At 35.3% G+C, this 220,531-nt stretch overlaps 4 protein-coding genes and 1 long non-coding RNA gene across 11 annotated transcripts; 2 read left to right on the top strand and 3 right to left on the bottom strand.

Annotated features, from left to right (window-relative positions):
- The first annotated feature begins 21,900 nt into the window (after positions 1-21,900).
- On the top strand, positions 21,901-156,461 carry Egfr (epidermal growth factor receptor). Of its 4 annotated transcripts, none has more exons than XM_089727856.1 (5): positions 21,901-22,089; positions 149,363-150,763; positions 151,122-151,254; positions 151,601-153,440; positions 153,524-156,461. In XM_089727856.1, the coding sequence occupies exons 1-5, from the start codon at positions 22,023-22,025 to the stop codon at positions 154,370-154,372; spliced, it is 4,290 nt and encodes a 1,429-aa protein (XP_089583982.1). In that variant the 5' UTR covers positions 21,901-22,022; the 3' UTR covers positions 154,373-156,461. The 4 variants fall into 4 exon arrangements, with proteins under 4 accessions (XP_089583982.1, XP_089583985.1, XP_028033747.2 ...); XM_089727859.1 differs by having other exon boundaries at positions 21,902-22,089; positions 151,601-153,437; XM_028177946.2 differs by lacking the exon at positions 21,901-22,089 and adding an exon at positions 138,952-139,529 and having other exon boundaries at positions 151,601-153,437.
- On the bottom strand, positions 121,584-123,050 carry LOC114245427 (uncharacterized). Its single transcript, XM_028177591.2, has one exon. The coding sequence runs from the start codon at positions 123,002-123,004 to the stop codon at positions 121,772-121,774; it is 1,233 nt and encodes a 410-aa protein (XP_028033392.2). The 5' UTR covers positions 123,005-123,050; the 3' UTR covers positions 121,584-121,771.
- Positions 124,480-127,717, bottom strand: LOC149503469 (uncharacterized). The gene is made up of 2 exons (XR_016323165.1): positions 126,457-127,717; positions 124,480-126,247 (listed from the first exon to the last, which is right to left on the bottom strand). It is a non-coding gene; the product is annotated as an uncharacterized LOC149503469 (long non-coding RNA).
- A 2,947-nt stretch (positions 156,462-159,408) lies between the features above and the next one.
- On the bottom strand, positions 159,409-166,739 carry wus (TM2 and DnaJ domain-containing protein wurst). Its single transcript, XM_028178204.2, has 6 exons — positions 166,224-166,739; positions 164,034-164,181; positions 163,710-163,911; positions 163,191-163,334; positions 162,958-163,081; positions 159,409-162,663 (listed from the first exon to the last, which is right to left on the bottom strand). Exons 1-6 carry the CDS (start codon positions 166,467-166,469, stop codon positions 162,454-162,456), a joined length of 1,074 nt encoding a protein of 357 aa, XP_028034005.2. The 5' UTR covers positions 166,470-166,739; the 3' UTR covers positions 159,409-162,453.
- A 2,429-nt stretch (positions 166,740-169,168) lies between these two features.
- syd (JNK-interacting protein syd) lies at positions 169,169-209,121 on the top strand. 4 transcript variants are annotated; one of them, XM_028177867.2, is made up of 24 exons: positions 169,169-170,003; positions 171,073-171,228; positions 171,906-172,053; positions 176,989-177,176; positions 180,478-180,634; positions 182,133-182,168; positions 185,233-185,250; positions 185,923-186,140; positions 187,100-187,225; positions 189,349-189,473; positions 192,404-192,566; positions 194,066-194,214; positions 195,122-195,273; positions 197,558-197,712; positions 198,464-198,619; positions 198,900-199,013; positions 200,855-201,020; positions 201,546-201,738; positions 202,667-202,827; positions 203,656-203,816; positions 204,259-204,487; positions 204,808-205,044; positions 206,409-206,524; positions 207,237-209,121. In XM_028177867.2, the coding sequence occupies exons 1-23, from the start codon at positions 169,674-169,676 to the stop codon at positions 206,504-206,506; spliced, it is 3,636 nt and encodes a 1,211-aa protein (XP_028033668.2). In that variant the 5' UTR covers positions 169,169-169,673; the 3' UTR covers positions 206,507-206,524; positions 207,237-209,121. The 4 variants fall into 4 exon arrangements, with proteins under 4 accessions (XP_028033668.2, XP_028033658.2, XP_089583956.1 ...); XM_028177857.2 differs by lacking the exon at positions 206,409-206,524; XM_089727830.1 differs by lacking the exon at positions 185,233-185,250 and having other exon boundaries at positions 169,172-170,003.
- Positions 209,122-220,531: the final 11,410 nt, after the last annotated feature.

The following is a 220,531-nucleotide window of genomic DNA, read 5'->3' as shown; positions in this document are numbered from 1 at the left end:
GTCTTTTCAGAGTAAATTCGTCTAAACAATCCTGGTTGTCGCTCAGGTTATTTTACTCGAAGACTATATTCTTGCTTCCTTCAGTCGTCCTCATAATGTCTGAGGGTCGGAACCATTTCAATCGAAGACTACTCGTACTCACTATATTTGGCAATTTATGAATGCATTATGGAAGGAATTCTTTGATTACCTCAATTAATTAGGCCCTTCGATGCGTGTTTTAAAAATAACGAGCACCAGGAGATTGGTAAACGCATAACCGTTCTGCGGAAAAATAGGTGGATTACTGGTGGTAGGACCTCTTGTGAGACCGCACGGGTAGGTACCGCCGCCCTGCCTATTTCTGCCGTGAAGCAGTAATGCGTTTCGGTTTGAAGGGTGGGGCAGCCGTTGTAACTGTACTTGAGACCTTAGAACTTATATCTCAAGGTGGGTGGCGCATTTGCGTTATAGATATCTATGGGCTCCAGTAACCACTCAACATCAGGTGGGCTGTGAGCTCGTCCACCCATCTAAGCAATAAAAATAAAATAAAAAAAACTTGGCAATCACCCGCTTAGTACGCACATACCACTAGTTACGTATTTAACAAATACTTTTTTGTTTTTTGTCATCAGGTACATAACTGAAAAGATTCTTTGGCGTAGTCATGGCTGTCGATGGACAGGATTGCGTTTCGTCGTCGTTGCTCGCTTCCATGGCAGTCAGACGCAGAGCGATACTCCTCCATTGATGGGCGCTGTTAGCAATGCGAGCACGTAAAAAAGATACACTGCTGGATATATCCAGGCCATACGCCGTCTATTTTTTATATCATTGGATATTATTCATAAGTCATGTTTTTTTTACTTACTTATCTGCCCCTAGCCTCGTGGGCATTCTGTCGCTTCGGCGTGACTGCTGGGCGTGCTCATGGAGCTCAGACGGAGAGAAATTGCTGACATCTGCCGTAGAAAGAGTAGTGAATGTCTGAATCTACCACCGGGTCGGAATCGCGACCCACTAAGACAATCAAACGAGAAACTCAGTGGGCTGTGTGTTATGGGTAATCGTGAAAGACGTTTTCGGTGCATACTTATTTGGAAATATTGATACCGGCCCTACGGCACGGATCTCCACAGAATCGCATCAATTACCTCAGATGCTAAATATGCTAGCAGTGCAACTTTCACACATTTCGTTTCGTTGTCAAGGACTATCTTGATGAACTTATATACGTCATGAGAGACTAATCTTCAATCATCAAGTTACTGGAGAAGAACGGGTCGTCGTGCATCCGTATTGGGCACGGAACAAGCCTCGGGGAAAACCTATAGCACGGGAAGATGCTCCCTACCTATACGGGGCAGGGGCAATTGGTTGCTGTCTAATAGGGTGAACTAGTGGCTATAGCAATTAATTAAAACGTAAAAATACTTGAAACATTGTGTTTACTTGTACATGAGAAAATATATTTTAGAATGACACCGCACATCAAAAGTAAAAGGAACATAATTCAAATTAAAATGCAGTGCATTATAGACAATTATACGTGGACAGCATCACGACCTTCCAAGACTGACGTGTTATCGGTAAGTCTGAAATCTATTTTATTTACTAAAGCTGTATGTCATACTGTTACTGAATTGCTCAGTACAAAGCAACACACAGTAAGTGAGTGGAAAAATTCTAGGGTAGAAGGAAAAGCCCACATCCACGAGGGCATGAAGGGTACTCGTTATGTGAGGGCGTAATGGAGGCCACCGTAATCCGCTCGTAAATTGCGCGAGCGAGCCTCCGGATGAATATCTTAAGCGTCTCCACTGTCAGATCCGGACCGATTACGTCATTTCTGACTTGACGTCCAGCTCCGATTATTCGTACGGAGATAAAAAGTTTTGCTGGGTCTGCAGCCACACCCGTACCACGTGCGAGATGAAATGGTACCAGGCATCGGCCGAAGTTACAGTATGTTTCGTAATAATTTAAACCTTTTTGAAACCTATATTCTAAACGCTATGAGATACTTTTGATATAAATAAGTAAAATACCAACGATATTTAGTAATAATTTCTTTTTAAAATATATAACTGAAATGTATTGAATTACCAGACCCAATTAACTTCGTATCATGCTCTTTATCTATAATACCTTATATTAATGCGTGAAGCAAAAACATTGTACCCCTTTTTACGAAAATTGCGCGGACCGAGGAGTATGAAATTTCCCACGCTTATAGAGAAAATAGATAAGGAGTGCAGAATGCTAATATTTTTTTTTTAAATTATGCATAATACTTTAAACCAATAAAAAAAACATTACATACACTACCATGTCTTTAACACACACACACACACAAATATACTTTGTTTATTTTCAAACTTTTGTTATTGCTTAAAGTCTGTGGTCAAATTGAGAATAGGTTAATGTTGTTTATCTTTTGTATTATTTGTCTACAGTGTAGTCTTGGCGAAATCTGTGATTAGAGAAGTATACGAGTAATAGTCTGATAATAGAATCTTAATTATGTTCAAGCTTATAATTTCAATTAATTAAAGTCGAATTCCGACTACTGCGGGACCAGTAATAATAAATTATTATAAGAATAAATTTAGATCATTTTAAATGAAGCACTAAGACTGCGGTTTTAATACAATGTTGCATGCTGAAATTCACAGCGATAGGTTCAGTAACGTGGGAAAGTGGAACAAGCTAATAAAACTAGCTTTTATATTGCTTCTGACGTAACCAGGATCTTCAGTGGCAATCACCGTAATGGAATTGAACAAGTCCAAGGTTCAAGATTATGTGTCCTTGAGCCATCAAGCGTATTTGTATTCGTATCTCAATGAGTTCGATAAGAGAAAATGTGTTATTACGGCTAAGGGTAAGATAAAATGAACGAATGAATGATAAAATGAATGAATGAATGATAAAATGAACGAATCTTTTTAAATCACATTCGTTATGCGTATGTAAGTCTATTATGGAGGGTAGAGGTAAGGAGAACCGTCTTATATGGGAGAAGCTTGAAAAACTGTCTCACATTCAGCACTAAACAACAGTTCAAAATTTCTCCAGAATGGCGCTAGCTTAGGTACAGGGTATGATATGAATTGAGCAATTGTTATCTGATTGAAGTATGCTGAGTTATGAAATTTAATATACATATTTAATGACTAGAGTAGGTAGTGACAGTGTAATATATAGGACCTCACATGTTTACGTAGTCTAAACTAATTTCGTCAATATAACCTAAAACTATTGCTGTGGTAAAACGTAGAGACATCGATTGCATTTTCTTATCAGCTTTAAATAAAATACTTTTTGTGATTTTGTAGTGCTTACAGTTCTTTCGTCCTTTTTTATTTTTCTATTTTATTCTAATAACTTTCAGCGCTTTTTTTTAAATTTACCCGGTTGCTAGTGTAGCGCCACCCTTATTTAGCTGATTTTAACGTACACTTTTTCACACACAGAGACGGTTCTTCTTACCTCTACCCTCTATAATGAATATGTAAGTATATTTCTATATAAGTCATATACTGACTTCATATTATATGTAAGCTGTATATATCTATTTATTGTGTGTATGTAATTTCTGTAATAATATATTGTTGAAATAATTCACCGTAACATACCTACTGTATTTTTATCTTCTCTGAATTTCTGTGAATAAAACTATGGTCTGGAAGAGATCCCTTTTAGCAATAAGACTGCTTATTGTACAATCTGGTTGTTGAATGCATTTTTTTAAAATGTTAATTGTGTTTTGGTGTGTAATAAAGTGTATTCTTCTATCTCTCTCTATCTCACTCGTTTTACAAAAAAAAACAATATTAATTATTTAAAAATAAGTCTAAAAAACTAATTAGTTTTACCCGCTAGGGCTTTACTTGCCGCAATTACTTGCTGCAATCGGCACTTTAAATCCAACTCTGTGTCCTTGAAACTAGGTGGAGCTGGATTTTAATTATTTATTCGTTCAAGTAAATTACAATTCGTTTATCGCCGAGCACACGTGTAAATGGATTATTTCAAATTGAATTAATGGGATTTTTTGTTTCCAAAAAAATATACAGCACCTCGTTTTTATTTAAATAATCTAATTCTCTAAATAAAGAGTAGAATGGAATTAATAATTAGATGGTTATCAATGAAAATTAATTAAATGCATACAAGCAATGTCCAGTTGCCTATTACATAATTATCTAACTCAATCGTAAATGAATCTTTCTCTAGGAGCTAGAGATGGAATCCGATAAAGTTTATTTTGATCCGTATGTTGTGCCGCCGTTAAGACACCGAGCTCGTTGCCAACCTGTGGGTTATTTGAAGAACTCAAAAAAAAAACCTGACTATAAACTTTCGTACAGTTTGATTGTTTTATGTATTTTGTAAAGTGTTTCAAATATATCTAATACCCCGCCACGATCGAATATTTGAAAATATGTCAAAGATTTCCACACAATTATGTAATTTCGTTTTTTTAAATCTTAGATTTCACAAAAAACTAAAACGTTCGAGGCAGGAAATATTCGTCAGGTTGTGTTCTTAACAATTACACACTCAAAAATAAGATGAATTTATTATTTTGTAATGTAAACTTTTTCTCTACGCGGTTGCTTATTCGTATAATAATATGCATAGTATCAATTCTACTGTAAAATGTCATAATATAATATATTAATATGCACTTCTAATTATAACAAATTCAGAACATATAAGTCCTAATTTTTTTTTATAAAATCGATTTTCTATTAAGCGTACTAAAATAAGAATTAATCTCTTATATATGCTTTTTAAACTTTATTATTATTAACAATTGCTTATAAAAAGTCAGTAAAAACATATTAATACTTAAAATTTTAATTAAATAACCTATATTACCTTTAAAAAGCACCTGATAACGTTGCAATTATTATGGTAAATTAAGATTTGTTAAATACATTTAGGCAAAATGTAATTAATACCGTAGATCAGAAGATTCCTGCTATCAGATTCAAACAACGTAGATGCCGCCGCCTACATTGAGATATAAGTTCTAAGCTCTCAGTTTTTACAGTACCACGGCTGCCCCACCCTTCAAACCGAAATAAAACCGCAGAAATACTCAAGGTGGTGGTACCTACCGTTGCGGACTTACAAGACTATCCACTAACAGTCATTACGCAAATTATAATTTCAGAATTTAAGGGTCAGTTTATCACTGATCGTGTTAGAATACATGTGCGTCCTCCTGCATGCATGATATGCCCTCAATACGTTAATCATGCATGTTTCGTATGTATTAATGAATCAGTTAATACGTTACATCTTAATGCTAATTATTACTTGTAACAATAATTAATATCGGTGCGGTAATAAATTTTACTCCTTAGAAATAGGTTAGCTGTTTATTACAGAACATTTGTTTCATTAATCTAGCTTACGGATTGACGCATTTACGACTGGCTTTTTTTAGGATAACGTATATGCAAATATTTGCAGTTTAACTAAAATATAATACATAAAGGATTTAATAGATGGTAATGTGCGAAAAATCAAAGTGAATTCAGCATCGCTCCTTGGCGTGTCGTGATATCTATATATATGTCGTGGATAACGACTTTTAGTTGTCGTGGATAACGACTTTTAGTAATATTAAGACGGTGGTTTTGATTATTATTTTAAATGATGAAATGTTGTTTTGATAAATATCACAAAATGAAGGGTAGACTCCGTAACGCCACAGTATAAAATGGCGGTACGTGGACAGAGTCGTGGCATTCCGTGTCAGACAGTCATTCCGTCCGTCTCAGTCAGTGAGTCTCTGGCAGTCAGTCAGTCAGTCAGTCTGGCAGTATGTGCAACGAAACTGTCGGTTTATCCTGTCATTGTGAAAGTTGTGTGTGTTGAGTTTCAATAATTATTATTCAAAAGGTTTTATTGACTTTTTATAAACTGAGTTCAACCAAATACGAGCGATGACGGAGCCTACCGCTCAGCCATCCCTGACGTGCGCCAACATATATCTTAATACGTGAAGCAAAAACTTTGTACCCCTTTTTACGAAAATTGTGCGGACGGAGGATAATGAAATTTCCCACACTTATAGAGAATATAGTGCAGAATGCTAATATTCTTTTTATTACATTAATATTACATTAAACCACAAAAAAAAACATTACAAACACTACCATTTATTTGACACACACATAGACACATAATATATACTCTTTGTTTATTGTCAAACTTTTGCTAGTGCTTAAAGTCTGTGGTCAAATTGAGAATGGGTTAATATTGTTTATCTTTAATATTATTAGTCTACAGTGTAGTCTTGGCGAAATCTGTGATTATAGAAGTATAATAATAGTATTTGACAATAAAACCTTCATAATGTTCAAACTTATAATTTCAATTAATTACAGCCGAATTTCGAGTACAGCGGGACCAGTAGTTTTAATTAAGAATTTTTGATTCATAGTTTGGGAGTGCCTATTAGCTAAAAATTCCAACACTGTCAGTGACGCACTATCATGTTTAAGCAGTTGAGGGTTGATTTCTTTCACTTATATATAATAAAATAAATGCTAATATCCAATCAAAATCACATAGATAACTCGCGAATTACATAGCTTTAATTTGTTATTGAAACCCATACACACGACAAAGTAAAGAAGCATATATTATTGTATCTCATTTATAAAAAAAACTATCAGAGATGTTCGTAGTTAAGCATTATTTAGTTCTTAGATTAGTTTCTTAATGCAAATTAATTAATAAATGTAAAAACTTTTTGGAACAAAGTTCCTTACGGCAGGCTTGGAGGGGATAGGGATTTTGCTGCTCGACCGAACTGAAAAAAATGTGATAGTAAAACCGTAAGAAAAAATCCGTGGAAAAAAGTGCGTGGAAAAAATCCGTGGAAAAAAGTGAGTGGAATAAAACCGTTAAATGAGACGTGCGTAGGCGCGACAGTCGTATACACAAGCGAGTAGTGTAATACCTTTCTCTTTCTCCCTCTTTCTTTTCGTTCTCTCATCCCTTCTCCCTCTATTTTGTAATTATTTCTATTTCTATGTAATTTTATGTCGTCAAACAAAAATAAAGAGACATATTTTGTTATTTTAATTGATAATTTGAATTACGATTTTATTTTTATTTTACGTAATTTATTATTTCCTAAAATACTGAATTTCCTAAATACTTTCCTGTACTTAAATAAAAACTAATCAGCAAAATTTAAGAGAAAAATCAAGAAAACCAACATAAAATTGAGCACGATTATTTTTTTTGCAAATTGTGTCGATTCTACATTAGCCGAAGGAACTTCGTTCCTACCTGGTGTCCCACGACACCACATAATTAGTTTTTATTTTATTTAGTACATAAGTCATAACAGGATTTTCATATTACTTTTCATCATTTTCCATAGTGACAGAAACAAATAGGAGGAAAACTTAAGGAGATATGATAACAGTGCGAAGTATAGATTTTAGTATAGATTATATTGTTTTTAAAACAATCCTCTATGTTTTAAAAACTATTTTCTCTTCACCGCTTACATATTTTAAAAGCGCAATGTTTGCATAAACGAGATAAAAATATAAAAAGAAAAAATTAGATCTGAGTTGAAATTATCGCAACTGTTGTGTTGAAGAACTCAAACGTTCTAGAAGTTTCAGAAGCAACGTGTTCAAACACATACCGTAGTGGAAAACGTTCAATAATAGCCGAAAATTATTCCCGTCTTAGTTTTCAACGCGTAAACGTGAATCACTTTGAAATAAACATTCCGTGAGTCATAGTGGCTGGAGCGTTTCATCTAACGAATATCGAGGTAAATGCCTATACCATTGGCGATGGCCGATTTACATTAAATAATTACAAGATTTTACGTTTAAATATTTTCGAGATCTGTTTCAGGAAAGCACATCCAGTGAGAAAATCAATGTAACACTAAAGTTGAAAATATATTATTCAGTTTTTTATTTATTACTGTGTTTAATTTTTGTATATATTTTTTTCAGTATCAACTTAAAATTAAGCTGTAAAATAACGTAAATTTATATAAACTTCACGTTTTCCATAAGTAATACGTTTTGTTTTTACATTTTAAGCTTTTGATGAGATTTGTTTGCCACACACAATTAATAATTACTACAATAATAATAATTGTAATTTAACTGTAAATAGTTTTCTGTGTTTCATTTTCTATTCTTAGATAATGTTAAACGGTTCTATGAGGTCGATCACAAATACAACAGTAATATGCTCAAAAGTAAAATATATTCTTGGGGATAAAATATGTAATATAATATATATTTCTTCTGTGCGTGTTTGTCACTGAACTCCTAAATGGTTGGACCGATTTTAATTAACTTTGCTGTGTACCTTCAGGTGGATTCGAGAATGGTGTAGATTTACAAATCAGCCCGGCAGATGGCGCTGCAGTCGGTATCTAGGTTATTATAATTTATATGGCAAAACAACGTTTGCCGGGCCAGCTAGTATGTAATATAAATATATCATCATTATTCTCCTGCCCTTCTCCCAGTCCCCTGGGGTCGGCGCAACATGCTTTCTCCTTCCGTACTCCTCTATCATATACAACGCCTACCCTACAAGTTCGGAAAAAAAAACCCTACAAGTTTGGCGGGATAGGTGTAATATGCTCTGCATCAACCTTGTCCCGCCATCTCAGTAGTCCCGACTGGGCTCCGGCCCGGCCTGGGGTAGGGCGCCGGCTGTGAGCGGCAGGAGTTTTTAGGGAGGTTCAACTCCCACATACTCCATCTGCCACGCGGGTAGGGATCCGGCGATTTTCTCCTGTAGAAAAAAAATTACCTACAAGTTGGTTGGATGGTGGTGGCATTGGCGGTGTGAGGTCTGGGCTCTGTTAGCCTCTTAACGCCAGGTTGTCCTTGAACACGTTCTCCAGTCTACGTACTAAAAATCTGTAGGTACCTAATACACGAAATATGGTTCTCGTTAAACGTGCTAAGAATTAACAAAATTTAATAATAGCCCACAATAAACATTGGTATCTAAGAACTGGCTTTAGTCTGCGCCTACGTACTTTCAGTTCATGTTTGGCTCGTGTCATGACGTTTTTCCCATCGTCAGTGTACGTGAATAAAAATCTATTTTTAAATTAATTTATTTATTAATGAATGAATCAACGTTGCGACAACGAGCGAATCCGTTTGGCACTGCACCTGGTGCAGTCATCGTCACGATGGCGTTACAAAACTTTCTCGATGACGTTTATCTATCGATCGACTTGGATACTCGATTAAAAATAGAATTATTCGTAAGTTTTTTTCCTTCAAGTTCCTGTCGTTGTCTCATATTGGTGATGCTGTTGTTCTTGAGAGATTAAATAGACGAGCTTTTAGGTATCTTTAGTGTCAAAGAATAGAACACAAAATAGAAAAGTAATGGTTCGCTAATCGGTGAAGTACGACAACACATTAAGCTGTGTAGTCCGACTTTGACCGTTCTTAGGAATAGGACTTCAATTAGTAAATGACATAGCCGATCCTGTGGACCGAATGGTAAACAGTCGAAGTCGCCCTAAGCACGTTATTACGGATTCTCCCGATCCAATAATGGTACTTTTAGGTACCTCAAGTACCGGTCTCCGTACTCGCCGAACCTGTCGCTTGCGATGAAGGGTTCGACGAGTAATTTAACCATAGACACAGCCCACTGAGTTCTCGCCGGATCTTCTCAGTGGGTCGCGTTTCCGATCCGGTGGTAGATTCTGCGAAGCACTACTCTTGCCAGGGCCAGTGTTAGCAACACTCCCGGTTTGAGCCTCGTGAACTCACCTACACGTGAAGGAGAAGCTTAAATAGCCTCTCAAGGCTATCAGGATGAGTAGGAACAAAAAAAGTAAATGATAAAAAATTGGTAGAAACCGATTTAAGTCTCCTATAGTCTATAGCTCTTCTGTAGTTCTTAAATAAGGTGGAGTGGCTCTAGGATACGGTATTTTCAAACTTTCATTAAACTGATTGACAACTGATCTTGTAAGAGCCCTTCAGATATGACGGCCAGTCTCGGACAATGATAACATGAAAAGAACTGAAAAACGATGAAAATTTAACTCAGATTACTTTTTATCTTAATACTCTACAGTTTTTTTAATAACAGAATGATAGCTTAAAGTATTTTATTAAGAGGTTAAAGTGATAGAAAATAAATATTGAAAATCTTATTTGCATTGATATATTATTGTTCCAAGCGTTTGGGACTTTACAATTTTTGTCACGTTGTGTGGGAGTTTGCTAAGAATTCCGAAGGAAGAGTGTGGTATTCTCTCTAAGGAGTATGCCGCGTAGATCAAGGTCCAAATACAACTTTCGTAAATAACGTATACCTAGTAGTGTTATTGTATTAACAAATTACTTCTGAGATTTCTTAATTTCATTTTAATGTCAGATCCAGCGACTTCCTTAGTCAGATGGAAAATTATCCACTGGCTATTTAAAATTACCCTAAAACGTAAACATATTTGATAGTTTGTAATTATTTAATTTTCGACTGATCTATTTTTATTTTCATCGGTGTACGTTCTATGCTTGTCTTAACAAACTCTCTTTTTAAAATATTGCTTTTAAAGATAGATACTGTTGTCATGCTACCCAAAAATCAAGGCCATGATACAATTCAGTGAACATATACAAAGAGGAGCCAATTTATAAACTGCTGTACAGAAGTTTCAATATGTTTATATATCGAAATAGTTACGTGGGTTTTTTTTAATAAAAATACTAGATTTGTTCATATAAAAATATTATCTTTTACCCGTGGCTTCATCCGCGTGGGTATGGGACAGTTTCAAAGTATTTTCCACTGGGAATGAGAAGTTTTCTCGGGATATAACTTAGCATATGTCACTCACGTGAGCTAATAACTAAATTTAACTAACCAACTAATTTAAAAAAAAAACAATATTAATCCGTTGCTTCATTTCGAAGTAAAAGGAGGACAAACAAATACACATAAAGCAAAACACATCTTCACATTTATAATATTAATCAGTAAAATAAGTATATGGATAGCTTCGGTCGTGTTGTTATTGACTATATATATATAGCCAATAACAACATGACGAATTTTATTAATTTTTTTTTTTTTTTTCTATATTTTTCACATCCTTTGTCGTCGTTCTACCTGCACTGTTTTCAAACATTTCGTTAGCTGGAAAATGACGTTACATTAAAAGTTGATATATAGTGCCATATCATTTTTGATTCACGATTTCTAAATATTAGAAAAGAGATTTGTGTCCTAGATTTTTCTACAATTATTGTAATCTGTTAGGAAATTAGACAGTAGAAACTGGTAAGCCGAAAGATACCGACTTCATTTCGTCCACTTCCTGATCGTGCGTTGACGATAGTCCCATGGACTTATTTTCCTAAACAAATTTCCTGTATTTTCTACCAGATTTGTGAGTCTTCACGCCGTTGTTTCCAGTCTGGTGTATAACTTTCTAACGAAATACGTGCCAGTCTGCCTGTTTTATCGGCGAAACCATTACTTAACTTATTGTAGTCGTCGTGGCCTAAAATATAAAACGTCCGGTGCATTCGTATCTGGCGATGCACCGGTTTTCGAGTCCTGCAGGCGGATACCAATTTTTCTAATGAAATACGTACTCGACAAATGTTCACCATTGACTTCCACGGTGAAGGAATAACATCGAGTAATAAAAATCAAGCCCGCAAAGTTCTAATTTGCGTAATTATTGGTGGTAGGACATCTTGTGACTTCGCACGGGTAGGCACCACCACCCCGCCTATTTTCTGCCGTGAAGCAGTAATGCGTTTCGGTTTGAAGAGTGGGGCAGCCGTTATAACTATACTGAGACCTTAGAACTTATATCTCAAGGTGGGTGGCGGCAGTTACGTCTATGGGCTCCAGTAACCACTTCACACCAGGTGGGCTGTGACCTATCTAAGCAATAAAAAAAAGGTTTAATTATGTTTCCTACTCGCAATAACCGAGCAAAATACAAAGTCAACTAATTTAGACGGTCATTCGATTCTTGATTTTGTGAAATATCGATAGTTTAATTAATTTCTAAGAATCCTAAGAAGTTAATCAGCATTCAGAACGTATCCTGTCGTAGGTACACATCTGGCTAATCGTTGTCTATTAGTGTATGATCGATAATTAGATCGTCAAGCAATTTTCGCTAACATAATGACGTCGGCTCCATTCTAACTACATGAGATAGCGTGGCTCCCGATCCATTAACGGTGCTTTTAGGCACCACAAGCACCGGTCACCGCCCTCATCGAACCCGTCGCTTGCGACGAAGGGCTCGACGAGCGAATTAACCCATAGACACAGCCCACTGAGTTTCTCGCCTGATCTTCTCAATGGGTCGCGTTTCCGATCCGGTGGTAGATTCTGCGAAGCACGGCTCTTGCTAGGGTCAGTGTTAGCAACACTCCGGTTTGAGCCCCGTGAGCTCACCTACACAACGTTAGGGTGAAGCTGAAATAGCCTCTCATGGCTATCAGTTTATGTAGGAAAAAAAAGCGTAGCCACATGGAAAAAAAAGAGCGGCCCGGTTCCCTATCTCTGTACCTAATTCAATCATTTCCGAGAAACTCGTGTAGTTTCCGCACCTGGACGATTAATGCGTTCGCAAGGACGGCGCCCGAGCCGTTGCGAAACGTGACGCGATGTGGGCCAAACTAAATATAAAACGGACTCGACGCGACGCTACGATCTCTCACCTTTAACATCTTCATCTGCTTTATTAACTGGTTATGGCTTCGATTATCTTATTGATTTAATGTTACATTCGCTCGCTTTCATGTGTGCTTTCGAGCGAACTTACCCATAAGCACAGCCCACTCAGTTTCCCGCTGGATTATTTCAGCGGATCGCGATTCTATGTCGGTGGTAGATTCTGCGAAGCACTGCTCTTGCTAAGGCCAGTGTTAACAGATTCTCTCAGGTTGAGCCCCGTGAGTGGAACAACCGTGAGGGGAAAAAACACTACGAATAAAGAAAATTTTATTGCTTATATGGGTGGACGAGTTCACAGCCCACCTGGTGTTAAGTGGTTATTGGAGCCCATAGACATCTACAACGTAAGTCCGCCAACCACCTTGAGATAGAAGTTTTAAGGTCTCAATATAGTTACAACGGCTGCCCCACTCTTCAAACAGAAACGCATTACTGCTTCACGGCAGAAATAGGCGGGGTGGTGGTACCTACCCGTGCCCCAAAGCATTGCCCTATTTCTGCCGCAAAGCATTCACACATTACGAAAACATTAAACAAAATTATGACTCCCGTCTCATTTCTCATAGAGGTTGATTTCAGAGTGGCTTTCAACAACTTTTGTTACAGCTTAATTTGACCGTGAGCTCGTAAATATATGTTTAGTCTATTTACGATTATTACTGATCTTCTAGCAGAATTTTGCAGACTTAATCGTCAGTCCGTGTGAACACATTTCACTTTGACATTCAGATAAATTATTAAAAGAAATTTTGAACAAAAAGGAAACCGACTTCGGCGAATTTAATGATAATATCATCAAAGTAGTGAAAGACAATCAAAATGAAACATGTATTTATTTATAATAATAAGGATAAACTAGTTAGATTTTGACAAAATTAAGACTACATAAGAAGCAAGCAGAAGCTTTTATAATAAAAGAATACAGTAGAGTTGGGAACATATATATTTATTTAACTTTGTTACAAATATGGCGGCGTCTCCTCCGTGAGGAAGCTACCCCTAGAACGATAGACTTATTGCTGACCCGCGAACTCACCCGCGACTTCAACAGCTACTAGACCAAATCACATGCTTACTAATGCTAACAAATGTTCACGATTAACTTCCATGGTGAAGGAATAACATCGTGTAATAAAAATCAAACCCGCAAAATTATTATTTGCGTAATTACTGGTGGTAGGACCTTTTGTGAGTCCGCGCGGGTGGGTACCACCACCCTGCCTATTTCTGCGTTTCGGTTTGAAGGGTATGGCAGCCGTTGTAACTATACTTGAGAACTTAGAAATTATATCTCAAGGTGGGTGGCGCATTTACGTTCTAGATGTCTATGGGCTCCAGTAACCACTTAACACCAGGTGGGCTGTGAGCTCGTCCACCCATATAAGCATTAAAAAAAAAAAAAATTAAAAACGAGCTACTGAAACCCGTGCCTGTATTACTGTTTAAGCGGTATCCTAACGTCAAGTAAGCTCCTAAGTAGAAAGACCCAACCTTGTGCGCTCACAGTTCATGATTAGCTACGTTAAAACGCTATTTTAGCCTCCTAAAACAAATTGCGTTTCTGCAGTTGGGCTTAGATATAGCACAAAAGACGTATATTAATGTTAGCCGTGTGCCGGTTCTCGACGTATCGAGAGCCAAATTTCACAATAACCACGAAACTGTAACAGCAATAAGTTTTCAGTTTTCTGTACAACAACACGGCGGAGGTGATCCGCCCACGGTCGGCTATTTCGGACGGTCGCCGGAATGTACACACCTTGCGGCTCGTTCTAGCTATCGAATGTTCTATTAGCACAACGGTACTAAAACACAATTGCTTTTCGGTTTGAAAAATAATGTTAATCCGTTATTTTTTTTCCTTTTCTAATCACTCGGAATAGAACGGGATAGCTGAAAACGCAACTCGTCCTGGATATTAACTTTTTTAACTCGAAATCGAGATTCCATATCCAAATTCTTAACGATTAGTAATTTAGAATTTTCTATTCTTCATCTATCTTTTTTTTTTCCCTACCTACGCTGATAGCCTTGAGAGGCTATTTCAGCGTAACATTAACTAGTAGGTGAGCTCGCGGGGCTCAAACCTGACGACGTTGCTAACACGAACCCTAGCAAGAGCCGTGCTTCGCAAAAGCTCTTGCTAATTTTGCTTATTGTAGTGTTCTTCAATCGTGAAATATTTTTCATCCGTAAAGAGGATATTTCTCTGCCTTGCTGCCTTGTGCCATGTTGAAGTAGTAGACGTTTGTTTACAATGAAAAAAAAAATTGCAGTCAACCCTTCCAATTACGAGTCTGCTTAAATACTCTTAATTCTTCTTAATCATTAAATACTCTTTGTTATATTAATCATTATTTTTAAAATTTCTGCAGTGTTTGTACTACATTTATCTATTTATTAGCAATAGGTAAGTTATTATTTTTATTATAGTAGGTACTAGCGACCCGCCATCGCTTCGATTCGGAAACATTAAATTTTATTATTGAATAGTTGAGTCTAAAGTCTAAAAAAGTAGCCTAAGCTACTCCTTTTATCATCAGCTACCTGTCAGTGAAAGCCCCGTCGAAAGCCAGCCGTTCCAGAGATTAGTCGGAACAAACAGACAGACATACAGACAGACAAAAATTGTAAAAAATGTTATTTTGGTGTATGTATATATATTCATATTATGCATGTAGTAAAAAGCGGATATTCAATATTACAAACAGACACTCTAATTTATTTATATGTATAGATTATTATGAAGGCGTTTCATATCTATCACCATATAGTTAATTTATTGTATCGGCCCCCACAAGACAGATTTAATTAGAGAGGGAAGTCATATATCTAGTCTCTGTTTTTAGACCTTGCGGCTTAGTTTAACAAGAAAAATAATGAAATTGGAAACATAAATTAACGTTACCTCTAACTTCGTTATAGCGCCATCTAGCAGTTACTGTATAAACGAATTCTCTGCCAAGATGATTCAATGGAGTTCCTATAATTGTTTTAGTTTGTGAAATGTACCACAGATGTCACTACAGTTAGCCCTTTTGCTAGAATTCTCTTTTTTTCCTACCTAATCTGAGAGCCTTGAGAGGCTATATCAGCGTAACCTTAACTAGTAGGTGAGCTCACGGGGCTCAAACCTGATGACATTGCTAACACGAACCCTAGCAAGAGCCGTGCTTCGCAGAATCTACTACCGGATCGGAAACGTGATCCACTGAGAAGATCTGGCGAGAAACTCAGTGGGCTGTGTCTGGGGGTTAATTTACTCGTGGAGGCCTTCGTTGCAAGCGACGGGTTCAACGAGAACGATGACCGGTGCTTGAGGTAACTAAAGGCACCGTTAGTGGTTCGGGAGGGTCCGAAATGACGTGTTTGGGGCGAAGTCGACTGCTTTCCACTCCGCAGGATCGGGAATGTATGCTCCAAACATACAATACTCGCGATTAAAATAATGTATCAAGTGTGTTAACGCGTCGCGCCACCACCTATCTACAAACATAAAGTGGAAGAAAAGAAAAAAAAATTGTGGTTCTCTACAATTAGTAATATAAATCAAAATAATAACAGTCCATTTATCTTTTGTTCATCAAGCGATTTTTTTTATCAGTAGTAGTAGCCTTTGACGAGATTTAGTGTTACTGACGTGATCTATTTTTTTAAATATATCAATTTTAACACGAAGAACTGCCATTAAAAAAGCGTCTTTTTTATTTTTAATATATGAAATTAATGTAAATCTCAAATTGTTGTTGATTACGAATAATAGGAACGAATGATTACGAAATCGAATAATAGAGTTATTCGATTATTGAGCAAACACTAATTAATATTATACATGAGTGTCTATTTTAATACCCAAGAACTATCCAACGGAAGTGTTTTAAGGAGGTTTTTGAAATTATTTCGCCATCACGTTTTTACCATGACACCGTCCGCCACCGTAGGTAGTATACATTCATACTACCTAAAACAACTGCGTTAATCTACAGTGTCTTCCCAACATTATTTTGCCGCGTAACAATCTGCTTGGGAATGAAATTCTTTTGAAGGTATTTCTTGAGCTCTGTGACATGTCCCTTTTCAAATAATGTTTGAGGAGAGTTCTCAGCTGTGCCCCTGATGTTTCTGATTATGGTAAAGGTGAACATTGAAATATGCAAATTTGAATCTTCCATACATGGATATAAGGCTGATTTCGAGAGACCGAGAAACCGCAACCAATCTTGGATCATCTTATATCGATCCGTGACCACGACCATTTCGTCAGAAACATACGATAAGATAACTACAAATATTTAGGCAAAAGGAAATTTTAGTATTGGGTTTTCACAAGGTGTGCACCCAATTAAAACTACCTTTTAAATTTCAAAATGTATCGGATACTTCACAGTCTTTATATTAATATCAAACTCGATCCTACTATCCGTACTCTTGTTGCAGTAGTGTAAATAGTGGTAATTAAAAAAAAACGTATCGTGCATTTAAACGTTTTATTGTCATTGAATTAATTAATAAGAACTGAGAATAGCATTGTGATTTATCAAGCACTTCTAAAGTTTCGTAATACTGATGAAAAAGAACTATTATACCGTGATCTTGTTAAAGTAATCATGACTTTGATTTTTTCTGTATGGAATTGAAAATTTAGAAATGATTCTGTATGTCGTTATACGAAGAATAGTAAGTAGTACTTACCTTTACCTTTCCTTGACTGCATCATTGCTTCGCTATCTATAAAAGCCGCTGCTAGAAATAGCCACGACAGTAACCCGCCCTAAGCACGTCATTACGGATCCTCTCGATCCATTTACAGTACTTTTAGGTACCACAAACCCCGATCAACGTCCTCGCCGAACCCGTCGCTTGCGACGAAGAGCTCGGCGAATAAATTAATCCATAAACACAGCCCACTGAGTTTCTCGCCGGATCTTCTGAGCGAGTCGTGTTTCCGATCCGGTGGCAGATTCTGCGAAGCATTCATTGGTCCTGCAGCCCTTATCCGACCGCAACGGGGTAAGGCAAAGCCGCCGTCGCCCGAAACTTATCTTGTCGGATCCCCCGGATGCACTCTCGGCGCTCTTAGGCCTCTCAAGCCCCGGTCACCGAACTAGCCCATAGACACAGCCCACAGATTTTCTCGCCGGATCTTCTCAGTGACTCGCGATTCCAATCCGGTGGTAGATTCTGCGGAGCTCTTGCTAGGGCTAGTGTTAGCAAATTCTCTCAAGTTGAGCCCGTGAGCTGTCCTACCTTTAGCTGCCACAGGGAGGAAAAAAAATAGTTTTAAGTTTAATTTTCCTCATTTACTTTTTCTGTACATTGTGGCTATTTTGGTGTATCTAAATGCGATAAAATGCGTGTTGTAAATTACAAGTCGTGAGTACTCTTAAACATTGTACAATATCCACCAATATAATTACTTCTCTATTGTAATGCATCCACAGTCGTAGGTAATGAAAGCGGTCACTGGATCGCGTAAATTTATTTTCAATCGAACAAAAAATACAGTGTCAAATGGTAATTTAAGGCCGTTTTGTCATTATTTTTTTCGTTCGAGATGAAAAAAAAATGGCTTCTGATAATTTCCAGTTCGAAATTCGAATCTACCGTACAATTAATGTATGTTATTGCCAATGACGACAGAGACCCTTGATGAAAACCGCTGTAGCTTGGTCGCTTATTGATGCCGGAGACTTCAACAGTACATTCAAGCTGTTGTCCACTGCCAAGATTAGTTTTAATCATATTTATAAGATAAAAGATAAATCGCAAAAACCAAAGGAGTGTAGTCAATTGCAAGTCCTATTTATGGAAATATTAGAAAGGATCCGAAAAAGCCAAAAAGAGCTAGCTCATCGCATTCAACTAAATTGTATTGTAGGACTCCGCTTCCAACAGTCAGGAAATAATACACAGATTGCAGTAGTTCACTTAATTCTGTATTGCTTCATTTGTAACTCCACTTGTACGATCTTTAGGTATCTGCTCACTACTCAATACACTGTTTTCTGTCCCGTTTTTTCAGACTACCGCCTTTTTTATTATGTCACGACCCCACTACTGGCATTGCTACCACCAACAGTGTTGCTATTTGGCAATCCGAAAATTGCCTTAACTTTAACATGATACATTTTATTTTAATTATTTTACAACAAACCTTACAGTATGAACTCAACTGCTGTGGATCAATCAGCAGCAAAATTAAAATATCCTTATAAATTTAATGATCCTCTTATTACACTTATAAATTGACTACAAACTATAATATGACTTTACGTTAAAACTTATTGGAGTGTTTTGGACTCTTGAATAAATTCACTAATTATTTGTGTCCGAACTTTTTTTATTTCATTGTACTATAATCTCTTGAGAGTTCCATGTGTGGGCACAAATCTCAGCAGTCTCATTAAACAGAGTGGCGAGTAATCTACGTCTAATGTATTCCGATGGTATGAAAAAGCCCTTAGACATTAGATTGAAGGCTTGGATGGAAAAAGTGCGGACATAAAACGACATTACAAAAACCTTGAAATTGCATTTCAATCTAAGCGCTGTTTTTTTGCTAGTGGTGTTTCGTAAAAATGTATGTTCCTGAAATAAAGACGTTCTTAATATTTTTGTTATGTATTCAATTATCAACCATTGGAGATCACAACATTTTAATGAAAATATTCACAAGCATTCCATTGATCTAACAGCGAGATACGCCACTATTGTACATACCTACTCAATAAACTTGCACAGTTTGATTGCCACAAGTCATTATTAATACGCTTTTATTAGCTTCAGACGAATGTATGTTTGTAACGGAATCTTTGAACATGATTTTGACCCCCTTCAAAACGTTTTTTTACAATAAAATCACTTCTTACACTATTTTTAATTAAAATTTATTAAAATTAATTTTCTATTTTTTAGTTGAATTTTCTATAAAAGCGTATTTTGTTAGTTTTTTTAAATTTTTTTTTTTTTTTTTGTATGATAATTTTCGTTTAGTGTACTTATTGGTTGTTTTATTTTTTAGTATGTATATGTCGATTCCTATTCTCGTAACAAAGCAATTCAAATCAAAACAATTCTCGCTTGCTTGCGAGGCCATTGCTTCCGTAAAACATCACGAATGTAGAAGTTGATGTTTTTTTTTTGTATAAGCAAAACGTGATTACTTTTTGCTTAGATGAGTGGACGAGCTCACGTCCCACCTGTGGTTACTGACGCTCATCAATGCCGCCACATATCTTGACACATGAGTTCTAAGTCTCCGTTTTGAAGTACGACTGCCCCGCTCTTCAAACCGAAACACACTACTGCTTCGCGGTATATGGTGGTGGTGTCCGGCCTTACTGGGCTCACTAGATGCCTCGGTACCAGCAATAAGGCCATTTATTTTCCTTGTGTCTTTAATCTTTTATGCATGGTGCAATTCCTTCGTCGTGTAACTAATTTTTGTATTCGAAATATATTTTTTATTTTATTGCTTAGGTAGGTGGACTAGCTCACAGCCCACCTGGTGTTAAGTGGTTACTGGAGCCCATAAACATCCACAACGTAAATGCGCCACCCACCTTGAGATATAAGCTCTAAGGTCTCAAGTATAGTTACAACGGCTGCCACACCCTTCAAACCGAAACGCATTACTGCTTCACGGCAGAAATAGGCAGGGCAGTGGTACCCACCCGCGCGGACTCACAAGGGGTCCTACCACCAGTAATTACGCAAATTATAAATTTATAATTTTTGTTGAGTACGTATTTCATTAGAAAAAATGGTACCCGCCTGCGAGATTCGAACACCGGTGCATCGCTCAACACGAATACATCGGACGTCTTATTCGTTAGGCCACGACGACTTCTAAAATAAAGAAACACCGGCATATTGGCTCGAAACGAATACACCTCGCAAAAGATAAGATATCTTTTTAGCACGGAGATTTCATGTCGATGGTGATATAGCTTGCTAGGGCTAGCTAACTCGCCAGGTTGAGCCTTGTGAGATTCACCTACACGTTCAGTGAGGCTGATACAGCCCCTCGAGGCTATCAGCATAGGTAGCTATTATAAAAATACAGCTCAGCTCCAAAACTCAACAGCCGGATAACTAAAAATTGCAGCTACCCTTTAAAAAAGACCTTATTAAAAAACCGTTTACAAAAAAGTTGTATACCATCTAAAACCACAATAATTATTTTGTCCAAACCTCCTCATGCACTTATAACCAAAAAAAGTAAATTTAAATAAGCACGTATTATGAATGGGTCAAATGACTCCGATGCGCCGGTCAAAAGCAGATCGGCAGCGTTCTCTCTCAAGCTCATTCAAACAGAATTGAAACTCCTGAATGCCATTGTATGGGAGCGAACACGTGAGGCTTTCTTTCATCAGAAACGCAAGTGCATTGTGGGAACCCCCGCCTCCCCGTTATCCCGGTCCACCCCTCATAGTCCTGGAGAATTACCTGCCATACGCGCCGTTCAGCCTCGCTCCGCCACTGTCCGCCTCATCAAAGAGTAGCTAAGACGTAGAGAGGACAGTTAGAACGCACCAAAAGCTATTAGTAGTTTCAACGATTTCCTTACCTCGATTATTTTAATTGTAATGTAGAGAAGGCAAGAGTCAACTTTTATTATGTATTATGAAAATGATTGATAAACTATTTTCTAATTATTTCCAAAGAAATTCGTTCATTTATTATTGATACGTACTACAAAACGTTTATTTATTTTTTGATTAAAACACAAATAAAAAGTTTACAAATTATTTATACGGTTCTTGATTGATGACTGAGATTAAAATTGTCATTTTATTAACTAAACTTTACCTCTTCAATTGCAGTAAGCATAAGATGCATTCCATGGCCGGAGTTATAGGTGCCACTGGTGCTAGCAACATTTACAGAGTCCTTAGTGAATGCGAACCGAAACTTGAATGGTTTTTGATTAAAACGTAATTTAAATTTATCGCTTCAAGGCGCCAGCGCCAGTCACATGTAATCCGCCTTTGCCGCGTATTAGTCCTTGTGAAATAACGTCATTGAAAATTTTAAAGGATTCACTCAACTAACGCTTCACCTAGGTCGTTTAGGGTGGCACGTCTGTATGAATAATCTTTGCGCAGCGGCGAGGCTGTGCGCAAGCGACACGAAGCGACGCGACTGCGGACAGAGGAATAGTCATTGCCAGTCATACAGGCTGCGCTGGAGTGCGAGGCGGACGTGTCGACTCGTGTCGGCGGTGCCAAATGTGTTAGGGTCTGCTAGCATGTTCCTCATCGAGTGCTTGTGACTGTGACATTATGTGGAACTTGTTTGTGTTTGTGGTGGTTGCGGCGGCGCTGGTCCGTGCCGAGATACAGGAGAGAGGTGAGCCTTCAATATCTTTTTTTTATTTTGCTTTACATACTATCGTCTTAAGTGAAAACGGCAGGTTCACATGAACGTAAACGAGTTTCGCGTTTTTATAATCTTTCTTGGTGTTTTGTTACATTAGTCGTCCCGTAACACGCGGTACTTGGTCTAGTGACAAACTAATGGATAAACACATCCCGCAGAACCGTTCTATCTAGCGTCCGAGTGGAAAGGCTCAAACGAAACTATTGAAATAACGGTGGTTCACGTAAAACTTGATCATCAAGCACCGAAATAAGTTTCCAATTATGAGGCAATCTTGTTTATTGCGATAGCACCGGTATATTTTTCTTGGAAGATCACGTTATGAATTAAGCAGTGCTTTTCGTATACATCAGGATCACGTGAACAATTGACATTTGAAGAATATTGTACATTTGAGGTTAACGAATTAACGATTTTAGATCTAGTTTAATACGGTTTATTTTACAATGTTATATAGAAGTATATTTTGTTTACTAGACAGTACAAACTGCTCTGTGTAAACGCGTTGTAGTCTTTAACTACGGCCGTTAAAGCTGCCCCGTTTCGTCCAAGACGATCCTAAAATATTATATACATTATAATAATACATCATATAAAGTATGATTATAAACAGCAATCGGTAATATATAAATTTCCTTTAATTTCAAATTATCTATAACTTTGTGATGTTAAGTTAACATTTTGGATTTATATTGAATGCCTAATGATATGAGTCGGTACAACAATCCTGTCTATTTAGGCGTAGTAAAGCAATCGCGCGCTTAATGTAGGTAAAAATAAAATTATGTCTACCCTATGAACTTAGATCACAAAATTTTTATCGTCGTTACAGTTGTAAATAGCAGAGTGGAAAGTGGAAATTTGATACAGTATTCGTGTAGATCTTTCATACATTTTCTTATTTGATGAGATAGGGCCGTAAGCCGTACCCTGACGACGTCACAGACCATATCAATATGTATGTCGGTATCTGAAACGTAAAAGTTGCATCAAATACATTTTGATTGACGACTTCTATAACGAATTGATACATAAAAATTGGCAACTGGAATTGCTTAACCTAATTTCAAGGTTATGTTGCTTTCGAGTAAATAATAACCTAAGTATCTGTATATAAATAGGCAAAAACAATACCATTGAATACCATTTTTTTCTTTGTTTTTCAGCCAATGAGTTTTAGAGTTCTCATTTTTTTTTCTAAACGATTTAAACTTGATTTTTAAACAAAAGAGAAATAGGTATATATAAAATGATTCTAAATGTCGAGTTGTCTGTGATTAATATCGGAGTTCGATCATTGAACGAAGAGGTAAAATGAAACAGTATATAAAACTTATTTTAATTGTCACCTTATTTCTTACTAGAAACTGACTTATTAATCTTTAATTTCCTATCCTGTGGTCTATGATTTTGGTACACGTCACACGTCGATTACCTATCGACAAACTTAAAACTAGTTCATATTCAGGATTAGTATATACCATAGGGTTGAAAGGGTTAAAGAGCAAGCGCAAAACTGTAAAGTGGAGACAACCATTTACTGGTGGTAGGACCTCTTGTGAGTCCGCACGGGTAGGTACCACCGCCCCGCCTATTTCTTCCGTGAAGCAGTAATGCGTTTCGGTTTGAAGGGTGGGGCAGCCGTTGTGACAATACTTAGAACTATATCTCAAGGTGTGTGGCGCATTTACGTTATAGATGTCTATGGGCTCCAGTAACCACTTAACACCAGGTGGGCTGTGAGCTCGTCCACACAACTAAGCAATAAAAAAATAAAACCATAGGTGAGGGCCCTATGTACCAGCGGCGTACGCTAAGACTACTACTATAGGGTTGCGCAAAGTCACAAATAATCGATTTCTGGTAGCCAAGAAATGGCTAGAAATCGTACAGAGAAAACAGATACTTTAAAAACAATAATTTGTGTTAACAAGTACAAACATGAGCATCGGTAATGCTATTTGATCAATTAGGAGACACTCCTGTGCCAAGAAAGACGACGAAAAACCCTATACAGAAAATCCACCTTGTAAATCTATAAGTACATATCGTTCTCATCTATTCAGCCCAATCCGCTGAACTTTACAAGCTGATTGGTCATATCTATGGCTGTAATAAAGAAAGTGGAAATGTTTATCATGTTTTGTTAAAAATGATAGTTTGTTTTTATTTCGTGTAAAGGTCTACATCTCCTTATTATGTATCATGTTACTTTCTTAGTTGCTCATAAGACTGTAGTTTTGATGTTTTGAGTGACCGAGGAAAATCACGAAAGTTTTGTTATAAGTGGACATAATTAAAACTACTATTACGGCTTAATCTAGCGGCTTTTTTGTTTAGATACTGTGCTGCGCGCTATATTCAAATGTTGTATCCGAATAATTATGTAGTATCCGAAACATCAGAAATAATATGATAACAATAAAAAATGCGAGATTAACGTTTTGTAACCGTAGTTTATGTGTTATTATTATTATATTGTTTAGTAAACTTAGTTTTGTATGATTTGCAGCAAATAATGCTTTTATATATTGATTAATATTAATTGTTAAAGCGAATAAAATTGAAATGATGCGAAACGCACTATGCTGAAGGTATATGAGTTAAAAAAAACCATAAGCATAGCTTTTAGGGTATGCAAAATGCTTTAATTTTCTAAATTTTAACTGCACGCGTTTTTGGTATCTATAAATTATGCACGAAGGTATATATTATTAGGTCAAAAAAAAAACTATAAAAATCGCCTTTAGGGTATACAAAACGTTTAATTCCTTTAATATTGACTGCACGCGTTTTTGGTATCTGTCATTAAAGTCCGGCGGCTGAAAGAATGTATCCGTGATCGAACTAATGATGTAACTTGTAATTCAAGGGGCATTTTAAATAAATGCTTATTTGTCCTACTAACGAATAGGTATTTATCATTAAAATCAATAATCATTATGTCAAATGTAAATTTTTTGGCATTCTCTCGGCGACCGGACCTTTGGACTGATAGGCCAAAGAATTAATATTAATCCACCATTTTGATGTGCTGAGCTTCACAGATTTTAAATTTTTAACTCTTCTAATTTGATTTTTAATTTTAATTAGAAGAAGAGAAACGCAATAATTGAGTACTTGCCTCGTTTTTTTGAAGACGTCTATACATTTCACAACGTAGTGCCCCGCAGAATGCGTACACAATTTTCATAATAATGAAGATAGTAATTAAGTCTATTGTATGATAAATATAAAATATCTTTCCAGGGTTATGGATGTTTAAATAGATGTATGTGTATAATAAAAATCTTACATTTATTTCCATTATCTGGTACCTGTAATACAAGTTCTTTACGAACTTAGCACGGGACCAATTAACGTACGCCACGTTTGTTAGTAAATATTTATTTATTTATTTAAGTCTATCAGAGAAAAACTTCTATCTAACAGGAAAGAGAAGAATCGAATACAAAGCTATGGCGAACTCCAAGCGACTATACCTAAATATTCCGTCTCAGTATTAGCTTGAGTATCAGTCACATACCTAATCTAAATGGGCTTGCAAAAACGCCATAAGAGAAGGATTGCCTTTTTTTACTCATGAAGAGAGACGTAACTATACTGAGATGTTAGAACTTATATCTCAAGGCGGGTGGCGCATTTACGTTGTACGAGCTCCAGTAAACACTTAACATCAGGTGGGCTGTGAGGTCATCCAAACATCTAAGCAATAAAATAAAAAAACGTGACTTACCCGTCGTGCATACACTGGTTAATTTCCATTAAGTTGCCGTTTCGGAAATATTGAATCGACTTTTGCATTATACATACTGAGTCCACACGAGAGCTAGAAACTCAATCAATTTGATCTCGAGTTGATGATAAACTGTAATTGTGACTCATTATTTTCGGTATGTGATAGTCACCATTATTCCATTTGATATTAAATATACTTTCCGCTGTATATGCGAACATATAAGGTAAATTTTCCCTATGTAATAAAATTTTATTAGATTTCTCTGTGAATAGAGTTAACGTGACAGTGTAGGTAGGAAAATATTGAATGCATCAAAACATTTAATGAACGTAATGCTATTTACAAACATGCGGTTTACAATTGAGGTCATATTCTAAATAAATATAGAACAAAATGATTCGTAGCTTCGTAAGTTTCTGAGGAGGCACAGTTGCTGATATATGTAATAATTTGGTTTTTACACGAAAACTGCTACTAAAGTACAATGTTTGTTATTAAAATGTTATGGTAATTAATTATTTTTGTAACCAACTCTTTTAATATTAATACGTGAAGCAAAAACTTTGTATCCCTTTTTACGAAAATTGCGCGGACGGAGGAGTATGAAATTTTCCACACTTATAGAGAATATAGAGAAGAAGTGCACAATGCAATTTTTTTTTTTTAAATAATGCGTAAAAGGTACATTAAATCAATAAAGAAAACATTACACACACTACATACCATGTATTTGACGCACACATGCGTGCATACTATTTCTTGTCAAACTTTTGTTCTTGACGTCTGTGTCAAATTGAGAATAGATTAAATATTGTTTGTCTTTATTAATATTTTTTTATAGTGTAGCCTTGGCGAAATTTGTGATTATAGAAATATAAAATACAATCATAATAGTGTACAAACTTACAAGTCCAATTAATTATAGTCGAATTTCGACTACTGCGGGACCTCTAGTTTTAATAAATCACAATAGATACATATGTTTGGGAATATAATCTGCCATCCGCTACTCAGTTCACTTTGCTTTTATTATGACTACTCTTTTTGTATTAATTTTCGTACTATTAGGCCCGACATACGATGTCATGTATACACGTCTTAAATGCGAAATTTTCAAACTTTTTTGGATACGTTATGAGAATCTAGACTACTTTTACAACGAATTCAAAAATAAAAGTTCAAAAAAAAAAAATTGTGTATCTAAATCATTCTCGAACCCTCTCGAACACAAACAAAATTTCATGAAAATCGATCTAGCCGCTTAAGAGGAGTTCACTTATAATAATAATAATAATAATAATAATGTTTTTATTTCAAGTATCCATGACTCATATAAATTGTTAATAAAACTTAGACCTATGTTAGTAGTTATATTTACATCACAATGAATTACTGTGGTAACATCCCATGGGAGATGGCACCACAGCGACCCATGTATATACACACGGACAGAAGAATTATGTGTATTAAGTTATGTAACAAATAAAATAAAATTATATTACTAGCATTAGTTAGAAGTGGCTAGAATGCTACAGTCGTTGATAGCTATGCTATGCAGGGTAAAGGATAAAAAATCATAAAATGATAACTATGGTATGATAGGCCATGTACTCTGCCCAACAACGTAACAGAACCAGACATTAAGAACAAGGATTTTTGCCTTAACTTGTTTGTTCGTGTTCTATGCGTAAATACACCGACTGCCTGATAGAATATTTGAATGGTTGTCGTTGACACTTCGATGTATAGAAATGAATTGACTTTAACAAACAAAATATAATTCAATTTTTGAGATTAATATTATCACTACATAGTATAAAACAAAGTCGCTTTCTCTGTCCCTATATCCCTATGTATGCTTAAATCTTTAAAACTACGCAACGGATTTTGATGCGGTTTTTTTTAATACATAGAATGATTGAAGAGTAAGGTTTATATTACTTTATATGTATAATAACATCCATTAAATAGTGGAGAAATCAATAATAAATTACAGTTTCCGAAGCGAAGCAAGGCTGGTTGATAGTTATTTTTTAAATTAAGTTTTTCTTAAATCAGTATTCGCGTAACGAATACACATACATATGTATGTACATACACACGCATTATTTTTAGGAACCGTGAGAAACGAAAAAAATCTAGAAACATTACATACCTAATTTTATATTTAAAACCTTATTGATAAATTATGTTTTTTTAAGATTGTAGTTCTATTTTAAAATACGGTACGTATCTACGAGTATTTTGTTGATTGCTATTCAAACGACGCGATATAGCTTCAAATTTTAATAGTTTTAGATTTAAATGTTTTTTGTTTTTTTTTTGCCGAACCTCGTCTGAATGCATTAATTATCGGCAGAGTTTTGTGTGTGACGTTGACTGAAAGTTGTAATTGAATCATTCTTGATTTGATGCGTAGTCGAACTTAATTTTAAGCGGATATTAAAGTCCTTATAGACAACAAAGTCGATGCTACCGTTCGACAAGAGATAAGACATCAAACAGATTGGTCGTGTTAGCGTACGCCTACCTTCAAATACTATAATAGATGATATATAAACTCAACTACAATAATAGCTCATGGATGCTAAACGGAAATATTTTACCACGATTTTTTTAAGTACATAATTAATTTGTATTTATTTTATAAAAGTAATTATAACCGGTTAAGTGTGATGCTGAAATGAATATGAATTCAAATAGACCAGGAAAAAATAGCAGAATATACACAAAATACCACGTCACTAAAATTTTACAAAGTTTTGTAATAAAGCAATTTCATTAAAATCTTGCAAAAGCATCATTTATCCTTTTGCAGCAAAACATTTAACATAAGAAACTGAATAATTTACTTTTCAAATACGTTTTCTTCGCAGAAAATACGTAACATCCGTTGGCTAATAACAGTGTCAGTGCGAGTCAGAAGTAAGCAGAATCGGACGTTGTACACTAACATGAACTAACGGAAGAGAAACCTAGTAGAACCCGTTTGCGGAGACAAAAATAAAGATTATTAACATCCTTCGCAAGTGGAAATGCGACGCATAAAAAAATATTTTATATTGATTTAATTGCACGAGTGAAAGGAAATAATGAAATCGGTTTGTCAATTGAAATATTATATATTAACATTCAGATTTGCGTCGAACAAGTCGATCGAGATATATACTCCCTCGAATTTACATTTATTTTACAAAATTTAATATTCTTATACAAATCTAGATGGTTTTTAATTTAATTATCATTAATGAAAACTGGGTAGGTACCAGCGCCCTGCCTATTTCTGCCGTGAAGCAGTAATGCGTTTCGGTTTGAAGGGTAGGGCAGCCGTTGTAACTATACTGAGACCTAACTTATATCTCAAGGTGGGTGGGGCATTTACGTTGTAGATGTCTATGGGCTCCAGTAACCATTTAACACCAGGTGGGCTGTGAGCTCGTCCACCCATCTAAGCAATAAAAAAAAAAATCACTGAGTGCATAAACAGTAATGGATCCTGAAGGGTTTAAAAAGAATAAATAATAAAAAAATCCACTCGTGTTTATATCACGGGATTTTGATATCTTTTATAAGTATTTTTTCCCAGGCAATTAAACGTTTTAAGGTTAGTGTCATGAGACAAACGAGTCGATAACCTCGAAGGCAGATTTCATGGCTTTTATATGAGAATCTTACGAAAATATTTATTCGGTACATTAAGAGATATGCAAATGAAATACAGCAATTAAATTTCTCAACACGACATCGTAACCGACTTATTTTTCGATTAAAAATGTAAAATGATCGAAAAATTCAAGCATTCTAAAATATTATCAATGCTTATTGCTGTTGGGAGAAACCTTTGTCCAAAGCACAGCAGACAATGTATCTAGGCTGATGATTACGAAGACGTCTACTTTTGATGTGATATTGGATAATATGTTTAGGGATAGGACTTGGCCGCGTTTTGATTTATAAATAATAGTTATTGTATTCATTTTATATGACTTAAAAATATAAAGCGAAGCAATAATATTTGACTGCAATATGTTTAAACATGTAAGTATATATTTTTTGATAATATTTACTTTAAAAATAAGTTTTACTTTGCTCAATATTCAATTAATATCGTGAGGGCATGAGTTTATTTGGGTCATAGAAAACGATATATAAATCTCTGACAGATTAGTTTCTCATTTCCAAAGAGCATCAAATACGATATTCGCCTGATAATAATCATTATTCAGTGATAATAATGTAATAAACCAAAATGCTCCATCGATAATTTTTATTTATTTAAAATTCTTCTGTAGATGTTTTTGTAAGCCTCCTCCAAAACGCCTGGACCGAATTTACTGATTCAAGGACTGATATGCTGTCACTATCCGTATTTGAGGATAGTCACCTCACAGTGGCGCTACGGTTAGATTAAAAATTTTGTTCTCTTTTTCAAGTCTGTCTGGCAAGTTTGCCACAATTTGGAAATAGCTCGAACACAGAAAAGACTACAGCTTAATTACAGCGAACAGTTTTTTTTCAGTCAGAAGTATTGGAAGCTAAGGTTATGTGTTAAAAATATTGTTATAAAGTTTGTTAACAAGAGGCAAATAGTTCAATCAGACATTCGAAATAAATATTCCCACACGATTCTCTACTACCCTGTACCTATTTAATTAAAATGAAGATAGTTTTTTTTTTGTTTAAACCAAAATTACCAGTTTTTGACATAACTGTGATGAGGCTTAACAATCTTGAATGCACTTACTTGGCTTCCGGAAATTCAATTAAACGGAAGTTAGCTCGAGTAGTTATAAAAAACTAAAAGGCACCCCCTGAACACTGTTCGGGGCGTGTACAAGTGCCCGAGTTTTTACACGTTCGATTCCCGGGTAAGGACTAACGGATGCGACATACGGAACACGAAATTAAGTTGAATGGGATAGTTCTTGATTTTTCGTCATATCCGTTTCCCGTTTTATTCATAAAAGTATTTTTTTTATTTTATAACATACTTACATTCAATGGTAGAATCTCTTTGATTGTCTTAAGAGAAATTCGATCATAAGAGATCGTGTTCGACAGACGTCAGCAATAGGTTAAAGGCGTTTTAATTCAAAACAGTTATATAATTACGGTGCTGATCACGGAATACCACGATGACAGTGAGCCACAAATGACATCTCCTTCAAATCAGAAAACATATTCAAGATTATTATCAGTAATCTCTCCACTATAGAATATAGAGATGTCACATGGTGTACCAAAATGAATTATCCTACACATCGCTCGTTCATTGCTCCCACTCATCATATCACAATCGTCCACTGCTGGACATAGGCCTCTCCCAGTTAACTTCACTGAGCCGTCGGTTCTCCTCTTCTATTTCTTGCCGACCACAATTCGAGGATTATCGAATCACCTATCCGGGGAGTGTCCCCGTATTGCCGCCTCAGTTTCCTAGTCGTTAGCTACCACGTCAGTGTCACTAGTTTCATCCGAAATCCGTTTCTGATTTCACGAATCGAATACACATCTATTTGCGAAACTAGACTGGTGAAAATAATACAAATGTTTCAATAATATCTTGTGGGGTACGATTTCGTGCAGGCTACATTAGTGGTGAAAGTTACCGGCTATATTGTTCTGGTGTTATAATCGTGAACAGAATTTTTGTGTTTACGCATTTATGTGCGCCAGCCTGCCCAATAGTTTAACCAATATTCAGTGTAATAACTGTATTATAAATAGGAAAGTGTGTTTAATAGTTCGCCCTTGTATTATTCTTCTTTTATTCTATTATTATTATTCTTTTATTCAGACCGTCGTGAATTATTCCGCCCTAAGCATGTCATTACGGATCCTTCCGATCCATTAACGGTGCTTTTAGGTACCTCAAGCACCGGTCACCGTACTTGCCGAACCCGTCACTTGCGACGAAGGGCTCGGCGAGTAAATTAGTCCATAGACACAGCCCACCGAGTTTCGCGTCGGATCTTCTCAGTGGGTCGCGTTTCCGATCCGTTGGTAGATTCAGCGAAGCACTGCTCTTGCTAAGGCCAGTGTTAGCTACACTCCGGTTTGAGCCCCGCGAGCTCGCCTACACGTCAAGGAGAAGCTGAAATAGCCTCTCAGGATTATCAGCATAGGTAGGAAAAAAAGTGAATTATTTCGAAGATATAATTTGTGAGCCTTCTCCTATAGCGGAAATGTTTTTTTTAAATTAGAAATTTAACGTTATTGAAAACACAAACCAACGCGACGATGTTGTAAAAATGGGGCTGCTAAAGTTACGCTGCACTATTTACCTCTGTTTGTCTCTTTCTATCGTTTCGGAAACGTGCAATACAAACGACACTACATAGTTCAAACAATTCGTAGATGACACCGCATTCAAGTGTTATAATAATACAGCCGATACTATTTTATTTGTATATAAACAAACGACGAATCAGAAATTGAGCTCAGGACTCTTTTCCAGAATTTCCACAAAATTTCCCTCCGTCAATCGTTTTAAAACGCACACAAAGCCGGCCACACAATTATAATTCCTAAACAAGTACATTATAAAGGACAAAACAATAACCGTTGAAATAATTACCGACACCGCTGTATTATTGTTGGCACACTGAACACGCATTACATAAAAATATGCGACAATTAGTATCGGGATTGTTTTCGCAGTTGGTAGACCGCAAGTAACTCATATTTTAATTACAGTCTTCTTTACGAACGGTAAAGAACTGTGCTGCCACTGTTTAAGTCGCATTATTGTTTGTGGTCGGTCATTGATTTAAGGCTTTTTTGTTTCTTGTATGGATATTACTGCTATGATGACTTGACCATCAACGTTACGTCGGACCGTTATTTTTACATTGTGCGTATAAGGATGACGAAAAAGTAAGACAATGATAAAATACTTGATGAAAGCAATCCATATTGTAACAGTTTTGCGCTATTCACGTTTGACAATGCTGTTATACTCATTTAACTTACAAACGCACGATGTATAATTTTGATACTGAAACAATTCTTTGAAAGTAATTGATTTAATTATTATATTATTACTAGCTGACCCGGCAGACTTCGTAGTGCCTCAATCGATAAATAAAAGACCTAAACTATTGTATAAAATAAACTTAAAACAAACAAATAGAATCCGTCCGACAGGGGACACATCAAAGGAAAAACAAAATAATTCCGAGCATTTTCATATTTATCTACCTTTTAAACCTTCTCTGGACTTCCACAAATAATTCAAGACCAAAATTAGCCAAATCGGTCCAGCCATTCTCCAGTTTTAGGGAGACTAACGAATAGCAATTCATTTTTATATATATAGATAGATAGTATTCACTGAGCGGGGAACTAAATCACATCTTAAGATTTCGATTTATTTTATGCAATAAATTTCATCTTTTGGTTCGATTATTAACATCTTTCTTGTACAGGTGATGAAAACTAACTCTTTTTAATATAATTTACATCTGAAACGAATGCTTTTTAATATATACTAAACAAAGTAATCAGTTGAACGAAATTAAGCTATAAGGACCACTGAATTGTTGAGCCATTTTGCTGTCTTGACTTGTTGAAATATAGATTAAATTAAATCAACCAGTTTTGTGTATAGATACGTATTGGATCAGTATAGGAAAAATTGACAAAATCGAGCCAAAAATCTATATAGTCGTGTTACAAAATATCCTTAAAGATTTTAGACTGGGACAGGAAACATTAAAATAAATGGTATGCTTCTTATTAATCTCAAGTTTGCTAATAACCTGAGTGAATTGAGTATTATTAGAAAATCTTTTTGGCGCATTATTCTATGTCTTAATTTTATTAAAATTCTATAAGACAATAATAATAACACATTAATAAATGTAAATTATTAAATTACATGTTATTAAACTTAAATTTTCATATACAACATCATATATTAAACGCTCGAGTCGGATTATAATGGAGAATGAATGTTAGTCCCATTTAAATTTTCATTACAATAAAATAGAAACTTAATAATGTCCAATAAGTAAAAGGCTTTATGTGTTCAAAAAAATCGTTTCGAATAATAAAAAGTCTTTAAAAATGGACATTGTCATTTTTGCGAAGAACAAAGAACGATTAAGTATTGTTTACAAAACACAGCTCCAATTGTACACGGACGACTTAGCTAGAAACGCGAACTAGGAGAATTACTCGGATTCAATAAAAGCAATCAATGTACATTCAATTGAAAGTGGGAAAATAATGCGGTCTGCTCCCAAAATCTGCAGACCCGTACTAGGAATATTACTCAGATTCAATAAAAGCAATTAATGTACATTCGATTGAGAATTTGAGGTCAGGCTAAGTGGGAAAATAATGCGGCCCAAAATCTGTAGACCCTCAAGTTTTACATACCCCGCGTGTCCCCTGGGCTCGGAAAGTAGGAGGTCCGACACCCTATCCGGAAAAAAAGTGGGAATAAAATGAGAGAGCGTTCCATCTATTTACTTAATTCACTAGTATTCGATAAAATTTTAAACACTGTACGTAAGACAATTGTTATACACACGTACCTTATATACTGTAGACAAGTAAACAAAACTAGATAGAACTCAATACTTGAATAAATAAGAGGGTAGATTGTTGAAAAATTGCTTCACAAAATCTTCTCATAAGTATAAGCTAATTGAGATATTATATAAGCTAATTACAGTTGATTAACAGAGATACTACAAGTTTGTTTTCGGAAATGACAATTTCCAAAACTATACGAGTATGTAGACATTTATAATAAGGTTACAGTAACGTGTTTCTCTGTTTAGTAACTTAGAAAGGAGAACCAGATTATCTACGTAGTGGCAAGTTTTATAGTTTAACCTATACTGTGTATGTAAGCATAATAATCACACTATTATTATTAATTATTATGTACTAACTACGTTTTGCCCGCGTCTTCGTCCGCGTAGAATAGTTTCTTTGGGATAAGGTTAAATTTTACGCGCGACTTCATTTACTTAAAAGGTAAAAATATTTTTGAATACTAGAATGTTATGGAGCTATTTAAGGTACCAAAATGACGTTTGTTAACGGACTTCAAAAGAGGAGGTTATCAATTCGACCACCAATTTTTTTTATCTACGAGTATGTATGTTCACAGATTTCTCGAGAATGTTTGAACCGATTCTGATAACTCTTTTTTCTTTTTTTGTTCGAAAGGGTAGACTTCCCGAATGGTCCTGTAATCATCAAACTGTTCCGCCGCACTATTGTGTGCCGCCAAAACGAACATTAAAAATCACTAATTATATGTACTATTAAATTTTGCGCAGTTAGTATATATATTATATATATATATAGCAGGCCGCGATTTCCATCCGGTAGTAGATTCATTCGCGAAGCAGCTACTCTTGAGTTATTAGGTCTCCCTTGGAGGCGCTCGGTAGCTGTTAGCAAATCCCGTCCCTTCTGGCTGAGCCCTTGCTCGCCCACCTGTCCTTGTGAAACTAAAAAAGCCTCCGGGCCACCAGTAAGCCTTCAATCATAGAAAAAAAAGTTGATCGCCCTTGGGGTCTTTTTTCCTTTTAGCAAGGTCATCTGGCCATCAACAGCCAATCTATGAGATTTACTTGCATTTTAACTTAATTCGTTGTAATTTAACTTGTACTTTATAATAAAACATTTGTTCTGGAAACGTCTCGGTATCACTATCAGTATCTATAAAAGTACCACAAGAATATACATTTATTTATTTTTTATTTATTTATTGTTAACATAGAAGTAGAAACACAACCATAATTTGCATCTGTGCTTGAACTAGGTGATAAAACCTGTATCTCAAACCTGTATCTCATGTATACATTTTGAAGTCATCGTGGCCTAAAGGATAAGACGACCGGTGCATTCGTAAGTAGCGATGCACCGGTGTTCTTATCCCGCAGGCGGGTACCAATTTTTCTAATGAAATACGTACTCAACAAATGTTCACGATTGGCTTCCACGGTGAATGAATAACATCGTGTAATAAAAATCAAACCCGCAAAATTATAATTTGCGTAATCACTGGTGGTAGGACCTCTTGGGAGTCCGCACGGGTAGGTACCACCACCCCGCCTATTTCCGCCGTGAAGCAGCAATGCGTTTCGGTTCGAAGGGTGGGTCAGTACGCTACGTAGCTGGTGGTAGTCGTTGTAACTATACTTGAGACCTTAGAACTTGTATCTCGAGGTGGGTGGCGCATTTACGTTGTAGATGTCTATGGGCTCCATTAACCACTTAACACCAGGTGGGCTGTGAGCTCGTCTATCTAAGCAATAATACAAAAATAAAAAAAATCTCAAGCAGCAGTGTTCCTCGTACAAAGAATACAACAGCTTTACTTCACATACACAGAAATAGAAAATTAATAGAAAATAAATTAAACTGAAATCCATGGATTGCGTAAAAGTGACAATATGTGATATTAAAAATATAAAAATTAACAAAAAAAATTGAAACGAATATGTAATAATGTACCCTCTGTGTGTAATGAGTCTGAGCATGATTATATTACGATACATAATATATTACGTTTGTGTATTTTAACATCTTGCTTGAAATATTTAAATCGCGCTCAAAATGTAATAATAGCACCGTCAAAAAAAAAAAACTGCATAAGAATTTATATAACCTGAGATATATGAAGCTTTTTAATTAACACGTTTACAGTTGATTTTCCGTGATAAGAGCAAACGTAAAACTGATACATATCTAAAAAGACTTGGCCTTGTCGGGGCCTCGGTCTAACAATGTCTTGTATCATATTATCTAGGTTATTACAAGTTACTTTAATAAAAACGAAAAAACAAAAAAACATATTTCGCAATATACATACAAACGTTGCAATTATCTTTTCGTATTTAAACGACAAAGTTATGAGCTCGGGTGAAAAATGAACTTATTTTCTTAGGCCAAAAAATATTAAGTGCACAGTGACTTATGTGCAATTATGATCGAATCCATATTATTGTTACTTTTAACAAATTTGCATGCTGCTTATACGTTATATTTTATTACATCATGATTTAAAAAAATAACATCAGATTTAGGATTCAAATTATTGTATCATGTAAACCCACGAATGTGTGTGTGCACACTATATGTTCTAAATGATTGTTTGATTGGATTATCATGGCTTAGATGAAACCGTGTATTCCTAAGAAACAATTCACGACCTTCCTCCTTTTTGCTTCAGCGCTATCTAATCTACCTTTATTGAGGGAGATGCGAAACTAGATATAATTACTCTATGAATTGCAAGACAAGGCTGAAGCCGCGGGACGCAGCTAGTGCATTATAAATATTTATCATTGCTTGTTGAATGACTTCTTAGAATCTCTCTGATATCTGTTGATAAATCTGAATACTCATTAGTGTACAGTAGTGTATGTGAGAACTTCATTTTTCATAGTGAGTCGACCAGCGCCCTGATGACGTCATGCAATGATTCCTCCGAGGAAATAATAGGTTTATGTCACATCAACACAAGGTCGAGTATAGCAGGAATACATGAATAGTTTCAGGAAATTGATAAACTAATGAGTCGATTGAAAACTTTATTAGTCTTTACATAATTACTCTTTTCCAATCTTTGTATTTTTTTCTTCGAAGGTAGTGAAATTAAAATAGGTTTTTAAGGGCCCATAGAAAATGGGAGCACTCTGCGAGCATAATAAAATGTGAATCATACAATTTTAAGCCAAGTGGAGAAAAAAGATTAGCGGCACAGTTTACAAAAATATTTACAAGTTTGTATAAATAAATATATACTATATCATGGACGTAGGTAGCCCAGGATTTGAGTAATAGTACTAAAAAAATTTGTACATATCAATGAACGAGTCATTTCATCTTAAATGGATACTCATTTCCCAAGCTTGATAACATCATCATAAACAGTTTATTAATTAAGGCGAACAATGAGATCCGATGCGTTCGCATCATGGGCAAGGGCAGAAACTGGTGTTAGAAAACGAGGTTTCATGTTAATAGAGTTCTCCAATTTATGTAAGTGAGTAATAATTAGCTTATCAAGTGTGTTTCCGGCTTAAACCGGTATTGTAATGAAGTAAAATTTACATTGGAAATGTTTGAATCATTTGCCACCGAATTTTACCTAAAACAGTAATTCGCTTTCTGATTACCTATATGTTTATTTTTTTTTAATTATCGGTACTTTTCTATCAACGAGAAATGTTGTAAGCTATTTATGTACTATTATGTAGTCAAATGAAACCCTTCTTGTCTAAGTAACTCCTGTCTTGATCATCAGTCTGTATCGCAACATCATCGCAATTTTAATTCGTCATTTTTAATCTGATCGGCAAAAGTTTTTGTACTTAGTTCATCTATCTATTCTTGAGGATATTCTGAAAAACCTTAGTGCGAAGTTAAACATTTTCCTATATGGTGTATTTAAAAATCAATATGGCGGAGCATCATTTGGATCATTTTGGCTCGTTAATTTTATGTCGTATTCGTAATTGTTAGACGAAGCTTTGTATATAATTTTTTAGAAGTCGGACTAGTCTAGTAACTAGCCTAGAATAATAACTGGTGAACAACCCCGCGTGTTGATAGTAAGAAACATAATTTAATTGATGTTGATATAAACAAAATAAATACTATTGTTTTCAATTATTGACAAATGTACCCTTAAATCGAGAGTGAAGCAATAGCGTAACGGTTTGAAATGTATACGTAACTGCTTACTAGTACAGTGTTCCGTGGCCTCACCAATTAAACTATTAGTAAGCTATAGCGTTGCTCGCTGTGACGTAAATGCTCTGTTACAAATGCTAAGTAAGAAAGGTCCATTGTAATCGTATATGATTTAGACACGATACATAACTTTCGATTGAGGTTATAGTTTATTACTGGTCACGAACTCAGACGAATCTTATTACGGGTGATCCAGTGGCTGAAGTCGATAGATAAAATGGCTCGTGAATATTAGCAATGATGGAGACCGCTACAACGTTACTTGCCTCAAGATACTCTTTTACAATATTTGAAATGTATTCAACTGATTTATTACTTTTAATAAATGTATCTTTTTTATTTGATTGGTTTTGTTTATTTTAAGTATGTTTCAATGATACTATGTACACATATGGACTTATTGTTGTCTGAAATAAAATAAATCATTCATTCATTCATTTTGGAATCAACCTTTAAAATATAACATTGTACGTAATACGATAAACAAACAAAGTTTCTTCTTGAGTTTGATGTGAACGTCAACGGTAATATTGTAATCTTATTTGTGTTACCTACACATACCATTACCATAATTCCCATTTAAGAATAAGCAAAACGTTTCCATCCACGTTTGTTTTTAAATGATCTGCCTCTGTTTTTATTCATCACTTATCAATCATGAGCATGGCCGACCATATCGTGCAATTGAATAAAATATTTTTTTTAGTACCCAAGTCTATATGTTAATAAGATTTGTCCCGAAGACCTAATTAAAAAAGCTATCGACTATTAAAATTACGAACATAATATTTTCTAATTAATAGAATAATTATTTTATTTTTAAAGTATCCAAAGATATCAGTTGATCTTGAGTAGCCGCAGGGTTTTGTTTTCACGTTAACATTAATCCTAATTTACGATTTCCGCTATAAAGGTTTTTGTCGCCCAATAAAACGACTTTCTAATTCACTTGTATTAGCAGTCGATTTTGAAATACAACATCAGCTGTAAGTACAGTAAATGTTTCGGTACAAGCAACAGTAACTAATAATACTCTAACTAGCAATGAATGTAACGGTTTTATATCGTATAAACACCTGTTGTGACCAATTCAACGGAAGGTGTTATTGTATTAAAGGGACATGAAATTTTAATAGATCATTAAAGTTTTATATTTAATTTGGACTTTTTCTATCACGTCGTTTCTTAAGTAAGCGTTTTAGGTAAAAACAATTGTTATCTTTTATCTTCGTCTCGATTAGGCATGTTTGTTTTTTAATTAATCATTCATTGTGCGAATAGCAGATGTGAATAATTACGCGATTCTCGTCGATTATAGGGGAATTGGATCTAAATTTAAAAATAATAATCGAAATTTAAATATCGAGTTAACCACACGCGAACTGAGTCATAAAAGTCAATAAAAGAAAACGATTCATGTTAATTTACAAAAACAATATAACATAGGCATATTTTTCTCGTGTGAATGACATGGCGTATCTGTATTATGTAATTCCTTATATCAGTACTATAAAATCGTTACTTTAGTGTATTTTTTTGAATTGATCACAAAAGGCAATGTTCTTAATATACAATACCGCTTCTATCGGTCACGGTTCATTTATTAGTGGACTCACAGCTCAGATGCGAAATTCATTTGATTCATTTACGGTGTTGCCGACTGTGACATAGTTTCCAGCGATCTCGTGTGTCGGCAATCTAATTAATACAACGTCAGGCCCCTGACTTAATTACGGGAGGTCTGACATCAAACATTTTTGTATTTGAATTTAAAATCGGATAGTCTGGTTTTTTTTTTCACAAAGGTTAGCGCTTGTCTGTTTATTCTCTAGGGTTCCCTTTGTCAAATTTCAAAAAAGGTAGATATTCTCAATACGAATGATATCTTTTATCTGTGTCACCTTAGATGTGTTTTTCCAGAGGAACCGATTTCGATGATTCTTATTTTTATTTTGAAATCAAGATCAAGATCTGGTCACTCGTTTTGTGAGTTATGCTTAATAATGCATTTTTAATTGGCTTCGTGTACATTGATGTTAGTACTATTTTATTATGTAAAAGTTAAATTTCAATTTTGTTAAAACGTTGCGTTATTAATAAGAAGGTATGTATCGGTCTTTGGGTTCCATAGCGCAGGGACCGTAATTTAAGCCGGATGACCTTGCGTGACATATACCTGGTTATTATTAATTTTGATTGTTTTTTTTTACAAGCCAGACATCAAATACTTACTTATTCTCAATCTGCTGCATAATAATATATATTGAGGTATTTCATGCGATTCAGGGACACGGGCCACTCTCCATACATTTCACGACCCACTAAACGAAGGTCAAGGACAGTAATGAAATTAAGTTTAAATAACAGCCTATATATCCCTTTTATTATAAGCAAATTAAAATCAACACTCTTCATGGGGATACAGAGATATTTAAAAAATAAGATAACATTTTTAGGTTACCTATATCATATGATTTGCTGTCAATACACTTACACTTTAACATCATCATCAGCTTAAATATTATTTATATTACTATACTTTATAACACAGACCTAATTCAATGAACGCCAAGACTAAATTTTATGCACAACAAAATATAATAAGCAGGTATATCGCAACGAAACACAATAATATCCACAATCCGCATGAGTGCGAAAACGACTGATCAAATGTAAAACGTCAATAAACATTAAACAAGCGTAGTTTTTTTTTACTTAAGATCAATAATTATTGATCAATGTAATGATTTATTCAACGGATTTAAAAGTATAAAAATAGATTTTTGTTTAGATATAATGTTTTATATTAGTTTTAAAATTCATTAATTAAATATGTTAATATATTTTGCTCATTTTTTGCAATATAATGTCTTTTTTAAGAAGATTTAATGTGAATTGTTTAAAATATAAATATATTTTACCTATGGCAACTCCTTCAATATTATCAATGTAGCTTAGTCATGCTAATTTCTTTTTATTTATGATTTTAATTATCCCACCATTAAAATACCCTTAAATTTTATAATAAGTATGTAAAAATGAAATGTTTTTTTCTATAGATATTTCATTCCTGTCCTTGAGAGCACGAGTAGCTGGGCCGAAAATGGCCCATGTTCTTTATCCAGACGTTCGTAGGTACTCAATGATTCTTGCTTAAATAAAACACAATTGTTGTTATTTTTCAAATAGGTAAATCTCGTCAAGAACGTGAATCTTTATTTCATTAGTTTCTCAATTAAAAATATGCTACAAATATTTTTTGTTATTATTAAGATCGGTTAAGTGATTTCATGACATACAAAGTCATCAAAAAACAAAGTAGTGCTGTGATGCATTTGAATAATTGAAAGGGGAACGCGACGCGAACGTGCTCTATGGGTATTTTGTTTTCTTGTTTTTTACGTTCGAAATGTTTCGTGACGTATATCTTAAATGCTCTTGTTAATAACTCTTTGTTTAAAACAGTTTTATTACGTTTTAGTGGCATTTTTAAATTACCTTCGTCTAATTTGTTTAATAAGCCACAACGTGAGATTGTTTTCGATTTTATCGTACACAAGATAAAAATGGGGGAATACATAGAATAAATAGAAATATGCAATTTGAAAAAAGATAATTAATATCAATGTCGAACATCAATAGCGCGGTTGGACATACATGCCTTGACGGAACGTCTCAAGCCCATTGTTCACTGGTGTCCTTTGCGTGACAGTAAAGTGATATGTGCATTATTCGACCACATAACCGAGAACAATAACGACTAAACAAAAAGCTTCATAGAACTTGTTCAGATGTTGCACAACGTGAAGCTTACATACATACGCTTTGCCGCCATTTTTTGTTACGCAAGCGAACTCTGGGACCACGTCTAAGTGGAGCAACTATTACATGACTAATAACAACAAAATAAAGAAGCGTGATATCATTACCTACGTTCGGCGATCTTAGTAATTAGTCGAGCGTTTGAAGCGCACCTCAGGGATTGGAACCATCGAGTCTGACTGTCGAAGATTACCGAGTGTTCCCGAAGACGGTCGAAGGGAGTTCGACAGTCCGTGACGCCTCCGGTCAGCTAGGCGTGACGAACCCGCCAACTTCACAGGCCGTACCATTTAATCCCATGCAATATCCCAATAATTTCCATAATGAGAAACGGTGATTACGTTAACTGGCAGTTACGTTAACTTTCAGTCATATTTATCACACAAACAAAATATTTTTTTTTAACTACTAGATTTACTTAGCTTGGTATGGACATGTGATGCATAGAGAGAAGATACATGTAACTAGGACATGTATGGAAATAGTAGAGGGGGAAAAGGTCGAAGAAGACATGGATGGAGTGTGTGAATGACGATATGAGAGAGAGAGAGGACTGAGTATTGAGATGACAGCTGATAGAAAAGAATGGATTAGAAAAATTCGTTGCCAACCCCACCTAGTGGGATAAGGTGGAGAAAAGGAAGAAGAAGAACTACTAGATACTGTTGCACTTTATTCCGCACCTCCGAATAAAACAAGAGAAACAATTGTTTAATTTACAAGCAACATAAATATTATGACTTTAAATTGACGTCTATGGATTCTTTCTTAACTCTCTCCAGATGGAACATGGCTTCTAAATCAATAATTATTGTTTTGATACTTGAATTCCAATAACACAAAAAAGAAAAAATCGTACCTAGGTCCATACGTTTATAAAATATAAAACTAGCAATAATCGAATCTTCAGTGGCAATTTAAAAAGTATGTAAAATCGTATTGTGGCTAGAGAAGGGTATTTTACATAATAAATATTATAATGACATTTATTTATACATATTTCGATGTCAATACACGTCAAATTGATAAACAGTACACGTCAATAAAGTGGAGAGTGAAATTTAGTGATTCAAATGTCAATAGTTTATTGAACTCCATCTTACGCAATGGTAAATGCAAATTTTACAGTTACCAGCTGCTACTCCAAGGAAGTTTGGTTCATTAAGCACACAAAAACATACACTAACAAAAACGCCCATGTTTGGCTGTCTCTATTTCTGAATATAGTAAGTGTCAGTAGATCATTGAAAGTCCAAAAAAAAACATTAAAATACATTGACGCAAACGCAACATAGTACTCGTGTAAGCATAAATACTTTGTTTCTTGAAGCCGCAATGTAAAGTGAAGGTAGGTAGCGAACGCGCCTCGAAGGCTTTGACCCACAACCAAGCCGCTTGTTCATTTTTAATACGCTTTTATTAGCTTCAGACGTATGTATGTTTGTAACGGAATCTTTGAACATGATTTTGACCCCCTTCAAAACGTCGCATTAACTCGAATTGGTATACTCATTAAGGACCGTTAACAATTCAATATTAAAAAAAAAAAACAAAAAAAATTTAAAAATTGAAATTCAACTAAAAAATTAAAAATAAATAATAGTTTATTTTTTTTTACAAAATACGCTTTTATTGAAAATCCAACTAAAAAATAGAAAATTAATTTTAATAAATTTGAATTATAAATAGTGTAAGAAAAATGTTTTTATTGTAAAAAAAAGCGTGGGGTGCATGGTATCAGTAGTTATAAATATTTTATGAACAGATATGAGTAGAAGGGTTATTAAATGCTAGATTCCGTGAGTATCATGTGCTGTTTCAATGTTATTTATACGTGTCGTTCTGCGCAATGGAAACATCATTGATAAGATATAAGTTAGTAGTCATCGTATTGTTAAAAGGATAAGACGCCCGGCGTATCAAGTGATGCTAGCTAGTATGTAAGTTTCGCACCAATTTTCCTAAGAACAAAAGCTTTATTTGTGTGTCAAGGTGGGTGGCGGCATTCACTCTGTGATTTCTGTGGGCGCCGGTGATCACTAAACAACAAGTGACCTGTGAGCCGTTTACCTTTACCAACAAAAATAATTAAGATCGATGCGCGATTTATCAGAACTATGACCGAATGATACACGAATAATCCGTTCCATAAATAAATATAAATAAAACATAGATACGGTTTGCTTGAAAATATTTCATGCTCAACTTCTAATTGTGTGTCTTTTTCATATTGCCGTTATTATATATTGTGTACATAAATAAAAATAAACATCTATATATTAATACGTGAAGAAAAAACTTTGTACCCTTTTTTACGGAAATTGCGCGGACGGAGGAGTATGAAGTTTCCCACACTTATAGATAATATAGGGATGCAGTGCAGAATCCATTTTTTTTTTGTTATAATATATTAAATGAATAAAAAAAACATTACACACCCTACCATGTATTTGACACACACACACACACACACACACACACATAATTATACTCTTTGTTTATTGTCAAGCTTTTGTTATTGCTTTAGGTATGTGGTCAAATTGAGAATAGGTGAATATTTTTTAATTTTTAATATTATTTGTCTATAGTGTAGTTTTGGCGAAATCTGTGATTATAGAAGTATAATAAATAATCTTTGACAATAGGACCATAATAATGTTCAAACTTATAATTTCAATTAATTATAGTCGAATTTCGGCTACTGCGGGACCACTAGTTTAAATAAATACATCAGTATCAGAACCTAAGAGTGAGTAGGTAATGCTAACGTTTTGAAAGCTATCAACAGCATATTTATTACAAGCGTTTTAGAATATACATATATGTATATAACGTTCACTAAGTTCCACATTTATTCATTAATTAATTATGAATGAATTTCGTATCGCCTGCACACACTAGCACGACTAGCTGACTTCCGTTCCTCGCAGATATCACTAAAGTTTTGCCCATGAAATTCTTAAACAGGAGAAAAAACTAATCGCTATTCAATTTGATCAAGAATGAGCCTTTCTCACGAGATTGAAACTAGTTTTTCCGCATTTTTTAAATTTAAATAAACCGTTTAGACGAATGTTAAATTCTTCATATTTTAATGTAGGTACCTGTTATTAACTTGACCGGAAAATGTTCATCAGCTTTATCGAACATCGGTTAGACTTGGACCGTGGTCTCTTCGGCTATTCACTCCGGAGAATTCATGTTTATTAACATAAATATATGAATATAAATAGTACACGTTATCTAAATAACTTAATTAACCCATAAAATTAGCTTATATTTATTTTGTATTTTATACAAACATTGCCGTACTCTTCGTTTACCTGTTATGGTAATTAAGAATAATAAAACACGTGCAAATGCATCATTAATTCCTAAAGTGAATTAAGATTAAATTTTTAAAAGCATTAATACCTAGTGTCGTAGTCGTTTGGTCGCAAATATGTGTTGTGATTTGTTTGGCTTATATTTTTACGAAGAAGCGCGATTCTTTTTTAGCAGTACCAGGATCTAGATTTGTCAGACTAGAATTATGTGGGACAATTAAGTTAGACTCCATTAAGGTACGGTTGAAAGTTCAGAAAGTGAAGAAGTAGCTGCCAAAAGCTCGCGTTTCATAGTTGCTTTTGATTCATAGTATAAAATCCGATTTTTTTTAAAAAATGTGTTTTTATAATTAAATGTTGTATTAAGAGACTGTTAGGGCAGCTGTAACCGTCTTGCCTAGTCCTAACTTGGGATAATATTAAATACATATTGGGATAATATTATATACTCACTAGCCGTACTCGCCCCCTTCGCTGGGCATTTAAAATTAACATTATTATTTATTGTCATTATTAGGGACTCCACCACTCATATAAATACATATTAGCCTATCCATTAAGTACATATATTTTCTACATGGATACCAAGTTTCAAGTCAATCGGATGCATGGTTCAGTAGTTATAACGGAACATCCGTAAAAACCACTGTAGATTTATATATTAGTATAGATTCCTCCTCGCACTGGGCGACGGCATCGTTGTGATGATCATGGTCGCCGGAACAACTATAGACGGTGGGCCGCAATGTTCTGCCTATCTGTAGCAATAAAAAGTAAACAACAACAGTTTAATAATATCTTGTTACGAATTCATAAAAAGACATAATGATGCTATTCGATGGCAAAGATGATAATAGTAAATATTGTAACATGATATTTTTCTATGAACGATAAACGTGTGTTTGTGTGTGTCTGTAGAGTAGTTAATTTTCATACCTGACACGTCCAGAATGTTAGATTTGGTTTTGAAAACGAACCAATAATTTGTCTATAAAATATATGTTTCTGTTTCTCAAATTGAACAGCACATAAAAGGCTTAAAGAGAAGATTGATGTTTGGTTTTTATCTCTATTTTTTTAAGTGAAACTTCTTTAGAAACGTAATTTCAAACTCGATGAAACGAAATAATAAGTCCATCGAGACACAAACACATAAATGTATAGGATTCAGCCGGCGAGAGAATGAGATAGAACACATTAGACGTTTTCGGTCTCCTCTTTGTGCGACTCTTCGTAGCATCCCCACTATCGTCTACTAAACATTGTCCATATGTATGCTCCTGTGTAGTGGGATAGTCAGTATATCTATATCTTATTTATAAGTTTCACTGCTACCGTGTGTGACTTGCACACACACACACACACACACACTTTTTTTCCAATTTTCGTTGACTGCCGAAGGAGGGTTATGTTTTTCTAGCGTATATACGTGTAACTTTTGGAACGCTCTACAGCCTAATAAACCCTTTGACGTAATTCAACATACATATAAGGTGTTATTAGATTCGTCACGGTCGCGGGACTGACAGGGTATATTGCTTCAAGTTTGTGTGCGCGAAAAGAAAAAAGAAAACAAGCTAAAACTGAAACAGATAAAACTCGATTGCATTAAAAATGCCAAGTAAAAAGCGAGAAGTAATAACAAATTCACTGTAACATAAATACAATATAAGGTATTGCCGACGCGGCGACGGCGCGGAGACTTAAAAGTAATTAGTGTCCTGAACGGTACTATGCCAGTGTTTTTTTTATTACTTACATGGCTGGACGAGCTCACGGCTCATCTGATATTAAGTGGGTACCGGAGCCAATAGACATCAACGACGTAAATGCCGCCACCGACCTCGAGACATGAGTTGTAAGTCTCAGCTTTACAGTACAACGCAGAAACGCATTACTGCTTTACGGCAGAAACAGGCAGGGCGGTGAAACGTTTCCAACGCGCCCTGCAACCATTTTAAATGCATTCCGGTTTTTCTGTTTAATTTTTTACAATTAAATTTATTAGGTATATCGTAGACTATATTCATACCCGATCCTGTGAACCGATCAATGGTAAACAGTCGACGTCGCCCTAATCACTTCATTACGGATCCTCCCGATCCATTAACGGTGCTTTTAGGTAGCACAAGCACCGGTCACCGTCCTCGTCGAACCCGTCACTTGCGACGAAGAGCTCGACGAGTGAATTAACCCATAGACACAGCCCACTGAGTTTCTCGCCAGATCTTCTCAGTGGGTCGCGTTTGTGATCCGGTGGTAGATTCTGCAAAGCACTGCCCTTGCTAGGACCAGTGTTGGAAAAACTTCCTGTTTGAGCCCCGAGAGCTCACCTACAGGCTAGGGTGAAACTGAAATAGCCTCTCAAGGCTATCAGAATAGGTAGGGAAAAAAAGTACGGCGTAAAAGAAGGCGGCACGTTTTAAGGTCGTTTACCGTTTAACAAAGACCATAAGCGCATAGAAATATTATATTATAACAGTTCGAAGATATATATCATTAGATAAGTGATAATTCGTACTACGTAACCATTTGATTAGTTTCGCTCGAAAACAATTGCGAATACGTCATGGCCTGTTAGGGGCAAATGACTGTACTGACGGGCGGTCAGCCGTGCAGATGTGAGCAAATGTGCCGATTGCTTTCATACGTATTAGGTTATGAATTAAAAAAAAAAAAGATTGTTTATAACTGGCTTGGGCATTTTAGTCGTTGTGAATCTTTAAATCGATCTTACGACGTATACTGTGTTTAGTGTTAAAGTTTATTTTATAGATACAAGATGATTTGTCGCGACGAAATCCAAATCATGCGAAACTTATTTGAAAAACCGAATGGTACGGTCCCCGTGAATAAACAATATCACAGACCAGTTTTCTATAAATACGTAATTCCATGAGAACCTAATGAGATGTAATCAAAACACGAGCGTTGAGGCTACATCGAAAACACAAGTGCAGAACATAAAATTTATATAAAAAATAATAATACACAATTACAATGTGTGATGTGCCCCACGTGCAGAGCACGTTATTATAATGGCCACGCCACGGATCCACTCTGTTGTTTGTTAAAACTGGCGTTGTTTTGAGTAACATTCAACACGGCTTTTGTTTACGAATTTAAAACCTTCTAATTTTGATTAAATTTAAACTTAAAATTTTGGTTTGACTTTAAGTTTTACCTTCAAATCAAATATGTTCTAATTCACACACAAAATAAACTACTTACATAGTACTAAGAAAATAACTAGTCAGGTCATAAGTATTGTCACACAGTAAAAACTTTTCTTTTAGAATGCTGGCCACAAAAAAGTTTATTGAATTCAAATTTCGAATTGTTCATGAAAATAAAAATGTATACTTTTAGAATTTTACTCATTTTTAAATATGGAGTGGACGCTTAAAGAAGACCGTGTTGCAGTTATTGCTTTGCATCGTTGCGGTTACGCGCCAATTCAAATTTTTAACATACTGAAAAATTTGAACATAACCAAAAGATTCGTTAATCGTACCATCAAACGATACAATGAAGACTCTAGTGTAGATGACAGGTCAAGAAGTGGTCGCCCTCGGTCTGTTAGGACTCCAGCAGTGATAAAAGCTGTGAAGACGCGAATTCAAAGAAATCCCAAACGTAAGCAGAAACTGTTGGCCCTTCAGATGGGGTTAAGCAGAACCACGGTGAAAAGGGTGTTAAATGAAGACTTAGGGCTTCGGGCATATCGAAGAAAAACAGGACATCGTTTGAATGCTCGTCTAATGGACCTGAGACGGAAGAGATGCCGCGCTTTGTTGAAGCGGTACGCGGGAAAAATATATCGGGAAATTCTTTTTTCGGATGAAAAAATTTTTACCGTAGAAGAGAGCTACAACAAACAAAATGATAAGGTGTACGCACACAGTAGTGAAGAAGCGAGCAACCGTATTCCGCGTGTCCAACGAGGTCATTTTCCATCCTCGCTCATGGTATGGTTGGGAGTTTCTTATTGGGGCTTAACAGAGGTACATTTTTGTGAGAAAGGTGTAAAAACGAATGCAGTTGTGTATCAAAATACAGTCCTGACCAACCTTGTGGAACCTGTTTCTCATACCATGTTCAATAACAGGCACTGGGTATTCTAACAAGATTCGGCGCCAGCTCATAGAGCGAAGAGCACACAAGACTGGATGGCGGCGCGTGAAATCGACTTCATCCGGCACGAAGACTGGCCCTCCTCCAGTCCAGATTTGAATCCGTTGGATTACAAGATATGGCAACACTTGGAGGAAAAGGCGTGCTCAAAGCCTCATCCCAATTTGGAGTCACTCAAGACATCCTTGATTAAGGCAGCCGCCGATATTGACATGGACCTCGTTCGTGCTGCGATAGACGACTGGCCGCGCAGATTGAAGGCCTGTATTCAAAATCACGGAGGTCATTTTGAATAAACTTTAGTGTCATAAGAATCTGTTTTGTTAAGTTCATTTTAGTTTAAGAATGGTTACATAATGAATAAACTTGTTTCAATTATTTTACATCAAACATGTGACAGAATTTATGACCTGACTAGGTATACTATAAGATGCACTCACTTAGTGTATTTGGTTCTTTTTACAAAAATATAATTTAGTTTCATAGCTTAAACTCGCGATAACTCTTTTCTATCTTATTTTAAAGTGTACGTAGCTCTGATTCTATCATTATTTTGACTCCGAAAACTGACGAAAACCTATAATAAATGTGATAGTCGTGTGCCTCATTTGGATTTAAGTACATTGCGTGTATTATGATCAGGAGTGTGTTTTAAAATCATAACGCCATATGAATTTATTATTCAACATTTGATTCCTTCCAAATTTACTACGGTGTTTGGTAAATTATAGTAGAATAATCGGTTAATTCGAAGTTCGCACGCGGCCCCGCGCGTCGTCACGGTCGCATGCTTCTGAGCTGGCCTCAAACGCTCCAACTTTACTATTATTTTTACAACCGGCCCCTTACCTTTGTTTAATTTTCCTACAAATTCAAGCCTATTTCGTAACTGCAAATTTTCTTTCGTATACAATATTCTACGCTCTTTTGACGTCGTGATTGTAATCTGTAGTGACTCCAAACTTTTTTTCTTTTTTTCCTACCTATTAGCTAAATAAATAAGTAGGCTATTCCAGCCACACCCGGAGAGGTTCTTGAGCTCACGGGCTCAACCTGAGAGAATTTTCTAACACTAAACCTAGCAAAGGTAGTGCTTCACAGAATCTACCAGCGGATCGAAATTGCGACCCGCTGAGAAGATCCGGCGAGAAACTTAGTGGACTTCGATTCAAACATTTAATAGTTCAAGCACATGATACGTTTTGACGCTTGACGCCATTAATTTGGCTTATCATGATACAAAATTAAATAGGCGAATACATATAAAAACTAGAATTTCCTTGTTTTGTTTGCTTAAATCTACACATCAGTTGTATTAACGAATCCATTTTATGTTTAGTAAAAGCGATAAATAAACCAGCTAGAATAGACAACTTTCTAAACTCTGTGTTACAACATTTTTAATACAACAACAATAATATTAAAATTAACATGCATGAATGACGTAATCAAAAACAACACTGAATTAAGAAAACAACATTCGTCAACTGCTTAAAAGTATGTAGAGGGATATGTCAAACAATCCGTCGCTCAGAGAAACAAACAAGGATTGTCTGTCGGGCTGAATAAGTTGCATTGATTTTTTTAATTTCGAGTAATCTCAGCGATCGCACACATAACAGAACTAAACACTGACTCTCTGTTAGCTTTATTATTCGGTCGCTTAATTAATTTTGTACAATCAGTTGTAATAAAAAGAAAACGGTTATCCATGTGTCACGGACAGCTGTAATTTATGAATTTGAGTGTAGTTTAAATTATTTCTCACTAAACAAAGAGATGCTTGATCGAATTGAATGGCTCCGTGATACGTGAACGGCTTGCTGAACCCTAAACATAAAATCCAAATAATTTTTGGAGAATTGTTATTACTTACTGTAACAGTAATTATCATATATTTTTCTCCCTACCTAAGCTGATAGCCTTGAGAGGCTATTTCAGCGTAACTTTAACTAGTGGGTGAGCTCACGGGGCTCAAACCGGAGTGATGCTGTGTTTCGTAGAATCTACCACCGGATCGGAAACCCGACCCACTGAGAAGATCCGGCGAGAAGCTCAGTGGGTTGTGTCTATGGGTTAATAAGCTCGTCGAGCCCTTCGTCGCAAGCGACGGGTTCTACGAGGACGGGGACCGGTGCTTGTGGTACCTTAAAGCACCGTTAATGAATAGGGAGGATCCGCAATGACGTGTTTTGGGCGACGTCGACCGTTTACCATTCGGTCTACAGGACCGGGTATGTAGTTTCCAGCGGCCACGACAAGAGGGTTCTCATGTCGTGCTTTCTCAAAGTGGCGCAATGATGCCAACTGTAGATACTTACTGACCGAGTCAAGTTTCAGGTCATCATGCAGATCCAGAATTATCATAGTATCAAAGCAATCCTATAAAAAACTTGTATCGCTGTAAAAATATTAACAAGATAAACTTGTATATTATATATAAGATCCAAACAAACACCGGCTGAGTTTTTCACCGGACCTTCTCAGTGGGTTCAGGCCACACACCTTGAGACTTGAAAGCTATCGTGGAAAATAATATCGCGTTTACAATCTATAATATTATTATAGCACATAAAGAACTTTAACCGAATAACCTTCGAAATAAAGAACCAAAAAAAATTACTATCTTATGATGAAATGTCAGTCATGAATTAACATCGAGAGCATTATTTCAAGACAAAATACTGTTGTATACTATTTTTACGTGAAAATAACAAATAATTTTATATGAATTGAAGTAAGAACAAAGTTTCATTTTACTGTCGACTTTACCGCATCTACTGCTAGTAAATAAATATATAAAAATCAAACGACAAACGCACGTTTATTATTCTGTTACGTCTCGAAATACCAGCCCTCGTTTTTTGATTCCAAAAATATATAATACTATATACTTTTTTGAGGAATCCGAAGACAATAAATGAACGTCCCATGACGCATTCGTCTTCCATTTAAACACGAACACTTTCAATTGAGATGATGATGATTCAAAAGCATTGCCACACGTAGTTAGTGTGCTCGCAAGGAAACGGACTCAGTTCCAGCTTGCTGTGCGTAAATAATTACCTATTTAGATCTTAAACAAGAATATATTGACATGATTGATTGCAAATGACCAAACGAACATTGATATAATCATTTGAAGCCCTAAAACTTCAATAACAACACAATTTTTTTTTTGATCGGCTACCTTATTCAGGTAATGTCATATTTTACGTTTAGCCGTGGATATATAAAAAAGATGCTATTTAATTATTTTGATTTGTTAAGATTATTGACATAAGTAAAACGAAATAATTCTATGTAAATCATAAATTATATTGATAATGTTATTAATAAATAAAAAGTGTAAATATTATTATTAAATGGTAAATAAATGCTATTTAACATATAATTTTAATACCCACAACTAAATTGCGTGTAGAAATGGAAGGAAACTGAAAAGATGAGGGTAATAAAAATATTCGTCTCTTAAATACACAAGTAAAGACTCAACATCGTGCAACAGCTGCGCCGGGTCAATTAACACTGACCTGGCGTACAACCTGACCCATTCACGATCACTTCAACTGCCATCAAACATTTCAAGAGAACGGTCTACTCAATTTAGCTACTTACTACGCGCTGGCTCGGTTGTCTATAACAAATTTAACAAGCGACCAAATCAAAAAGTCACATTGGTACTCTTCATCATAGAGAGTTCGGTTACTTTCCATTTCGTTATTACAAGCTGAAGAACATAAATGCTTTAAGCTATGCAACAGATGCGGGTGACCACGTGTTTCTAACGGGCGGTCTTCCACGCTCTCTGTGAATCTCATTTTTTTTCTTAGAACACAAGTATTATCTGTGCTTCAAATTCCAAAACACTTAAAATCTCGGAGACGCTTAGAGTTGCATCAAAGAAAGCTTTCTCACGGTATCGTATGGGTTGAAACGGTTAATAAAAGTTCGTTTAAAAGGCAGCTTGTAAGAGGCTCGGACGTCACTTATAATTTATTCGAGTCAATGGAGACGTCATTGTTCTATTAGTTACATGAGAGGGGGACGTCTGGCAAGTTTGAATCTTTAAAATCGATACTCCTTCCGATTCGTGATTTTCTAATGTGGTAATTAATATTTTTGCAACTACCCTCCAGTATGAAGCTTGTAGTAATAGTGGTGCTGGTGGTAATAAATAACAGAAACACTTTTTTCATGCGATGTCCGTCGCGTTTATCCTTCACATTTGAGTTATTCCGCACACAAATATTTAGAATTTCCCTGTTTACTCTTTTTTGTATCTAGAGAACTAAGGAATAATTGACAGGAACAGTTTAAGAACCATAAACGAATGAGTTTTGTAGTGAATCTTTAATCATCTCAAACTAAGTCTCTTAGTAATTTATAATGTACAAAAAATACGACATGTGATCAAAATTACTGTGATTACGGGAGAAATAAGCACTGTGGTTGATAAATGACAATGTAACTACACGATATAATCGTCGCTAATAAAGAAGTTAAGATGTAATTTCGACATCCGGTCTGGCCATCAATAAATAAGATATTAAATCCATATTTCAACGAAAAGTGATTATACATACGTATGAAAGCTCACAAGAAAGCTATTTTAGTCGCTCAAGAATTGAATTAATAGAGTAATATAAATGAAATTTGTTTAACATTTAATAAATTCACGGTATAACGATAAATTCTTAACATAACAATATGATGTATACAATAAACAAAAACATCTGTTTTAGTGTCGCGACGTGTTAAAAAAACGTCCGTAACTTACATAACGAGCCGAATATGTGAAAACGTAAACAAAATAATAATTACATAATCCTAAACGGTATCAGAACTTTTTGCTTGTTTGTACAGGCGTAATAAGTCTTGGGAGTTGACACAAATTTAAATTAAAAAAAAAAAAAAACGGGCAAACAATTCCGTCAAGTTTTCCCGCCTGAGTCTCACACATGTGCCCGCGTTCCCAGTTTGCTGCGTGGGAAACGTAGCCGCCATCTTGCGTTGCCTTCTTCAGTCCAGGACGAAGTTTTTGTTCAGTTAAAGTACTAATAAATATAGAGGCACGAGAAGATAATTCATTGAACACTTTTAATGTGGAATTGCTTCTGGTTTTGTCACTAAAACGTGTTATCTCACCGTGTGAATTTTTTTTATTTGAGAAACCGTTTCTTTCGGTATATTAATGTTATCTACTAGAAAGTATTGGGCATAGGTACTTAATTTAAAAAGCAATATATCAAGTAAGAATTTAATGTATTGATAATAAAAAAATAATTATTGTAGTATGATAACATTGATGATTGATTAGCTTTTTATTTACTAAATAATTCTAGTTACCTTATTGATATCTGTCTGTATTTTTTTATGTTTTTGTTTTGTTTAGACGGCTCACCTGGTGATAATTTGTTGTCATTGCCCATAGAAATCGTGACTGCAATGAATGTCGTCCTTAACAAATTATATCGAAATATTTATCAGATTACAAATGAGGAATCCTCTTCCGATTTCAGCATATGAAGATAAACCCCTTTCTTGTCTGTATTTAGCAGAGAATGCTCAAATGCTCATTACAGCCGTCCGGATTTCCGCCTGTACACAATGGTGTACGTTTCCGAGAGACTGTCGTTACCGGAGCAACTGTGCATCCCGCCTTAAACGCTCAATAAGGCAACGCACTGTAATCTCGCCGCAGTAGGCGCGCGCACGCAATCCGCGTGTGGCGTAAGTCCTCGGCGTTCATTACACGTGCAGAGCATTACCCTACCAATTATAATAATAATTATTATTAACATTTATTCTTTTCGTGTTCGTAATTCGCGAACATACTGCCGTGAAGCAGTAATGCGTTTCGGTTTGAAGGGTGGGGCAGCCGTTGGAACTATACTGAGACCTTAGAACTTATGTCTCAAGGTGAGTGTTTACGTTGTAGATGTTTATGGGCTCCAATAACCACTTAACACCAGCTGGGCTGTGAGCTCGTCCACCCATATAATAAATAAAAAAAAACTAAATTTTAATATAAATAAATTATTTTTTAATCGATTTAGAATCGATACTCACATCCTTCTTCTAATAGAATACAAAAAGTGAACGTATAAAACTATGGAGTGTATGTTTATTTCTAAACAGCTTGGTGCGAGTCATTGCAGCCTATTTGCAATATTGCTTTCGAGTTTAGCACCTCGAACGCAATTTGAAACTATTTCGTAACTCACGCACGCCGATCTCAGGGTATTTGCATAGTAGAATACTTTCCGGGGCAGTTGGTATCCGCCGGACGAAAGGACACTGACCGACCGGCTTAGTACCGATACACACGTCAACATCCTCTTGATTATGATTCAAATTGATTAAAACAAGATTCGAACAGGGTCGCCTCGGCATAATTATCGGGCAGCTGCTTATCCAATCAAAGTCTTTTTGAACTTTAAACTGGCCACGTTGTTCGACCTTTCCTTGAATGCGTCTGGAGCCGGGTTGCGTGCGGTGTTACGTTGAATCTCGATTCAGACAATTAAACATCGACTACGGTCTTTCTCCTTGACTGTATTTAGTAAATGCCATGATAATGCTTCATTGACATTTGCCCTCTGAGTTTCTCGCCGAATCTTCTCAGTGGATCGCGATTCTGATGCGGTGGTAGATTCTGCGAAGCACTTCTCTTGCTACGGCTAGTGTTAGCAATTTCTCTCAAGTTGAACCTGTGAGCTCACGGGCACGTCCGGGCACAGCTGGAATAGCCTCTTAGGCTACCAGTGATTAGGTTGGAAATTTTTTTTGACACAAAACCTCGATTGTTTGTATCTATTGTGAGTACTGCGCCGTGTGCTATAACTTAAATGTTAGTAAAAATTCTTAGTAGCAGCGCTATCCATGTATGCGTCGAGTTACCCTCGTCAACCTTAGCAGCTACGCGTCTGCGACCTCCTTGGTATTCAAAATCCATTCGAACATTTATAATAATACGATTTAGTTTATGTTCCCAGTCTCACAAAATGCCATCGTGCTGACGATTATGCAAATATCGGTATGCAGCCAACGGAGCCCAATCGTCTGTGTTCCCAATACCAGATAACGAAGCATAAAATGTACAATCGAACACCATAGGTAGAAAAGTTCGCAGGCATGCTTTACTATTGGCCGATGTTTGTATGGCACTTAACCATATTGGCCACTTCTTCGCGCTACAAACTTTATAAAAAGCTTAATATGGAACACCGAATCTCTATTTCAAAGTGATAAGGTTGATATTGATTACTTATGTTTAATTCTAGTGCTTAGAGACGTCATTCACTGAAATTGGTATGGAATTCAACGCACGCGCTCGATTGCTTGTAGAGGCCGCTTACGGAATACGATATCGGTGTGTTAAGACCCTATACGGTGTGCATTTAGATTTGTTTAGTTATTTCAGGACCAGCACGTAAACGGCTGCTGTTTTCTAGGAGAACATATAAAATGCTTTACCAGTCTCCACCAGTTTAATTATATTTATTACATTGAATTTTTTTATGGTACGCAGAAATGTTTGTGTCAAACAATACATTCACATTGATAATTTACGTAGTCAAATACAGATGCAACTTTAAAATAAATAAATAAATAGGGACTCTATTTGTTTTATTTCATAGAGGGTGGACGACTTCACCACCACCCTCCTGGAGTTAAATGGTTATCGGAGCCCATATAGACATCTATAACGTAAATGCCGCCACCCACCTTGAGATATGAGTTCTGAGGTCTCAGTATAGTTACAACGGCTGCCCCACCCTTCAAACCGAAACGCATTACTGCTTTACGGCTGAAATGGGCAGGGTGGTGGTACCTACCTGTGCAGACTCACAAGAGTACCACCACCAGTAAAAATGTTTTGAATCATTGGTATCGAAAATTATAAACCAAATAGGTAAACACATATAACAACGAATATAGAATAGGGCATACATGAGGCCTATAAAATCAAAGACAGTTAAATGCCATAATGTCGTAAAATGGATTAACAATGGCGCTATCTTGTTTAGTTAGTTGGACACGCTTTAGTGTTTTCATGTTATAACAAATGCAGCTAAATCTCTAACAAATTCAGTTAAAAAATTTTATTTTTACTCAGTACCAAGTACTAATAAACGAAGTTTAATCATTTAAAACTCAGATTATTAGTAATATTCTCATTCTTTAAAAATCTGCTTTAAAATAAAGAATATCGTTGCTATCCGAACAGTTATCTCAGCTTCTCAAACCGGGAGTGTTGCTAGCACTGGCCCTAGCACGAGCAGTAGGTACTTCGATGGATCGGGAGGATCCATAATAACGTGTTTAGGGCTGATTTTTGTAGTTTACCTGAATATTTGACAGACTTGGATTTAGCTGCCTTTGATTTTATAGGCCTCACATCTCGTTATTCCACACCGTCTATACTGACTGATAGTCATCAATTTACTTCATACAACTGAGCATGAATACAGCATAATTTCGATGCGACGTTGTTTCTTCGAAAACGCGGAATGGTGTCCTGTTGGCGGTTTGTAAACAAATACGTTTATAACCTATTGTACAGCGCGCTCTCCGCGAAATAACCAGTCGTTATGTAAATCTAGCGAACACACCGATGGGACTATTACTATGTTGACATTTTCTCTGAGTTATGGTTCTTTTGAAATTTATTGCCGAGAACTCCTTGCTTGCCGAATTTAAAATTAAAAAAAAGAACAGTGTTTCTATATTCATTCTCTTTATCGATTCAATAAATTGTCATCGTGTTCGCGATAGGTAGAGACCGTCAAAATTATTTTTAATCTTAATGCACGCAAGAGCCAAAATGACAATTTACATAATTTCAAAGTGTTTAAAGAGCCACAAAAAAAATTCTTGTCAACAATAAATACTATTTGCATAAATCATTTTTATTTATTTATTAAAAAAGCAAATCTAATTATTCATAAGAAAAATACCTATTTATTCGTATATACCTAAGTAATTTTTTTTTACAACAAATTAGATAATATATGAGATTATATATGGGATTATTAGATAATCACTTATTATTTAAGTAAAAAATGAAAACAAACATTTACTTACGACAATGGGCTGAGAGATAAAAATGGTGCCCAATTCCCGTTAGTCGATTTAGAACAATTTTTGTGTTGTGTTGTTTATTTTATGTTTGGTTGTGTGTTGTGATGTTTTTTGTTTTTATTTATTTTATATAATAAATAATAATTGCCTATGGAATTAAAGTCCCGCAGTTTCATATCTAAAGATGTGGCTCGCGGTCACATGTTGCCGACCCCTGCACTAGACCGACGGTCTTGCTGATATAAATGAGCGCAGTCCATAGACAACTTCGAATTGGACCGCACTACTGCTTGACGGGAAGAATTGGCAGGATGGCAGTAGCTACTCGAACGCTCTACTTATAAGCGATACCAGCCAAAATTACTGCCCCATAAAACAATACGTACCGGTTTTAAGGGTGAGACAGCCGATTTATGGCTTTATACATAATGGAAGCTTGAACTCAGATCTCAGATCTCTATGTCTATGGATTCCGGTTACCACTTAACACTAAGTGGGCCATAAGCTCGTTCACCTGTCCGATTTCTTCAAAATTACAATTTAATGATGATTTTGTTGAAATATGAACGTAATACATTTATAAGGTATAACTTTATGTGAAAATTCTATGAATGATAATAATGTTTCTAGATGAAAATATTCCAATTATTACTCGCACAGTTCGAGTCCGTTAGTCGGCATACTTCACATGACGTTCGGTTTTTATACATTTTTCAAATCGATTGTTGTCGTATCCCATGCCACATAGCTTTGACTGTGGTGAACTTTAATTTAAGATTAATCGATTGCAGTAGTTCAATTGTACTCGATTTACGTAGATAATCAAAAGCGTTACCCTTCGCTAGCTTAACAATAATAGCTCAATAAGTAATACTAGAAAAAGTATATAGTTTATTTTTAGTTCACAGAACGATGCGCCCGTGATTTGATATAATGGTTTGACGTCATTGCTGGCTTTTTGCTTGGATCGCCACATGCTTCGCAAAAGGAAAAAAAAAAACCAGTATAATACTCAATAAGTTAACTTTGACAGAGTGATTTCGTCAATCTTAGCTTGTGTTGTGCTACCTCTATTATAGTTGAATTGAATTTGTAATCCATGACATTGTTGCACATTCCACTTGACAATAGCAATATCGAGAGGTTGCGTACAGTGGTGTTCTTGTGCCGTCGGTGAAAGTGTTTGGAATGCTTCGACCCGACTTTGACAGTTCGTGCTACAACGAAGTAACTAAAACTGAATAGACTATACATATTCTTTATATAATATTATATACCAAACCCCCTACCCTTCCCCAAAAACTTGAATATCCTGTGTATAAAAAAAAAAAAAAAAAATTCACGTTCGAAATCAATTTTGTCTCGCCAAATGTTCAAATCAGTTGAACTATAGATTTTGCCGCTTGGTTTTCGTAGCATTTAATTGTCAGGTCTCATCCGAACACGTATTGCTTAATTTACTAGACATTTAATAATTTGATTAAAAATGTAAGTTAATAATTGTTTCCTATTGCCTTTGAAGAGAGACGAATTTAGTACTATTAGTGAGTGATCATCGTTATTAATTGATTTTCGGAACTTCCATGAGACGTATTTATAAAGACTCCAATGTCCCGCTAACTAGGAATGGAAAACGAAAAAAATAAAAACAGTCCTTAGTATTATCCTAATCAGACAGACGACTCATTCACTGAAGATTCCTCAAGCCGACACGTTTAGTAGCTTATACAAGGCGCATCCATATGTGGCGCCTCGGAACATCTGCAGCTAGGAGAAACTTCAAGGTCTCCGAATAAGGATTTCTTACCGTAATACTAGATGTCTTTAGTTTTTACGCACGCTAACGGAACGTTAGATGATGATACGTCATCTCTGTGGAAATGCATTGCATCGAGCTTCTTAATTCTTCCCTAAGCTCTTGCTAGGGCTAGTGTTAGCTTTCTTTTTGCTACCTGTGCTGATAGCCTTGAGAGGCAATTTCAGCTTCACCCTAACATGTAGGTAAGCTCACAGAACTCAAACCGAAAGTTCTGTTAACACTGGCCCTGGCAAGGGCAGTGCTACCCACTGAGAAGATCCGGCGAAAACTCAGTGGACTGTGTCTATGGGCTAATTCACTCGTCGAGCCTTTCGTCGCAAGCGACGGGTTCGACGAGGACGGTGCTCGGTGCTAATGCATCGGGAGGATCCGTAATGACGTGCTTAGGGCGACGTCGACGTTTTAGCTAATTCCTTCAGAGTCCGTCAGCTCACCTATCTGTAGCCGCCTAAGGTTACCTACGATTCGGTAGGGATCATTTCCTTAATTCTATATTATACTTCGTGACCACTTATCTCAAATGAATAGCATTCAAACTGTCAAAAAGCTTCATCGACTCAAAGATGTTAAACCTTATTGCCTTATTGAGCCGTCACTGGGTGCTCTAGAGTGATCGACTTTAATCATAATGCAATGCCATTATCCTCAGTTCTAAAACAGATTCAAGTCTTAATTACTTTGCTACTTTAGCAGTCGTATCTTTTTAACCCGGAACTCATCATTGCCTTTTGCCGGGAACGCGGCTACATCGTAATGAATCCAGTAAACAGGTTTAAAAAATCTTTTATTTCAATATTACTGAATGAAATACAGTAGTCCGATTTTTTTTGGACAATTAAATAATGTATAGGCCAGTTCACATTTCATTTCAAACACATATTTACAAGCTAAAACTTCAAAACGTGCTGTTCAGAATTTCTTGACTTTATAAAATGACTAGCTGACCCGGCAGACTTCGTAGTGCCTCAATCGATAAACAAAAGGAATCTGTCCGAAGGGGGGGACATCAAAGGAAAAACAAAATTGTTATTTTTATTTAATTCAGAGTATTTTCATATTTATCTACCTTTTAAACCTTCTCTAGACTTCCACAAATAATTCAAGACTAAAATTAGCCAAATCGGTCCAACAGTTCTCAAGTTTTAGCGAGACTAACGAACAGCAATTCATTTTTATATATACATATATAGATTGAAGAACTTTGGGCTCTTCAGGTAAACATACCACAGGATATAGGATATTTAATGATTATTTTTTTACGTACATTCGTTTATAATATTAATTTAAAAATAAACTCGAAAATCACGTAATACAAAAGCCGTTGCTTCTCCTAGACAGAGCAACTTTTCTTTATTTATTACATCTATTTTTAATTTATTATAACATCTGACAGTTGTATTCGTAGAAGTAAATTCTTCGCGTATTAGGTATCTGAACGCGTTCTAAAGCGACCAGTACGACTTGAATGCTAATTGTTATATGATATTTTAACATTCAGACATTCACACCGTATCGTAAATGCTAGAATTGTTTGTTGAATAAATGAATAGTGACTTTGGTTTAAAAATAAATATTATAAACCGAAAACTTGGTAATTTGAAAAATATTTTAGTATTTGTAGAATATGGAGAGAATTATTGACATTGAGTAATGGGGATAGGAAAAGCAAAAGATCTCAAGTCAAATCTATCTGCTGTGTGGTAAAATCATCGTACTATTTCTGATTTTTATTTTTTGCTTAAACGGTTGGCGAACTCACGGCTCACCTAGTGTTAAGTGGTTAAAAACCCCATAGACATCGACAATGCAAATGCTGGCGGCCAATCTTGGTTTTAAAGTCCTATTTTTTATAGTACAATACTGCCCCACTCTTCACACCGAAACGCATTACTGCCTCACTGCAGAATTAGTTAGGATATTTCGGCCGTTATGTTCAGTTACCGTAAATAGGATACGTAGGAAAAATGTAGGAATACTTATAGACAGCGCGGTCAATTCCACCTAATGAATAAACATGCTCGCCTGGATTAATTCAGCAGCTTGCTTTAGAAAAAATCTCATATAGCGCCTTCTATACCGAATCCAATGTACCTGCAAGTTTAGAAGCTGATAATTTATTTTATGTTTTTATACAAGTCTATTAAAAATCTAATAAAACTGAACGCTTTTTGCGATGCATTCCACGCAAGCTTTGAATATATATATTTTTTTATGTTTCAAATCACAAAACGTGTCTTTTTGAGCAATAGGATTGTTTATTATCAAACGTCGTAGTTTTGAACGAATTTATTAAAACTATTTTACTATTTTATTATGCTCAGTAGAATCGTTGTGGATGTAACAATTACACGTATTGCAACGGTTTGACAGATGAAAGCGACCCTGCTATTCGATTGGGCGATGAACTCACTGTAAAAAAGTATCTTTGAATCGCCTCCTCGATCTAGTGGTTAATGACCTTAATAACTACAGAAGCATCAGAGGATTCGGGTTCAATTTATTCGAGTATCTAACCTATAGCTTCTGGAGGCCGAGGCTGTGAATCTCTTGAAAGCGTGTTTTCGGCAATATCAACACGCACACATTCACTTAAGCGTGCCAAAAGTTTTTAAAAACACATAAACAGACATTCGTCGTAAAACGAAACCCGAATGCCAATCGTGTATAAATAAGACATCGATAGACGAACGCGAATTATTTACAAAACACACTGTCATTGTTACGAGTTAATGTAACACTGTTGCCACATCTGATTTAGTTAGACTCTTGATCGCATAGAGAAGTTTACCAGAGATGGCTCTTGGTGGTCTGGTCTTATATGTCAATATACACAAAGGATATGGTTCGAATAATGTCGTTTAAATTTCGAATATTTTGAATATGCATATTTTTAATTCAATGTTTACAGTACGCCCATCTTTGGTGGAAGTAAAATTTTGTACGATATTATGACTGTCCCCCCACCCTACGAACTGAAACGATTGGTTCGCACACAAAGAGGTTGAATGAAACCTTCTTGTCTAAGTTCACTGGGCCCATCATCAATTTTTTCTGTACTCTTAACAATTAGAATGAAACCTCCTACTGGAATATTCATTTACATTGTTAACTGTAAGGACTACGACTGGCAGCCTCTATTGCCCATCAGTGAACTTAAAACATTTATACAGCGTTCAAAATTTGTTCAAATATAAATAAATCATTCGTTCATTTTGTACTTTAAAAAAAAAGCATAAGTGCTTATTTGAATATTTTATATTTAGAACAGACCGTTTTCTTATACGACACAGTCATGCCTTTGTATTATTTATCTCAATGCATGTTATAAATGATGTAGCATAGGTATATTGGCCTTTACGAGCCCAACTGATTTATGACTAACGTTTTCTTGTATGTGAATTTATGAACAAGTTTATATAAGACTAATTTAAATATGCACGTTACAAATAATCTATACTCAACGAAGATTGACAATATTTCTATTGCAATGATAGAATCCAATGATTTTTTTTAAGTACACCCGATGCAAAGGATTCTTTTTTTTTTTAAACAAACAGCCAATTTTGAATATTATAATAGTTTTCTATATATAAATATAGTATAATATTATAGATATTTATAATAGTTTTCTTCTGTTCGTTGTTATAAATTTGTATTAGCTTGAAGACCATCCGTTTGGTAGATTAGTTTTGAAAACAGAGATTTCATCATCACCAGACCAAATCTTCTCTAGACTTGGCACACTTCGTTCCCGTACTCTCAGGCTTTGGAAAGCTCCGACAAAAAACCGTCCGTCTCTGTTACTCCCATGTTAATTCATGTGCCGCCATCTCTTTCATCACCGTTACGAAAGATGAGAATGCATGTAAAAAATGGTACGGTCGTCTGCTCGTTTCCCTTTTGAAAATGGAATATCAGCTATCTGTTGTGTTCGCGTAATGAGTTTTTTTCTCAACGTTGGTATGTAATGTTGGTATTAAATTTTATGTTTCGAACGGTAGTTATGTTGCATAGGAATGTTTCCAATGTTTAATTCGATTCGTTATATTATTCTTAAAAGCATATACCATAATGAGTAACATCTTTGTGGGAGCATCACCGAAATTAGTTTTAAAAAGTATAAACATTCATTATTGGATAATAATTTTTTTTAAAGATGCATCTCACTCTTCCGTTCCCTCTCTATAATGGCGATCGCGTTATAAATTTCATCCACTGTTCTTATTTGACAACTACCCTTGCTACCAGTTTTGGAAGATTCCTAATATAATATTCTAAATACTAATCAGTATTTAAATATCTTCCATTTAACGAATTACGTAGACAAGACATTTTAGTCTCAGTCAGTTGTGGTATATTTTTTAATCTAATGTTAATTGGAAACATAAATATTGTTTTAAACAGTATTTATTATTAGAAATTAATAATAAAAAAAAACTGTCTGTATTACTTTAAACTTATTGCGATATAATAAAGTTATCGCCCGTTTAAATTGATTTATTCTAGAAACAACGACTTCGAGTATTGACTCATACTCTTATTCTAAATGGTTGTAATCAAAAGTTATGCGATAAAGTACGGTTACGTGATTACGAAGGGATCAAGTTGCGTATTCATTCGTACGATGACGCGGAAAACACCTTACAATCTTATTTTGCTAAAAAAAAAGGCTTTAAACACGTTAACAGAGGCCGTTCTGTCTTAATAGGACATCTTAGGTATATATTCATCTCTTTCTTACACTAAATCAAATAGAACTTACGGCCTCCGCACGACAGAGAAGTCCAGGTATTTCTTAAGCCGTCGCTTGGCAGACACGAATGAGATGTATTAGACCTCATTTCGCGCTTAAGGTGTTGATTCCAATTTGTAATCAACGGAAAATTTTGTAGTTAGGTACCCACAGTACCTGTATTCGATGCCATATATTCATCATTTTTTATAGTATATTTACAAACTGATGTCCCGCAGCAAGCAATTGGAAGGCTAGAAGTGGAAAGATGAATTAATCTATCTTCTATCTATCTATATAAATAAAAATGAATTGCTATTCGTTAGTCTCATTAAAACTCAAGAACGGCTAGACCTATTTGGCTAATTTTGGTCTTGAATGATTTCTGGAAGTCCAGAGATAAATATGAAAATGCTCGGAATTAAATAAAAAAATAACAATTTTGTTTTTCCTTTAATGTGTCCCCCGTCGGACGGATTCTTTTTGCTTGTTTCAAGTTTATTTTATACAAACGTTTAGGTATTTTATTTATCGACTGAGGCACTACGACGTCTGCCGGGTGAGCTAGTTTAAACATAAATAAAAAAACGAATTACAATATGAACGAATTGTTTGTTTCGAAAGATTACATTTCGTAAATATTTTCACACAAGACAGACACCGAGCGAATGTGTGAATTGAGCTTGTATTCGTTAATGTTTCACGGAACCATCGCGCTGCGAGCATTGATAGCTCGAATTAAACGTAAATAACGCGCTGTACGAGTCCCAACGGTAAATTGCTTCTAAGAAAGCCTCGGTGTCACATCAATTGGCCGGAGCGTATGAAAGACTAACGGTGATTGACTAAGAACATATTTCGGGAGCTTTGATTTTTTTTATTGCCTTTGTAGGCAGACGGGCATACGGCCCACCTGATGGTGAGTGGTTACCGTCGCCCGTGAACTTCAGCAATGCCAAGGGCAGAGCCAAGCCGCTGCTTACCGCTTAATACTCTCCACAAGCCTCGTTTGAAGAAGGACATGTCATAGCGCTCGGGAAACACCGTGGAGGGGAGCTCATTCCATAGCCGGATGGTACGTGGCAAAAAAGATCTCTGGAAACGCACTGTGGATGATCGCAGTGGCTTGTGAAATAGTACTTACCTATAGACGTGCCGATACAATTTGAAGGCTAACAGATTGCTATCAAACATAACGTTCTATCTACAGTGATAGATGAGACTTTTTTTTTTAAATCGGCAATTCAACATTTCGGCGAAGAAAGAAATCATGGCTCCGGAATATCCGGGAGTGGACCGGTATTGCCGCCGTCGAACAGCTGTTCCGGCTGGCTGCAGATAAAAATGAATATAGAAAGCTAACGGCCAATCTTCAGGATTGAAGAGGCACTGGAAGAAGAAGAAGAAGAATTCAACATTCCACTTTAATTTAACCAATTACCGAAACAGCACATAACAACATGAACGCCGATATCCGCGCTGAAAATATTAGACTTCTTCAATTTGCTTTGAAAATGGGCTTAATAATAGTCACCCGTGCACGCCGTAGCTCTTCTAGAAGTAATGACGTAGCCACTTAAACCGTCAACCGTCTGATGCTATCAATAAGCTTAAGTTATTATAAATATTCCTCAAGTTAAACGTACGATAAAAATGAACTATTTTTTTCCCAACCTAATCGTTGGTAACCTAAGGAGGAATTGTATCTACGCGCGGACGGGTAGGTAGGCTCATGAGGCTCAACCTGAGAAAACCTGCTAACACTTAGCAGGTTTTCAACACTTGAAAAACTCTAGGCAAATGATACATGGTGGGGCTCGATGGGGTTTAAAAACATAACTCGGTCCGTTACCCCCCTCGACCGGGTATCCGTAAATGGATTCCCCAGCGTTAAAAAAAAAAAAAAAAAAGGCAAATGATACATAAATATACAACAAACATTAAACAAGCTTTACAAGAGCTCTGACAACGTCAGGGGAAAACGGGATTTAAAAAGAAAAGAAAAGAAACCTGCTAACACTAGCCCCAATAAGAGCAGTGCTTCGCTGAATTTACCATAGACAGGATGTGTTTAAAGCTTTTCCCGCTCAGCCCCTCTATATTATTATTTTGCTACTTATAATTATTGAGGTAACTTGTAACTGACTTGGTGTTAAAGTTACTGGGTTGAGAGTCGTGGCTTCTATTTCCGCATCGGGCAAACGTTCGTGTGCTCAATATGTTTGATTGTTCTTTGTCTGGGTGTTTAATTTAAACGTCTATAAGTGCTGGAGTCATGGTCCAGACGGCTGGCTGATCCTTCGGCTGGTCGTAGGACCGTCGAGGCGATTCGCCCGGTCCTTGTGGATTGGGTGAATCGTGACAGAGGACGCCTCACTTTCCGGCTTACGCAAGTGCTCACTGGGCATGGTTGTTTCGGTGAGTTCCTGCACCGGATCACAGCCGAGCCGACGGCAGAGTGCCACCATTGTGGTTGCGACTTGGACACGGCAGAGCATACGCTCGTCGCCTGCCCCGCATGGGAGGGGTGGCGCCGTGTCCTCGTCGCAAAAATAGGAACCGACTTGTCGTTGCCGAGTGTTGTGGCATCGATGCTCGGCGACGACGAGTCGTGGAAGGCGATGCTCGACTTCTGCGAGTGCACCATCTCGCAGAAGGAGGCGGCGGGGCGCGTGAGAGACGCACAATCCCGCCGCCGTCGAGCGGGGGCCAGGGAGGCGGATTTCGCCCAAGCCCTGGCCCTCTAAGTGTTTCGGGTCCCCCTCACATGTCGGTCTGGGGACCGGCGAGGGGGGCCTAAGAAGACGACGTGCAAGCTGCTCTGCACGCGTTTTACGCAAGAGCATCCGGGTGATGGAAGGCCGGCTATCCTCGACCCACGCTGGTTCTGGCCCAGCGGGGTATTCCGTAGGGTAACCCACTCTAACCGGCGCCATCTAGGCGGGCTTCGGACAGTCTGCCGACCGAGAGGGCTGGTGGTCGTGGCGCCGACGACCGCCAGTCCGGCGTCCCGAGGGGGATGGTGATGGGAGAGATGTGCTCCGCACTAAACGCTTCACTTTCCCCCCTTTGCCTTGTCATGAGTTCTGTCTCATGCGAGGTTTGGACGTTGGTTGTTGAGCGACAGGAGGTTTTAGTCAGTTCGACTCTGACATACCCCGCCCAGTATCCCCAGAAAAGGGCGGAAGTCCGGCGATTTCCTCCTGACCAAAAAAAAAAAAAAAAAACGTCTATAAGTATGTATATTAATTAGTACTTGGTTTCTGGGTGGTATTCTGGTTATTGGGGAACCTAGTTTTGGGATAAATGACAGCGTGTGACTTGTTTAGAATATTATTATTATATTACGAGCATGACTAACATAAATTAGTACATAATTACGGTTTGATTGTAAAAAACTCTTTCTTCTTCTTGTTTTTTTTAAGTATGGCAATTTACTTCTTGCGACGCCATTGTTGCTAATGTCAAGTTTATAAAAAAAATGTTCAATCATTAAATACAAACGTTATGTGAAAAATTAGATGAAGTTGTTTAATTTGTTACTTTAATTTGAATGAAACGAAATGAGATGCGATCAAATAAGTCTCAGAAAAATATTGCTTATTTACTGAGAACTTTTCAATGGACTTTAAAATTTAACTTAACAATATCAATAAATTTAACAATAAAAAACAATTCACACAGCTTCGCTCCTCGGGTTGCCGTCAAAAAATCGGAAAAGCTCATTCTCAAAATTGCGTGTATATCTGCCGGTTTTTTTTTTTTTGTATATTCTAGAAAGATTTTTTTATCTGTGGCAATAGAAAAAAATAATCTGCACAGACTTTTTGGCGGGAACGCGAGGAGTGAAGTTGTGTGATTTGTTTTATTTTGTCTATTTAGTGTTTCTTCGGGTTTAAATGTGTAATAATGGTGGTTTATTAACTGTTTAATATCTGTGAAAGTGCACAAATGTGGGAACATGAAACAAAGCCGCTGGACGTAACTTCTCGGGATCCTCCAAAAAGTCCACTGAGATCTTAGTAAATGACCACCATTTTACTGAGATTATATTTCATCCCATATCATCCCATTTCATTTCATCCCAGTTGATTAATGTCTCAAATTAATCATCTTCATTTCATTTCACTCCATAATATCATTTTTCATAAAAATACGAATATAAATTAAAATAAGATATGACTTAAAGGTCTCAGTTACAAGGTCATAAAATCCCTTAAAAAAAAATTAATCTGCACATTTGGCCATTACGAACTCACGATAACTGACTGTTAAGAGTTCCACATAGATAACGCAATTTAAATGCCGAATGTGATTCGAAATCACAATGGTATTGTGAGACGGTGATCTCATTCAGACCGGAATGCTTAGCGATGTTCACCAGCGCGGACTTTAAGTAGTCCCTACCACCGGAATTAGGCAGATTTTTAAATCCTACTGCTGGTAATCATGTGAGTCCGCGCGGGTAGGTACCACCACCCTGCCTATTTCTGCCGTGAAGCAGTAATGCGTTTCGATTTGAAGGCGAGCCGTTGTAACTATACTTGAAACCTTATACCTCAAGGTGGGTGACGCATTTACGTCGTAGATGTCTATGGGCTCCAGTAAGTACTTAACACCAGGTGGGCTGTGAGCTCGTCCACTCATCTAAGCAATAAAATAAAATAAAACTTTAAACGTTTTTTTATTGTTCGGGATTAACTCCAGGCGTTGACAATTTGGTTGTGTTCAAATTTCAAGGTGATATCATAGACGACATATTTGTGACAACGATAAAAAAAATATTTATTGTTTTCATCAAACGCATCACGTAAGCTACGTGAGTACACAACGCACGTGTATTATAACTTAAGCGATACGATATTCCATGTACAACTATAAAGTTTTGCGTCGCACAAGCAAAGTGTGATTGTAAGAGAACGCGTTTGGAACAAATAAAAAAAGACACAGAATAAGTACGTCAGCTATAGAATGCTGCAGTCAACAAATCCTTCAAATCTCTATCTCTACACCGAGGTCAACGACACTGTTATTCATCAAAGATGGTTTGTTTGTAGTTTAGCTACATAAATATCAAGATAAGGACTGAGAGCTGTCATCCAATAACGATTTGGACAAGGTCTGTCAAGGTCATCGGCAGTTAATAAACTTAAAACCCTAGAAAGAACGAGAAGAACTTCAGTATGACCTCTATGGTAGAGGTATCTCTATGGTCTTAAGAAGAGTAATGAAGTTTCAAGATGTACAGGGACACGCTAATGCCATTGTGCTTTATTGAAACTGAATACAATATCTGTCAAGTGGGCCGTATGATTGTTTTCCAAAAAAATGGAACAGTCGGAACGGTTGTTTTCCAAAAAACGGAAAAGTTAGCGTGACTCTGGGGTAACCCCCACTGCCCGGACTTGATCTCCCACCCTAAGAGGGCACGGGTTTTCTGCAGATTGTAACATTAAATGTCTTGACTGAATGGTCGGATGAAATTGATATTGTTAAATACGTCTGAGACTGGCTAAGCTTAGGTGCTGGAGGTAACTTGACTTAGAAAAAAAAAAGCACCCAATAATGTTAATTCGAAAGAAAAAAAGAGTTCCTATAGTATATTATAATTCTAATATCCCCATGAATCGAGATCGTAGACTGCAATAATTTAAGGCGCTTTGCAGTATTCGTATCGAGCAGAACTTACTTACGTTGCTAAAAAAATTATTATGGCTCTATTTATTGTTTTTAAATAGAGCGGTTCTATTACGGAAACCAGGGCTGCCCCCGAGGTGTGTACCCTCACACCGACCGACCTTGTCGATGTGAAGGACAGCAAATCCAACTGATCATGTACCACGTCCCACCTGACGAGGGCCGCAATGCCCCTGAACGGCCGCCCGGCAGGGGTAAGCTCGTCACGTCGGTACATGAAGTACTTTGGAATCCTGAACACATCCAGAGGACGTAGCTTGGTCTCGCCCAGGAGCACAACCTCTGGGTTGTACTCCTGGGCGAGAACAAGCAGGTCGTTCTTTCGGGACTTTATCCCGTCGGGGTTCCAGTAAATGATGCGCAGCTCCCGGCTAGCCATTGAGCTGCGCAATCAGTCGGTAGAACCCCGACAGGACAGCCCCGATAGGGCGATCTCGCGGATGTCTCCGGAGATCACCTCGGCCAAGTTCTTCTAAAGCGTCAGCAGCCATGCAGCAAAGCCGGCAGGCTGGGAGGCCTGTCGACCGCTGCGGCGCTCGCGCTGAGGGCGCGGGGGGGGGGGGGATTGGTGTTGGGAGGATTTCCCTTTCCCTTTCCCCTTCCCCTTCGGAATGGGAGCTACAGAAGGAAGAGCTGTGTTCCCGGGTCGAGGCACCGTTGGCGCAGGAGGAGGGACGGTTACTCCCATCATCCTGGCCCGTTTGCGGTAGACCGCGCACCGCCTGTCGACGGCAGCGTGATCTTTCCCGCAATTGGCGCAGGAGAATGGGCCGTCCCTCGGCCTCGGGCAGTCCGCTACGACATGCTCCCCGGCACATCGAACACAGCGGACCGCTCGGTGACAATTATTAGAGGCGTGCCCGAAGGCCTGGCAGCGATGACACTGCGCAGGCCCGCGGGTTGGTCGCCATCCCTTAATCGTCACCCCCGCCAAGTACATCAGTTCGTTGACTGCGTACAGGCGGGCGAGGTCGTCCTTCGAGAGGTGGTCCAGGGCTACGTGAAACACGCAGCCCGGGCGCCCTCTCTGGGAGCTGCTGCACCTGGCATAACGAGCCGGGAACCCCAGCTCCTTCAGGGCATCGGTTACTTCTGCCGTGTCAGTATCGGCAGGGAGGCCCCGGACAGCCACCTTGGTAGGAATCTCCCCTGTCAGGGCATAGCAGTACCATTTAATGGTACTATCCCTGGCAGAGGCCTCCGACGGGTAAGCCTGGACCGCCCTATATTCCTCCACTGACGTCGGCAGGAATCTAAAACCGGCGCCGAAGGGTCGCGCCGAGGGGGCGCGGCTGAGGCGCTCCCTAATGGTCGCCATGTGGCGGGACCAATTAGGGAGGGCCTCCACCGTTATTGGCGGGTGATGATGCAGCTCCTCTTGGGCACGACCCTTCGACGAATTAATTTATAATAATACGATTACAAATAATACAAAAATACAATAACAACCGGCAACGGCGGGAGAACCCACAGTACGTTACGCAATAATTAATCAATTAGTTACAAAAAATATAATAAAATAAGAACAAAAGAGCGATAAATAGTATTACAGAACGACTAAGGTGACCACTTAAGAAAGTCGGTCGGTTCGTCAGTAAGCAATCACGTAGAATATTAAAATTTATGATTCATAAAATATTAAAGCAAAGGAGGTTATTAATTTACAACTAAATTATTACTAATAATTGAATGAATGTGCCACAGTGGCGCTAGTAGGCGATTATTCTTAACTACCCTATAAAAATGAAAACTATAAAACTACCTAGTCAGGTCATAAATTCTGTCACATGTTTAATGTAAAATAATTGAAACAAGTTTATTCATTATGTAACCATTCATATACCAAAATGAACTTAACAAAACATAGATTCTTATGACACTAAAGTTTATTCAAAATGACCTCCGTGATTTTGAATACAGGCCTTCAATCTGCGCGGCCAGTCGTCTATCGCAGCACGAACGAGGTCCATGTCAATATCGGCGGCTGCCTTAATCAAGGATGTCTTGAGTGACTCCAAATTGGGATGAGGCTTTGAGCACGCCTTTTCCTCCAAGTGTTGCCATATCTTGTAATCTAACGGATTCAAATCTGGACTGGAGGAGGGCCAGTCTTCGTGCCGGATGAAGTCGATTTCACGCGCCGCCAGCCAGTCTTGTGTGCTCTTCGCTCTATGAGCTGGCGCCGAATCTTGTTGGAATACCCAGTGCCTGTTATTGAACATGGTATGAGAAACAGGTTCCACAAGGTTCGTCAGGACTGTATTTTGATACACAACTGCATTCGTTTTTACACCTTTCTCACAAAAATGTACCTTTGTTAAGCCCCAATAAGAAACTCCCAACCATACCATGAGCGAGGATGGAAAATGACCTCGTTGGACACGCGGAATACGGTTGCTCGCTTCTTCACTACTGTGTGCGTACACCTTATCATTTTGTTTGTTGTAGCTCTCTTCTACGGTAAAAAAAAATTCATCCGAAAAAAGAATTTCCCGATATATTTTTCCCGCGTACCGCTTCAACAAAGCGCGGCATCTCTTCAGTCTCAGGTCCATTAGACGAGCATCCAAACGATGTCCTGTTTTTCTTCGATATGCCCGAAGCCCTAAGTCTTCATTTAACACCCTTTTCACCGTGGTTCTGCTTAACCCCATCTGAAGGGCCAACAGTTTCTGCTTACATTTGGGATTTCTTTGAATTCGCGCCTTCACAGCTTTTATCACTGCTGGAGTCCTAACAGACCAAGGGCGACCACTTCTTGACCTGTCATCTACACTAGAGTCTTCATTGTATCGTTTGATGGTACGATAAACGAATCTTTTGGTTATATTCAAATTTTTCAGTATGTTAAAAATTTGAATTGGCGCGTAACCGCAACGATGCAACGCAATAACTGCAACACGGTCTTCTTTAAGCGTCCACTCCATATTTAAAAATGAGTAAAATTCTAAAAGTATACTATTTTTATTTTCATGGACAATTCGAAATTCGAATTCAATAAACTTTTTTGTGGCCAGCATTCTAAAAGAAAAGTTTTTACTGTGTGACAATACTTATGACCTGACTAGTTATATATGAATTTAGTATGAATTGAATAAAATCTTAGGTTAATTAATAAAGAGATGGGAATTAAATTAAATAAGATAACAACTATAAACAACTATAACAACAAGTGTAAGGACAATACTATTAACCTAAGAGCGGAACTATATACGGGGTTCCCGACGCCGCCGTGATCCACCACCGTAAATCGGCTTACGCGGGTTTAGTAACAGCCCCTCCTAACCCCGAAGGGTAGGGGAGGACTGGGAACGGACACAGCTGGCCAGACTCGAAGGCGCTAACGTAACTCGGTTTTTATTTTTAAAATAAAATGAGTACGCAGCTTTTCCAGGCTGATCGACAACTACCCGCAATTAAACAATGTTAAAAAAGAAAGTGTCGAACAACTCACCTGGTCCCGGGTCCTGCGTTACGTTGTTCGGAACGTTTCCGCGCCGACACAACACCGCTAGGTGCGAACACACTCCCTTTGGGCACACACAATTGTACAGCACAAAACAATAGGGGCCTCGTAGCACTGGTGTCCCGGGCATCTCAGGATAAGCGAGCTATTTAGTTGTTTTCTAGTCACATCCGCTGTGGAGCTTGGCTGTGTCCCCGGCATTGTTTTTATCCGGGAGCGTTGATTATATCACTCGCCACCAGGCGGTCCGCGTGCCCGTCTACTTCCAAAAGGTATTAAAAACGTAATATACCGTATTCTATATATAATAACATTGATATGTGTTATTATTTACATAGTGTCGAAATACTTTCTTTCTGAACGTTCGTCTTAAGTGGCGAAATTAAGAATCGAATTCCCATAGTAATAGCTAGTTTAAGCATAGAAGATAATTTAAATTACGCGCATATAAAATTGAAATATATTGTATAGTACTGACCCGGCAGACTTCGTAGTGCCTCAGTAGATAAATAAAATACCTAAACTTTTGTATAAAATAAACTTAAAACAAGCAAAATGAATCCGTCCGACGGACGTCCGACACATCAAAGTAAAAACAAAATTGTTATTTTTATTTAATTCCGATCATTTTCATATTTATCTACCTTTTAAACCTTCTCTGGACTTTCACAAATAATTCAAGATCAAAATTAGCCAAATCGGTCCAGCCTTTCTTGAGTTTTAGAGAGACTAACGAACACCAATTAATTTTTATATATATAGATTTTACGTAATTGATTATATTATCAGAAACCGCAGTCTTTGATAATTACTACTACTACTAATTACTTGAGAGAGAAAACCCTAAATGATCGGCCGTTACTATATACTCGTACATTGAATAGTTCTATCGTTTGCCATTTACTTATACTGTTCCAAGATAAAGTTATTCTATTCTACAAAATGAGACAGCCCTAATACACAAACCACGAATATCACGGAGGTGTCAAATTAAAAATAACAATAGTACTGTACTAGTGTTATCATTCACTATGGGTCGCACATGGATCGTTCATTGTTTGCCATTAGTTGACTAGTAATATGAAACTTTTCTTGCGTACTAGAGGAACCCGATCACATCTGCGTTTGCTGAATTGTTTTATAGGGATATATGTAAGTCCATAGAAGTTAGTTAACGATCTGTGGTACCATTACCTAGATAATTAAAAAACGGAGTAAATTATTAGTGTACCGGCCCAATATTTAGACCTTCGATCAATAGTAGTATTATATCAATAGTATTATTTACGTTATTGACATTTTCTATTATGGTATTTATTATAACAAGATTTTCAATAAAAACCTCACAATCAATCTACGATGCATCAAACGTTCAGTCGAAGCAATCCTAGTCCCGGATTACAACAAGGCTTGTCGGTCGCGACCACGACTCTGTTTCAATTAAATTATTTAGATCATTTGCTAGAAGCTAGAAAATAGGTCACTATCACCGAATGAAAAGGAATTAGGCAAACACCTGAATTGAGCTAACATCGTTTTCACGCATTCCGTTTGCAAGATATATGCAATACAAATTTGGAAGATTGGTAATTCAAAATCAGATAGTCGATCTACCGACCAACAATACCAGCTCGGCGGAAAATTTTCATATTTCGTTCGCCCTTAAAGAAGATGTAGGATAAGCTATGATCTTCGTTTCTTGTATCTATTTGAATACATTTGTTGTCATCATGTGGGTTACATTTAACTCTTAAATAGACGATCTCGTGGCTGAACTACTACTATAAGATCGCTACCGGAAACCATATACATGTAAAAGGTGAATATTAATCATTTCTTAGGTTTAATAGATCAGTTAAAAAACGATGGCATTGAGAGTACATACGACAAGGAAAAAGAAATAAGGACGTGCAAGGTTAAAACATACAATTTAAATTTTAAACAAATACAGTATCCGACAAAGTCCCATAAATATTTCATGTAGTTGACGACATTTTTTTCTGGAATACTATTCAATACAATGCCGTTACAGAAACAATGTCAAGTTCGTATATGAAATCGGCTGTCTGATGATTGTCAATAAAATAATTCTTTTAAGTTCTATTGATGTAAACAATATTGAATCATCCAATCGTTGAACTACAAAATATTAGTTAATATTAATTTAGACATTAATAATCCTCGTCTTCTTCAGTGTATTGCTTCCGTAATATTGATGGTCGCTGTCAATTTGGGTTCTAATTATATCTTTGGCTGGATATATCTTTGGCGTTCAGATCAGCTGATCTGAACTCAGTAACGCATAGGACTGAGCCCTCTTATTCGCTTTGCTTCAATCCTTCTCCTTGCGTCGATAATCCTGCTGAGGGTCGTGGTCTCATGAGGCTTTCTTGGGTAAATACACACAGTGGTGTACCGCGTCATTCCACGGCAGTGCTTTTGAAAGAGATTTAGTTCTTCGAGACCGCTGAAGCTTTATTTGGGTCCGGCTTGGGTCTGGCAGACATTCGGCGTTAACTGTTTTACGACGCAAAGGTCGAACTCCAACTCAACCCTCCTTTTTTCTTATTCTGGCCTGGGCCCGGCATTAGCAGAGCTTTCCTTCAATAGACGCCATTAATTTCTAGAGATTTATTTCGTAGGCCAATCTTATTTCGGGTACAACTGAAAAACGTGTTTATATTTTGGTAGGCAGCGGCTTGGCTCTGCCCCTGGCATTGCTGAAGTCCATGGGCGACGGTAACCACTCACCATCAGGTGGGCCGTATGCTCGTCTGCCTACAAGGGCAATAAAAAAATATATTTGTAAAAATCAATAGATATTGCCAGTAACACAAACTAAAATAATTGACAGTTTTGTTTTTATATTTGCGATGGTGGGTGTCCACCCACTCGTTTACGGCCTACCTGGTGTTAAGTGGAGCCCATAGTAATCAACAATGGAAATGCCGCCACACACCATGGGACATGAGGTGTTAGGTAATGTTTTATAGTACAACGTCTGTAGTTCTTCAATCTGAAACACTTTACTGCTTCACGCCAGAAATAGGCAATGGGCAAGCCTACCGGTACGGGCTCACAAGAGTCCCTACTACGAGCCCCTACCCAAGTTCTAATTTTTGCTGGTTTTCGATTTCGATCGATTAATTCCAATTCTATGCGTGAGCGTGACCTCATTACATGACCAAAGTTGTTTGTACAATACAATGGCAATAAAAGAAAAAATAAAGATATCGACTTCTATAAATATTATAACACAAATAATAATTTATTGTTTTAAGATAACGATGAAGGATTAATGGACATTCGTATTATTATGCACAATTCTTCGAAGATATCACAATAAATTAATTATTAAGGATATCGTGCTAGTCAATTGTTCATTATTCATATTATAAATATTATAATATATTATTCAATTAATATTAATACTGCTCTTGATGAACTGTTATTGTACGTACGTAGCTTAAGTTGACACGAGTCGAACAACCCTGCCCATTATGAACGAAAGTTGAACGTACTATCGTCAGAAGATCCTTTGAATTTCATACTACTATACTATTCACTACTGTTATTGATTTATTTTATTTATTTATTTGGGAAACCAATAGTAGAAAATAAACATATAATATTTTAAAATATAGCTAAAACAATAACCAAACATGTTTCCACCATCAAAATCACATATTATTATAAGTAAAGAGTGAACAGAGGAAAAAAAGAGAAATTTAATTAATATTTATTGGAGGAAGCTGGTGCAGTAACTAGACTAAGGTGGCGACGACCCTCAGTAATTAGGAAGCGACAAAAAAGAAGTAAAAAGTGGTTATTTCAATATTACAAACAGACACTCCAATTTTATTTATATGTATAGATTACTGGTGGTAGGACCTCTTGTGAGTCCGCACGGGTAGGTACCACTACCCTGCCTATTTCTACCGTGAAGCATAATGCGTTTCGGCTTGAAGGGTGGGGCAGCCGTTGTAACTATACTGAGACCTTAGACCTTATCTCAAGATGGGTAGCGCATTAACGTTGTAGATGTCTATGGGCTCCAGTAACCACTTAACACCAGGTGGGCCGTGAAAAAAAAAATTATAATAGAAAATGATTTATAAGTAAATTGAACAGTTTTAACGCAAATTAAATACAATTTTTACCTGCAACGTTTGCAAATATTCAGCTGCCGGCTTGTATCTTTTGTTGGCACGGTCGGCCCACACACTCCGCCCACACACCATCACGATAGTAAAGTTTGTAAACTACTCACCAGAAATGGTTACGTTCTGATATCGTTCAATGAATGAACTCTGATATTTGTAATATCATTTCAATCGTAAAGTACGTATTATCCGATAACGTAAATAAGAAATACAATTTATAATATAGTGATTGATACATTTGGTATAGCATACTATACATACTACTATAATATCACGTCATCACAGATCCTCCCGATCCATTAACGGTGCTTTTAGGTACCACAAGCACCGGTCACGGTCATCGTCGAACCCGTCGCTTGCGACGAAGGGCTCGACGAGCGAATTAACCCTCAGACACAGCTCACTGTTTTTCTCGCCGGATCTTCTAGTGGGCCGCGCTTCCGATCCGGTGGTAGATTCTGCGAAGCACTGCTCTTGCTAGGGTCAGTGTTAGCAACACTCCGGTTTGAACCCACGTAAGGGTGAAGCTGAAATAGCTTCTCAAGACTATCAGCATAGGTAGGATAAAAAAAACTATAATATATCATATTATAAGAATAATATAATATATATGTTAAGAATGAAACTGTCTAGCTATGGAGAAGCATTTTTTATGTAATTAATAAATGTAATTTAATTAAAACTTAATATTAAAGAAGGAAAAAAATGTATATAAGAAAAAAATCGGTTTCGAATCATTCGTACGTAAGTTTCGTATGAACTTACTTAGTGTTGTCCCCGGAATTCATTCATAGAACCAGTGGTCGACGTTTACTGGCGAATACAAAACTCTAGACACACCCACACTCGAAATAAATAGCAACCTGTTGCATTGCACGCACACAGCCCCACGACAACAGGTTCAAAAAACCGCGTCGGGTCTGAGTGTGTGAACCGGAGCTCGCTGCAACTAGTCTTACAAAGTCTTGATACTTTTCATCACTAATGTCTCTTAAAGAAAGCTACACCTTTCCCTTAGCCCAGAGGTCGGCAAGGTGCGGCTCTTTGAACTCTTGAGTATGGCTCGGGCACAAATATCCTACGGGCTTGCCCGACCTCAAATATTATCCGGCTGCTTACGAAACAGCCGGTTAATAGTATGTACGGTCATTTAATATCAGCACCCCTGACTGATGTCGACTATTATATATATTAACCGAAGCAGTATACAATATAGCATTTATTTTATGACTTGCAATAATAATTTATTACAAAAAAAAGAATATTATTTCAACCTACAAACCGGACTTGAGCAAACTTTCAAAAGAGATCCAAGAACATTCTTTGCATTAAGTAGTGTTTATATGGATGCTTTACTAGATATCAAATTATTTTTTATCAATAAATAAAGTCCTAAATATGAAATCAAGTTTATTCAATGTACCCATAATTTAATGAATCTATAAAATTATGATAAATGTTTACTACTTTTACAAACAGATTTGGCTCTCATATTTTTTTTAAATCGTTTTAAATTGCATATTTGGCTCTTTGGCTAATAAGTTTGCCGACCACTGCCTTAGCCTATAGACGCAGTTAAAAGCAGATGGGGTTAGCATAAACAAGAGAATGTCTGATAAAACGACCTACGTAATTGCTATTAATAATTAATGTATTTATCAACAAAATGTACTATTATGCAATATTTATGCGAAGCGAAAGTCCTGTCGAATGAGCTTTTTGCGATCTTAAATGAAACTGAACTGATGCGAATTACCAATGGATTATGATTTAAAATTTGTTCTGATTTTCTTTTCTCTAAATCGTTAATTTATTTCATTTCAGGTAAGGACTTTCGAAAGAAGCTTTTGAAGATTTCAAGACGGATTCGTGACGAAGAATTCATTCATATCGGCATCGCTTATTAAAAATGATAATGGTAAACTTGGCAGACGCTCCATCCATCATGTACACGTTACGATGGTCCCTATTAAAATATCATTTAAATAACAATTCGTCTCAGAGCCTATCGGAATAATTAAAATGTACGACGCGACGTAGCGCGAGTTGACAGAATAAAAACACAAATAACATTTAAAGAATTTAAATGCAAACGTTGAACAACGATCAAAACTGTTCAGTCGGCTTACACACGACCGTCTCACGTGAGATCGCGCAGGTCACCCTATATCCCGCGCAGATGCTGTCTGTACTCCTTGGGATGGAACTTAAGCAAAAAATAACCTTTTTACCCAAAATTTCATAACGCCGAACACATGGCGCACACCGATCTCGCGTAAAAGGATATCCGAGTCGTCCTGCCAAGTATCTTAAGTTTCCTCCTCCATACTTACACCAGATACACGCGAAAATGTTTTGTAAAGCAAATTGATTGTTATTATATGACATTAAAAAATTAATAGAGAATTAAATTGGATATTTCGTCTTTCACTAATTCGTCTTAAGAACGATAATAATGGTATATTAAAGACGCACCTTTACCGTACTAAAGATTTACGTTTGCTCGCTTTGATTTTTTTTAAAGGTATAAATATATCATTGATCACAAAAGCGCATACAAAAAAAAAAAGAACTAAAAACTAAAACGTATTAAACCGGAGCCTTCGTTTTGGTCACGGAACGCGAAAAGGCATTCGGCTTTAGCTCTTTCTCTGCGCTTTACAAGCCGCAAATCTTAATAAACAGGTTTTTGTGCAAATAAAACAAGCCGGAGCGTGTTCGTGCTTTGTTCTCTTATTTTAATAAACAACGCTTGTTCATTCACAAGAACATAATGTATAAAAGTCCTACCGAGACCAGAACAGGGCCGTGGATAGCCTTAAGAGGTCCGTATTTGCGAACTACAAATGTTTAAAATTTTTTTAGCTTTATTTACATGCATATCGTTTTTAATAGAACACTTTGAATGCAAATTGTTTGATTTTAATTATTACTTAAATGTTGAATCCAGGTGTTGGTTTGACTTGTGACTGTAGTAAATACTTTTCTCAGATTATACTCCTATTAATTAAATACGAAAGAAGTTTTATCGTCAAACTAAATGTCATCATTAATTAGAATCTGTTGCACTTTTTTTAAATATAAACACAGTTATTAGTGGAATTATGATAGACAAAATGTATCGATTTTTATTTTAAAATTATAATGCTTATGAAAAAGCAATGTATGAACTAATATTTATATAATATTAGAGGCGCAAATCGGTAAGCATCTATCTATTCGAAGAGAGAGACGTCGTTCAATAAAATCACGCTATATTTTTAGATTTTTCTATGCCATTATACTTAATTCGTTTAGTTTAGATAACAGCATTTTTATTCACGTCAATTCATATTTGATATACAGAAAAAATAAAAACGTGCAAATATGACATAGGTACAGCTCCGTCTCCTCCGTCTAAATCACCGCCGGTCCACATGTAAATTCATTATTATTTTTAACTAAAATATTTGCCGAACGCTAGGCCTGTCTGGTCAGTTTTATAATAATCATTCAAAATTTATGCACGCCATTGAATAACGACCAAACGGTATTAATTTTCGATTTAAATAGTACGCATTATACAACATTAAAGCATGACACTTTGTTTCTATTGCTGCGTACACTATGTAAAAAAATTAACTAAAAGAATGAGGCCGTCAGCGCAAAAGTGGCTTATGCATGACATAGTTAAGATGGAGATAAATGAAGTTTGAATTTACTTTGTAGGCATAAACAATACGCTCACAAAATTAAATAATGTTTACAAAGCTATCTGTTATCTAAGGGTGAAACTAAGGATAGGCTGATTTTGTATCAAAAAATATTATGTTTTAAATAAATTGCAATATATAAATAACTAGCGACCTGCCCTCGCTTCGCTTCGGAAACATTAAAACACACATGAAACAAAAAAAAAAAATAAAAAAAAAAAAAAAAATGTAGCCTATGTTCATCAGGGACAATGTCGGCTTCTAATGGAAAAAGAATTTTTCAAATCGGTCCAGTAGTTTCGGCGCCTATTCGAAACAAACAAACAAACAAATCTTTCCTCTTTATAATATTAGTATAGATCACCACAATGAAAAATTATGGGTTAGGCCACTTTTGCGCGGAAGGCCTCAAATGTAGTGTACAAAATTGTGAATCTACCATTCTCGACACCACACGAACACACATAAAAACAAAATCGGTCCAGCCGTTTAGGAGCTCACTAACATAGACTCGGACAAAAGAATTTAAATATATTAAGATTTTCCCTAGTAGTAGTAATACAGCCTTGACAACTCCACGTATTATAATAAATTTACAGTAAAATCAGAAATAGAACCATTAATAATAGAAAATACAGCTGTGCAGGCCCGATAGTATAGAGTTTTCATTCCTAATTCTCGTAAGATGAACACCTACGAGTAAATGTACTCACGTATACTGAAGAGTTTTACGCGGGAATCTAAAAACTAACATTTTAATATTGCACGAGAGTCACTTGCATTGTATTTTACGTACCGAGTATTGTTTTCATACATTTGTTATTGAATACCAAATAAACTATTTTGTAATTCTTAGCTGCGCAACTGAAGGCCAAATCGGGGACGCTACGCTACTGTTTTTTGAGTGCGGCTTATGTTTTGTTATTGTCTTGTTTGCACTTTACGGTTCTGATGTAAATAAGAGCAGGACGGAAGCTGTGTATTAAATTTGGATTATCTTAAAACGTTTGTTTTACTTCATGCTTTATGTATTCGATACAGTTTTAAAATCTGTTTTAATATGTAAGCGCCTCCATCTTGTTCATTTCTACCGCGAAGCATTCATGCGTTCCAGTTTGAAGCGTAGGCAAGTCATTTCACGATGTTGTAGTATTTTTACTGTTGGTAGGACCTCGCGTGAGTCCCCACGGGTAGGTACCACCTCCCTGCCTATGTTTGACATGAAGCATAATGCGTTTCGGTTTGAAGGGTGGGGCAGCTGTTGTAACTATACTGAGACCTTAGAACTTATCTCAGGTGGGTGGCGCATTCACGTTGTAGATGTCTATGGGCTCAGGTAACCACTTAACACCAGGTGGGCTGTGAGTTCGTTCAACAACCTAAGCAATAAATAAAAAAAACATCGTAACTCTGGATGGGTGGCAGGGCGGTGTTCACGTGACCATGTCTATTGGCTCCGGCAACCACTTAAGCTCACCCATTTAGTTAATAAAAAACAGCAAAAACGTATTATAGTCGTTCCTAAGGTTCTAACGAATATTATTTCCTTCTTTATTGGTTATCTTATCCTGAATTATACTCTAAATGCCTTTCGTGATGAATTAAACCAAAAAGCCACTAAACTCCGCCACTAAAATGAGCAATGAAGCCAATCAGTTGATCGACGCAGGCGCCCCCTTGCGTTCGTTAACTTGACACCGAGAGTACATTATAATTAAATGAACGACACCACATACGGGTGCTGACCGATTTAAAATTACTGCCATTCGGACGTGTCATTAGACGTGTATAGAAGAAAACGATTTTGAAAAATATTGGTACATTGGATGCGTTACTTAAAGCCCTAGCAGCGACTTGGACATGGAAAAATAAGAGGATAATTTAAAAAAAAATGTTAAATGCCAGGACCGTAATTTAAAAAAAAAAGTCGTGAAATTTGACGTATCCACATTGTTGTGTCGATATTTTTTTCTGGAAAATAGCTTGAAGAAATGAAATGAACTCTGAATATAACAAATTGCCACGAACTTTTGTTTTAGGGCTGCTTATCAACCGAGTTTTAAGTTAATAATAATAATTACAGAAAAATAATGATAAATATTCAGAAAAGTTTTTTGCTATCGATGTTTGTTTAAGCTTTAAACAGATTCCAGTTCGGACAGATTTAAGTTCGCAATGAACAGATTTAGAGTTTTCGTTTCGTTGCCTTGTCTTGCGATTTCATTCCTTTTTTTTTTCCCTACCTATGCTGATAGCCTTGAGAGGCTATGTCAGCTTCGCCCTAACGTTTGTAGGTGAGCTCGCGGGGCTCAACCGGACAGTTGCTATCACTGACCCTAGCAAGAGCAGTGCTTCGCAGAATCTACCACCGGATCGGAAACGCGACCCACTGAGAAGATCCGGCGATAAACTCAGTGGGCTGTGTCTATGGGTTAGTTCGCTCGTCGAGCCCTTCGTCGCAAGCGACGGGTTCGACGAGGACGGTGACCGGTGCTTGTGGTGCCTAAAAGCACCGTTAATGGATCAGGAGGATCCGTAATGACGTGCTTTGGGCGACGTCGACGGTTTACCATTCGGTCTACTGGGTCGGGTATGTAGTTCGGGATTTCATTCCGAGCTACAGCTAACAAACTTATAAAGACATTAGCTATGATACTCCTCCTCCTCCTCCTTGCGTCGGTTTCCTCATTACTGAGGGTCGTGGTCATGGCCTTGAAACAGTTTATGATACTATTGCCACAGAATAAATTACCTACTTAACAAAAGAATTTCGGTACAATTATTAACAAAAACTTTAGTCTCATAAATTTAACACCAAACCTAATAGTACCGGCTTCGATCAACAATAGTAACTGTTGATCGAAGAGTACCGGTCAAACTGTACAAAGTACTTTAACCATAAAGCTCTACAATATTACATATTTAAATTACAGTAGACAATGAATTGACATTCTTGCACAAGACGCCAGTGCAAAAGGAGAAAAACTCGAAATTAAACCCTATAAATAAAATATGTATACAATACATATTTATATCGCTCTTTACTTCAATTTTTTTTGTACTGTTTATCAAGAAAGAAAGAAAAGAAAGACATTATCTGCCTTGAATAATAAAATCGATTCCATTTTTTTCCTTACCATCAATTTGACTGAGTGAAGCAACAGCTCTAGAAGAACTGGTCGATAGGTTAAGTGTTAAAAAAGCGTCTTTTACATTTATGTTTATTAACAGAAAACACGTACCAAGTATTATTAGATACCCTTAAAATTATCATAGATATCAGAACGGCATGTAACGAATGAGAATCACGTCAAGGGGCATTGGCCGCGAGCTGCGCCGGCGCTCAATTTCACACATGACTAGGTAGTAGGCACAAAGATATTTGATTACAGATTGCCCTACCGCGCACTTCGACGCTCAGCATCTTGCGTGTGTATACCAATGAACTTTTCGCTTCGAATTTTAAGAGACCTAAATCGCAACTAAAATAAAAAGATGTGTGGTGTCGTGGGACACCGGATCGGATAGGAACGAAGTTCCTTATTATAAAAATATTAATTTTGTACCGGCTTGTGATACATAAGGGAGTTTCTTGGGGTAATAAAACTCCAGCGCTTGATATTATTCTTATACATTTAAATGGAGATGTACAGCGTGCTTGAAGAGCGGGTAGTGAATGAACGAATGATAGTGAAATACATTAAGTTATTAAACTGTGGTGCTTAGCGCCTTAGAAGGCTAGCATCTTTGACATTGCTATTAAAAGAATTGAAGGCACTGGCCTGAACAAAATTCTATTCAAGGTATAAAGAAAATAACGCTGGAGGTTTCGCGACAACCCATGGTCATTCGGTAACGTGCGAACTTATTGTGGTACACTTCATTCACGACTGTTTGCATAAGAATTAGTGTATTGCGCCAACGAACGCTCTGAGATCGTGATCAATTAATGATAAAAAATATGTTATTTTTTGTACGTTATTACAAAGTTAAGTCGTACACTGTGTGCATTACTAATAACGTTAAGGACGTTTTTTCCCGGTTAGGGTACCCCTCCGCATCGTATAAGGAACTTCGTTCCAAAAAAGTGTGTGTGTGTGTGCAAGTCACACACGGTAGAAGTGAAACTTATAATATATTATAGATATAGATTATTATAGATATAGATATACTGACTATCCCACTACACAGGAGCATACAATATGGACAATGTTTAGTAGACGATAGTGGGGATGCTACGAAGAGTCGCACAAAGAGGAGACCGAGAACGTCTAATGTGTTCTATCTCATTCTCTCGCCGGCTGAATCCTATATGTACGTTTTTGTGTTTGTGTCTCGATAGACTTATTTTTTCGTTTCATCGAGTTTGAAATCACAACGATTCTAAAGAAGTTTCACTTCAAAACCTAGCTCTGTTAATTAATTTATTGTTTCGACTAAATTATGTGTATGACGTACATAATGTGTATCTATATATTAATACGTGAAGCAAAAACTTTGTATCCCTTTTTACGAAAATTGCGCGGACGGAGGAGTTAGAAATTTTCCACACTCATAGAGAATATAGAGAAGAAGTGCACAATGCTAATATTTTTTAAAAATAATGCATAAAAGATACATTGAATCAATAAAGAAAACATTACACACACTACATATCATTTATTTGACGCACACACGCATGCATACTATTTATTGTCAAACTTTTGTTCTTGACGTCTATGGTCAAATTGAGAATAGATTAATATTGTATGTCTTTATTAATATTTTTTTATAGTGTAGCCTTGGCGAAATTTGTGATTATAGAAGTATAAAATACAATCATAATAGTGTACAAACTTATATGCAATTCCAATTAATTATAGTCGAATTTCGACTACTGCGGGACCTCTAGTATTTAAAACAGCGCGTATGGCCCCCATTAACAATAGCGAAAGGTGTATTTAAAACTACATTTGGTGCTATTCAATGTACATTTTTTTTATAGCAATACAACTCACCAATAATTGCTAACCAAACAAAAAACGTTGACAAACTGATGAGGAAATAGGACTTAAATGTCTTCCCTTTACTCAATATTAAATTTATAAACGGTAAAAAAAAATAAGATATTAGCGCCATCTATTACAACATTGTGCGAACGAAGTCTGTGTTTTTCACCAGCGCCCTCTTGTGCATCTCTGCAGTGTTTTTTAATCCACGCCATCTTGTAAGTATTAGTAGAACTATTTGAGTTTCCGACTATACCCCAGACCGACCAATCTAGTTCCAAGTAAACTTTACAGATGGCGGTAAAACTATGATATTTCATTCTGAACTTGTGAACAAGCTACTTATTTACATACATATAAACGTATGCGATTTCAATACTATTTATATTAATTCGTTTTAAATAGGTACATATTATGTGTCAACTTAATAAAACGGTAAATTTTCGAACAATAAAATAAATGATTAAAATCTATCGGATTATACTAGAACGGTGCTTGATCTAGGCTTATTATGACATCATGCCATTATATAGAGGTACCTAATAAAGACGTTGGAGTAATATAAGCCTTTAACACTGTTGCAAAAGGTTGTATTTTCATTTCATCAACAGAACATAACTTGAAGGCAATGCTCATCTATATCCAAATATGGATTTGCATAACCCGTAGTTACCTAATAAAGCTTGCAATTGATTTTGCACACTGAAACTATATAAGGCGCGAACCGAATATTGTACCCCTTTATTATTTGCTTATGTAGCAAATACAATCGTAAAAAAAACGAACGAACATTCTTTTAAATGATGTCTCAAATTATTACAATGCCCTCTCAAAATTAACCGTAGTTTCATTCGTGCTTCCTTTTTTATATGTAATTTATATATTTATAACGAGGAGTCAATTGACCAGCCGTTGTTAAGTGACACATTAAAAACGGATTCTAAACTTCCTAAATGGCACCATTGACATTGAAATATCTCGCGGCAGATTCGTGGTGCCTGCTAACGCGGATCCATAGTAAAGCAAGTTCACAGTAATTTATCAATTTACGCCGTTTTCATATTTATCACATATCACTCCACTATTTCTCCACTTCGATAAAGCGGCACGACACGAGAACCCTCTCATCGTGGCCGCCGGTAACTACATTCCCGATCCTGCGGACAGAATGGAAAGCAGTCGACGTCGCCCCAAACAAGTCATCTCGGATTCTCCCGATCCACTAACGGTGCTTTTAGGTACTTCAAGCACCGGTCACCGTTCTCGTCGAAACCGTCGCTTGCGACGAAGGGCTCGACGAGTAAATTAACTCTCAGACACAGCCCACTGAGTTTCTCGCCGGATCTTCTCAGTGCTCAGATGCTTCTCTTGCTAGGGTTCGTGTTAGCATCGTCGTCAGGTTTGAGCCCCGTGAACTCACCTACTAGCCACGGTTACACTGAAATAGCCTCTCAAGGCTATCAGCTTAGGTAGGAAAAAAAACCACTATTTCTTTGAGGAAGAGCTTCAAGAATTTCCGTTACGATTAGTTGATCTCATCACTAAAATCTCTAATAAAAATGACATCAAATGTTTCAAGGTTGACTGACGGATTCACTCAATTTCTAATGTCCGGGACTGTTTAACATCAATCGAGCTGTGACCGCGTCTGCATTTCTAATAAATATAAATCCGATAAATGTAATAAATAAATATTGACGTGTTAAATAAAACGAATTTTAAGCTTATAAATAATTCAGATCGAAACTAGTTTTTTTGTATGTATTTCATATTGGAATGGAATGAGCAAATCAAAAAATTTTATATTGGCGCCACCATTCATAATAATTAAGTGAACCAGTTCGCATTTGACTTCGAAAACATGAAAGAAACTGTATAATTATATCCAGTTTGTCACAGCCGCATTATATGTTCGACGTATAAGATTAAACATTACGAAAACCTAAAAGAATCTAAAGCATTTCTAATTAAAACAGCTTTTATATTTTAATCTTGCCTTTGTTATTATCAGTGTATTATGTGTACAATTTATTGAAGATTATACGAATAGCAACTTAGCCGTTCTTTACGACAAGAACAGTAAACTATTAAAAAGGTTGGAAATAATATATTGGCAATAATAAACACTAGATTAAATCGTAACTTATTATCGAAACTATATAACTTATTAGGTATACGTAAAATTATCGAACACTTATATGAGACAACAAAAGTATAAGATTTCGGGGGTATTTAATCGAAATGAGTGGTATTTTTTGTGTTTAGCTTATTAGAACAAGTAGTCGATGTACGCGTAGCGATTGTATTTGATAAAACAATACACAAATTCCAATTAATGTTACGAAACGAGAATTAGCATGGTCACATTTATATCGCTTCAATTATTATTATTATAATACAAAAAGAAATTTCTCATGCTTTTTATCGAGACGTACAAAAATTTAAATCAGATATAATACATCCAAACTCAGCTGCACTACTAAGTCAATGAAGTTACTTTTTCTTAGTTTAATTATAACTTTCGTATTACAGCTTAAGTACTTCAACTTTTCTGCAACCGATGCTACACCTCAATTTAATGATTTTTTTTCCTACCTAAGCTGATGGTCTAGACTTCTAGAGGGATCATGTCAGCGTCGCCGGTCTAGTAGGTGAGCTCACGGGGCTCAAGCCTGACGATGTCGCTAACACGAACCCTTGCAAGAGCCGTGCTTCGCATAGTTTACCATGAGATCAGAAACGCGACCCACAGAAAAGATCCGGCGAGAAACTCAGTGGGCTTTCAATTTAATAATAATCCCTGATTGACGCCACACATCTGAAATCCAGATCATTGAAAAGAAGAAAATACGATACAGCGTCTAGGAACTAGTTACTATTTAATCTAGACGGACTCTAGATTCGTCTTTAGAGAGAGATAATGCGATAAGATGTCTTAGGCGCATCAGTCAACAAACCCTGTAATTAACGCCCTTAGCGGCAAACATAGGGAAGCCAACTGCATACAAATTTGAGAAGCTTTTACGCGATCGACAAGTTAAAATACTCGCACAAAGAAAACTGTACGTGATAAGGGTATTATAGTAAAACTAGCTGACCCGACAGACTTTGTAGTGCCTCAATCGATAAATAAAAGACCTAAGCTTTTGTATAAAATAAACTTAAAACAAACAAAAGGAATCTGTCCGACGGGGGACACATGAAAGGAAAAATAAAATCGTTATTTATATTTAATTCCGAGCATTTTCATATTTATCTACCTTTTAAATCTTCTCTGGACTTCCACAAATAATTCAAGACCAAAATTAGCCAAATCGGTCCAGCCGTTCTCCGTTTTTATTTAAATAGATATACTTATCTAAAAATATACTAAGAGCTAATTACGAATAGTACACAAAGCGGTACATATGTACACATTGCAATATAATAACGCTGACATTTCACGACACTATTATAACCTTCGATCACATTATAAAATGACTTTAGTGTTTTTAATGATTAAAAATAGAAATACTTAACTGCGGCTATGTAAATTATGTCGTGTTGTGTTTTCACATTTAAACTGTTTAATTTTTCTCAGTTGCCCTTTATCTTTTAAGACAGCTTAGTCGTAATAAGGACATCATCAAAACCTTGATTACATTGATTACAAAATTTAAGCGTAACTGAAATGTATGTGTGTATGTATACTTTTTTATACCACTTTTTTATTGCTTAGATGGTTGGACGAGCTCACACAGTCCACCTGGTGTTAAGTGGTTACTGGAGCCCATAGACATCTACAACGTAAATGCGCCACCCACCTTGAGATATAAGTTATAAGGTCTCAATATAGTTACAACGGCTACCCCACCCTTCGAACCGAAACGGATTACTGATTCGCGGCAGAAATAGGCAGGCTGGTGGTACCTACCCGTGCGGACTCACAAGAGGTCCTGCCACCAGTAATTCCGTTTAAGATCGCACAAAAGAATTGTTTTGAATACCTAACCCTCCTGCCCTCTTATAGCACGGTACTTCACACAACACGATATTGTGATTTTTGTTTAAAGTTTTTCAGTTCACAATTTATTTATTTATTTGTTGATTTATTAAATTGCACCAACAAAGTGATCATCAATACAAAACATTGAACAATTGACAAAAGTTCATTGCAGATGTCACCTCAATTATAGGTGCAATCGACAGTGCATTAACAACAAAAATAAAAAATAAATATAAAACTAAGATTTGATTACATTTGATTGATTGCTTAAGATTAATTTATTATTTAATTGGGAAATGATCCGCGACAGATTTTTCCTGTAAGGAAATAACCGAAATTTTACTAATAATTTTTTATGTATGCTTATTATGGTAAAAAATAGAATACCTACAAGCATAGTTGACATGTTTCACTCAGAAAAAACACTCAATTTTACCTCTTAAAGCACTGTTTCACACAATACGGGATTTTGTAGGGACGCATCTACCCTGATAAAGGAGGGTTGCCCATACTTACCTCTTCGAAGGAAAATGAATCCACGTGTTAGAATATTACTACTATACACAATGTTTAGTTGTATAAGATCTATGTATAGGTATCCGATTCCTTTTACTTGAATTATAAATTATCATTAGAGAAAGATCGTACTGATGTCAGTTTAATAATCGTAAATATGTCTTTTGATAGTTTAAGACTTTAAAGCGTGATTGTTACAGTGTTGTTTCGGTTGTCGTCTTCCAATCCGAACAGGGCGTTAACACGTTAGAACATATTCGTTGAAATGAGGTAGGCTAGGCCTCTGCACTTAGGGTTGACACGTACACGTGTAAGTGTATACGCATATAAGTATGCCAAATTTACTGTTGACATAAATGTTTTTCAAATTAAAAGCAGCACTCATAAATAAGTCTGATTTAATAGGCAATACAAGAGCGAAAGAGACAGACAGTGACTATATACATACCCCCGTTAATATTTATTATAAAAAAAAGAACATAATATTCCTAACCTAAAAGTACATGCTATTATCCGCAGCATGCTTCGTCAGATATGACTATATTGAATGAAAGACATCGATTTAATGAAACTACTCGAGCGCCACCTGTCGTATTGTGACAGAAGCCTTTCCTGGAATGCCACCAACAACTGTACAAAGTTTCGTCACAACGGGATGAATATTTTAGGAACGCATAAAAAACAGATATACAAACATTATATTTTATTAATATAGATTAAAATAGACAATTTACAATTTTAATGATCAAAGACGACTAATAAAATTATAATAAATAGTATTTTTCATAAATGTATAAAGTTGGAAATTGCTTTTATCTAGGTTAAAGTATCTATTAGTTTTTACGCAGCAGCCCTGCTCGTAACCGAACGCCTCTCGTAGTAACTTGTAAGTGCTGCACAGCCTCCCGAGTGGTGGCCACATTGGAATGCCATAATTCAGCCATACCACCTTAACGGTACGGGCCAGAGAAAGACGCGGCTATACAAACGAACGAGACGTCAAACCGACATGGTTGAACGACCTATCAAATAAGTTTTGTACCTACGCGGCTATCGTGTGCTACGTAGATTTTATTTCTTTTAAACGTGTCGAACGCAGTTCCAAGATGGCGCGTGCGATTTTCCCACACGCGGTATATGGCGCGAAATTCAAGATTACTGGTTTAGTTTCTTGGAATGTTTTTGTTTTGTTTTATAGATTTCAATCTCAGGAAATTGCTCAAACGAGGTTTTAGAAATGTAATCGATAATGGACTGCAATTAATAAAATAAAATAAATCTATCGTTTTGATTTTCGATGTTACCTCTGTAGGTACGACGTTACTTAAACAATATTTTTTGACTATGTAAATCAGATGCGTCTCATTTTCTACTCAGAATTTTTCCCTATTTTAGAATTAACTGATATATTGTACTTTCGTAAACATTGCCATTAAAAAAAAAATATACCATAATACCTATCGCTATGTTGGTGGTCTGTTTGGTCGTACATTTATTATAATAATAGCAGTTTAATTTTCCACATAGCATAATCTAGGAACGTTACTCCAAATAACGCTTTCCTGCACCAAGGCTATAATTTCGTCACGGCTCTAGGTAAGTCCACCACAAATTGGTCTCACCGAAGCTTCTATTTGCGTTGTATTCAAACGAGGCGAAGAGATAAAACGGTCTATCTTATACTGGACGAGGTTGGCCACACAGCAGTATGTCGTGACAGAGACGTTGTAACTCGTATGCTTTTTTTTTTTAATTCTTCGAACTACCGTACATAACATAATTTGTAAAGAAATTTACTCTCATTTCTATTGTTTACGATGTTAGCTTGATTTCGACAAGAGTTCTGGATTCTATGTGTACTGAATAAATTTCTATATAAGACGTAGTTTAAAAAAATAATTAATTTTTGTTAGATCAAATATTTGTATTATTCTATAATAGTCATCACTTTTTCATAATGAAAAGTATAAAACTATTTATTTACACGACAAATTCATAACTCAAAAATTTATGTTTCATACTCATGGTTCATAACTCAAAAATACATTGATCTACACGTCACCAGCTCTTAACATCAAAGGTAAAACTTCTTTTCCCTTGGCGACCTTCATGTGCCGACGAGGTCGTTACAAAACGGGTAATACATAAAAAAAAGACGCGTGATCATCCGTGTTCGGCCAATCGGCCCTCCAATTTGTAGGCTCGAGTCAGTCAAATAAAGGGCTTAACGGAGAACACCGCGCGCCCCACTTCATCATATAAAAGAACGAAAAAAAAAAACTATAATTGAAACATGTACTTTTTTTTAAGCATGAATTTTTTCAAGTGTAGGTACATATACATAATGTTATAAAAAATACTAATGAGACGGAATAAGTCGAGATCTCATACTTTTCGAATTGTATTAATTTGATTAATACTTGGTACTTACTTGGCAATATTTAATTTTGTTGCTTGCTAGATTTAAGTATGAAAAGTAAATAGTAATGAATTGCTAAAATAATAATATGTGTCAGGTCGTTTTGCCGACGTCTTGTTTTTAATTGTAAAACAGCGAAACTTTTGCAATTTTGTCTCAATGAAAGGGAACTGCCTTTTCTATGACCCACATACGAGATCTTTAAAAATTATCGAGTCCGTCCTTAACAAAAGAGAGCCTCTAGCTAATACATTATCACGTTCCTAATGTTTTCGATACTTTAACTTTAGTTGAATCAATCGTTAAGTCTTTTCTATTTTACATAAATAGTTATTCACGAAATCGTATTGACGTTTTAAGGAAATGAGCAACTCGTGATGGTGACGATAAGAGCAACAACCTGTCAGTTTTTATTGTCGCTAAACAAGCATCTAGATTCTAAATGAATTAATCACGAACTGTACGCGTGACCGTGTTCAGTCCTTTAATGTATAAAACGTAGCTCATTACAAAAAGCTACAGAATCATATGTGAGCGCGTCGCTAATGGCTCCGAAAGCGAATAAAAACAATCCATAAAACCAGATAACGCATTTGTTATTAACGCGTCTTAAAATATTACGTGCATAGTTAACTGAGACATGATCAAGCTGCTTTCAATATGTTGTGTGTATTTTGATAGGAGTAAAGAGTAATTGGTGGTAGTACGGGTAGGTACGGTCCATTTTTAGCTCCCTCTTTCTGCCGCGTAGCAAGCGTAGTTATGTATTAGTGTTGAGACTGTTACCTCATGCCTCAAGGTGGGTAACGGCTGAAGTTTTTGAAGTCCATATTATATATTCATGGACGAGACGACACGATTTTTACGTGTTGATAGGATATTAGGCCAATATATTAGATTCATGATATTATTATTGGTCTTATTTGATACGTAAATTTTGTAATTTATTTTACGGTTGAATTTAATAGAAATTACGTTAAAATATTCCATTGGATAAACGAACTCGCCTAATACAAATGTATTAATAATTTAAGTTATCTTAAAGAAATATTTTGATTTTCTCAAAAAAAAATCTTTTTGAACGCATCGATTATAATTGCGGAGTGACAAAATTGAGGTATGATTTTACAAATTCCTATTTCATAATATTAATTAATCAAAAAACAAAAACAAAATTCACATCGTATTTGTATCGGAAGCATATGTTTATTCCATTTATTGTGACAATTATCCCAAATTTGGAGAGAAAAAAAGAATCCTAAGCTCCATGCAATTTATTATATGTCTCGAAGACATTTTCGTTTTGATATATAAATAATCTAAATGCTCTATCTAAATCCTACAACCGGTATACACTAAGGAGGCCGATCTTTAACCCGTGTCCACCCAATGCTGAGTCTAGGTCTCTTCGAACGCACCCCGTTCTTTTCGATCTATTGCCTTGCGCATCCAATCCAACCTCTTTCAGATCGGCGCGTCCCCTTACGGGGGCGCAGAATGGGCCTTGGGATACTCTTCTGCCCGGGCTTGTAACTCCCTACCTATCGAGGCAGGGGTGATGAACTGCAGGTTGCAGTGATGCAGGTTTGAGCGCGTTGGGTAGGGACGATGGTGAAGATGGTGAAGATCTTCTCTCTCCAGTCCCTACCAGTACATATTGTATATTATATTGCATATTTGTGTATTACTAATGGTACAGTGTATCGTAGGTCAACACGAGTAGGTACCAGCATCCTGCCCATTTATGCCGCTAAACACTCATTGGTTACGGTAAAGAGCTGTTGCAGCCAATATAGTGCCCAATCGAAATTTAGACCGTATCTCAAGATGGATAGTGACATTCGCATTGTGAATTCTAGGGGCTCATTTATAACATAACTCAAGACGGACCGTGAATTTGTTCATCCGTCTATAAAAATAAAAAATAAAAAAATCGGAAAAAAGCTCGTTTTTCTTATCTACGCTCATAAAAAACATACTATCTCACGTTACTAGTCCTATCTTATAAATAATAAAGTACGTATCATATTATTATGTACCTATAAATGGTTGAGTACCATTGAGTACCATTGAGTACAGATATCCGACACGTGTTCATCTTTTGTGCTCTACGGTTTAAAGGTTAATTAAATGTTTGGAATTAGTATTTCGAATAGTTTTTAACATATATTGAATAACACGTTTATCAGTACGTGGAGCTTTGTAATGCAAATATGAACGGGAATAACATAATAAATTCATGAGATTCAAATCAAAAACAATTTTACGTAGGTACAGTCCAACAACGGTTTGTTCAATGAATTCACCCGTTCATTATACGACAATTAATAATATGAGTACATGACATTACGAACTTAGTTCTTTTTTTTTTGTTTTTTTTTTTTAATTTTTTTATATCTGTTTGGACACGTGTACATATTGAGCACTCTGAATCCAAACCGGCCTGTAGGTTAATGTAGTTTTGAGGTTAATTTTGATTTTTTGTTTTATTATTATTATTATTGCTTTTGTTTTATTCCGAGATTGTAGTTATTGTTGTTTTTTAATTCTGGTATACTATATGAAAAAATTATTGATTATGATATAGGTACATATGAAAATAGCCTTAGGTAATGTGAAGTGATATGAAATGTTAATTAATTTAATATGGATGCAAAATCTGAAGTAAATGAAATAAAAAAAACGGTATTATGTATTAAGAGACGCACATAAAAATTAAATGTGTGTGTTTGTTGACACAAAAAAAAAAGTTTGTTTCTGACCAAGGGTGCCTTCATCACATATTTTATATACCTCGTATGTATAACACAAACACGCTGATTATGTCCAGTTTTAAATTAATTACTAAAAGTTATATTCATACATATACATATATAATATACGAATAAGACAAGGATATCTAAATCAATAGGTCGATATTTACCTACGTTGAATCTATTTTTAGAACCAAAAAAACACCTAACTGTATGTATAGTAAATATAGAAATAAAACGCAGAGGAATGTTGTGTTTGTTAACCTCAGCTCGAAACTTCTAACTAACATCCAAGGCCAGTTTTTCATATGCACGACACGGTGAAACTGTGTCCGGCACAGAGAGAGATCCGGTTCTAGGTTGACGTTTTCGTCGGACACAGTCAGTCTTTTGGAAAACGTTGCAGGTGGCAGCGTGGCTCGTGCGCCGTCTAACTAAGCCAGCACGCCCGTCAAACGATTCAGGAATTTCACTAGTACACGAGAAACAAAGACGTGGAGTTTTAGTATGAAGTGCCTAATTGAACGGGTAATGAGCTGAACGCTAGCTACATTGTTTTTTAATATCTGCAAAGGATCTTACGAATTGTGAACCATTTCAGATATTTAATATATTTGAAATTTATATATATTCTGAACTACAGCTACATATTTGGCCTTTGTTTTCTTCTTAGCAACTAATTAATTAATTACTTAAAAATTACGTTTAAACTAAGACAGTAATTTCGTATTTATCTGTTTCTTTGTTTGTTTTCGTCGTTGTGCTTAATTTAACTTGAAAATTTGTACCGTTACTGTTTATTGGCTGTGTAGGAACTTTTTTTTTTTTTATCTATCAGCATCATTGTACGACAAGTGGCGCGCGAATTTCATACTATTATCCATAACCATAGCGGAGTGTGATTGGATTTCTCAAGTATTGTAGATAATACATAGAATATAACACTAAAATAACTCTCATCATTAGTAAGAAATAAAACTACATGAACGTAAAAATTAACTGGATTACTGGTGGTAGGACCTCTTGTGAGTCCGCGCGGTTAATTACCACCACCCTGCCTATTTCTGCTGTGAAGCAGTAATGCGTTTCGGTTTGAGGAGTGGGGCAGTCGTTGTAACTATACTTGAGACCTTAGAAATTATATCTCAAGCTGGGTAGCGCATTTACGTTATGGATGTCTGTGGGTATGGTGGGCTCTGAGCTGGTCCATCTATCTAAAAAAATGGACGTTTTTGAGTAAGTTTTCGTTCCACATTGATATAGAAACAGATTAGGTACAATTAAGCGCATCGCTAATCCGCTCGCTACAGAAGTGCTCTTTGTTCAGAGACGACGCGTCGTGAGCACGGTGCGGTCTAGATGAGCAGATACAAGATCCACGGAGAGGGCAGGCACGACCTCCCTATCACTACTATCTAAAGACTCGTTCCCTTTTTATATAATGCCTTTATTATTGTTCCGATGAATTTATATTTACTAATGACAATTGTGGAAATTCGACTATAATTCATTGAAATTAAAAGTTTCAACATTAGGGTTCTATTGTCAAAGATTATTCATGATACTTCTATAATCACAGATTTCGCCAAGATTACAATATAGACAAATAATATGAAAGACAAACAATATTTAATATATTCTCAATTTGACCACAGACTATCACTACATGCCTAGTCTATACTAATATTATAAAGAGGAAAGATTTGTTTGTTTGTTTCGAATAGGCTCCGAAACTACTGGACCGATTTGAAAAATTCTTTTTCCATTAGAAGCTGACATTGTCCCTGATGAACAAGGGCTACTTTTTTTTTTTTTTTTGTTTTCATGTGTGTTTTAATGTTTCCGAAGCGAAGCGAGGGCGGGTCGCTAGTATAAAACAAAGTCGCTTTCTCTGTCCCTATATCCCTATGTATGCTTAAATCTTTAAAACTACGCAACGGATTTTAATGCGGTTTTTAATAGATAGAGTGATTGAAGAGTAAGGTTTATATGTATAATAACATCCATTAAATAGTGGAGAAAACAATAATAAATTAAAGTTTCCGAAGCGAAGCGAGGGCGCGTCGCTAGTAAGCAATAAGAAAAGTTTGACAATAAACAAAAAGTATGCGTGCGTACGTACGTATGTCAAATACATGGTAGTGTGTGTAATGTTTTTTTATTGTTTTTTTTTTTTTGATACATTAAGTATTTTAATGCAAATTAAAAAAATAAAAATCAGCATTCTGCACTCCTTCTCTATATTTTCTATAAGTGTAGGAAATTTCATACTACTCCGTCCACACAATTTTCGTAAAAAGGGGAACAAAGTTTTTGCTTCACTTATTAATATATATATATATAATGCACCAAAGGTGTTCGCGATTACGCACGGCACTTTTTTCGTACAGAACACGATTGTCGCTTACTGCAACCTCGATTGTCTATAGTACCGGCATTAACACCGAGAGCAGACAGCGTAATTACAGTCAATGATCATGGTAAGTGTAGAATTACCTTAACAAAAAAAAAAAAAAAAAACTGTAATATAACAGATTCACCCATGTCGGAGTTCCGTAGTTAATTTCAACAACACATTAAGCAAATTTGTCGAGGCCAAATCAAACACAATTGTCAAACAATTGGTATTATACCTTGAACTGCGCAGCAAAGAATTAAAAAAAAAATATGTTACTAAATTTAAACGTCTCGCAAACTTTACAATAAAAACCAGAGCAGACTCCAAAACATTTGTAAAACTGTATCAAATTTCGAAACGCTTAAAAACAAGGTTTATTGCCAGTAAATGTATAATTAACACTAAATTCGATGAAATAAGCCGAATAAGGGTCGTTACAATACGGTCGGTTTTTTTTAAAGTAACTAATTTAATGAAAATGTTTTTTTTAAATCTCATGCGGCAATCGAGGAATTTTAAAGGTAGAGAAAGTGAAACTTGCCTTGACCGGTGGTAGGGGCCCGCGGCTGCGTCCCTGAACTTCCTGTGCTCGCAACGAACTCGTAGTAAGCTTACGCCCGTATAGTCTGCTTCATACGGGCAGGGATGCTGTTATTGTCTGATACTTTTTTACGACTATGGTTTGGCAATTGATTTTTATTGACAAATAAAATGAAAAGATGCAATGTGCATTTTTATGCAGTATTTAGTGTAAGTAAATGAAAAAAATATCACCTACGAATTCTAACTTAAAATTAAAGCTTGTCTCATGGTGATCGCGGTCTCTAATGGATATTAGCAGTGCCACCAGCAAATCCGAGCCGATGCCTGCCTCTTAAGACCATATTCAAACCACGATTGTTGGTACATATTATGTCCTATATATATATGTATTCTACATATGCTACAGGATTTGTGGCGAAAATTATGGAACTATGGATAAATGCAACAGTTTTCAGTAGAACAGATTAGCTCTACTCCAAGATTACGGTTGTGTTTGGAAAATTAACGATTGCGGGATCGCCCTGAACCATTTCTCATTCCTGTCCTCTTCCTCAAATCAAATCAAATCAAAAAATTTTTATTCAACATAAATGAAAGTACATACTTGTTGAACGTCAAAAGAACTACCGCCAATTCACAAGAACTAGCCTCCGCCCTGAAAAAAATTGGCAAGAAACTCAGCGGGCATGTTTTTTTTTTTTTTTAATAAGAAATTATTATTTATTAATTTTTTAATATTACATTTTTTTTAAATATGAATTTTTTACAATGAGTATTATAACGTAACAATTACTACAATACTGAAATGCCCGGAGCGAGCAACTCATTCCCACTTTGTGCAATCCTCATTTTTTATTGTGAGAAATCGGGACAAGTTCAATATGTTTCTGGTGCCTTTTCAAGCGTACACCTCTAATGTGGTTGCGAATCTTCAGACAAAAGGTCGAACTCAAAATCTCTTTGAAATATTTTGGTCTACCAGAACATTCCATTGACGATCAATAATTCCGTGCACATATAAATTATTTTCTTTTTTAATTAATAAATAACTACTTACTTTTAATATCACTTTAATTTTACATCAACCGTGTGTGCATTTTCGGAGATAGAAAAGTACCGCTCTTTTTTAACGAAACTCTTTTTTTGCAAAAATCATATCGATCATTTTACATACGCAGCAGCAAAAAAAATCGCAATGCCACTCACTGCTTTATCTTCTTCAAACTCCATTAAACAGCTTTATCCACTAAAGGAGTGGTCCCTTTACTGAGTAATTTATAGAAAAATCAACATTTTTGTACTTTAGATAGTGTATTTTATATTTTACCGTTTTTTATACATTTTTGCGCTTGTCTAATTTCCACGTAATCGGTGGTTCTCCGTAGAAAAATTTATGATTGAGTTAAGTTTTCCCTTGCCCAAATTTCGACGGTTTGAAATTTAACGTGCAAAAGAAAACTACACTGTTATTATTTGAAGCTCATCTTAAGTGTGGCCACCTTTTTTTTTAATTGTTTTAAGATGGGTGGACGAACTCACAGCCCACCTGGTGTTAAGTGGTTACTGGAGCCCATAGACATCTACAACGTAAATGCGCAACCCAGCTTGAGATATAAGTGCTAAAATCTCAAGTATAGTTACAACGGCTGCCCCACCCTTCAAACCGAAACGCATTACTGCTTCACGGCAGAAATAGGCAGGGTGGTGGTACCTACCCGCGCGGACTCACAAGAGGTCCCACCACCAGTAATAATTATTCATAGTTCAGAAATAACGCATCATTGTACTAAATTAACGAAGCCAACAAAGCTGTTCACCACTGCAATTTGACTCTTGGCAACAATGATTACGCTCATAAAATATTCGTTTAAAACCGTATTTATGTAAATCAAGTGTTTGTGGAATAACATTTTCTGCGTAGCCCGACATTTTATCGATAAATAAATATTCCAGTATCACACAGCCTATACAAATAATCGGGACCTCGACGTTTGCAGGCCGAGCACGTACCCAAAGATATACTATTACTTTTGTAGCGATACCTAGAAATATATCGTACTTACTTTGAAAGTAAATTGTCAAATCAATGCTCAATGTCTTCGTGCGAACCGAAGAACTTACGATGTACATATTATTAACAAACAAATTGTTTGACTTTACACATAAGGAACCCAATTAGTTTAGTGACAACAAGACTTGTTGTATATACTCGTATTTTGAAATAAACTGATGATTTATTTATTTATTTTTTCATTAAATAATGAATGATAATGTAAATTCAGGTGTATAGCGGTCTACCTAATTCTTCCTCACTTAGATCTTATATTCGCACAACGATTTCATGATTCACTATCAATGCAATAAAGTACATATCGACGCTTGAAAGGCAAACGTGACTGAGCGACAATGCGTGAACTTTACAGTAGACTAATTTAAAGTTGAAATACCTGAAAACAAATCTTATTTTAACGAATCTAGCTGTAGTAGAATCTAGCTAGTAGCTGTATGATTGAAATGATTTTAATAGACCTAGAAATATATTTTTTTGCGCATCGAATATGGTTATTGCCTATCATTTATGTACAAGGCAGTTATTGTCGCTTAGTCACGTTTGCCTTTCAAGCGTCGATATGTATAATAAATAATCACGAAATAATATTATAAATACTTTACAAAAATAATTACGAGAACTATACAAATTAAAAAAAATAAAAATCAACATAATTTCGTTCGTATCTCGTCATCGTCGTTAATATCTCTAAGTGGATTTTAAAGGTAAACTTCTGGCGCCATTATCGAGCAGCAAGAATATTTGTATTTAAAATATTATATTCACGATAAATCGAACCGTTCGGCCGTGGATCGATCACGATATATATTTGTATAGACTACGGCGATTTTTGAAGCATATTTTATCGCAAAACAAACAGTTGCCCCCGTCTTCCGACCTAACAAAAAATACTCAAGTGGACGTTTGTAAGTTAGATTCGCCACAGAATAAGCAGATTATTATGTTGTCTCATAAAAAAAAAAAATGCAAATGGAAATTTTCCATATGAAACATATTTCGTCTTTTTGCATTAAAAGTGTACAATTTCCAAAAATATTCGAAATTGAGTTAATATGCCGAATAATTTGGTATCACCAGTATCTTTAAATACTGTCAAAAGAGCGTAGTTTGGTTTTAGTTTTTAGTTTTTTCGTATACCTTTGCCTTGACTACTATAAACAAAATTAATACATAATTTTTAACCTTTAAAACACTCCTTTAAAAATAGTAAGTTTTGACATTATACAGTTTTCATGCTAGAATACGATTTCTGAATAATCGCGATGTATAATATTTACCGTAGATGTTCACAAATATCAAATGCGCTAAGTACCTACCGAAATCAAACAAATGGCTAGTTAGCTATGTTTATGAGAAAATGAAGCCTGCATCTGTTCGGTGAGGCCTCTTCAAATTGTTTCTAGGAACAGTGGGCTGGCGTGCTCAAACAGTTTAACACGTTTCTATAATTTCTTAAGAGAACAGGTCTTCAAACGAGAACCCACAGTTGCAATGCACTAAGGAACTTTAATACTACCTTTACATTAGAAAAATTTTAGCTATTTTTCTTCACATATTTGCGATTTATGTAAATAGTGGGAATACACGCAAACGAGTTTGAATGCTAATACGTTTATTGAATGTGAATGTCAGTTACAATGTATCTGTACCAGGTTAGAGTCGACTAAAAACTAAGTAAATGCCAATAATTTGCGACGAGCCCAAAGCGGGGCCACATGAATTTGAATAATGTTAAATCTGAATGCGTTTAATGATTAAGTTTAATGATAGGTTGCCTTGAGCGGTTTGGCACGGGTCTAATTTGTATGTTGCTACGGGAATCAATAATTTACTACACGCGAAGTTTTTGTAGAAAAATACCAGAACCGCGTATGCTTCAAATTGAATGGTGTTCAAGTCGAGAATTGAGAGTGATTTTTTTAATATATTAAATCTAAGCTATTAGATTTATTTATTTAATTAACATTAAAGATTGATAGATTTTCGTTGACTGGAAATAACTTTTACTGAATACAAAAAAAGAAGGACCTTTAAATACCTATAGTTGCCTATACCGATAAAGTACATTTTTGTTGTCTAAATATCAAAGTCCGTAGCTTGAACTACAATTTTAAATTTTATTTACATTACCCAAAACAAATTTGCTTAGAAGAGACAATTCTTTGAAAAGTACAATGCTAAAAGTTTTCCTAGTCAAAGTGTTCCTAAGGCGAAAATATATAAAAAGTTTAATATTCATCCCACTGTTTTAAAGCTTTGTATAGTTGAAAGCGCTGTTGTGCACGTTTCCGACATCGTGATGCTGTTCATCATTACTCAATAGATGGCGTGCTAATCGTTACAGTAAATCTCAGCATAGAAAACCCAATGCTTGCATAATTATTCAACTTATCAAATAGAACATTTTATATTCGTTTTAATTTACTACCGATATCTTTGCAATCAGTTTTTAAGATAAGGTTTTATTTATCTAGAATATTTAACTATCAGAAGATAAGAAAATAAAATAAAACTAAAAATAAAAACGATTTCTGCGGAAACGTGATCCGCGTGGCTTGTAATGGCGTTACATCGACATGTCGGGGTCTCAACTAGTAAGATAATAAATTTAAATGAATTACAAAAATCCCATCGGTGCACACACGGATGCAGGTTTCCTATGCTCGGCATTTCCTTCTGCCGATGATCTCACCGTATGGATTCCGTTTTACTCTTTGTACGACGTATCTACTTGACGTGTCTTTGCCATATACAGATTACGGTTACAATTCCAGGGTTCTCTGTTGTTTTTGTATGGTGTTTTTTCATGGAGTATCGCGAAACCCAAAGCTGTATGCATGTTTTTTATGTACGTTGCTGGTAATTAAAGTAAACGGTGATTTGAAACAAACACAGGCTATTAGGTTTTTGTTTTTGAGAATCCTAGTGGTACGGCGTTAGGTATCATCTTCCCGCCTAATTTTGCTGTGAAGTATACATAAATGCGGTCTGGTTTAGACGACTGAATGTTAGATAAGTAATAATTACAGGGAAATAGAGTTTTTAGATATGTCTCAGAGTGGGTATAGACATTTGCGCCGTGCATTTAAAACTAATAAGAATCTTGAATGCAATAAATACATTGCTAACGTACTAACGAAGCGGGTGGAACCGTGAGGAACAAAAATTCATATTTTCACTGACTTTACATTTGTAATTCATAATTAATAAGGCACCTTGTATTTTCTCGGATCAAAGAGCTGCTTGTGTGTACGTCTATAATTCAAAAAGCTACCAGTCGATTCGTAGATCGATTAGTAATTAAAAGCACAGACTAAAGAACACATTGTCGTATTTACTATAACATTTTCGATGTTGCCCAGATTATGTCAACAATAATAAAAAGTAGTCTAAGTAAATATACATATACATAGTAGAAAAGTACATGTACATAGGTTTAAGAAAACTATTAAAGAACATCTTTGCAATAAAGCTTACTATAAATTCAATGATTATCCAGAAGATTGCCCAAAGTGGTAATGAGTTGCTCGCTCCGGGCATTTCAATATTGCAATAATTGTTACATTATAATACTCATTGTAAAAATTAATATTAAAAAAAAAACTAATATTAAAAAAAAAAGACAAAATGCCCGCTCAGTTCCTTGCCAGTTTTTCTCAGGACAGAGGATAGTGTTTGTGAATTGGTGGTAGTTCTTCTTGACGTTCAACAAGTATATACTACTTTCATTTATGTTGAATATTTTTTTTTTGATTTGATTTGATTTGAAATAACTATATTTGTGCCAAATCGCTTCCGAATTCGTTCGGATATCTTTGAACGATTCAGTAACAATAATACATAGTTTTATATTCACTAGTGGTCCCGCAGTAGTCGAAATTCGACTATAATTAATTGAAATTATGAGTTTGAACATTATTAAGATTCTATTTTCATAGATTATTTATTTATAGATACTTTTATAATCATAGATTTCGCCAAGACTACAGTATAGACAAATATTAATAAAGACAAACAATATTGACTTATTCTAATTTTGACCACAGACTTTGAGCAATAAGAAAAGTTTGACAATAAACATAGAGTATATATATGTATGTGTGTGTCAAATACATGGTAGTGTCCTTTTTTAATTTTTATTTATTAATTTAATGAATTTTTATGCATAATTTTTAAAAATATTAGCATTCTGCACTCCTTCTCTATATTCTCTATAAGTCTGGGAAATTTCATACTCCTCCGTCCGGGTAATTTTCGTAAAAATGGGTACAAAGTTTTTGCTGCACGTATGTATGATATGTATTAGAAGCTATAAATGTAGGAAATAATTAGAGATCCAATATATTTGTTCTTTGATGTCTGTTAACAGATTTTATTTTTATTCTTAATAACTTCGATTGTCGCTGGTCGTAGACATAGTCAAAACTATTTTTACACTTTAATTTAGAATTTTTAGTGTCATATTATTTCTGGCGTTTCTTTCAAATAATATTATATATAGTACTCATTAGTTCCTTGGGTTACTCTGACTCCTGACACCCACGTAGTCTTATGCATTTCCTTATCAGTTTACCCACATAATTATCAGTGTCAACGACACTATAATCTTGTCAAGTTAACATTATCTTATTACAAATATAGTTTAAATTACATTTTGGGTCATTACGTACTGTGTACATAAAACATTTTAATATTATGTGCAGTCGCGCACTTATGATGGACGTTAGCGTGTCTGATAATACCTGATATACTATTGTCTGTACTAGGTATTAGGGCGAAAGGGTCATTGTCCTGCCTAATACGAAATTCGGATACTAGTATTTTCGCTTCGCAAATTAATACTTTCAATTTCGGTATTTAAATATAAATTTACACGTGCAATATGACATTTTCAAATAAAATTGCTTAGTCGAAATATTAGTTTGTTACCGTTTTTATTATTGTTTTGATGATGGGCCGATAGCACCCACATTCACTCTATTATAATATATATTGCTACGCTATGTATTTTGTTCTGTAATAGGATATGCAAATCAATACCAGGTGTTGACGATTTCTTTATTTTCGTAAATCAAATATGATGATCGTTTACTGCTAAAGTACTTCAAAAAAATCAACTTAGTAAACTTCAAAATAATAAGTACTCAATCATGTAGTTACAGCGACGTAACACATATAAACTATAAAACTGTTACTGTACTAGTTACAACAAAAGGTAACTAAATCATAACTCTTATCAGAACTATTTGTTGAAAGCTTTTATTGTAGTCGTTGGTACGGGTGACGTCAATTCATCCTACGTACCACCGCTCGCATACAACCTCGAATAGTAATACCTAAACTTACATCAAACCGCGGCCCTATATACAACATTATATACAATCCCCCGATATATAAAGTCCTAACTCACAATTACGATGTAATTACCGAGCGGTTTTCATATTTCGAACGGCAAGGCACGCGTCTGTTTCGACATCGTTGACGAAGTAACTCCGTTTCAAAACGGTACTATATCTATGATATTCAATTTCGAACTTTAATCAAGAGGTGAGAAGATTTTAAATGCATCCGAGCACACACGGAGACTAGATTCGAGGATCGCCCAAAGACGGCGGCCTACGTGCTGTTGAGCAACTGCATTGCCACGAGGCGCGGATGAAAAGCAACGTACCACGTTCGTTCTATTCGCGTTCGCGTGTACATTATTTTGGTCGAATTATACGACATTGCATCGAGTTGTTTGTAGGTGTATTTATTCAATATTAAAAGGCTTTTTGATAGTCGCGCGGGGGCGATACTTTGATAATACAAGTGTGTCAAAGGCCGGCCATAAAGATACATCCGGTCTCCATTATTGCCAAATGGGATGGATGTAGTATTATACAATCGTTGACAGTAACTAAGACCCTTGATTTTTTTTCCCTACATATTCTAATAACCTCCAGGGGTTATTCTAGATTCACAGAACTCATAAGTGAGCTCGCGGGGCTCAAACCGGGAGTGTTGCTAGCACTGGCCCTAGCTAGAGCAGTGCTTCGCAGAATCTACTACCGCATCGAAAACGCGGCTCACTGAGAAGATCCGGCGAGAAACTCAGTGGAGTCCCTTGATAATGATGCGCTCATTGGTATCTAAGCTCTGGTGTAAGCTGTTCAAGTCATGAAAACATTTTCGTATTTTCTGCGAGGATCAATTGATTTCTAACAACGAATGCAATGCGGGCGGGCGGGCATGTTGCAAAAAGTTGAAATTGATTTCGAGTACTTTCACAATCATCTGTAATGATATTAAATGTGCGACCGACCACATTCCAGCAACGCAACAATGTAAACCGACACCCAGTTTCAACTAGCGGTTAAACTTTGCTATAACATACGAATTAATAAGAACCGTACAATACAACGTGTTTCAATTAATAGCGGCCTGTGATTCTCGTTGTTTCGTGTGTATGTTTGGGTCATATATATATAGCAACAATAATATTTAGAGGTTGCAAACAAATGTAACGTACATATATGCATATGTAAATAAGATATGTTCCTGTGATATTACTAACGAACTAAAAGTTAAAATCTCATCGAGAATCATTCCTTCAAAAAATTATTGAATATCATATTTGTTTAATTTAACTATTCGCTTTTAAGTTATTAATATATATTTTTTTGTATAAAATATGTAGATTGTTGCCTTTGGAGGATTATTCAAGTGCTTGGCAATCTTTTAGTACTTCACACCTTAGAACCTTTATTAAATGCGTTTATTAAGTTAAAGTAATAATGACAAAAGAACATTACCAATACAATCTACATTTATAATATCGCTTACCAAAAAAAAGTATCCGCAAAAGCCCCAAGGCCATAAAAAGGTATGCTTTAAAAATCCTAATTATTTAGCCTGTCCCGATAGGCCGTATTAAAAAAGGTAGGTATGCTTTGAATATCCAAATTATTTAGCCTGTCCCGATGAGGTTTTAAACTCAAAAACATGTTTATGTTAAAGCCGCTCGCGTTAGTATTTCGTAAGAAGGCACGAGCCACGGCCCACGTGATTATTTTCTTTAGAAAATTTATAATCCGACCCCCCTCCTCTGACCCCTCGATCAGGGATTAAGAAGCATGGAACGTGTGGTACAAGTCACAAGACTTCTTATTAAATAAGATGTTTTGGTTCTATGTAATTATGATGATGTATAGTTAAACAGTTATTCATCTGGAATAAAGTATACAATAATAAGAAACAGTACTTTTAACATTAACGACTATCTTTTGATGTAATGAAATGATTTGGAACTCTTAATATAAAGAACAATGCCCATTTTCTATGGGCGTTTGAGCCCCGAAAAAAAGGGGTCGTGTGATGATGGTTTTAACTTAATTTGATAGACAAAGAAATATCGTTTCATATTCAGAAAACGATTTTTATATTCTCAACCAGGTTTAAGAGAAATCTGTTTTTTTATGCAGCTAAAATTAAGTTGTTAATTGTTTTCTTCGAAATCAATAATCGCTCTCATCATTATTTACAGTATTAAATACGTTGATTGTGGTTAAACGTGAAAAAATACGGCATAGTTTTTCAAGTACAAATAGTTTTGACATAAAGTTGGCCCACTTTTGGGCATTGGCCTTTACAATGGATAACGTGATCGAATCTTCTCTTCTTTGCAATGATTAGTGATTCAATTACATTCGACTTACAATTAACAGTACGTTTTACTATATTTGAAATTGTCGAAAGTTTTCCACTACATCTCCCAAACTATCCAGATGTTACTACGCGGTCATTACGCGGAGCGTAGGCGACTACGCTGCTTGAAAGTCTGACAAGAAACGCAGGGCTGTGCTTGAATTCGTTCCTTTCACTTAACAAGCACCATGACTAGCTGAGATTACCACTGCGTACTACTGAATTTTATATCCTGTCACTCGAATTTTATTATAGTACACTAGCTGACCCGGCAGACTTCGTAGTGTTTCAATGAACAAATAAAAGACCTAAAATTTTGTCTATACTAATATTATAAAGAGGAAAGATTTGTTTGTTTGTTTGTTTCGAATAGGCTCCGAAACTACTGGACCGATTTGAAAAATTATTTTTCCATTAGAAGCCGACATTGTCCCTGATGAACATAGGCTACTTTTTTTTATTTATTTTTTATTTTTATTTTTTGTTTCATGTGTGTTTTAATGTTTCCGAAGCGAAGCGAGGGCGGGTCGCTAGTATAAAATAAACTTAAAACAAACAAAAGGAACGCGTCCGACGTGGGACACATCAAAGGGAAAACAAAAATTGTTATTTTTATTTAATTCCAAGCATTTTCATATTTATCTACCTTTTAAACCTTCTCTGGACTTCCACAAATAATTCAAGACCAAAATTAGCCAAATCGGTCCAGCCGTTCTCGAGTTTTAGCGAGACTAACGAACAGTAATTCATTTTTATATAAAGTAAAGTAAAGCATTGATGGACAGTATTACAAAATGACTATACATATTTTATACTTTTCCTCGTTGTCGTTCACAATTACAATACACCGAACAGGTTTCAATATGAAACTTTGTATTCTAGTAATCAAATCATAATTCGGTAAACTAACACCCACGATTGTGAAACATAAAAGTTTCCCTAATAAAAATACCAGTTTCCACGACGCAGTCGAGATAGCCAATGAACATAAATAAGTAGCATCGGAAAGATAGTTTTTGAATTGTAACAGATACCCAGTAATTTTATTCAAAATAGAATCAATAATTCCGGAGTAGTTCTCATAAAATGTTTGCCTTCGATATCTCCAAAACGTTTTTAGTGTGTACATCCTATTGATAATACTAAGAAGATCTAACAGATATTATGTTGAAATACTCGATAACAGAAGTTTACTTTTCTGCGAAACCTTCAAGATATTATTTATTTCGACAATGATGTCCCTGTATCGGTTATCATTGTGTGCATATGCGCTTCAAGGCCTTGATATTATATCTTGACTTTGTTAGTACATATATATAATATATTGATGCGGTTGTATTGATGTATTAGTGTCGTCTGTTCGAGTTATGAATAATCAAAACGCAAAGTTAACGCTTCGTTAACTTAAAAATTATGTACGGTATATATACCAAACACATTTCTATGTATTTCCGTCGTAAATGCTAGTTACTGGTGGTAGGACATATTGTAAGTCTGCACGGGTAGGTGCCACCACCCTACCTATTTCTGCCACGTAGCAGTAATGCGTCTCGGTTTGAAGAGTGGGGCAGCCGTTGTAACTATACTTGAGATTTTAGAACTTATATCTCAAGGTGGGTTGCGCATTTACGTTGTAGATGTCTATGGGCTCCATTAAGCACTTAGCACCAGGTGGGCTGCGAGCTCGTCCACCCATCTAAGCAATAAATAATAATAATAATAATAATTTTTGTTCAGCACTTTTAATAGTCATTCGACTGTTATGTTATAAAATTTATTATTTCATAATATAGACATATTTAAAGTAAAACCGGGTACGAGTAATAACGATTTGAACGCAAAGGAGGACACACGCAATTCGAAGGTCGTTCCGACTATGGCAAATATATTGACAAATAAAACAGTAGAACTTTGTATTTTTGTTGATGTTACTAAGTCTGTATATATATGTATGTTTCCCTATAGACTCCGAAATGGTTGAATCGATTTCAATTAATTTTTTATGAATCTTCAGTTTGGCCTATCGGGTGATCCTGAAGCCTAGTAAAGATGGATCAAAGTCAACTCAAAGATTACCCAGCAAACCCGACCGGGTTAGTGAATACAAAACGTGTTTCAAATCAATACACAATACACGAATATAAATATTACGTATCAACGTAGAGACTTATTATTTTACTCGATTAATTAAATAGTATTTACTAGTAGCATAGTAGGCATTTTGCTGTAATTGTGACTTCCTTCCTTCCGACCTTCATTAATATATCAAGGTGCACGTGATCTTTGATAGGTGCGTGGCAACAGGAAGACCTGCGTGTGTTTTTATACAAAAAAAAAGTCACAAGGTAAACTGAATAGGTACATAGTTATGTTTTACTAAAATTCTCATTTCTGATGTCATTTATTTTAGGCGCACCGCACAGAATCAAGCCGAGGGTTCTTGTTGTTTCTCGAATTCTGAGTATTATTTATTAATTAGTGAGTTTGCTTTGTGTTTAATATCGATTATATAAATTTCGAATATTACGTCACGATCATATTCACGCCTAGGCTAGATCAGGTTTTTTTTAACTTTTTAATGTCTCATGTAGGCTGCGCCCACACTCACTTTTGCCTCGTGTCGAAAAGGAACGTGGGCTAGTTGTAAATAAAAGAGTACAAGTTAATTTGAATCCAAATGTGTTTTAAAAAAAACACGATTAAGGTTCAAATTCGTTTGTCGTAAAATTGAATTTGCAACATTACAACCCACGCTACCCCTAAGAAACTTTTATTTCGCAATTAATTTGAAGGATGATGGCTTTCATTTTACTAAGGACCATTGAAAATACACCTGCACGATCACTGTTTAGTAATCATTTATGAATACATATGACATTTTATTTTTAAGATCTTCCGCATAGAATATGGACTGTTGATATAGTTAAAGTCCTCCTCCTCGCGTCGTTTTCCTCATTACTGAGGGTCGAGACTTCCCCGCTGCATCAGTTTCTCCCGTACGATATCCCTCCATCTGCTGCAATCCTTTGCTTCATGAAGGGCATTGTGGAAATTGATGCTTAGAGAAGATCGTATTTGGTCCGACCATCTCGTGGGGCTGCGTCCTCTGGGACGTTTGCCATCTACCTTTCCTGTCACCATCAGCTGTTCAACATAGTTTAAGTACTTTCTGCGTATAAAAAATTATTTGTATATTTTTGATGATCGCAAAAAATACGAATATGCAACAAATTTTCAATTAAAAAAATGGATGCGCACAAGCTATATACCCTTTTCGAATAATCGAGAACTTAACGACCAGTTAAACGAGTTACCACGAGCTTTTGCTGTTAAACTGAACCGAGTGGATCAGCTTAATACAGAATTTGGACAACGGGAAGTAAGTAATCAATTAATTCACTTTGAAACGAGTTTTAAGTAATTTTATAGATAGCTCATTTGACTGATTACCTCATTGAGTTAGTGGTAACAGATACTGACTACTGTACCATCAGGTTCAGGTATAATAAGAGTGTATCTTTGTCCGGCATTTTTTCGTTTTGTTTGTAACGGTGTTCAATATTTGAGCTTGGCACTGTTGTGTGGCGGGTAGCCATCATACAACGCAAGATAATTGACAGATGCCTGAATCTCGCTTACGACATTTTCAAGATAAGCTTGCATGTATACAAGTTCCGAACAACAACATTCGGACCGTCGATCTACCGAGCAATATCACCCGCTCGGTGGAAGATCTTCCCTTTGTCGTATATCTCTACAACTGGGTGATATTTTCTAGGTGATATGGCTACCCGCCACAGTTGAATATCGAACTTAGATTTATTTATCAACAAAAAAATGTTTACAATTCATTGAATCCCATCTCATTCTCTCGCAAGCAGCATCATATGTGTTCGTCTCTTAGTTAGTCCCTCGTTTAGTATCATTTTGTCGAATGTCGTGTCCGTTTCATGGATATCAAACCGCAATGGTGCTAAAAAAATTAACAGTTCTAAATTCATTCACATTACAACGTTATCATCACTATTTCATATCTAATCGGCCTTAGCATGCAGTCCACCGTGGTCAAATTGGTCAGTCCGAACATGGACATTGGTAGCATCAGTTATATTATAAGCCTTTGCTCTCGGTCCGTTTCCAGTAATATTTAAGAGATCATATCACGCGTACACTTCAACATCAGAGATACGGATCGGAGAACTTGATATTTTACATGTAAAAGATGGCCGGGTCTCTTGATATATGACAACGATACAAAATATTATTTTTCTGGCCGTTTTATTCTTTTTTACGTTTGAATCTGGTCGTTTTCAAATAAATAAAAAATATACTAGACTATTTAAAATATCAAAATTCATAATTCGTATAAACATTACCACTTTTATTATTTTACTACTTAATATTTTTATAATGTTCCAAATCATCTTCAATCCTCAATTCTCAATCCTCAATCTTTGTTGAACAAGGCATGGAGCTAACTCGTATCTATCTAAGCTGGGGGCAGCTTACTCCTTTAAAATATGTCTTCTAAATGCCCTATCCCAGATCTTGCCTTAAGCGATCGACGTCGTCGAACCAGAAGTCGTTGGTTTCCCAATTACCTGCAATTGCCTTTTTTTTTTTTGCACAAATGTTATTGTTTTTGGGAATAATAGATCTAAAAAGTTTACTTCGTCATTCCTTCCACAGTGTAACTGACCTCGTTAGTGATAAAATCTAAGGACATCTCAAAGCACAAATTGATAGTCTGTGGGTATTAAAGATTAATAAGATTTATGAACAGCCCACATAGTTTACTCAACCATTACAGCTCTAAGTTTCATTTTTAAAATTAAACTGTCGTTTCCGACTCTCGCCGCTGCGACAAAAGCTATTATAAGCAGAGGGAATAGAGCTGGTATTAGTTTGTGGGACAAATTCGATAATCGTCTTTGTGATCGTGATTTCGCGATTGGTAATGATTTAGTCAAACTGTTTATTTTAGTTGCATTAGAGAATCGATTTATGTGTGATCACGTATCGCAACTGCAATTTTATGTCGTAAATACGAAAGAAAATTGATAACAAGAGTTTGAACTTATTAAAATGAGCAGAGCCACTTAGTATACAATTAAAATTCATACCAAATTGATGACAAACTTCTTCACATAGTCGTAATTTCACATGAAAAACTTTATAATGAACGTTTATCAACAAAGCTTACAAAAAATTGTAGTATAATAGTAACATTTAGTAGGACAGTGCCTAAAGAGGCTGTGTTAGTCGTTTATAATCTGCTGCGGTAGGCTCTTAGACCATGTGCTCAATGAACTGCGATTGCTATTTAAATTGCTTTAAAAGGGCCCGAAAAGTCAATAATAGTGGAAACAAAAATATTATTTGATCAGCTAAACATAAACAATACGTTTTGCGGAGACAACAGTCGGAACGATCTGTATCTCAGAGAATATTTCAGAAAATTTAGAACTGGGCAAACTGGATTACTTTAATAATTATAAGAGCGGGCTATACGGAAAACTTAATAGAATTTTCGACGGTTTATTGTACCGGTGTCTTGTTTGTTTGTGCAAGGAATAAGCAGAACCACCGCACTACAACCTGCTCAATTTAACAACCTGCTTAAAGCATTCTGTTTACGTTTAGCAACGCTTCTTTAACTTTACAACAACTACAACTAGTACTACTACTATAAAATTGCTAAGTTCATGCAGTCGTATATTCGCATTATGTTCACTAACGCAATGTGTCAGTAAATTTTTAAAAGAATTCGTTCCCGTGTATAATTCGAATAAAAAAAACTGTATATCGATTACGCATTGTGTATATCGATTTTTAAATGACATATCTATTTCTTTTAGTGTTTTTCCTTTTATCAACATAATTGCTAAGATAACACAACAGCATGCTTCCCATTCCAAGCTCATGTATCTTGATTTGCATAAGTTAACCTGCGTTTGTTTTGTTGTTGAGCTTTTTCGAACCGATTACAAATAAGCTCGTCGTTACCGAGCCTTCAGATAAACGTTAAAAGGTTTGAGAGACATCACTACGGTGTTCACATTACATGAACATCGAAGACTGTCTCGACAATAATATTAATATTTGCAAATGCCTCTGTTAGTTACGTAGTCATCCAAAACATAATTTACTTGGTTAATCTTTCTCAAAAATGCCTATTATATTTTGAAATAGATTTTGTAATAGCTGTTAAATATCTGAAATCTATTCCACATAAATTACACATTTATTTTAAGTGTTTGTCAAAGAATAATAATTGTTAAATTTTGATTAAGTTTCTTCCAATATCCCATTTTGCTTGAGCCCAAGTAATATACTTCTCGATCTACACTTTAAAAAAAAACAAGTCATTTGAAAGTCGTTAAATCAAATTTCTTTTATAGCTGACAAATTTAATGAAATAGCTTTTTATGATCTCAATTATTACGAAAGGTATAATTATTTCAAATATTTTTTTTTTTAAAAGACTGTCCAATACTTCATGTTATCACAGTAACCCTACACGAAGGACAGTAAAAAATGCGAGGACCATCTACTTGATTTACTGCCATCTTACGTTCTCCGATTTCACGGGCGGACCGTACAGGCTCGCCGTGTGTTCCGAGGCTCGAAATTTTTCAACACAGTGCAGCCGGCTATGCGATGTTCGCTTTTGACGATGACCACACAATTTAGAACCTTAAGTAATTTGTAATAATGTAAAGTTTTGATTACAATTTTTTTAAACAAGTCACACAGACCGCTGCTGGTCATTATGATCACAAAAGTCGCCGTTTTTAGATCATGTTCCAATGTTCCTAGTCATAGCGTTTGATCGTAAATGAAATAATTTCAAATCATACTTACCTTTCAAACAATTGAGTATAGTTTTTTTGGGGAATTTTTAATAAAGACGTAGATTATTCTAGAAGGCTTTTCTGGGTCTCGAATTGAACTTTTGTAATATGACTGCATATCGTTTGGCAGTAAAGCCGCAGATCTAAAACTAAAATAACTACTTTTACGAATAGAACTGAAAGAAGGGAATCACTTAAATGGGCATTAAAATTCTTTACACCGCTCTATAACCTCATAAATCAGATAGGCCTTAAGCTTAACCACAAAAAAATCACATCTAAATGATCTTTCAAAACTGGGAAATCTATTTTTCCATACTCACGGACCATTCGCGGCCCACTTGGTTCTAATTTATTACCGAAGGTTGAAATTGTATTGCGGCTGAGCGGCTGATACACTCTTCGAACCATAGAAACTAATGACTACTTCGCGTAAGAAATTTGCAGGATAGTGATAATATCCTACCGTGTCGACTTGCAATACGCCGCAGCACTACTTAATATCTCCACGTTAACAATATTCTAACAACTACAAATTTCACGTTCGACATAAGCAGGGAGCTTGTCCTCTAAGAGACTGGTTATATAACAGCATAAAATAAAATAATTTTAATACCGGCTGAAGATTCCTGGAAATTTTAAGCAGATTTTCTTATTTTTTTCCTGCAAGCCACGTGAGTATATCGTGGCGTAACTGTTGAATTTAGGCTCTGATTCACAAAACGAATCGATCTGCATAAATGTAGGCGTCCGCTGGTACAAGTAACGTGGGCAGGCTCACCTAAAGTTTACGTTTTAGGTAAACAAATAAATATCCTCATGCAACATAACTTTTAACATCTCAAAAAATAAACAGTTTTTTTTTTTTTTTTTTATTGCCTTTGTAGGCAGACGGCCATACGGCCCACCTGATGGTGAGTGGTTAGCGTCGCCCATGGACTTCAGCAATGGCAGGGGCAGAGCCAAGCCGCTGCCTACTTGAATTCAAATTTGAATTGAATATTTGAATTCAAAATGTTGGTTCTATTGTTTTCATAAACAAAACAAGGACATTCATCATCGGCAGTAAATAAATAAAGTGTTCTCTTGCAAATTCGATCAGTTTAACTTAAAACAATAACAGTGCGTTATTATTAAAACGTATTTATTTACATATTTTGCATCGATAAACCTCAAACACAGTCATTCTGCTTCTGCTGCGATCTATAATATATATATATATATTACCGATTGAAATATTGGAACATCCATCGTATTGTACCATTAAGACTTAAACATATTGCAAGATAGGTGGTGACATTGTGAGATCTATGAATCCTGAAAACCCGTCGGAAGCGTTCACTTATCTAAGTAAAAAAACACTTTTACATTGTCTGGTATATGAGGTATTCAATCCAAGGAAACTTCTAGAGATAAAAGACCTACTACACCCCCATTTTCAAAATCATCATCAAAACACATCGTTCACTCTCAATTGGAACATAGCGGAGATTCTATTTCTATTTTATTACTCCTACTATAATAACACTGTTTCCTGGTGCTATTTCTATTGCTAATATCTATTGAGTTGGTTTACTCATGCACGCAATAAAATATAATATAAAATATTATATAAAAAAATGTTTTAAAAATTATCTAATTTACGCGAGCAAGACTTTTTATGCGGAATCTCTTTCTTTTGTTAAAAACTATAGTGCAATCTTCCCCATACTTCGTATTTCGTTCGACAACTCTAAATCGGCAGTCGTCCACAATTACACCTGCAATCTTTCTTAGTCATACTCATTATTCCTGTGGCTATTTAACTTAAATTACAATAACATTACCGTTTCGGCGAAACCGCAAAAATCTCCGACTTGTATTTTGTGACTTAAGTTGAACATTAATGTGTTACACCATTTTCCGGTTGGAACCAACTTACAAGATCATTTACAACCTGTTTACAAAATGGACTCGACTTTTTTTTATTACTGTTTCAAACGTTATCTCTTTTTAGAAGTGCCCTCTGACAATTTTAAGAGCCCGTCCGATGACGATTTTCTTCTTTTTTTTCGTTGTACCCCTTTGCTTCGCGCCGCGCACTCCGTCTTAATGTGGCATGTAAAATTATTAAAAATTACATCTCGTAAAGGACCTATATAGACAAATTAAACAAATTTCCATTTTTATTGCGGGCAAAGATAACACGCTAATGAGCGTTCATTTTGTTTCGGTGGTGTCCTTTTGTACAATGCAATAAGGATAATATTATATTATGGTTCCTCGGATGATTGGTGAATAACTAAATTCTAAGCTAGCAATATTGTGCTGAGCTTGATCAATGTTTATCTTATGTAAATTTCTTAGAACGAGATGAATTAATAAAATAAAATAAATTAATCCGGCGCCATCCCATTCGAAAGTTTCGTAAATCAATATTATATCGCGAATCATCGAAAGAAACGGTAATATTTTTACTTCAAAGACACGATTCGGCCGTGAAGCAGTAATGCGTTTTGACTTGGCCTTCTTTTTTCCAACGAAGGCGGAATGCCAACCACTTGGATGAAAGTACCACCGCGGGATCGACACATAACGTCAGCACCATAAGAACTGTTACACTAAGTCCCTGTTAAAGGTCATCCGGCTTGAAAGGGGAGACGGCAGAAGCGTGGGGCAGCCATTTTTACTACATATTATATAAAAATCAGACTTAAAACTTATATCTCAAAGTGGGTGGCGGAATTGACATTGTTGATGTCTATGAAATCCGGTAACCACTTAACATCGTTGTGGGCCATGAGCTAGCCCTCCGATCTAAGCTACAAAAAAAGATAATGTTAAAACCTTACTAATTTATTGCTATCAAAGCTGATTTATAATTTGTTTTCCGTTAATCAAATATACACATGTGTCGCATATAAAATAAATTAGAAACATATTTATATAACGTATTTTGTTTATTAACTACCTTTTCAAGATAGTTTTCGATTAAAGTTTGATTGATAATCGTTAAAAACATTTTTTTTTAATTCTCTATTACCGAGAAACACAGCTTTATATGCTACATAAACATATGCACATAAATGTAAAACAGTTCAGTTCATTACAACACTAACACAATACGTCTGCCCTCTACCATTTGCCACTTATTGTGTCCACGAATTTACATATGACAACGTTCGAGAATAAACGAATAATTTACTTAACTTTTTTTTTTTGTTTTTTTTTGTTTTAACAAAATTATCAATAGCTACGTAGGATTTAATGGATTCGATTTTCAAATTAACTATGAAATTATTTTATTGTTGTCGTTTGAAATTCATGCAAAACACAATAAAATGTACATAATGCACTTATATTAATAATAATATACTAAATTCGATATCGATTTTACCATGGTGATTGAGTTTAAAAGATTAGTAATCAAATTATGTACAAACCAAAAATAATCGGTATTTTCATTTAATGGCGCTGAACATTCGTCACTAATTTTTTAGAAATTATTTTTTCGCAGCGTCATGCTTTTTTGGTTCTTGTGCCTTTTAGGATTTTTCGAAAGTGACTCAAATAGAACGCACTCATATTATATTTTAGTTACAAACAGTATTACGATCAATTGTAATCCGAAATTGAATCATTGGCGATCAAAATATTAGTGACTCGTTCGGTTTTTACGAATCACTTATATTAGGTATACAGTAAAAGCTCTTTATACGCGGTGTATATGTTCCGTAAATATGTCGCGAATACAGGAACCGTAAATATGGAAAAGCGCGCTTGCAAAGGATATTCGGTTGGATACCTCTAAACTTTATAATGATTTTATCAATGTGTAAGCCCCGATGTACTGATAAGATCCGGGAATAAAGAAACCTTTAGCCGCGTATATAGAAATGGGGTCGCATTATTTTAATGCGAGTGAAAACGCAAAAGAAGGAAGCACGAATAAAGAGATTTTTTTGTATAAATAATAGTCATCGATAAAACTTGAGTCGTCTGTGACCACGAAAATTGATTTCGTAACGTCGACAATTATAATATAATAAAAATAATCAAAGCGAGAGAAAACCGCAAAAGTATTAGTTTTGATCACCCAACATTTCTGTTGAAGCCTTTGTTACATACGAACATAAATACGTCACGCAATAATGGTTTTTTAATAATAGTACCTGCTTACAACAAAATTTAAAAGCGTGAATGTTTGAAACAACAACATGAATCAATTCACACGTATGTATGTATACATACACTTTCTACTCTATTCCGCGCCAATTTGTATTGTACATACAGAGACGCACGGAACGTCCGCTAAAGTATTGATCGTATTGAATTCTCACATTTCCCTATTGACAAATTTTATGTGACCTGTCAATGCTATGTTACGATACTACGTATCGGTCCTTTTCAGTTTGGCGTTGAAGGTAGTTATACATTAAAGCACTCAGGCGGCAGTTCTAAATGGTCGGTGTAAACGCCGACATCACCGCGATAATTAGTTTTCGGCTGTCTAGCGGGTCACGAGTCCGAACATTCCGATGTACTGCCGACTCATCCACGGGCTTATCTCTACACAGATACAGGTGTTTTTGTATGTATGTTTCTATACAAATCGGTTTGCGGGGCCGCCGCTTCAAATAACGTTATGACTTCAACGGCGTCGTTGTAATGAATCGGTATATGAAATATAATCGTAACGTAAAAAGGAACATCACGTGAACAAGTTCATTACGGCCGTCTGGTGTAGTGGTAAGTGACATGGTCACTACACAAGGGGGTTGCGGGTTCGAATCCCGCCAAGGGAAGATATTTGTATGATAAATATAAATGTATTTTCCAGGGTTATGGATGTATATTAAATAAATGTATGTGTATAATAAAAATATTACCTTTATTTCCGTTATCTGGTACCTGTAACACAAGTTCTTTACGAACTTATCACGGGACCAGTTAACGTGGCGTGATTGTTAGTAAATATTTATTTATTATTTTATTATTAGTTTATTATGATGAGTAGAAAAAAATAAATATATGTTGATTTTAGTTGAGGGACGTACAATTCAAATAAGCTTCGCATCTACAGCTAGTCTTAAAGCGTTCACAAATCTCATCTGATACTGCTCGTTTTTGATAGGTGAAATGTCCCATAGTTTTTCTAATGGTATTCGACTATGTTCTGGAAAATCTTCTGTCAATTGTAACGCGCTGGTGCCCTCGTTTGCTAAGAGCGGAATTGACGTCAGGCATGTAAGAAATCCGAACTTTCCGTATATTTTGAGTTCGTTTTCGAAAGCGTCTCTTGGGAATACCGATGCGACGTCCATGCCCATGTCTTTCAAAAAATAATCTAAATAATTATAATAATGGTCAAGAGCTTTCTCAAACTGTTCGACATTTGAGCAAACGTTTGTGCACATAAAAAGGAAAAGCATTAAATCCGTAACTGGCGAAGCGCATCGTATCATCTGAAAATCAATCGCAACAGTTCTGCCTTTAGAACGAAGAAAATTCGGAGTCCAAGAGTCTCCGTGATTGATCACAGCGAAATCTCCACGAGTCGTCGTCATTTCGATCAAGCACCCGTACACGTCTTGACCGAGCAGCTCGTTATATTTTTTATAGTAAACAGACGATGGATCTTCGTGTTCAATTAAAATCGCTTGATCTATCATTACAGCTTTGTGTTGAAACTTCGAATACCAATCACGATTTTTTTCAGTATAGTACGCTTCTGGAATTAAATCGGCAATCCTTTTGAATTCATCGGGCTTTTTGATTCGCAAAGTCATCGACACTGCGTGCAAATGTGCTAGTGTCTGTAGAACTGAATCCCGTTCGCACTTTGTAGGGTGTTTCGTTAAAGATTTGCAGCGACTTTCGTGAAGATCTTCTAGTACGATATAATCATTAACGCCGTCCAGATAACAACCGTAACAAATAGGCACGCTGCTCTGAATGCATTCGCTCGCACCTAACGATTGCTGCAAATCGACCAGTATAGGTAGCACATCAGAGTAAAACAATGCCTCTCTTCTGAATAGTTCGGCACAGTTTAAAGAGTTTTTGATGCGTTCATTGTCAACGAAGCCCTTCCCGATAAAGGATGTGGAATATCTCTTGCCTGTAACTTTGATCCTGTAGACTGCACTAAGAAGACCTTCGCCATTTGGTGCTGCTTTTGTTAATTCAACGTTTTCTATATCTTCATCGCTGTCTGTCTTCAATTTAAAAACGTCCGCTATAACATTTTTAGTAAGGTATCTTGAAATAACATCCAGCGATAGTGGTTTCATGATCTCAATTAAAAAACGTATCTTTGTGTGACCGAATTTAAATAGAACTACGTCAGGCATTTATAAATAAAGGATCTGTGTACATTAGTTGATTATGAAACTATCTAAATAAATTATTGCATTTCAATTGTCACTTTGTTGTCGTGTAACTATTTGATTAAAAGTTCTCAAACAAGCAAACGTAATTATATTATTGTATCCAGGTATGGATCTTTTCAACTTAGTGATACATGGCCCAACGATTAAGAACTTAAAAGACTTCACAATGAATTGCTAAAAACGATACTCATAATAAACTGACCCATAGCTTCGAAATATCGTATCTCCAAATAATGTAGACAGCGGATTGACTCTGCCTCTGGAATTGCTGAAGTCCATGGGCGACGGTAACCTCTCAACATCAGGTGGGCCGTATGCTTGTCTGCCTATAAGGGCAATCAAAAAAATCTTAATAAAGTTTAAATATTAAAAAGTATAGGAATGTAATATTCCAGTTCGTTATCTTCTTCCTATTCGTACACTCTTGACAGAGTGGTCGTGGTCATGCATCAGTCGGATCCTGCGATACCCAATTCTCTCGCGATGCGACGCCATGTGGCACGGTGTTTCGCAGAGTGTTCGTTATACATGGCTACAATCTTAGGAAACGAAACCCTACTCGTTTTTATTTGACCATTAAAAATAAACAAGGCTCTATTGTTGCAACGCCTCCGTGTATTCGCACAAATAATATTATCAATTTGTATTTTCTTTGGCAGGTAAACATTAGTTTCAAATCATAGGAGTAAATGGAAAAATAAATATAAATAGATATTAATCAGTTCAATGACGATGAAGACATGTTGACATAATTATGTTGATTCATGATATGAGATGCGATAACCAAATCAGAGTTAATGTCACTTTCATACGACCGTTGCTTACTATTACCGACACGCTCACGCTGACGCTGACGACGAGACCGCGGCTCGTACATAATCGTCACTCTTCCCAACAACAAAATTAACATGTCCTTCCTCAAAGGAAGTTTATCTAAGTAGGCAGAAAGTAACATTCATCAGCAAAGTACATTGAACAACGCAGATAGTGTATACTCGTCAACTCGTCAATGCGTCAACTCGTCAACTCGTCGTAGTGTATCAATGCCTAATGAAATTAGGTACATTTATGCATAATCTATTTTTGGCATATTTACCTACTAAACTTCTTAAATTTAATATTATTACTACTGAACTACTAACAGCTCCTCCTCTGTAAAATATGTAAATGAAAATTGGAACGATGAAATGAGAAAGAAGAAACTCTTTACTACCTTTAAAATGGATTTCTCAAATACAAGAGACCTGTAATCATACATCACAATGCAATTTCCTCCCTGCGGATGAAATATGAACAAAAGCTATGTAAATATAAATGGCCTAAGCACAACTTATAGGTACGAAATAATACTGGGCGTTGCACTAAAACAAACAAAATCCCATTGTTTCATTTATTACAATTATAGAAATATTCATACAATATAAAAGCGGAAAAGAGTTTATTTCTTAAACTTTCACGTCTTGACTCCTCATACGATCTTCCTCATCCTGATACCATCCTGATGAAATTTAGCATACATTTTGTCTATGCTAAAAAAAAGGTATGGTGTAACATTCATCCAGTAAGAAAGTACTATTGCTGAGGGAACAAGGATCTATCATCAAAAAGTAACTTCTATTAGGGCACAACAACTCAGACCGCTAATTCTATTTTAAAATTGAACAGGTCAATTTGAATACTGAACAGAACTCCCGGAATGAAATGTAAAAATATAATACTATAATGAAAGATTCAATGACATATTATTATGTAGATTGAACTCATATTAGCTGCCATATTGTGGCCGTATTTCAATATAACTGTGACATTATAATATGTCGTGTTATGAAGACATTTTGAAAGCGTAATTAACCTTTATTATGTATCTGGCTGTTTCTAGTGTGGGTGTAAAATGTAAAAAAAACGAGTAGTTGGAATATAAATTCATATTATAACGTGAAAGTTTTTTTAAATGTGTGTTGAATAATTGAATAATATGTGCGGCTTTATCGCTCCATTTTGAATCGAGTATTTCCTATAATTAAGATTTCTTGACTCTCATAACTCATTTATGACCAATGAATCGATCCAGTATTATAAACTTTACGATCGTGTTGCTATTGGCATGAATGATCGCACCACTCAATTGCTAAACTAAAATCAGTGAATTGTATATATTTAATTATATCACAGGAAATCGACAATTATGTACATAATAGTTAATGAGATTTTTTTTAGTCGGTGACTCGAATAGGATTTGCATAAAAAAATTCCATCGACATCACCACCGAGTCGGTGTGTTATTTCCTGTGTTACGAATACAAATGCAATATGGGCATTTTAAAAACTGACAAATGCGATAATTGTCCAGTTTTAATCGTTTTAGTTTTATATTTACCTGTTTATCACCGTACAACCAAACATCGAACTAAATACATAAATAACCGATATTGTTAAAAAAAACACATACATATATTTCCTGCTACTGGTGTTCTCTGTCACTTAATTAGCGTTTTCGACATCGTAACAAACTACCTAACAAGCAATAAAACATGAGGGTTATTGAAAAGAATAACAATAAAAGGTGAAACAAAATGGCCGATAGTTACCTGCGCGGCGTTCTACCCTCTCCTTGTTTTTTTTTTCATCCTAAGACAGGCCACGGCGTTCTACAGATAAAAGCCTGTTGTAGACACGAGTAAGACAAAAGCACGCCGTGTTGTAGTTTTGTTTTTGATTTTAATCGTTCTCTTTCGTCTTCGGACAGTGTGGCTTTTAGTGTGGAGATTTATATGTGCCCATCATTCGATACGCCGGCTATGACTGCCTTTGGAAACAGAATACTTTTTTCATTTTTATTTACTAATTTAATTTATGACCCTCTGAATCTACAAAGTGGCATTAGATCTCTTTGTATTTTGAATAATTTGGTTCGTGAAAAACGCCAGAGGAGATTATCACTGCGTTCTTCGACAAATTCTTCTTTCTTCTTCTTCTTTTCCTTTCCTTTCTTCTATTTCCAAATACTTTTTCTAATTTAGCTATTACACGTCCTCAAAACTAACGAGGTTTTAAATGATTGTCTAGACATTGTCCTGGTAATGACCCTTTACCGATATCCAAGAGAAGGGCAGTTTTACTATAAGGTGAGCTCATTTCGTCTACCTGCAAAGACAACAAACAGCATTGAAGCAAACATTTGTAATGAAATGTGAACACCCTTTTTTCTAAAACAATCAAATGATGAACTCTAAAATATTTTCAAGCTGAAAACGAAGCTAACATTAAAATGTATGCATAGAAAAGTAAAACTATACAACTACTTTTTAACTAACTAACCACTTTTTATGCTTTGATAAATTGACAACACTTACATATTATTAAACGGCGGATGGGGCAGAAAGATCCTTGCGTGAAGACCACTGGCGAGCGCAGTGTGGGACAGCTATCTACCAGATGGACTGACAACCTAGTGAGAATAGCTGGGTCACGTTGGATGCAGGTGGCAAAGGGTCGGCCGCACTGGACATCACTTGGAGATGCCTATGTTCAGCAGTGGACAGAGTGAGATGATGATGATGACATAAATGCTGCCTATCATCTTGGTGATAGTTAAAAAATATCGTGAGCATCAATGTGTAGGCACAGTAACGAGCATGAAAACTAACTACGGATTCGATGACTATAATAAAGACGGAAATTTTAAAAAAGGAAGACCCGCTCATATAGCACGATTCGCATTTATATTTCGTTTAAATATTTAGAGGCAAAAAACCTCTTTTGTAGCGAGCGTGCGAACACAGATGATCCTTTTGTTGTCATACGATGTACATCTATCTCGATGATCTTTATTTTGGGAGAAAAAAAAAACCGTATGCATGGCCGCAAGATATCTTCTATGTACTGAACAGTTTCATTCAGTAAGGCCGCAAAGAACTCCAAGAGTTAAGATCATTGCTCTTTAGTGACGAAAACAAGTTTTTGAACTTAATCAGCTAATAATAAATCAAGCAAGATTTTTTTTGTATCACACTGAGAAATAGCAACATTCTTCCGACTTTACTCCTGGGAAAAAACTACGTTAAATTTATGTAAGGTTTTTTATTTGTTTTTTTTTCACGTCAATGTCAATATTATTATTAAACAAGCAAGCAATACGATTTTTTTTTTATAAATTTACAATAACGCCGAAATCAGAACGAAATGCCACAAAGCGTCTTGCAAAATACCAATAGAGTATGCAGAAACGTAATATAAATATTGTTCAATCTAAAATGCTGCTTCCAAGAACACAGATCATTACCATGTGAATTACTCATATGAGATGCAACTGGATGTAATCTTCATGTCCTCGACAACTTTGCATATCATTGTTCGTTTGAACAACCCTTTGAAAGACATCTAATTTGGAATTCTGTTCTTAACAACATTTATCAGTTTCATCAAAACAATATTCAAGATTCACGAAGCATCTTTTGTTCGCGTTATTGAAAATCTTATCTCCCGTTTTCGATGCATTGAAGATTGCGTTTAAATTGTTAAAAAAAAATCAAATTAAAACTTTTATGTTATTATAAATAAACATGTTCAGAGTATTAAACCAATATCAGCTTATCAAAATTATATTTCTCATTATTTTTTAAAACGACACAATTTTGGAATGTCTGTTGTCCATTTTAAATAAAAAAATTATAATTGATTTAGAATATCGCAACAGAACTCAGAACAAGAAGGCGTTTCATAAAACCTCTGATATGCCAGATATTTCTTGACTTATCTTGATACCATTAAAACGAACTGTCGGGGGTGGCATCTGCCACGAAATTTGATTTCTTACCATTCCACTAACGATTCGAATAGTTCTTTACATCCAACGGAGTATTAAAAAAAATAAGTCAAACGATACTGCTACTTATCTCCGAAGAATTAAGTGTAAAGTTGTTTGTATAATATAAAGGTTTCGTCATGGCTTTATATCATAAACTCGGTATCGTCCAACCCCAACTCAGTGGGGTACTGAAAGCTAAGATTGTGTTTTTATTACGAACATTTTATAATGTACCGCGATTATTAAGTTTCTACTTTTATTATTAATGATCGGTAACATAATTTCTAATGTGGCTCTAACTTCGGTTCAAGAAGTTTCTTTTTCCTTTATTTTTAGTGGATCATTACTATCGTTCGATTGTAATTTAATAGCACTGGTATTAGAATGATTGGAATGTGAGATTCAGGCAGTTTTTGAGACAAATTATTTGTTTGAAATATTTATAGATGCTTAAATTACAACGAAGACAAGAAAAAGGTGTATTTGTAGTGTTATCATATATTTTCACCATATTATAGGTATGTCAAAATTTTTACAGAGATGTGTCAAAACATAAACTAATATTATTACATGACAGCTTGTTAACACCACGATAATTTATTTGCGCAATTCTACAAACTTCATCCTCCTAACGATAAGACGTGTTCGTTAAAAATCAATTACTACATCTGAAAATAGAAAATAGTGTTTTTCTAATTATTACAAGAAGATAATTGTAAGAGATGTTGAAATATTTGATTTAAAAAAAACTTTTTATTTTTAAACCACTACGATATTAACAGCTAGCACGTCATAATAACCAATCTACAGATCAGTTCTTAGAACGGTTGGAACACTCGAGATCCTTGGTCGTATTATGGTCGGAACAAGCTAACCATTGTTCATTAAGCGGTGACCACAAACAAATGCGACGATATTTTATTGTTAAGGGAAATCCCTGTCCAATATTTACAGCCGAATTATATCTACGTTTGGAAAAAAATCAAAGAATGAAACTTGTGTATTTCATGACATCGGCGCGATATTTAGCTGCGGGTATAGTATGGCAACTAACTTTTTTAATTGAGACTGTATGTATTTTAATATAGTACTTCAATTGAAAAGGTACTTATTTAATTTGATTTCATCAAAAAGTGCATGGAAAATTAATCAAATAAAACTTTAAGTCTGGGTCAGTCTTAGTGCCCGATATTAGGAACCAATTGCTTTTTTTTAAATCGTCAATTTTAAAAGACAAGACGGTCGTGAAAGTCGTCTGTCGAAAGTACTGAGGCCTCAAAAGGTGGACGACGGCCGCGTGCAAACTTTGGTGACCTTCAGTTTCAGATAAACTGTCATAATAAACTAGTCCAGTATTGAGTGGTTACCGAAGCAAACAGCTTAACCATTGCACAAATGTTTTTACCCTTGGCACATATTATATCTGCCAATCAAACTTATTAGTTTCATAGCAAAAATAAGTACAGGGATAGTTGAAATTATCCGTGCGCCCTCAAAATAGGCACTGTCGACAGTAATTACGCTTAGAGATTGCCTATTTCGTTGTTATTACCCAATATTCTTTTCCTGTCTTTTAAAAATAGTTCGTCAATGCGTACGGTACGTAGTTAGAGAGAAATGGTACTTACTTACATGCTCGATTCTAATCGTGTTGTACGGATCTCTACTCATTAGAAACTTTAAAATAATACGTTTTAATCCATCAGTGTAAGTTTAAGTTTAGGTATTAATGCCAAAAATTTATTTTCACTAGCACTTGGCGTCGTCCAGCCGGGCCTCACAGTTGCATTTTAACAATGGCACTTGACTTGCATTGTTATTCAACAATAGGCTTTGATTTCGTCTATTGTATGAGCAGGTAGCTTACGTTCCCGCTGCACTTCTTAATCCCTTGTAAGGGCATATTGTTTTCACTCGAGTACTCATATACTTTCAGTTGTAAATGAATTTTAATGTTAGTTGTAATTGACCGATACGAAAACATTTTAATATTCTTCAAATACGATTATTATTTTTAATTCATATTTTCAATCGGGCATCTTCATATTGATTGAATATCATGCGATAAAAATTAAATTATCGATTTCAGAATCTTGCAAATCAGATAAGCTTAAATAAGTGGGCATGCTCTAAAAAAATATATTTTTTTAGCTTCAAATTATAAACCATTTTAGTATTCATAGAACACGAAAATTTTATACGTTCACTGTGTTAACAATAGTAAAATAAATATTTTTGCTGTTTTCAAATGTACTGTCTGCAATTAAAAATCGTAAAAATGATTACATTTTAGATCATTTAGTTTTATTATAATACCTTTTAATTTTAGGGCTTTACCTACGAACTTGTGGTTTCGTGTACAGCAAGTTAAAGTTATGTTTTTATAAGCATTTTTTATTTATATCAATTGATATATTCACCAGTGCTATCAATACATCTTTGCCAGCGCAATGGTAATTTTTCAATGCCCTTCTTGAAGAAGGCAGGTAGGTAGGTGTACGGGAACCAATAAACACTTCAAAGGTACTTTGTACTGTCTCTCGGGTATTGAAATATTTCCGTGCCAAGAAATTGACAAATCTTATGAAAAAGTGAAGAAGACTGTCGGCGCAAGGTCTGGTTACAGTGGATGTCGAATAACTTCTAACCCTATAATATCTCGTAGCTTAGAGACCATCTATTATGCTCTATGAGGTAAAGCGTTATCGTGTAGGAGCGGTGGGGACGAGCGATTGACCAAAGCTGCTTGAGATTCGGGAGCTTCTCCATCATTGTGTCCAATGCACATCCGCAGTAATGCTGGTGCCATTTGGTGTGAGTGTGAGTGAGATAGTCATAATTCATCACGTATTGATGAATTATACCGGCACTAGAATTAAACTCTTTTAGCAGTAAATTTTCGTTTGAGGCATAGATGACCGCAACATGATAATCCCTTACCAATATCAATCCATTGCTCATTGCAACTGGCAATGAGATTCAAATTCGCTTTGTTTCTGTGTCTGTTAGGCAAACGCAAGGCGGTATGGCCATCGTTAACGCGTTTGTCGCGCTGGCGATCGCCCAGCTCGTGCTGCACCCACTTGTCAAGTTTTTTTTGCCTTGCCTATTTGACTATCGTTGTAAACTCCTAACTTTTATTTATTCATCGCATTGATGAGTGGACGAGCTCAAAGCCCATCTAATGTTAAGAGGCTATCGGAGCCTATAGACATTTACAACGTAAGTGCCGCTATCCACCTTGAGATATGAGTTCTAAGGTCTCGGTATAGTTACAACGGCTGCCCCACCTTTCAAACCGAAACGCATTACTGCTTCACGGCAGAAATAGGCAGGGTTGTAGTAGCAACCTAACCGCGCGGACTCACAAGAGGTCCTACCACCAGCAAGTTAAATATTGTCGACTTTTACTATCACTTTTAATTCGTCGTCGCTGACTTTAGTTTTCAATCGACCACGATGTTCATTTTTTTTAAATTAAAATTTCCATGTCAGAAGCTTTCAACCCAATAACGAGTCGTGCGTTCGCTTTTAGTGTTCACTTCGTACAAGTCGTTAATGTTTAAAGCCCTTTGCGCGGCATTGCTACTGAGACGAAACTCGTACGTATTCCTTGATAATTCGTAATTTTATCTTTTCCACATTGATGAAAAAAAAAATTGTAGCTAAAACAACACAACACTAATCAGTAGGGGAATTTAAAAATAGAATCACATATTTTTCAAAATAAAATTCATTAGACATTAGAATAATATATTAGCCAGCCATACATAAATATTATACTTTATAGTTTACCTATTTTTATAGTCTATCAAAGGATTACTCTAAGGCGATACTGATTTTTGTTTTACCGCCAAATAACCAGTACATTTTTCTCATTGCGTACACACATCACAAAAACCTTAACAATCATTTTTAAAAGATTTTTTTTGAAGGATTACGCGAATTTCTTTCGTAAACTAATTTCTAAATTGCGATATAATTGCTCATAACTTGAAAGACTGCAGAGATGATTGCAATAGCCGTTTATTTCAATAATATAATAGTGAAAACGTTAACTAAAACTTTCCTGCCTAACGAATGCGCTCCCATCAAAGATAATTTAGCGCAAAATTATAACCTTTATTTTAAATTGACTAATGGTTAATGGATAATTATTCATGGCAAATGGATATATTGAATTCAGGAAGAATTCTAAATTACATCGGAAATTCGATCGGAATTAATTCTTTCAGTGGACGGAGTGTAATTGAAATAAATTATTACAATAATAAAGTATTATAAAAGCTTAGATTCGTATTGTTAAACTAGACCAATGTACATTTGAACTTTGGTGTCCACACACAGGTTTTCTTCATTAGTGCAAAGAAATTTTATAGTTACAGTTTTGAAGTCGTCGTGGCCTAAAGGATAAGACGTCCGTTGCATTCGTATCTAGCGATGCAACGGTGTTCGATTCCAACAGGCGGGTAGCAATTTTTCTAATGGAAAACGTACTTAACGAATGTTCACGATTGACTTCCACGGTGAAGGAGAATAACATCGTGTAATAAAAACCAAACCCGCAAAATTATAATTTGCGTAATTACTGGTGGTAGGACCTCTTGTGAGTTCGCACGGGTAGGTACCCCGCCTATTTCTGCCGTGAAGCAGTAATGCGTTTCGGTTTGAAGGGTGGGGCAGCCGTTGTTGCTATACTGAGACCTTAGAACATGTATCTCAAGGTGTGTGGCGCATTTACGTTGTAGATGTCTATGGGCTCCAGTAACCACTTAACACCAGGTGGGTTGTGAGCTCGTCCACACATCAAAGCAATAAAAAAATAAAAATAAAAATTACTCCTGTAATATTAAAAACGAACAGATTGAATTCTCAATTGGCCGTCGATTTTCAACCAAATTATATTTTAAACATAAATACGTACTTGGTTTTCAAGAAATTAACTGAACATTGCCGATTAACATATTAAAGTTAGTTATTACTTTCAAATGAATCGTAAGTCTGCAATTTCAAGCAATTTCAATACAGCGGAGTTTATTCTTTTCATTTTATCATTAAGTGAATCGTTAAAATTAATTTATATATTTAAAAAATAAAAGAAATGCTTTTTATTCTGTTCTCTATGCATTCCTACACCATTCATCTGATTGTGATTCATTTGATTATCAATTCTGAGCAAGTTTCAGTCGTAAACTCACTAATTCAAAATAGATGGCGCGCTTGCAGCTTAAGCGAATTGCTTTATTTCGTATATTTACAGATCGTGACTGTGAATGTATGAAATAAAAATTCTAAGCATTTCAATTCTAGCTATATCTAGATCTAAGGGTTTACGACAATGATTTATACGGTTCTTAATCAGAAGATAAACATGCCTGGATCTGCCTATCAATAATCAATAAGCCTGGATAGTTAGACAAGGTCACAGCCCATCTGATATTAGTGGTTCTTTCAGTCCGGAGACATGACAACTTCGATACCACCGCTCACTTTGAGACATGCGAATATATACATATATCAAACTGAAACATGATTTGCGCAAGAAATAAGCCAGCGGCTAGTATTTACAGTATTTCTATACATTTTTCCTTCTTCCCTATCCCTAATGATTCTTGTCCACCTGATGGTTGTCTGGAAGAGATCGCTCTTAGCGATAAGACCGCCAATTGTACTTTTTTGTGTTTAATGTATCGCACTGTTTATTTATTTTTTGGTGTACAATAAAGAATACTCTCTCTCTCTCTCTCTCTATCTCTCTCTCTCTCCCTCCTAATTCTTATACAGAGTACTTGGTATTGTGAAACAATGCATGCAACCCTATATCTGTTATTTTGAAGCCTCCGAGATACACTTGGTAAATCAGATCGAGCATCGGCTTAGTTTGAAGCGGACAGAGAACTGGTCCGAAAGCTTATTAAGAGACAAAAACAAAAGTTGTTCTGTCTTAGACGTCACCGAAAAAAGCATTTCAAACGAAAAACTTTAACAAACCAGTGGCATACTAACAAAAGAATTCGGTGCAAAGATAAAATAGCTTCTTAATTTGTTTTGTAATAACGAAATGACATAATTACAATTGTACGGTACTGGCCGACACCGGTTCCCGAACCGGTCCGCTTGCGAAAAATGTCGTTTGAGTTTTATTTCATTGCCACATTTTTTTTTCCTCTTTAATGTCCTAGGAAAATACGTTCCGATAATTTTAGTACCATAAATAGAAATATGTTTGTTAAAGAATTTATATATATATATGTTATTAATAAGTTAATTAAGTTACAATATTTCCATTGAATTAATTCTAGTTGGTATATAAACTTATGTTAGAATCCGCAACATTATACATTGAGTACTTCAGTCAATTTTGAGTTTCATTCTCAAACAAATTGCTCATCTTCTATCTTCTATATACATATTATTATATAAAAATGAATTGCTGTTCGTTAGTCTCGCTAAAACTTGAGAACGGCTGGACCGATTTGTCTAATTTTGGTCTTGAATTATTTGTGGAAGGCCAGAGAAGGTTTAAAAGGTAGATAAATATGAAAATGCTTGGAATTAAATAAAAATAACTATTTTGTTTTTCTTTTGATGTCTGACAGATTCCTTTTGTTTGTCTTAAGTTTATTTTATACAAAAGTTTAGGTCTTTTATTTATCGATTGAGGCACTGCAAAGTCTGCCGAATCAGCTAATTTTTACTAAAAACAACAAAAATATTTTCACATAGGTATATGTTGGACTTCAATAATCAAATGAAACAAAAACCACAATAGACTTAAGCTAATTTGTTTAAAAATATGACAACCAATAAGCAAATTAACAGTAATAATAGCTATATAAGACGTGAACCATGCTTACTGTGATATTCTAGACTACCAGAGGAATGTTGTGCTGAAACCGCTACCACTTTACAGCCTGTGAACTCCTTGTTGATCGTATCGCAAAGACATATCTATACTGTGTACATTACCAACTCAATACATATTGAACTTTAGAATGACCGTATATAACAAGCAATGTTCATCGCGCAATTCGTTGGCAACTTTGTTCTCGTGCGACGATCGTCCAGCCGCTGTCTAAGTCTTGTACACTTTCGTAAAGAGTTCAACGCGCGCTCAACAAACGCTCGTACAAAGTACACAGGATTATCTAAGCGTTGTAAATAATTGTTGACATTTCACTGTGTGCTTGCTCGTGGTAATTGAAATCTATCGAACGCTCTAAGATCGATAAGAAACCAGACTTAACGGTTTTAATGACGCATAAAATGTAATAATCGTGTTTTTTTTTTTTTTTCGGGAATCGATATTTTATTTTATGAGTTATGAAGTGTATGATAGTTTTTGTAATGTAGGTACATAATAATTATTCGATTGCTTATTAGAAGATTTTTTCTGATACTAATTTCGTGTTTACTTATTGATAGGTTGAGTTTTGAGGACGCAGGGGTGCATACCATTTTCCTGCTTAATTAAAAGCGTATCACCCATTCCGTCTTGTCTAATGTGATTGAAACATCAAACTAATGTATGAAAAAGCAGTATTACAATATTATTATCTTTACGCTTCGATTGATTTCACTTAAACAGTTCTCGGTATTTTAGTAAGTAGTAGTAGTCTTTATTTTATGGAACATATGGGCTATATTATTATTCAGGTTTGTTTCGGTTTTCTTTTGTTTCATGACAGCTATAGCTTCTGTATTTTATATTGTTAAATTCCAGTCTTGATTGACTCTAACTGTGAGAAATCTGCCTTAATGTAAGCAAGAACAAGTTATCAACGTTATCGGATAAACACAGTTATAATACGAACAGACAGAAACTCATTTTTTTTTATTGCTTAGATGTGTGGACGAGCTCACAGCCCACCTGATGTTAAGTGGTCACTAGAGCCCATAGACATCTACAACGTAAATGCGCCACCCACCTCGAGATATAAGTTCTAAGGTCTCAGTATAGTTACAACGGCTACCCTACCCTTCGAACCGAAACGCATTACTGCTTCACGGCGGAAATAGGCGGGGTGATGGTACCTATCCGTGCGGACTCCCAAGAGGTCCTACCACCAGTGATTACGCAAATTATAATTTTGCGGGTTTGATTTTTATTACACGATATTATTCCTTCACCGTGGAAGTCAATCGTGAACATTTGTTGAGTACGTATTTCATTAGAAAAATTGGTACCCGCCTGCGGGATTCGAACACCGGTGCATCGCTTCATACGAATGCACCGGACGTCTTATCCTTTAGGCCACGACGACTTCAAAACTCGTTTTATATATTTGACGATTTTTGTTAATGAAATATTGCTTTTCCGGTGAGTACTCTCGTACTGTTCTCCCATGTTTTATTCTTGACAGTTTCTGTGGTTACAGAAGAATCAAGATAAAAATACTATTATTGTTATGAGACACAGAAACAAGTTTGATAGTCGTGTCGACTGCGTCTGAATAGATAACGTTTATGTTATAACATCAGATTTCGTTACTTACATTAATTTGAAACTAGCAGTGTATTAAGACGTGTCATGTGTTTCGAGGCTTCAACGGAGAACACATTACAGATAAGACCGGAACATCTCCGTTTTCCCTTAATAAAGAGGGACTAGCATTAATTAAAACTCGTATCCAAACACGAATCAAACTTTAATAACAATATTATAATACTAATTAAGAATATTCATTAATTACAATGTTGTAATCTATATATTAATACGTGAAGCAAAAACTTTGTATCCCTTTTTAGGAAAATTGCGTTGAAAATTGTTAAAAAAATTGAAAATAATGCATAAAAGATACATTAAATCAATAAAGAAAACATTACACACACTACATACCGTGTATTTGACGCACACACGCATGCATACTATTTATTGTCAAACTTTTGTTCTTGACGTCTGTGGTCAAATTGAGAATAGATTAAATATTGTTTGCCTTTGTTAATATTTTTTATAGTGTAGTCTTGGCGAAATTTGTGATTATAGAAGTATAAAATACAATCATAATAGTGTACAAACTTAAAATTCCAATTAATTATAGTCGAATTTCGACTACTGCGGGACCTCTAGTACTTACTAATCAATCAATCATATGAGCCTTTTTAATTTCGATAATTCTAGCCCTTACATATAATATATTTTTCTCTATTAGCGGTTTGCTGGAAGAAAACTCAGCGAAAGGCTGACTTAAACTCACCTTCAAGCTTAATATTTGAGTATATACTTTGGGCAGTTGTTTTATTTTGTTTACAATTCGTCTTTTCACATTAAAAGTGTACAATTTCCAAAAATATTCGAAATTGATTTAATATGCGGAATCATTTGGTATCACCAGTATTTTTCTCATAAATACTGTCAAGAGAGCGTAGTTTAGTTCCAGTTTTTTTTTTTAGTTTACCTATATTTTGACTACTATTAACAAAATTAATACATAATTTTATCTTACTTCTTCAAAAGACAGATGATGTAACTGGTAAAAATAAAAACTAAATGTTGTAAAGATGATTAATATTCAAAATATCACATTAAACCTTTAAAACACTCTCCTGTAAAATTATTAAGTTTTGAGCATTATACAGTTTTAATGCGAGAAGACGAATTGTCTGTAGATAGTATAAACAAAAACCCATTTTTGTTGTACGTATGTATATATTCAAATGAACCTGCCTGTACGACATAAAAGTTAATTACGTAACGTTTCTACATGTCTTCGGTTTTCAATAAAAATTAATCATTTCGTAATATTCGCTGTCGCATCGCGCCGTGTACGTCCGCCCGGTGCCGTATCTTGTATGCAAATGACAGTAAAACTACTATCATTTGAAGTCCAACGATTTGTTTTTTAACAATTTAATGGCGGCCGTATACCTACCTAATGTTTAATGTTGATATATTCAGAAAAGAACTGTAGTTTCGTTAACTGAATTCCATCGGAACAATAAACCACGCTGCAATGTAACTTAAAATGGTTCAGTTAAAAAATGTTTGTGAAGATAATGTGACGGTGGTTTTTTTTTTAATTAGAATTTTGTAGTGCATTGCCTTCTTCGTTTAATATTACTAAAAATACTATAATACTACCTGATGAATGAGGTACATAAGTAGATATCAAAATTTTATAGAATAAATCAGTGAAATGAATTTTTTTTTTAAACAAACACTGCTCTTTTCTTGCATTCATGTATGCTTACAAGAAAAGGGCGAATATAAGTCAAATTTTTAAAATTTTATTCAACAAACAATTATAATAACAGTATTCAAACTGAACGTAGGAGTTTGTATCTGATAATACTGATTTCTTTAATAATATATATCAATTAGTTTATAAAAAATAACCTCCCGTATCGGTCTCCAATTCGAAGCGTGACCTATTTTCTTTTAAGTTAAAATTAATTGCAATATTTGTGCGTTTTGATTATTGACATCAAAAATGTTTTGATGTCAGTTCCTGGCATAACACGAATTTATGTGAATCGATAAAATTCAATAGCATTTTTTCTTCGAAAGCATCAAGCATTAACCATAAAAACGAGATTAATCTACCTTTATAATTTTATAGTCTCAAGCGTACGTTAAGAGTTACTTTTGTGTCCCATAACACATATTTACATAACTCGAAACACTTTAATTTATAGTTTGCAGTTGAACATGTGCCGTGTGGCTTCCAAACAAATTAGAATTAACTAATAACCTCTCGTTCAAACAATAATTTGGTGAAGAAATTTGTTCCTCTCAAGTGCTGGACAGCACATCCTAAAAATATAGTAAACAATTGCTTAAAAGGGGTACATAGTTGATTCCTGTTCGTAATTTACGGTTACCCAAGGTTACATTTGGATTCCCCAAGAGAACACTTTCGGTGCACTCGAGTTAAACAGTCCGGTTTATCAACACCAGCACGGGCCACAATGCGTAGTTATTAAGTTTTATTACGTGGTGGCTTTTTTTTTAGTCCAACGCATACCTGAGTCTTTCTCGACGTTTACCTGTGCTTCGGAGAGGGAGTAAGGGACTGTAGAACTAGTGATGTTTAGAATCGGCAGTGCTGTTCCCTAACACACATTAAACACGCGTTATATCTGTTACAATTTATTTAGAGCTTGCATTAGTAAATGATTAAGTAATTTTGGTGTTTCTTTAAATAATGGCTTATTTTCGGTTTTAAATGAGTAGGTGCTGTTTTAGATCGGTGCGAACTTTTGACCGTATCTTTATCAAAGATTTTGCTTTTAAATAGAAACATACGTAATTACTTTTTATCTCATCGTGCACGATCTAATCACGTCAAAGACATCCATTCAAGGATATGTAAAAGAAAACCAAATTTCCCGCCCAAAGTATCGATCGTTGCGGTAACGAGTCTGAAAAGCGTTAGATCTGTGGGTGCGCCCGCGCAACGCAAGCCTCCAGAAACCGGCCGGGCCAGTACACGATGGAAGTTAGTGCCGGGCGCTCGTGTCTGAGGCAGCTTCGCGAGTGATGTCGCAGCATGGTCGCTGCTCGTGCCTTGTTGTGGTGCCTGTGCCTTGCCGCTTTCGGGACGGTGGACGCCGCCAAACACCGCAACCACCATCCCGTCGCCTCAAGACATAAACATTCGGAATTCGTTAAAGGAAAAAGTAAGTGCCGCCCACGGATCCAGTGCGTGTATTATAAATTGTGAAAGAAAAAAAAAACAAAAAAAAACAAATGTAGTGTACGTTTGTAACGTGACCTCAATCGGTGGAACAAAGCTGTAAAATAGCGCCATAAACTTGTAGCAATAGACTTAGTACGGTCTAATCGCGGCAATAAAATAAACAAAGCTTATCTCGAGGCTACAGACGTAGCCTTATATAGTTCGGAAAGCTGGGTGTCGGTACAGTGAACTGAACGAGAGGCTGTGCGCAAGCATGGCCCGTCAACGCGAAACAATTAAATCACATCTTGCCTGTGACAATGTTCTCTCAGGGAGCGTCAAAAGGATGCGACTCGAACTCCTTTGAGACCAGTTTTAAATAGGCAAGGTGCGCTTTTGTTAAGCGTTCTGACTTCCACGCTTGTGCAGCTTTTATGTGCCACGCTAAGATCGTGTTAAATTTATTTTAAAACTTTAACAAATGTATTTGCTATTGAACTTAAGCTTGATGATGGCATGGTAAGCCAACGTGATTTTTTAAAATATATTTTTTAAAGATCATTTACTCACGAGAAATCCTATAATAAGCCTAATGAATGAAAATAAAGGTTTTCATCTGATAGAAGCTTGCATTAAAGCACAGCAAACAAAAGCTTTACTACGGTATATTTTAAGGTACGGCACGGTACGGATGTTTTTGTTGTTTACCTTAAGCAAAAAATTGTATAGATTTATAAGCGAGATATAATGCAATAACAAATTTACAGGGGGGGGGGGATGGAACGCTAAATTTAAAACGCATATCTAATATACATTTGTTACAATAAACAAAAAATACAAATAATAAAATGACAGCGTCTTCGTAGTTGTCAATCTATTAAAAAAATACTATCCAGACAGACAAGCATGTTCAGAACTACAAACATATATGTAATTTCTCCAGTGAATACTATAGCATATGATCTACTTGTTAGCAAGCGGTCACCATCACCGCGAACATCTAGAATTAACGACACAGCTAAACTACCCACTAAAAGTAATGTAAAATTATATAATGTAAAATTATATGTGTATAGTCAAATTTTCCTAAAAATAGTCTACAGCTTACGTGAAAAGCAAAAAAAAAAAATCAAAAAATGTCGCCATAAAAATATTGACGCCACAACACACACCCGCCCACTGTAATATATATTTAAGGCGCGTAATAACCAAATCATTGACAATTCTCTAGCAACAAATACACGCAATAGATTCTTAAGTATTGTTTTACCAATAAGATTAGCTCCATTTGTATTAGATAATTGAAGCCAAGGCAATAATAAAGGTGTTTTTCTCAACATATCGCATACGCGGGTAATCAAACATAAATAATGTTTGTTAGCTAATTAATTATTTTAAACGATCTCTGACATCTTGTATGTGATAAACAAATTTAATTGAATTCACTGATAATTTACATACAAATACGATACCTTTATCACATACATAATATCAATTGAAAATCTTGGTAATGAGTTGTGACCTCTGCCGTTTCTTGGTGTAGATATAATAATAAATTGTAAATTAAGCATAAATCTCACTTAGTTATTTGTATGAAGAGGGTAAGTGAGGATAACTCGGAATGTCGCACAGTTATGGACTTTATGTCAAGGTAGGAAGTCATATATTTTTTCACTTTTATTATTCCAAAGTGTGTTCTGGTCCCGTATTGTAACAAAGCACTATCATTATTGCCGTAAATCTTAAGCAGCAGTAACTATGAAATCTACAATCACTCAAATCAGTTAGTCTGAGTTGTGAAGGACCGAAACTTACAATGGAGCTTTATATTATTGCCAAAAATAAAGCACGTTTTATTTAGCTGCTCTGAAACAAAAAAAACACCAAACATTATTTTTATAACCGCGACTCAATGGCCTATTGTTTTATTATAGTCATTGGTTTGAGTTTAGCGAAAATTTCGTTGTTTTTTTTTTTTTTTATTGGTACAACATTTTTTTATTGGCAGGCTTGAGAAAGCATTGGCATGCTTAAACTGTTTTGAACTACATTGTTGTACACATAGTGTCGATAATTCATTAGACAGGTAAATATCGTCATTCGTAATTGGAATTTGTAATTTCATCAAAAGAAAAGTCAAACGACAAGCAATTGCCTACTTTTGCTTTGGAATGCTGATGAATCGTTAGAATCGAATGTTTTGAACAATTTGTGACGCATCAATGGCAAAATAACGGTACCTTGATAGTTATTTCAATGATTATGTTCTTTTAAAAAAATTTAGAAATGTTATATTCGAATTCATTAACATTTCTTAGTTCATAAAACTTCGTTCTAAATTCCACACTTAAATTATTTTAATATTAGATTTTTGTGTGGGAAAATGATGACCTTCGTTTATATAGTTTGTAATTTAATACGTTCGTATAAAATTAATCGAAGTATTAGTTTTAAAATGTTTTTGCATGGGTGCCACCAGGCGTTAATTGATTCGTGAAAACCATAGTGGATTAGTTCCCGATAGCTTTATTAATTTTGTACATCTAAGATCAAGATGATCTTCGCTATCGAAATGATTCTTTTCGGAGGCCGATGCCTTATCCATTAGGCCACAGGGGCTGAAACACACAGCTGAAATAGCATCTTAAGGCTATCAGCATAGGGGAAAAAAAATCCTTTCGTTTGGACAAACATTTTTCTACTTTAACAAAATTTAGCTTCAGTCTCTTTTGTCTTTCGTTTTCCGAAAACAAGCACGTCATTTCAATATCATATTATTACTAGTACTATAATACTGTGATAACATTACAAGTCTCAATAATTCAACAAACTAATCAATATTTTTCTCTGGTTGCATTTAATGTTACTATAATTCTAGAATATTCGTTCGTTTTATCTTATTTCCCTCGTAAATTTTACTAAAATTTTAATCATTAGCGTTTTATTATGAACATTAATTGCGAATGATATAAACGGATTTAATCGCACGAGTACGAACTCGATCAATAAATAATATAATTGTGCAGGAAAATATTATTATTCTGTTGTTACGTGGCCAAGGAGAACGTGTGTAAGGCGGAGCGTACATGTGTGTTGTTTTTATTAATTTTAAAGAATGATAAGTTACAAAACTGCTTTTTTATTAATGACAGTTTTTTTTAGTTGCAATTTTTATTATTAATTTTTTTATTAATAATGCAATTTAATTGTTATCATAGAAGTTTATTGGGGGGCAGGTAACCTACTAAATGTTTTAAGGTAATGACAGTAACCGATGAAAACGTATATCAAATAACTGATTTACCCAATAGTTTATTCCAAATTCTATTTAAGCTCATGTTAACATGTGAACATCGAAATTAGAAGTACAAACTTTGAACGAGGAGTAATTAATGTAAAGTTAATTTATATAGAAAATTCGAAAGCTTAATATGAAATATATGAGCACAAAGCACCATTGTTTTAGTTCAGGCCAGTAACTCGACGCTCTAGTACGTCGAACGAACGAAATTCTGTATAAACTTATTGAATATCAATCTTCATACTGGTACTGGTGGTAGGACCTCTTGTGAGTCCGCGCGGGTAGGTACCACCACCCTGCTTATTTCTGCCGTGAAGCAGTAACGCGTTTCGGTTTGAAGGGTGGGGCAGCCGTTGTAGCTATACTTGAGACCTTAGAACTTATACCTCGAGGTGGGTGGCGCATTTACGTTGTAGATGTCTATGGGCTCCAGTAACCACTTAACACCAGGAGGGCTGTGAGCTCGTCCACCCATCTAAGCAACAAATAAATGAATCGTGTTGCATAATTTTAAATTTACACGTAAAATAAGAAATTTAACCCATAACTGTTTAGTAATGACGATTTTGGTTTAAATTTAAGAATTAATATTTAACATACATCAAAACGTTCTCAATATGTTTCGTTTAAAAACCTGTCGGTTCTAAAAACCATGCTATAAGTTAATTATTTTCGTTCACCGATCAAACATTTTTTTATATTAATCGCACAATTCATTCAGCCTTATTATAATAATATGGTTAATAAATTGGAATTAACGAATTATTTACGAAAATATTTGCAAAACAACATAGCACATGTATTAAATCAAGAATATATTTTACGTATTAAATATTACGTATTAGGTACGTAACAGCTCTACAACTTTACGTATATAGTTTATTGATAACAAAACATTAATAATTTGCGTTACAGCAAATATTTTCTTTATCAAAATTGTTTTGTACAAATCGAATTAAGCTGGACTGAAAAGAAGTTGGATTGGTCACAACAATTAAAACAGTCTCTTTACAGTTGACATAATACACTTTTACAGGTGTTAGGACCTCTTGTAAGCCCGCACGGGTGGGTACCACCATCACCCTGCCAATTTCTACCGTGAAACAGTAATGCGTTTCGGTTTGAAGGATGGGGCAGCGGTTATAACTATACTGAGACTTTAGAACTTATATCTCAAGATGGGTGACGCATTAACGTTGTAGATGTCTATGGGCACCAGTAACCATTTAACACCAGGCTGTGAGCTCGTCCTATGTGTTAGTATTTTTTACAGGCAAGGGCTTAGAATTTTTGTCTACGGAACATATTGTCATCATGTAAACCGATTCACACGAGCGCATAAATGCATAAGAATGCGCACTGTACCATGCGTTAAAACAGATTGTCGTTACTGCGCAAAAACACATTCGAAGACTCGTAAAACTCCTTACCTGTATTCGATGTTTCGAAACAGTGTGTTTGTAATAAAATATATTATTATCCAAATATATTATCTCAACGAAAAAGTAAAAAAAAAAAAAAACGTAAATAAAAAATATTTTTTAACCCAAAATAGTGATTGTAGATCAAGTTTTTTTCTTTCTTTAACATAAGCATTGTTTAATTTATTCGTGTTTTAATCATAAGTAGTACACGATAAAAACTGTTTTACATCTACACTAACACTAATGGAAATTTTAGGGGCTCCAGACGAAATGGTTGTGCCTTTGAAGGACCTATATTGGAGTAAAATTTATATTTTTCCACTTCATATCTCAAATTAAGTGGTGGCATTCATAAGTTCCACGGCTGATCTAGGCCAACTAAAAATTACACTTGATGGTATCATTAAGTTCAAATAATCATTACATCCTATATCCAGGTTGAGCTGAAATTGTATAAATAAACAGTTATTGTTTTACGAACAGCCTCGCTTCACACAAGGAAATAACAAGACGCGGCTCGGCGCCTACGCATTTCCATGAAAATATAATCGTAATATTGCACTCGGATACAGAGAGTGGATTTGTCACTAACACGCCAAGGATATGAAATTCAACGAGCAACTTAGAACAAACGTGTTCTTAAGATCTTAAATCGCACCGGAGCTGAATTGCAGAAAAATAATATAGACAAAACTTAAAAAAACATATGACGTAATATCACTGTCTATTCCGTCAGTAAAACCATGTCCTTATTTGGAATTGAGCATAGATAGAGTACTACTTTATTAGCAATACAAAAGATAAGACAGCGACATTTTTTATCATTTTACAACCTGTCATTCAATTCAACTCAATTCATCAACCCGAGACTGTCATGTCTTGCTGAAAACTCTCTGATATCAAATGAGCCGTAATCATCTGTTTTTGGCGCCAACAAGAAATTAACCTAACAAGAACTATATAAACAAGTTCCGATCAACTTTGTTTTTTATGTTCTTATTTGAATTTGTTATTTTAATGACTTTTCGAATACTTTTTTAAATAAAATTTCCTTATCAAATACTACAATCTGTGTACCGCTGCAAAATAATATACGTAACTAGCAATATTACGAAAATGTATTAATTTGGGATGACATGAATGACAAAATTTCAGAAGTCTTTAAAACAAAGATTTCGTAATAACTTCATCGTTTAAGTCCATACTTGGTGAGATATGCGCTTATCACTCTTAAGGTCGTAAAAGTGTCTATATCTGTTATAGGATGGAAAACAATAAACAATCATCGTTGTGCGGCTTGAGTTAAATCAACTAACTTTCAATGCATGAAATTAGCTGTAATAAGACGTGTTGAAGTTAAACCGTGGACATTAATTGCAACTACTAGGATTCCGACTAGGAACTGTGTTTAGTCTAACACACCGAAGTCTAAAGGGTAACAACAATATAATGTTAACTGTGTTTTATAATTCAGTAAATTTCCATCGGAGTATGAACCTAATGACGAACCAACCTAAAGGTCGAGAATTAAAATTAAAATTAGAATTTATTGAACAAAAACAAACCGAAATTATTTCAAATACATTCTAGAAACGGAAAGAACTATGTAAATTACGTATGTATTTGCATTTAGTTTAAACGTTTCTCAATAAACATTTATTTGAATTACGTTCAATACAGGATTTGTTTTTCTACCTGTTGTTCTAGACGTAAAATATCTGTAAATTAAGTGTATACTACTGATCTAAATTTATCAGGCTTAAATTGAATCAAAGATAGGAATTATTGAGCTATTTTTTTACGGTAAAAACAAACCTTTGGTTACTGTGGAAGATGACTGTCGTTTGTTTGGACTGCCTATGTGATGCAAGGTCACCATCTCCATTTACACTGGCAATGCCAGAGGTATGATCAGGCCGCAGTGTACAGTAAATTCGTGTAAGCCTTGTTTAGCTATTCATCTGATTTAAAAAAACCTTTGATTCAATGAATGAAAGATTTCTCTTAAAATCATTGTTTTTAACTTATATTCAACTTGTACGTTGAATACAATAATATTGAAAATCTATAATGAATTAATTTAAATAAAGCACCTCTATCTGTGTCTATCCCCATGGAAGATGTCGACACGATAATCGAATAGCCAAATTTGCACATTCAATGCCTTTTTTATTGGTAGTCATAAATGGAAACTACATCCCGGTGCAGCAATCGGTCGAGTACAACAAGGGCTTGTAGTGAAAGGTCGCGGAATAACGAAAAAGTCCAGTGAAACTGGTTCCCGTGCCTCAGAATGCAAGTGAGCGGATAAAAACATTGACAAACCAGTCGGGCGGCGGTCCACTCTCAGTGATTTCTTAACAGACTGACGCCTTCCAAACTTGGTAGTCTCGTTCGTTGATATGAACCCACTTTGCATTTTAAGAAAACAAAAAATGTGATGAAATTGACAATGACTTTGACAGTGTCTTTGTTTGAAATAACTTTGAAGTCTCGTACAAATTTTCAAAATTAGTTCGACGTTTTTTTTGGTGTTGTCAATAAATGTTTCATTTAGAATTTTATTTAGTCGTTAGCTTTACCAGAGTACGTGTTCCGCATGTTTTGATAATACCACGGAGACTAAAAATACAAAATCTACTTGGAAACAAATTTTCACTCAAAAACATCACAAAGAATCTATTTAAACGATCTAAGCTTTACATTAATACTCGTATATATTATTAAAAATAAATTAGATCCAATCAATGTTTATAGTCCATGTTTTGTAAGCCTTGTTACATACAAGGTATGAATTCCGACACCCGAAGACCAATTTTAAAAATGTGAATACCATACGTCCTGCATATATCGGTCGTTAATTGAAACATTTTCTGTGGATGAGAAATCATTAAACTATGTAATGGTATCATTTTTTTTTTAAATTATGTAGACTATTTTCCACTGATCGACGTACAAAAATGCATTGATACGTAAGAGCGTACCAACGTACATATGCGTATTTCACGCAAACCATCAGATGTGATCAGAGCTCGAGCCAAGCGCATCCACACTTCAATGCTATCAGAGCATTCATCTAGGTCGACCGGACATGTCGTTGTTCATAATATAAACTACCAAAATCAAATCAGTGAACCTCAAGCGGAACTGTATTTAGCATAGCGACATCCGAAAGCGGTCGTGTAGACGTGGGTGGGCACCCCACCACACCCCACCTCATTTGTATAGGCGCATTCACCATCACGACCACGTAATAAACGAATTTTTAATTTAGACGTTTTCAACCGCATTTGGATGTTGTTATCGAAAGTTGATTCCGATTGCCATTGTATGGATTGTTTTTAGATTCTTGACTCTTATGATTTGTCATTTCGCAAAATAATGAAATACGAATCCTCAAGTTCTTTGGGCACATCACTCGTAATAAAGACTCCATTGAGCGGTTGGTGGTACAAGGCAAAGTCGAGGGCAAAAGATCTCGCGGACGATCTCCAACACGATGGACCGACCTCATAAAATATGTCTGTCTGACTCACTGCAAAATAAATGATTGCTCTCGCTCTGCGAAACACCGTGCCACATGGCGTCGCATCGCGAGAGCATCGGAATCGCAGGATCCGACTGATGCATGACCACGACGACCACTCTGTCAAGAGTGTACGACTAGGAAGATGGAATACATGTTCAAAAAAATTACGAACCAAATTACGAACTTAATAAAAGCACAATGTTTCTAGTCATCGTTTATTAAATCTTTGATTAAATTAATGTTGATCATAAAAAATAAAACGTTATTCCCTCGCTTATGCTTTATTAATATCGTAGGAAACAACGAACTATTCTACGCAATCATTATACGACGTATAATACAGCATTTTGTCAATTATATATAAACTACATATAAACAATATCATAGAAACAAAACTACTGATTTAACAAAGCCACACGAATTAACTGTTCAGTATAATGGATGGTTGTAAATCACTGCTAGTGGTATTATCATGTAAAAAGTTAATTAAAGAAATACACTAACATAATAATATGGACTAACTTAAAATGAACAAATTATTATTGGTTTAGGATATTAAAAAATGGTACCATGTTCCAATTCATTGCATACATTTGATGAGGATTTTTTTGCTAGTTGAAATTTATATTAAAGTCATTGTCTACTGGAAGGATTACACTACTTACGTATGAGGTCTGAAACGTTATCGTTCCGGTATAGGTACTTGTGGCAGACCGAAAATATATCCTTTTTATCATGAAGTTTTACCTGATTATCGTAAGAAGAAAAAAGTTTTCGAAAATTTGGATTTTTATATATGTATTACAATTATTTACTAACATATTTTCAGATTGTAACTTGAATTATACAAATCCAATTTCTGTTTGAACTAGTAAGAAATATTTTGGACTCAACAATCTAAGTAAAGACGTATGTGTGATAAATATATAATATGTACCTAAATATTGTATCTCTAGAATAGACTCTACTAAAACTACCTTTATGATTCATATCACACGTGACATCATTCTACAATCGATTCCTTATTTAGAATTGATGTTTACAATTATCTAAATACTCGTAATGTTAACATTTCAAGTTTTGTTATAAAGTTCATGACAAAAAAGAAAACAAGCAGTTGAAGCCATCTTTTATCCTTAATTTGTTTTGAAAACAGTGAACATGCTAACATTGGCTGATGTTTCAATAGTAAAACCCGGGCCCTTTATTGCGGTTGTTAAAATAATCAAGCAACGGTAAATGTACACGTCACACGTTGAAATCGTTGAAATAGTTGACCAGTTTAGTGACTGTTAACATGCTTGTTATAAAACGTAAAGCTAGTATCGTCTTAATATTAAGACGGCATTGTATTAGAACCAAAGCGTTCACATTGCTAGCGGTGTTACTTGTAGCGTAGTGGAAGAAACTGGCTTTAAGAGTCCGCCCACACGGCGCCGCCTCTTCGTTAGACGTTCTCTGTTCCTAACTTGTCGAACATCGACCTAATACAAATGTTTTTGTTTTTGTATGATTGACTAATATTCAATTAGGCCATAAAGATTTTCATCGTTCTAACATTGATTTTGTTTGATTTTCAGTATGCATCGGAACGAACGGTCGAATGTCAGTCCCGTCGAATCGCGACACCCACTACCGGAATCTTCGCGATCGCTTCACCAACTGTACCTACGTAGACGGGAACCTCGAGCTGACATGGCTGGAGAACGAGTCAATGGATTTGTCGTTCCTGAAGTACATACGAGAGGTGACAGGTTACGTCCTAATATCACATGTGAAAGTTCATAAAATCGTCCTGCCCCAGCTGCAAATAATTCGTGGGCGGACCCTTTTCAAATTGAACGTGAGAGAAGAAGAATTCGCACTCTTGGTTACCATGTCCACGGCTTTCACCCTGGAGTTACCGGCTCTACGAGATGTACTCCAAGGAAGCGTGGGTATATATAGTAACTTTAACCTTTGCCACGTCAAAACTATTAATTGGGACGAAATAATATCAGGACCTAACGCAAGCTACGTTTACGTTTATAATTTTGCCACTCGGGAAAGGGAATGCCCGCGTTGTCATCCAGCCTGCAAGATGGGCTGCTGGGGAGAAGGTATTGAAAATTGCCAGAAATTCTCTAAAACAATTTGCAGTCCACAGTGTGCGCAGGGACGCTGCTTTGGACCAAATCCGAGAGACTGTTGTAATACATTCTGTGCAGGTGGATGCACCGGCCCATTGCCCACTCAATGTCTAGCTTGCCGAAACTTTTACGATGAAGGAACATGCTCACAAGAATGCCCTTCAATGCAAATATACAATCCCACCACTTATTCGTGGGAGCCTAACCCCAATGGAAAATATGCATACGGTGCGACATGTGTAAGGAATTGCCCTGAGCATCTATTAAAAGATAATGGCGCTTGTGTTCGAAGCTGCCCTCCGAATAAGACTGCCGTGAATGGAGAATGTATACCTTGCGTTGGTACTTGTCCCAAGACTTGTCGAGCTGAAAAACCAATTCATTCCGGAAACATTGATTCCTTTAAAGACTGTACTATAATAGATGGTTCTATTGAAATTTTGGAAATGACATTTACTGGATTCCAGCAAGTGAATCAGGACTATTCTTTTGGTGAACGATATCCAAAAATGGAACCAGATGCTTTAGAAGTATTCAGCACTGTTCGCGAAGTCACAGGCTATCTAAATGTTCAAGCACACCATCCGAATTTCACAAGTCTGTCTTACTTCCGGAACCTAGAAGTAATAGGAGGACGCCAAGTCGTTGAAAACCTATTTGCATCTCTCTACATAGTTAAAACATCTTTGAAGTCTCTCGGATTAAAATCCTTGAAGAAAGTTAACTCAGGTGCAATAGCCATAATGGAAAACAGAAATCTTTGTTACGCTGACAAAATAGCATGGAATAAACTTGTGAAATCTAAGGACCATAAACAGATCATACAGAAGAACGGCGATCCAAGACAGTGTGGTAAGTTTGCTCTGCGTATAATTTAGTATGGGGATCCTCATTAGAAAAAATATATTATAATAGTTAGTGTAATTGCATTGCATTAGCGAATTTACCAACTTACCTTTCTAGCTCTGCGTATTGTGTTTTAATGCGATCATTTACACATTAAAAAACCCAAACACACTAATTTACTAACAGCAAATGCACACACTGATATGCTCACATAGGTCCAGTGCTATGTTCTATGGGTTATAGAAAATTTCAAACTTAAGAGATTTTTATTCTTAGCTTTGTGAATAGTGCACTGGGTCTGAATATATTGTCAAAATATCATGAATAAACTCTTATGTTTTCTTAACATCATTTTATTCTACAGAAAAAAACAATTTGGTATGTGATCCACAATGCTCTGCGGATGGGTGCTGGGGCCCGGGGCCTGATCAGTGCCTCTCCTGTCAAAACTACAATTTCGGCGAAATCTGTATCGATAACTGCAGCGTTCATCCAGGGTGGGTATAACTTCTATTTACGCACTTATAGTGGCATCGAAATTGCTACTGCACAGCGAATTTTCAAAAGAACAACATATACTTTCGGTTTCTTCATTTCAATTATTAATTATAATATTAAACACACAAACACACACTTCATTATCATAATCTACAACGACAGTTACCAGCATCTAGCGGTCTTATTACCATAACAAAACCTAGTAGCTGACGTGTGGGTAGCATTCTCCTAACGGTTCGATATCCTAACGATGGTGACCTCATTGTTTGTTTAATACACCAAATCTATCTTGGTGTATTAAATTGTAATTTATGTTATTTATGCTGAATTTCATTACTGTTCCAGATTGTACAAGGCTGACCACAAAAGCTGTAAGCAATGTCACTCGGAGTGCCTTGACGGATGCACTGGAGCAAGTCGGGCGAACTGCACCTCCTGTAAGCATGTCCGCGATGGCCCTTACTGTGTTGCCCAGTGTCCTGAATCAAGATATGCCTCAGAAAATGGAACGTGTCACCCATGTCATCCTAATTGCAATAATGGTTGCACGGGTCCTGCGAACACTGTCGGAGAAGGCGGATGTAATTCCTGCAATAAAGCTATAATAAGTGTTGAAGCCACAGTTGAAAGCTGTCTCAAGGAAGACGAATCGTGTCCAGACGGGTATTATAACGAGTGGGTCGGTAACGTTAAACCTTTAGAAGGAAAAGTGAAAATAGCGTGCAGAAAATGCCATCCCCTATGTATTAAATGTGTAGGATTTGGAATCCATGAACAAGTATGTCAAGTATGTAACGGTTTCAAAAGAGGGGATCAATGTGAGGATGAGTGTCCATCAGATCATTTCACTGATGAAATCGGCAGAAATTGTACACCTTGTCACCCAGAATGTAAAGGCTGTACTGGACCTGGTCCCACAGATTGTATCAAATGTAAAAATCTAAAGATATTCTTGGGTGGTTCTGATGCGAGCGACGAAAACGCTCCATTCAACTGCACTGATACATGTCCAGATAATATTCCTAATAAAATATATTTTGATGAACAATTACAAGACCCAATCGAAGAGCCGTATTGTTCTGAACACGCCAATGATATCCCAACCGCAACTGCAAGAACATCAACAGTTTTAGTTATAATTCTGGTCATAGCTTCCTTGTTCTTGGCGGTTCTTGCCATAATTGGATATAATTTCCGTCAAAAAGCAAAAGCAAAGAAAGAAGCTGTCAAAATGACGATGGTGTTGACAGGGTGTGAAGACAACGAACCACTGCGTCCAACTAACGTCAAACCAAATCTTGCCAAATTAAGAATAGTAAAGGAAGCTGAGCTTCGCAGGGGTGGTATGTTAGGATTTGGTGCTTTTGGAAAAGTATACAAGGGCGTATGGGTTCCTGAGGGAGAAAACGTTAAAATACCTGTCGCTATAAAAGTGCTAAAAGAGGCAACAGGTGCGAACACTAGTAAAGAATTTTTAGAAGAAGCTTACATAATGGCTAGCGTCGAACATCCAAACCTATTACAACTTCTAGCTGTATGCATGACCAATCAAATGATGCTCATCACTCAGTTAATGCCGTTGGGGTGCTTAGTTGACTATGTGAGAACACATAAAGAGAAAATAGGATCGAAAGCATTCCTTAACTGGTGCACACAAATAGCTAGAGGAATGGCATACTTAGAAGAAAAAAGATTAGTGCATAGGGATTTGGCAGCCCGTAATGTTTTAGTACAAACTCCCAACTCAGTTAAAATAACTGATTTTGGACTAGCCAAGCTATTAGATATAAATGAAGACGAGTACAAAGCAGCTGGAGGTAAAATGCCAATAAAATGGTTGGCACTAGAATGTATACAACATAGAATTTTCACCCACAAAAGTGATGTTTGGGCTTTTGGTGTTACAATTTGGGAGATTCTCAGTTATGGCGCCCGACCTTACGAGAATATCTCAGCACGAAATGTACCCGAACTAATTGAAAATGGATTGAAATTACCGCAACCGAGTATTTGCACGTTGGACATTTATTGTGTTATGGTATCATGTTGGATGTTAGATGCGGATAGCAGACCGACCTTCAAACAACTAGCTGATACATTCGCCGAAATGGCGAGAGACCCTGGTAGATATCTTGTTATTCCTGGAGACAAGTTTATGCGCCTTCCATCCTACTCGACACAGGTAGTTGATATATTCTTCGTTTAAAGTGCTTTATTTCAACGAATATTATTAGTTTAGTTTTCTAATTGTAAATTAAAATGTTTCAGGATGAAAAGGAAATGATAAGAAATTTGTCATCGGCTATGGAAGGTCCAGAATCACTAGTTGATGCCGACGAATATCTACAACCTAAATTCAAAAGTATGACAGGTACAGTGACGACCAACTCCGCTCTCAGTGCGGGCATGGAAACCCAAACCAGCTCACTGAAACCCTGTACATCTTCTTCGTGGCCTAATAATGCTGGTCAAGACGGGGTCCCCGACCCATCTACTAAGCCTGAAAATTGGGATCACGAAATGTTGCGATACAACAATCAACTGAATCCCGATGGCTCAGAAGTACGTCATTATTATAATAACGGCGTATGCGCGTCTGACACTTCGAGTTCGAGATATTGTAGCGATCCTATGAAAACGAGAACCGAAGTATCTTTGGAAGATAACTTCGACGGCATGTCCAAGGCAAAAGAAGCTCAAGTCGGTAATTTAAAACTGAACTTACCATTGGACGAAGATGACTACTTGATGCCTTCCCCACAACATACTCAGAACGCTTCGACGTATATGGATCTGATCAGCGAAGGCTGCGAAGGACAAGACGTTAACGACATCCGTTTCGGGGAATTCGTGAGTTCTAAACGTTGCATCGACAACCCTGAATACTTAATGTCAGAAGAAAGCGTACCGCCTCAGACGTTGGGTATCCCGACCGAACCAGTTCCACTGGAGTCACTGTCCGCGAGCGAAGAAAGCGCCGATACCACACCTCGTCCAGGTACTAGCAATTATATGCCGCAGCGTTCTGTAGAGGAGGAGTCCATGTCAGACCACGAGTACTACAATGATCTGCAACGAGAGCTCCAACCTCTACGACGGAATGAAACGACCGTCTGATTGCAATTACACAGCACACGATCCATTTGCAATTAATCTGTACTACACCAGCTCCGACCAGGAATGTTACCACCGTTGCTATGATCATCTGGGTTTAAATATGAGTTGTGTGGATTTGATAATTATTATAACATTTAATTGTGCGCGTCGCATCTGTCTAGCGTCTAGCAGAGTATTGTAATTTCTCTCATCTCAATTTTTATGGGCAAGAGCGCGCGCGCAAATCCCGTGCCATTGGACGATGGCTAGTGTTGGATCGATCGTAGTCTAAAGAGAATTTATACTAACATAGGAAAACCAATTTGTTAATTTGTTTATAATCATTAATATTTTTTTGTAAAGATACTGTTAAAACTTTATGATTTGTAAAAAATATATATAATTTCTATAGTGTGTTTTGTACACCTAACAAAAGATTTAAGTTATTTATTAATTTAGTTTAAGAATGGCTATGTTTAGTTCTCTCGGATGCTATTTGTTTAGCTTAAAGAGCATTATTTTTATTTTAAAACTGTGATAATTAGTTTAATTTCGATACATTGCGGACCAGTGATTTTTTTTTTATTATGTCCAGTGTGTGAAAATTATGTGAATAAGCATTTTGCACTTTACATAAATGAAAACAGATAGATAGAAAAATGCAAATAAAAATACAGCGTATTAAAGTACTGATTTTTTGTAGAGTTTCTATAACATTGCAAAATGTTTAAAATTACAGTAAGACCCCGCTTAGCTTATCCTTTCCAGCAAGATATAGCGTAATATGAAACAGCGTTAAACGAGGTTGTCTCGTCATGCAAATAATGGGGTAAGGTTTAATTATTACCCATGATAAAAACTTCAAATCATAATATTTGTTAGTATATCAATTGTCATATTGTATAAATTTATACTTACAATAACGTCAAGAAATGTCTAATACGATAAAAACACGTTCCAATAACACCACAGGAAAGAAGAAACACAGATAAAAGGCTTCGAATATCGGATAGCCTCACGCTGCGTGAAATTTCGAGGAATCCCACAATTTAAATAAAATAGCGTTAAACCGAAAAAGCGCTAAACGAAATAGCGCTAAACGAAAAAGCGCTAAACGAAACAGCATCAAGCTGGGTCTTACTGTTAATATTTTTTGTTTAACATTCCATAATACCTTCATAGTGGAACAAAGATATGCGTTTTCTCGTAAACAATTTTACTGTAAGAGAAGCGACTAATTCCATTAAAATTAATTCCATAATAAATATAAGAGCACTAAGTCTTGCCTTGCAAGTTCAAAATGTATAATAATAATCGAGTCACTGAATATTGCCGTGAGCCGCTACTAAGCCTAGTTTACTTTTCGTAAGTGTATATTATATAGCAAAGATAAAATGACATTGATTTATCGGAAATACAATTTCGAAGCACAAAACGAGCTCAAATTATTTCCATGCTAATGCAATTTAAACATAGTTTTACTCGTGTATTTGATTTAAGTCCTCGTTTGCCATGTAACATGTAAATACCGATTATGTTTGTAAATAAAATATATGTATATATTAAGTGTTCACAACAACTTTAGTGAACACAATCAGCTGTTTTTTAGTTTAGTTAAGCCTCGTTCTTTCATACACATCACATTCTAGTACTTAACGTTGTGATAAATTCGAATTATAATATAAAACGCAGGTCGATTTGTAGAAATTGTTATGTCGTAACGTGAAATTCAACGAGGTTATATTTAAATACATTATAAATTCTAATCGAATAGCTATTTTTGTTCTAAATTTAAGTGTGCCATTAAATAGATAAACATTTTTTTTTAATCATCGTTGTACTTTCGTTCAACGTGTTCTTAATTCGACTACTTTTCTAGTACAGTAAAACGTTTAGAAATATAATATTAATTACTTTTATTGGGTACATAATATAGTTTTAACGTCATAACGTTAAATATTCTTAATAACACGTTGAATGATCCATTCCATGTTGCGTTTTGTGGTATGAAATATTGAATATTAAATTAAGTTTTTTTACATGGCTAACATTGTTTTCTGTGTAGATAAATTATAGGTATCGTGTACCTTAATAAATGGAGAAAAGTAAATTAGTCTTGTTTTATTTACGTTTTAAACCTTGTTTTGGCATGAGTGATTCTATACTATAAATATCTTCATTTTTATTGGCTTCTGATAGTGAGTGAGTTTTGTAACTACGATGGTCAGACGAGCATACGGCGCACGTAATGGGAAGTGGTCAGCTCAAAGTACAGCCAAACAGCTGCCTACCTCTGAAAGCTCTCCTCGCAACTCGTTTGAAGATTCACCAGTCCTAAAGCTTATTATACGTATCTATGAACAATATTATATCAAGATTCCTATGTAACGAAAACAAAACATGTTTGTTGAATAGGAGGAGGTAGTTAAAAGGATTTTAAGACCTGGTAACTAAAATCTTTAGGGCAAATCTTATTTTAATTATATTCTTATTTTAATGATAATATGGAGTAAAATGAAATGAAGATGATTAATTTGAGACATTAATCAATTGAGATGAAATTAAATGAAATGAGATGATATGATATGGGATGAAATATAATCTCAGTAAATGGTGGTCATTTACGTAGATTTTTTCAGTGGATTTTTTGGAGGATCCCGAGAATTTACGAAATCTTGTACACACCATGATTTCGGTAACCGTTCCCCGAGATATCCATTCGGGTCCTTGCTAGGCCGTCGCATGCACACTGTGTGATGCATGGTTTATACTTCCTCCGTGCAGAATTTGGAAGTAGTATTCAGATAATTTTCTCCTACCTATCTATCTCCCAGAGATGCTCTCGAAGTCTCCAGTAAATTGAGGCTATTCCACGTATCCAACTTGTTTAAGGCAAGAATATATTCCATCATTTAAACTTATAGGCCATCAGTTCTTTGAAAGCGGCTTAACAGTCGCCGATATTGTGGACAGTTCTAATTTTATTTCAGCAGCTTTTTAACAGCATAAGCATTGGTTGCGTATGGCCCCGCTTGGTATACTGACGTGTGCCACGCAAGACTGTAATTCTTACTATAGTTCTTAAACATATTCGAGGCAATGTACCCTATCTATACGTAAGGCAGGACTAGGCGAGCTGTAACTTATAATAAGGTTCTATAAAAGTTGATTACACTTCCACTACGAAGGGCTGATGTATATCTCGTGATTAACGCCCACGCGAGCTGTATCTTGAAAGTTTACTGACCTAAGAGTTCAGAAACACCATTAAAACTCTTCTAATATTAACAAGCTGAAGATATTTTTTTGCATAGATGGGTGGATGAGCTCACAGCCCACCTGGTGTTTAGTTGTTACCGGAGCCCATAGACATCTATAACGTAAATGCTGTCACCCAGCTTGAGATATGAGTTCTAAGGTCTCAGTATAATCAGAACGATTGCCCCACCCTTCAAACCGAAACGCATTATTGCTGCAGGGCAGGAAATTGGCAGGGTGGCGGGTAGGTACCGCGGACTCAGAAGAGGTCTTACTACCACTAATCATACAAATTATAATTTTGCGGGTTTGATTTTTACTACACGATGTTATTCCTTCACAGTGTAAGTCAATCGTGAACATATGTTAAGTACATATTTCATTAGAAAAAATGTTACCCGGCTGCGGGATTCGAACATAGTTGCATCACTACATACGAATGTACCGGACGTCTTATCTTTTAGGCCGCGACGACTTCAAAAATACACGCTTCTGTGATTAGTCCTCTGAGACAAATTGATGGATTAAACTCGAATTCGAGATATCTAGTTACAAAGGTCAAGACAGAAAGCGAATTTAAAGAAACAGTTACATTCCAAGGGAAGCGAATAATAACGTATTTATGCATTCATACAAAATATGTCATTTGAGGCCCAATTGCATTCGTAGGTATATCGGTTATTGCAATCTTTTGCAAAGCCTCTTTCTGGGGACGCAATATTTCTGCCATGAAATTGATATTATTTTAAATAGGAAATAATGTATATATAATTAATTGTATAACTAAAATCTTTATAGACTTTTAGAAATTCTAATCAAAGATAGTAATGTATTATTTACTATAGATATATCAAAGATTTATCTGAATATTTATTGGTGATGCAGAGTGAGGCTATTCTATTCTAACTAATTTTGATAATAATTTTAAACGATACCTATTATCGAGACCTTAACCTCGAGTCGAAATTGGGTGGGGTACCCAACTGTGGTGTCTACAGGTGAGAATGGGCAGTTTCCATCAGGTTTGGTCAGGTTCTGATAACGTGTCAATGGAAGCGGCTGTGTCGTGAAACAAGTTACTTCACCTCGCTCAGCAGCATAGGAACAAAAATGATACATTAAATACATTTTAATGAACTTCTTTAATAAACATACAAAATATACAAAAATTAAAAACATAGGACGGACACAATGAACAAATAATATAAATTATAACTATTCGATTAAATAATTAAACAATAAAATTTATTTAAGAGAAAATACCTAATTAGCAATTTAAATAAATTATTACAAATTTATAAAATTTGACAAAAAATAAAACAGTAATTTGTAATTTACAACTAAAATAAATACAAATTTGGTGTTTTAAATGCATTGCAAGAATCTCTCAAAAAATAAAATAGTCGTTTTGAGGGATTCGCATATTTTTTCTTATAGAATGGTGCTACACTATAACATTTGGAACAGTTATTTCACTGTATACTTCTGGGATACATTAGACCCAATTAAAGTTCTAATTGAATTTAAAAAATTAAGCGGTGGTTATCCTTCATTAATCGCATTTTTCTTTTATACTTTTATCCAGATTCAGAACACGGACTTGTTGTATTATACAGACAGCTAAATGGGCAAGCTTTTATGTTTTTTACTACAATAACAATTTTTAAATCCATTTTAAATATACAAGAATTATGAGTAAAATAAATTTATTCAGTTAAGGTCTTCTTCAGATAGAGATTGATCGCTATAAAGACAACGGATCGATACATAATATACATATTTAAACTTTTCTCTTTCCCTTTTCAATTAACTTAAGTGGGTTTTTAATTTTCTCATCCATGAATGAAATCCCATTATACCCCCCTGTAACTTAACGCAAATTTTCGAATCAAACATTTATTGAAATCGCTCGCACATAACCTATTCCACGTTAATGGTATCATGACAGCAACCTTCCCTAAAGTACCAATATAATCAATCAGGTGTTATAAGAACGTAATCTAATTAAAAAAGCGGTTGGTGGTATAACACGCGGTTCATGCCACCCACGACCGAAAACTATGGAGCAAGATCACATGTAGTCGCGATCCTCAGTAGTGAGGGAATGATAGTGAAGAGAGGAACGCATTGTAGAAAAATATAAAACATAACTTTTTAACTATATAGATATATCGAGATAATGGATTTATATTAAAATATTTAATAACCTGACGTGTTCCCGAGAGATTTATAGCACTTTCGCAAATAAATTCGATGACCATGAATGAGTTGGCAGGAATTACCTACATATTTTTTTTAAGTTATATGACTTAACAATTTTTAGAAACATTTCAAATAGAATAAGTATATTAAATAATGTCTCAGTTAATGTGTGACATCATATACTTTTCAACTAGGCAACAAGAAATGTACAGCAAATCTAGGTACATATCGCAGAAATTGATAATCATGCCTAAATTCTAGGCATGTTAGAATTTATCGATTTGTCCACTACGTTCTTTAAATCGATAATATAAAAAAAATTGACTCAAAAAGTACGCATAGTAATCTTGATACTTATGTATAAGAATCAAATCAAAACTTGCAATGTTGAAGTCTGGATTTTTATTATTGGGGGAAGATGCTGAATTTCTGATACCATCTAGAAACTCACAATAGTTCGACCAGCAGTAGCTACACTAGTTTATGCGATACCTAAGCTAAATTAATAAAAAATATTTGAAAAAGTAATTTCTAATTTCGTATCCAATTTTCTAATGGTGTTTATAAAAGGTGTTTAAAAACGGCGAATAACTTTGACTTTGTCGAATCTTTTGTTAAACTTCGGACGTATTAAACTCTACGCGACATTAAGCCATTTACACTGTTCTTATCATTCGCTTAATTGCTAATGACTGTTTCCTTTTCTAATTCACTGTAAATCCACGTCGCATTCTCATTTATACAGTCACGCATTAACCGGCATAAAAAATCGTATGATTATAATTACTCAAGTACAAATGACCGCTACCTTACATATGAATAAAACTAGATTAAACAAAACACAGTCAAATAAAATAAGTCTTCCAAGTGGAGTTCTATTGGGAAGCAGTGGGTCCATACGGTAGAATTACCGTTTTAAATTTGGAATAAATTATATGAATTTCAGATCTCGTTTCTGTGCGTGTTTTTTAAGAATTCGTATGTAATTTTTGTCTTGGGTTCGCGACGCCTAAAACCTACTAGATATATTTTTTAATCGATTATTTTAATGACTTCTTAAATATCATATGAAAATACAAGATATCTATAATAGCTTAGATTCCTTTTAAAATACAAAATTTCAATTTGATAATAATAAAATCAGTTTCAATTATGTATCATGTTCAAATTAGTGTCCACCCAATTTCGAAGTACCAAAATTGTATTTTTTTTATGTCCATACTGAAGCTGAACCGTCACCAGCCCAAAATAATAAAACTTAATTTTTCCTTAAAATACTTATTTAAAGAGTGAAGTATAAATCACTGTATCGATTCTAACGTTAAGACATGTTATACGAATTCGAAATTTAAATACTAGAACGTAATAAATGAAATTACGGTTACAGAAGAGAAAATTACAAATTTTAATGATTGTTTATACGTATTTTAATTTTAATTCAACGTTTTACTCATTTAATTAACTTATAATATCAGTATCATTATGTTAGAACTGCTTTATTGAAAAGCCCATTTTATACGGCTTCGTGTAGTTTTTTTTTAAGTTTTTCTTGCAACTACAACGCCTAGACTATATTTCCTAGATCAATAAGTTAGTTAATTAAATATTGAACTTGAAATATTGAAATTAGGCCCATATCCATAACACATTACAGCCAATATAATATTCGTGATTCGGTAGGATACTTTATGCATCTAATATCTAGTTTTGACATTAATCCGAAACTTGGTAGTATAATTATTACGTTCACAATCACATTATTTTAAATTTTTTATAAAAAATTATGACCTGGTAAACAGACCTTTAAGCCAATTATTTTACATATCCAGCGATTTTCATTTTATGACACTTTTCGTATTCTATATTCGCGACAGCTCGTCAACGACTATAATACACAGATTTAAAAAGAAGAAAATATACTAATAACAACCTAGCTAGAATAATAGTAGAATAATAATAACCTAGCTAGACGTGTGAGATTTCTTTTCAGCATAAATTATGACGTAACGATACGCACAATGAACAATCGCGTTTACAGACAAACACAAGTACTTACTAAACAATTACAGAATCTTCCACAACCCTTTGTCCAATGAGTGACACGAGTTTTGAGTTAACCTAAACGTATTACGCCGAAAACGCACTAATGGAGACGCTGAGAGATTCTATTAGGAGAATTAATTTCGCATTGGCCGAATAAAATGTTAATTAATATACATATATTTTACTGCTGTAGCATTGCTACGCTTCGCGTTAATTATAGCTATATGAGATATATTTCTACATCACAAGCATAAATTCGGTAAGACTATAATGTATAGGTCGATTTCAAAAAACTATATTTATATTGGTTAACTTTGTATAGTTCAAAATCATTAATACCTATCCGACTTTATGCTTATTATGTCAGAGCATAAAACAGTATCTTGCTGTTGACTTATCTTAATTTAACTATCCCAGAAATCTCCACACCCAATCCATCAACCATTTTACAAAATTTAAACTCAATCTGATTAACGATGCGCGTTTGCATCGAATTAACGAACAATTTAAGATACGAACAAACAAAGAGGCCCACAAATAATTATTTTTATATTTAATATTATTTTTAGATTTGAGGTTTACGTTTCCATTCACCTTCATTACTCCGAGTTATCTTTCTTATTGCGTCGATTTCTTCTGTGCTTGCTATTGGACAAGATCTCGTAAGCTTGTTGTATTTCCATGAATCGTTCTTGGGCAGCGCGGCGTCCGTTCTCATCCTTGACTTTGTCGGGATGATGCTCTCTGGACAATCTTCGCCAAGTAGAAGTTATCTCTTGTTGTGTAGCTTCAGGGCCCAGCCCGAGCACCTGTAATAGATAAACGGCATTAATAAGTTCACCTCGCAAATGTAGACTTTATATGGCTATCATTAAAGTTTACATTTAGATTATTCTCTCTCCGGTGTTTAGGTTGTTTTTACTAAAACTAATTAAATCTATATGACCTAGATAGATGTAGTTCAAACTGATTAGAGTATAAAAGCAGAAAATTCAATATTTAACTGAATTGTACTGAAAGTAATAAAATGAACAGAAAAAAAAGTATTAATAATTTGAAAAGTTTCAAGATTTTGTGGAGTTAGCATAGATAGCGTGACATACCTTGTATGCATTTTGTTCACCATGAGGATCAGACAGATCAATAATTTGTTTCCATACTTCATACCAGCCATGATGCTGTGCATACTGGTATGTATCAATAAGGCACTGCTTCACATCAAGCCACCTAAACATATGCATACACATAAATAAGAAATCTAGCAAGTTATCTTGCATTGTTATTAACACATCTAAATTTTACAAGATCTCAATCTGGTTGAAATTGAATTTCTCACCAAGGACTTGTAAAGAAGTGATGCAATGCTTCGTAGATTGGAACCTCGTCGCCTTCACTGTCAGTGATCGTGCCATTGAAGTACAAGTAGCTACACCATAGGGATAAGTAAAGGCAAGCACACACACCGAGGACAATCACTCTCCTGTAAATTGTATACACTTAACTTGCTAAAATTGCACATAAATGCAACAAAGCTGAGGAATTAACAACTTGTTACAAAACTTAATGACTAAATCCAGATTTCCCAACTCGCTTGCTAATTCCAAAAAACATGCAAGCATTAATGGATCTTTTTAAAGGGTTTTTGTTAGCCTAGAGTAAAAACTGAGACTTAACAATAAAAGCACAATTATATCACAATCAAGATCTACCAATTCAATGAAAGTTCAATTACACTTTTACTAAATTTTTAACTAGGACATTATTTAAAGTTCTTTCACAGTCTTTTCATACGATGGAGACAAACGTGTTGAGGAGCAAACAACTATGTTTTAATATTTAATTCACATATACATACTTAACAAAACGATGCCTTCTTGGAGTTCTGCGCCACTGCTTTGAGAAGGAGTCAAATGCTAATGCCGCAGACAACACCATGATAGTGAAAAATACTGTTTCATCATATATAAAGTAGCGAAGAGGATAGGACACATATGCAGCTAAGAGAGGCCACTTCAAGGTTCCTTGCTCGTGACCAATGTTGCCTACTGTCCAGACACCTGTGCAGAAGAACTTCAATTCAGTCAATCATTATAACTTTAGCTTCATAATAATAATGATGAACGTCGAAACTCATATGAATTTCAGTATTTAAATAGATTTAAAACTTATCTTTACTTACCTAGTGCAGCAACCAAAGGAATGAGGTAGTTGAGATATCTAAAATTGATACCCCATATTTCATCAGATGGCACTGCTACCATCATCATTTGACCCCAGGAATAACCAACCATCAGCATTCCCGTAAAACGATTCATAGAAAATGGTGGCTGTGGATAAATGTTCTTTAATAATTTACTTATATTTTTATTTAATCAAGTATGAAAAAGGGTACATAAATACACTATTATAATTTAATCTTTGAAGTTTTAGAGGCTTAACAGCTCTGGATTTGCCGACAATCTATCAGGGACTTAATTAATTATAAACGAGACAGTAGAACCACTCTATCCCTACTTTATGTATTGTACTTTATGTACATTGAAATAAATGGGCAGTTTTCTAAAATCTTAAATTTCATTGTAGCTATGTACTTATTGATAAAAATGAATTTAACCAAACTACTATTTAAACATCAAATTGAGTTGAACAGGTAAATAGCATATGGGTACAACAGCCTGTAGGTAAAGCGTTCAATTGTAAAAATATGAATATAGATAATAGAGTTAAATAAAATATAATTTAAATAATAATGAACTAAATTATAAGAACTAGCTACTGTTCAAAATTTAATTTGTGTTTTTAATCTGATTTATTGTTCTATAGAATATTTGTACAATGTAGTAATATAAATAAGTACAATGAAATACAATGCAGTAAGATATAATAATATGCATTAGTGGGATGAACCAGTTCAGTTAAAATAAGCGCTAGTTTCAAGAGGGAAATAGTTTTTGCATCAAAAATAATACTGATTAACATTTGATAACATCAATTTTGAAATAATTTAATAAGTTATAGGTTTTGATTGAGAATAATTTTGTGGATTTTATTTTATCTAAATCTGAAAATACACAGTGAGATACATACAAAACATTGTCTAATGAATTTCAAGAAATGAGATGAATATTTTATATATTAGACAGTTCCCTCATTAGTTATACAATGGTAAAATATTAAATAATAAACCTATAACCATATAGGATTTCCACCTTTTTATTATCATGTGTGGATGTGTGGGTAGAGAAAGCTTTATATTTTGATGATTTGCCATTACCCCATATTAAATGCTTGAAAGTTAATATTTTTGCATGAAATTTATGAAAACAAACTGCAAATGAAGAACGATACAAAAATGATATCTATTATAGTACACAAACAGATTTTGGAAAAAAAACCTAAATAAATATAAAAAGCTAAATCAATTTGAGCTTTTTCCAGCAGTTTACCAATAAAAAGAATGAAACTATTTGAGAAAAACTTAGTGTGCTTTAAGTTAATTTGAATTGAGATTATGATGAGGTGTTTTGCAAAAGTTTCTGAAATCAGGGGTTTGTGTGTATAATTTCTTAGTTTGTTTTTGACGGAATGCTATTGATTTGCATTACATTTCACGGAATATGATGTTAATGACTTAAATATCAATTAATTACGTTAGTAGTTTAATATGCCATTTTGTAAAGCTTTATTATGTTCTGAGAAATATAACTTTGGATGAAAATGTGACCGTTACTGAACATATTAAGGAGAACATAAATTGTTCTTTATTTTATTAAAGTTTTTAGTTTATCTGTTTGTAATTTAATGTTATGGCCACAAGCACATCATAGTCTATATGTCATGTGTATGTCTTAAACTAAAAATTCAAAAGTAACCAATATTATGAAAGCAAAGCATAATTTAAGCAGTTATATACCACAACTAACAAAAGCATGTTATTTAATGATAACAAACATAAACTCCAACCCTTGTTATATACTTACAAAATATTGTATTATTGAGGCCCACTGAGTAGATGAAGTCTTAAAATAGAAAATAGACCAAGTTGTTAGAAATTTGAAATAAGACAAACATAGAACTTTCATTATAAAGGAGATGTAAAGTTTATTTTGTTTAATCACAATCATATGTTATTACATTTCACCAGAAATAATTTTATAAGTGAACATTATCCAACACTTAAGTTGAATTTGTGTTCAAGTGTTTTTGTCCAGTTTAAATTTGATTTATTAAAATATTTAATTTAGACATTTGTTAAGAAACTACTGCAAGTTTGTTCTGTATTTACAGTTCAGTTTTATAGTTTAGCATTATTTATACACTGTGTCGTGATCTTTCAGTCAGATTCAGGACACATTGTATCTTAGCTCACCTTCTTGTTCCGTATCATTCTCCCAATAAGGTCCTCCACATATTTAGGATCCTCGTTAGCATCTCTCACATACCTTGGTATGCGAAATACTTCACCCAACCAACCTATACCGAAGCCACCAAGAGTGGTCCACCAAACAAATGCATGTCTATCTCTTCTTAAATAGAAATGGTGCACTCCAAATGGCCCCCCAAATAACCAAAAATGTAAGCCAAAATATTGACTTTTGCCTGCGGTAGTACTCATATTCACAGATATTATCTTCTAAATAAGTGGAACGTAGTATTGAAACCGTGTCATCCGAATTCAAAACTTGTTTCACTAAAGTTTACAGTTCTATGTTGAATATATGTTACGTGTACCACAAAAATCTATTGAAATAATTAATGATAATTATTATTGTATAGATATTACTTTAAAATTTCAATCCTAAAATTCAAAATCTTCGATTTCTATGGTTTGTAGAAGAAACTAGGAGTGACGTCAGTGACATGAATTGATCTGACGTGCACAAAACAATAGTGTTGTACTAAAAATCAGTCCATCAAAAGCGCACTTAACTGTCTTTTAGTATATATCTCTAAAAGTGTTGAATTGTTTTTAACATAGCATTTCTTGAAGAAGAAAAAACGAATCACTAAACTAAGGTGGAGCCTTCATCAACAATAAACATTAAATTAATGGAAAACGGAGTCCTACAAAATTGTTTACTACAGTGAGTTGACATAGAATGCGGACAATTATTGTGTTTTAAATATATTGTGTATTTTAAATTAGAATATGTTCTTATTTAAAAAAAAAACAAAGATACACCAATGCCTTTTCGATATTAGGGTGTACTAGGATCTCGATCCTAACCAAGATTCACAACTTATCGCCTGCACTCCAGCTTTCTGAACGCCGAAAAACGTGGATATTATTTTTAAAGCGTAAAACTGGATTCTTCGCAAAATGTCACTTTAACGTGCCAAGTAAAGTAATATTGTTTTCGGTGTCAAAATATAGTTCTAATGCTACAATAATAAATAACGCCCTTTTGTTTCACTGTTTGTTACTGTTAAAATTAACCAACCAAATGTTATCAGTTTTACAAATACACATGGCTTGATATATTTTTATGGTTTTAAAATTAAATGTTAATCTGAGTTTCTCTAAACTATTCATTTTCTTTAAAATGAATAATGTAAATATAGCATCTATGTCTGTATGTTTTGGAAGGTATGTGTATATTACTTATTTTTATGTGAATTAGTATTAACTTTTAAAGTTGTTAAAATAGAGATGCTGAATGCTTTGAGATAGTGGTTGGAATTGTTATACGTCCTTAATATTTGGTAGATACTATCATGCAAAATTAGCTTCGTTAGTCCAACACTTGATGAAAATCTGTGACTTAAAGTTTCAAGACATTTGCCCTCCTCGTGTGATGCTCGTTATCAGCACTTTTCAACTATTGTTGACTTTTAGACTGCTAAAATTCATACAAAACACACCTACTGAATGCCAGAATAGTTAAGTAGCATTTTTAAAATCCACTGAGCTTCTCGCTGGATCTTTTCAAGGGGTCGAGGCTGCGATCTAGTGGCAGACTCTGCTAAGCACTGCTCTTATTAGGGCAGATGCTATCTCTACAACTTCTTTTTTTTTTTTTCCTACCTAAGCTGAGAGCTTTGAGAGGCTATTTCAGCGTAATCCTAACGTTTGTAGGTGAGCTCACGGGGCTCAAACCTGATGACGTTGCTAACACGAACCCTAGCAAGAGCCGTGCTTCGCAGAATCTACCACCGGATCGGAAACGCGACCCACTGAGAAGATCCGGCGAGAAACTCAGTGGGCTGTGTCTGGGAGTTAATTTACTCGTCGAGCCCTTCGTCGCAAGCGACGGGTTCGACGAGAACGGTGACCGGTGCTTGAAGTACCTAGAAGCACCATTAGTGGATCGGGAGGATCCGAGATGACGTGTTTTGGGCGACGTCGACTGCTTTCCATTCTGTCCGCAGGATCGGGAATGTAGTTACCGGCGGCCACGATGAGAGGGTTCTCGTGTCGTGCCGCTTTATCGAAGTGGCGCATCGACGCCGACTGAAGATACTTACTGATGGATTCTAAGTCCAGGTCGTCGTGGAGGTTGACGTTCCTGATGAACCACGGGGCTCCGACGGCTATCCTGCAAAAACGGGATTGAATAATTTGGAAGGATTTTAAGTGAGTGCGGGCCGCGTGAGCGAACACTACACTTGCATAGGTCATGACGGGGCGTATGTAAGTTTTGTAGAGTGTCACCTTATTTCTAAGGGACATTTTACTTCGCCTACATATCATCGGGTAGAGACGTCCTAGAATGAAGGCGGCACGGTCGCGTACCGTCTTGATGTGAGGGCGGAATGTCATCCTACTGTCGAGGGTGACGCCTAAATATTTGACCTTCGGGGCCCACGGTATGGGCTGGTCGAACATCGTGATTGGGCGAATGGCGGAGGCGGAGGTGTTGACGTGCCTAGTCGGGAGAGGGATGCTCAGCGTGGTGTTCGGAGGGCGACCCCTTTTGAAGAGCACCGCTGTGCTTTTCGTGGGGTTGATGTCGATGCGCCACTTCCGGAACCACTGTCTCATGGTGGTAGCTGCGGTCTGAAGTCGTCGATGAAGCAACGCCTTCTTCCTACACGAGTAGTAGATGGCGGTGTCATCGGCGAAGAGCGCCAGATGGGTCTCCGGAGACCGGGGTATATCATTGATGTACAAACTGAATAGTAACGGGGAGAGGGCGGAGCCTTGCGGGACTCCGGCTGTGACGTGACAACTCTCAGAATAGCCACTCGCGGCTACTGGCACTAAGATATCTAAAAATTAGATTAAACTCTATGGTCAGCATTCAAAACTTTAAGTTAAGAAGCATAGACAATAGGGATATTGGTACTTATATCGATTCGTTACCTACTAAACATTATCAACGAATCTTCAAGAATGGTCATGTTTTTACTTCGCTTGTTAACGTTTTTATAAAAATTAATTCCATTACTAAGAATGCATTTGACAGCTCGATTTAATAAAAAATTTGCGAAAAAAGCACGGGTTCTCTAAAATAATTTATTTACATTAAAATGAGTCACAGCCACACAACAGGAAATTCTGTCAACTCTGTGTTACCATTTCCCAGAGAAATAGTAATTTTTTCGATAGTCACCGCAAATACGTCAAACAAATGGTGTGCAATCAGTAATCTTTGCTTCTTTCTTTTTGCGTATTTATAATCACACGCATATTAATTTTCACTAAAAGCAATGTCTAAGCGTCAAATTATAATAATTTGGAAGTTACTAAAATCGATCGCGTCATTCAACAATATCGCTCACCAAATTAAAATCATGTTTTCACGTAAAATTCATTAGACGGCCTCGGTGGGGGCAGACGTAATTTCCTTGAACCAAAAGTTAATAAATAACATCGAAAATGAATTTCGACGACAGTGCGAGCAGCGGGTATGTTACCAATGAGACCATATACGGAACTCATGAAGATTCTCACGTAGTTATGTCAGAGAAGGTACAATCTCTTGCTGGAAGTATCTACCAAGAGTTCGAACGTATGATAGCGCGATACGATGAGGATGTAGTAAAAACATTGATGCCACTTCTAGTGAATGTATTAGAGTGCTTGGATTCAGCCTATCAGACGAATCAAGAGCACGAGGTGGAACTAGAGCTATTGCGAGAAGACAACGAGCAGTTAGTTACGCAGTATGAACGCGAGAAGGCAGCCAGGAAGTACGCTGAACAGAAGGTATAAATCCCAATAATAATGCAAGGAAGTAGACCTTGATTTTCTTTTGTTTTGTATTACAAGGCTGTTAGATTGCATTCAGTACTGTACTGAACTCCATATGCTGTACACATTTTTTATACATTATTTCTTCATCAACTTTGTGCAATAATAATAAAAAAGTGAGAAATGTGTGATCCATTTTGTTATCTGAATCCCAAGGTGAGCATGTCGCTTTGGCTGTCTTTTGTAAAAATAGTCAGTATCATTGTTTTAAGCTGTATTTTTAATAGTGAAAACACAGTAATGTGTATTATGTATAAGTATTTAGAACAGCATGCATCTTAGCTCGAATAATGATTAATTGCTATTTATTGATAGATTGTCATGCATCAGAAATAAACAAAGCAAAAGTTTTTTTCTTACACTGCCCAACAAAAATGTGAATTATAAATTAATGTAATAATGAATAGTATAGAATAATTTAATGTCTTGTTAATTTACTGTTTCTTAATCAAAGCGATGCATTTCACTGTTGCAGAACAACAGTGTTACTCAAGTTTTTGTTGTTTGGAATGCATTTAAATTGAATGCTATTGCTCAGTTGCTCTGATTGTGAGTTGTTTATGAATGTGTTTTACATTATACAATACATTATCTTACTTGTAGTGCTCTGCGCTTAGCCTGATTTCTTTGTCTTATAACGTGTTTTGGAAAAAATTGTAATAAGAAAGTAGTTAAAAAGAAATCTAATGTAGTGCAGCAACTATATTGACTTAAGGTTTTATTATCATTAATGTTTGCGATATAAATTCTATATATATTCGATATAAATTCTATAATGGAGCTAAAATCCCAAATAAAAACCAGAAATATTTATTGGACTTGATATATATGTTATTCTTCCCTAAACCATTCTTTCTAGCTGTTATTCATATGAGATATGAGAGTTTAATTCTTACTCCCCAGAGGGCAGTCTGATTAATAATGTAGTCACTTATATAGTTGAGTAATTGTTTTATGCTAAAATCATCATGTAGTAACATACTGATTAGTTGATGAGAATAATCACATCACAATATTTCTTCAGTTACTGGAAGCTGAGGATCATTATGAAGGAGAAAGAAAAGACTTGACTGGCCGTTTAGAAGCACTGGATAGCATCGTGAGAATGTTAGAACTTAAACACAAGAACTCCTTGGATCATGCTAGTAGACTCGAAGAAAGAGAAAATGAATTGAAAAAAGTAAGTTATGCAATATAAAACACTATAAAGTTTGACAGAAAATTGTAACATTTGGATTCTTAAAGGGAAATACTTGCATTACTTAGTTTGTCAGTAAATATAAAAATTAAATATTATGCGTCTATCATTTGCATCATCAAAAATATCTGTAGAACTGCGAGATTAAAAATATGTTATAGTGATTAAAAAAATGCGTGGTGATAAGCACATTCTAAAATTAAAAAATAATCAATGTAAGAGTATCATAATTAGACTGTAACATATCAAGTGAATGACCTGCGATGGGTCATTGTCATAATTTGTTCGCAAATAGTGATAAGACTTGTAATATCATAACCTAAACAAATAAATGCCTTAGTGGTGCATAATTAAGAATTCTGCTTGATTACCATTTATCCATGTAAATTTTTAAATGACAATTTTATTTATATAACTGCTGAATCTTATATAAAATTGAAATAGCTAAACAGCTTCCAGTGTTAAATACTCAGAGAATATTACTCATTATATATTAATACAGAATAATTCCCAGTTTGTTCCCAGATAAAATTTATCTATTTTTCAATCTGCACTATTACTGGTTTTTTTGGAAATTGACCAGAAATATAAACAAAACTTGAACCAACAACGAAATTATTTCAATTATTACTTATTTGATATTATTTATTATAAAACAGGAATACGCAAAGTTGCATGAAAGGTACACCGAGCTATTTAAAACTCACATGGATTATATGGAAAGAACAAAGCTACTTCTAAGCACAGCGAGTGATAGAAGCGAAGTTCGAGGGCGACTGGGACTCAATCCTGTTGGAAGGTCTAGTGGTATGTTTAAGTGAAAATATCTAATTAGAATTAACATACAAAAATTATTAATTAAATGAAAAATTCCTCATATATTAGTAATTTAAACTTGATTAATACCAAAATACTATTTAATTCAATAACATTTTAGCCTAAAAGTAGCAAAAACCAATTACTAATAACTTATAGAGTATAATAAAAAAAAGGTTCAGTTCATGCCAAAAACAATTAAGAATATATTCTTATCAACTGCACTAGATTCTGGATTAATCTATATATTTGTTTATCATTAAGCAATGTATTTAAATGAGTCAGTCCAATTATAAGGTAATGGAAACTAAGTTCGATTTCTCAGAACTCCCATTAAGTTATGGTGAGATGCTTGGGAATGTTTTTTTTGAAGCCACCCATAAGAAGCTTTCTCTAAATTAGGTAATGACAATTTTGGCTGCTTTAATTCAACCTACCCCTAGAAAAGAAGACAAGATTTTTCAGACTCCCTCTACCCCATGTTTTTAAAGGTTTTATCTGGTTTTCCTAAATAGTTTGACATTAATGGAATAAAAAAGAAAACAGTTTATAGTTAGTGGCAATAATTTTTAATATTGTTTTAATATCGAGTGGCACAGGGACTGTAAATTAACCATTCACTGTGACCCACATTGATCTGTTGTGACCAAGCCCAAAGTATTAATAAATCGATGCCCAAATTTATCATGAACTGGACTCTTTATTCAGATAGGTTTCTTCTTTCTTCGTACAGATCGATTCTTCAGATATTCATGATCTTCCCTTAGACCCCCTTAGATTCCCTTAGATTAATGCACTCTTAAATTTTGTTTATGAGCATCACAACTGTTGTTGAGTTGCTTTAACCTAATACTTCACGTTGAAATGTCCATCACTACATCAAAAGCCACACATTAAGACTTGTAATGTATTACGTATGTAAGAATAGTGTTTACCTCTTCTCCCTCTCGAGATAAAAATTCCTTGTGCCCTCTCTAAGGACCCTTACGTAATTAATTAATAGCCCCAAAGGAAACTTGGTAGATAAAGATTGGTAAGATAATAGAAAAAAAAAAAACTTTCATGTTAGTTTGAACACAACAAAAAAATATTTTAAATTATCTAGAAATCTCGTAAAACAAATATTGCTTTATATGTAGTGGTAACAATAATTCTTTACTTCAGTCTTGTTGGATGGTTAAATTTGAGGGGACTGGGTTCTGTAGGTGATGAGGGGCTATTTAAAAACACACTGCTTCATTATAATTATATTGCAGATAGTTTGAACACTTTACACCATTATACAACTATTATCTTTATATTTTTTATAAAACTCTTACATGTTTCTTTGACCCTGTCTAGATGAGAAGTCCTTACTTTTTCTTAGGAGAATACAATCATCTGTTTTTTAAACATTTAAAATAATTCTAATATTCGAAATCTGTAATCATGTGTCAAGTGTTGCCTGCCATTACATTTATATTCAAACTCCAACAAGTCTAAATCTATACTCTAAACACAAAACTTGAATCTATAAGTATAGTATATGAATAATAATGAAATAAAAATCGAATAATTTACTTAAAATAATACACCATAAAATACTACTTTTATAATAATAAATAATTAAATTAAATAAATTATTAAATATACGTAATGAAATATAAATTAAATAATTTATATAAGTATTAAAATGTAAGCCTTATTTAAATAGTAATAATGTTGTGATTGTTGTCGTCGAACTCGTCGAATACGAAGAGTTGAACGGGCAAAGACTAACCAATTGTGAGTACGCGCGGGTGGGTACCACCACCCTGCCTATTTCTGCCGTGAAGCAGTAATGCGTTTCGGTTTGAAGAGTGGGGCACCCGTTGTAACTATACTTGAGACCTTAGACGTCATATCTCAAGGTGGGTGGCGCATTTACGTTGTGGATGTCTATGGGCTCCAGTAACCACTTAACACCAGGCGGGCTGTGAGCTCGTCCATCCATCTAAGCAATAAATAAAAACAGACTGATTTTCTCACCGGATCTTCTCAGTGGGTCACAATTCGAATCTGGTGGTAGATTCAGCGAAGTACTGCTCTTACTAAGGTTAGTGTTATCAAGTTCACTCATGCTGAGCGATGTGAGATCGCCTATCAAACCGATGAAGCTGGGATAGCTCCTGGGAGCTACCAGATTGGATAGGACTAGAATTAAGAATATATTTAATAATATATTAAATTTAAATATTATATTAAATATTAAGACTATTTCATTATGTTACGATTTGTAATAACGCCTCGAGAAAACCGAGGAAAAAACTATTATTACTTGTTCGACTTATTGATGATAAGTTCATCAATGCGGAATCTAAACTATTATCGGGGCTACAGACTTGAAATTTTAGCACATGATGCCTTTATTTTGTGAGAATCCATTGAGATTAATTTTTTGGAGATTTACCCCGAATGTAATACAATAAGGGAAATTAATGCTTGTATGGTAGTCCGTCATTTTCAGAACAAAAAGCACGAATATACGATATACCTACTGATCAGAAGTGAATGTACACGTTTGTCGGGTGTTATTCTAATTTTTACCCCAAGAGTATGAATTAGGATTTGAAATTTATATGGGATTTATATTTTATATTTATTATATTATTATTTATTTTATATTTATTTGTTTTATATTTTTTTAGGGTGACATATTTTTGTTTGTTTGTACTCTATGCGTTCGTAAACCATTCAACAGATTGTGATGAAACTTGGTACCATTTATTATTGACATTCCAAATAAGGTTTTTGTTATATTACCATGAACGTACAATTATAGTGCTAGTAGTTTCGAGAAATATCTATATTTTCATTCAATTAGCGATTGTTACAACGGAGTGACATTGCCCTTCCCTTGCACAAAAAATATTATGCATAATTCAATTAAATTTTATCTACTCTATTAGTTTATAATTAAATAAATGAACATTCTCATACAAATTGTCGTGTTGACAAACATAAAATGCTATGTAGATTGACCCCCCGTGGGAAGAAAGACTCCTGCAAGGAATTCCACTTTTCTCTGTCACTGCTGTTAACTAACTTCGACTTACATTCTTTCACCGGACAATCTTTCGGTCTTGTTTTGTTCTCCGTTCAATTTTACTGAAATTCAAATAAAAAGCCTCTTATTTAAATATGGATATCATTTAACATTGTTCTTATTGAAACTAAAACATGATTATAAATGTGGATCAATATTATCATAGACTCGAAAAAGAGCCAGGACCTGAAAAAATAGACGAAACAAAATCAGAGGGCTTTTCTAAAACTAAAAAGGTATTAATTAATATTTATGATTATCAACACAACAACAATATAATTATTCCACATAAAAGGAGTATTAAACAAAATTACAATATGCAGTAAACTGAAAAGTACAGTAGCAACGTGACTTCCATTTTATTTATAGCGAGAAAGTTAAGACGTCATTTACTTTTGTTTTATTTCGAATGAAATGTGATTTAGGTTTCCCAAGTTCGTGGATCCGTTGTGCTTATGCTTATTATTAATGCTTAAAAATCTTAAGTTATTTATTGACACTGTCGATAGTCTGACTTTCATTAAGGCCCTACACCATTAGGTTGTAGGGTCACTGTGATTAGGTTGTAAGACGATGCCCGCTCGGCTTAATACATCTCGAAGTTGGGGGGCAGTCGTCGGACATATAATATATGTAATTGAAATTTCAGGAGAATACATTACTAGAAATATATAAATTATAAACCTAATGATTAGCATTTCTCGTTTTAATAAATATTATTAGTCGCTCGATCACAGTGATTTTCTACTACATAAATAGGATTTTTTTTTTTTATATTTACAATAAACCCCGGTTCTCGCTTGCCTTTACCTAACTATCTACTATGCTACTCGCTGTAAATGCACGGCTTAGTTGAACGAATTAGTGTATTGTATAGTAGGTTTATGTGCGAGTTGTTTTTATCAACAAGGCGAAGCCAATAAAACAATATTCTTTACGATCTTCAATAGCATGTTGTTTTAATAACAAAGCGCTTCTACCAATATCTGTTTATTTAATTTCAATAAAATGTTCGTTAAATGCGTTGCTTCACAAAACTCAGGATTCTTCGTGTGTATTTCTCGTCGTTTCGTAATACTTCTGGCCATCGACATATAGGCAACAGGAAGAACAAAAGAATTAAATATTAAATTTAAAAACTTACTTAATACTTAACTTGAATAATATATTTATTTTAAACATTCACGTGCATATGTATATGTATGAAGGTAGAAAAGCAAAAACATGTTCCCGCCATTGCATGCCATGGTTTATTTTAGTTAAAGAAAAGACCAATTAAAAACTGACTACATCTCTTTAATAATCGGCCAACTGTATAACCATTACTTTAATTATATATGTACAACGAAGAGATAAAATTTGAATTAAATCATATTCTTTACACAATTTCTAGTTGTTTTAAGTATTCTATAGATTGTCAAAATTTGTATAAAATACAGAGTAAGACAGATTGCCGTGATTGTTAATATCTGTAGTTTTAAATATCCAAAATACAACCATATTCCTTGTAAATGAGCCTCAAAGTTTAACATTCAACTTAAGGTGGCGTAAATTCTTATGTAAATTCTTAAAATTATTGCCGTGTTTAAAGTAAAATATTGTCGCGGCAAAATTTCAAGCGCATTTCTTCCAACTCTTCTTTTTCTCCACCTTATCCCACTAGATGGGGTGGGAACAGTTCTTGTTTGTATCATCTCAACACTCTCTCCTCTCTCTCTCATATCGTCATTCACACACTCCCCTCTACCTTGAACTACCATTTCCATACATCTCCTAGTCACATGCATCTTCTCTCTACGCATCACATGTCCATACCACGCTAACCGTTCGCTCTTTAATTCGGCGCATTTCTTCCAACGCAGGTCCGATATCGTTTGGTTTCGCATCTCTAGAAAGTTCTATGAACGCGATAGAACAGACCGAAAGTATTCCTGGTAGTCCTGTCAGCTTGTCGTCGTCACCGCCATCGCCGCCCATCGGAGCCGAACTAGCGGCCGTAAGGACGGTCGAAAGAGCTCACCAGACAGATGCCATAACACAACAGAGTCAGGTGAGGATCAATAAATAAATCGTTCGTGAATAAATGCTATCTGTATATCGTTTTATAATTGATGTACTCGATACAGGCTTGTGGAACTGTTACCGTTTATGTAATGTGACAATGATTTTTTATAAATTTTGATAAATAAACTTTCCTTAAAAATGCTTATTAAGCTAGAATTTTCTTTTGTGCTATGAGATTTACGACTAGTTATGTTTTAAAAATATATATTATTATATATATATAATTAAAAAAATATATATACTCTGCTGCAGAATAGAGTTGAGCAAACTTTTTTTTAAATGTATCCGTCGAGTTGTGAATTTGCAATGCTTCTAATGACGTCACTTACTTATGAGTCATGATTGCACGACTCTGGTTCGTTTCTAAATTTGCACAACTGTACATTTGTGTTGGTAAATTAATTTAAACAGTAATGTAATGGCTTTATGATTTTGTAAAAATACCAACAAGGCAAACACCAGTCACAAAAATCTGGATGTCAAATTATAGTACAGCTATCTCCTGTGAAGTGAAGCGTTAAAATCATACGGATGCCCGTCAAATTTACAACGGAATTACTGGATACAACATAATAGATTTTAATATTATTAAAAAATTCAAATTTTAAAATGTGTATATAATTGGTAGTAGTTGGTAGTCTATACCACGTGATCCTCGGCATTGAGGGAACGATAAAGAAGAATAATGCATATAATAAAACTGAAATGTGCGAGTAATCATAGCTATATGTCGCGTCAAGTATTGATAATTCCATTTATAGATTCCTTAGGCAAAGAGATCACATAATAATAACCTTTATTTAAATTAGCCACTTGACGATATTTCTCTACTGGTCCTGACGCAACTGTTACCGAAGAACGTCTCGATCATTTACTGCCCGCAAGAGATTCCCTTCAAGAATTCTTGAAGTAAAGCAAATTCTTCAATAAGTGAACGTATCGATTGGTCGTTTGAAGGTCATAGAGAATACACACACGTGTACACACGCGTACTAACTCGGGGACACGTTAGAAATGATTAAAGTGATGTCGTCTATGTCATGTTTCTTTACAAAATATTTTAAATTTGTTATAAATTCCTATTACCAACATCTCAGCTAAATGACTGATTTCTAACAATTGCACAATGGCTAGGAATATGTTCAAAGGAAACTAGATGTCTCGGAGTTTTAGGGGATGCCATTCCAAATTTAAAACGATTTTTAGACAAAGCTTAAAAATTTGCGGCCTATAGTTTCTTGAAAAAATCAAATACCACAGCGTGTGCCAAAATTGGTATAAAAATAACTGCATAAGGAAAAGTTTTTTTGGTTAAATCTAAATTTTCTATCTAGCATAAAACTTTTACAATTAGATTATCAGATGAGACACATTGGTGAGTTATAAAATAAACATATAACAAAATTGTGACGTGTTATTATAATAGGCAGTATTTTGTGATTTGAACACGTATTATTTAATAAAAGCACAAACAGATATTTTAGTGATTCGTAATACGTTCTGATGCTTCTACGGCTCTGAATATGGAATCAATTATAATTGAACGCGCGGATAATATGATTAAAACTTCGTCCTCATATCTTGGAGTGGTTTGCGGTACTTATATTCCGTATCCAATAACCGCCTCATTCCAGATGGGCGTTACGCTCATTTGCCTATCTAACGTAATGCTGTAAAGTTAAAAAAAAAAGGAAATTGCCGTATGTCTGAAATTCTTCACGTTGGAACCATATATAACAGTAACGTTGGGATGACTGAACTGAACGTCGGGATTGGTGCAACGAACACCTATGAATGAACTCGCCGTTCCAAGCCATCGGAAAAAATCATTCGAGATATATTCTGAAGTAAAATATCTGACACGCTCGTGACGATTTTTTCCCTACCTATTTGCTGGTAGCCTAAATGGATATACCAGCTTCGCGCGGACGAGATGAGGATTTGTGAATACATAATGTAAATTAGTCGTGAAAATGGTCTTATTTGGTTTCAAGTAATTGGCGTGACATTTGGCAAGAGGGTCGATGCGTTACAGCAAAACTATAGTAGCTGTAATAGAATATGACGCAGAACCAATAACAAATTTAATTCATTGAATGATCACAGTAACATGAATAGTTTCAAGTTTTTGTTATCTACGTAACTTAAATACATCAATGAAACGTCATAGGGCCGCAATCTTTGGAAATTCATTCATTTGCTTTGCTATGATGTTTATATACATATTTATTATACATAATATCAGCTTTGATATCTAGAATAACAGCTGCAAAATCCAATCTCTGTTCCAGTCCCTCTCTCTGCGAGGGATTAATGTTATTATGTCATCATCTTGTACAAGAACATCAAAAGAAGTAATTTAGGCTCTTCCGATAAATTTCTTCCTTTATTGCATCCGTCTTCATTGCACTCGCACATCAACGAGTAATGTATGTTGCTGAATTTAGATTGTTCACACCCTAGTGGCTGTTTATAGATGTAGGCGCATTCTCTAATCACGACGAGATCCTGCTCTAAAGTGAAATAATTTATTTGCATCAATGATCGGCAGACAGGTGCTTGTTGCGATTTCGTGTTATTTTCACAGTTTTTCAAATGGTTCTGTTTCAAGTTGTACTTGTAGCATCCACGATCCGTCAGTGATGAGCATTGATAGCACTTTAAACACGACACAGGCTTATTATAGCTTAACACTATTAAGTATAACGTAGTTAATTGGAAATACATTGAAAAATTCATTGCAATAAAACGTTGTTGACAAAATTCAGTGAAATGTCAAAGTTTTTCATTAATTTATTTTTTCCATTTGATGACAATCTATGCCCTAATAAAACGTTTTTGCTTGATTAGTAAATGAATAGGTCATGAAACCGGTTTAATAGTTTAATAATCACCATTTGAGATACATAATAAAAATAAGTAGATAAATGAACAGAAAAAAAATTCGTACCAATTACGCACACGGAAACAAGAGTCCAACAATTTATATACTAAAGTGAGCTTTGATTTTGGAAACGAGCCCATAATAACGAATTGGAATGAATTTTCTTAACTAAGCTCCTTTCGCGACATAAAATGATATAGGTATTAAGTAATAATTTGTACATAGTCGTCATAGGCAACATGACATATTGTATCGGAATCTTTGTCTTCGTTCAGGAACAATTCTAGGGTATCTATATTTAATGAACACTTTAATAAATATCGCTTTTTCAGTGAGATTCAGTGTTAAGATTTTTACTTAATTTCATTTTTTTTTAAATTGAAAGTAATAAATTGTTTTAAAGGCAACGTCGCCTGTCGCTCTCCCGAATTCAAACATCGGAAAATCCCAGACTAAGAGCGAAAAACGAAGTGGCAACACCTTGTATCAGGAGTTGGCTTTCCATGACACCGATGCGAGCATTGCCGAATCACAAGGCGATGAAGGTGCTGACATCACAGGTGAGTTGAGATATTTATAAATCTACATCATGGAGAGATAAAAAGATAAAAGTAAAGAGGTTCATTTGTTTGTACAAAAACTTGCATATTAAAAAGGTCAAAAGTACGTCAAAATACGTAAATTTCGTCGAATTATTCTCAAGAAAAATAAAGTATAATCTCTCTCTCCTTGCGTCGATAATTCTCAGTACTGAGAGTCGTGACCTCCTTTAATAACTTTCTTCTGGATTATTCTGCGTTAGCCCTACCTATCCTCAGCTGTATTGATGGCATCAAGAACTGAAGGGTTGAGAGTAGGGCGTATCTGGTCCGACCAGCCTATTGGACTTCTGCCCCTTGGATTTCTTCCGCATACCTTGCCTGTAATAAATAATGAAAATTAAAGTATAATGCAGTTGAATTTTTACTAACCGACGACGTTACAATACTCGTAGTGTTATGTCTGATTAACAATTCACTAATCGGTATGTATATTAAATTGGTAATTTGTTTCATTTTAATGATCTCATACTGTACACAATAAAAATAAAATTAAAACCGGATAGCGTTCCCTAAACGAACAGCACGCTGAAAATATTTTGTCGAACCGGTATCCGTTTTGATGTTTAATTCATTCGTATCGTAAAACAACACCCACATTTGTTTTTGTTTCCACTTGACCGGTCCACTTCTGTGGAAAACAGCTTATTGCATAACTAAGTTACATTACCGTGTTCTATCGTTAGCGGGTAATCTTTTGAAATGTTATGTAATAGTTTGGGCTCACGTTGTTTTCGCCTTGTTAAACATATAATAGAGTAACGGATGTGAGCTGGTAAATAAAATCAAAACGAAGCATAGGAATATAACTGGTGTTTCTGTTGGCCCTGCCATTTCTGAGTCCTCATTTGTTTCACTATTTTTGCAATTTAAAATGATAGTAGTTGACGTTTTATACCGCTGCCTTATCTATGTCTGCCTCAAATCTCGTCGTACAATACACATGAGACCTCATGTCTCAAGGTGTGTGGATGGCATTCACGTTGTGCAACTGATGTTTATGGACTACGGTAATCCGTTAACACTAGGCGGCCCTAGAGCTTGCTTACTCATCCATGGAATAAATTAAAAAAAGAAAATTTGAGAATTTCTCATACTTTAATGCGGTTAACCTTATAACAATGAACCTAAACTTACAAAACCTTACAAAATAACAATAATAATAATAACTAAAATATATTATTAAAAGGAGTCCCTTTAGGCGAGGTTCCGAAGATACTGGCAGTGTTCCCCCTTTGAATAGCTAGACTAATGCAGCTTATACTTAACACGGTAGTGTTGAACTGCTAGCGACCAAACTTATAACATTTGTGAATCGCATCACGATATATTACGACGTATTAGATATCTTCATGAAATACTTAAATGAATGACTGTTCAATGTATTTTTTTTATATAATGAATAAAAGAAAATTTGTAAAATCATAACCGTACTAAATACCGTATTTTTTATTACTAGGTAGCTGGGTGCATCCTGGAGAATATGCGTCTTCTGGTAAGTTTAAACAATATCGATAATTATGATTATGTGATGAAATGAGAATTATTCGTGAATAAATTAAGCACTTAATATAAAAAAAACACGGACCAAAATTAAGCCTGTTACTAAGGTTTTTCTTACACGAGACTACGTAATCCTTTAGTACTAATGCTTTTCGTGTATTATACGCGTGTGTGTCTATGATATGCAGTAAAATTTGTTGCAGATAATTTTTTTTGCAAAATGCCTGTTTTCGTCGAATAAATAAAATTAATCTGACAAAATAAAATAATACACAGCACATCACTTTCCGTGTTCCAAATTTAATTTAATTTATTATGTAAATTAATATTTATTTATAAGTTCCGTATTTTAAAAGATATTGCTTCTTGCAAAAAAAAATTAAAGCAGACTTTTGATGTTGTTTGTCTAACTGACCACCTCTGCGGAATTTAAATAATCATTTAGGGAGCTTACCGAACACATTAAATTTTATTTTATTTTTATTCCCTAACGTATTATATATTTTTACGTGACGTCAATACAATTCCCTACAAACGTTGTTCACAAGACCATTTCGTTTTGTCAAAAATACCGATGTACTAAATTCAGATTTTTCTCTTTAATTATGCTATAAAGGGCTTGCCTCTTACCAACTTTCACGATAGATACATTTTTTCATGATAGATTTTCTGGTTGTTTTAACCGAGAAGAATTTTTTTGTATGACATCCTTATAGACTGATAGTAAACTGATCCTATATGGACTCCGTTTTCTTTCCTCTCGAAGATTAAAAATCCAAAAATGAATTAAACTTGCAATTATTGAACGTAAAGAAGAACTTAGTAACCATAACTTAAGTCGTATATCATATCAAATGTACAATGTACTTAATTTGTCTTTTTTTTTAATTAATTATTTGACATACATTCTATTAATCGAATTGTATATAATATGTATTATATTCTCTTAGAGTAAGTCGGACGATCAGTATTAAATAATTCATTTAAATAAAATCATTCGTCACATATCGTTCCACATTCTTTCACATGTTTATTTATGTTTGATAGTGTAATTGATTAAAATATTTTAGTAAATTTAAATCAAATGAACATATTAAGCATTTATTTAAATAATGTTTTGTTTAAATATTAATTCACAATTATTAGATTAAAAACAAAGAACCGTTTTACTAGTCTCCGTACACTTAAGTAATCATATTGTTGAGAATAATACATTATAGTAAAATTTACAAGTAAAATATCACTCAATACAAATATCTTTAATAAACTTCGAATATTTTCTGAAATAAACCGAAGGATGTCATTAAGTGATCACCATAACGTCGCGAATATTACGGAAAATGATCGCACTCAATTCGTGGCTGTGCGGAAATATGTTCCATCTACAATTAACTGCTTTATAGCGTACTATGTGACATAATAATCATTCAATTCACTCAATACATTTTGTAGTACTGCTTGAAATTTGTAGCTTGAGTTGTAGTAGCAATGTCTTTCTCTCTCTCTATCTCGCTCACTCTCTTTCTATTTCTGTTCGGACGCAGATATGTTCGATTGTCTTCTTTCTTCCTGTAAATAATTTTGTTTAAATCATTTATAAATCTATGAGAAGCAATCAAAGTTGACGTGAGCGAAAAAGTGCACTTTACACTTCGATACAAATCTCACGTGCCGGGCAATACTATGTACCCCTCCATTAAATAATATACTTAATTCTGATCCAGACAATATTCGTCTAACAAAACAAAAACGTAATTAAATGGAGAACTTAACAAAGAAAATATAAAAATAAATGTTTAAAATCAACATGTATAGAGGCATTTTTTTAATTTATTTTTTTATTTATTTATTTATGTACACACAGAAAAGAAGACATAGTACAGAGTAATAGGAAAATTATGTACAAAGGCACTGCTTATTTCTTTAAGAAATCTCTTCCAGCCGACCTGCGAGAGGATAATGAGAATAATAATAAAAAGTGATGAGTGTGTGTAGAACAAATAACACATAACTAAAATAACAAATTATCTGTTGTAAAGATCAATTTATCTGCTGTAAAGATCAACTCTTCTCAGGAAGTAGTCAAGTTCGAAACATTAAACGTGCTAATGTACACATGAATCAGTACGGTTTAAAATATGTATTTTACACGGCTACTTATAGAGCAAGTGAAAATACTAAAAAAATTGCTGATGAAGGATAGCGTTGTTCGAAATGAAATAATCTCTTCTCTGTTTAATCATTCGAAATGTTGTAAAATAATATAATAATACCTATAATAGATCCTGGTATAAATTTTGTTCAGTGTGCCAGTTTTAACCGAGTGATGGTACAGTGTTGTTAGTGCGAATTTTTAAACGCTCTCGATAGCGTAAAAGTTAACTCATATTTGTATGAAGTTGGAACGTTTCCCTACGTTTGCCGCTAGAGGCGCTGTTCCAACTCCATACAAATTTTATTAAACTTTTACGCTATCGAGAACGTTAAAAAACTACCACTAAGCACACTGTACGGCCACTCGGTTAAAGCTTCAGTGAGAAACCTCAGGATAGGCGCAGTATTTATATCAATAGATATAACGTAGTAGTAACGTTTTCAATTTTATTCATGATGATTACTTATGTGTACATAAATATATTAAAAAACTATAGATATCGGGACGCATTACAAGCTAAAAGCTTTATAGTCTAGTATTATTATGTTTCTTTTTATATATTTAGTTTGGTGTTTTTTTTTATTATTTAGACAATCTTTTACTTTATTTTATTCATCCGATCACACACTTCGCCATAATAAAGTTGACACAGTTTTATTAGTCTTTTTTCATTTCTACATTTATCTAATTGTAGTTGTACGAAAATTGTTTGACACGAGTTAATTTAACGCAATATATATTTTTTAATTACATTTAAATTTCTAACCGCATCTAGTGTCTAATTGGCGTAGTGTGTGAGCGGTCCCTTACCTTTTACTGTAAACTATGTAATACAACACTAATTCTGTGTTCGTTCTTTCCATGCGTTCTAACAAAAAAAAAATGCATCAACGCATTGCAGTTAACGATAACTACTTTGGTAAGTAACATGCAAACTATTTTATCGTAAACATTAAAGTTCTATATAAATTTTAACAGCTTTCTCTAATTAAATTAACATAATTATGGTCAAACAATAACATGTCCCGCTTCTTTTAGTCGTTTAACTAATAATATAAACATGGAATGTGTATTAATAATCTCACACATTACGCCGCGGCGCTGCGTGAACCGCGGCATCGCACCGGTCATTGCACAATGAGCTCATGACGTCATCAGCTATCTGTCTTCCCAATACGCGTGGCTTTTGTATTCCAAACGCCATAAAACCTAGTGCAAATTTAATAATACATATATTGCAATCCATTATGCTTTTAAAAAAAGGTATACTGCTTGATAACAACGTATGTTGTTGTATTGTATATGTTTTTTGTAGTATGTCCATTTCCAGTAAAAAGGCTCTGAAAGAAGCCATATAAAAAAGGTTACTGCTTCTATAACAATTACCATTAAATCGAATCGCATTAACTAATATTGTTTGATCATGCGTTGTACTAAACTAATGTATCATTTGCAATTCAGTTTGTTTATTCACGTCACGGAACATTATGTATAGTGGTCATTTATAAACGTTCATTAAATAATTTCGAATTTTGTATTATATTATTGTTATCTGTTTACATTTATTAATTGAATAAACGATTTCCGGAAGGCATGGGGAAAGAAGTCGAAAACTTGATACTGGAGAACAACGAATTATTGGCCACGAAGAACGCTTTGAACGTTGTCAAGGACGACCTTATAGTGAAGGTGGATGAGTTGACCGGCGAACAGGAGATGCTTCGAGAAGAAGTGGCCAATCTAAGTTCGGCGCGAGAGAAACTTAGAGATCGGGTGACTCAATTGGAGGATGAATTGCGACGTTTGAAGGTATTTATTTTTAATACGCTTTTATTAGCTTCAGACGTATGTATGTAACGGAATCTTTGAACATGATTTTGACCCCCTTCAAAACGTCGGATTAACTCGAAATTTGGTATACTTGTTAAGGACCGATGACAATTCAATATTTAAAGATTTTTTTACAATAAAATCATTTTTTCTTACATTATTTTCAATTAAGATGTATTAAAATTTATTTTCTATTTTTTAGTTGGATTTTCTATAAAAGCGTATTTTGTTAGTTGTTTTAAACTATTACATTTATTATTATTATTATTATTTTAAAACATTCACGTTGTCATTTACGTTATCCACTTAACATCCAACTGGTAGGTACTTTCTGAGCTAGTGTTTTTTTTACCTAAGCTGTTAACCTAAGAGGGCTATGATAGCGTATCCAGACGAGGTGTGCTTATTAATGACAATTAAAATGTATTCGTGCTTTTCTTCTGAGGCGGTACTTTCAATTCGGAAACTCTTGTTTAGTTTGAAGACTATTTTCTCTGACAACGTGTTGCACGATTTTTCACCACGTGTAGTTACGGTGGTCCAGCACTTCAGATATAAACATCCCGGTGAGTAATATCCACACCGGGTGTGGCGGTAGTATTACAGAACGCAGTAATGCGTTTCGGTTTGAAGGGTGGGGCAGCCTTGTAACTACACTGAGACCTTAGAACTCATATCACAAGGTGGGTGGCGGTATTTACGTTGCCTATGGGCTCCGGTAACCACTTAACATCGGGATGGCTGTGAGCTCGTCCACCCAACTATGCAATATAAAAAATAAAAAACTGGTTAACAATTTTGCACTTACGGTTTAATATTGTCTAAAGTAGACAGTTCATGTATAAGTTGCATTCTACACACTAGCGTTGCCTTACAATCAGCAAATTAAGTATTTCATGAAATCTTCATTTATTAATTATTGACTTTGTGATTTAAAGGAGGCGATGAGCAACAACGCCGGCGGTGGGGACAACGAGGAGGAAGCCGACGTCCCGTTGGCGCAGAGACGCCGCTTCACGCGCGTCGAGATGGCACGTGTCCTCATGGAACGTAACCAATATAAGGTACACGCAAATGCTTTAAAGTCGTTGTACCCTAAAAGATAAGACGGCCGGTGCACTCGTATCGAGGGATGCGACAGGGTCGATGTTCGAATCCCGCAGACAGGTAAAAATTTTTTTTAAATGTAATACCGACGTTACTTAGGTCATGCTCTTGAATGGCTTTCACGATGAATAAATAACATTGCGTAATAAAAATCAGACTCGTAAAAAAATAATCGTGTAAAGTACCTAATGTCTCAAGATTGGTAGGGCGATATTCACATTGCGATGTCTAGGAGCTCCAGTAAGCGCTTAACGCTAGGTGGGCCGTGAGCTTGTACCCTAGCCTAAAATATGTAAACCTATAAAATGACTTCGTATAAACAAAATTCATTACTTTAACTACTTGCTAGCTTGAAAGCTTGAAAGCTACTTGTTTTGACTTGGGGCGCGGAAGATAGTTTCAACGAAAGCTGACCTCGTTCTTTATCACAGATGTTCAAAGTGAATGATTTTACCCAATCAGCTTTTAGTATAACTATCAACCGACATGAACATGTAGTATTGTGGTTTGTCTTCTATACGCTAATTCAAAGGTGACTTATAATATTTACTTACACTCCTCCTCCTCGCGTCGTTTCCTCACTGCTGAGGGTCGTGGTCATTACAATTCGACATGATTTTACTCCTTGTAATGTCCCGCATTTATTACTTACACATATGCCTTAAAAAAAGGTTCTAATTTGGAGCTAACTTTACTGTATGCACTTTGTCATAAGCAATATTCCATACGAAAATATGGATAGATATTTGATTGTGAAAGATGATGTTTTTGTATCCTATTATTTTATTTATTTATCTAACGTACCATAACCTAGATGCGGCATAATACTCGGATTACAACCCAGTTCGATAAAACTAATCAGTAATTTTAATTTAACGTAAACTAGGTCATATTTTAATTAATGTCTCTTAGGCTAAAACCCACTGACCTTACTTGAATGTCTGTTAAGTCTAATCACTTTGTTCATGTGTTGTTTAGTGACGTCACTATCACTATAACTATTTCGAATTAGAAAAAAAACACTACACTAACTCAAAAGACTTAGTATCCTATATTACAGAAAAAAAAGTTTTTACATATAGTTGTTTTTGGAATAACTTGATTCAAAAACACAATTATTAATATTTATTTCAAAATATTGGTTACGGTCAATTTCATCACACAATAAAATGACAAATAAGAATAGGTTAGGTTTGTTTGTTCGTTACAATACTTTTTCTATGAATGAATTTATTAAGTCAAGTATAAAAAGTCGAAGTGAACTAGTTACATAATTGACTATGCCTCCGGGAATTATCTAGCGAAGTTAAATTCATGAATAATAATAATAATAATGACGGGACCCAAATTCAGCCCCAATTTAGAATTCCCTGTGTTGTGTTATTATTATTAGTAGTGGTCCCCCGGTAGTCGAAATTCGACTATAATTAATTGAAAATAAGTTTCTACACTATTATGATCCTGTTTTCAAAGAATATTATACTTCTTTATTCACAGATTTCGCCAAGACTACACTATAGACAAATAAATAATATTAACCTATTCGTAGTTTGACCACAGACTCTAAGCAACAAACGTTTGACAATAAACATAGAGTATACATATATGTGTGTGTTTATTTATTGATTTAATGTATTATTAACGCATAATTTAAAAAAAAATATTAACCTGTACTCCTCTATATTCTGTATAAGTGTGGGAAACTTCATACTCATTTGTCCACGCAATTTTCGTAAAAATGGATACAAAGTTTTTGCTTCACCTATTAATATATAGGTACTTATATATGTTTAAATATTTACATAATATATAGATAATGAACGCCTGGACAAAGAGCAAACCAACCTGTTCATCAGACTAATGTTTGAATTAATAACGTTTTTATTTTTTATTGCTTAGAGGAGTGGACGAGCTCACAGCCCACCTGGTGTTAAGTGGTTACTGGACCCCATAGACATTTACAATGTAAATGCGCCACCCACCTTTCGAGATATAAGTTCTAAGATCTCAGTATAGTTACAACGGCTGCTCTACCTTTCAAACTTATTAAAACTAATAAGAGTTTTCATATTTTTTAAAGGAACGATTAATGGAGCTTCAAGATGCCGTTCGCTGGACCGAGATGGTTCGTGCCAGTCGCGTGGACAACTCCATCGACAAGAAGAGCAAGCAGAGCATATGGACTTTTTTTAGTAAACTATTCAGGTACGTTCGAATCAAATTGTACGCGGAGATAAGTTTTCAGTCGTCTGAGTCTGAAGAATGTCGAAGGTGCTCCCGCGTTTGCACAGGTATTTCTTTCTCGCATTTATTAGGTCACGTTTGGAGAACGACGTACTAAAGTGTAGTTTTTTTCTGAACTGAATTATACTTGTGGTTCATTATTTACTATTTATTAACCTTTCTCAGTGACAGCAGTGGACTATGCCAGTCTGTGTGTTCTGTAGTCTGTGAAAATGTTTTTTATAGTCTTGTTAGAAAATCAGACTAACTTTACTACTATTTTCGGTTACGATTCAAATACAGCCCGCGAATGTGAAGATGAAATTCACTAATTTAGATGAGCAGACACGTGAAACGTCTGGCTTTAAGCTCATAATGAAGTCCATGGAAATTATTTAATTAATCAAATTATAAAATCTCGCAGAAGTAAATAATAGTTATGTATAAAGTAAATTGGTTTTTGTCATTTTTAGGAAGGTTTATTATGTTAATGGCTAAGTATTAATAAAAATGTTATGTAATATTATGAAATGTCTTCATAAGCTGTCAGTGAGTGTAATAGAACATTCTATGAACCCTTTGTTCTGGATTTACTAAAAATCACTTAGACTATACTATGTTCGACTATAGAATAGTAGATTTTTCTAGAAATTAACAGACGACCAGAATCTTTCTTTAAATTGAAGGTCATCTACTGAACACGTAATGTTTATACCCCGATATAACAATTTTTAAAATTGGATTTTTTCGGAATTTGTATTTGTGCAAATGTATAGTGAAAATGTTGTTACCGCGATTCACGTTATTGATGGAGTTCTTGTAGTTTTAATGAGAGGCGCCGATTATTGAAATTAAATCTATTAAATAACATGCCCATTAACACAATCAACCTTTCCGTTAATTGTATTTCATGGCCAATTTGCGAATGTATTAAATTGTTTATACATAAAGCGAATTTATTGCTAATGCGAACTTTATACATGGTGTTACAAAAGCTGCATTATCTCTGGAAGGTATTTATGGTATCGAGAGAGTGAACGCATCTTGACATCAGAAGCCTAAATTTTTTTTTTATTGCTTATATGGTTGGACGAGCTCACAGCCCACCTGGTGTTAAGTGGTTACTGGAGCCCATAGACATCCACAACGTAAATGCGCCACCCACCTTGAGATACAAGTTGTAAGGTCTCAAGTACAGTAACGACGGCTGCCCCACCCTTCAAACCGAAACGCATCACTGCTTCACGGCAGAAATAGGCGGGGCGGTGGTACCCACCCGCGCGGACTCACAAGAGGTCCTACCACCAGTAATTACGCAAATTATAATTTTGCGGGTTTCATTTTTATTACACGATGTTATTCCTTCACCGTGGAAGTCAATCGTGAACATTTGTTGAGTACGTATTTCATTTGAAAAATTGGTACCCGCCTGCGGGATTCGAACACCGGTGCATCGCTTCAACACGAATGCACCGGACGTCTTATCCATTAGGCCACGACGACTACAAAAAATCGGAAAACCTTGAAAATTGAACCTTATTCTTTCTAATGTCGAGGCACAAAAATAAAATTATGATTTTGTATTTATATATGTAACTAGGATCCGACTACGTTGTCCTGTAATGCATACACATAAATTCATTCAAGCCGATCCAGCTGTTTAGTTGCAGTGTAGATAAATAACCTAAATACTGACTGCAGCGCCATCTATCGAGCTAATTTGTGAATCTGAACCATCCAGGGCGTAACCCTAGCAAACGCATCCAAAAAAAAACATTCAAATCGGTCCAGCCGCTTAGGAGGAGTTCAGTGACAATAGTATAATTATATATATAAAGATTAGTATATCCGGGCAGTGGATGGAAACTAGAGGCCCTAGATCCGTCGTCTGGATGCGCCTTGGGAGAGCCATATGTCCAACAGTGGACTATGTTTATGTTTATATGTTTAATATGAAGCTGATGATTATAATCGCCTCTTAAATTGTTTCTTTTGTGTATTTTTTTTTTTAATTTTTTTGAGGTCTATTACTACGAGAGAATAGCTGAATATACAATAAAAAGAGGAGAAGAATCAAAAATATTTACAAAATTATATTAGCGGTACTAGTTACATTACTGAAGGGAATTGAACCAGCGACGGTTTTGTTTTAAATAAAATCTTATTATTTATGTTACATAATTAGTCAGATTAGGGTTAAATAATCCTAGCGATTTGTCAGGTTATGTGTTTTGAATTTATGTTTAATTTTTTTAATCGAAAATTCGGATGCTTATACTTATCGCCTTGAGAACGTTTCAAACTTAATGACTCTGCTTTGTAATTGATGAAGTTTGTTTTTAGATACCCTAAGACTGCCTCAAACTTTTTTCATCTCATGATTTAAATAAGAACCTTTGAAAGAAAATCTGGTTTCATATATTATTAAGCTTTTAGTTTTCACGTGACGATTGTACAATGGTAAGTTAGCTCAGTAGATATTCAATCAATTTGTTTGTATGCTTAATGTTATTTCTCGTTGTAAAACTATTCAACTCCTAAATTCCTTTTCCTACCTTTGTAACATACATTTAGTTAGTTATGCGTCTTGCGTAATTCATTTATTTCATTTATTTTCATTTATTTCATTTATTTTCATTAACTTTTATAGTTGATCATTAGATAACTGTAGTAATTCTTAAGCTCTAGGAAATTATATGTTTAGTGCTTCAATTTAAACGCGTCGTTGTTTGTCAATTTGAAAGTTTAGTTAATTAAATTGGAATCGCATTGCACGATCAATGTGCTAATGAATGTTTGTTAATGATGTTTTAATTTTGAGCGTGTAGCGCAGAGCGAGCTATATGTGTATTCTTTTTTGATAGACCTTAAACAGAGAGTAGTTTAATGTTGTAATATTGTGGAATTTACAGTTCGAACGATCGTCCACAAAGACCGCTTTCCACTCCTCATCTAAGAGCCGTGGCCGCCTCGCAGCCTACGATGAGACATTCACAAACCCAAGGCGACTTCTTGGAGGCGCAGCTCTCCGACCACCACCAGAAGCGACACGAGAGAACCGAACAATTCCGACAGGTAAGATAAACTTTTATAAGAAATGTTTAACAGATATAGACAGGCACATTTTAGTTTATTCATTGTTTTGTTGACTTTTTATTTTGTTACATTGTTATGTTGAATATACGTAACACGAATATAATATATATATATATATAATCAAATACGATAAACAATATTAAACTTATAAAAAACTTTTTTCGATTTAAAAAGTCAACATAACCTTGGTTGTGTTGAAAATATTAACGGCAATATTATGTTACGATATTTCTGTTTCAAAACGCAGTTCTACTTTGATCAAACTTTGAAATTAGCAAAAAGAATATATTATTATATATATATACACAATATATAATTAAATGAATAAAACTATCCAGAATATGACAGAAAAGAAAATTCTATAGAAGAAATCGCTAGACCAAATGAGACAAAAATAATACTTGGCCCGATTATATTTATTTTGTACTTAATATTGCTGTTTGTTATATTTAAATATTGCTTATCTTCGCTTGGTCTTTTGAATGTATTGATTGCGCTTTGGTTCCTTTCCTCATTGCATAATTTTTGTGTACATTGATTTACATTCGAATACAGACTTCATATTCTTCTACTAGCTCGCTTTCGATTGAGTGTCGTGCCAAAGAACCTAATAATTTAGTTGCACACGTGTTTTTTAGATTATTTTACAATATTAACATTCCCATATATTGGTATTGACGTTCTCGTTATATCTGTGCACTGTCAGAGTCGTTGAATACGCATGCAATGTCCATATGTAGCTCTGCATCAAATTATATATTTCCTCTTACGCTCGCTTCTGTTGGTTTAATCTCTTCTTGTACGTTTTCTACGTACTCGTCTTTTTATTTATTTCTTTTTACCCTTTTCCTGTACGTAATCTCCTTTACCTTTCTTTTGTTTGCAGCCAAATGAATGACGGCCTCAATTTTAAATGAATTTAATGTTCAAACGAACAGTGATATGATGAAATAGTGATGTAGGATAGAATCTTGTAAAGTGACATTTAGCATATTTTAATTTACGTTATAACTGCTATTTTAATGTAGTTGCTTTATTCTTACGTTCGTCGTTTTGTGATGTTTGATGAAATAAAGTTGTTATTTTTAGTATTTGTGTTTTTTTATTTTTATTTTGCGCTCTTGCTATTATTATAATTAGCTCAGTATCTATCATGTGCCTTGTCAATTTCGTTTTGTGTTATGTAACACTATGTACACACAAGTTTTGAGATGTCACTGTTAACTTTTGTAGCGATGCAATAAAATACGTTAATTGAAAAAGTATAGTGTCTCTTGAATTTCGAATGTTATTCATTGAATAAAACAGCCATGAATAGCCTGTTATTACCGTATATACAGATAGAGATATAAAATAAGTTGATAAACACACATGAATAAGTTGTTTGTTATTTTGTAATTAAATCGAATTGACATGTTCTTCCTCAAGACGTTCATGTCCGTTACGATGTTGTTACCAAACCGAGTGGTGGGGTGTAGGTGCGGGTACATGTGCGTAAGGAAGACGGGCGCACGCACGCTTACGGTTGGAGTCTTCCGGGGAAGAACAGCCAGGGGCAGAAGGGACCGAGCCCCTCAGCGTCCCTGTCGTCGGGGGGAGTTCCGGTACCAGTTCCGGTTTTTTGTCGGTAATGTTTTTTTTTTGTATAGCACGCGATTTTGAATCTTATCAATACATAGATATGATAACGTAAATGCCGCCGTTCACATTGATGATATGAAAGGGAAAGCCGACTTGTAACACTCGCATACTGATCGGCACAAATGATTATCTCACTTATAGACACTAGTATATTGGGTGTATAATCGATTGTTTTCTAATTGAAATAACCCAATCTGAAATAACGAAGGGAGTTATTAAGATCAAAATGTTTTTGTTTGTTTTTAACTACGACACAATCATGTGGCCCAGTTTTTAAGGTGAGACAGTCGTTATGAAAAACAATCGATATTTCGATATGCCTCCAAATATAAGACAGTGTTCACGTTATTATGTCTAGAGGCTCTTGTAATAATTTCATACTAGGCAGGCCATAAAGTTGCCGTACATAATTAATTATAAATTATGTCAAAGATTTTTTGACCAATTTTAATATAATTGATCGAGGTGTTAAAATTATAAAGAAATTCGATCGTTTCAATCAAATTTTAATACATCAAAACCAAAGTTGAAATATTGTAAAAAAATAGCATTTCAAATAACTCCTTTGAACTCAGTTGTACGAATAACCTGTTTTTTTCTGATTTGTAACGCTTTGGTTCTGTCTTTTTTTTTCCTACCTATGCTGATAGCCTTGAGAAGCTATTTCAGCTTCGCCCTAACATGTAGGTGAGCTCACGGGGCTCAAACCGGAGTGGTGCTAACACTGACCCTAGCAAGAGCAGTGCTACGCAGAATCTACCATCGGTTCGGAAACGCGACCCACTGAGAAGATCCGGCGAGAAACTCAGTGGGCTGTGTCTGTGGGAGTTCTGTCATATCTCCCTCTAGGTCTTACATTGTAAAATTATTTAAACACAAACATTTTGTAACAGCCCGATAGCGGAGAGTGAGCCGCGTATGACTCTGCTGTGTGCGGCCGGCGTAAACCTGAACGGAGGTAGGACTCCGGATGGAGGTTGCATGATCGGTGAGAGCGTTTTCTACGCAAATGAAGACGATAAGACGGAGAACAATATGTCCTTAGGTACGTATAATAAAGTCAGTTAAGATTTGAATGGTATATCTCGGTCAAAAGTGAGACTGATTCCGTCTTGAGTGTTTTTATCGTATTTCCTAGAGTAGAGGTCGGAGGAAGTGTTTGAGATTCCGTTGTCCGTCTGCTAAGAAAGAGTAGAGGTCGGAGGAAGTGTTTGAGATTCTGTCGTCCGTCTGCTAAGAAAGAGTAGAGGTCGGAGGAAGTGTTTGAGATTCCGTCGTCCGTCTGCTAAGAAAGAGTAGAGGTCGGAGGAAGTGTTTGAGATTCCGTCGTCCGTCTGCTAAGAAAGAGTAGAGGTCGGAGGAAGTGTTTGAGATCCCGTCGTCCGTCTGCTAAGAAAGAGTAGAGGTCGGAGGAAGTGTTTGAGACTCCGTCGTCCGTCTGCTAAGAAAGAGTAGAGGTCGGAGGATGTGTTTGAGATTCTGTCGTCCGTCTGCTAAGAAAGAGTAGAGGTCGGAGGAAGTGTTTGAGACTCCGTCGTCCGTCTGCTAACAAAGAGTAGAGGTCGGAGGAAGCGTTTGAGATTCCGTCGTCCGTCTGCTAAGAATGAGTAGAGGTCGGAGGAAGTGTTTGAGATTCCGTCGTCCGTCTGCTAAGAAAGAGTAGAGGTCGGAGGAAGTGTTTGAGACTCCGTCGTCCGTCTGCTAACAAAGAGTAGAGGTCGGAGGAAGCGTTTGAGATTCCGTCGTCCGTCTGCTAAGAATGAGTAGAGGTCGGAGGAAGTGTTTGAGATTCCGTCGTCCGTCTGCTAAGAATGAGTAGAGGTCGGAGGAAGTGTTTGAGATTCTGTCGTCCGTCTGCTAAGAAAGAGTAGAGGTTGGAGGAAGTGTTTGAGATTCCGTCGTCCGTCTGCTAAGAAAGAGTAGAGGTCGGAGGAAGTGTTTGAGATTCCGTCGTCCGTCTGCTAAGAAAGAGTAGAGGTCGGAGGAAGTGTTTGAGACTCCGTCGTCCGTCTGCTAAGAAAGAGTAGAGGTCGGAGGAAGTGTTTGAGATTCCGTCGTCCGTCTGCTAAGAAAGAGTAGAGGTCGGAGGAAGTGTTTGAGATTCCGTCGTCCGTCTGCTAAGAAAGAGTAGAGGTCAGAGGAAGTGTTTGAGACTCCGTCGTCCGTCTGCTTAGACAGAGTAGAGGTCGGAGGAAGTGTTTGAGACTCCGTCGTCCGTCTGCTAAGAGAGAGTAGAGGTTGGAGGAAGTGTTTGAGACTCCGTCGTCCGTCTGCTAAGAAAGAGTAGAGGTCGGAGGAAGCGTTTGAGACTCCGTCGTCCGTCTGCTAAGAAAGAGTAGAGGTCGGAGGAAGTGTTTGAGATACCGTCGTCCGTCTGCTAAGAAAGAGTAGAGGTCGGAGGAAGTGTTTGAGATTCCGTCGTCCGTCTGCTAAGAAAGAGTAGAGGTCGGAGGAAGTGTTTGAGATCCCGTCGTCCGTCTGCTAAGAAAGAGTAGAGGTCGGAGGAAGTGTTTGAGATTCCGTCGTCCGTCTGCTAAGAAAGAGTAGAGGTCGGAGGAAGTGTTTGAGATCCCGTCGTCCGTCTGCTAAGAAAGAGTAGAGGTCGGAGGAAGTGTTTGAGATTCCGTCGTCCGTCTGCTAAGAAAGAGTAGAGGTCGGAGGAAGTGTTTGAGATTCCGTCGTCCGTCTGCTAAGAAAGAGTAGAGGTCGCCAAGGAACCAAGCCTCTGGCATTGTGGATGTTTAAGAGTGACCTTAACAATTTACCTTTAGTTTGGCCGTATAAAAGCGTTTTCCATTGATTGCACGAAAATCGCGCGCTTTGCTAAATATCGCTATAAAGTCTATGGTGTGGAAGTTCAAAAAGCAAGGGGCCAGAACTATTTAAAAAAAAATGCATTAACGAACAGCGTCACGATAGCAAAATAATATGTTTGTAATAAAATAAACTGACTTTAAACATCACCTCTCGAAGCAGGAGGTGGTGACATTTGAAAAGTGCCTATTGGTAAAGAATAATTTTAATAAACTTGAATTAAAAATAGGATAACAATTATTTTATTGTTTGATTGTATTGAATGATTTTGTTAGTTTTTTTAAACTATTATTTATTTTTCATTTTTTAGAAGAATTTAAATTTTTTCAATATTTTTTTAAATATTGAATTTTCATCGGTCCTTAATAAGTATACCAAATTTCGAGTTGATCCGACGTTTTGAAGGGGGTCAAAGTTATGTTTAAAGATTCTGTTACATGCTAACATACATACTTCTGAAGCTAATAAACGCGTATTAAAAATGACATAACTCTAATTCCAAAAAAAAATTACAGCCTACGAGATGAGCAAAGCGCAGTCAGCGCATTCTCCGGAGGTCGAGCAGATCAGCAGACAGCTGCAGTCAACTCAGAGCGTGGAGTACACTGAAAAGAACCTGTCCTCGTTGGTTTGGATATGTGCTAGTACACAGGCTAAAGGAGTAGTTATGGTAATTAAATTTAGATTTAAAAAACAAACCTTAAAATTATTGAATGTTAATACATCGTTCAATAACACACCCTGAAAATTGATTCAACCATTGCTCAGAGTGTACCAATAGACATATGTATATTTATTAAAGAATATTAATTTCGGATCCTCCCGATACGTTAACGGTGCTTTTAGGTACCTCAAGCACCGGTTACCGTCCTTGTCGAACTCGTCGCTTGCGACGAAGGGCTCGACAAGTAAAATAACCCATAGACAAAGACCATTGAGTTTCTCGCCGGATCTTCTCAGTGGGTCGCGTTTCCGATCCGGTGGTAGATTCTGCGAAGCACGGCTCTTGCTAGGGTTCGTGTTAGCAACGTCGTCAGGTTTGAGCCCCGTGAGCTCACCTACACGTTAGGGGGAAGCTGAAATGGCCTCTCAAGGCTATCAGCGTAGGTAGAGAAAAAAACGAATATTTATAATTTAATTATTAAAACGACATTTAAACCCACAAAAATTTACAATGCTGAGACTGAAATTTCTAAAAATCGAATCCAGTAACGTTTTCTTTGATGTACCTATATTCCTAATAATACATATAAAATTATATAAACACAAATCAAAATTGAAGCACGTTTCCATAGGAATTGGGAGCTTCTAGTGGCTAAAACGTGTAGCTTTTTTTGTTCATTATTAGAGCATCTATCATAGGTTTCCCTTGCACTTACACCATGAAATCATATATTAAAAGTGTTCTTTATTCTGATCAGATCATCGATGCGAACAATCCGGCGGACGTGATCGAATCCTTTTCAGTGAGCGATAAGCATATTCTCTGTGTAGCTTCAGTGCCTGGTGCCACTTCAGAAGATTATCAAGATTACGAAGAACGAATGTCTGGTGACACCGAAACGAAGCGCCATTCGGTAATACTTAGCTTAGGTCCTATTACTCGGACGTGAAATTTGATCGCATCGAAAGCTAAATTTCAAAGTCTAATACTTTTTTCCTGCCGATTATTCTGATACTATTGACACTTTTAACCTCGTATATTTTTGTAGTAGCGACTTTCACGCCGTGTCGTCTATTAGTGCGGGTGAACCACTGAAGAAAGTGGCAGTTTAATCTACATTAATTAAAACAACGTTTTATTTAATTTTCGAAATTGGAAGGACCCTTGTATTAAATTTTTTTTTTTTTTGCCAGTCGTTGTTATGCGTGGGAAAGAGTGAGTCTGTGGAAAGCCAATCTAATGGCCCCGTCGAGGACACGAACGCGGAGAACACTGAAAACGAAACTATAATTGGAACTACTAAATTGGTAAATTAATTTGGGATATACAGTCGTGGTCAACTAATTAGGGACAATCTCTAGTTAAGCCAAATTGTGAATTTTTTTTTATATTTTCCAACGAGTCTTAGCAATATTCCATATCTTTTACATGTAAGTGTAATTAGTCATTTATGTGCGCGATTATACAAACAATAACAACTTCTTAAACATTAAACTTCTTTACAGTATAGCTGATACAATATCATAGTGCTATTGGTTCAAAGAATGCTGGCCATTTAATTAGGGACACTGAGGTATTGCGTTCTAATTTCAAAATTGGAATTTTAATACTTTTTTGTTTCTTTTCTTATTGTTTAGTGTCGTTTTGGCGGCAATCCAGATTTTTTTTTTTAAGTTTTGAGTATTATTTTGAAGAAAAATGGGCAAAAATAAAAGTTGCGATCCAACACTACGAAAAATTATCATGAAGTTTGTCGAGCGTGGTTGATCATACCGAAGGATAGCACAACATTTAAATTGTTCAAAAACTATGGTATGCAATGCAGTGCAACATTTCAAGCGCTATAACACAGCTTTAAATGTGTCCAGAACAAAAAGATCGAGAAAAACGACTCCGCAAGAAGATAGAATGATAACCAGGTTAGCTAAGAAAGATCCGTTTCTAGGCTCTATTTTAATTAAACACGAAGTGTTTGGGGCAAACGAAAGAGCCGGTGTATCTGCGAGGACCGTTCGACGACGTTTGGTAGAAGCAGGGTTGTTCGGAAGAGTGGCTCGCAAAGTACCGTTGTTGAAGAAAGAACATAGAAATGCTCGTTTGGCATTTGCACGTAAATATGGACATTGGACCTACGCCCAATGGCAACATGTACTTTTCTCTGACGAGACCAAGGTTAATTTGGTTTCTTCAGATGGAAGGCAATATATACGGCATCCTGTAAAAGCGGAAATGAATCCAAGATTCACAAAAAAACAGGTGAAACATGGCGGTGGAAACATTAAAATATGGGGTTCATTTTCTGGACGTGGAGTGGGACCTGTGATGAAAGTTCAGGGTAACTTAGACCAACATCAATACAAGGCAATATTGGAAGAAACTATGCTTCCCCATGCTGAGGAGCATCTCCCTATTATATGGACGTTTCAGCAGGATAACGACCCGAAACATAACGCCCATTCAGTCAAGTCGTTTCTTACCAGTCAGTTTGTATCGGTGCTAGATTGGCCAGCAAATAGCCCGGACCTCAATCCAATTGAGCACCTTTGGCACGAAATCAAGAAAAAAGTTGCCACTTATCGTAATACAAATTTGGATGAACTTCATGAAGCTTTTTGTGAGGCATTTTGTGAGGCAAACTGATAATGTCTATGCCACATCGGTGTCAAGCGGTAATTACTAACAAAGGTTTTGCTACTGGGTACTGATTTTACACGTAATAAAATGGAGCTGTTAAAGATATTATAACACTGAAGATTATATATAAGTTTTTTGTAACTGTATTTTTCATTATACTTTACTGTCCTTAATTAAATGTCCACTAACAAAATTGTACCTTAATATTTAATACATGTTTAATCTTTGATATTAAATACTTTTTCTATTTATTGAATCTTTTATTTACAGCCATTTATAGCATAATAATCGGACCACATTATGCAAATAATAGGTGCTGAGAAATCAATAGGGTTTTATATTTAAATGTACATAACCGGTAATAGCCCTTCACTATCTTGAATGTCCCTAATTAGTTGACCACGACTGTATACGATTAGTTAAAATGTTAACTTAATGCTAGCCAAAAATAAAAATGGTGCAAACAGTATTGTACCGCTACAGACAGTAATAATAAAATTCACAATTTTCGTAGATAAAGGCAACCCTTCTAACTCCACCGAGTACTCCTGTAAAGGAGCCAGAAGAGCCAGCTGCTGATAATGACGAGAATCCCAAAGAATCGATGGTCAAGAATGTTGAAGACGAAGCAGAGAACGACGGCCATGACAGTCCGCCACTAAGCTCCACTCCTAATAATGGTAAGAAAAATCAAAATATTCACCTTCACTCTTTTTTTATTGCTTTGTGTGGTGGACGAGCTCACAGTCCACCTGGTGTTAAGTGGTTACTGGAGCCCATAGACATCTACGACGTAAATGCGCCACCCACCTTGAGATTAAGTTCTAAGGTCTCAGTATAGTTACAACGGCTGCCCCACCCTTCAAACCGAAACGCATTACTGCTTCACGGCAGAAATAGGCGGGGTGGTGGTACCTACCCGCGCGGACTCACAAGAGGTCCTACCACCATTAATTACGCAAATTAAAATTTGCGGGTTTGATTTTTAGTACACGATGTTATTCCTTCACCGTGGTCAGTCAATCGAGAACATTTGTTGAGTACGTATTTCATTAGAAAGATTGGTACCCGCCTGGTATTCAAACACCGGTGCATCGCTCAATACGAATGCACCGAACGTGTTATCCTTTAGGCCACGACGACTTCATTATACTCATTAATGAAATACTTTTGACATTTGATATTTAAAAAAAAATATGTCACAGTAACGGAGCCATCGGTCAGTTCACCGGAGCCCGGATTGGACGCGTTTGCACAGGAACAATCGAACGTCGAGAACCGCGGCGATGTACCGGACCGAAAGATGTCCACCGTGATGGCGACGATGTGGTTAGGAACCAAAAACGGAAACCTATACGTACATTCCGCAATGGGAAACTACAGCAAGTGCTTGGCAAGGTACGTAGATCGGATATGTTACTTTAACATAACTTGATAAATTCAATAGTAATTGAATTATCTATATATTAATTAATATGTGAAGCAAAAACTCTGTGCCACTTTTTAGGAAAATTGCCCGGACCGAGTAGTATGAAATTTCCCACACTTATAGGGAATATATAATATTTAATAAACATACATTTAATCAATAAATAAAAACATCACACATACTACCATGTATTTGACACAACACATATATATTATTATGTTTATTGTCAAACTTTTGTTAGTCTGCGGTCAAATTGAGAATAGATGAATATTATTTGTCTATAGTGTAGTCTTGGCGAAATCTGTGATTATAGAAGTTTCATAATAGTCTCAAACTTATAATTTCAATTAATTATAGTCGACTTTCGAGTACCATATTCACCGGTACTATATTAATACAACAATGCCTTGTTGCTATCGCTGAACTATATTAAAATATCTATTTGTTATATGGTAAATGGCGACATGTGTTGTAGTTTAATGGTACTAAATCAGAACCTTTCTCGCGATTTTCACATTAAGTAATTGTCGACTTAAATTATCATATAATAAAAAAAAGAACGTTCAAAGATACCCGAGCTACGTATCATTGTTATTGTACGTTGTATGTTTAAAAAATTATCGATTACTAGCTGTACCCGTCCGCTTCGCTGGGCATTTAAAATTAACATTATTATTTCTCACCCTACAAAGATTCTCATCATTAACGACCCCGCAACTGGTGTAGGGAGTCCAACACTCATATAAATATTAGCCTATCCATTGAGTACATGTATTTTCTACATGGATACCAAGTTTTAAGTCAATCGGATGCATGGTTCAGTAGTTATAACGGAACATCCGTAAAAACCACTGTAGATTTATATATTAGTATTGATGTGTATTTATTATTTAACAGGATCAAACTGAACGATGCTATATTGGCCATAGTGTCGTGTGCTTCTCGTTGCGTGGTCGCTCTCGCTGATGGAACAGTAGCTATATTTGCCCGACTTGCAGATGGACAGTGGGATTTCACTCAGTATTGGCTCATGACTCTAGGCGATTCTAAATGTTCAGGTAATTTGAATTAAACCACTTTTTTTTTTCAAAAATTTTTCACTGAGAAATATTAATTGGTTTAACAACGCCATCATTAGGATGACCTTGATATTGATTAGTTTCGGTTTTGAATAACTTTAGTCCTTCCTCATAGATCACTTTAGACGTCGTGGCCTAAAGGATAAGACGTCCGGTGCATTCGTTTTGAGCGATGCACCGGTGTTCGAATCCCGCAGGCGGGTACCAATTTTTCTAATGAAATACGTACTCAACAAATGTTCACGATCGACTTCCACGGGGAAGGAATAGCATCGTGTAATAAAAATGAAATCGCAAAATTATAATGTGTTTCGGTTAGAATAGTGGGGCAATCGTTGTAACTATACTGAGACCTTAGAACTCATATCTCAAGGTGGGTGGTGCATTTACATTGTAGATGTCTTTGGGCTCCAGTAACTACTTAAAACCAGTTAGGCCGTGAGCTCTTCCATCCATCTAAACAATAAAAAAAAAATTATTGCCAACTTAAGCATAAGAGTTATATTATAAATAGCTGACCCGGCAGACTTCGTAGTGCCTCAATCGATAAATAAAAGACCTAAACTTTTGTATAAACTTAAAACAAACAAAAGGAATCCGTCCGACGGGGGATTTGTATTTAATTCCGAGCATTTTCATATTTATTTACCTTTTAAACCTTCTCGGGACTTCCACAAATAATTTAAGACCAAAATTAGCCAAATCGGTCCAGCCGTTCTCGAGTTTTAGCGAGACTAACGAACTGCCTTTTTGATATATATAGATAAAGTTCAGATTTACCCATAATTATTTTGTGATTTACAACAGTGCGATGTCTTAGTGCGGTCGGCTGTACGGTTTGGTGCGGTTACCGCAACAAGGTCCAGGTGATCGATCCTCGTACGAGACAACTACTTCACACCCTCGAAGCTCATCCTAGACAAGAGAGTCAAGTGCGACAGATGGCGTGTCACGGTGATGGAGTATGGGTAAGGAATAATTGCATAAAAATGGATTGTTGCCATCGAAGAGGCTTTGAAAAAATGGGAAGAATATATTTTTTTTAGCCTAAATTTTTTGACTTCCCTGGCTATTTCTATTGGCTAAGGTTTGTGTCTTGGGACTGCGCTAATTGTGCAAAGTGCTCGTCGCCCGAGCGAAATCAACTTGCAGAATTAATTAATCGCGTAATTATTGGGGTTAGCGTATATCGTCACTCCGGACGGGCTGTCGCCATTATCTCCCTATCGGTGTCAACAGCAAAACACTCACTGATTCCAGTTTGAGTGTTAGTATAGCCGTTATACGATATAGACTTTTACCACATTTTACAAGACTGACATACACACTGACTGACTACATCGATTAACTGCAATGTCCAACCGGTTAATGAAAAATGTAATTTTTTATAAATGAAATACACATTTTTAGGTATCGATAAAAATGGACTCCACCCTCGGTCTGTACCACGCGCACACATACAAGAACTTGTGCAACGTCGACATCGAACCGTACGTGAGCAAAATGCTCGGAACTGGCAAACTTGGATTCTCCCTGGTCAGGATCACGGCGCTTCTAATCAGTTCCGGGCGTCTTTGGATCGGAACCAGCAATGGGGTTGTTATATCCGTGCCACTGTCCGAAGCTAATCGAGATCCAAGTAAGTATTTTTATTTTTTATTGCTCTGATGGCTGGACGACCTCGCAGCCCACCTGGTGTTAAGTGTGTTTCGTTTTCTTTTGTATTAAGATGTAAGAGAGAAAAAATTATCCGGACGCATTTTTGGTGGTAGGATCTCTTGTGAGTCCGCACGGGTAGGTACCACCACTCTGCCTATTTCTACCGTGAAGCAGTAATGGATGGGCAGCCGTGGTAACTGTACTGAGACCTTAGAACTTATATCTCAATGTGCGTGGCGCATTTACGTCGTAGATGTCTATGGGTTCCAGTAACCACCTAACACCAGGCAATATTTTCAGTTCATGCAACATTGAATCGAACGAGATCCGCGAGTCCGACTGGGGTTATACCCTGGTGCTCGATGGCTCACGCCCAGCTCAGCTTCCACGGTCACCGGGACGCGGTCAAGTTCTTCGTGGCGGTACCGGGGGCCGCTAGTTCGCCAGCCAGAACACCGGAGTCGCCCCAGCAGGGTTCGAACCAGCCGCCGATGCTGGTCATATCCGGAGGCGAGGGATATATTGACTTTAGAATAGGTAAGGAGCTTATTTTATGAAAACAAGGTATAACAGTAGGCCAAACGTACGTACATAATAAAAACACAGACTGAATGATATTGGGTACTTTAGAATCAATAAACAATAAAATTCTTAATTACGTTTTTTGTTATATGTATTATAAGAAAAAACATTTAAAGTTCTTAATCTATAATAATAAAATTAAGATTTTAAACAAACTGAACATTATTTTTACCAAATGTCATACATACTTCACTGAATGACATTCAAGAAAAATCATTTTTAGAAATCCAAAGAGTTTTTACCCAATGAATGTTTTTCTTTACACATATATATATATATAAATGGGTTTGTTTGTTGCGCTTTCAAGTCAACTGCTCAACGAATTAAGGATACAATTTTATTTGCTTAAATCATTATAAGCAAAGCAACGTGTATTATTTGTGACGTAAAAACAACGTCTCGTTATCATGAGCGGAATTCAAATTTCCAGTTCTTTTGCGAATATGCTAAAAATATTCTCCGACAATAATCAAATAACTACAAATGCGTAGAGCAGTGCTTAATAAAATTGTTTTTTTTTTTTTTGAAATTTCATTATTCATTGTAACACACTATTGTTCGATAAATAAATAAATAATATTAAAAATAAATTATCAATTAGGCATCGTTCGCTTCACTAACGTAACATTTGATTATGAATAGTTCACCTTATCAACCACGAATACGGAGAGCTTCATTGAGCATCTAAATATGCGTATTAATTACATACACTGTTTGACATATTGACATCGCCATTATGTTTATTAATAATGAAACTTAACATTTCGTATAACAAACACATCGAACCCCTCCATAAATGATTCTTAAAAAGAATACTACAAATTTTACATCAAACCAAGCAATATGCACGTTAGTCTCTCTGATCACGTAATAATTATCGCAATCCCCTTTTGTTCCAGACAATGCTATAGTAGCTTAAATTTGTTAGTAATTTGACCGCTTAATTATTATAATACGCTTTTTATCGATGCTTAAAAATTTTGTAGTTTTGGTTTTGTTTCTTTCATTTCATGTGCCTATTGTTTGATTTGATTTCCAGGTGCTGTTTTCTACTAAAATGTTTAACGTTACATCGATAATAAAATAACACGCTAAATTTCGGCTTAATAGAATGTGTAACATCATTAATAACGTCGAAGAGGTTTCGGTATATTCATAACAATGGAACTTTCAATTCATTAATTTAGTTTTTTTTTTACTAATGTAATCAAACGCTCTTGTGATATTTCGATTCGGCTTACAAAAACATTTTAGTAGAAATTATTCAATAGGCAGTTTTGATTTCTTGAATTATTATTTTTATTGTTTCGCCTATATAGAAGAGCATGCCGATGACATGAAAGACACGGCGTCCCATCTCATTGTCTGGCAGATCGTAAACGAAAACCAAACGTACCTGATAGAGAATAAGAGTTAAATTTATTAAAACGAAATGGTACGTTTTTCAACGCATGTTACTGCTTCAGCATCACTAACATAGCTAACACACTAAACGCCCGGGTCATGAGAACACTTCACTGGTATCGGTTCGACAGCGACGTCATATCGGCACGTTGACACGCAAATATTACACTTACGTGCTCATATTTACGGATTCTTTTTCATTGACTATTGTTCATTAAAAAGAGCTTATCACAACGCAATAGATTGCTTGCAGTTCACATCTCACATCACATCCGAACTGACCTTTATTTTCAGTTAAAGCCAAAGTCACCTGTAAACAAAAGTAAACTCAATCCTCAAAAATAATCCCTAACTTTTGGTATTGTACATAAAACTACTAACGAAAATTGTAGTGATAATAATAAAATATACATTTAAAAAAAAATTATAACACGGCTGCCCTGCCAAGAACATTTGTTGTTTTTTTCACGCATTTAATGATTTTGACAAAAGTAACTTACACGCGTACATCAAACTTGAAAACATTACACTCCTTTCAGGCAGCCGTGTAAAAAATAGACTTTTAATATAAGCTAACGTGTATATTGCTAATGTTCTTACGATTTTGTCAATAACTTAAACTGCAATATTAAAGTTTTATTTTTAATCTTTCTAAATAACTTCTTCGATTTACTGTTCTATCAAGATTAATTGTGTATGCAATCAGTTTTTGTTTGCAATATAAAAAAAAATTGTACCTACAGCCGACTCGGAGATGGAGGACAGCGTGGTGGTAGCCGAAGATGGTTCGTCGAGTGGCCACAGCTCGTTAATTGAGAGGGCCTCTAAGAGTCACTTGATAGTGTGGCAAGTAGCGACGGCCTAACGCAGGGCCGACCGTGCGAGAGTCGACTCTGAATCCGACTACGTATATGTGTGCACGTCGACTAAACCAGAGGCTCTGATCAACGTCTGAGTCCTCTATACGGCATACGAACGAGTTGCAAACTTAAACACTGCTTACATAGTACACTAATAAAACATATAAATTTTTAGAACGAAGTTCCTTATGGGACGGTGCGGAGGGGTACCCTAACCGGGAAAAAACGTCCGTAACGTAAGATTTTTATTAGTAATGCACACAGTGTACGACTTAACTTTGTAATAACGTACAAAAAATAAAAATAATTTTTATCATTAATTGACCACGATCTCAGAGCGTTCGTTTGCGCAATACACTAACTCTTATGCAAACAACCGTGAATGAAGTTGTACAACAATAAGTTCGCACGTTACCGAATGACCGTGGGTTGTGTCGAAACCTCCAGTTTTATTTTCCTTATACCTCGAATAGAACTTAAAATTAATATTTTTATAATAAGGAACTTCGTTCCTATCCGGTGTCCCACGACACCACACATCTTTTTTTTTTCATAACTACCCACTTTTTTTCTCTTAGCAAAAGTGTTTATATGTGTGGGTGTAAAGTTTGCAGCTCGTTTCGAAGCTTTAACATTTGTGAATAGGCTCTCGTTATTGGTAGTGTATTTATGTTATTTAATTTCGAAGTGTATATTCATAGACTTCGTGTTGTCATCCGATCGCACGATCACGTTCGAAGTGTTAATATTGAAATTATTGAATATCGTAACGATAAACCGTTTATAACACGATAATAAATACGAGACTAATATAAATACACTACCATTAAATGATTAATCTAGAAGGATTTTCGCTAGAAGTTAGAGATCAGTATTTTTAAAATTAAGAGTTTGGTTGCAATTTGCAATGGAGGAATTGATTTAACAGAGTCGGGTCGTTTTCGAAATCCACAAATCCTATTCACAATTCTGAGATTTTAATTGAACACCTTTGCGTTTTATAATCAAATTGAAATGAAAACGTACGTGTTCAATTAACGTTTCGGTAATAATTTATCTACGTCATAATTCGTCACACACATTTCGCACGGTCATTTCTCAACTTTGTACAAGCGCACGGCATTGTACTACGAAGGACTATGAAAGAAACTTACTTATATTTATATTTTCGTGTGCTTAATAATATTCAACTATGTATATGCTTGTGTGTTGTTGATTTGTGTTTGCGTGTTCTACGTTTTCGTCATTTGTTTTCGTCTTAAACATTTCTGGTTTTTTTAATCTCATTTAGAATTATGAATGTACAATGATTTAACCACCAAATAATTCATTTTATTAGCGTTACGTAGTTAGTTTATTGTAATGTTGTATGTATAAGAAGAATGAATCATTATTATCGTAATACTTTATGACGAGTTTTAGTAAAATCTTGCTACGGTTGTCAATAGAATCACAACTTTATAATGATAAAATTTTCACTTGTTTGACTATGATTTATTTAACGTTTTTTTTTCTTCATAGTTTTTTTTTTTAATAAGCTACAAAAGCAATTTACTGTGTGCAATATTTTAATTGACTTTTTATTTTATGATTATACTTGAATTAATTTTACCATGCTATATTGTGTGATGAGTTTTTATATTATTTACTTTTTTTTTTTATAATAGTAAAAACACACTGAGTTATTCGTTTTATATTACGTTAATCAAAGTGTAATGGTGCAAAAATAGTTTAAGGTTTCATTAATACAATGGGTTTTATTCTATTACAATTTATTTAATTTGATGAAATTAATATTAATACATTTGTGACGATGATCGCTGGATAGTGGGCACTGATTTAAGAAATCCACTAAAAAGTGAAGTGGACATATACATACATATGTATAACCAGTGAATCAGGCTTGAATGGAAACAGCGTTTATTATCCAGTTTATGTTAGATTCTCACTAATATTAGTAAAGCAACTACGACAGAGATCGTTGGTCGAAAGATTGATAGAACGCCACAACACACAACTTACAACATGGCACGTGTTCGATTGCTGTCTTATTTATGAGAGAGCTACGAATCTTAAGGAAATCTTAGGACATGAGAGGTCATAGTCACGTGGTTTTTGGTTACCGTTACAGTGGTAAGTGAACGGTTCCATCATTAGCGTAGTTTTCATTAGCATACCGCTTTATCTAGAACCGTGCAAATGTATTTCGAGTAGTAGCGGTTTCCTAATCCTCATGATTCTCGTTGAGTGGTTATTATTATTATTATTAAAATCGATGTCTTTTTCGTTCAAATCGATAGTTTCGCGACCATCGCTCTTTGTGCGTACTAGTCAAAATAAAAACGAAGTAGTGATGTAATTTTTATCTAGGCTTACGTTGTTTCGCTAATTTAGGCAATAAGGTTGGAGCCGGACGAATTGTCAACCGCAATGGATCGTAACGCTATTGTTTTGTGATTGTAGGCGCGACGGTGCTTGAATACGGAACATTTTAAATAAATCTAATCTATAGTGTAGTTAGCATAATGTGTGTGATTTAGTGTTTTTTTTTTTAGATAACGATATCGACGCTTGATTTTTTTTTTTCCTACCTATGCTGATAGCCTTGAGAGGCTATTTCAGCGTACCCTAGCTTGTGTAGGTGAGCTCGCGGGGCTCAAACCGGAGAATTGCTAACACCGCCCTAGCAAGCAGTGCTTCGCAGAATCTACCACCGGGTCGGAAGCGCGACCCACTGAGAAGATCCGGCGAGAAACTCAGTGGGCTGTGTCTGTGGGTTAATTCGCTCGTCGAGCCCTTCGTCGCAAGCGACGGGTTCGACGAGGACGGTGACCGGTGCTTGTATTGCCTAAAAGCACCGTTAATGGATCAGGAGGATCCGCGATGACGATGACGACGCTTGAAAGGCAAACGTGATTAAGCGACAATGCGTGAACTGTACCGTAGACTAATTTAAAGTTGAAATACCTGAAAAAGATTCTATTTTAACGAATCTAGCTGTAGGATTGAAATGATTTTAATAGACGTAGAAATATATTTTTTTGCGCATCGAATATGGTTATTGCCTGTCATTTATGTACAAAGCAGTTATTGTCGCTTAGTCACGTTTGCCTTTCAAGCGTCGATATGTTTAAACTCTGAAACTGCTAAATTTTCTTTTTGGAATGTCTTAAGCCGATTAAGATAACCTCAAAACGTTTGTAAACATTAATGAAAAATATTAAAATTGTTTTTAGTTTTGTCTGCAGTAACGTTTTCAAAGCACCGTCCGCATTAAGCTAGCGCTGACGTGGGCATTATTTAGTGCAACGGTCTCGAGTTTGAGGTCGAGTACGTAACGTGATTATGTATGGTGAAATTCGTAGACCCATGATATAGATATATTGTTAACATTATGTAAATGCATAATTTCGGAAGCTATCGAAGTTTTACGCTTCCGATTTGTTAGTTTGATTGATTTGGCAAACGGATGCCAGACGACGGCTTGAATGACATAAAATATAGTATAACGACGAAAAAAATTGGCTTTCGTGATAAAAAAAAAACGCATCGTAATTTACATAATTATATTTGTCTATGTTAATAAAATTTTTATTATTTCACAATCTGTACCTTATGTACTAGTTAGTACTTACGATTTGAGATTCATATTATTATTGATTTATTTTTTTATACAAACGGTTTTTATTTATTTGTTTATTTATTCAAGTTCTCACAGTGGATAAAGTATATCGAAATGGAAAAGGTGGAAATGTAAATTAAACAAAAGACTTATGTAAAGAAGTACCTCATTGTGAATGTTTGAATCTAAGAGTAAATATAAAAGATAATTACGTCGAATTAAAAATTATAAATATATTTAAAAAAGCGGATTGAAAAATTGAAATTGCTCTGAAAAATAAATTGATTACGCTTTCATCATATTTAAATATTATTATTAATAAACAGAACAAATTAATGTTGATTCTTGGGTTAGAATGTTCCATCATTAAAATAGATCCGCGTCACCTGTTCGTAGTGCCTATATTTGCACTGTGATCAAAATAAGAATAAATATTAGAAGTGACCTTTTACCAAATTGGTTAGCTGCATACTTTTTTTTTTTTTAAATTGTCATTATGAAGTAACAATCAGAGGTCATTGGCATGTTTATTTTTGTTTTGATTGCAAAGTGTATTAATACTATAGCGAAAATTATATTGTCTTAAAAAGCGACTGTGAGATAAATTATTATTATTAGGTATATAAATTTAATCAGTCAGATTATATAGTTTGTTCACTTTTATCCTTATTTGTAATTTGCAATCCAATAAAATATATGAATTATTAAAAATGTGTGGTTTTAATTTGTATAATCAGTGCATTTCCTGTTTACGTGCTGGATTGATGTGGCTCAAATAAACGAAACCCGAAGTTTATTTTCCGGCTGGATTCAAAGGCCGGTGATGCGGTGGCATTAATGTATGATCCTCACCACTTGAATAACTAGCGTTGTTAATCCAGCCTATAGCTGAACGCGATAAGTCTCGAACTTGGAAGGTAGCCTTGAAAGGAAGCCTGGTAATCGAGTTACAAAGATTTTTTTTATTGCACACGACGGGTGAACGAATTTCTCCCACCTGTGCGAAGTGATTACGGAAGTCCATAGGCATCAACAACGTAAATTTCGTCACCCATCTTGAGGATTACGCATTACTACTTCACAGTAAAATAGGCAAGGTGCCGGTGCCTACCCGTGCGAGCTCACAAGACCATCTACTTCCAGTGAAAATAGTTAAATAACAAAAGCCACGTTAAGGATTTTTCCTGAATCCTGGTCCCCAGTGAGTCTCCTTCGTATACTTTTTTATTGCTTAGATGGATGGACGAGCTACTGGAACCCATAGACATCCACAACGTAAATGCACCACCCACCTTGAGATATAAGTTCTAAAGTCTTGAGTATAGTTACAACGGTTGCCCCACCCTTCAAACCGAAACGCATTACTGCTTCACGGCAGAAATAGGCAGGGTGGTGGTACCCACCCGCGCGGACTCACAAGAGGTCCTACCACCAGTAATTATGCAAATTATAATTTTGCCTGTTTCATTTTTATTACACGATGTTATTCCTTCACCGTGGAAATAAATCGTGAACATTTGTTGAGTACGTATTTCATTAGAAAAATTGGTACCTACCTGCCTGAGATTTGAACACCGGTGCATCGCTCAACACGAATGCACCGGACGTCTTATTCGTTAGGCCACGACGACTTCAAAATTAGGGGACCGATGAAGATCCCTAAAATAGTCCTTAAAAAGATTGTATGTTAGTTGCTCTTGACTTGTCGGTTTACGGCACTTTCCGCGTATTGCGGCGAATTGGCAGCGCAGTCTAGGTAGTCTTCACGTGGCTCGCCGACCGATATACTGGGCTGTCGTAATGCCAACGATCTCTCGTTATCCGATTGTAGAATGGCTTGGCTCCGCGTGAAATGAGTCACTTACATAGCCCCAGCATACCTCGGGTCCATTCAGACGTGGGTTATTGGGTGACACAGAGTTCGACTCGGTTCCGTTTCGACGTGCCACGCCTACCGTCGACAATGCCTAGTTGGAAGACTTGACTGTATGTTGATTAAAAAAAGGGACTACGCAACTGATTACGTAATCATATTTTTAATGTAGATGTGTAAACTAAGGCATAGTCCACCTGGCATCAGTAGGTTACCAGAGCCTCTAGACCAGGGGTAGGCAACGCAGCGCCCGTGGGCGCCATGGCACCCCCGATTGATTTCTAATGCGAGGGCGCTAGACTAATGTAAATGTATGATGTAGTTTAGGATTGTGCATAGATTAGCAGTTTACTAACCTTGAGCGTATCTAATAACACGCATGTATTTATTGTTAGTGTGTGATCATATTTCGAATAGACCACGCGTAGACCGTGCATTTAAAACTACCAAGTAATCCAAAATAATTATTTTCTTTCAATACTGAACAAAGCTTAATGACTCACATTAAGATAATTGTTTAAGGACCGGGAACTCTAAATAAATCCCGAAATATAAGAAATTAGCTGAAAATATGGACACCCAAGTTTCACACTGAATTATAAGTTTCATTATGTATGACACCAACAAAATAAAGTTATAAAAATCTGTTTTTTTCAATGCCTATTTATACCTGTTGATTATCCGTAAAATAAGCGCCCTCGGTGATTTTCAAATTTAGTATTGCGCCCTTGAGGACAAACAGGTTGCCTACCCCTGCTCTAGACGATACAGCGTGATTGCTGCGAATTGAAGACATGAGGTCGAAGTTTCGTTTGTTCGCGGCAGAAATAGGTCGGATGGCGGAAGCTATTAGTGCGGGCACACGATACGCCCTGCCGCCGGAAATTATGCTTTATTCATTTTTTGCGTCCGGAAAGAAGGTTAATGATGAGAGCTGAAAATCGCAAGCGGCTAAATGGCGCGAATTGGAGGAGACCTTTCTCTAGCAGTGGATAAAATTATAACATGTAGAATATTATTCCTAAATAGGGGAATTCCTCGGTGAATTCGTATTTAGGTATTTATTACTATATACCTTTTGGACTTGAGCATATGACTATCTACATAAGTGATAGCTTACAACGGACCTCTAGCCTTTTAGTCGTGAGTGTTTCTTTACGTATACCTAATCTCAGGAAGCATCAAGGAACTTGTTTAATTCCCGTAAAGAAATGTAGTAGGTATATGTAATAGTATAGAATATAGTATATTCTTAGATGTCACGAGTCATAGGCATAATTAAAAGTAATTCGTGTGACCGCAAAAAGTAGAGCATTCGAAACGCCACAAATAGAATACTTTTGTCTTTATAGTTAAAAAAACTAAGACGTTTTCAGTGCTAAATACTGTTTCTGATTAAAAACTCATATCTTGTAAGTTGATGGAAAAAACCTTACGTATTACACATCATAATTTCTAAACTGATTCCCAAAATTAAGGAATATTAGAACAAACAATTTTTTTTTGTAATTTTCAACTGTCTGTAACTCTGAGAAAAATGATTGTTAAGAATATAGGTACTTTGACAAGTTTCAGAAAATCACGCAACAGAGTACTAACTTAGTTTTTGATATTTAAGATTGGTAGCGTATGTGGTAGTTATTTCATAAATATAATTTATTAATTCGAATACGGTATTCGTGATTAACTAATACTAATGCTCATCAACACAGTAGAGTTTTGTGCTGAACTTCATTCTACTGTGTTATGAAAACTACATTTCCGTAGTTCGCTATTGGTTGTAATCCTCAACTCAGAGATGGCGTTGGCGGTGCTCTTCTAAAGTTTCATTGACAACCTAAATAAACAAACCTTTTTAATCTTTATAAAACAAAATAATATTTGTTTTTTATTATTTTGTTATAATATTTGCATTTCTTTCAAACACTGAATAATAAACCCAGGCTTTTCAGTTATTCCACCATACTATTTTATTTCGAGACATCTGAATAACAGGATTACTTTAGTGATTTCTAGAAATCTGAGATTATACGGATACTCACTTATGTAAATAGTTTTGGGTGCCAAAAGGGGAATTTGAAATAAAATACCAATTTATAATATACAATTCAAATTTATTTTCATAATTGAAAACAATATTAAGTCTAACACAAGACATAGCAACTTAACGAGACCACACGAAATAATGGCTACGGATTACAATTTGTTCTATGGCGAAAATAATTTAATATAATACTAGTTTAATAATACTTAATTCATAGTTGTAATTCTATGAAATTCAAGAATTAGAAACATCGCTGAAAATATTTTGCATTCTTAAGAACAAGTCTATTGTTATTTGGCTAGATCAGAATATCTTATTCTTTGGGGTATTTAAAATCACAGACGAGAAGTAATTGTGACGAGAGTAGTTATTTTAAAATTGTAAAAAAAAAGATAAAAGCATACGAAGTACCTTACTGGAAATATTGAATTACTGGGACAGATAAATATGAACGCAAACTATATTTTATATCAACAGAATGCAAGGAATATTCATAAAAGGATTGGTACCATAATAAATTATTAATAACCGATTAGGTGAGCTGTTCTTTATGACATGAATGTAGTTCACTGAAAATTTGAGGTTGATTCCAATGTATTTACGTAAACTCTTTAACTTTATCATATACTTACTGGTAAACAATCAGACTTATAAAAAATATACCAAAAACTAACAGTGAAAACATAAATCATACAATACTACAAAACATACTAAATTTCACTGGTAAAAAAATGATTTAACAGCAAACGTATTATGAAAAAAAATAACAAAAAACACAATTAAAACTACTTTTACAGTATAATTTTGTGTTTATTATTTTCATTTTTTTGTTATAGACTTTCTAAAATTTTACAGTTTTCGTGATAACGGTCGACTAAAGGCTTTTTTGACGTCTAATGGTATATAAAACTATTTATTAACTTTTTTTTGTACTATAGAAAGAACTAACAACGTCTTGAGGTCTGGCAGCTACTTTCGCTTGGGTTTTCGCCATCATGATAATAGAAGTCGTGGTTAGAAACACAAAAGAGTAGTTTTAACTATGTCTTTGACTCGAATGCTTAAAGACGTACAACGTTTATCTGATGCTCGATGGTGCAGGCAAATTAAAATTCTAATACATTTGGACGTTGCGGGCACTCAAATATTTTTTAACAAAAATTAATATACAATGCTTGAACCGCCAAGCCACATGTCTCATGTACTGGAATAGTTTTTAATTTAAAGATTATTTTTAGTGTAATTTGGATTTTAACTTCACATCTGAATATAAAATGCATAGGTATCTAGTGACAGCACAACATTACGCGTACTCTGAGTTAGCATCAAATTAATTTATAAAAACCTTAGAGAGCTTGAAACGATCATTGTATTTCGAAATAAGCTAATCAGTCTAGAAAGAGAGCACTTCGAACAGTGGCAAAATGTCCCTTTTTCTATTTAAAATGTCTGAAATTTGTCGAACTGGTTGCCATACACATACAAACAACTTCTCCTAATGACTTAAGGAGCTGATGCATGATAAACTTTATATGAAATTTACGAAAAGAATTTAACAAGTATTTAGCGAAATTCCTTTGAAATTGAAATTTAAAGATCACTGGATGTTATTTTGTTAAGAAAATTAAACATAGACATTTTAAATAAGTAACATTTAAAAATTAATAAATCGTTTGAAACTGTAAAAAAAAAGATATTTTCGAAATTAGTTCCAGTACATAAAACACATAGACGCAAACTATCAGAGCAAATCGAACACATAATTCTACTATATTAAATGCTAGATTGGTGTTATATATTCCCAGTACAATTCTAATTAATGTCACGTTAAAATGTGTATAAATAAATATATTACGTAGATTTATTTATTTGTTTTAAAACAATAAACTAGAGATCGTCAAAACCGGGACAAAAGTTTGCAATTATACCACATTTCGTTGTATTGTTTGTACATAGTATATTTTTTTTAAAATAAATCCTTATATTATCATTTCGCTTAGCAATGGATATAAAAACGCAAAATAAATTTGTAGGAGCCACCATCACAAATACAGTTTCACGAATTACAAATGAAATTCAATGCGAAAAGAATTAAGATAAAAGCAATATAATTACACATAAATCATTCAATCGCATAAAATATTTGTTATAGGTGAGCTGATTCTCGTTTGAGAAACCAGAGCGGATATGTTTCATACGAAAGACATAAACGCAATCCCCATCATTCGTACCTGACGGAATTTAAAAATTCTACAACACATTTTCAACACGATATTTTAAACAAGTAAAATTAATTGAACCAAGCATAATTAACGTGTAAATGCTTACATTTTATGTTTAATCCACTATTTTAAACTATATTTTTATTATAAATCATGCAATATTACATTATTCTAACACTGTATGTAATTTTGGTATATAATAATTGCTTATTAGGAAGGAATATGTGGATTAAAAAATTGACACTACACTTAATAGAAGAAGATTATTAGGAATTATTTACGATTAATATTCTGATTTAAATTTCGAAAGGATTCACTAACACACCGTACTAATAAAATTAGTCAAATATCATAGTTATTTCCAATGATTTCAATAATAAAATCAGAGCATTAATTTTACAAAATAATTTAGGATTACGAATATTTTAATATTAATACTATACATCGAAGCCATTCACGGATGATAATTATCGATTTATAAATCAACAGGTCATTGCCAACGACAAAGTTATGTCAAGTAAAGGCCAATCGAAATATTGAATATGAATTAAAAGTTTTTTTTTCTTGTTGGACATAAAAATAAATACACAATAAATTAAATGAACATTTATCAAGGAAATGCAACATTTAAAATATTCGTGTTAAAAAATAAAAAATAAAATTTTAAGTCGTGTGTCGTTGCGGACAGTACTCGAGCGACGTTGTGCTGTGGGATGGGTAGGGAGGCGGGCGGCCTGTGTATACACGAGCCCGTCTCTATGTGTGAGTCAGCTTGCGAAACAGCAAACTTTTCTCGTACCAACTACAAAACTTTTACGATATGTTTACAAACGAACATTTATTAGAATTCAATATTGCTTACGATACACGAATAGCGTATTTTAATTTTGTATTTTAACCGAAAAAATACATTTAATAAATTAACATTCGGAACGAATATTTTTTTCGTTGTTTTCTTCTTCAAATAACCTGGCTTCGATGTGAGCTACATATACAAATATTATGGTAGTTGGTCACCGTAGTATCGGAACTACTTAGTACATGAAGTGACGTCACTGTTAACACTGATTTTTTGGTCTTTTATATTATGTACTAATGTAATAAAATCGACTCAACGATGTTTTATATCATATTGACATTTTTGTACAAGTGAGTGCATAATACCGTATTTTCTATGTAAAATTTATTAGTTTTTACTGCTTTTATAAATGTATGTTTAATTATGATTAATCTCTTTTTATGGTACTATTAAAATACATTCTACAAAGCAGCTTTGCCTAAAGCAGCGCTTTTGTTATTTGTATATCGTTTTTGTATTTATCCATTACACTCATTATTTTTTGTTTCCAAGTTGAATCAAATTAATTCAAAAGCTAGTTAGATTCTGGAAGCCTTCGTGGACAAAGTTGTTATAATTTATGTCATTATTATTATTGTGTGAATTTAAAAAAAATATATCTTTATTTGACGATTTGATTAAGCCGCGTAATGGTACATGTATTTAGTAATAGTAATATTTTAGTTAGTTTAGTTTAGTAATAGTTTTGTTGTATATGAAATGGTAGGATTAGTTATAATTTTCTTTTTAGTTCTATTTTGAATTATAGTTTTTCTTGGGTCTTTACAAGTGCTAGAATCTAACAAAAGAATTGTACAATTTGGAAACCGCAAGAAACTATTTTAGCATCGTCGTGTTTAGTTTAACATCGGCTGTTTAGTGTTTTTTTTTTTAAAACCTCAGTATTATTAATGTGAAAACTAAAAATCTACTTAAAGTTTAAAACACAAGCTTTTTTATCATAATTACAAAAGTTAATTTTTTGTTTTAATATATTATTAAAATGATTGTTTAGATATTCAATTTAGATTTATTTGTTTTTAATTTTGGTAATTCAAGTTTATGACTCACTCATACAAAATAAGTTAAGGCATGTTAGACATTGTCTCATCAGTCCAGTACAACAATTATTTAAACAGAATTTCTGAGTTAACTAGCTGATTTTTTCTAGACAAGCTTTTAATCATCTAACATAACAAAAAAAACTACAAGACTAAAGCCTACCAGAGCTGAAGAACAAGTTAAAATAAAGTATTTTCGAACTTCGAAACTGTAAGCAGCTTAAAACCTTCGAACAACTTCAACCTCGAACTTCGAAACTTAAGTACGTTAATAAATCAACCAGTTAACTCAGATTCTAATTTAAATCTTTGCTTATCTGGACTATTATTTATCAACCATTAAAACTACACACTCACACAATACGTGATGCATCACATGTGTAATCACCATTATATTCTACATCTAAGTCCGTTTATCTTATGTTAATTATGTCATCTAAAACTAGACTTCGTCGAGATATACATATATAATAAATTAATAGCATAAAATTTTTCATAGCGTTAATTATTATCATCCCTCTACATTCTGAATAATAATTTTATTATGTAATAAACTGACTTGGAGTTGGAATCAGAAATGTTTTTGTTATACCAATAAATTTATTCAATATTATTTATAAACGAATTATTTTAATCTTAACTGTATAAGTACACGAAAATGCCTTTAGATTGACTTGTTCCTTATGTGATAAAAGATGAAATATCTGGACATTTCATATCCATTTTTGTAACGAAATGCGTTAGAGACCTCCGAACCTACCGTGCTTATGTTAAATCTATATCTAGATTTCGTAACCTACATTTTCACAGAGGCCTCAGTTCTATTTCGTTAGCATGTCTTAAAAGTATTCGTTGTGCAAATTAAACCACTGATCGATACACACGGATTCGTAAACATGAAAAAAAAAGTTCTTATCCCTATAATATATTGTATGCCTACAATTGAACTGTTCGGTTTGTTCGTTAATATAATATTTACGTAAATGAAATGCCCCCGCACAAATGTAAAATGCATAAAATATTCGTGTTCTATATTTCTTCTGAATATCTACACACTCAATTATATACTCGTAAAGTAATTTTGAAATTTATTGAATCGTTATCTTTTAATTTTGTGGATGTTTGTTTTATTGTATATCGTGTTTATGCATAACAATAAAATAACACTTAAATTTATAATATAACAACAATTCGTTGTACATAAATATTCGTTATTATTGCTTTTCGTTGCGTTACTCACATAAATTGAACGATGTAAATACATTTACGATTTCATTAAATTGAACCTATCATTGTGTTGGAGTTGGAAAACATAGCTTATATTAGTGTTCGTTTACCCCCGAAAAAAATAGAATACAAATTCTTTTCAAAGTTTTGAAATTTCAATAAGTAATATACAAAGAATATATAACGTTTTAATGGCAGATGAATTAGTCTTTGGACAGTAAAATTTACTATTAAATTTTTGTGTTCACCTAACCTATGATAGGCTGATATTTATATGAGTGTTTGACTCCC

This window comes from Bombyx mandarina, chromosome 01 (assembly GCF_030267445.1).
Source record: "Bombyx mandarina strain Sakado chromosome 01, ASM3026744v2".
NCBI lineage: Eukaryota > Metazoa > Arthropoda > Insecta > Lepidoptera > Bombycidae > Bombyx > Bombyx mandarina.
The sequence above is the reverse complement of the archived record's forward strand: the minus strand, read 5'-3'. Positions and strand labels throughout refer to the sequence as shown.

What these genes read in the sequence shown, in the direction of transcription:
- LOC114245427 (XM_028177591.2), bottom strand. Translation starts at nt 123,004, where the DNA reads ATGAAACCACTATCGCTGGATGTTATTTCAAGATACCTTACTAAAAAT.
- Egfr (XM_028177938.2), top strand. Translation starts at nt 139,400, where the DNA reads ATGGTCGCTGCTCGTGCCTTGTTGTGGTGCCTGTGCCTTGCCGCTTTC. An exon ending in GGAATTCGTTAAAGGAAAAA is followed by an intron (nt 139,530 to 149,362) that starts GTAAGTGCCGCC and finishes TTTGATTTTCAG; the next exon opens with TATGCATCGGAACGAACGGT. An exon ending in CATCCTACTCGACACAGGTA is followed by an intron (nt 153,441 to 153,523) that starts GTTGATATATTC and finishes AAAATGTTTCAG; the next exon opens with GATGAAAAGGAAATGATAAG.
- syd (XM_028177857.2), top strand. Translation starts at nt 169,674, where the DNA reads ATGAATTTCGACGACAGTGCGAGCAGCGGGTATGTTACCAATGAGACC. An exon ending in ATGAATTGCGACGTTTGAAG is followed by an intron (nt 186,141 to 187,099) that starts GTATTTATTTTT and finishes TGTGATTTAAAG; the next exon opens with GAGGCGATGAGCAACAACGC. An exon ending in AAGCTCCACTCCTAATAATG is followed by an intron (nt 201,021 to 201,545) that starts GTAAGAAAAATC and finishes AATATGTCACAG; the next exon opens with TAACGGAGCCATCGGTCAGT.
- wus (XM_028178204.2), bottom strand. Translation starts at nt 166,469, where the DNA reads ATGAGTACTACCGCAGGCAAAAGTCAATATTTTGGCTTACATTTTTGG. An exon ending in AGAAGGCATCGTTTTGTTAA is followed by an intron (nt 163,335 to 163,709) that starts GTATGTATATGT and finishes TACAATTTACAG; the next exon opens with GAGAGTGATTGTCCTCGGTG. An exon ending in GTGAACAAAATGCATACAAG is followed by an intron (nt 162,664 to 162,957) that starts GTATGTCACGCT and finishes TATCTATTACAG; the next exon opens with GTGCTCGGGCTGGGCCCTGA.